Source organism: Oncorhynchus kisutch, linkage group LG17 (genome assembly GCF_002021735.2).
Source record: "Oncorhynchus kisutch isolate 150728-3 linkage group LG17, Okis_V2, whole genome shotgun sequence".
Lineage (NCBI taxonomy): Eukaryota > Metazoa > Chordata > Actinopteri > Salmoniformes > Salmonidae > Oncorhynchus > Oncorhynchus kisutch.
The window spans coordinates 8,088,758-8,313,757 of NC_034190.2; the positions used below are offsets into that span (position 1 = coordinate 8,088,758).

General features: G+C 44.7%; 10 protein-coding genes, 1 long non-coding RNA gene and 4 other non-coding genes across 21 annotated transcripts; 5 read left to right on the forward strand and 10 right to left on the reverse strand.

Moving 5' to 3' along the window:
• Positions 1–18,892: 18,892 nt before the first annotated feature.
• Positions 18,893–39,066, reverse strand: LOC109908487 (SH3 domain-binding protein 5-like). Its single transcript, XM_020507142.2, has 6 exons — positions 38,316–39,066; positions 37,848–37,910; positions 36,821–36,949; positions 28,770–28,931; positions 21,807–21,980; positions 18,893–21,230 (listed from the first exon to the last, which is right to left on the reverse strand). The coding sequence occupies exons 1-6, from the start codon at positions 38,610–38,612 to the stop codon at positions 20,595–20,597; spliced, it is 1,461 nt and encodes a 486-aa protein (XP_020362731.1). The 5' UTR covers positions 38,613–39,066; the 3' UTR covers positions 18,893–20,594.
• Positions 39,067–54,824: 15,758 nt separating this feature from the next.
• polr1h (RNA polymerase I subunit H) lies at positions 54,825–57,398 on the reverse strand. Its single transcript, XM_020504905.2, has 5 exons — positions 57,282–57,398; positions 56,910–57,033; positions 55,898–55,998; positions 55,385–55,494; positions 54,825–55,189 (listed from the first exon to the last, which is right to left on the reverse strand). The coding sequence occupies exons 2-5, from the start codon at positions 57,025–57,027 to the stop codon at positions 55,165–55,167; spliced, it is 354 nt and encodes a 117-aa protein (XP_020360494.1). The 5' UTR covers positions 57,028–57,033; positions 57,282–57,398; the 3' UTR covers positions 54,825–55,164.
• ddx39b (DEAD (Asp-Glu-Ala-Asp) box polypeptide 39B) lies at positions 57,324–69,456 on the forward strand. Its single transcript, XM_031795048.1, has 11 exons — positions 57,324–57,450; positions 60,699–60,910; positions 62,765–62,892; positions 63,245–63,337; positions 63,643–63,826; positions 63,958–64,076; positions 66,701–66,832; positions 67,633–67,742; positions 67,860–68,004; positions 68,469–68,616; positions 68,913–69,456. Exons 2-11 carry the CDS (start codon positions 60,700–60,702, stop codon positions 68,927–68,929), a joined length of 1,287 nt encoding a protein of 428 aa, XP_031650908.1. The 5' UTR covers positions 57,324–57,450; position 60,699; the 3' UTR covers positions 68,930–69,456.
• Positions 69,457–72,525: 3,069 nt separating this feature from the next.
• On the reverse strand, positions 72,526–87,081 carry mgat1b (alpha-1,3-mannosyl-glycoprotein 2-beta-N-acetylglucosaminyltransferase b). Of its 2 annotated transcripts, none has more exons than XM_031795051.1 (3): positions 86,709–87,081; positions 80,059–81,352; positions 72,526–74,377 (listed from the first exon to the last, which is right to left on the reverse strand). In XM_031795051.1, exons 2-3 carry the CDS (start codon positions 80,923–80,925, stop codon positions 73,676–73,678), a joined length of 1,569 nt encoding a protein of 522 aa, XP_031650911.1. In that variant the 5' UTR covers positions 80,926–81,352; positions 86,709–87,081; the 3' UTR covers positions 72,526–73,675. The 2 variants fall into 2 exon arrangements, with proteins under 2 accessions (XP_031650911.1, XP_031650912.1); XM_031795052.1 differs by lacking the exon at positions 86,709–87,081 and adding an exon at positions 85,875–85,996 and having other exon boundaries at positions 72,530–74,377.
• Positions 87,082–91,539: 4,458 nt separating this feature from the next.
• Positions 91,540–127,157, reverse strand: vars2 (valyl-tRNA synthetase 2, mitochondrial). The gene is made up of 30 exons (XM_031795053.1): positions 126,930–127,157; positions 126,347–126,535; positions 126,170–126,251; positions 125,482–125,582; positions 124,847–124,968; positions 124,563–124,629; positions 124,365–124,462; positions 122,789–122,870; positions 121,048–121,167; positions 120,491–120,599; positions 120,208–120,296; positions 118,980–119,070; positions 118,148–118,275; positions 117,944–118,047; positions 116,245–116,326; positions 115,503–115,579; positions 115,055–115,142; positions 114,842–114,935; positions 112,296–112,366; positions 111,916–112,041; positions 110,071–110,175; positions 100,512–100,580; positions 100,197–100,275; positions 99,715–99,845; positions 97,468–97,620; positions 97,082–97,345; positions 94,805–94,916; positions 93,946–94,148; positions 93,709–93,858; positions 91,540–91,690 (listed from the first exon to the last, which is right to left on the reverse strand). The coding sequence occupies exons 2-30, from the start codon at positions 126,530–126,532 to the stop codon at positions 91,601–91,603; spliced, it is 3,273 nt and encodes a 1,090-aa protein (XP_031650913.1). The 5' UTR covers positions 126,533–126,535; positions 126,930–127,157; the 3' UTR covers positions 91,540–91,600.
• A 43-nt stretch (positions 127,158–127,200) lies between these two features.
• Positions 127,201–131,777, forward strand: ppp1r11 (protein phosphatase 1, regulatory (inhibitor) subunit 11). Its single transcript, XM_020507063.2, has 3 exons — positions 127,201–127,493; positions 127,871–127,979; positions 128,162–131,777. The coding sequence occupies exons 1-3, from the start codon at positions 127,416–127,418 to the stop codon at positions 128,344–128,346; spliced, it is 372 nt and encodes a 123-aa protein (XP_020362652.1). The 5' UTR covers positions 127,201–127,415; the 3' UTR covers positions 128,347–131,777.
• Positions 131,778–132,830: 1,053 nt separating this feature from the next.
• LOC109907132 (uncharacterized protein C6orf47) lies at positions 132,831–138,364 on the reverse strand. The gene is made up of 3 exons (XM_020504907.2): positions 138,103–138,364; positions 136,176–137,843; positions 132,831–134,689 (listed from the first exon to the last, which is right to left on the reverse strand). The coding sequence occupies exon 2, from the start codon at positions 137,117–137,119 to the stop codon at positions 136,199–136,201; it is 921 nt and encodes a 306-aa protein (XP_020360496.1). The 5' UTR covers positions 137,120–137,843; positions 138,103–138,364; the 3' UTR covers positions 132,831–134,689; positions 136,176–136,198.
• Positions 138,365–139,129: 765 nt separating this feature from the next.
• On the reverse strand, positions 139,130–145,722 carry LOC109887750 (uncharacterized). Its single transcript, XR_004203836.1, has 13 exons — positions 144,370–145,722; positions 144,085–144,144; positions 143,839–143,876; positions 143,345–143,409; positions 143,057–143,129; positions 142,736–142,792; positions 141,640–141,704; positions 141,362–141,425; positions 141,053–141,108; positions 140,599–140,687; positions 140,324–140,383; positions 139,968–140,035; positions 139,130–139,472 (listed from the first exon to the last, which is right to left on the reverse strand). It is a non-coding gene; the product is annotated as an uncharacterized LOC109887750 (long non-coding RNA).
• Positions 140,111–140,193, reverse strand: LOC116354530 (small nucleolar RNA Z195/SNORD33/SNORD32 family). Its single transcript, XR_004203866.1, has one exon. It is a non-coding gene; the product is annotated as a small nucleolar RNA Z195/SNORD33/SNORD32 family (small nucleolar RNA).
• On the reverse strand, positions 140,774–140,853 carry LOC116354543 (small nucleolar RNA SNORD53/SNORD92). Its single transcript, XR_004203879.1, has one exon. It is a non-coding gene; the product is annotated as a small nucleolar RNA SNORD53/SNORD92 (small nucleolar RNA).
• LOC116354541 (small nucleolar RNA SNORD53/SNORD92) lies at positions 141,795–141,877 on the reverse strand. The gene has a single exon (XR_004203877.1). It is a non-coding gene; the product is annotated as a small nucleolar RNA SNORD53/SNORD92 (small nucleolar RNA).
• LOC116354542 (small nucleolar RNA SNORD53/SNORD92) lies at positions 143,500–143,580 on the reverse strand. Its single transcript, XR_004203878.1, has one exon. It is a non-coding gene; the product is annotated as a small nucleolar RNA SNORD53/SNORD92 (small nucleolar RNA).
• Positions 145,723–150,605: 4,883 nt separating the features above from the next.
• On the forward strand, positions 150,606–180,757 carry LOC109907134 (phosphatidylinositide phosphatase SAC1-A). Its single transcript, XM_031795054.1, has 20 exons — positions 150,606–150,774; positions 156,879–156,976; positions 157,965–158,039; positions 158,510–158,637; positions 164,619–164,768; positions 166,477–166,536; positions 166,797–166,830; positions 167,218–167,319; positions 167,854–167,939; positions 168,047–168,133; positions 168,268–168,336; positions 168,439–168,518; positions 169,140–169,238; positions 172,489–172,627; positions 173,489–173,558; positions 173,762–173,834; positions 176,983–177,076; positions 177,334–177,426; positions 177,690–177,747; positions 178,110–180,757. Exons 1-20 carry the CDS (start codon positions 150,746–150,748, stop codon positions 178,244–178,246), a joined length of 1,761 nt encoding a protein of 586 aa, XP_031650914.1. The 5' UTR covers positions 150,606–150,745; the 3' UTR covers positions 178,247–180,757.
• A 797-nt stretch (positions 180,758–181,554) lies between these two features.
• On the forward strand, positions 181,555–191,570 carry LOC109907135 (tRNA selenocysteine 1-associated protein 1). 3 transcript variants are annotated; one of them, XM_020504910.2, is made up of 9 exons: positions 181,555–181,703; positions 184,189–184,286; positions 186,988–187,090; positions 187,593–187,645; positions 187,755–187,886; positions 188,073–188,189; positions 190,481–190,676; positions 190,840–190,873; positions 191,213–191,570. In XM_020504910.2, exons 1-9 carry the CDS (start codon positions 181,680–181,682, stop codon positions 191,371–191,373), a joined length of 918 nt encoding a protein of 305 aa, XP_020360499.1. In that variant the 5' UTR covers positions 181,555–181,679; the 3' UTR covers positions 191,374–191,570. The 3 variants fall into 3 exon arrangements, with proteins under 3 accessions (XP_020360499.1, XP_020360500.1, XP_020360501.1); XM_020504911.2 differs by having other exon boundaries at positions 181,570–181,703; positions 186,991–187,090; positions 191,213–191,568; XM_020504912.2 differs by lacking the exon at positions 181,555–181,703 and adding an exon at positions 183,733–184,024 and having other exon boundaries at positions 191,213–191,568.
• A 2,958-nt stretch (positions 191,571–194,528) lies between these two features.
• LOC109907136 (syntaxin-12-like) lies at positions 194,529–205,352 on the forward strand. 4 transcript variants are annotated; one of them, XM_020504916.2, is made up of 10 exons: positions 194,529–194,729; positions 200,020–200,167; positions 200,323–200,392; positions 200,539–200,638; positions 201,053–201,190; positions 201,285–201,328; positions 202,017–202,104; positions 203,199–203,271; positions 203,622–203,704; positions 204,531–205,352. In XM_020504916.2, the coding sequence occupies exons 2-10, from the start codon at positions 200,068–200,070 to the stop codon at positions 204,621–204,623; spliced, it is 789 nt and encodes a 262-aa protein (XP_020360505.1). In that variant the 5' UTR covers positions 194,529–194,729; positions 200,020–200,067; the 3' UTR covers positions 204,624–205,352. The 4 variants fall into 4 exon arrangements, with proteins under 4 accessions (XP_020360505.1, XP_020360504.1, XP_031650915.1 ...); XM_020504915.2 differs by having other exon boundaries at positions 194,530–194,729; positions 199,987–200,167; XM_031795055.1 differs by having other exon boundaries at positions 194,538–194,729; positions 204,054–205,352.
• The last annotated feature ends 19,648 nt before the right edge of the window (positions 205,353–225,000 follow it).

The following is a 225,000-nucleotide window of genomic DNA, read 5'->3' on the forward strand; positions in this document are numbered from 1 at the left end:
CAGCCAGCACACACACTTCAGCATACACACGGCCAGCATTCACACAGCCAGCACACACACAGCCTGCATACACACAGCCTGCACACACACAGCCTGCACACACACAGCCTGCATACACACAGCCTGCATACACACAGCCTGCACACACACAGCCTGCATACACACAGCCAGCATACACACAGCCTGCACACACACAGCCTGCACACACACAGCCTGCATACACACTATCTACATACACACAGCCTGCATACACACAGCCAGCATACACACAGCCAGCATTCACACAGCCAGTGTCCCAAATGGCATCCTACTCCCTGTATAGTGCACTACTTTTGACCATGGTCTGTAGTAACTAACACATTATCCTAAAAAGGCGCAACAGAACGGTGACTAGGAGGACTCAGGTATCTTCACACAATGAATCTGTAAGAAAATCTCTCAGGTACTTTACACAGCAAACGGGTATCTAGCAGAATCAAAACAGACATATCTACAGTCAGCAGTAGCAGGAGGGAAGGACTAGCCTACTGCTGACGGTGATGATAAGAGGTGTAATGGCAACGCAAGACAGTGAAGTTTACAACAGTATCTGGCAGAATCAAACAATCGTATACAATCCAGAGTGCTCAGTCAGAATAGCAGTAGTACACAATGGAATACGTAGGCACTAATAAGTCCTACGCAGAGATACATGACAAGATGTGGATGAGGCTTCACATCTACAAACAGGGCCTGAGGATGCAAGCCTGAGCTCATCTCAATTAAAGAGGGAGAAGAAAACAGGTAGTAGATAGCTGCCTGCCAACACACACTGTCTGGAACACATACACTCACACGCTCTGCTACTTATACGAACACATACTGTCTCAAATCAGACACGCACTGTCTCAAATCAGACACACACTGTCTCAAATCAGACACACACTGTCTCAAATCAGACACACACTGTCTCAAATCAGACACGCAATGTCTCAAATCAGACACATACTGTCTCAAATCAGACACACACTGTCTCAAATCAGACACACACTGTCTCAAATCAGACACGCAATGTCTCAAATCAGACACGCAATGTCTCAAATCAGACACATACTGTCTCAAATCAGACACATGCTGTCTCAAATCAGACACACACTGTCTCAAAATCAGACACGCACTGTCTCAAATCAGACACGCACTGTCTCAAATCAGACACACAATGTCTCAAATCAGACACACACTGTCTCAAATCAGACACACACTGTCTCAAATCAGACACACACTGTCTCAAATCAGACACGCAATGTCTCAAATCAGACACACACTGTCTCAAATCAGACACACACTGTCTCAAATCAGACACGCACTGTCTCAAATCAGACACGCACTGTCTCAAATCAGACACACACTGTCTCAAATCAGACACGCACTGTCTCAAATCAGACACACACTGTCTCAAATCAGACACACATTGTCTCAAATCAGACACACACTGTCTCAAATCAGACACGCACTGTCTCAAATCAGACACACACTGTCTCAAATCAGACACGCACTGTCTCAAATCAGACACACACTGTCTCAAATCAGACACACACTGTCTCAAATCAGACACACACTGTCTCAAATCAGACACACACTGTCTCAAATCAGACACGCAATGTCTCAAATCAGACACACACTGTCTCAAATCAGACACACACTGTCTCAAATCAGACACACACTGTCTCAAATCAGACACACACTGTCTCAAATCAGACACACACTGTCTCAAATCAGACACACAATGTCTCAAATCAGACACACACTGTCTCAAATCAGACACACAAAATTGTTTACATTTAACCCCCTCTATCACACTCTCCATCTCGACCCCTCCTCTCTCGCCTGTCTCTCCTCTCTCTCATCTCTATCCCTCCTCTCTCTCGTCTCTCTCCCTCCTCTCTCTCTCTTGTCTGTCTCCCCCCTCTCTCTCACCCTCTCACTTTCAAATGTAATGTTCACACAGAGACACACACACTATGGCTACATAAGCACCAAAACAATAGTGGTCTATTGTGATTGATTCAATAACAAGCTGTGCCAATTTTTTCCGACATTCAGAAGAGATACTGGAAGTCATGACTGACAAAGCTGTTGTTTTACACGAATTTCAGCACAACGGACAGCAACTTGTCATTTACGGGCATTTCAGGACAATGGAGACAGACGTTGGATGAACTGCCTGCTGGTTTTCATTCCTTACAGCAGGTGCTGATTGAGTCACACCGGAACTCTCTGGCCAAACAATTACATGAATTGATCGATTAACTACCGGGGATGTAAACCAGCAGTACGTCGCGCCTCGAGGGCTGGAAATCAGTAGTAACTTCAACGGATGAAATCAGAGTTGGACGACATTGCAGCCAGTGGTACAGGTCTGCCATGACATATTTGACATATTCTAATGTGATAGCCATCAATCAACCACCAACATGTGAAGCCCACGGCAGATACATGTAACATGGTCCTGTTTACAGGTCTAATTGCGGAGAGCAAAAAACACAAGTTGAAGAGGTCAGTGAGTGTTGTCAAGGCAACACCCGACATGTGGACCGTACTGTTATTGTCACATCATTTTGATCAAAAACTATGAAGAAAGGTAATACCAACAACTGGTCTGTTGTCACAGCAATACATTAGCCCCTCTGACAGTCTAGGGAGACCAGAGCCAGGCTTATCCATGGCTGTTGGGGGACACTTAACAGATAAACACAGCGAGCATTTCATTCCATGTTGAACGGGTGTCTGTTGTCACAGCAATATAATAGCCCCTTTTGACAGTCACAATCTAAAAAGAGGCGACAACAGGCCAATACAACACACATGTATTTCATCATGATGAGGAAGAATTAAACGATGACAATGAAAGGAAGATAGATAAAGGGGGGAGGAATATGAAATGATGGAGCACTGCGGGACTAGGATGAGAGAACTGAAATGTCCAAACTTACTGCCGCACTGTTCAGCTGCTGGCTCGGGATGACAGTTGACGAGGAAGATGATCACACAAAAAAAGAGTCTTGGTTGATGTACATCCAGCGTCCGTGCTGAGGCGTGTGTGAAAAGGTGTGTGTTTGCGTGTGTGAGGATCAATGTGTATGCACGTGCCCGCAAGAGCGAATGGCAACCACAACCAATAACTCTAGCCTAAATATTCAATCTGTTCGCATCTAAACCAGTAGGCTACTGAGATGCTATTGAAGAAAAAAAAAATCTGTTAATGGCGCTGTTGTCAAATGCTGCGTTTAGTCTATAATTGTCTCCAAGCATACATTAACAGTCTCGCTTAGAAATCAAAGCTGTAGATAGCCGAATGTTGATTAAGTAGCCTACTGTTGTCATAAATTCATATTGCTTGGTGTTTAGATCGTTGACAAAACGTCGATTTGAATGCAATTTTTTTTAATCAATAGTCCAGCAAAGTAAAAAAACGCATACAATCATTACCAAGTTTAGGTGCGATTACTGTAGCCTATTGGTCACTGTAATCATACTTACAAGTACTAGACGCCCGTTCAATTGCCATGTTTCCGTCGAATTAGACTCTTAGGGAGAAATTAAACAGCAAATGACGACAGCAGTGTGTGCAAAAGTGTGCTTTTGTGCAAACACATTTTCCCCAAAACCCTAAAACCAAGACTGCAATACGTCTATTCTCTGACCCAAATTGAAGAAAAAAAAACTCGCTGTATTTCTAACGGGTGTAAAATGTTCACTCGGGAAAAGCACGATAGCCTACACACACACACACACACACATCTCTGCGTTTTCCTTCCCTTCTCTTCGCTCTCCACAATGTCCCTCACTCACGACGTCACTGGGCGAGACTCAACGCTAACTCTTCCTCCCTTATCTGCAGTAGAGTTCCGTGTACCCCTACAGCCCCACTACATGACGATGGGCCCCGTTATTCACTAGAGATAGTGGTGGGAGAAATTAGAGCGCTTATTGGTGACGGGAAGACAGATGGGGTGCACACATCCCAGATAAATAGCGCCAGACCTCTGCCTATGCCGAGTTGATGCCTAACAGCAACTGACCAATCAACTCCCTCTTCTGTCTCATCCTCTTCTCTCCCCTCTTGTCGAGTGTCAGTTTGATGTATGTAGTCATTCTATGAGTATTATAAACTTATTCTGCGGCTGGCAGGTTTGGGGCTGGCTGGCTAGCTGCAGCTTCACAGGATGAGTCTCAAATGCAACCCTATTCCCTATGTAGTGCATTACTTTAGACCAGAGGCCTCAAAGGTAGTGCCCTACATAGGGAATAGGGTGCCATTTGGGACACATCCTGGTTATTGTATTGCAGAGGAGGACAAGCATCAGCAGCTCTGGCCCCCTATTGTCATTGCAGGGATGATCAGGTTTATCATTCACTGTTTCTTCAGTTTGGATAGCACAATCGGTTAAGAGGACTTCTGGCTCTGTGTTGGCAGGGTAGGCTGGGTAGGTGGGAGAGGGGCAGTGGAGGCTGGGTAGGTAGGCTGGGGAGGTTGGGGAATCAGGGTAGGCTGGGCAGGCTGGGGAGGACACATGACATGTTGAATATATCTGAGAACAGCTTTGGAATGTGGTGCTGAAAGGACAGTTGTAGAATGTGGTGCTGAAAGGACAGTTGTAGAATGTGGTGCCGAAAGGACAGTTTTAGAATGTGGTGCTGAAAGGACAGTTGTAGAATGTGGTGCTGAAAGGACAGTTGTAGAATGTGGTGCTGAAAGGACAGTTGTAGAATGTGGTGCCGAAAGGACAGTTGTAGAATGTGGTGCTGAAAGGACCGTTCTAGAATGTGGGGCTGAAAGGACAGTTCTAGAATGTGGTGCTGAAAGGACAGTTCTAGAATGTGGTGCTGAAAGGACAGTTCTAGAATGTGGTGCTGAAAGGACAGTTCTAGAATGTGGTGCTGAAAGGTACGTTTATCAGAACATGAAAAGAGATATCAAAGTCTCTCCTTTTTGCCTCTCAAATACTCAATGAGTACGTTCACCTGCACAGTAATAATTTCATATTAAACTGATCGTGGCAGTAGGGAGATTATGAGATAAGCAGAGTAAGATGTTTACATGACTATCTTAATCGGTGTAAGGTGAAAATCGAAGTAGATTAAAGCATCTGGTTTTCTTAGCGATCGTTCTAATTATTAGGACATATGGCCTGTACTTCTTAATAATCGGTGTTCCAGCGGAGGATTTGATCTGCACATGTGCAAGCACCAGCCGAGAGCCTCCATCTTTAGCGCGAGTGAAGTGTGTTTGGAACTGAATGTATGCGTCAGAGAAGTAAGTAGTTTTCACATACAAACTTTATATATGTCTGAACTCAGAATCAAGAATGCTTCTCAAGAATAACATGGACGCTGTGGTAGAATGTTTCATTTTATTGACGATTTTCAGTAGCCTATCAGAGCCATGTGTCCATTATTATGGAAATCGTTCTTCTTCCAAAGCTTTTTAAACTAGCTATTATATGAATCTATCCACAAGAATCATATTATTTTGTGCATGTAACCGTACTCATTGAAGACCTGGGTTGTAGTATCTCAAATTGCACCCTAATCCCTACATATGGGCCTTCGTCAAAAGTAGTTCACTATGAATGGAATATGGCTCCATTTGGGTGACACCCTAAAGCTCCACAAAGGGTAGTTGAGTTTGTCTCTCTCTTAGCAGAGCTGTCACCTTTGCTCCTGCTATAGTTTTTTACAGAAGTCCCTTGTGATTGGCTTACCCTCCAATCATTTGTCACTTTGCTATTTGCCACGGCCCCCAAATTTACAGTCTGTAATTTTCACGCCTCGACTTGCTCCCCCCCCCCGCCCCCCCTTGTTTTTTCCCCCTTCACAATCACATATCAATTATCACCTCCCACACATCTTTAACTACTCTTCTTCTTCCCTCTCTCCCGTTGCAGCCAGCCGAGTTCAGAGTGCAGCTGTTCTCTACACATATATATATATATATATATACACATATATTTTTATCACCGTTGAATATTTGAAAAACTCTGAGAAACGGACGACGATCTTTCCGTTTTCTCTCGTTTTTTTCCCCCCGCAAATGGCACCCTATTCCCTGTATAGTTAGCAGGTAGCCTAGTGGTTTGAGCGCTGGGACAGTAACCGAAAGGTTGCTAGGTTGAATCTCCGAGCTGACAAGGTATAAATCTGTCGTTCTGACCCAGAGTAAAGTTAACCCACTGTTCCTAGGCCGTCATTGTAAATAAGAATTTGTTCTTAACTGACTTGCCTAGTTAAATAAAGATTAAATATAGTTTGCTACTTTTGACCAGAGCCCATAGGGGCACTATACAGCTGTGGCCAAAAGTTTTGAGAATGACACAAATATTAACTTTCACAAAGTCTGCTGCTTCAGTGTCTTTAGATATTTTTGTCAGATGTTACTATGGAATACTGAAGTATAATTACAAGCATTTCATAAGTGTCAAAGGCTTTTATTGACAATTACATGAAGATGATGCTAAGAGTCAATATTTGCAGTGTTGACCCTTCTTTTTCAAGACCTCTGCAATCCGCCCTGGCATGCTGTCAATTAACTTCTGGGCCACATCCTGACTGATGGCAGCCCATTCTTGCATAATCAATGCTTGGAGTTTGTCAGAATTTGTGGGTTTTTGTTTGTCCACCCGCCTCTTGAGGATTGACCACAAGTTCTCAATGGGATTAAGGTCTGGGGAGTTCCCTGGCCATGGACCCAAAATATTGATGTTTTGTTCCCCGAGCCACTTAGTTATCACTTTTGCCTTATGGCAAGGTGCTCCATCATGCTGGAAAAGGCATTGTTCGTCACCAAACTGTTCCTGGATGGTTGGGAGAAGTTGCTCTCGGAGGATGTGTTGGTACCATTCTTTTTTCATGGCTGTGTTCTTAGGCAAAATTGTGAGTGAGCCCACTCCCTTGGCTGAGAAGCAACCCCACACATGAAGGGGCCCAGGATGCTTTACTGTTGGCATGACACAGGACTGATGGTAGCGCTCACCTTGTCTTCTCCGGACAAGCTTTTTCCAGATGCCCCATACAATCGGAAAGGGGATTCATCAGAGAAAATGACTTTACCCCAGTCCTCAGCAGTCCAATCCCTGTACCTTTTGCAGAATATCAGTCTGTCCCTGATGGGACTGCTGCCCTTCTTGACACCAGGCCAGCCTCCAAAAGTCTTCACCTCCCTGCTGCCATTCCTGAGCAAGCTCTGTACTGGTGGTGCCCCGATCCCACAGCTGAATCAACTTTAGGAGATGGTCCTGGTGCTTGCTGGACTTTCTTGGGCTCCCTGAAGCCTTCTTCACAACAATTGAACCGCTCTCCTTGAAGTTCTTGATGATCCGATAAATGGTTGATTTAGGTGCAATCTTACTGGCAGCAATATCCTTGCCTGTGAAGCCCTTTTTGTGCAAAAGCAATGATGACGGCACATGTTTCCTTGCAGGTAGCCATGGTTGACAAAGGAAGTACAATGATTCCAAGCATCACCCTCCTTTTGAAGCTTCCAGTCTGTTATTCGAACTCAATCAGCATGACAGAGTGATCTCCAGCCTTGTCCTCGTGAACACTCACACCTGTGTTAACGAGATAATCACTGACATGATGTCAGCTGGTCCTTTTGTGGCAGGGCTGAAATGCAGTGGAAATGTTTTTTTTTGAGATTCAGTTAATATGCATGGCAAAGAGGAACTTTGCAATTAATCTGATCTCTCTTCATAACATTCTGGACATTGTTTTGGGGGGATTCAATTAATTTGCATGGCAAAGAGGGACTTTGCAATTAATCTGATCACTCTTCATAACATTCTGGAGTATATGGAAATTGCCATCATACAAACTGAGGCAGCAGACTTTGTGAAAATTTATATTTATTTAATTCTCAAAACTTTTGGCCACGACTGTATAGGGAATAGGGTGCCATTTGGAACTGCGCATGTGTCATTGGTATTCAGTTTCACAGAGTAGACAGACATAGCATGCAGGATGCTGTTACCATGACTGTATAGGGAATAGGGTGCCATTTGGAACTGCGCATGTGTCATTGGTATTCAGTTTCACAGAGTAGACAGACATAGCATGCAGGATGCTGTTACCATGACTGTTGTGATATTTCAACCCTGTGTTTCTCTCTGACTGCAGACCACAATAGAGGCCCACATAATATCACGCTACAGTAACTCTGCCTCCAGGGACGGTTGTAACAATTCTACAGAAAGTGTACTGGCGTGTGGGAAACTAAAATTGATAAAGACTCTTATGCAATACAAGAGTGCCAACTGCTTATGACAATGGGTACAAGGATCTGCAAATGAATGAGTCTTACTGGGATTTCAATGGCATGGCAAAATACACGTTCTAAATCAAAACAAATAATAGATGCAAAAACGAGACTGAAACAAGTTTTCAATGTGGGCAATCTTTTAGGGAGAGACCATCAGCTTTTCTATTTGGGGCTATATGACTTTACCCAGATGAACCCCCCCCCCCATTCCACATAAGGCTAAATGACTTTACCCAGATGAACCCCCCCCCATTCCACAGAAGGCTAAATGACTTTACCCAGATGAACCCCCCCCATTCCACAGAAGGCTAAATTACTTTACCCAGATGAACCCCCCCATTCCACAGAAGGTTATATGACTTTACCCAGATGAACCCCCCCCATTCCACAGAAGGCTAAATTACTTTACCCAGATGAACCCCCCCATTCCACAGAAGGCTATATGACTTTACCCAGATGAACCCCCCCCCCCCATTCCACAGAAGGCTAAATGACTTTACCCAGATGAACCCCCCCCATTCCACAGAAGGCTAAATGACTCTACGCAGATGACCCCCCCCCCATTCCACAGAAGGCTAAATGACTTTACCCAGATGAACCCCCCCATTCCACAGAAGGCTACATGACTTTACCCAGATGACCCCCCCCCCCCATTCCACAGGCTATATGACTTTACCCAGATGACCCCCCCCATTCCACAGGCTAAATGACTTTACCCAGATTAACCCCCCCATTCCACAGAAGGCTAAATGACTTTACCCAGATGAACCCCCCCATTCCACAGAAGGCTATATGACTTTACCCCAGATGAACCCCCCCCCCCATTCCACAGAAGGCTATATGACTTTACCCAGATGACCCCCCCATTCCACAGAAGGCTAAATGACTTTACCCAGATGACCCCCCCCCATTCCACAGAAGGCTAAATGACTTTACCCAGATGACCCCCCCATTCCACAGAAGGCTAAATGACTTTACCCAGATGACCCCCCCCCCATTCCACAGAAGGCTAAATTACTTTACCCAGATGACCCCCCCCCCCCATTCCACAGAAGGCTAAATGACTTTACCCAGATGACCCCCCCCCCCCCCCCCATTCCACAGAAGGCTAAATGACTTTACCCAGATGAACCCCCCCATTCCACAGAAGGCTATATGACTTTACCCAGATGAACCCCCCCATTCCACAGAAGGCTAAATGACTTTACCCAGATGAACCCCCCCCATTCCACAGAAGGCTAAATTACTTTACCCAGATGACCCCCCCCCCATTCCACAGAAGGCTAAATTACTCTACCCAGATGAACCCCCCCCATTCCACAGAAGGCTAAATGACTCTACCCAGATGACCCCCCCCATTCCACAGAAGGCTATATGACTTTACCCAGATGAACCCCCCCCCCCATTCCACAGAAGGCTAAATGACTTTACCCAGATGAACCCCCCCCATTCCACAGAAGGCTAAATGACTCTACGCAGATGACCCCCCCCCATTCCACAGAAGGCTAAATGACTTTACCCAGATGAACCCCCCCATTCCACAGAAGGCTACATGACTTTACCCAGATGACCCCCCCCCATTCCACAGGCTATATGACTTTACCCAGATGACCCCCCCCATTCCACAGGCTAAATGACTTTACCCAGATGAACCCCCCCATTCCACAGAAGGCTAAATGACTTTACCCAGATGAACCCCCCCATTCCACAGAAGGCTATATGACTTTACCCAGATGAACCCCCCCCCCCATTCCACAGAAGGCTATATGACTTTACCCAGATGACCCCCCCATTCCACAGAAGGCTAAATGACTTTACCCAGATGACCCCCCCATTCCACAGAAGGCGAAATGACTTTACCCAGATGACCCCCCCATTCCACAGAAGGCTAAATGACTTTACCCAGATGACCCCCCCCATTCCACAGAAGGCTATATGACTTTACCCAGATGACCCCCCCATTCCACAGAAGGCTAAATGACTTTACCCAGATGACCCCCCCATTCCACAGAAGGCTAAATGACTTTACCCAGATGAACCCCCCCATTCCACAGAAGGCTATATGACTTTACCCAGATGACCCCCCCCATTCCACAGAAGGCTAAATTACTTTACCCAGATGACCCCCCCCCCATTCCACAGAAGGCTAAATGACTTTACCCAGATGACCCCCCCCCCCATTCCACAGAAGGCTAAATGACTTTACCCAGATGAACCCCCCCATTCCACAGAAGGCTATATGACTTTACCCAGATGAACCCCCCCCCCCATTCCACAGAAGGCTATATGACTTTACCCAGATGACCCCCCCATTCCACAGAAGGCTAAATGACTTTACCCAGATGACCCCCCCATTCCACAGAAGGCGAAATGACTTTACCCAGATGACCCCCCCATTCCACAGAAGGCTAAATGACTTTACCCAGATGACCCCCCCCATTCCACAGAAGGCTATATGACTTTACCCAGATGACCCCCCCATTCCACAGAAGGCTAAATGACTTTACCCAGATGACCCCCCCCATTCCACAGAAGGCTAAATGACTTTACCCAGATGAACCCCCCCATTCCACAGAAGGCTATATGACTTTACCCAGATGACCCCCCCCATTCCACAGAAGGCTAAATTACTTTACCCAGATGACCCCCCCCCATTCCACAGAAGGCTAAATGACTTTACCCAGATGACCCCCCCCCCCCATTCCACAGAAGGCTAAATGACTTTACCCAGATGAACCCCCCCATTCCACAGAAGGCTATATGACTTTACCCAGATGACCCCCCCCCCCATTCCACAGAAGGCTAAATGACTTTACCCAGATGACCCCCCCCCATTCCACAGAAGGCTAAATGACTTTACCCAGATGAACCCCCCATTCCACAGAAGGCTATATGACTTTACCCAGATGACCCCCCCCATTCCACAGAAGGCTAAATGACTTTACCCAGATGACCCCCCCATTCCACAGAAGGCTAAATTACTTTACCCAGATGACCCCCCCCCATTCCACAGAAGGCTAAATTACTTTACCCAGATGACCCCCCCCCCCCCATTCCACAGAAGGCTAAATTACTTTACCCAGATGACCCCCCCCCCCATTCCACAGAAGGCTAAATGACTTTACCCAGATGAACCCCCCCATTCCACAGAAGGCTATATGACTTTACCCAGATGAACCCCCCCATTCCACAGAAGGCTAAATGACTTTACCCAGATGAACCCCCCCCATTCCACAGAAGGCTAAATTACTTTACCCAGATGACCCCCCCCCCCCATTCCACAGAAGGCTAAATTACTCTACCCAGATGAACCCCCCCATTCCACAGAAGGCTAAATGACTCTACCCAGATGACCCCCCCCATTCCACAGAAGGCTAAATGACTTTACCCAGATTAACCCCCCCGTTCCACAGAAGGCTATATGACTTTACCCAGATGAACCCCCCCATTCCACAGAAGGCTAAATGACTTTACCCAGATGAACCCCCCCCATTCCACAGAAGGCTAAATTACTTTACCCAGATGACCCCCCCCCCATTCCACAGAAGGCTAAATTACTCTACCCAGATGAACCCCCCCCCATTCCACAGAAGGCTAAATGACTCTACCCAGATGACCCCCCCCCATTCCACAGAAGGCTAAATGACTTTACCCAGATGAACCCCCCCATTTCACAGAAGGCTACATGACTTTGCCCAGATGACCCCCCCATTCCACAGAAGGCTAAATGACTTTACCCAGATGACCCCCCCCATTCCACAGAAGGCTAAATGACTTTACCCAGATGACCCCCCCATTCCACAGAAGGCTAAATTACTTTACCCAGATGACCCCCCCCCATTCCACAGAAGGCTAAATTACTTTACCCAGATGACCCCCCCCCCCCCCCATTCCACAGAAGGCTAAATTACTTTACCCAGATGACCCCCCCCCCCATTCCACAGAAGGCTAAATGACTTTACCCAGATGAACCCCCCCATTCCACAGAAGGCTATATGACTTTACCCAGATGAACCCCCCATTCCACAGAAGGCTAAATGACTTTACCCAGATGAACCCCCCCCATTCCACAGAAGGCTAAATTACTTTACCCAGATGACCCCCCCCCCCCATTCCACAGAAGGCTAAATTACTCTACCCAGATGAACCCCCCCCATTCCACAGAAGGCTAAATGACTCTACCCAGATGACCCCCCCCATTCCACAGAAGGCTAAATGACTTTACCCAGATTAACCCCCCCGTTCCACAGAAGGCTATATGACTTTACCCAGATGAACCCCCCCATTCCACAGAAGGCTAAATGACTTTACCCAGATGAACCCCCCCCATTCCACAGAAGGCTAAATTACTTTACCCAGATGACCCCCCCCCCCATTCCACAGAAGGCTAAATTACTCTACCCAGATGAACCCCCCCCATTCCACAGAAGGCTAAATGACTCTACCCAGATGACCCCCCCCATTCCACAGAAGGCTAAATGACTTTACCCAGATGACCCCCCCCATTCCACAGAAGGCTATATGACTTTGCCCAGATGACCCCCCCATTCCACAGAAGGCTAAATGACTTTACCCAGATGACCCCCCCCATTCCACAGAAGGCTAAATGACTTTACCCAGATGAACCCCCCCATTCCACAGAAGGCTATATGACTTTACCCAGATGACCCCCCCCCATTCCACAGAAGGCTAAATTACTTTACCCAGATGACCCCCCCCCCCATTCCACAGAAGGCTAAATGACTTTACCCAGATGACCCCCCCCCCCCCCCCATTCCACAGAAGGCTAAATGACTTTACCCAGATGAACCCCCCCCATTCCACAGAAGGCTATATGACTTTACCCAGATGACCCCCCCCCCCATTCCACAGAAGGCTAAATGACTTTACCCAGATGACCCCCCCCCCATTCCACAGAAGGCTAAATGACTTTACCCAGATGAACCCCCCCATTCCACAGAAGGCTATATGACTTTACCCAGATGAACCCCCCCATTCCACAGAAGGCTAAATGACTTTACCCAGATGAACCCCCCCCATTCCACAGAAGGCTATATGACTTTACCCAGATGAACCCCCCCATTCCACAGAAGGCTAAATGACTTTACCCAGATGAACCCCCCCCATTCCACAGAAGGCTAAATTACTTTACCCAGATGACCCCCCCCCCATTCCACAGAAGGCTAAATTACTCTACCCAGATGAACCCCCCCCATTCCACAGAAGGCTAAATGACTCTACCCAGATGACCCCCCCCATTCCACAGAAGGCTATATGACTTTACCCAGATGAACCCCCCCCCCCATTCCACAGAAGGCTAAATGACTTTACCCAGATGAACCCCCCCCATTCCACAGAAGGCTAAATGACTCTACGCAGATGACCCCCCCCATTCCACAGGCTAAATGACTTTACCCAGATGAACCCCCCCCATTCCACAGAAGGCTAAATGACTTTACCCAGATGAACCCCCCATTCCACAGAAGGCTATATGACTTTACCCAGATGAACCCCCCCCCCCCCATTCCACAGAAGGCTATATGACTTTACCCAGATGACCCCCCCCATTCCACAGAAGGCTAAATGACTTTACCCAGATGACCCCCCCCATTCCACAGAAGGCTAAATGACTTTACCCAGATGACCCCCCCATTCCACAGAAGGCTAAATGACTTTACCCAGATGACCCCCCCCCATTCCACAGAAGGCTAAATTACTTTACCCAGATGACCCCCCCCCCATTCCACAGAAGGCTAAATGACTTTACCCAGATGACCCCCCCCCCCCCATTCCACAGAAGGCTAAATGACTTTACCCAGATGAACCCCCCCATTCCACAGAAGGCTATATGACTTTACCCAGATGAACCCCCCCATTCCACAGAAGGCTAAATGACTTTACCCAGATGAACCCCCCCCATTCCACAGAAGGCTAAATTACTTTACCCAGATGACCCCCCCCCCCCATTCCACAGAAGGCTAAATTACTCTACCCAGATGAACCCCCCCCCATTCCACAGAAGGCTAAATGACTCTACCCAGATGACCCCCCCCATTCCACAGAAGGCTAAATGACTCTACCCAGATGACCCCCCCATTCCACAGAAGGCTAAATGACTTTACCCAGATGACCCCCCCCCATTCCACAGAAGGCTATATGACTTTACCCAGATGAACCCCCCCATTCCACAGAAGGCTAAATGACTTTACCCAGATGACCCCCCCCCCATTCCATAGAAGGCTAAATGACTTTACCCAGATGACCCCCCCCCCCATTCCACAGAAGGCTAAATGACTCTACCCAGATGACCCTCCCCATTCCACAGAAGGCTAAATGACTTTACCCAGATGACCCCCCCCTCCCCCATTCCACAGAAGGCTAAATGACTTTACCCAGATGACCCCCCCCCCCCCATTCCACAGAAGGCTAAATTGCTTTACCCAGATGACCCCCCCCCATTCCACAGAAGGCTATATGACTTTACCCAGATGAACCCCCCCATTCCACAGAAGGCTATATGACTTTACCCAGATGAACCCCCCCCCCCCCCATTCCACAGAAGGCTATATGACTTTACCCAGATGACCCCCCCATTCCACAGAAGGCTAAATGACTTTACCCAGATGACCCCCCCCATTCCACAGAAGGCTAAATGACTTTACCCAGATGACCCCCCCATTCCACAGAAGGCTAAATGACTTTACCCAGATGACCCCCCCATTCCACAGAAGGCTAAATTACTTTACCCAGATGACCCCCCCCCCATTCCACAGAAGGCTAAATGACTTTACCCAGATGACCCCCCCCCCCCATTCCACAGAAGGCTAAATGACTTTACCCAGATGAACCCCCCCATTCCACAGAAGGCTATATGACTTTACCCAGATGAACCCCCCCATTCCACAGAAGGCTAAATGACTTTACCCAGATGAACCCCCCCCCATTCCACAGAAGGCTAAATTACTTTACCCAGATGACCCCCCCCCCCCCATTCCACAGAAGGCTAAATTACTCTACCCAGATGAACCCCCCCCCATTCCACAGAAGGCTAAATGACTCTACCCAGATGACCCCCCCCATTCCACAGAAGGCTAAATGACTCTACCCAGATGACCCCCCCCATTCCACAGAAGGCTAAATGACTTTACCCAGATGACCCCCCCCCCATTCCACAGAAGGCTATATGACTTTACCCAGATGAACCCCCCCATTCCACAGAAGGCTAAATTACTTTACCCAGATGACCCCCCCCCCATTCCATAGAAGGCTAAATGACTTTACCCAGATGACCCCCCCCCCATTCCACAGAAGGCTAAATGACTCTACCCAGATGACCCTCCCCATTCCACAGAAGGCTAAATGACTTTACCCAGATGACCCCCCCCTCCCCCATTCCACAGAAGGCTAAATGACTTTACCCAGATGCCCCCCCCCCCCATTCCATAGAAGGCTAAATGACTTTACCCAGATGACCCCCCCCCCCATTCCACAGAAGGCTAAATGACTCTACCCAGATGACCCTCCCCATTCCACAGAAGGCTAAATGACTTTACCCCAGATGACCCCCCCCCCTCCCCCATTCCACAGAAGGCTAAATGACTTTACCCAGATGACCCCCCCCCCCCCATTCCACAGAAGGCTAAATTGCTTTACCCAGATGACCCTCCCCCCATTCCACAGAAGGCTAAATGACTTTACCCAGATGACCCCCCCCCCCCATTCCACAGAAGGCTAAATTACTTTACCCAGATGACCCTCCCCCATTCCACAGAAGGCTAAATGACTCTACCCAGATGACCCTCCCCCCATTCCACAGAAGGCTTCTAGAGATGAAAAAGATTAAACATTGTGTTAAATCTAAGTTTAATAGTTGCAACAGCATCATTCCATAAATTAACATATACATGATTAATAAGTTAACATTCACATCATCAGTATTATGAAAACATCCACTACATTTTAAAATGCCATCATATTCCCCTATTTAGTGCACTTCTTTTGACGAGGGCACATAAGTAGTGCACTACGTAGGGAATACACTACTGCTGTATTTGGGATGCAAATCCATTTACATTGAACAAATAAAACACGGTGTCAAGTGGAGCAGGCAAATGAGAAGATCTTCCACTAATACTTCACACACCCTATTCCCTACATAGTGCACTACTTTAGACCAGGGTCCTATGGGCCCTAGTGCACTATATAGGGAATAGGGTGCCATTCGGATGTGAGCCACAAACTGACCACTGATCCCAAGTCAGCAAATGTGATATTGACCAGGTTAAGAGGAGGGAACAGCCAGGTAACGAGGGTGATCGAAGGATGTGATATTGACCAGGTTAAGAGGAGGGAACAGCCAGGTGACGAGGGTGATCGAAGGATGTGATATTGACCAGGTTAAGAGGAGGGACAGCCAGGTAACGAGGGTGATCGACAGATGTGATATTGACCAGGTTAAGAGGGAACAGCCAGGTAACGAGGGTGATCGACGGATGTGATATTGACCAGGTTAAGAGGAGGGAACAGCCAGGTAACGAGGGTGATCGACAGATATGATATTGACCAGGTTAAGAGGAGGGAACAGCCAGGTAACGAGGGTGATCGACAGATGTGATATTGACCAGGTGAAGAGGAGGGAACAGCCAGGTAACGAGGGTGATCGAAGGATGTGATATTGACCAGGTTAAGAGGAGGGAACAGCCAGGTAACGAGGTGATCGAAGGATGTGATATTGACCAGGTTAAGAGGAGGGAACAGCCAGGTAACGAGGGTGATCGAAGGATGTGATATTGACCAGGTTAAGAGGAGGGAACAGCCAGGTAACGAGGGTGATCGACGGATGGTGAAGGGGTAAGAAGTGTAAAAAGGGAAAAACAAAACTCCACAAGTAATCATGTGCAAATCCACTTTAAAAACAGTCAAAATATTCAAATCAATGGCACTGATTTAACATGAACAAAACATTAAAGTACATGAACAGTAAATACCATATCTTCCTTCCATCCCTCTCTACCTCCCTTCCTCTCTCTCTACCTCCCTCCCTCTCTCTCTACCTCCCTCCCTCTCTCTCTACCTCCCTCCCTCTCTCTCTACCTCCTCCCTCCCTCTCTCTCTACCTCCCTCCCTCCCTCTACCTCCCTCTCTCTCTACCTCTCTCTCTACCTCTCTCTCTCTCTCTCTACCTCCCTTCCTCTCTCTCTACCTCCCTTCCTCTCGCTCTACCTCCCTTCCTCTCTCTCTACCTCCCTCCCTCCCTCTCTCTCTCTCTCTACCTCCCTTCCTCTCTCTCTACCTCCCTTCCTCTCTCTACCTCCCTCTCTCTACCTCCCTCCCTCTCTCTACCTCCCTCCCTCTCTCTACCTCCCTCCCTCTCTCTACCTCCCTCCCTCCCTCTCTCTACCTCTCTCCCTCCCTCTCTCTACCTCCCTCCCTCCCTCCCTCTCTCCCTCCCTCTCTCTCCTCTCTCTCTACCTCTCTCTCTACCTCTCTCTCTACCTCTCTCTCTACCTCCCTCTCTCTCTACCTCCCTCCCTCCCTCTCTCTACCTCCCTCCCTCTCTCTACCTCCCTCCCTCCTCTCTCTAGCCTCCCTCCCTCCCTCCCTCTAACCTCCCTCCCTCTACCTCCCTCCCTCTACCTCCTTCCCTCCCTCTCTCTCTCTCTCTCTACCTCTCTCCCTCCCTCTCTCTCTACCTCCCTCTCTCTCTCTCTACCTCCCTCCCTCCCTCTCTCTCTTCTTACCTCCCTCCCTCTCTCTCTCTCTACCTCTCTCCCTCCCTCTCTCTCTCTCTCTACCTCCCTCCCTCTCTCTCTCTCTTTACCTCCCTCCCTCTCTCTCTACCTCCCTCCCTCTCTCTCTACCTCCCTCTCTCTCTCTCTATCCCTCCCTCTCTCTCTCTCTCTACCTCCCTCTCTCTCTCTCTACCTCCCTCTCTCTCTCTCTACCTCCCTCTCTCTCCCTCCCTCCCTCTCTCTACCTCCCTCCCCTCTCTCTCTACCTCCCTCCCTCTCTCTCTCTACCTCCCTCCCTCTCTCTCTACCTCCCTCCCTCTCTCTACCTCCCTCTCTCTACCTCCCTCCCTTCCCTCTACCTCCCTCCCTCTCTCTCTACCTCCCTCCCTCTCTCTACCTCCCTCCCTCTCTCTACCTCCCTCCCTCTACCTCCCTCCCTCTCTCTACCTCCCTCCCTCTCTATCTACCTCCCTCCCTCCCTCTACCTCCCTCCCTCTCTCTCCTCTACCCTCCCTCTCTCTCTCTCTACCTCCCTCTCTCTCTCTCTACCTCCCTCCCTCCCTCTCTCTCCCTCCTCTTCTCTACCTCCCTCCCTTCTACCTCCCTCCCTCCCTCTCTGTCTACCTCTCTCCCTCCCCTCCTCTCTCTCTCTACCTCCCTCCCTCTCTTCTCTCTCGCTACCTCCTCCCCTCTCTCCACCTCCCTCCCTCCCTCTCTCTACCTCCCTCCCTCCCTCTCTCTCTCCATCTCCCTCCCTCCTCTCTCTACCTCCCTCCCTCCCTCTCTACCTCCCTCCCTCCCTCTCCACCTCCCTCCCTCTCTACCTCCCTCCACCCTCCCCTACCTCCCTCTACCTCCCTACCTCCCTCCCCTCTCTCTCTACCTCCCTCTCTCTCTACCTCCCTCTCTCTCTACCTCCCTCTCTCTCTACCTCCCTCCCTCCTTCCTTCTCTGTGTCTCTCTAGTGTAGTGATTTAGTGTCCGTGTCTGGTGAGATCAATAAAATCAAGGTAAGGTACCCGTCAACAGGTACAAAATGAACAAGAGAAGAAACTGGTTCAAAAATAACCCCAGGAAGTGAAAACCCCGATACAAAAACAACGTAGCCATCTACTACACCCAGGCGGTGCACAACAACACAATTTAGTGGCGTTAAGAGTAGGTGAAATGCAGGTACATTTGTCAACTATGTTAACTATGGTAAAACACTGTTAAAGTATTTAAATCTAAAACAATGAAAACTTCACAAAAAATTGTCTCACTATTAAAAAGGAAGACAGTTAAGAAATTAAATAATTAATGGTTAGAATTGGGATTCCCTGATTACAAAAAAATGTCATCAAAGACATTAAAGGGGCATTAAACTCTCAGAATATGTCAAAAATAAAATAACAATTAGGAGGGTCAAAGGCACTTAAAATACATTTGAGTAAAATTAAAAATCTTATTTCTGATGTTCCTCAAAAAAACAAAAAAAATGTTCTTTATGGTTTACGCAATAGTAAAAATGAGTTAATTAGAACCATTTCCCACCATGCAGTGTAACATCTTGCATGAGTCCTAAATGTCACCCTATTCCCTATATAGTGCACTATTTTTTGACCAGAACCCAAAATGTGGTCTTGTCAAAAGTAGTGCACTACATATGGAATAGGGTCCCATTTTGGACACACATTGTTGTGTCAGATCAGGATAGCAGACACATTTTTTCCTTCCCGACAGAAAGCAGGGATTGTGAAAGGTCAGAGAAGGGTCAATGTGAGTGACAGAGACATTCTCTACAGTCTGGTGTCTGAGGGAGTCGTTGGCCCTCGAGGTGCTGGGAACATTTCCAGAACATTCTACTGGGGTAAAAACACAAAACAGGTCTAATAACTAAATTAAAATGTTTTAAAATCTATTTTTACTCAAGAGGGAGAGAGAGAGAGAGCAGTATTGCTTGTATCAACACATTTGGTTCATTCCAAGGACGAGCAGAAAACCGAATTCTGTGGTAATTCAATCAATTTGGAAATAAAAGCACAAAGGGCTTTTTAAAAGGGACTAATGTCAAAATCGAAATTGATAAAATAAACTTGGTTGATTAAAACGTTCAGCTGTGAAACTGTAAGTAAAGTTATCTATTATGCCTCTGTATTTACACACAGTACGGTGTTAAGACTAGCTTAACCTCAGGTCACTGATATCTTACTGGTGTTGAACAATAGACCGATTAGAGTGTAGGAACTACAAGTCCCACAAGGACCTAGTGAATCGCCTGACACTTCTTCTTCTTCTTCTCTCTCTGTGTGCATGATGTACCAGCCACCCTCCACTTCCCTGGTACTACCCTCTGCAGTGTCACAATGATGCAGGGTTGTGTGCCAAATTGCAACCTATTCCCTATAGGCCCTGGTCAAAAGTAGTGCACTATGTAGGGAATAGGGTTCTATTTGGGACTCATTGTCAGTGTTCTACATTTCAATCTCTCAAACAGAACTTCCACAATCGCCGTCTGTATTCTTTGCTCTCTCTTGATTTCATTCCTTTATCTGATCATTCATCACACAGTGCCTTCTATTCTGGTATCACAAACTCACACTTCTGTGGTGCTGCTTGACAAAGCTCTCCTGTCTCCCTATCACCCCCCTCACCACCTCCAATCTATCCTGCCTTGGAGCAGGGATGTCCACCTCCCTCACAACTCTCTCCTCTGCCCTTGGGTTCCTATCTCTGTTCTCAGCCATCAGGGACCGGTGCCTCTCCCAGTCCTCTCCCATCAGGCTGCTAACGTCACTCAGGTCCCCCAGGTGCCCCACCGAGTCGCACTTCTCCAGGTCCGAGGCGATGGTCTGGAGGCTGATGACAGACATGGAGTCTGACCCTGCCTCCCCCCTCTCCCTATGACCCCAGCCCTGCTCTCGGTGTCTCTCCACCCACTGCCTGGTCTTCTCTCCATCAGCCCAGTCCTTCTCCTCCAACCCTCCTCCTCCGCCACATGCTCCTCCAACCTGAACCCCGACAGCAGCTTTGACGTCAGCCTCCGCCCCCACTGGGGAGCTCCGCCCACCGCAAGCTACTGGGCGGGCCCCCTTGGCTCGGACACGCCCCCTCTGGGCATGGATCTGCTCGCTGATTTGCTCCAGGTTGCGCAGGGCGACGGAGTAGCGCATTTTTACTCTTGCAACGCGTTCTTCCAGCTGCACCACCTTTGCCTTGTGTTCCTGTAAAAAAAAAGGAAGTTGAAGTAAACAGGATTTGTACCCCCCCCAAAAAAATGTTCACTGTTTTTTCTTTTAAAGTAAGTGTTCTTGGGTGAGCCCGCTTGTCGAAATCTTGAGAATAGAACAGTGTTATTTTTAATGCTGAGCAGTGCGAGTCTCTCGCGGAGCCGGTCTGCTTTATGCACTGGTTTAGTTGAAATAAAAAAACGGGAGCTTCTCAAACTAACGTGTTGCTTAAAACATGGCCGATCAGAAAGAGAATGGTCGTAGCACCAAACCATGAGGGACACCGCAGCTTTATAGTGGACTCAAGCAGTTGTGGACTCAAGCAGTTGTGGACGCAAGCAGTTGTGGACTCAAGCAGTTGTGGACTCAAGCAGTTGTGGACTCAAGCAGTTGTGGACTCAAGCAGTTGTGGACTCAACGCAAGCAGTTGAAGTGTTGCTGTAACATCACACTAGCAGATTGATACAGATAGAATGTACCGACTATCCTACAGCGAGTACGATCGTGAACTCATTTAGAGAGATAAGCTTCTACCCTATGGGTCATTCTGTCTGAGACGAGGCTACTCACCTCTAGTAGGTGGTTGAACTGAGCCTTGAGCTCGAAATAAGGTTTGGACTTGATGATGAACCTCTTGAGGGATTTCTGGAGGGTCTGGACACGTTGTTCTGCCTCCTGGCACAGCTGAGTGACCCGCTGGTGCTCCCTCTCGCTCCGCAGCCGCTCCTCCTCTGCCTCGTTAACCTGGGGAACACACACACACATACACACACCATCAGCAGCCGTCGGTCATGCCTTCGGACATCAACCCACCGTCACTCTCTCTAGGCGTCTCTGTCCCCATCAATCATCAGCATCAACACACTGGCACTTTAACAAGGAGAAAAGAAACAACAGTTATTTCACCTCACACCATCCCTCACACAGTCCCTCACACAGTCCCTCACACAGTCCCTCACACCGTCCCTCACACCGTCCCTCACACCGTCCCTCTCACACCGTCCCTCACACCGTCCCTCACACAGTCCCTCACACCGTCCCTCACACCAACCCTCACACCGTCCCTCACACCGTCCCTCACACCGTCCCTCACACCGTACCTCACACCGTACCTCACACCGTCCCTCACACCGTCCCTCACACCGTCCCTCACACCAACCCTCACACCAACCCTCACACCGTCCCTCACACCAACCCTCACACCAACCCTCACACCGTTCCTCACACCCACCCTCACACCGTCCCTCACACCAACCCTCACACCGTCCCTCACACCAACCCTCACACCGTCCCTCACACCTACCCTCACACCGTCCCTCACACCAACCCTCACACCGTCCCTCACACCGTCCCTCACACCGTCCCTCACACCAACCCTCACACCGTCCCTCACACCGTCCCTCACACCGTCCCTCACACCAACCCTCACACCAACCCTCACACCAACCCTCACACCAACCCTCACACCGTCCCTCACACCGTTCCTCACACCAACCCTCACACCAACCCTCACACCAACCCTCACACCGTCCCTCACACCGTCCCTCACACCGTCCCTCACACCAACCCTCACACCGCCCCTCACACCTTCCCTCACACCGTCCCTCACACCAACCCTCACACCGTCCCTCACACCGTCCCTCACACCTTCCCTCACACCAACCCTCACACCGTCCCTCACACCAACCCTCACACCAACCCTCACACCAACCCTCACACCGTCCCTCACACCGTCCCTCACACCGTCCCTCACACCAACCCTCACACCGTCCCTCACACCGTCCCTCACATCAACCTTCACACCAACCCTCACACCGTCCCTCACACAGTCCCTCACACCGTCCCTCACACCAACCCTCACACCGTCCCTCACACCGTCCCTCACACCGTCCCTCACACCAACCCTCACACCAACCCTCACACCGCCCTCACACCAACCCTCACACCGTCCCTCACACCAACCCTCACACCAACCCTCACACCAACCCTCACACCAACCCTCACACCAACCCTCACACCAACCCTCACACCAACCCTCACACCGTCCCTCACACCGTCCCTCACACCGTCCCTCACACCAACCCTCACACCGTCCCTCACACCGTCCCTCACACCGTCCCTCACACCAACCCTCACACCAACCCTCACACCAACCCTCACACCGTCCCTCACACCGTCCCTCACACCGTCCCTCACACCGTCCCTCACACCGTCCCTCACACCGCCCTCACACCAACCCTCACACCAACCCTCACACCAACCCTCACACCAACCCTCACACCAACCCTCACACCGTCCCTCACACCAACCCTCACACCGTCCCTCACACCAACCCTCACACCGTCCCTCACACCGTCCCTCACACCGTCCCTCACACCGTCCCTCACACCAACCCTCACACCGTCCCTCACACCAACCCTCACACCGTCCCTCACACCAACCCTCACACCGTCCCTCACACCAACCCTTACAACAACCCTCACACCGTCCCTCACACCGTCCCTCACACCGTCCCTCTGGGAGGAACAAAGCATTATTAAGGCATCAGCAGCCCTACCAGCTGTTAGGTGATGATAATACCTGGGTGAGAGTCCCTCTCTTCGGCCTCCCGGGTGGTGCAGTGGTTAAGGGCACTGTACTGCAGCGCCAACTGTGCCATCAGAGACTCGTAACCGGCCGCGACCGGGAGGTCAGTGGGGCGACGCACAATTGGCCTAGCGTCACCCGGGTTAGGGAGGGTTTGGCCGGTAGGGATATCCTTGTCTCATCGCGCACCAGCGACTCCTGTGGCGGGCCGGGCGCAGTGCGCACTAACCAAGGTTGCCAGGTGCACGGTGTTTCCTCCGACACATTGGTGCGGCTGGCTTCCGGGTTGGATGCGCGCTGTGTTAAGAAGCTTGGTTGGGTTGTGTGTCGGAGGACGCATGACTTTCAACCTTTGTCTCTCCTGAGCCCGTACGGGAGTTGTAGCGATGAGACAAGATAGTAGCTACTAAAAAAAAACGATTGGATACCACGAAATTGGGGAGAAAAAGGGGCAAAATTTTAATTAAAAATTAAAAAAACTACACATCTCACACACATATATATACACACACACACACACACACACACACACACAGACAGAATAGATATATATACATACACACACGTTAAGTGGCCTGTGAATCACTTCCATAGCAGAACAGAATAGCGGCACTCCATTACATGAGAACGAGGACGTCCGACAATGATCTTTACAAAGAGTACTGGAACACATGAATTAAGCACAGAGAGTGTCCGTCCACCTGCACCATGCTGGGAGACATAGTAAACAGACACCCTTAAAACATCCACTCCGACGAAGAGGCTTAACGTTTCACACGGGACCTGATTCAACTACACTACTTGTAGGATGAAGAGATTGATAGTTCTCACACTCTTTCCCCTCCACCATCATTCACCGTCTACCATAGATAAGCTTTAGCCACTAGTAAGCTAGTGATTATCTAGTACTGAGATAATCAACTCCAGGACTGGGTCATCACATCAAATTTTGTCACATGCACCCAATACAACACCTTACTGTGAAATGATTACTTATAAGCCCTTAACTCGATTTCTTGAACTGCATTGTTGGTTAAGAAAATATTTACTAAATAAACTAATAACGAGGCTATATACAGGGGGTACAGGAACCGAGTCAATGTGTGAGGACACAGGTTAGTCGAGGGAATTTGTACATGCAGATAGGGGTAAAGGTAATTTGCATAGTTAATAAACAGCAAGTAGCAGCAGTGGGGGGGGGGGGGGGGGGGGGGGGGGGGGGTTAGTTGTTCAGGAGTCTTATGGCTTGGGGGGTAGAAGCTGTTATGGAGCCTTTTGGTCCTAGACTTGGCGCTCCGGTACCGCTTGCCGTGCGGTCGTAGAGAGAACAGTCTATAACTTGGGTGACTGGAGTCTTTGACAATTTTTAGGGCCTTCCTCTGACACCGCCTGGTATAGAGGTCCTGCATGGCTGGAAGCTTGGCCCCAGTGATGTACTGGGCCGTTCACACTACTCTCTGTCATTCTCTAGTACAGAGAACATCTCTGTACCAGGTCTGAATCAGTCCGTGCTGAGAAAGAGAGAATTAAAAATAAAAACAGAAGTGTTTCCGCCCTCCATGTCTTCTTATCGGTCTGCCATAGACCTGTCCTCTGTCTACCATAGACCTGTCCTCTGTCTGCCATAGACCTGTCCTCTGTCTGCCATAGACCTGTCCTCTGTCTGCCATAGACCTGTCCTCTGTCTGCCATAGACCTGTCCTCTGTCTGCCATAGACCTGTCCTCTGTCTGCCATAGACCTGTCCTCTGTCTGCCATAGACCTGTCCTCTGTCTGCCATAGACCTGTCCTCTGTCTGCCATAGACCTGTCCTCTGTCTGCCATAGACCTGTCCTCTGTCTGCCATAGACCTGTCCTCTGTCTGCCATAGACCTGTCCTCTGTCTGCCATAGACCTGTCCTCTGTCTGCCATAGACCTGTCCTCTGTCTGCCATAGACCTGTCCTCTGTCTGCCATAGACCTGTCCTCTGTCTGCCATAGACCTGTCCTCTGTCTGCCATAGACCTGTCCTCTGTCTTCTTATCGGTCTACCATAGACCTGTCCTCGGTCTGCCATAGACCTGTCCTCTGTCTGCCATAGACCTGTCCTCGGTCTTCTTATCGGTCTGCCATAGACCCGTCCTCGGTCTACCATAGACCTGTCCTCGGTCTGCCATAGACCCGTCCTCTGTCTTCTTAACGGTCTACCATAGACCTGTCCTCGGTCTACCATAGACCTGTCCTCGGTCTTCTTAACGGTCTGCCATAGACCTGTCCTCGGTCTTCTTATCGGTCTACCATAGACCTGTCCTCTGTCTTCTTATCGGTCTACCATAGACCCGTCCTCGGTCTACCATAGACCTGTCCTCGGTCTGCCATAGACCCGTCCTCTGTCTTCTTAACGGTCTACCATAGACCTGTCCTCGGTCTACCATAGACCTGTCCTCGGTCTTCTTAACGGTCTGCCATAGACCTGTCCTCGGTCTTCTTATCGGTCTACCATAGACCTGTCCTCTGTCTTCTTATCGGTCTACCATAGACCTGTCCTCGGTCTACCATAGACCTGTCCTCGGTCTTCTTAACGGTCTACCATAGACCCATCCTCTGTCTTCTTAACGGTCTACCATAGACCTGTCCTCGGTCTACCATAGACCTGTCCTTGGTCTACCATAGACCTGTCCTCAGTCTTCTTAACGGTCTACCATAGACCTGTCCTCGGTCTTCTTAACGGTCTACCATAGACCTGTCCTCGGTCTACCATAGACCTGTCCTCTGTCTTCTTAACGGTCTGCCATAGACCCGGCCTCGGTCTTCTTAACGGTCTACCATAGACCTGTCCTCGGTCTACCATAGACCCGTCCTCTGTCTTCTTAACGGTCTGCCATAGACCTGTCCTCGGTCTTCTTAACGGTCTGCCATAGACCCGGCCTCGGTCTTCTTAACGGTCTACCATAGACCTGTCCTCGGTCTACCATAGACCTGTCCTCTGTCTTCTTAACGGTCTACCATAGACCTGTCCTCGGTTGACCGATGTCTGTTAAATGATTTGAATTCAATTTAGTTGTGGGGGTTTTCAGCCCGACGCGCTGTTTCTCTAGAGAGAAGTCAAGAACTATGTGGTACGCTGAAGGGAGTTAGGCAAATATTCAACCTAGTTTAGCAACAAAATAAACAAACGCGGTAATTAACTACATGATCCATAATCCATTGCGCCTGTTATTTCCGTCTCGGACAGAGATGGATACACTTTAAAGCCTGCTACCTTAAATTAGATACACAGACTGTACGAGAGAGGACTGTAAACAACACAAAGATGAGAGAGGACTGTAAACAACACAAAGATGAGAGAGAGGACTGTAAACAACACAAAGACGAGAGAGGACTGTAAACAACACAAAGACGAGAGAGGACTGTAAACAACACAAAGATGAGAGAGAGGACTGTAAACAACACAAAGATGAGAGAGAGGACTGTAAACAACACAAAGATGAGAGAGAGGACTGTAAACAACACAAAGATGAGAGAGAGGACTGTAAACAACACAAAGATGAGAGAGAGGACTGTAAACAACACAAAGATGAGAGAGAGGACTGTAAACAACACAAAGATGAGAGAGAGGACTGTAAACAACACAAAGATGAGAGAGAGGACTGTAAACAACACAAAGATGAGAGAGAGGACTGTAAACAACACAAAGATGAGAGAGAGGACTGTAAACAACACAAAGATGAGAGAGAGGACTGTAAACAACACAAAGATGAGAGAGAGGACTGTAAACAACACAAAGATGAGAGAGAGGACTGTAAACAACACAAAGATGAGAGAGAGGACTGTAAACAACACAAAGATGAGAGAGAGGACTGTAAACAACACAAAGATGAGAGAGAGGACTGTAAACAACACAAAGATGAGAGAGAGGACTGTAAACAACACAAAGATGAGAGAGAGGACTGTAAACAACACAGAGATGAGAGAGGACTGTAAACAGCACAATGATGAGAGAGGACTGTAAACAACACAAAGATGAGAGAGGACTGTAAACAACACAAAGATGAGAGAGAGGGATAGAGACAGTTCGTGAAAGTATACCTCATCTACTTTGAAGAAGTAGTAAAATGATTTGGTCAGACAGCTCTGCAGCATCGTTAGACAGGCTAGCTAAATAAGATGACTAAAGACAGTACAGTATGGGGAACTCAGAGATAACACTGTCTGGCTGGCTGAGCAGAGTCGAGTATGACATTAAAAATAATAAGGTCTACCCCACGTGGACCTGACAGAGACAAGGGAATATTTTCAACGTTTTGGCAATTGAATGTCCACTATTTTGGCCTTTGGAATTTCCATTTTTTTTAAATCAAATCATTTTAATGTCAATTTTTCATAATACATTTGTTGACATTTTTTGTTGTTGTCGAAACTGAAATTGAAAACCTTGATATTTAAAAATAATAACCAAACAAACGGACCTCAAAAAGCACTAATCTCTCACTAATCTCTCACTAATCTCTCACTAATCTCTCACTAATCTCTCAGCACTATTAGCCACAAGTTTTCACTGTCTAGTACAAACCAACTCCTGGACTTTGGGTTGAAGTACTAATGGGTTTTTCTTTCTACCCGGTAGTTAACCCCTCACCTGCCATACCATGTCTGAATCAGTCGCTGATTAGAAGGAGAAAATGAAACCAGAAGTGTTGTTTCGGCCCATCAGAACCAGAGTTGAATAGCCCTGGTCCTGTATTCACAAAGCACTTCGGAGATCAGCACTCCTGGTCTGCCACAGCTACAACCTGTCCTCTCCCTGTACCTTGAAGGTCCCCCTCCTCTCTCCCTGTGCCTTGGAGGTCCCCCTCCTCTCTCCCTGTGCCTTGGAGGTCCCCCTCCTCTCTCCCTGTGCCTTGGAGGTCCCCCTCCTCTCTCCCTGTGCCTTGGAGGTCCCCCTCTTCTCTCTCGCTCTCTCTGTACCTTGGAGGTGGCGTGGTTGAGCATCTCCTGCCAGGTGGGGTCCAGAGTGTTCCTGTCTGCCAGGAGCCCCTGCTCTGCCACGTACACCATCTCCCTGGCAGCCGTATGCATGGAGACGGCTCTCTCGTACCGCAACGCTGCCTTCTGCGTCTCCTGCTGGGCCTATGAAAACAACAACCAATCTTAGTTCAGCTGAGGACACTACAATGAATCATAGTAAGAGACACACCACAACCAATCATACGACAAACCAATTACTAAGGGACGAATCCTTATTTACAGTAAAGTTCAAATGTAATTCCCATTGACATCAATCCATGACTAAATGAAAATCAGATTTAAATGGAAGTTAGAATTAGCCTCTAAAATCAGGAGAATGATGTTGATGGTGACAGGAAAACAGGAAGTCTCCAGATCACCAGCTATAAAACAGGAATTCTCCCCATCACCAGCTATAAAAGAGGAAGTCTCCCCATCACCAGCTATAAAACAGGAAGTCTCCCCATCACCAGCTATAAAACAGGAAGTCTCCCCATCACCAGCTATAAAACAGGAAGTCTCCCCATCACCAGCTATAAAACAGGAAGTCTCCCCATCACCAGCTATAAAACAGGAAGTCTCCCCATCACCAGCTATAAAACAGGAAGTCTCCCCATCACCAGCTATAGAACAGGAAGTCTCCCCATCACCAGCTATAAAACAGGAAGTCTCCCCATCACCAGCTATAAAACAGGAAGTCTCCCCATCACCAGCTATAAAACAGGAAGTCTCCCCATCACCAGCTATAAAACAGGAAGTCTCCCCATCACCCATCACCAGCTATAAAACAGGAAGTCTCCCCATCACCCATCACCAGCTATAAAACAGGAAGTCTCCCCATCACCCATCACCAGCTATAAAACAGGAAGTCTCCCCATCACCAGGTATAAAACAGGAAGTCTCCCCATCACCCATCACCAGCTATAAAACAGGAAGTCTCCCCATCACCAGCTATAAAACAGGAAGTCTCCCCATCACCCATCACCAGCTATAAAACAGGAAGTCTCCCTATCACCCATCACCAGCTATAAAACAGGAAGTCTCCCCATCACCAGCTATAAAACAAGAAGACGGCAGCAACAGCTACAAATCATAGAGAAGTGAACCATGAAAATAGCTGATCCTCATCGTATTCTAGTCATTCTAGTTGGTAAATTATGTCACAGCCAGAGAGGGGGAAGATTTGTCCATGTTGGTTTAGGGAGAAGGAGAGGGGCACTTCGAGACGAGGTGTAGGTCCCAAGTGGCACACTATTCCCTATATATAGTGCACTACTACCCTTATAGGCCCTGGTCAAAAGTAGTGCACTATAAAGGGAATAGGGTGCCATTTGGAACACGGCCAATGTGACTCAGAATCCCAGGAGGGGATGGAGCCGGAGAGAGGCCGCATCAGCAGGAGGGGTCGGGGCTGGATAGACGCACAAGGTTGCCCAAAGTTTAGGGTCGTCAGGCAAAGATTGATGACTGCTTCACTCTTGAACACCAGTTCTAATAATTTTTGTGACACGGTTCCCTTGACTGTCTGTCTCGCTCAATAGCAGTCAGACGTGTGCCAGGTCGAACCAAGCAACTGTTTTGAGGACAGAATAATAAATACAGTGCCTTGCGAAAGTATTCGGCCCCCTTGAACTTTGCGACCTTTTGCCACATTTCAGGCTTCAAACATAAAGATATAAAACTGTATTTTTTTGTGAAGAATCAACAACAAGTGGGACACAATCATGAAGTGGAACGACATTTATTGGATATTTCAAACTTTTTTAACAAATCAAAAACTGAAAAATTGGGCGTGCAAAATTATTCAGCCCCCTTTACTTTCAGTGCAGCAAACTCTCTCCAGAAGTTCAGTGAGGATCTCTGAATGATCCAATGTTGACCTAAATGACTAATGATGATAAATACAATCCACCTGTGTGTGGGGCGGCAGCGTAGCCTAGTGGTTAGAGCGTTGGACTAGTAACCGGAAGGTTGCGAGTTCAAACCCCCGAGCTGACAAGGTACAAATCTGTCGTTCTGCCCCTGAACAGGCAGTTAACCCACTGTTCCCAGGCCGTCATTGAAAATAAGAATGTGTTCTTAACTGACTTGCCTGGTTAAATAAAGGTACAATTAAAAAAAAAAAAAAAAACAAGTCTCCGTATAAATGCACCTGCACTGTGATAGTCTCAGAGGTCCGTTAAAAGCGCAGAGAGCATCATGAAGAACAAGGAACACACCAGGCAGGTCCTTTTTTAAATCAAACAACAACAAAAAAGTGCTTGGTTGTCTTGTCTCCTGAATAGACGTCGACGTAGTTAACATCTAAATGCCTGGGAAATTATACCGCCCAGATTATTTCTACTTTTCTCCTCTACAGGGCCTTCAGAAAGTAGTCGCACTCCCTTGACTTATTCTTATTCCACATTTTGTTGTGTTACAGCCTGAATTCAAAATGGATTGAAAAATGAAAAGCTGCGATGTCTTTGAGTTAAGAAGTATTCAACCCCTTTGTTATGGCAAACAGAAATAGGTTGGAGGACGAAAAATGTGCTGAACAAGTCACATAAGTTAACATGATTTTTGAATGAGTACCTCAACTCTGTACCACGCACATACAGATAATTGTAAGGTCCCTCAGTCGAGAAGTGAATTTCAAAAAACACATTCAACGACAAAGACCAGGGAGGTTTTTTTTCAATGCCACGCAAAGAATGGCACCTATTGGTAGATTAAATAAATAAGCAGACGCTGAATTTCCCTTTGAGCGAAGTGATTGGTGAAGTTATTAATTACACGTTGGATGGTGTATCAATACAACAAGTCACTACAAAGATACAGGTGTCCTTCCTAAATCAGTTGCTGGAGAGGAAGGAAACCGCTCAGGGATTTCAACATGAGGACAACATGAGGACAAGGGTGACTTAAAACAGTCAGAGTTTAAATGGCTGTGATAGGATGAAAACCACAGACGGATCAACAACATTGTAGTTACTCCACAATACTAACCTAAATGACAGAGTGAAAAGAAGGAAGCCTGTACAGAATAAAAATATTCCAAAACATTCATCCTGTTTTGCAACAAGAAACTAAAGTAATAATGCAAAATATGCGGGAAGGAAATTAACTTTATGTCCTGAATACAAAGCGTTATGTTTGGGGTAAATCCATTACAACACTGAGTACCACTCTCCATATTTTCAAGCATAGTGATGGCTGCATCATGTTATGGGTATGCTTGTCATCGTTACGCCCTGGGGAGTTTCAGGATCTACGTAAATGAGCTAAGCACAGGCAAAATCCTTGAGGAAAACCTGGTTTAGTCTGCTTTCCACCAGACACTGGGAGATTAAGTCACCTTCCATCAGGACAATAACCTAAAAACAGTTGGAATTGCTCACCAAGAAGACACTGAATGTTCCTGAGTGGCCGAGTTACAGTTTTGACTTAAATCTACTCAAATCTATGGCAAGACCTGAAAATGGTTGTCTAGCAACGATCAACAACCAATTTTAACAGAGCTTGAAGAATTTTGAAAAGAATAATGGTAAAATGTTACATAATCCAGGTGTGGAAAGCTCTTAGAAACTTACCCAGAAACCCTCACCGCTGTAATCACCGCCAAAGGTGCTTCTACAAAGTATTGACTCAGGGCTGTGAATACTTATGTATATTAAGTATTTCATTTAACACATTTTGCAAAATTTCAAAAAAACAAAACATGTTTTCACTTTGTCATTATGGGATATTTGAGCATTCATGGGTGAGATTTTTTATTTTTATTTTAAAGATATAGCCTGAATTCAAAATAGATAAACACAACTATTATATTAATTATAAATTCAGGTCTAACACAACAAAATGTGGAATAAGTCAAGAGGCGTGAATACATTCTGAAGGCCCTGTAATTCCACGTTGACGTTATGGGGTTTGTGTATAAGTCAGTGAAAATACATCTCAATTTAATCCATTTTAAAATGAAGCTGTAACAACAACAAAATGTGGAATAAGTCAACGGGAATACTTTCCAAAAAGGAAAATGTAGATTTACATTGGTCACACGGTGCCAGTTTCCTTAAGCACAGACACAGAAACAGACAGACACACACAGACACAGACATAGACAGACACACAGACACAGACATAGACAGACACAGAGACAGACATAGACAGACACAGAGACAGACATAGACACAGACATAGACAGACAGATGACATAGATGACATAGACACAGAGACAGACACAGAGACAGACAGACAGACATAGACAGACAGACACAGACAGACATAGACAGACAGACAGACACAGACATAGACACAGACATAGACACAGACATAGACACAGACATAGACACAGACATAGACACAGACATAGAGACAGACATAGACAGACATAGAGACAGACATAGAGACAGACATAGAGACAGACATAGAGACAGACATAGAGACAGACATAGAGACAGACATAGAGACAGACATAGAGACAGACATAGACAGACACAGACAGACACAGACACAGACACAGACATAGACAGACACAGACAGACACAGACACAGACATAGACACAGACATAGACACAGACATTAGACACAGACATAGACACAGACATTAGACACAGACATTAGACACAGACAAAGCTAAATGTCTAGAAGAAATGCTGATCCCAGTGTCTTCTCCTTTCCTCTGCTGCATTGGCCGTGAGGTTGGTTGCTGCTAACCAGATCACATTTCCAATCCATGATTTACTTAATTGGTTTCAATTAGATCCCTGAGGGTTACACGAAATATTTCCATTAGTTCTAATTACAGTTTGGAAATACCCTTCGCAACGTTGATTAAACATGGACTGGCACTCGTGCCCCGTTTCACCAAGGGACCTCAGACTGGGGTGAAAAGTTCACCTTCCAAAGGTTAAATTGTTTTACGTAATCAATAAGGATGACTCATTAGGCGGCTTCGTGTACTACGTCTATAACAACAACTTGGAAGGTTAAATTCATATAAGAATCTTAATGAAATGTTGTTGTTTTTTACACATTCATGTGTGTGGATTAAGTTATGCAAATATACAGTGCCTTCGGATCGTATTCAAACCCTTTGACATTTTATTATGTTACACACTTATTCTAAAATGGATTAAATACCTTTTTAAAAAGTCCTCAGCAATATACACACACACACAAAATATCCCATCATGACAAAGCGAAAACAGTTTTTTTTTTAATTTGTAGAAAATGTATTAAAATCAGAAATACCATATTTACATAAGTATTCAAACCCTTTGATATGAGACTTGAAATTGAGCTCAGGTGCATTCTGTTTCCATTGATCATCCTTGGGATGTTTCTACAACTTGATTTGAGTTCACCTGTGGTTAATTCAATAGATTGGACATGATTTTGGAAAGGTATACACCTGTCAATATAAGGTCCCTCAGTTGACAGTGCACGTCAGAGCGAAAATCAAGCCATAAGGTTGAAGGAATTGTCCGTCAAGCTCCAAGACAGGATGTTGTCGAAGCACAGATGTGGGGAAGGGTACCAAAAAATGTCTGCAGCATTGAAGGTCCCCAAGAACACAGTGGCCTCCATCATTCTTAAATGGAAGAAGTTTGGAACCACAAAGACTCTTCCTAGAGCTGGACGCCCAGCCAAACTGAGCAATCGGGGGAGAAGAGCCTTGGTCAGGGAGGTGACCAAGAATATGATGGTTCCTCTGGAGATGGTTGGCCTTCTGGAGGGTTCTCCCATCTCTGCGGCACTCCACCAATTAGGTCTTTATGGTAGAGTGGCCAGACGGCAACCACTCCTCAGTAAAAGGCACACTTGGAGTTTGCTCGCTTGGAATTTGCCAAAAGGCACCTATAGACTCTCAGACCATGAGAAACAAGATTCTCTGGTCTGATGAAACCAAGATTGAACTCTTTGGCCTGAATACCAAGCGTCACATCTGGAGGGAATCTGGCACCCTCCCTACGGTGAAGCATGGTGGTGGTAGCGTCATCTTAATCCTGTATTGATGCTTTGCTTGTTTGATGGTTAGTCTGAGGGCATAGCGGGATTTCTTATAAGGGTCCGGATTAGTCTCCCTCTCCTTGAAAGCAGCAGCTCTAGCCTTTACCTCGATGCGGATGTTGCCTGTAATCCATGGCTTCTGATTGGGGTATGTATGTACAGTCACTGTGGGGGCAACGTCATCGATCCATTTATTGATGAGGCCGATGACTGAGGTGGTGTATTCCTCGATGCCATTGGATGAATCCTGGAATATATTCCAGTCTGTGCTAGCAAAACAGTCCTGTAGTGTAGCATCCGCATCATCTGACCACTTCCGTATTGAGCGAGTCACTGTTACTTCCTGCTTTAGTTATTGCTTGTAAGCAGGAATCAGGAGGATAAAATTTGTCAGATTTGCCAAATGGAGGGCGGGGGAGAGCTTTGTATGCATCTCTGTATGTGGAGTAAAAGTGGTCTAGGATTTTTTTCCCCCCCCTGGTTGGACATGTTGGTAAAAATTTGGCAAAACTGATTTAAGTTTGCCTGCATTAAAGTCCCCGGCCACTAGGAGCGCCGCTTCTGGGAGAGCATTTTCTTCTTTGCTTATGGCCTTATAGAGTTCGTTGAGTGCGGTCTTAGTGCCAGCATCGTTTTGAGGTGGTAAATAGACTGCTACGAATAATACAAATGAGGACTCTCTTGGTAGATGGTGTGGTCTGCAGCTTATCATATGGTACTCTACCTCAGGTGAGCAATACCGAGACTTTTTTAAATATTAGACATCGCGCACCAGCTGTTATTGACAAAAAGACACACACCCCCACTCGTCATCTTACCAGAGGTAGCGTCTCTGTTCTGCCGGCGCATGGAAAATCCCGCTAGCTCTACATTGTCCGTATTTTCGTTCAGCCACTTCTCTGTGAAACATAAGATGTTACAGTTTTTAATGTCCCGTTGGTAGGATAATCTCCATAGTAGGTAATCAATTTTATTTTCCAATGATTGCACGTTAGCAAGAATGGAAGGCACTGGGAGTTTACTCGCTCGCCTCCGGATTCTCAGAAGGATCCCCGCTCTGCGTCCCCTTTTCTTCACGCAAAAGGCATGGATCTGGGCCTGTTCCAGTGAAAGAAAGCAGGATATCCTTCTCGTCAGACTCGTTAAAGGAAAAAAAAATCTTCCAGTCCGTGGTGAGTAATCACTTTTCTTATTTTTTTTATTTTTTACCCCCTTTTCGTGGTATCCAATTGTTAGTAGTTACTATCTTGTCTCATCGCTACAACTCCTGTACGGGCTCGGGAGAGACGAAGGTTGAAAGCCATGCGTCCTCCGAAACACAACACAGAAGCAGCCTCCAACCCGGAAGCCAGCCGCACTAATGTGTCGGAGGAAAACACTGTGCACCTGGCAACCTTGGTTTGCGCGCACTGCACCCGGCCCGCTACAGGAGTCGCTAGTGCGCGATGAGACAAGGATATCTCTACCGGCCAAACCCTCCCTAACCCGGATGACGCTAGGCCAATTGTGCGTCACCCCACGGACCTCCCGGTCAAGGCCCAGCTGCGAAGGAGCCTGGGCGCGAACCCAGAGTCTCTGGTGGCACAGATAGCACTGCAATGCAGTGCCCTAGACCACTACGTCACCCGGGAGGCCCAGTAATCGCTTATCTGAAGTCCAGAAGTTATTTTTGGTCATAAGAGACGGTAGCAGCAACATTACGTACACAATAAGCTAAAAAATAAAATTACACAAAACGCAAAAAACATAAAATAGCAGAGAATGTAAAATGTCAGCCATGTTCTTCGGCACCATTTTTCCCCAAAAAATGTTTTGCTTTGTCATTATGTGGTACTGTGTGTAGATTGAAGTCAAGGGGTCTGAATACTTTCCCGAAGGCACTGTAGGTTGACAGAGGCTGGGTAACTAAATGGCTATTTTGCCACACCAGAGATAATATTAAAAACCTTTCGATGAGCACCCAAACACCACTCAAAACACACATCCAGTCCGACACACAACCCCACACAAACACCAACCTCTTTGGCTAGTCTGCGGGCTTCGTAGTAGGGCCTGGCCTTCTCAATGCAGGTCCCTAGCTGGGAGCCCTGAGCATTGAGCTTCCTGGCTGAGTCAGTGAGGATCCTCCTGTAGCTGGACCTAGCATCCTGAAGGGGAGAGAGACATTCCCCAGTTAACCTCATAGCGCAGTAATGTAATTGATAGGCTACCATCAAATTATATCACTTCAATAACAATCCTCAAGAGGTCTTCACAATAGACCTTGAGGCAAGGGAAGTAAGTCATCTCATGCACACTGCTTCTCTGACCTCTGCTCAATAACAACATGTGGAAAGGTAAACCTTTACATTACTGTGTGCAGTGAATTAAGAGTGTGTTGACGAGGACCTTGCGGCTTAGTGAGACCTGAATCACATGACATTATCTATGTCAACACCAAGAGAAAGAGTGAGTAGGCTACGCCCCAAGAAAGACAGCTTCTAAAGTATAGCACTAGCATACACTGGGTATACCAAACATTAGGAACACCTTCCCCTTTTTCCCTGTTGGGACATGTCGAAAGCGTGCTGGCCCTTGTTGACTCCAACGCTCCCCACAGTTGTGTCAAGTTGGCTGGATGTCTTTTGGGTGGTGGACCATTCTTGATATAATATGGGAAACTGTTGAGTGTGGAAAAACCCAGCAGTGTTGCAGTTCTTGTATGTGTGGCCTTCTGAATGGCAACAAAACACAACCCATGTCTCTATTGTCTCAAGGCTTAAAAATCCTTCTTTAACCTTTCTCCTTTCCTTTATCTACACCGATTGAAGTGTCGATAACATCAATAAGGGATCATAGCTTTCAGCTGGAGTCACCTGGTCAGTCGGTCATGGAAAGAGCAGGTGTTTTTTATGTTTTATAAACTGACTATCAGTCATACAGACACCGTACCATGTTGGGTTGTGTGGCTGATCTGATCTATTTGTTCCAGAACAGACTTAGACTCCCCAGACATGTTAGATTTCATTCTGGGTTATGAGGCTAGCTGACAAAAAGCTCACTCACATCCAGTTTCAGTTCCACCTTGTTGATTTCATCACTGGCCTGATTGAGGTGCTCTAGCTCCTCCTGGGAGAGAGGGAGAGAGAGAGAGAGAGAGAGAGAGAGAGAAGGAAAAAAAGGGCAAATATTTAGTATTGGGACTGGCCTTCATCACAATAAGAGAGAATGTTTCATATTGGGTTTGGCCTGGCCATAAACTTCATTACAATAAGTATGAAATAAATCCCTGTGAAATTGTGGAAGCCATTTGCAATGCAGATGTGGGATTTAAATTGCATTTAAGCTAAATGATGCAAGAGTCTGCCATACTGACATTTAGTTTTGTCTATGGTTATTTACAGCTAATGTCGCTATATTGACAGCGGAATATAAGCAGTATGGAGCATGGGTTTGCAATGACAAACATGAAAGAAGTCAGATACTGTACCGGCTGCTGTACTACAGACACGTTTAATAAAATTCTAAACTTGCCTGAATTCTAGGGTCCAATTCCTCTTCATATTTGCCTTCTTCATTAGCAGCATCAACATTTTTCCCAGTGTCACCATCATCCTCACACTCTGTTTTCATGTTGTCCAGAGTGTTTTCGTTCCCTCCCCCTTCTCTCAGGATGCTGTTGTCCCCATCCTCAGCCTCTTCGCCGGGGGTCTCCTCGCGTATGTCCGACGGATCGGGACCCCCGGAACCGAATGGACTTTCACGCGAGCTCCCTGGTTCCATTCGTGGCCGACTGTGTTTCGGGGGTTTGCTCGCCCAGAGGTGAAGCATCCATTTATGCAAGTCGTATAAATGTACAAATACGTGCTACGTGCACCACATGTCGGAAATTCACGTTTGCAATGAGCAACTATTCCTAGCTAAACTAGCAGCTAGGTCTCTGTTGTTAGCTAGCTAAATGCTGTCATCAAGGCATTGCTTTAATTGGCTGGATAACTAGCTAAGGTTAGCTAGCTATTAGCTGGTATCGCGCTGAATTTGCAGGTAGGTGACCAACTCCACTTGCTCCATTTACACCAGATCACGTCATTACATGATCTGTCCCGTAGCTTGAACCAGTACAATTACTTTAGACAAACCGGTCCTTCTGACTTCTTGTCATAATATGACTTTTGCGATAAAAAATCAGCAAAAAAAACATACGTTTGAAGGCATTAAACATGTATATGGCTGTCAAACAAGCTTTGTATCAATCCCCCTGCCCTGTGTTGAAAGCACTTGGTGTCGAATGTATCAGCTGTGAACATTTTTTGAAATGGCTTCATTGATATGTTTGATTTAATCATATCATACAGTATTTTTGTTTAAACATTAAATGCATTTAATAGCAGACTTGCATGTTAAATCCCCACATTGTTATGCATGGCTCTTCTGTAATTACATTTACTGAACCTTTATTTAACTAGGCAAGTCAGTTAAGAACACATTCTTATTTACAATGAAGGCCTACACCAGCCAAACCCAAACAATTCCATATGGAACTCACTGCCAGGTGTGATACAGCCTGGAATCAAACCAGAGTGTCTGTAGTTAAGCCTCATAGTACTGAGATGCAGTTCCTTAGACCACTGCGCCACTCAGGAAATGCATACAACTCATGTCTGAATAGTTCTGGTAATGCATAAAATTACAGGGATTGCAGGCTGTCTTACATGTCTTCTTATCATTTGTCCCACCGACCCAAAAGGAGACAATGGACAATAGCAACAACAAAAACAAAGTACTTGCAGTTGCGTACTCCATTTAGTCTTTCCCAATACCAGTCACTGTAGCCTGGGTACCAGTCTTTTCTAGCCAACTCATTATGGAAAAATATTATTTAATGTAAATATATCCTTATTCCTTTTCCTCTCTTGATCCCTCTCTCATGCCCCTTCTGTTTTCCTCTCGTAATCCCTTTCTCATGATAACACAGAAGGGGCAAGTGTGACTCTGTCATTTCCAGAACCTCTTGACTTGTCCCTGCGGGGGAAACCACAATCACTCTGTGAGCCACGTTCTGCCACACCAGGCAGCCCCTGGAGAACAGATACAGACAGAGAGAATTTTGTGTTAAAAGTGATAAGACACGAGCCTGCGCCCCAAAATAGCACCCTATTCCCTATGTAGTGCACTACTTTTGACCAGGAAGGTCAGACAATATTGCTACATGTTAGGCTAATGATGGTAATGGAATTGTAACATTTGTTGATCTACCACACGTTTTATTGGTTCGAAACGAGGATGGATAGAAGACGGTAGCCAGGCTAATTCATTTAAGAGTATATTTTATTATGCACGGTTAATCACTGCTCCCCACAAGAAAGCAGAGGTAATGTCTCTTGAGCTGGAGCCTACATCATAGGTTGGAATTACACCTCAGTTCCTCCCTTGTTTCATTACAATTTTATTTATTTATTTTATTTTACCTTTATTTAACCAGGTAGGCAAGTTGAGAACAAGTTCTCATTTACAATTGCGACCTGGCCAAGATAAAGCAAAGCAGTTCGACAGATAAAACGACACAGAGTTACACATGGAGTAAAAACAAACATACAGTCAATAATGCAGTATAAACAAGTCTATATACAATGTGAGCAAATGAGGTGAGAAGGGAGGTAAAGGCAAAAAAGGCCATGATGGCAAAGTAAATACAATATAGCAAGTAAAATACTGGAATGGTAGTTTTGCAATGGAAGAATGTGCAAAGTAGAAATAAAAAATAATGGGGTGCAAAGGAGCAAAATAAATAAATAAATAAAAATTAAATACAGTTGGGAAAGAGGTAGTTGTTTGGGCTAAATTATAGGTGGGCTATGTACAGGTGCAGTAATCTGTGAGCTGCTCTGACAGTTGGTGCTTAAAGCTAGTGAGGGAGATAAGTGTTTCCAGTTTCAGAGATTTTTGTAGTTCGTTCCAGTCATTGGCAGCAGAGAACTGGAAGGAGAGGCGGCCAAAGAAAGAATTGGTTTTGGGGGTGACTAGAGAGATATACCTGCTGGAGCGTGTGCTACAGGTGGGAGATGCTATGGTGACCAGCGAGCTGAGATAAGGGGGGACTTTACCTAGCAGGGTCTTGTAGATGACATGGAGCCAGTGGGTTTGGCGACGAATAACAAATATATAATAATAATAATATAATATAATAATAATAATGTATATGAACAATAACGTTCATATACACATATATATGAGAGAGAGACAGAGAGAGAGACAGAAAATAAAACAACAAGATATCTGACCTGAGCTCTGTCTCTTAACACCTCAAAGTCAGCCTGGTAGATGAACTGGTTATACAGCACTCCTGAGATGGACAGATTGTTAGAGAGGTAGAGAGGACGGGAGGTACAGTAGAGAGGAGCGAGAGACACAGAAAGAATGACTCAGATGCAGGTAGCTGGCAGATGACATCAATACTCTTTCACTCTATTCCAGTTTACAGCACATCTGAGAGCAGGGGTTACAGCTCACAACAACACAGCCTGTATTGACTGAGTGCTATCCTACAGGGACAGGCCACCTTATGTCAGTCATAACCTACTGGGGAAAGAAAATGAAGCCAAAAGAGATCAATCAACTTTATAAATCCTCAGGGAGTAGCTAGAGATCCAATGCAGGTGAAAATACAGGCCTGGGGCCTGTATTTAGAAAGTGCCTCAGAGTAGGGAGTCAGGATTTTTTTATGGGTCAAAGTGGGACATAGGTGGTGGGCGTGGCAAATGGCACTAGCAAGAGCAGTGTACGGGTTTCTCATAGGTGGTGGGCGTGGCCAATGGCACTAGCAAGAGCAGTGTACGGGTTTCTCATAGGTGGTGGGCGTGGCCAATGGCACTAGCAAGAGCAGTGTACGGGTTTCTCATAGGTGGTGGGCGTGGCCAATGGCACTAGCAAGAGCAGTGTACGGGTTTCTCATAGGTGGTGGGCGTGGCCAATGGCACTAGCAAGAGCAGTGTACGGGTTTCTCATAGGTGGTGGGCGTGGCCAATGGCACTAGCAAGAGCAGTGTACGGGTTTCTCATAGGTGGTGGGCGTGGCCAATGGCACTAGCAAGAGCAGTGTACGGGTTTCTCATAGGTGGTGGGCGTGGCCAATGGCACTAGCAAGAGCAGTGTACGGGTTTCTCATAGGTGGTGGGCGTGGCCAATGGCACTAGCAAGAGCAGTGTACGGGTTTCTCATAGGTGGTGGGCGTGGCCAATGGCACTAGCAAGAGCAGTGTACGGGTTTCTCATAGGTGGTGGGCGTGGCCAATGGCACTAGCAAGAGCAGTGTACGGGTTTCTCATAGGTGGTGGGCGTGGCCAATGGCACTAGCAAGAGCAGTGTACGGGTTTCTCTTTTCTTTCCGGTGATTGTAAATTCTCAAAGATTATCTTATTAAAATATATATATAGGTCCATTATATTTTCTACTTTATATCTGGTTTTAGTCTTAAGTTTACAATGAAAATAAAAACATTTGAATTATTTTCATTAATAAATCATTTACATTTACACCCTAGGTGACCTGAAAACACACTAAGGCCGCCAAGACTTTCCTACACAGAAAAAAAAAAAAACTATTTTAGATCACAATGACTAGTATTAACATGGATAGAGGGGACCTGATCCCAGATCAGCACTCCTACTCAAACTGGTTACATTTCAAAGCACTGAAGTCTTAAAGACCTGTTTTTCCCAGCAACTGATTCTGAATTCCTATTAACGGCACGTCTCATATGGTTATGACCAGAGATAAGAGACACTGGTTTCCCCTGGGTGAGAGAGCATGATCTCACCAACCAATAGTTGGGACGGACAATATTCATCACAATAAATAAAAAAGAGACACCTACTTGTGAAAGCGTGTATTAAACACACACACGGCCTCACCCTCAGTGGACTGTTGTCAATCTCTCTCCAGCGCCCATAGTCTGATCTGGTCTGTGATTGTGGGGGGGCAGCACTGGGTTCTGGGAGACACAAAGAGAGTAGGTAGAAGTTAAGTCTTGTCCCAAATGGCACCCTATTCCCTATGTAGTGCACTACTTTTGACCAGGGACCATCGGGCTCTGGTGTAAATTACTGCACTATATAAGTAATAGGATGCCATTTGGAACACACTAGTCTAGTATGGTAATGTAAGGATGAGGCTCTAGTGTGGGAGTAGCCCCAGACTGGTAGGTCAGCTATTAATGTCATCAAAATGGTAAAGAGGGCTGAGGACAGAAGAGGAAGAGACAAGTAAAAACACAAAGAGATGGTGGAAGGGGGGACAAGAGAGAGAGGTGTGGAAAGGGAGACAAGAGAGAGAGGGTGGAGAAAGAGAGGGTGGAAGGGGGGGACAAGAGAGAGGTGTGGAGAAAGAGAGGGTGGAAGGGGGGGGGGGACAAGAGAGAGAGGTGTGGAGAAAGAGAGGGTGGAAGGGGGGGGACAAGAGAGGGTGGAAGGGGGGGGACAAGAGAGAGAGGTGTGGAGAAAGAGAGGGTGGAAGGGGGGGGGACCAAGAGAGAGAGGTGTGGAGAAAGAGAGGGTGGAAGGGGGGACAAGAGAGAGAGGTGTGGAGAAAGAGAGGGTGGAAGGGGGGGGGACAAGAGAGAGAGGTGTGGAGAAAGAGAGGGTCGAAGGGGGGGGGACAAGAGGGAGAGGTGTGGAGAAAGAGAGGGTGGAAGGGGGGGGGACAAGAGAGAGAGGTGTGGAGAAAGAGAGGGTGGAAGGGGGGGGACAAGAGAGAGAGGTGTGGAGAAAGAGAGGGTGGAAGGGGGGGGACAAGAGAGAGAGGTGTGGAGAAAGAGAGGGTGGAAGGGGGGGGACAAGAGAGAGAGGTGTGGAGAAAGAGAGGGTGGAAGGGGGGGGGGACAAGAGAGAGAGGTGTGGAGAAAGAGAGGGTGGAAGGGGGGGGACAAGAGAGAGAGGTGTGGAGAAAGAGAGGGTGGAAGGGGGGACAAGAGAGAGAGGGTGGAAGGGGGGACAAGAGAGAGAGGGTGGAAAGGGGGGGGACAAGAGAGAGAGGGTGGAAGGGGGGGGGACAAGAGAGAGAGGGTGGAAGGGGGGGGGACAAGAGAGAGAGGGTGGAAGGGGGGGGACAAGAGAGGGAGGGTGGAAGGGGGGGGACAAGAGAGAGAGGGTGGAAGGGGGGGGACAAGAGAGAGAGGGTGGAAGGGGGGGGACAAGAGAGAGAGGGTGGAAGGGGGGGGCAAGAGAGAGAGGTGTGGAGAAAGAGAGGGTTGAAGGGGGGAGGGACAAGAGAGAGAGGTGTGGAGAAAGAGAGGGTGGAAGGGGGGGGCAAGAGAGAGAGGTGTGGAGAAAGAGAGGGTGGAAGGGGGGGGGACAAGAGAGAGAGGTGGAGAAAGAGAGGGTGGAAGGGGGGGGGGACAAGAGAGAGAGGTGTGGAGAAAGAGAGGGTGGAAGGGGGGGACAAGAGAGGGTGGAAGGGGGGGGACAAGAGAGAGAGGTGTGGAGAAAGAGAGGGTGGAAGGGGGGGGGACCAAGAGAGAGAGGTGTGGAGAAAGAGAGGGTGGAAGGGGGGGACAAGAGAGAGAGGTGTGGAGAAAGAGAGGGTGGAAGGGGGGGGGGGACAAGAGAGAGAGGTGTGGAGAAAGAGAGGGTCGAAGGGGGGGGGACAAGAGGGAGAGGTGTGGAGAAAGAGAGGGTGGAAGGGGGGGGACAAGAGAGAGAGGTGTGGAGAAAGAGAGGGTGGAAGGGGGGGGACAAGAGAGAGAGGTGTGGAGAAAGAGAGGGTGGAAGGGGGGGGACAAGAGAGAGAGGTGTGGAGAAAGAGAGGGTGGAAGGGGGGGGGACAAGAGAGAGAGGTGTGGAGAAAGAGAGGGTGGAAGGGGGGGGGGGGACAAGAGAGAGAGGTGTGGAGAAAGAGAGGGTGGAAGGGGGGGACAAGAGAGAGAGGTGTGGAGAAAGAGAGGGTGGAAGGGGGGACAAGAGAGAGAGGGTGGAAGGGGGGACAAGAGAGAGAGGGTGGAAGGGGGGGGGACAAGAGAGAGAGGGTGGAAGGGGGGGGGACAAGAGAGAGAGGGTGGAAGGGGGGGGACAAGAGAGAGAGGGTGGAAGGGGGGGGGACAAGAGAGGGAGGGTGGAAGGGGGGGGACAAGAGAGAGAGGGTGGAAGGGGGGGGACAAGAGAGAGAGGGTGGAAGGGGGGGGACAAGAGAGAGAGGGTGGAAGGGGGGGGGCAAGAGAGAGAGGTGTGGAGAAAGAGAGGGTTGAAGGGGGGGAGGGACAAGAGAGAGAGGTGTGGAGAAAGAGAGGGTGGAAGGGGGGGGCAAGAGAGAGAGGTGTGGAGAAAGAGAGGGTGGAAGGGGGGGGGACAAGAGAGAGAGGTGTGGAGAAAGAGAGGGTGGAAGGGGGAGGGACAAGAGAGAGAGGTGTGGAGAAAGAGAGGGTGGAAGGGGGGGGGGACAAGAGAGAGAGGTGTGGAGAAAGAGAGGGTGGAAGGGGGGGGACAAGAGAGAGAGGTGTGGAGAAAGATAGGGTGGAAGGGGGGGGGACAAGAGAGAGAGGTGTGGAGAAAGAGAGGGTGGAAGGGGGGGGGGACAAGAGAGAGAGGTGTGGAGAAAGAGAGGGTGGAAGGGGGGGGGGACAAGAGAGAGAGGTGTGGAGAAAGAGAGGGTGGAAGGGGGGGGGGCAAGAGAGAGAGGTGTGGAGAAAGAGAGGGTGGAAGGGGGGGGGGGACAAGAGAGAGAGGTGTGGAGAAAGAGAGGGTGGAAGGGGGGGGACAAGAGAGAGAGGGTGGAAGGGGGGACAAGAGAGAGAGGGTGGAAGGGGGGGGGACAAGAGAGAGAGGGTGGAAGGGGGGGGGACAAGAGAGAGAGGGTGGAAGGGGGGGGGACAAGAGAGGGAGGGTGGAAGGGGGGGGACAAGAGAGAGAGGGTGGAAGGGGGGGGACAAGAGAGAGAGGGTGGAAGGGGGGGGACAAGAGAGAGAGGGTGGAAGGGGGGGGCAAGAGAGAGAGGTGTGGAGAAAGAGAGGGTTGAAGGGGGGGAGGGACAAGAGAGAGAGGTGTGGAGAAAGAGAGGGTGGAAGGGGGGGGCAAGAGAGAGAGGTGTGGAGAAAGAGAGGGTGGAAGGGGGGGGGGACAAGAGAGAGAGGTGTGGAGAAAGAGAGGGTGGAAGGGGGGGGACAAGAGAGAGAGGTGTGGAGAAAGAGAGGGTGGAAGGGGGGGGGGACAAGAGAGAGAGGTGTGGAGAAAGATAGGGTGGAAGGGGGGGGGGACAAGAGAGAGAGGTGTGGAGAAAGAGAGGGTGGAAGGGGGGGGACAAGAGAGAGAGGTGTGGAGAAAGAGAGGGTGGAAGGGGGGGGGACAAGAGAGAGAGGTGTGGAGAAAGAGAGGGTGGAAGGGGGGGGGGCAAGAGAGAGAGGTGTGTAGAAAGATGGTGGGAAGGGGGGACAAGAGAGAGAGGTGTGGAGAAAGAGGTGGTGGAAGGGGGGGACAAGTCATAGTATGCCATCTTTTGCAACAAGTTTCTGCCCTGCTAGAGCTGTCCCGGGCAACTGTAAGTGCTGTTATTGTGAAGTGGAAGTGTCTAGGAGCAACAACAGCTCAGCCGCGAAGTGGTAGGCCACACAAGCTCACAGAACGCAGCGTGTAAAAATGGTCTGTCCTTTGTTGCAATGCACACTATAGCATTTCAAACTGCCTCTGGAAGCAACATCAGCACAAGAACTGTTTGTCGGGAGCACAATGAAATGGGTTTCCATGGCCGAGCAGCCGCACAGAACCCTAAGATCACCATATGCTATGCCAAGCCTCGGCTGGAGTGGTGTAAAGCTTGCCACCATATAACTCTGTAGTAGTGTAAATGTGTTCGCTGGAGTGATGAATCACGCTTCACCATCTGGCAGTCTGACAATGCATAGTGCCCACTGTAAAGTTTGGTGGAGGAGGAATAATGGGGCAGTTTTTCATGGTACGGGCTAGACCCCTTACTTTCAGTGAAGGGAAATCTTAACGCTACAGCATACAATGAAATTCTACATTCTGTGCTTACAATTTTGTGGAAACAGTTTGTCGAGATCAGTGTGGAAGAACTTGACTGGTGTAACGGATGTGAAACGGCTAGCTTAGTTAGCGGTGTTGCGCGCTAAATAGCGTTTCAATCTGTAACATCACTTGCTCTGAGACCTTGAAGTAGTGGTTCCCCTTGCTCTGCAAGGGCCGCGGCTTTTGTGGAGCGATGGGTAACGATGCTTCGTGGGTGACTGTTGTTGATGTGTGCAGAGGGTCCCTGGTTCACGCCCGGGTATGGGCGAGGGGACGATGTAAAGTTATACTGTTACATATGTACACATAGCCCTGACCTTAACCCCATCGAACACCTTTGAGATGTAATTGGAACGCCGACTGTGAGCCAGGCCTAATTGCCCAACATATGTGCCCGTCCTCACTAATGCTCGTGGCTGAATGGAAGCAAGTCCCTGAAGAAATGTTCCAACATCTAGTGGAAAGCCTTCCCAGATGAGTGGAGGCTGTTATAACAGCAAAAGGGGGGGGGACCAACTCTATATTAATGCTCATCATTTTGGAAAGAGATGTTCGATGAGCAAGTGTCCACATACATTTGGTCATGTAGTGTAGTTTGCTCATACTCGTATACGGATAGAGGTGATAGTTGGTTCATAACTGTAGAGATAGAGGTGATAGTTAATTCCCACTACAATGAAACCTGAATCTCCAGTCCCTGGGGCAGCATCCACAGCGGTGGAGGAAGAATTGGCGGAGACGCCAGCTGACGCCAGCAGCCTGGTGGGGTAGTACCTTCTAGACTTCCTCTGAAGAGACGACAGAGAGAGGGACGGGGTACAGGAGCAGAGGCGATAAGGACAGGGACAGTAGATAGTGTGCTATTCAATCTAAACTCTGCTTTTTCTTTAGGTCTAAACTGGCTCCTCCACCATAGTGACTTAAAGTTGGTGGTTAGTTAGACTGTGAGCAGAATACTCAAGTAGTCAACTAATCCAGACCATGATTAGGAGACGTTACTCTTTGCATAACAACACAGCATGTTGAGGCTCCCGAGTGGCGCAGTGGTCTAAGTCACTGCATCTCAGTGACCCTGGTTCGATCCTGGGATTTCCCATAGAGCGCACAATTGGCCCAGCGTCGTCCGGGTTAAGGGAGGGTTTGATCTTGACTGACTTGCCTAGTTAAATAAAAATGTAATAAAAAAAAATATCTAAACTGCATCAATGTAAAAGTTGAATGTTCTACATTAATGCATGTAAATCCGCAGATATGTCAGTGTTAACACCCTGCCAAGTGGGGAGAAACCGAGTTAGAATAAGAACGATAGGATTTCGCCGAGTCTGAAGGAAGATAATATACTACGAAGGTCAAGCACATTACAGGAAGCGAAGCAGTGTGTGTGAACCTGACCCATATGCTTCGGGTGCGTAACCTGATTAGGACGTCCACCCATTTAGATTGTGGCAATTCGAGGATGCAACGATGTGCGCTCCTTCTTACAGAATTCTGATGTGTACGTTGAACTTGTCAGAATAATTGTCCAAATTGACTCTTCCTCGGCCAAGAAGACGACTAACGAACAGCAAAATCACTAGCCTATGTCAACCTACTATAGTAGAAACGTTTAGCCTACCTATTCTATTGGTCAGCTTGTCAAGAAAGAAATAGCCTATTCCAAACTGACTCTGGGACAGTTGTGAGACAATAGATTCCAATTTCATACAACCAGTAGGCCAAGGCTACATTAAAAAGCAATGTGTAATGCAACAGATAACGTTTAGCTTAAAATGGTGATAAACTATTATTTATGCACATTATAAGCATAGCAACGCACACCAAGCAGTATGCTACGCTTGTTCCATAATGCAATTAGCGGAAAACACCGTTGTCAAAACCGCAAAGAACATGCGAGCGGTTTCATGTGATAGCGATGAAAATATCAGTTAGAAAGATGTCGAGAGGAGATATAATATGCTACTTTGAAACAAAGCAAGACATGCCTCATAATATGTATTAAAAGGTTCAGGTTTCAGACAATTACGTATATGTTTTCATAATGCATACTGCCTCCAGCTCATTCCAAAGTGACGCGCTGATAGAGCCTGTCTTCCGTTGCCGTTTGATTCCGCGTTCAAAACCACTGGGTACTGTGAAAAAACGAGCTCCGACTGGTAAAAAAAAATGTTGATCGGAATTCCAACTCGGGACTCTTTCTAGAGCTCCAACTTTCCGACCTGAACAATCACTGACGTCATGATTTGACCTCATATTTTTCCAGAGTTCCCAGTTTTCTTGAACGCACCACAAGATGCTGTAGCGGCAGCTCTTGCCTGTCTGGTAGATTTTCAACACAAAGGCTCTGTATCTGTATGCTGTACGCGTGTGATAAGATACATAACGAAAATAGTGTACACATGCGCCAGCTTAATTACATTCAATTATGTAAATTAACCTACAGGCCGATAAGCACGACCAGTGAAATGTATTTCCATCAATGAAGAGGATAAAATGCATGATTTCACACTGGGATTGTTTCTGGATAATTGGCTGGCATCAATTTTATTTATCTGCATTTCCCCCAAAAAATGCATTGGACAAAAGCCGGTTATTAACGGCTAAAGTTAACCCTGGCATATTACCTATCAAGAATCCAATCAAATTGTATTGGTCACATATACATGGTTAGCAGATATTAGTGCCAGTGTAGCGAAATGTTTGTGCTTCTAGTTCCGACCATGCAGTAATATCTAACAAGTAATCTAATCAATTTCACAACTACCTTTTGCACACAAGTGTAAAGGAATGAATAAGAGTATGTACATATAAATATATGGATGAGCGATGGCTGAACGGCATAGGCAAGATGCAGTAGATGGTATAGAGTACAGTATATACATATGAGATGAGTAATGTTGGGTATGTAAACATTATATTAAGTGGCATTGTTTAAAGTGGCTACTGATACATTTATTACATCCATTTTTTAAATATTAAAGTGGCTAGAGATGAGTCAGTATATTGGCAGCAGCCACTCAATGTTAGTGGTGGCTGTTTGACAGTTTGATGGCCTTGAGATAGAAGCTGTTTTTCAGTCTCTCTGTCCCTGCTTTGATGCATTTGTACTGACCTCGCCTTCTGGATGATAGCGGGGTGAACAGGCAGTGGCTCGGGTGGTTGTTGTCCTTGATGATATTTATGGCCTTCCTGTGACATCGGGTGGTGTAGGTGTCCAGGAGGTCAGGTAATTTGCCCCTGGTGATGCGTTGTGTAGACCTCACTACCCTACGGTCGTGGGCAGAGCAGTTGCCGTACCAGGCGGTGATACAGCCCGAAAGGATGCTCTCGATTGTGCATCTGTAGAAGTTTGGGAGTGTTTTTGGTGACAAGCCAAATCAAGGTAAGACCCAAGTGCAGACAGTGTAAGGTAACAATGTTTATTGTAACCACAGGGGCAGACAAACTACAGGTCAGGGCAGGCAGGGGTCAAATATCCACAGGTGGAGCAAAAGTACAGGATGGCAGGCAGACTCCAGGTCAGGCGAAGAACGGTCAAAACCTAGGAGGCCAAGAAAAAGCGAGCCTAGGGACAACCAGGCGCTGAGACAACCAGGCGCTGAGACAACCAGGCGCTGAGACAACCAGGCGCTGAGACAACCAGGCGCTGAGACAACCAGGCGCTGAGACAACCAGGCGCTGAGACAACCAGGCGCTGAGACAACCAGGCGCTGAGACAACCAGGCGCTGAGACAACCAGGCGCTGAGACAACCAGGCGCTGAGACAACCAGGCGCTGAGACAACCCGCTAGTAGGCTTGAACAAACAAGACAAACTGGCAACAGACCCAGGGGATAATGGCAGACACCTGGAGGGGGGGTGGAGACAAGCACAAGCACAGGTGTAACAGATCAGGGCGTGACAATACCTATGTTTTAAGGACATACCTGTGCAGTGTTGAGGTACTGTAGCGTGAGGTACCAGAGCTGAGAGGCAGTGTCCAGGAGCAGGAAACCAGCTGAGGTGATACAGGGAGCATCTCTAGGCTCACTGGAGGAGGGGAAGAGATGTAGGATACATGAGGATGAAAATGAGAAGAACAGAAGTATTTAGAGAGGAATATAGAAATTTGAAAGAATATTTGGTAGACTTTCATTATGAAAACACTTTGAAACAGAGAAATTATATTCACAAATGTAACTTTAACACAAAAACAACACAGGTAAAATAGTCATAGTAAAATACGAATGGCAAGAAATGAAGAGAGTATGTGTTAGTATACACTACCGATCAAAAGTTAGAACACTCATTCAAGGGTTTTTCTTCAGTTTTACTATTTTCTACAATGTAGAATAATAGTGAAGAAATCAGAACTACTAATCATGTAGTAACCAAAAAAAGTGTTAAACAAATCAAAATATATTTGTGATTTGAGATTCGTCATCTCTCCCTGGTCTTATTCGACTAGTATGTTTTTAAAGTGTAAGGATAATAATTCAGCTATAGTTGTTCTGAAATGTTTATTGCTTGACAACATTTTACTCCCTCTATGTTTAATATAGCACATACATTAATTATTAATTTCGGTTTCCTATCCTGACGAGAAGTTTGTTCTATAGAAAGTACTTGACTCTGAAGTGTGCCACAGAAAGTATTTGACTCTAGCCACAAAATTAAGGAAATTAGAAGGGGGGTTCTGGCAGTGGGTAGATTTTCGGCACAACACCTGTACAACCCAACATCCAGATCATCGCGCTAAATGTGTAGACAGTCTGTGTTCTGCTCCAAACGTGTTAGAAGTAATAATGCATGGTAATATGTGCATTACAGATTCATTTGTAAGTAGCCTAGTGGTTAGAGAGCGTTGGGCCAGTAACCAGCAGGTAGCCTAGTGGTTAGAGCGTTGGGCCAGTAACCAGCAGGTAGCCTAGTGGTTAGAGAGCGTTGGGCCAGTAACCAGCAGGTAGCCTAGTGGTTAGAGCGTTGGGCCAGTAACCAGCAGGTATCCTAGTGGTTAGAGTGTAGAGGAGGAAGGTATCCTAGTGGTTAGAGCGTAGAGGAGGCAGGTATCCTAGTGGTTAGAGCGTAGAGGAGGAAGGTATCCTAGTGGTTAGAGCATAGAGGAGGCAGGTATCCTAGTGGTTAGAGCGTAGAGGAGGCAGGTATCCTAGTGGTTAGAGCGTAGAGGAGGAAGGTGTCCTAGTGGTTAGAGCGTAGAGGAGGCAGGTATCCTAGTGGTTAGAGCGTAGAGGAGGAAGGTATCCTAGTGGTTAGAGCGTAGAGGAGGCAGGTATCCTAGTGGTTAGAGCGTAGAGGAGGCAGGTATCCTAGTGGTTAGAGTGTAGAGGAGGAAGGTAGCCTAGTGGTTAGAGCAGGTAGCCTAGTGGTTAGAGCAGGTAGCCTAGTGGTTAGAGTGTAGAGGAGGAAGGTAGCCTAGTGGTTAGAGCAGGTAGCCTAGTGGTTAGAGCAGGTAGCCTAGTGGTTAGAGCAGGTAGCCTAGTGGTTAGAGCAGGTAACCTAGTGGTTAGAGCAGGTAGCCTAGTGGTTAGAGCGTTGGGCCAGTAACCGAAAGGTTGCTGGATTGAATCCTCGAGTTGACAAGGTACAAATACAGTGCCTTGCGAAAGTATTCGGCCCCCTTGAACTTTGCGACCTTTTGCCACATTTCAGGCTTCAAACATAAAGATATAAAACTGTATTTTTTTGTGAAGAATCAACAACAAGTGGGACACAATCATGAAGTGGAACGGCATTTATTGGATATTTCAAACTTTTTTAACAAACAAAAACTGAAAAATTGGGCGTGCAAAATTATTCAGCCCCTTTACTTTCAGTGCAGCAAACTCTCTCCAGAAGTTCAGTGAGGATCTCTGAATGATCCAATCTTGACCTAAATGACTAATGATGATAAATACAATCCACCTGTGTGTAATCAAGTCTCCGTATAAATGCACCTGCACTGTGATAGTCTCAGAGGTCCGTTAAAAGCGCAGAGAGCATCATGAAGAACAAGGAACACACCAGGCAGGTCCGAGATACTGTTGTGAAGAAGTTTAAAGCCGGATTTGGATACAAAAAGATTTCCCAAGCTTTAAACATCCCAAGGAGCACTGTGCAAGCGATAATATTGAAATGGAAGGAGTATCAGACCACTGCAAATCTACCAAGACCTGGCCGTCCCTCTAAACTTTCAGCTCATACAAGGAGAAGACTGATCAGAGATGCAGCCAAGAGGCCCATGATCACTCTGGATGAACTGCAGAGATCTACAGCTGAGGTGGGAGACTCTGTCCATAGGACAACAATCAGTCGTATATTGCACAAATCTGGCCTTTATGGAAGAGTGGCAAGAAGAAAGCCATTTCTTAAAGATATCCATAAAAAGTGTCGTTTAAAGTTTGCCACAAGCCACCTGGGAGACACACCAAACATGTGGAAGAAGGTGCTCTGGTCAGATGAAACCAAAATTGAACTTTTTGGCAACAATGCAAAACGTTATGATTGGCGTAAAAGCAACACAGCTCATCACCCTGAACACACCATCCCCACTGTCAAACATGGTGGTGGCAGCATCATGGTTTGGGCCTGCTTTTCTTCAGCAGGGACAGGGAAGATGGTTAAAATTGATGGGAAGATGGATGGAGCCAAATATAGGACCATTCTGGAAGAAAACCTGATGGAGTCTGCAAAAGACCTGAAACTGGGACGGAGATTTGTCTTCCAACAAGACAATGATCCAAAACATAAAGCAAAATCTACAATGGAATGGTTCAAAAATAAACATATCCAGGTGTTAGAATGGCCAAGTCAAAGTCCAGACTTGAATCCAATCGAGAATCTGTGGAAAGAACTGAAAACTGCTGTTCACAAATGCTCTCCATCCAACCTCACTGAGCTCGAGCTGTTTTGCAAGGAGGAATGGGAAAACATTTCAGTCTCTCGATGTGCAAAACTGATAGAGACATACCCCAAGCGACTTACAGCTGTAATCGCAGCAAAAGGTGGCGCTACAAAGTATTAACTTAAGGGGGCTGAATAATTTTGCACCCCCAATTTTTCAGTTTTTGATTTGTTAAAAAAGTTTGAAATATCCAATAAATGTCGTTCCACTTCATGATTGTGTCCCACTTGTTGTTGATTCTTCACAAAAAAATACAGTTTTATATCTTTATGTTTGAAGCCTGAAATGTGGCAAAAGGTCGCAAAGTTCAAGGGGGCCGAATACTTTCGCAAGGCACTGTATGTCGCTCTGCCCCTGAACAAGGTGTTCACTGTTCCCCGGTAGGCCGTCTTTGTAAATAATCATTTGTTCTTAACTGTCTTACCAAGTTAAATAAAAAAAAACTTGCATGTCATATTTTAAAGTTACTTTAGTAGGATTGTTAAATGGACTGATCCTGCACATGTAGAAAGCTAGACATGTGGCCAGATGGTTGTACAACCGGTCTAAGATCTCAGATCCATGATCTCAGGGCTCAACTCTTTCAGATACTCATGGAGGTTCTTGCATTGTAACTGAACGCACAGCTTCATCTTCTGCTAAGGACAAGAAGAAGCGGGAGATGATTGGTAGTTGCTTCTCCTCTAGCATAGCTACACTCATGACGTAAGTCTGATGTCTAGAGCATTAGCTAGCTAATACAAGGTTGAAAGTGTTTTCACAGGATTTTGTGGTTCAAACAAGCATTTACATTTTTTTTTTTTTTTTAAACTATCAAGGAGAATGTTTTACCTGAGGGTTATCAGAAATGGCCGAAATAATTCCTAGAAATCTACAAAGTCCCAACAAATTCAGCATCTTCCAAGTAATTGACGCCATGTTGGATGGCCACGTGATTCAGACCTCCACAAGGGGAGCCTTCAGATTGGAGCAACTGCTTTTGCCGCACTCAACATCACAGTGAAATATAAATGTAGTCTTTTTTTACTGAAATAGAGACGAACAAAATTATTTTGTTAATATACACAGTTGTAAACATTATGTATGTTGAGGCAAATTCACTGTCATTACCTGACATTGTTGACAAAAGGTAGAAAGGAGAAAAGCAACCAAACATGTTCTAAAGACAAATATTTTAATCACACAAATCACACTTGAAAATCTCCGCAGAGAAACATCAGACATCAGTATTCAACCCTCATTCCAAATGCTGCAGCTGCAATCTAACTGATGCAGTAAAGGCAAACCATTGAAATGCTTAGCACTCCGGAGCGACTATCCTAAGCATCATTACAAGTAACGAAGAGCAAGGAATAGCATACCAATTGTGCTTTCTCCAATAAGAACTCAAGTTTGCATTACATAGATCAAACACATTCTTGTTTACAGACAAAAGAGAGGAGAGGAGGAGAATATTGATGGAGGTCCAAGGGAATGGGGAAGCATCTCGATCTCTTCTCAGGAGTCCTCTTTCTCCTGATATCTGAATGCATAAATGAAATCATAACATATCCAGTCATAAATGAACATGTGGGCTACATAAAGTTTGTGGGGTAAAGTGCTTGTCATAGTGTGGTGCAGAACAACATAAAATGGAATAGATTGATGAATCTGGTGGTGAGAACAGGCTCAGAATAGCCTTGGTGAATTGGTTAGGATTAGGGTTAGTGAGATGTACCTGCAGTGTATACAGGTGAAGAAGACCGTCTGTCCTTCATCTGCAGATCTCATTTGTCTGGTGTGATAAACCATCCCTTCTTTATTGCAGCGAGAGCAGCGTCTGTCAATCTAGAATGCAAGAGTTTGAGGAGGTTATAGAGAGAACATACATTGATATATGGGGGCAGCAGGGTAGCCTAGTGGTTAGAGCATTGGACTAGTAACCGGCAGTTAACAGGCAGTTAACCCACAGTTCCTAGGCAGTCATTGAAAATAAGAATTTGTTCTTAACTGACTTGCCTGGTTAAATAAAGGTTAAATAAAAAAATATATAACCTTAGTATTATTACACGGTTACATTGTGTAGATTTCTAGAGGTTACAGACAGAACATAGCCTAAATGGAGATTCTCGAGTATTGATAAAGTATACCATTACCCTGTCACTCCATGTTTCAATTTGATTTCCCTAGTTTTAAAAATGGGACCATTGATCATTTCATGAATAGGAACTTCATTGCAATGAATTCCTACCACAGCCCCCTTGAGTTCTGAGTCCTCCTCTTCCACAGCAACAGAGGACCCTTCGAGAGGATTAAAGACAACAGAAGACCTGATCTCTTGACCTGAAAATTCTGAAAACGACGACACAAAAACACAGTTAAATCGTGGGTCACATACTTATGAAAATATAAGATTGATAAAGGAGACAGTCTGGTGTCAGATCTGTGTGCTCTAGCCAACTCCATTGCTCGTCCTGGTAAAGACAAACATGCTTGGCATGATGATTTTGATTTTATTTAACCACGCAGGTCAATTAAGAACAAAGTCTTAGTTGCACCAGTATTTCGACTTGCACATCACCATCTGCTCATCTATCACTCCAGTGTTAATTTACTAAATTGTAATTACTTCGCTACTATGGCCTATTTATTGCCTTACCTCCTCACGCCATTTGCACACACTGTATATAGACATTTTTCTTCTTCTATTGTGTTATTGACTACGCATATTTATTCCATGTGTAACTCTGTGTTGTTGTTTATCTCGCACTGCTTTGCTTTATCTTGGCCAGGTCGACGTTGGAAATGAGAACTTGTTCTCAACTGGCCTACCTGGTTAAATAAAGGTGTTCTCAACTAGCCTACCTGGTTAAATAAAGGTGTTCTCAACTAGCCTACCTGGTTAAATAAAGGTGAAATAAAAAATAACTTAAAAAATGTTTACAACAATGTACAATGACGTCTACACCGGCCAAACCCGGACGACGCTGGGCCAATTGTGCGCCGCCCTATGGGACTCCCAATCACGGCCAGTTGTGATACAGCCTGGAATCAAACCGGGGTCTGTTGTGACTCCTCGAGCACTGAGATGCAGTGCCTTAGACTGCTGCGCCACTCGGGAGTCCCCGATGTGACAAGCAATTGGCATGAAAGCACAAACAGACTGGTAGCCCCCTTTGGATAACGATTCTGTCTGTTAGTAGGCTACAACATGATTTATAACAGGGACATTTGACTGATGACAACAAACAGGCCATCCTCACCGCTGACAGGTAAACTGAATGCACAGCGGGGACAGGAGACTGTGTTCTGCAGCCCAGGTAGAGGCAGTACGTTCCCGCACTCAGGACAGAAGTTGGGATCTCCACTGAAACACGACATCACTGGCTATGGGGAGGGAGAAGTATTTCAGCGAACATTGTCAGCAACCTTTTGTGGGTTTGGCCATAAGATACAGCTAGGTTAGTTAGTCACGTTGCTTGCTAGCTGGCTGGCCATTATTTAGCTATAGTTAGCCAGTCAACACGTGTTTAACTAATACTATACTTATTTAAAACAATCAAATGTGTACACATCGCTAGCTGTCAAACAAAAATGTTTCCCGATACCAGTTTCAGCGCAGTTCCCAATCTCACCTTCTTTGTAAACCTCGATGTTAGAGAACGTTTCCGAAGTGTTTCCAAGCCAAATGTCGCAGGTCGCGGACATTCAACGCATGCGCACAGTCGCACGTTGATTGCGTTTTACCGAAACGATAGCTCACATTTGCAAACGCTCCAGCTACATTTCTTCACAACGAATAAGGTAAACAATGCTCACTAGGAATATTTATTTAATATGTATTTATTGTCTGTACAATACATTTTCCATATGTTGCACATCGTATAGAATAGCTAGGTAGAAAGCTTGTCAAGCTTAAGAAGCTAGCTAGCTAGACCAGCCAACTCATGAGTCGTGTTTGCTAACGGCTAGCTAGCTAACGTTACTCATGTTGACACACGTGATAAGCTAACAGCCCAAATGAATAGCGTTAGTTACGAGTACATTTACTTATTTCATTCCACAACTTGTCATAAATAGAAGTGAAGATGGCATGAAATGAAACTTGTTTTTCTAACCCTCTCATCATTATCAGCATCATCACCACACAGTTTAGCATCAAATGAAAGATATGGCCGCGTAACGTTAGCTACACAGATTTGCAGGTGCAGCGAAATGTTTGTTTCTAGCTCCAACAGCGCAATAAAAAAAACAAATACACACATCATCACAAAAAATATCAGAACGAGCAATATCAGAGTCCGGAAAATAGATATGATGTGTGTAATATATATATATATATATATATATATATATATATATATATACATAGATTTGTGTTTATACACACACATATATAGTGCCTTAGACCGCTGCGCCACTCGGGAGCCCCTATATATATATATATATATATATATATATATATATATATATATATATATATATATATATATGTGTGTATAAACACAAATCTATTTTTATATAGATAGATAGATAGGGGCTCCCGAGTGGCGCAGCGGTCTAAGGCACTGCATCTCAGCGCAAGAGGCGTCGCTACAGTACCTGGTTCCGGCCGTGATTGGGAGTCCCATAGGGCGGCGCACAATTGGCCCAGCGTTGTCCGTGTTTGGCCAGGGTAGGCCGTCATTGTAAATAGGAATTTGTTAACTGGCTAGCCTAGTTAAATAAAACTCTATATCTCTCTAATATATATATATAATATTATATCTATCTATCTATCTATCTATATATATATATATATATATATATATATATATATATATATATATATATATATATATATATATATATATATATATATCAAAAAAATAAAGGGAACACTAAAATAACACATCCTAGATCTGAATGAATGAAATATTCTCATTAAATACTTTTCTTTACATAGTTGAATGTGCTGACAACAAAATCACACAAATTATCAATGGAAATCAAATTTATCAACCCATGGAGGTCTGGATTTGGAATCACACTCAAAATTAAAGTGGAAAACCACACTACAGGCTGATCCAACTTTTATGTAATGTCTTTAATATATATATATATACATACATACATACATACATACATACATACATACATACATACATACATACATACATACATACATACATACATACAGTGGGGCAAAAAAGTATTTAGTCAGCCACCAATTGTGCAAGTTCTCCCACTTAAAAAGATGAGAGAGGCCTGTAATTTTCATCATAGGTACACTTCAACTATGACAGGCAAAATTAGAAAAAAAATCCAGAAAATCACATTGTAGGATTTGTAATGAATTTATTTGCAAATTATGGTGGGGGATGATTTTTGCAAATGTATCTAAATTTAGAAATATCGGATTTACATAAATATTCAGACCCTTTGCTATGAGATTGGAAATTAAGCTCAAGCGCAGTGGTCTGCATCTCAGTGCTAGAAGCTTCACTACAGACCTTGGTTTGATTCCAGGCTGTATCACAACCGACTGTGATTGGGAGTCCCATAGGGCGGCGGAGAATTGGCCCAGCGTCGTCCGGGTTAGGGTTTTTCCGGGGCAGGCCATCATTGTAAATAATAATTTGTTATTTAACTGACTTGTCAAGTTAAATAAAGGTTAAATAAAATTCCATTGATCATCCTTGAGATGTTTCTACAACTTTATTGCAGTCCAGCTGTGGTAAATTCAATTGATTGGACATGATTTGGAAAGGCACACACCTGTCTATATAAGGTCACACAATTGACAGTGCCGGTCAGATCAAAAGCAAGCCATGAGGATGAAGGAATTGTCCGTAGAGCTCCGAGACCGGATCGTGTCAAGGCACAGATCGGGGGAAGGGTACCATATATATTTTTTTGCAGCATTTGAAGGTCCCTAAGAACACAGTGGCCTCATTCTTAAATGGAAGAAGTTTAGAACCACCAAGACACCGAGCTGGCCCCCCGGCCTAACTGAGCAATCGGGGGTGAAGGGCCTTGGTCAGGGAGGTGACCAAGAACCCAATGGTCACTCTGACAGAGCTCCAGAGTTCCTCTGTGGAGATGAGAGAACCTTCCAGAAGGACAACCACCTCTGCAGCACTCCACCAATCAGGCCATTATGGTAGAGTGGCCAGACGGAGGCCACTCCTCAGTAAAAGGCACATGACAGCCCACATGGAGTTTGCCAAAAGGCCCCTAAAGGACTCTCAGACCATGAGAAAAAAGATTCTCTGGTCTGATGAAACCAACATTGAACTCTTTGGCCTGAACGCCAAGCGTCCTGTCTGGAGGAAACCTGGCACCATCCCTACGGTGAAGCATGGTGGTGTTAGCATCATGCTGTGGGGATGTTTTTCAGGGACTGGGAGACGAGTCAGGATTGAGGGAAAGATGAACGGAGCAAAGTACAGAGAAATCCTTGATGAAAACCTGTTCCAGAGCGCTCAGGACCTCAGACAGCACAACAACCCTAAGCACACAGAGAAGACAATGCAGGAGTGGCTTTGGGACAAGTCTCTAAATGTCCTTGAGTGGCCCAGCCAAAGCCTGGACTTGAACCCGATCGAACATCTCTGGAGAGACCTGAATGTTGCTGTGCAGCAACGCTCCCCATCCAACCTGACAGAGCTTGAGAGGATCTGCAGAGAAGAATGGGAGAAACTCTCCAAATACAGGTGTGCCAAGCTTGTAGCCTCATACCCAAGATGGTGCTTCAATAAAGTACTGAATAAAGGGTCTGAATACTTATGTAAATGTGATATTTCAGTTTATTTTTAATTTCTTAAACCTCTGTTTGCCTTGTCATTATATGGGGTATTGTGTGTTGATTGAGGGCGGAAAAAACAATTTAATCAATTTTAGAATAAGTCTGTAACGTAACAAAATGTGGAAAAAGTCAAGGGTTCTGAATACTTTCCGAAGGCTCTGTAGGTTGAAAGTGTCTCCTTGTTATGTACTGACAGGTTGATGGGACGTGCTTTTGACTATTTGTCTGTCTCTCTTTCTTTCTTTCTTTCCCACCTACCTACCAGGATGACTGAGCAGGATGTGGAGAATGAGCTCTTGGACTACGAAGAGGATGATGTGGTGGGAGATCTATCAGGAGGGGATATTCTGTCCATTAAAAAGGAGCGTGTGAAGGGCTCCTATGTGTCCATCCATTCGTCTGGGTTTAGAGACTTCCTGTTGAAGCCTGAGCTGCTGAGGGCGATAGTGGACTGTGGCTTTGAGCATCCCTCTGAGGGTGAGTTGTACAAGTTAGGTTATTACCGGGGGCAGCATCACAGAGATCACAGATCTGGGTCGTATTCATTAGTGCACACTAGAGGTCGACCAATTATGATTTTTCAACGCCGATACCGATTAATCTGCCAATTTTTTTAATTTTTTAAATGTATTTGTAATAATGACAATTACAACAATACTGAATGAACACTTATTTTAACTTAATATAATACATCAATAAAACATGAAACATGAAACATGTTCAATTTGGTTTAAATAATGCAAAAACAAAGTGTTGGAGAAGAAAGTAAAAGTGCAATATGTGCCATGTAAAAAAGCTCATGTTTAAGTTCCTTGCTTAGAACATGAGAACATATGAAAGCTGGTGGTTCCTTTTAACATGAGTCTTCAATATTCCCAGGTAAGAGGTTTTAGGTTGTAGTTAATATAGTATTTATAGGACTATTTCTCTCAATACCATTTATATTTCATTAACCTTTGACTATTGGATGTTCTTATAGGCACTTTAGTATTGCCAGTTAACAGTATAGCTTCCGTCCTTCTCCTCGCCCCTACCTGGGCTCAACCAGGAACACATCGACAACAGCCGCCCTCGAAGTAGCGTTACCCATGCAGAGCAAGGTGAATAACTACTCCAAGTCTCAGAGCGAGTGACGTTTGAAACTCTATTAGCGCGCACCCCGCTAACTAGCTAGCCATTTCACATCGGTTACACCAGCCATGAGGCTGATAGGCTTGGAGTCATAAACAGCGCTGTGCTTGCGAAGAGCTGCTGGCAAAACGCACAAAAGTGCTGTTTGAATTAATGCTTACGAGCCTGCTGCTGCCTACCATCGCTCAGTCAGACTGCTCTATCAAATCAGAGACTTAATTACAACATAATAACACACAGAAATACAAGCCTTTGGTCATTAATATGGTCGAATCCGGAAACTATCATTTCGAAAACAAAACGTTTATTATTTCAGTGAAATACGGAACCGTTCGGTATTTTATCTAACGGGTGGGCATCTCTAAGTCTAAATATTCTTGTTACATTGCACAACATTCAATGTTATGTCACAATTATGTCAAATTCTGGCAAATTAGTTGGCAACGAGCCAGGCAGCCCAAACTGTTGCATATTCCCTGACTCTGCGTGCAATGAACGCAAGAGAAGTGACACAATTTCACCTGGTTAATATTGCCTGCTAACCTGGAATTATTTTAGCTAAATATGCAGGTTTAAAAATGTATACTTCTGTGTATTGATTTTAAGAAAGGCATTGGTGTTTATGGTTAGGTACAGTTGTTCAATGATTGTGCTTTTTTCACAAATGCGCTTTTGTTAAATCATCCCCCACGCAACGCTAGATAAACTAGTAATATCATCAACCATGTGTAGTTATAACTAGTGATTATGATGGATTGTTTTTTACAAGATAAGTTTAATGCTAGCAAGCAACTTACGGCGTCCATAAATACTGATTTCTGATTGTTATGAAAATGTGAAATCGGCCCTAATTAATTGCCCATTCCGATTAATCGGTCGACCTCTAGTGCACACTGTAGCAAAATGGTTTGCAACGGAAAACGCTTCACACGAAACTGAGGGTTTCTTATTGGTCATGTAGTTCAGGTAGGTCCCTTTCTGTTTCGGCCTGTTTGGTTCCTAGTGAACATCTTCCAAGACAAAGTGCCACGATTAATCATGTCAAAGTACTGTATAAACTTTCAAACTATAAACAGGAAGTAATAGCATCATGATTTGGTACATTGTGTCTTTGATTTAGTTGGTTCTGAAGTAATTACTATACAATTTATTACCATTTTAATATTCATTCCTAATTTTGTATGACTATTTTCCTTTCAGTTCAACATGAATGCATCCCTCAGGCCATCCTGGGTATGGATGTGCTGTGCCAGGCTAAGTCTGGTATGGGCAAGACGGCCGTGTTTGTCCTGGCCACCCTACAGCAGCTGGAGCCTGTCACTGGACAAGTAATCTCACTCTCTGTCTCACCTTCCCTCCCGCTCTCTCTCACTCTCCCTTTCTCCTCTCTCTCTCTCCGCCTCCTTCAGTCTGTCACTCCGTTGTCACTCTGGACTGTTTATAGAGCTAGCGTTGTTGTCTTGGTCCATCAGTCTGTGAAGTTCTGAGCTTTCTAATGCATTAAACTACCCGCCCTGACCACCCTTCTCTCTCTCTGCCTCCGTCTGTCACTCCATTGTCACTCTGGACTGTTTATAGAGCTAGCGTTGTTGTCGTGGTCTTTGTCCATCAGTCTGTGAAGTACTGAGCTTTCTAATGCATTAAACTACCCACCCTGACCACCCTTCTCTCTCTGTTTAGGTGTCCGTGCTGGTGATGTGTCACACCCGAGAGCTGGCGTTTCAGATCAGCAAAGAGTACGAGAGATTCTCCAAATACATGCCAACTATCAAGGTACACAAATTACCACCCGGACCCTCTTAACCGGACCCTCTTAACCTGGGGCGGCAGCGTAGCCTAGGGGTTAGAGCATTGGACTAGTAACCGGAAGGTTGCGAGTTCAAACCCCCGAGCTGACAAGGTACAAATCTGTCGTTCTGCCCCTGAACAGGCAGTTAACCCACTGTTCCTAGGCCGTCATTGAAAATAAGAATCTGTTCTTAACTGACTTGCCTGGTTAAAGAAAGTTTTTTTTTTTTTAAACCTCCAGTCTGGATAATAACTACACAGTTCAGTTCTTTCCCCATCTCTCCCACCAGGTGGCAGTGTTCTTCGGTGGCCTGTCTATAAAGAAGGACGAAGAGGTGTTGAAGAAGGAGTGTCCCCATGTGGTGGTGGGGACGCCGGGACGAACCCTGGCCCTGATCCGCAACAAGACCCTCAACCTGCGACACATCAAGCACTTCATCCTGGACGAGTGTGACAAAATGTTGGAACAACTCGGTGAGTCCGAATCGTTGAAGATTGGACAGCACACCACTATAGATGAATTAATCTACTCGTATTTACATTCTAGGTGTTCTAACATTATTTACAACCCCCCCCCCCCCCCCCCCCCTCCCTTTCTCCCTCAGACATGCGCAGAGACGTCCAGGAGATACTCCGTCTGACCCCCCATGAGAAACAGGTCATGATGTTCAGCGCCACCCTGAGCAAAGAGATTCGCCCCGTCTGCCGAAAGTTCATGCAAGATGTAATTACACCTCCTCTCCTCTTGCGCCCACCACGCCTCTCCTTCCCCCACATCCTCCACCTATCCCCCTGCTCTGCCTTGACCGGCGGGTAATGGGGGTAAATGGGGGTGGAGGAGTTACTATGTCACTATGCTGACCTCCCTGATGTCACTATGCTGACCTCCCTGATGGCACTATGCTGACCTCCCTGATGGCACTATGCTGACCTCCCTGATGGCACTATGCTGACCTCCCTGATGGCACTATGCTGACCAGCCTGCTGTCACTATGCTGACCTCCCTGCTGTCACTATGCTGACCAGCCTGATGTCACTATGCTGACCAGCCTGATGGCACTATGCTGACCAGCCTGATGTCACTATGCTGACCTCCCTGATGTCACTATGCTGACCTCCCTGATGTCACTATGCTGACCTCCCTGATGTCACTATGCTGACCTCCCTGATGTCACTATGCTGACCTCCCTGATGTCACTATGCTGAGCTCCCTGATGTCACTATGCTGACCTCCCTGATGGCACTATGCTGACCAGCCTGATGGCACTATGCTGACCAGCCTGATGTCACTATGCTGACCAGCCACGTTAAATAATCTTGTAATCTAGCCAAGCAAAAACAATTTGTCTCGATTTAACCTTTCACCTTATTAAGGAAACTGTTTTCCCAGGTTTTCAGGAGTGTGTACGCTCTGCTCTAAGCTGCTCGTAAACCCCCACCCCCCCACCCACCCATCCGGTTCACTGCCGTGTGTGTGTGTGTGTGTGTGTGTGTGTGTGTGTGTGTGTGTGTGTGTGTGTGTGTGTGTGTGTGAGAGAGAGAGAGAATCTAGACGGTACACAGACCTGTCTCCTGTTACCATGAATCTAGACAGTACACAGACCTGTCTCCTGTTACCATGAATCTAGATGGTACACAGATCTGTCTCCTGTTACCATGAATCTAGACGGTACACAGAGCTGTCTCCTGTTACCATGAATCTAGACGGTACACAGAGCTGTCTCCTGTTACCATGAATCTAGACGGTACACAGCTGTCTCCTGTTACCATGAATCTAGACGGTACACAGAGCTGTCTCCTGTTACCATGAATCTAGACGGTACACAGACCTGTCTCCTGTTACCATGAATCTAGACGGTACACAGACCTGTCTCCTGTTACCATGAATCTAGACGGTACACAGAGCTGTCTCCTGTTACCATGAATCTAGACGGTACACAGAGCTGTCTCCTGTTACCATGAATCTAGACGGTACACAGATCTGTCTCCTGTTACCATGAATCTAGATGGTACACAGACCTACACAGATGACAGTGATTGAGAGGACACACTGAGTGAATGTTAGATGACAGGGATTGAGAGGACACACTGAGTGAATGTTAGATGACAGGGATTGAGAGGACACACTGAGTGAATGTTAGATGACAGGGATTGAGAGGACACACTGAGTGAATGTTAGATGACAGGGATTGAGAGGACACACTGAGTGAATGTTAGATGACAGCCATAATACACTTGAGGATCATTTATATTAAATGTCATTGACATAATTGGATTGATGAGTTAGTCATCTGTGATGTACAGCCTCACAGTCAATGATGTCCCTGATTTGATCGTGTGGATCATCTAATTGACAGACTGTTTCCTCATTGTTTAGTGAGACGGCAGTGTAGCCTAGCGTTGGACTAGTAACCGAAAGGTTGCAAGTTCAAATCCCCGAGTTGACAAGGTACAAATCTGTCATTCTGCCCCTGAACAAGTCAGTTGACCCACTGTTCTTAGGCCGTCATTGAAAGTAAGAATTTGTTCTTAACTGACTTGCCTAGTTAAATAAAGGTAAAATAAAAAGGCAGCTGCTGCCAGGGAGACTGAGTCAAAGTGTTGTGAAGATGAATCGATCTCACGTCCAGCGGAGCAGCCATAGTTAATCCAACGAGGGCCTGGCTTTTTGTTTTCATGGACATTTACAGCATTAATGTATTACTTGTGGTTATGGTTTACAATAACTTGCAATTTCATCTGATCACTATGGCTTTTCGGTTGACGTTTGTTTGTTGTTTGTTTTTTTTGCAAGTGTTGTGTTGGATAGTAGTGACTAGTGAGAGTGAGCTCTGTCTGTCTGTTGCATCAGTATGTGAATTGGTGTCCTGTGTGTGTGTGTGCGTGCGCTCGCCTGTCTGTCTGTCTGGCTGTTTGTCTGGGTGTGTGTGTGTGAACTTCAAACCTTTGGTGTCCCTCTAACTCCCCATCCCCTCTCTCTCTATTTCCCTGGATTTCATCATGTCTCCTGTCACATCATGTCACCTCTTCCTGGTCACTTTAACCACTGCTCTCTGGGAACATTTCACTTCCTGTTTACTTTCCTGTCCCTCTACTGAACGTGTATCAATCTACCATATTACTATATGTGCATACAACTCCCCTGTCCCTCACAAAACTGGACCAACCATTCAAAACTCTTCACAACACGTGAAATACTCTGTCAACAACTCTGTACTCCCCCCCCCCCCCCCCCCCGTTAACTCTCCTCACGCTTCTTCCTGATTCCCCAACCTTCCCTCCACACGCCACACCCCTCTCCAACCCTCCTTCCCTAACCCTGTCCCACCCCTTGCTTGCTCCACCCAGCCGATGGAAATCTTTGTTGATGATGAGACCAAGCTGACTCTCCACGGGCTGCAGCAGTACTACGTCAAACTGAAGGACAACGAGAAGAACAGGAAGCTCTTTGATCTCCTCGACGTGCTGGAATTCAACCAGGTACTGGAGTTAATGATGTTCAACCAGGTACTGGAGTTAATGATGTTCAACCAACGACTGGAGTTAATGATGTTCAACCAGGTACTGGAATTAATTATGATGTTCAACCAGGTACTGGAATTAATTATGATGTTCAACCAGGTACTGGAATTAATTATGATGTTCAACCAGGTACTGGAATTAATTATGATGTTCAACCAGGTACTGGACTTAATTATGATGTTCAACCAGGTACTGGAATTAATTATGATGTTTCACAGAGGCACATGGCAACAGGAACAAAGTAATTGCTAGCTGGGCAAGTGTTTGTATGCAAATAGTGTGTGTAGTCAATGTCTTAGTTCAACCGGGTACTGAATGTCTTAGTTCAACCGGGTACTGGATGTCTTAGTTCAACCGGGTACTGGATGTCTTAGTTCAACCGGGTACTGGATGTCTTAGTTCAACCGGGTACTGGATGTCTTAGTTCAACCGGGTACTGGATGTCTTAGTTCAACCGGGTACTGGATGTCTTAGTTCAACCGGGTACTGGATGTCTTAGTTCAACCGGGTACTGGATGTCTTAGTTCAACCGGGTACTGGATGTCTTAGTTCAACCGGGTACTGTGTTTCATGTTCCACCGTGGTACATAATGGCAGGAAATTCAGGGAAAACAAAAACGCTGACTAGACAAGTCAAATTTTGAATATAAAAATGCAAATGACTGTAGTGGTGGTGTTTCCACCTGGTGTGAAGTCCGTGCAGCGCTGTATTGGTCTGGCCCAGTGTGTGTGTGTAGTGATATTATGTGTTGTTATAGGTGGTGATCTTTGTGAAGTCTGTGCAGCGCTGTGTGGCTCTGGCCCAGCTATTGGTTGAGCAGAACTTCCCGGCTATTGCCATCCACCGCGGGATGCCTCAGGAAGAACGGTACGTAGATAGTTGGTGTGGTTCTGGTTTTGTCTGTATTATATTGAACAGGAATACTAGTAAGTGATTGATCTGGCTTGGTCATTTACCCATCTTTTTTCTAAACTTTCTCCCCAGTCTCTCTCGTTACCAACAGTTTAAAGATTTCCAGAGACGTATCCTGGTGGCCACCAACCTGTTTGGCAGAGGGATGGACATCGAGAGGGTCAACATCGCCTTCAACTACGACATGCCGGAGGACTCTGACACGTACCTGCACAGGGTAAGTCCCGTAGACTATTAGAGACTGTCCCGTAGACTATTAGAGACTGTCCCGTAGACTATTAGACTGTCCCGTAGACTATTAGACTGTCCCGTAGACTATTATAGACTATTAGACTGTCCCATAGACTATTAGACTGTCCCGTAGACTATTATAGACTGTCCCGTAGACTATTAAAGACTGTCCCGTAGACTATTAAAGACTGTCCCGTAGACTATTAGACTGTCCCGTAGACTATTAGACTAGACTGTCCCGTAGACTATTAGACTGTCCCGTAGACTATTAAAGACTGTCTACTATTCATGACGTGATGTAGATGAGTAATTCTGAGCCTCTCCTTGCTCAGCTGTACCCCTTCAAACACGCTGATACAGGTTGTTTGTCTTACCGGTAGCAGCATCATCATAAGTTTACGAGGTTATAAAGCCCTTTTTTAAGTTGTTTGTGTGCGTCTTACTCATCAGGTTGCCAGGGCGGGCAGGTTTGGCACCAAAGGCCTGGCCATCACATTTGTGTCTGATGAGACGGATGCCCGTACTCTTAACGACGTCCAGGACCGATTCGAGGTGAACATCAGTGAGCTGCCCGACGAGATAGACATCTCATCTTACAGTAAGCGCTGCTTAGTTCCAATTAGCCTTGGTTATCAGTGAATTTAGAGTATTATACTCGGCAAGTCAGATTGATTTTTTTTTGTCAGCTCAGGGATTCGATCCAGCAACCTTTCGGGTTACTGACCCAACGCTCTAATCACTAGGCTACCTGCCGCAGTAATGTTGCTTATTAGGAAATGGATTGTGTTGTAAACATCTGTATTTTTTATCAGTGGATTATAGATGATGATCAAGTGACGTGTTTTTTTGTTGTTGTTGCTTTAACTTGTCCTGTTTTACTTCCTGTCTTCTCAGTTGAACCAACCCGGTAAAGAAGACCAGATCTATTACCCAGCAGACATTGCGACTTATATTTGACCTTTCTAACACTGATAACTAAAGGTCAAATCAACTATTATCCAATCAAACAGTACAATACAGTAAGAATGATTTCTTTTAAATCTGCTGGCATTCATTCCGCGCCCCCATTAGAATGAATAAATTAGGACTACTGTGAAATAGCGCCTTCTGTGGATAGAAAGGTTTGGTTACATTGTCAGGCCTTTTCCCATGCCATTTGTTTCATGATGTTTAATATTGTTTGGTTGTATTTATCTAGACTCGGTAGCTGTCACTGAATATTTGAGTTATTTATTTATTTTTAGCATTTTATTTACCTTGGATTGTCATTTGGATTGTGAATGCTGCATTTTATAGCCTGTGAAAATAGTCAACCAGTTACCAAGCGGTAGTTTCTAGTGTTGAAGGACGTTACATGGAAGGACTTGAAGAGAGACTCTAAACCAGCGCTGTTCTGCGCTCAAATGTGGATTCATAAATATGTTTGACTCTATACAGACTTGCTGCTTCTTCTTGTCTCAACAGCTAATCTTGTCCTGTCATTGCTCTGTCTTGAGGTGTACGCCACAGTCGGGAAAATATACCAATGGACAAACAACTACCTGCCAAGGCTTACACTGCCTGAATGTAGAAACAGCCTCATCTGCCGGGCATGACAGATCACTGACTGCTACACATTAGATCAGACTATCACGGAGACTGCTACACATTAGATCAGACTGTCACGGAGACTGATACACATTAGATCAGACTGTCACGGAGACTGCTACACATTAGATCAGACTGTCACGGAGACTGCTACACATTAGATCAGACTGTCACGGAGACTGCTACACATTAGATCAGACTGTCACGGAGACTGATACACATTAGAACAGACTGTCACGGAGACTGCTACACATTAGATCAGACTGTCACGGAGACTGCTACACATTAGATCAGACTGTTACGGAGACTGCTACACATTAGATCAGACTGTCACGGAGACTGCTACACATTAGATCAGACTGTCACGGAGACTGATACACATTAGAACAGACTGTCACGGAGACTGCTACACATTAGATCAGACTGTTACGGAGACTGCTACACATTAGATCAGACTGTCACGGAGACTGCTACACATTAGATCAGACTGTCACGGAGACTGCTACACATTAGATCAGACTGTCACGGAGACTGATACACGTTAGATCAGACTGTCACGGAGACTGCTACACGTTAGATCAGACTGTCACGGAGACCGCTACACGTTAGATCAGACTGTCACGGAGACTGCTACACATTATATCAGGCTGTCACGGAGACTGATACACATTAGATCAGACTGTCACGGAGACTGATACACATTAGATCAGACTGTCACGGAGACTGATACACATTAGATCAGACTGTCACGGAGACTGATACACATTAGATCAGACTGCTACACATTAGATCAGACTGTCACGGAGACTGCTACACATTAGATCAGACTGTTACGGAGACTGCTACACATTAGATCAGACTGTCACGGAGACTGATACACATTAGAACAGACTGTCACGGAGACTGCTACACATTAGATCAGACTGTCACGGAGACTGCTACACATTAGATCAGACTGTTACGGAGACTGCTACACATTAGATCAGACTGTCACGGAGACTGCTACACATTAGATCAGACTGTCACGGAGACTGCTACACATTAGATCAGACTGTCACGGAGACTGCTACACATTAGATCAGACTGTCACGGAGACTGCTACACATTATATCAGACTGTCACGGAGACTGCTACACGTTAGATCAGACTGTCACGGAGACCGCTACACGTTAGATCAGACTGTCACGGAGACTGCTACACATTAGATCAGGCTGTCACGGAGACTGCTACACATTATATCAGGCTGTCACGGAGACTGCTACACATTAGATCAGACTGTCACGGAGACTGATACACATTAGATCAGACTGTCACGGAGACTGATACACATTAGATCAGACTGTCACACATTAGATCAGACTGTCACGGAGACTGCTACACATTAGATCAGGCTGTCACGGAGACTGATACACATTAGATCAGACTGTCACGGAGACTGATATACATATCAGGCTGTCACGGAGACTGATACACATTAGATCAGACTGTCACGGAGACTGATACACATTAGATCAGACTGATACGGAGACTGCTACACATTAGATCAGACTGTCACGGAGACTGATACACATTAGATCAGACTGATACGGAGACTGATACACATTAGATCAGACTGCCACGCCGACTGATACACATTAGATCAGACTGATACGGAGACTGATACACATTAGATCAGACTGATACGGAGACTGATACACATTAGATCAGACTGCCACGCCGACTGATACAAGGTAAAGTACAGTAGCTCTTATAGCCTAAAGCAGAAATGTCACCAGACAGATTGTTGGTGCAGTGCGGGGCCGTTCGTACACTTGCTTTCAGCGCAGTGTGTTACAAGAATCACCCTCATCGTTACTAGATGTAAAATTGGTTTGCAATTCACGGCAGGGACTCTGCTCAGTGGTGTTAAAGCACTTTAGGCCAGCAGACGCTCAAAATTCTACCGTTCTGTCCATTGCCAACCTATAAGTAACAGACAAAGAAAGCTAAAATAATTTCATAAATGTACTCAAGGTATTGGGCATATTAGCCTCTAGCTTGATTTGAAATGACGGCCCAGGGAGACTACGGACATAATCCTTGGGATCAACAGTTGGTTGGCCAATAGTCATAAAATACTGTCCTCCATGGCCCGTTTGTCTAAATCTGCTTGCTGAGGCACCTCAATTGATCTCTAGGCTCTTCTAATCTGAATTGTAAAAGTGATCAGACCAGACCGTTTATGAAACAGGAAGCAAGATAGGGCAGGAAGTCAACAGGATACAGAGTGGACAGGGAAAGGAAGTGGGGAGGGATAACCGAGCCTGGGTTACGTTCCAAATGACACCCTATATAGGGAATAGGGCCCTGATCTAAAGTAGTGCACTATATAGGGAATAGGGCTCTGGTCTAAAGTAGTGCACTATATAGGCCATAGGGCTCTGGTCTAAAGTAGTGCACTATATAGGGAATAGGGCTCTGGTCTAAAGTAGTGCACTATATAGGGAATAGGGCTCTGGTCTATAGTAGTGCACTATATAGGGAATAGGGCTCTGGTCTATAGTAGTGCACTATATAGGGAATAGGGCTCTGGTCTAAAGTAGTGCACTATATAGGGAATAGGGCTCTGGTCTAAAGTAGTGCACTATATAGGGAATAGGCCTCTGGTCTAAAGTAGTGCACTATATAGGGAATAGGGCTCTGGTCTAAAGTAGTGCACTATATAGGGAATAGGGCTCTGGTCTAAAGTAGTGCACTATATAGGGAATAGGGCTCTGGTCTAAAGTAGTGCACTATATAGGGAATAGGGTGCCATTTGGGACACAGGGGAGGTTACAGGCACAAGTGGGAAAAGATTGTGGAAAAGGACCAGGAACAATAAGACACAAGATCCGTTAGGTCACTAGTCTGGAAAACTGCTGACACTCAAGACGTGGACAAATATCAAAATAGTTTGTTTTATTTGCACCATATTAAAGTTGTTCCACCATAAGGACATGAATCAATCACCCCAGAACTAAATACAGTACATAATGTATCACCCATCATGTAAATGAAGAGAGACAAAGTAAAACGATCATAATCATTGGGTTTTTCAACAAACCTAACTGTAGAATACCACCGTTTGGAAAGGGCTCAAGTATAGTCAGCATCTGCGTCCCAAAATGGCCCTCTTCCCTTTCTAGGGAACGAGGTACCGTTTGGGATAAACCCAAAATCAACAGAATGTCACATACGATGTGTTTAATTGGTGCGCTGCATGGCAAATGTATGAACCCCTGACCATCTGAAGAATCTCTTTTATAAACCATTTACGAGATAGCTAAATAAAATTTCCCAAAATAGCCCCCCCCCCACAAAAAAAACATTAAATGAATAAACCAAATTTGACAATCATATTTATAATACTCAATTAATACCAGTCTAGCTAATATTTTGACCTCATTCATTCACTTTGAGTGAGTAGAATACTGCAAGTTCTTTTTAAAGTAGAATGTAGACTGTACCAAATTGCACCCTATTCCCTATGGGCCCTGGTCAACAGTAGTGCACTAAATAGAGAAAAGGGTACGATTTGGGATGTGACCAGAGAGGGGTTTGGTCTCTCCTTTAAATGACCTGGTGACACGGGGAACAAGACAAAAAGCTCATCTCTGAGCCCTCCCAATCAATCAATGTAATCAAACTTGTGGTTGTCTAGAACTTTAGAGTCAGTTTAAGACATTGTGTTGAAGCAAACAGTAAACCTTTCCTAGATAAGCTCTAGCAGAACAACCAAGCACTAAATGATTTCTTACTTTCTGTGAGAGACAGGTTTCACTCCCTGGGCTGTGCCCTGTGTTACACTGCATTCAGGTTCACTCATAAAACAAGGAGTGCCTTACTCCTCCTGTCCATTACTCAAACTACTTCTACCACATGTCAAATCCCTTCACCCACCAAGCCTGTCTGTTTGGTTTAGCTCCCGTTTCTTCATGTGACCTTGTTTTCTTTGGTTTGAGAGGGCGTTTCTCAAGTCGGTCTTCGATACCATCCACACTACGTTCTGTCCGAACCTCTCAGCTCCAACTGACAGGTTCTGTCCGAACCTCTCAGCTCCAACTGACGTCGTACTTTGTCCATCCTTCAGGTGGGGTCAAGAAGACCCGTCGTCCACGGGACAGGAAGCTGACCACGCCCCTGTACCCTGCACGGGGAACCCCCGATTTCAAGTCATCCATAACCCCTAAGTTACGAGCCATGACTTTAAAACTCTCCCGGCTGGAATATTGCACCCGGTATGGACCCATTTCCTTCAAACCTCCCCCTTGTTGTAGCTCTTCTATTTTAACTAGGGGGGCGCTGTAAACTTCCTTCACAAAGTTCACGTCAAAGTTCTCCTTCATCAAGTAAGACAGATCATGTTTGGTGAAAGGCACAAAGTCAGTGTTGAGTTTAATATAACGCAGATACTGGTCAAAGAACTGACCCAAGCTGACACCCTTGCGTCCGAAGGTCATAGTTCTGGAGATCTCTGGGCGGATGCAGGAGCGCTCTTTACGCTGCTCGGGGTGACGCATCCAGTCGTCCCAGAAGGCCGTGGGCCACTTGGGTTCTAGTTCTGCCCAGACGTCCTTCAGCAGCATCCAGCCCAGCCCCGGGAAGAAGTCTGTCCTGTAGAGGAGGTCAGCCTTCCCAGGGTCCACCAGGCCATCTCTGCCGTTGTCGTTCCAGGCAGACACACACCACAGGGTGGGGTCAGAGGTCAAGATGGGGTGCAGGGCACGGAAGTACTCAAAGAAGTCTGGGGCCACCTGGACGGGACAGAGAAGCTTTGGATAAGTCATCGGTTTTACAGCAGGGTAACTTGTCTTAGTATGTTTTACCTTCCAGTTATAAAAAATGAATTATTCAGTAAATATCCTGCACCACTATTCGTAATTATGAAAGCTGTAATCTGATCCCAGATCTGTTTTGTGCTATCGTGTCATCTATGCATCACTCATTGTAATGCCAAACGATAACCAACACTACCAAACATGTTTGTTTCTGCTCGTCAACAATCAACTGGCTGTGAAAACGGCATCTGCGGTACGAATCCATGCAATACAAGCCTAATGACAACAAGGACAAAGAACTTGAGCAGGCTTGATAAACAACCAATAGGAGCTTCAATGAATGAGAAGTTCAAAGTTCAATTAATACAATGCCAATAGTATGTCAACATGAAATGACTAACCGAAGCAAACATGATAAATGTGTGTTCAGGTTGGTGGTCACAATATGTAGAAAAGCAACTACAGGATCAGTTACATAAGTGGGACACAGTTCCCAGTACATTTTCCCCCCTCAGTTTCTCAATGTTTGATTTAAGGGAGCAAAGTTTAGCCTAGAAGCTTTTAACTGGTGACTCGTGTCCCCTAGCGCTGAAGACGTGGATGTTGATTAAGGCAGCCCCCCCCGCACCCCTCTGAGTCAGAGGGGTTGGATTAAAAGAAGACATTTCAGTTGTACAACTGACTAGGTATCCCCCCCTTTTATGGTAACAACTCTGTTGATTTGGTCATTTCCTGTATCTCTCGTGACGAATTCTGCCGATGCGGTTTGTTTCCAGACCATTTGTTCAGCCAGCTGGCAGTTTCATTTGACTAGCGTCTCAAATAGAACCTTATCCCCCTATATAGTGCACTATTTTTGACTAGAGCCCTATGGGTCCTGTTTAAAAGATAGGGCTGCAGTATATAGGATGCCATTTGGGACACCGCCTGGGTCTGAATTAAATGGGGGATGAGTGGGGCAGGATGGAGGGGTCTGTCTTCACACCCCACTCTGCCGGGTGTCAACGTGGCTAATCCACTAAATCAGTTCAAAATCTGCTCGTCGGGGAACGCAAATCAGGATTACAAATGTCCACTCGCTCCGTCCCTACTGTGCACCCTTCTCTGTCCTCTCTGTCCATCTTGGTTCATCATGATTCATCTACTGGCTTGAGGTCCGTTTAGTGATCTAAAACGGCCAGGATTGTGGGTTCGATTCCCACTAAGGCCAGCCATACAAACTATGTATTCATGCTTGACTAAGTAGTTTTGGATAAAAAGCGCCTGCTAAAATGATCCACAGATGTTTATAGAGGGCTCTTAATGATGGGCTTTACTGGGCCGAAACAGAACAGAGCCTACTGTGGCTAACCACTGGTCACACTAGACTAGTAATTACCCTAGTACTTACCCTAGACCAATAGACTATTGGTCTAGGCCTTACCCTAGACTAGTCCTTACCCTAGACCAATAGACTAGTCCTTACCCTAGACCAATAGACTAGTCCTTACCCTAGTACTTACCCTAGACCAATAGACTAGTCCTTACCCTAGTACTTACCCTAGACCAATAGACTAGTCCTTACCCTAGACCAATAGACTAGTCCTTACCCTAGTACTTACCCTAGACCAATAGACTAGTCCTTACCCTAGACCAATAGACTAGTCCTTACCCTAGTACTTACCCTAGACCAATAGACTAGTCCTTACCCTAGACCAATAGACTAGTCCTTACCCTAGACCAATAGACTAGTCCTTACCCTAGTACTTACCCTAGACCAGTGGATCCCAAACTTTTTTTAATAGTCCTGTACCCCTTCAAACATTCAACCTCCAGCTGCGTACTCCCTCTAGCACCAGGGTCAGTGAACTCTCAAATGTTTAGTTTTTTGCCATCATTGTAAGCCTGCCAAACACTGACACATGTTTTAAAACATAAGAATGAGTGAGTGTGTCACAACCCGGCTCGTTGGAAGTGACAAAGAGCTCTTACAGTGACTTACGAAAGTATTCACCCCCCCTTGGCATTTTTCCTATTTTGTTGCCTTACAACCTGGAATTAAAAATGGATTTTTGGGGGGTTTGTATCATTTGATTTACACAACTTGGACTTTGAAGATAGAACATATTTTTCATTGTGAAACAGAAAAGAAATAAGACAAAAAAAACACAGAATTTGAGCGTGCAAAACTATTCACCCCCCCCCAAAAAAAAAAATCTATACTTTGCTATGAAGAGCCACCTTTAGCAGCAATTGCAGCTGTAAGTCTCTTGGGGCATGTCTCTATAAACTTGGCACATCTAGCCACTGGGATTTCTGCCCATTCTTCAAGGCAAACCTGTTCCAGCTCCTTCAAGTTGGTTGGGTTCCGCCAGAGAACAGCAATCTTCAAGTCACACCACAGATTCTCAACTCACACACACTGAGATCATGTGACACTTAAATAAAGTCCACCTGTGTGCAGTCTAACTAATTATGTGACTTCTGAAGGTAATTGGTTGCACCAGATCTTATTTAGGGGCTTCATAGCAAAGGGGGTGTATACATACAGCACCCACCACTTTCCTGCTTAGAGTTTTTGAATAATTTTTTATTTATTTTTTCATTTCACTTCACCAATTTGGACTATTTGGTGTCTGTCCATTACATGAAATCCAAATCAATATAATACATTTAAATTACAGGTTGTAATGGAACAAAATAGAAGAAAAAAAACACCAAGGGGGATGAATACTTTTGCAAGGCACTGTATCGGGGCAGCAGGGTAGCCTAGTGATTAGAGCGTTGGACTAGTAACCGGAAGGTTGCATGTTCAAACCCCCAAGCTGACAAGGTACAAATCTGTCGTTCTGCCCCTGAACAAGGCAGTTAACCCACTGTTCCTAGGCCGTCATTGAAAATAAGATTTTTTTTCTTAACTGACTTTCCTAGTTAAATAAAGGTAAAATAAATAAATCATTGCATAGTGCAGAAAACACACGAGTTCAGGGGTTATCAAAAAAAAATTCACTGTAGTGTCCAAAACGTCTTTCAAGCGGTCAGGTTTTCCTTTGGCAGCAAGGGCCTCTAGGTGGATGCTGCAGTGTACCCAAGAGCCTCTAGGTGGATGCTGCAGAATACCCAAGAGCCTCTCGGTGGATGCTGCAGTGTACCCAAGAGCCTCTCAGTGGATGCTGCATTCTACCCAAGAGCCTCTCGGTGGATGCTGCAGTCTACCCAAGAGCCTCTCGGTGGATGCTGCAGTCTACCCAAGAGCCTCTCGGTGGATGCTGCAGTCTACCCAAGAGCCTCTCGGTGGATGCTGCAGTCTACCCAAGAGCCTCTCGGTGGATGCTACAGTCTACCCAAGAGCCTCTCGGTGGATGCTGCAGTCTACCCAAGAGCCTCTCGGTGGATGCTGCAGTCTACCCAAGAGCCTCTCGGTGGATGCTGCAGTCTACCCAAGAGCCTCTCGGTGGATGCTGCAGTCTACCCAAGAGCCTCTCGGTGGATGCTGCAGTCTACCCAAGAGCCTCTCGGTGGATGCTACAGTCTACCCAAGAGCCTCTCGGTGGATGCTACAGTCTACCCAACTGGAGTCGGGAGCAACTGCTTCCATGCGCGTTACCACTCCACTATGTCTCCCAGATACCAACACATCTTGACCACCAAAGTCCATTTGATGTCACAAAGCTGTCCAGTACTTAAAAAATATCCTGTCCTGTTTTCCAGGAGAGAAATGTCTTCCTTAATTGACCACCCATAAACGTAACGGACATATACCAGGAGCTGTGCCAGGCCCGCCACGCATGTTGACTCATCCAGCTGGAACTCATAAAATTCACTGACTTGTTTTGAAAGAATTACTGCTTCGCACACATCTTCTGCCATGTCACTGATATGTTGTGAAACAGTGTTGTTTGATGAAGTCATTGTATAGTTTTTTGGGGGCCTTTTCCCCCAGCATTGTCCCAGCCATATCCGTGACAGCAGGAAGGATTAAGTCCTCCACAATAGTATGGGGCTTGCCTGTCCAAACCACTGGGTAGGTCACCATATAAGACGCTTCTAGACCCTTCTTATTAATGATATCTGTTGCTTTTATACATGTCTTGCTACTCGAAAGTTGTCTTTATTCTCGCTCAAAAAACTCCTGTGGCTTATTTTTCAAAATGTGCAGACATTTTAGGAACGAAACGTGATAAGACTGAAGGTTTCCTGTGAGAGAGTAACGGTTCATGTGATTGGATGAGTAACGGTTCATGTGATTGGATGAGTAACGGTTCATGTGATTGGATGAGTAACGGTTCATGTGATTGGATGAGTAACGGTTCATGTGATTGGATGAGTAACGGTTCATGTGATTGGATGAGTAACGGTTCATGTGATTGGATGAGTAACGGTTCATGTGATTGGATGAGTAACGGTTCATGTGATTGGATGAGTAACGGTTCATGTGATTGGATGAGTAACGGTTCATGTGATTGGATGAGTAACGGTTCATGTGATTGGATGAGTAACGGTTCATGTGATTGGATGAGTAACGGTTCATGTGATTGGATGAGTAACGGTTCATGTGATTGGATGAGTAACGGTTCATGTGATTGGATGAGTAACGGTTCATGTGATTGGATGAGTAACGGTTCATGTGATTGGATGAGTAACGGTTCATGTGATTGGATGAGTAACGGTTCATGTGATTGGATGAGTAACGGTTCATGTGATTGGATGAGTAACGGTTCATGTGATTGGATGTTCATTATTTGACTAGTCTACCTGTATTTGACATTGTGTTGTTATTTCGCTCAACACTAGATGGTTGGATTTTATTTTTGGCAGTGAAACGAGGCTACTTAGGCGAGAAAAGAAAAATAACTCATCAAAAATGTATAGCCCCCGTGGGAAAATATAAATGTACTGTTTGAAAATGTGAAGAATTAAAAATATTTTTTATTTTAATCACATTTTTATTTGGCATACCCCCCCGACGGCATTGCCCTAGACCAATAAACTAGTGGTGAGAGGCCATAAAAAGAAATGTTACGAAATGTTTAATGCAAAAGCTATGTTTTAGGTTATCCCAATGAAAAGGGCTGTGCAAATGAGGGACATATCAGGATCAACTTTTATCATCATTATTATCCCAAATGTCAATGTGAGCCAGATGGAATTAAAAACTTTCCCCTATAACCCTATGGAATGTGCTGAGCAGGCAGACAGAAGGCATATTCTGCCCCTGTTGCAGGGAGCGGGTGTTAAACTCAGTGCTTCAAAGGGAGCACTTCGTGTTTTGGTTGTAGGCCACAGGGTCGTCGTTCCCTTAAAGAAATGACGGTTCTGGGAATAACACCAGGGCTGGATGTTGGCAGTGCAACTAAAATACAGCAGTGGATTCATCACTTAGGCCTCGTTGATGAATCTAGTGCTGCTTTATACGAATACTCAACTGACCAACAGGCTTTGTGGTTAGTGTCCGCACCGGAGGTTGGGAGTTCGATTCCCAGCCGAGTCATACCAAAAGGTTGTTAAAAAAATAAAATACAATGGGACCCAATGCCCTGCGATACACTAGTGTAGTACACTAGCTCATGCAAGGCTACTAGATACTTCTATTGCTAGCTAGCTGCACTTTAAATCCATTCCTCAATTACAGTGCATGCAGACAGGTGGTGTATAGATTTCAGTTACTGTTCACTTACCTCCAAGTCATCTTCCACGATCACCACGGTGGAGTGAGAGAGTGTGTTGAACACCTGGTTGAGGGCCCAGCGGTAGTGTCTGGCAATCTTATAGTAGCCCTGGAACTTCCTGTGCTCCGGCCGTACCCGGATGTCCGAGAGGTCTGGTTGGCTAATGTGAGTCACCTGACTGCCATACGAGCCAATCACACGGGCCGTCTCAGCATGGCCGCAGTCCTGGCTAACTATGATTGGATAGAGTTCTGCAGAGGGGCGGTATTGGATCAATTTGTCAAGACTCCTTTTCACGGTCACCCTGTCACAGGCAATAACCAATATGGGAATGACAACTTGTGGGCTGGCGACAGTTACATCCAATTTGGTGTAGTTCAGTTCTTTTATGTCATTGTCCGGTTGAGTGTCTACTTTAAGGTCTGGGACTGCTGCAACAACAAATTCCTGTTTATTTTTTTCTTGACTTGGGTCCTTGTTCTCTAAATCGTCCTTTGGAGGTACTGGAGGCAACTGTGGCGGAGGTTTCTGTTCCTCTTTATTTTCTACCTTCCCTCCATCCATCTGTCTTCTTCCCATCCCTCTCCTCTTTTCCCATAGTGACCTGTGACTCTGAATCTGCTTCAGAAGTTCCTTCTGGGTCTCGAGTTCCGATTCTACCTCCTCGGCCAATCGGATCACCTCACCAGCCAGATTAGTCCCACCCCCTTTTCTTTTGGCCACTCCCCACTCTTCCCTTCCCCCTGGCTCAGCCCCTCCCCCCTCCCCAAGTCGACCAATGGGAGGCCGTCCCCAAAGGAAAAGGAGAAGCAAGCCATTGCAGGCGACGAATAGGAAAGCTCCACACAAGATAAGGGAACCTCTCTTGCGAACCATGGCCCAATGACATCAGAGGATAGACTGCAGTGAGGAAAAGAAAACAGCGGAGGGGGGACAGAGTTGAAATGACAACAGCCAATAGGGTCCAAATCAATCACAAAGATGAGAAAGAGAAGACGTCCAATAGAGGTGGAGAGAACAGTGGTCTGATCACGTGATCCTTACTGCTCATCCAATCATTGAGTCTGATCAATAACATGACAGGAGAATGATCCAGAACCTCTATTGCAGAGACGTGAGTATTAACCCAGTGTGTTGTTGTATCGGTTTGGCTCTCCTCCATGAAACAGTGGGACAGGAGAGTGAGTTGGGGCAAGAGGAAATTGAGAAAAACAGGGGGAAAAGGGGTGTTTGGATAAGATAACCAGGGTCACGTTGGGGTGGAGGGGCTGACAGTCCTTGACGTTATCCCTCAGCCATCATCCTGAAACAGAGGACAGAGAAACTGTTAGCATCAATTTAGTACATTTCTGAAATAAACAAACACGATATGATCCAAGACATCAGTGCCTCCTAGACTAAAACGAGTGTATTTCTGGACAGATGAGGTTATTACTGGAGTTCTATCATCTAGAATCGCTGACTGTCATTGAGCAGAATCAGAACAAGACCCAAACTGTTCATTAGGAGACGGTCCAACCACGAATCTTGCGGCTGTTGCCTCATCATCGCTCACCGGTGTCACCATAAAGCTATTTTGTGTTGAGCCTATGAATCAAGCTGGAATCAAGCTGTGCTAATGAATCAAGCTGTGCTAATGAATCACGCTGTGCTAATGAATCAAGCTGTGCTAATGAATCACGCTGTGCTAATGAATCACGCTGTGCTAATGAATCACGCTGTGCTAATGAATCAAGCTGTGCTAATGAATCAAGCTGTGCTAATGAATCAAGCTGTGCTAATGAATCACGCTGTGCTAATGAATCAAGCTGTGCTAATGAATCAAGCTGTGCTAATGAATCACGCTGTGCTAATGAATCACGCTGTGAGGTTGAGTACGGCAACAGCTTCATTTTCACTACCCTTCTTAAGATCACTGTACAGCTGAACGTATCAACCATGTTATGTACCCGTCGGGGAACAGGACATCCCGTCGGGCCGAGTATCACAGGGGGACAGGACATCCCGTCGGGCCAGGTATCACAGGGGGACAGGACATCCAGTCGGGCCGAGTATCACAGGGGGACAGGACATCCCGTCGGGCCGAGTATCACAGGGGGACAGGACATCCCGTCGGGCCGAGTATCACAGGGGGACAGGACATCCAGTCGGGCCGAGTATCACAGGGGGACAGGACATCCCGTCGGGCCGAGTATCACAGGGGGACAGGACATCCCGTCGGGCAGAGTATCACAGGGGGACAGGACATCCCGTCGGCCCGAGTATCACAGGGGGACAGGACATCCCGTCGGGCCGAGTATCACAGGGGGACAGGACATCCCGTCGGGCCGAGTATCACAGGGGGACAGGACATCCCGTCGGGCCGAGTATCACAGGGGGACAGGACATCCCGTCGGGCCGAGTATCACAGGGGGACAGGACATCCCGTCGGGCCGAGTATCACAGGGGGACAGGACATCCCGTCGGGCCGAGTATCACAGGGGGACAGGACATCCCGTCGGCCCGAGTATCACAGGGGGACAGGACATCCCGTCGGCCCCGAGTATCACGGGGGAACAGGACATCCTGTCGGCACAAATTCAAGCTGAAGTACTTCTGCAGACTGTCGTCGTGGCGTTTGGTGTTGAATCCAACTGTTAGCCTAATGTCCAGAAACCTAGGCTAAATCTCCTATTCAATGGAGATTTTAAAAGCCTGTTAACAGTAACCAGAGGATCCCTTTTCAAATCATTTAACATGGGATAACACACACTAATATATAGGATGGACATATACACACGCAAGTATGTGGACACCCCTCAAATAAGTGGATTCAGAAACGGGTGTGGCTGAAGGTGTATAAAAATCAAGCACACCACCATGCAATCTCCATAGACAAACACTGGCAGAAGAATGGCCTTACTGAAGAGCTCAGTGACGTTCAGTTCGTCATATTGCTGCCCTGCTAGAGCTGCCCCGGTCAACTGTAAGTGCTGTTATTGTGAAGAGGAAACGTCTAGGAGCAACAACGGCTCAGCTGTGAAGTGGTAGGCCACACAAGCTAACCGAACGGGAATGCCGATTGCTGAAGCAACACTCACTACTGAATTCCAAACTGCCTCTGGAAGAAAAGTCAGCACAAGAACTGTTCGTCGGGAGCGTCATGAAATGGGTTTCCATGGCCGAGCAGCCACACACAAGCCTAAGATAAGCATGCGCAATGCCAAGCGTCAGCTGGATTGGTGTAAAGCTCGCCACCATTGGACTGGAGCAGTGGAAACGCATTCTCTGGAGTGATGAATCATGATCTAGCAGTCCGACAAACTAATCTGGGTTTGGCGGATGCCAGGAGAACTCTACCTCCCCGAATGCAAAACACCAACTGTAAAGTTAAGTGGAGGAAGAATAATGGTCTGGGGTGGTTTTTCATCGTTCGGACCCCTTAGTTCCAACGAAGGGAAATAATAACGCGACAGCATACAATGATTCTAGATGATTCTGAGCTTCAAACTTTGTGGCAACAGTTTGGGGAAGAGCCTAGTGGTTAGAGCATTGGGCCAGTAACTGAAAGGTTGCTGGATCGAATCCCCGACAAGGTAATAATCTGTCATTCTGCTCCTGAGCAAGGCAGTTAACGCACTGTTCCCCGGGTGCCGAAGACATGGATGTCGATTAAGGCAGCCCCTCGCACCTCTCTGATTCAGAGGGGTTGGGTTAAATGCGGAAGACACATTTCAGTTGTACAACTGACTAGGCACCCCCCTTTCAGCATGACAATGCCCCCGTGCAGGGTAGGCTAGTTGTTAGAGCGTTGGACTAGTACCTTAAAGGTTGTAAGTTCAAATCCCCAAGCTGACAAGGTATAAATCTGTCGTTCTGCCCTTGAACAGGCAGTTAACCCACTGTTCCTAGGCCGTCATTGAAAATAAGAATTTGTTGTTAACTGCCTAGTTAAATAAAGGTAAAATATATATTTTTTTAAAGCGAGGTCCATACAGAAATGGTTTGTCGAGATTTGTGTGGAAGAACTTGACTGGCCTGCACAGAGCCCTGACCTCAACCCTATTGAACACCTTTGGGTTGAATTGGAACGTAGACTGTGAGCCGGGCCTAACCGCCCAACATCAGTACCCAAATTCACTAATGTGGCCTAAATATCACAGACAACATTTGACTATTTAATGCACCCAAGATAATCCTTTCAACAGGCCTTGGTCCTGAACACATCAGAGTAGCCTAGGCTACATCCTGAAATGCCCTGATATTTTACAACAAGCTCTAGGCCTACAGCAGGAGTGAAGACAGACATGGGGGAAGAGGTACTGAGAACACTGCATCTAGCAGACAGAGAGACATGAGGGAACAGGTGTGTCCTTTTCTATTCACCTCAAACTTGGTGCTAAACCACGCCCACGGGTAACCTAGCAACATTCAAATCCGTGCTGATTGGTCAGAGTGAGAAGTAAAGGAGGAAGAACGCCAGAGTGGGAATCCCCACCAAAAACAGAAAAACATTGCCATCCATACTTCGCCATTTTACCGAATTTGGTTATGAAGTTGCATTAAACTATGTAGCTTTTTAGTGACTGATTAAATAAAGGTTAACTAAAATACCAAATTAATTTCAGCCAGCCTAACCACACTAAGTTATCTAAAGTGTTTTGAGATACTTACCTTTGTGGTAGTTGGACACTGAATGAGATGCTGTATAACTAGCTTTCGCTGAATGGGCAAAGATATAGCTAACATTACATTGATTGTCAGTAATAGTGACTCAATTGAGCTACCTTATAGAGAGAGGTACGTGACCTTTTTAGTTGAAATTAATTCAAAACAAGGCCAAGAAACAGGTAACCGGGGCCGGTATAACAAACCGCTCGGTTCGTGGGGAATTTATCTCGAGCATTGTTCCCTCGCTCACAGCGAACGTCCCGAACTCTGACCAATCAGCGCGGCTTTGACTGTTGCTAGGTTACCAGTGAGCGTGGTTTTACGCCAAGTTTTGACATGGGTAGGAATGACGCGCCACAGTTACCGAAAACATTGCATCTAAGCAGACGGATAGACATAGGGAAGAGGGTATCGATTTGGATAAGGGGATCGATTGAGTCCAGGGTAGGGTGGGGGTAGCCCCCCTACAGTACACTGTATATCTTAACAGGAGACTTTCAAGGTGTCTAAACCAGTTACAGGTGGTAACAATAATCTTGTAAGCATTGCAATCGGACAAGTACAAACTAATTTAGAGTAGATGTCCTGGTCTGGTTGAGTAATGTGCTACTGAATCCTACACCAACTTTAAAATCTGTACTCCATATGTTCATGGTTGAAAAGCTAGGCTAAAAAGGACTTTATTTACTTTTGACTTTCAGGAAATGTATATAGTTGAGGTAATTGGTGAGCCTCATTTCCTGGATGTTCAAAAACGACAACAAATTCAACAGAGTTGGAGAGGCTAATCTACCCATCTCACCCTGGGACACCAAGAGCTACAGTAAATCTAATCCAGTTGATCCTCACTAGAACACACACACACACAATGTTAACATTACATCAGAAACACATGGCTTTAAACACGTAGACAGTTATAGGGCGAGTGAACGACAGAATTAAGCAGTTTAGGGAAAAACGAAAAGAGGAAAAAAAGGAGGTACTGCACTAGAGGTGTTGGGGTTCAGGGACAGATGAGTAGACAGCATAGACTTGTGGGTAGACAAACAGTTAAGAGGGTAATAACTTGACAATCTATGGTAGCATTGTAAGAGACAAGATACACAAAAGCCAAACGAGAAAGTCAGGTTTGAAAGGAGGTGCCAAAGGGTGTGATAAGTATTGTTCTACAGTACCTGAAGCAGAGCTGTCTAGTTCTCCCAGTATCTCTTTCAACACATCAGACAGTTTAAAGGACAACGAAGGGGGTGGGAGAAAATGAATTATGGGGGGGTATTGTTGCTCATCGTCACGAACAGAGCCATTTGAAACGCCCACCTCCCTTCCCTCCCTCCCTCACTCACTGAAACGTGTAAGTACCTGGTAGGTTAAAACTCTAAAATTAGAAGGTCGAAGTTCAAAAAAAAAAGAGACTAGCCTTCCTGGAATCAGGTTTGTTATTAAAGTAAATATGTGTCTTGGAGAAGAGTTGCCTACTAAACAAAACTGGTCATCGGTATTTAAGAAAAGCAAGTTGAAGCCAGTCAAGACAACAACTGTATCCGTGTGGCTTCGCTACTATTGTTGACAGCTAACTACATTGTAGTTCGACTATCGTTTGCCTGTAAGAGCCATTTGAGACAACTACACAGCAAAAACTTGGCAAACGTAATTTCAAAATTAACAATCTAATATTAGAAAATGCCTACAATAGTTTGAATAACAAACGTTGTGAACTTAACTATTTTATCATTTTGTTGCATGACCAAGACTGAATGTCTGCACATCATTGCAACCACAAGTTGAGTTAAATGTTTGTAAATTGCAATTACTTGAAGATCTCCATATCAATGACGTTAGTTAGCTTACATCCTAGCTAGCCAAGCAAACAATTGACCTTTCCATAAATCAAATGTTAGCGAGCTTGTTCCATAACGACCTAGCTCACAGCTAGGTAAATCAAGTCAACTTGATCAAGCTAGCTTCAGACAGCTAACGTTAGCTAAGCAAGAATACATTTTCCACCTCACCTTTTGTAATTTTCCCCGGTAGGACGTGTTGCTTGCTATCTGGAAAGCCAGTTTGGATGTCGAAGAATGGTTTCAGTTGATCGGCTTCACTCTCACTTTAATTCCTCTCCGTTTTGCCCACCGGTGTCAGTGCCTCACTGCATGTCCAGTCCACATTTCCTCCCCTCTTTCTTGGATCCGACATTTAGCTAGATGTGTTCAATTGATTTATTTATCAACATATGTATTCACCGAGACTTGCGATATGCATCGTCCTTTTTACCACTGTTCTCCTACCAATCCGTCCAAGCCAGTATGTGTGTTTCACTGGCTCTTGACGGTATTTTTCATTTGACACCACCGAATTTTACACGCTCCATACTACTTCCGGATTGACTCGTTAAGCAAGGCCACGCCCCCTGGTCATGGCTAGAAGGGATCCAGCTTTTGTCAAATGAACGGTAAAAGTGCCTTATTGTTTTTAATTTTACATAACCCTAACCCTTTTCCTTACCTTAATTATCTTTACCTGCTGCGTAAATTCTAACCTGCTGCGAAAAGTCAAATTTGACGTTAATCTGACAAAAGCTGTATCCTTTCTAACTTCCGCTTTCATCCTCGTCCCCTGTACAATTTTCCCTAGCAACAAAGTGCCATGACAACCGTCATAAGGGCGGTGGCGCTCCGGCGAAATTGGCAATTTTTCTGCTATCTGGGGTGTATTCATTACGTCTTGCAACGGAAACCGTTTACCGTTTAAGAACCAAACAGCAAGAAAGTAAAACGGGGAGAGACCTACCTTTTTATCGTTGGAAAATGTTTTGTAACGTCATTGGCGTAATGAATACACCCCTGTTGTGACTGTGGTCAGCAAGCAAGTAGGCCAAAGACAGTGCCACAGGACAATGAGACAGATTTCACTGGATGTATAAATATGAAGCATCCGTTTGGCGTTTACACTCACTGCCAAATATGGTAAGTGAGAGGAGGCCAACTGGCGCCCAGTCCTACATTCTGCAAATTTTTCTCATCGATGAAACATTTGATCTCAATACAGTTCTGTTTCCCAAACTAGAATCTGTTATGCATATAGTGGACTAAGATTTGTAAACTTCCGCCTTTGTCAAAGTTTTTTAAAAGCGCGTTGTTTAGGAGTTCAAAGTCGAATTGAAATATTGCACACGCGAATTTCAGGAGTAAGTGTTTCCTAATGGAAATATGCAGATATTTTCTAGAACGGGACAATTGGATCTCGCTAGCTCTGCCCACCTCCTTGCTTGATCTGCCCACTATGACTCATCTGTTCCCTTTGGAAACGACAAGCTGTGATCTATCTTGGTTTAGTTATACAAATTCTTGACAGTACAGTTCGAAGATGGGGGATTTCTATTGGAGAAGCAGTTTCTGCCTATCACACTTCGGGATTCCATAGCGAAATTGTGTAGCTCATGCGTACAAACACAGCAGGGTCTGAAGGTCGTCTCAGGCCGAAAATGTGCATGCCGTCAAATCAAAGCCACGCATTCGAGATAGTTGTTTTTGACGGAAATTAAAACGTGTGACACTTTCACGAAGTTGGAGTAATAACATGTCCAACTACTTAAGACATTGGCTTGAATCTATAGGTTATGCCTTTAGATTTCGAGAAAATTAAGGAAGAATTGTTCTCTTCTCAAACCCTGTTTCGCAAACATTTCCGGAAGTCTCGCGATGTTGTGCCTCTGAGTTTAGAAACTGTCAACAACTGCTGAGTTCTCAACAACTGCCCACAGAATAGAATTATAAGTGTATGTATGTCCCTTAAGGTCCTTGTGTAATATGCTATTGTACCCCCTAGCTCAATTGTCCATAGTATATATATATATATTTTTTAAAGTTGCTAGTCAAAAAACCCACCCATTTCGACTATTGATCTTCTTAATATGTAATTTTAAGCTGCTTTATTTTAGGGGTTTAGTGAAGGTGGATAATTTTTGACCCTTAAGACAAGGGAACTATAACCTAACCTCCACCACACCGCTAGTTTATGCCTTACCCTAACCTTAAATTAAGACCAAAAGACACATTTTTGTTTTCATGAATGTTTACTATACGTCAAATTTTGACTGTGCAACTAGTGGAAATCGGGAAACACAGATCCAGCTTTGGCAATGTAAACATATGTCTCTGATGTCAATAAAGCATTTTGAATTTAATTGAATTCAAAGGAGCTTTGACTGAGATTTTAGAAAAGGAGATAAGAATCCCAGTGGAAAATGTATGGGGTAGCGTACAACGCTCCTCCCAGCAGACTGTCGACCAATCGCGTCCACGCCATGCGATCCCGCTTTCACGTGCTAGTCGGAACTAGGAAGCTCAGTTGCGCAAACCCACAGTTTCATCAGCTGTCAGGGTGGTTGGTCTCAGACGATCCTGCAAGTGAAGAAGCCGGATGTGGAGGTCCTGTCTTGGGCTGGCGTGGTTACACGTGGTCTGCGGTTGTGAGGCCGGTTGGACATACTGCCAAATTCTTTAAAACGATGTTGGATGGGGCTTCTGGTAGAGAAAGGAACATTAAATTATCTGGCAACAGCTCTGGTGGACATTCCTGCAGTCAGCATGCCAATTGTACGATCCCTCAAAATGTGAGACATCTGTGGCATTGTGTTGTGACAAAACTGCACATTTTAGAGAGGGCTTTTATTGTCCCCAGCACAAGGTGCACCTGTATAATGATCATAATGTTTCATCAGCTTCTTGATATGCCACAGCTGTCAGATGGATGGATTATCTTGGCAAAGGAGCAATGCTCACTAACAGGGATGTAAACACATTTGTGCACAAGATTCTAGAGAAATAAGCTTTCTGTACATATGGAACATTTCAGGGATATTTTATTTCAGCTCATGAAACCAACACTTTACATATCGCATACATTTGTTTTGTTCTGTGTAATATTTGACTAAAACAATCATGTCAAACCTTTGCTTACATTTGTATACGATAACACATATCTCTCTATTATATGTGGGAATACTTTGGAACACATTTCCAAAATTAAAATAACTTGCAGCTGATTTTCTGGTGTTTTTATAGCCTTTTATGTAAAAAAAACTAAAAAACAAAATGTATCTTTTGCTTGGAACCTGGGGGGCCCAAAAAAATCACCAGCGGGCCAAATTCGGCTGGGGAACCCTGGGATAGAGTATGCTGTTTTTTGATGACAGACAAGTGGTATTATTTGAATAATGTATTATTTTACATTCATGCCTATATGGCTTGTCTCCAAGCAAGGCATTCATGCCTATATGGCTTGACTCCAAGCAAGGCATTCATGCCTATATGGCTTGACTCCAAGCAAGGCATTCATGCCTATATGGCTTGACTCCAAGCAAGGGTCACCACTGTAGTTAGGGGTAGGGTCACCACTGTAATTAGGGGTACGGTGACCACTGTAATTAGGGGTAGGGTCACCACTGTAATTAAGGGGTAGGGTCACCACTGTAATTAGGGGTAGGGTCACCACTGTAATTAGGGGTAGGGTCACCACTGTAATTAGGGGTACGGTGACCACTGTAGTTAGGGGTAGGGTCACCACTGTAATTAAGGGGTAGGGTCACCACTGTAATTAGGGGTAGGGTCACCACTGTAATTAGGGGTAGGGTCACCACTGTAATTAGGGGTAGGGTCACCACTGTAGTTAGGGGTAGGGTCACCACTGTAGTTAGGGGTAGGGTCACCACTGTAGTTAGGGGTAGGGTCACCACTAATTAGGGGTAGGGTCACCACTGTAATTAGGGGTAGGGTCACCACTGTAATTAGGGGTAGGGTCAACACTGTAATTAGGGGTAGGGTCACCACTGTAATTAGGGGTAGGGTCACCACTGTAATTAGGGGTAGGGTCACCACTGTAATTAGGGGTAGGGTCACCACTGTAATTAGGGGTAGGGTCACCACTGTAGTTAGGGGTAGGGTCACCACTGTAATTAGGGGTAGGGTCACCACTGTAATTAGGGGTAGGGTCACCACTGTAATTAGGGGTAGGGTCACCACTGTAATTAGGGGTACGGTGACCACTGTAGTTAGGGGTAGGGTCACCACTGTAGTTAGGGGTAGGGTCACCACTGTAGTTAGGGGTAGGGTCACCACTGTAGTTAGGGGTAGGGTCACCACTGTAATTAGGGGTAGGGTCACCACTGTAGTTATTCCAGGGCCTGCAGTTCTTGGTGTTCAATGGCAGAAAACCTGGTAGTCCATGATTGATATAATCAATGTCCGATCCAGAGTTGAATCCCTGCAGACAGACACTGTAGACAGTCAAGTTGTCCATGTAGAGGGAGGTCCTCTCTCACTGTGATTGTGTTTCAAATGGCACCCTATTCCCTACGTTGTGCACTACTTTAGACCAGGGTCCTATTCCTCACAGTGGTCATCACTAGTTAACCCCGCCTAGTTCTAAAATGTCTCTTCTTAAAATCTGATTTTAAACCTAACCACACTGCTAACCTTATTCCTAACCCCAATTTAAAATAAATTGGCTAACCCCAACTTAAAATAAATTGGTTAACCCCAACTTAAAATAAATTGGCTAACCCCAACTTAAAATAAATTGGCTAACCCCAGCTTAAAATAAATTGGCTAACCCCAGCTTAAAATAAATTGGCTAACCCCAACTTAAAATAAATTGGCTAACCAACTTAAAATAAATTGGCTAACCCCAACTTAAAATAAATTGGCTAACCCCAACTTAAAATAAATTGGCTAACCCCAGCTTAAAATAAATTGGCTAACCCCAACTTAAAATAAATTGGCTAACCCCAGCTTAAAATAAATTGGCTAACCCCAACTTAAAAAATGAATGAAAACAAAAATGTGCATTTTATTTTTTATTTAACTTTGACTGTGGGAACTAGTGAAAAACCCTACATAGTACACTACTTTTGACCAGAGGTGTGTTTTGGAGGTCCCTGTATTGCTGACAGCTGCTCCTCAATGTTCCTCAGCTCCTGCTCCAAGGCTGAGATCTAAACAGATACATTCCATTGTGGGGAGGGAATGAAGGCAAATCATTTAACAGAAATACAAAGCAAAGTCTCTTTCAAGAACATCTTCATCAATGGTTTTACGTCCCAAATGGCACCCTATTTCCTATATAGTGCACTACTTTTGACCAGAGCCTTATGAGGTAATAGGATGCCATTTTGGATGTAAACAGTAGACATGCTGGTATGTCGGCCATTTTGCTCCAGTTTACATCAACAACATTTGATCACAGGATGAAAGCAAGTTTGCTCACGTGACAAATACAAAAGGTTGTTATTGTGAGATCGTGCACATGTTTTTTTTTCTATGGTATGCAAATACTGGACTATCTAATGTCCCAATACTACGCATACTAAAAATGTATTGCTCAGCTACTGAACTCGTGATTTCCATGCCTGAATTAAAATGGTAAATCTATTTAATATTGAGAGGTCAATCACCTCATTATTTCTATTTCTACTTTGCACATTCTTCCACTGCAAATCTACCATTCCAGTGTTTTACTTGCTATATTGTATTTACTTTGCCAAAATTGCCTTTTTTTTGCCTTTACCTCCCTTATCTCACCTCATTTGCTCACATCGTATTTAGACTTGTTTATACTGTATTATTGACTGTATGTTTGTTTTACTCCATGTGTAACTCTGTGTTGTTGTCTGTGTCGAACTGCTTTGCTTTATCTTGGCCAGGTCGCAGTTGTAAATGAGAACTTGTTCTCAACTTTCCTACCTGGTTAAATAAAGGTGAAATAAATAAACTAGAGTCAAGTAGTACTTTATCATCACAAACATCAACAATGATTACAAAGACAAGGATCAATAACACGAGCAAACTAAGAGAGTTAAAAGTCCCATCGTCCAGGGAGATCTCCCAACATGCCATATAGCTCATTCTGTTGTGTTGGTCACAGGGGACTGTGGCAAGTGAGTGTGTGAGGCATTCTGTTGTGTTGGTCACAGGGGACTGTGGCAAGTGAGTGTGTGAGGCATTCTGTTGTGTTGGTCACAGGGGACTGTGGCAAGTGAGTGTGTGAGGCATTCTGTTGTGTTGGTCACAGGGGACTGTGGCAAGTGAATGTGTGAGGCATTCTGTTGTGTTGGTCACAGGGGACTGTGGCAAGTGAGTGTGTGAGGCATTCTGTTGTGTTGGTCACAGGGGACTGTGGCAAGTGAGTGTGTGAGGCATTCTGTTGTGTTGGTCACAGGGGACTGTGGCAAGTGAGTGTGTGAGGCATTCTGTTGTGTTGGTCACAGGGGACTGTGGCAAGTGAGTGTGTGAGGCATTCTGTTGTGTTGGTCACAGGGGACTGTGGCAAGTGAGTGTGTGAGGCATTCTGTTGTGTTGGTCACAGGGGACTGTGGCAAGTGAGTGTGTGAGGCATTCTGTTGTGTTGGTCACAGGGGACTGTGGCAAGTGAGTGTGTGAGGCATTCTGTTGTGTTGGTCACAGGGGACTGTGGCAAGTGAGTGTGTGAGGCATTCTGTTGTGTTGGTCACAGGGGACTGTGGCAAGTGAGTGTGTGAGGCATTCTGTTGTGTTGGTCACAGGGGACTGTGGCAAGTGAGTGTGTGAGGCATTCTGTTGTGTTGGTCACAGGGGACTGTGGCAAGTGAATGTGTGAGGCATTCTGTGTTGGTCACAGGGGACTGTGGCAAGTGAGTGTGTGAGGCATTCTGTTGTGTTGGTCACAGGGGACTGTGGCAAGTGAGTGTGTGAGGCATTCTGTTGTGTTGGTCACAGGGGACTGTGGCAAGTGAGTGTGTGAGGCATTCTGTTGTGTTGGTCACAGGGGACTGTGGCAAGTGAGTGTGTGAGGCATTCTGTTGTGTTGGTCACAGGGGACTGTGGCAAGTGAGTGTGTGAGGCATTCTGTTGTGTTGGTCACAGGGGACTGTGGCAAGTGAGTGTGTGAGGCATTCTGTCATCGGCCCGTTTTATCTCACAAAACACACACCCTTGCCACATTTCATGCACCCACTTCCCAGTTTTTATATCTTACTTTGTTCTCTGTCTCTATCCTCACTCGCTCTGGAACCTTCTGTAAGTAGTTTGGCACACGGGTTCGAGAGAGGGACTGTTCCAGTTTAGAGAGGAGCTTCTCTCTGCGTTGGGAGAGCTGGAGACTAAGTTTGCTCACATTCACACCGCCCTGGAAGAAGGCAAACAACTCAGTACCATATTACAATCCTCCATTTCTAGAAATCTGTATGAGATTACACTGAAGCCGAATGATTACCTGAACATTGAGGTGTAACTGACAGGAGTGGTCGACCACACCCACAGCACTGCCTTTAGGGGGAGGGGGAGCCAACGGGAAGGACAGGGAGCCGGCCCCCTGAGGACAGTGGAGGTGGAGCTTGGTGATTCGGCCCAGGGTCCGTACAGCAGGGCCAAAGTGGACCAGGATCTGGGCTTGGCTGGGCGAACACACGGCCCACACTGGAACACAGAGGAAATGTGATTTATTAGTATACATGATGAATGAGTATATATGATTATGATTAATTATAATAATCATTATTATGATATTATTCATATACATTATAAAAGAGAATCATGCCATGAAATAGCCTGACAGAAAGATGGTCCATATCGTAAACATATTTAGATCAGGTTTTTTTGTCCAGCCTACACTAGAACAGATAGGAAACATAATCCTTATATGTAGAAGGCTTTGTCATGTTGATGACACTCTTATGACGTACAGTTGGAATGAAATGGCCCTGCCAGGGTGAATACACTGGTTCATCTAGAACCAACACATACCGTCTACTGTAATGCTCAGACGGAGACGGAGAGAGAACACTGTTTACATGATGATTATAACGTTCACAAGGCAGAATGAGTTTTTCAGAGGGATGCTACATATCATAGATCAGATTTCGATCAGGATCTCTCCAGTTTACAACTCGGCTTATATAACCACATAAAACATGCAATGGTCACATTGAAGCACCGTTATAGTTGATCTGTCAAATCTCTGTGTGGTCGACTACTAAATCTGTGACAACAACTTATCCAATACCAGGCCAATAGACATAACATGTATCTATCCAGTTGAGTTCAGTTGTGACATTGATGTGACAGTGACGTACTGTCAGGCTTCTCCTTGGTCATGCCACACTGGGCCCTGAGGGACCTGGCTACTCTCACCACTTCCTGGACCAGAGTGAAGTCTGCTTCCTCCTGGGGGAAGTGCCAGTGTGCCTGGCAGGAAGTTGAGCAGAAATAACAAGAAGGAGCGAGATAGATGGGAGAGAGATAGAGGTAAAAAAAACAAGGAAGAAGAGAAACCAAAACCACAGATGTGACCGTTAGTTTCTCAGCACTAATGATATTACCATAGTACACTCTTAGAAAAAATGTGCTATTTAGAACCTAAGATGGTTCTCCGGCTGTCCCCATAAGAGAACCCTTTTTTTGTTCCAGGTAGAACCCTTTACACAGAGGGTTCTACATGGAATCCAAAAGGGTTCTACCTGTAAACAAAATTGGGTTCTTCAAAAGGTTCTCCTATGGGGCACAGCCGAAGAACCATCTTAGGTTCTAAATAGCACATTTTTGTGTCCAAGCCTCATAAATTTAATGATCCTCACAGCTCTATAGCCAATAGGATTTCATTAAGTCTATAGCTTTCTAGTCAGTAGTTTTATAGCTATACAAGTGCTATAAACCCCACACCAGTATGAACATAAATGGGTATAAAGTGAGTGTGTGTGTGTGTGTGCGCATGTGTATGTATTAGTATCTACATAAACTCAGCAAAAAAATAAACGTCCCTTTTTCAGGATCCTGTCTTTCTAAGATAATTTGTAAAAATCCAAATAACTTCACAAATTTTCATTTTAAAGGGTTTAAACACTGTTTCCCATGTTTGTTCAATGGACCATAAACAATTGAAGAACATGCACCTGTGGAACGGTCGTTAAGACACTAACAGCTTACAGACGGTAGTCAATTAAGGTCACAGTTATGACAACTTAGGACACTAAAGAGACCTTTCTACTGACTGAAAAACACCAAAAGAAAGATGCCCAGGGTCCCTGCTCATCTGCGTGAACGTGCCTTAGGCATGCTGCAAGGAGGCATGAGGACTGCAGATGTGGCCATTGCAATAAATTGCAATGTCCATACTGTAAGACGCCTAAGACAGCGCTACAGGGAGACAGGACGGACAGCTGATCGTCCTCGCAGTGGCAGACCACGTGTAACAACACCTGCGCATTATCAGTACATCCAAACATAACACCTGCAGGACAGGTACAGGATGGCAACAACAACTGCCTGAGTTACACCAGGAACGCACAATCCCTCCATCAGTGCGCAGACTGACCACAATAGGCTGAGAGAGGCTGGCCTGAGGGCCTGTTGTCTGGTGAGGACCTGCCTTACATCACCGGCAACAACGTCGCCTATGGGCACAAACCCACCGTCGCTGGACCAAATCAAATCAAATTTATTTATATAGCCCTTCGTACATCAGCTGATATCTCAAAGTGCTGTACAGAAACCCAGCCTAAACCCCCAAACAGCAAGCAATGCAGGTGTAGAAGCCAGACAGACTGTCTCACCAGGGGTGATGGTCGGATTCGGGTTTATCGTCGAAGGAATGAGCGCTACACTGAGGCCTGTACTCTGGAGAGGGATGGATTTGGAGGTGGAGGGTCCGTCATGGTCTGGGGCGGTGTGTCACAGCATCATCGGACTGAGCTTGTTGTCATTGCAGGCAATCTCAACGCTGTGCGTTACAGGGAAGACATCTTCCTCCCTCATGTGGTACCCTTCCTGCAGGCTCATCCTGGCATGACCCTCCAGCATGACAATGACACCAGCCATGCTGCCCGTTCTGTGAGTGATTTCCTGCAAGACAGGAATGTCAGTGTTCTGCCATGGCCAGCGAAGAGTCCGGATCTCAATCCCATTGAGCACGTCTGGGACCTGTTGGATCGGAGGGTGAGGGTTAGGGCCATTCCCCCCCAGAAATGTCCGGGAACTTGCAGGTGCCTTGGTGGAAGACTGGGGTAACATCTCACAGCAAGAACTGTCAAATCTGGTGCAGTCTATGAGGAGGAGATGCACTGCAGTACTTAATGCAGCTGGTGGCCACACCAGATACCTGACTGTTACTTTTGATTTTGACCCCCCCTTTGTTCAGGGGCACATTATTCCATTTCTGTTAGTCACATGTCTGTGGAACTTGTTCAGTTTATGTCTCAGTTATTGAATCTTATGTTCATACAAATATTTACACATGTTCAGTTTGCTGAAAATAAAACCCAGTTGACAGTGAGGACGTTTCTTTTTTTGCTGAGTTTACATTTCAGTTGTGCAACTGACTAGGACCCCTCTTTCCCCCCCTACTACTCTCTTACCAGTTGTGAAGACTGTGGGTATGGCTGTAGACACAAGCTAGCCCCGGCGCTATCACCACTCTCTCCCCTGAGAAGGTAGAGCCTCTGCCACAGCTCCTCAGTGAGGAAGGGCATGAAGGGAGAGAGGAGGGCCAGAGAGACAGACACACAGTGGTAGAGAACAGCCCTGACCACCTGCTTCTCTCTCTGGCTACCTCTCCCAGTGTGCACTGTGTCGATCGCCCCGGCGCCAGAGTCCTGGCTCAGCACTGGCTTGATGCACTCCTGAGAGAGAGAGCGAGAGAGAGATGTAGAGATCAGGGGAAGACACATTTAGAGAGAAGAGAGTTTCTCCTCAGTCCTTGATGTCCATTACTAAACTACAGTCCATGACAGATTCTCCTCACCAGGTAGATGTCACAGAGGCTGTGCAGCCAGAAGGAGTGCAGGGCAGCGGTAACAGAGTGGAGTTCATATCTCTCAAAGCCCTGCTCACACTGGAGCACCGTGCTATAGAGCCGAGAACAAACCCACTGGTCCATACTGTCCAGAGGAGAGGTCTGGACAGAAAGAGAGATAGAAGAAGGGAGAGAAAGAGAGGGAGAGAGACAGAGGGCGGGAGAGAGACAGAGAGAGGGAGAGAGAGGGAAGAAGAGAGAGGGAAAGAGAGAGAGGGAGAGAGAGGGAAAGAGATGGAGGGAAGGAGAGAGAGGGAGAGAGACAGAGGGAGGGAGAGAGAGGGAGAGAGACAGAGGGAGGGAGAGAGAGGGAGAGAGACAGAGGGAGGGAGAGAGAGGGAGAGAGACAGAGGGAGGGAGAGAGAGGGAAGGAGAGAGAGGGAGGGAGAGAGAGGGAGAGAGACAGAGGGAAGGAGAGAGGGAGAGAGAGAGAGGGAGAGAGAGAGAGAGAGAGGGAGAGAGACAGAGAGAGGGAAAGAGATGGAGGGAAGGAGAGAGAGGGAGAGAGATGGAGGGAAGGAGAGAGAGGGAGAGAGATGGAGGGAAGGAGAGAGAGGGAGAGAGATGGAGGGAAGGAGAGAGAGGGAGGGAGACAGAGGGAGGGAGACAGAGGGAGGGAGACAGAGGGAGGGAGAGAGAGGGAAGGAGAGAGAGGGAGAGAGACAGAGGGAAGGAGAGAGGGAGAGAGAGAGAGGGAGAGAGAGAGAGAGAGAGGGAGAGAGACAGAGAGAGGGAAAGAGATGGAGGGAAGGAGAGAGAGGGAGAGAGATGGAGGGAAGGAGAGAGAGGGAGAGAGACAGAGAGAGAGGGAGAGAGACAGAGGGAGGGAGAGAGAGAGAGTCATATTTACAATATATATTTCCAGGTTTCCATCCCACCTTTTTATGCTAGTAAAAATGTCTGATATAAAATGTCACAACAGACCTGATGGAAACAGAACATGTGTCAGTAAACTTTCCAAATGTCAACAAAACTAAATACGCTAAACAACGTGGGATCTTTTTAGCATCTAATAAAATGAAGGAAATGGCGGTGGAAATTCCTTTATGCGCAAATATTGATATCATAACACACTTGTAGTCTGTAAACTTGTAGTCACACAACGATATGTTGTGTTGTCCTCCCACTACGACTCGGGAAACCATGCAGTTGACTAGGCTACAGATGAAATGAGTTACGATGAGTCGATGTTTGCCTGCCTTTTGACAATAGAAGTCATCTTTCTTTTTTGTCCGTAATAATGTCTTCGTGTAGGTAGCCTGTATCTGTGAGCTGTTGGCTAGAGAACACGTACCCGAGACCAGAGTGGGCCATTTGTTTTGGAACAAAATGATCAGAAGGGTTATAAATGAGAAGGAAAGCTATTTAACTTGTATATTTTTTAATTTCGTTACATGGGAATGTACAGTATTTGTATATGCTCTACGTCATCACAGACTGTTATCTGCAACCAGTTCATTTAATGGGGCGGCAGGGTAGCCTAGTGGTTAGAGCGTTGGACTAGTAACCGGAAGGTTGTAAGTTCAAACCCCCGAGCTGACAAGGTAAAAATCTGTCGTTCTGCCCCTGAACAGGCAGTTAACCCACTGTTCCTAGGCTGTCATTGAAAATAAGAATTTGTTCTTAAACTGACTTTAAAAATAAAAATGGAAACATCTGGGAAGATATGTTTTTATGCGGATTTTAGAATATATATGCATGAAAATCCGTCGGCCAATGGCTGAAGTGCATACAAATGTCAGAATTAAAAGATATGACGTAATTGTTTAAAAGCACTACCCATTGACTGTTTAAACTACGGCATGCGACATGGTTCAATCTACAGTTTCATTTATTTTTCTAATTGCCTGGCATCTGGAAGCTAAAAATAGGGATCATGTATACTCTGTTAATGACCCGACAAAAAAAAAAAGAGTAACGGAGAGAAATGAACGAGCGGAACGAGGAATTTGTGTTAAGTGCACGTTGGCAGCCATCTTTATGCCCCTCAACCTCTGGATGGAAACCTAGTTTATAACAAACAGGAATTAAGGAATTTAAATGACTGGAGAAATCTGTGATTATTATAGAGAGAATCTTAACTTCCACAGTCACATTTTCACTTTAGTCTCCCAGTGACATTAATGTGACAGCAACAGCGATATAACATTGTCATGTCTGTTGGTGTTCCGCTACGGTATGAATCTAATCCATTACCTGTTCCACTGTTCCCAGTTCAGCCCCTCTGTCCTCCAGGACACCCAGTGTGAATCTCACTGTCTGCCACATCTTGTTACAGAAGTGTCTACAGCTCAGCACCTGGGACACGGACAGACTGATGTCCTCACCTGATGGACGCACAGAGAGAGAGAGACAGTGATATTGTTGCTATGGAAACAAACTGTTGTTTTTTGTTGTTGTCAGAACTTTGGAAGACGACCTCGGCTATTCTCAAGAGAAAAACTACAAAGAGACCTGGAGTTTGACAAATAGACCTCTTTCCTCAGATAAAACACCTGACGTGAAGGAGACTCAGGGAGTCACTCACCCCGGGCCTTGTAAGAGCAGAGTCACTCACCCCGGGCCTTGTAAGAGCAGAATCACTCACCCTGGGCCTTTTAAGAGCAGAGCCACTCACCCTGGGACCTTGTAAGAGCAGAGTCACTCACCCTGGGCCTTGTAAGAGCAGAGTCACTCACCCTGGGCCTTGTAAGAGCAGAGTGCGAAGCGGAGCGCGTCAGTACCACACTCTGGGATCCCCTTAGGGAAGTCTTTCCTCTGGACGCCATAGGGGACAGAGAAACAGGAGTCAGGGGCTGTGTCACAAAATGGCACCCTTAAGTCCCTATTCAGCACACTACTTTAGGGCTTTGGTCATGTGAAATAGGGTGCCATTTGGGACACAGTCAGGGAGAGAGCACAGAGGAAGTAAATGAACATGCCCCACTCAGACGGAACTACCACAAATGACTGAGAGGAGGGAGTCGAGGGACGGGGGTGGGCAACTGACTGACCTGCGCTTCCATGGCGACCATGCTCTCACGGGGGTCAAGGTTGCCCTCCTCCACTTTCTCTTGGAGCCTCTGAGTAGGGGGGGGGGGGGGGTTAGAACAAATGTGTGGTTTAAATTGGCAAAAAAAAAAAAAAACTAAAGGTTGTAGGGTGAGACAGGGAGATGCAGCTTGAGCCCCAACCTCTTCAACATATATATCAACGAATTGGCACGGGCACTAGAACAGTCTGCAGCACCCGGTCTCACCCTACTAGAATCTGAAGTCAATTGTTTACTGTTTGCTGATGATCTGGTGCTTCTGTCACCAACCAAGGAGGGCCTACAGCAGCACCTAGATCTTATGCACAGATTCTGTCAGACCTGGGCCCTGACAGTAAACCTCAGGACACCAGGACCACAAATACAAATTCCATCTAGACACCGTTGCCCTAGAGCACACAAAATACTACACATACCCTCAGCCTAAACATCAACGCCACAGGTAACTTCCACAAAGCTGTGAACGATCTGAGAGACAAGGCAAGAAAGGCCTTCTATGGCCTCAATATGAACATATAATTTGTCATACCAATTAGGATCTGGCTAAAAATACTTGAATCAGTTATAGAACCCATTGCCCTTTATGGCTGTGAGGTCTGGGGTCTGCTCACCAACCAAGAATTCACAAAATGGGACAAACACCAAAATTCTGCCAAAATATCCTCAGTTTACAACGTAAAACACCAAATAATGAGCAGAATTAGGTCGATACCCGCTAATTATAAAAACCAAGAACAGAGCCATTAAATTCTACAACCACCTAAAAGGAAGCGATTCCCAAACCTTCCATAACAAAGCCATCACCTACAGCGAGATTAACCTGGAGAAGAGTCCCCTAAGCAAGCTGGTCCTGGGGCTCTGTTCACAAATACAAACAGACCCCACAGAGCCCCAGGACTGCAGCACAATTAGACCCAATCAAATCATGAGAAAACAAAAAGATAATTACTTGACACTTTGGAAAGAATCAACAAAAAAACAGAGCAAACTAGAATGCTATTTGGCCCTAAACAGAGAGTACACAGCGGCAGAATACCTGACCACTGTGACTGACCCAAAATTAAGGAAAGCTTTGACTATGTACAGACTCAGTGAGCATAGCCTTGCTATTGAGAAAGGCCGCCGTAGGCAGACATGGCTCTCAAGAGAAGACAGGCTATGTGCACACTGCCCACAAAATGAGGTGGAAACTGAGCTGCACTTCCTAACCTCCTGCCAAATGTATGACCATATTAGAGACACATAATTCCCTCAGATTACACAGATCCACAAAGAATTTGAAAACAAATCCAATTTTGATAAACTCCCATATCTACTGGGTGAAATTCCACAGTGTGCCATCACAGCAGCAAGATTTGTGACCTGTTCCCACAAGAAAAGGGCAACCAGTGAAGAATAAACACCATTGTACATATTTATGCTTATTTATTTTCCCTTTTGTAGTTTAATAACTATTTGCTCATCCTTACAACACTGTATATAGACATAATATGACATTTGAAATGTCTTGATTCTTTTGGAGTGTAATGTTTGCTGTTCATATTTTGTTTATTTCACTTTTGTTTATTATTTACTCAACTTGCTTTGGCAATGTAAACATGTTTCCCATGCCAATAAAGCCCCTTGAATTGAATTTGAGAGAGAGAGCGAGAGAAGACATAAATAGTGGGAGAGAGAGAGAGCAAGAGAAGACAAATAGTGGGAGAGAGAGAAGACATAAATAGTGGGAGAGACAGTGAGCTTTTGTAATACGTCATTACTTTTTAATCATGCTAAGTAAAATTTTAGAGTGGGAGAGCTCCACTACAGGGCAGATTGCCAAGAGCATATTTCCACTGCAGCAAGACATCCTCTACTCTCCTCACCCTCCTCTCTCTCTCTCTCTGTTGTTTTTACAGCCCAGAACAAGATGATCAATTCTGTGGCAGTAATGTCCTTCCACCACCATGATTTAGTGTTCTAATAGATGTCGTTACTCCTAACAGGTCCTCTGTCGTTACTCCTAACAGGTCCTCTGTCGTTACTCCTAACAGGTCCTCTGTCGTTACTCCTAACAGGTCCTCTGTCGTTACTCCTAACAGGTCCTCTGTCGTTACTCCTAACAGGTCCTCTGTCGTTACTCCTAACAGGTCCTCTGTCGTTACTCCAAACAAGTCCTCTGTCGTTACTCCAAACAAGTCCTCTGTCGTTACTCCAAACAAGTCCTCTGTCGTTACTCCTAACAGGTCCTCTGTCGTTACTCCAAACAAGTCCTCTGTCGTTACTCCAAACAAGTCCTCTGTCGTTACTCCAAACAAGTCCTCTGTCGTTACTCCAAACAAGTCCTCTGTCGTTACTCCAAACAAGTCCTCTGTCGTTACTCCAAACAAGTCCTCTGTCGTTACTCCAAACAAGTCCTCTGTCGTTACTCCTAACAAGTCCTGTCGTTACTCCTAACACGTCCTCTGTCTCCTGGCCAGGCTGGACAGGTCTGACTGTGTTACTCCTAACAGGTCCTCTGTCGTTACTCCTAACAGGTCCTCTGTCGTTACTCCAAACAAGTCCTCTGTCGTTACTCCTAACAAGTCCTCTGTCTCCTGGCCAGGCTGGACAGGTCTGACTGTGTTACTCCTAACAGGTAGGTCCTCTGTCGTTACTCCTAACAGGTCCTCTGCCGTTACTCCAAACAAGTCCTCTGTCGTTACTCCTAACAGGTCCTCTGTCGTTACTCCTAACAGGTCCTCTGTCGTTACTCCTAACAAGTCCTCTGTCGTTACTCCTAACAGGTCCTCTGTCGTTACTCCTAACAGGTCCTCTGTCGTTACTCCTAACAGGTCCTCTGTCGTTACTCCTAACAGGTCCTCTGTCGTTACTCCAAACAAGTCCTCTGTCGTTACTCCTAACAGGTCCTCTGCCGTTACTCCAAACAAGTCCTCTGTCGTTACTCCTAACAGGTCCTCTGTCGTTACTCCAAACAAGTCCTCTGTCGTTACTCCAAACAAGTCCTCTGTCGTTACTCCAAACAAGTCCTCTGCCGTTACTCCAAACAAGTCCTCTGTCGTTACTCCAAACAAGTCCTCTGTCGTTACTCCTAACAGGTCCTCTGTCGTTACTCCAAACAAGTCCTCTGTCGTTACTCCAAACAAGTCCTCTGTCGTTACTCCAAACAAGTCCTCTGTCGTTACTCCAAACAAGTCCTCTGTCGTTACTCCAAACAAGTCCTCTGTCATTACTCCAAACAAGTCCTCTGTCGTTACTCCAAACAAGTCCTCTGTCGTTACTCCTAACAAGTCCTGTCGTTACTCCTAACACGTCCTCTGTCTCCTGGCCAGGCTGGACAGGTCTGACTGTGTTACTCCTAACAGGTCCTCTGTCGTTACTCCTAACAGGTCCTCTGTCGTTACTCCAAACAAGTCCTCTGTCGTTACTCCTAACAAGTCCTCTGTCTCCTGGCCAGGCTGGACAGGTCTGACTGTGTTACTCCTAACAGGTCCTCTGTCGTTACTCCTAACAGGTCCTCTGCCGTTACTCCAAACAAGTCCTCTGTCGTTACTCCTAACAGGTCCTCTGTCGTTACTCCTAACAGGTCCTCTGTCGTTACTCCTAACAAGTCCTCTGTCGTTACTCCTAACAGGTCCTCTGTCGTTACTCCTAACAGGTCCTCTGTCATTACTCCTAACAGGTCCTCTGTCGTTACTCCTAACAGGTCCTCTGTCGTTACTCCAAACAAGTCCTCTGTCGTTACTCCTAACAGGTCCTCTGTCGTTACTCCTAACAGGTCCTCTGTCGTTACTCCAAACAAGTCCTCTGTCGTTACTCCAAACAAGTCCTCTGTCGTTACTCCAAACAAGTCCTCTGTCGTTACTCCAAACAAGTCCTCTGTCGTTACTCCAAACAAGTCCTCTGTCGTTACTCCAAACAAGTCCTCTGTCGTTACTCCAAACAAGTCCTCTGTCGTTACTCCAAACAAGTCCTCTGTCGTTACTCCAAACAAGTCCTCTGTCGTTACTCCAAACAAGTCCTCTGTCGTTACTCCAAACAGGTCTTCTGTCGTTACTCCTAACAGGTCCTCTGTCGTTACTCCTAACAGGTCCTCTGTCGTTACTCCTAACAGGTCCTCTGTCGTTACTCCTAACAGGTCCTCTGTCGTTACTCCTAACAAGGTCCTCTGTCGTTACTCCTAACAAGTCCTCTGTCGTTACTCCAAACAAGTCCTCTGTCGTTACTCCAAACAAGTCCTATGTCGTTACTCCAAACAAGTCCTCTGTCGTTACTCCAAACAAGTCCTATGTCGTTACTCCAAATAAGTCCTCTGTCGTTACTCCAAACAAGTCCTCAGTCGTTACTCCAAACAAGTCCTCTGTCGTTACTCCAACAAGTCCTCTGTCGTTACTCCAAACAAGTCCTCTGTCGTTACTCCAAACAGGTCCTCTGTCGTTACTCCAACAGGTCCTCTGTCGTTACTCCTAACAGGTCCTCTGTCGTTACTCCTAACAGGTCCTCTGTCGTTACTCCTAACAGGTCCTCTGTCGTTACTCCTAACAGGTCCTCTGTCGTTACTCCTAACAGGTCCTCTGTCGTTACTCCTAACAGGTCCTCTGTCGTTACTCCTAACAGGTCCTCTGTCGTTACTCCAAACAAGTCCTCTGTCGTTACTCCTAACAAGTCCTCTGTCGTTACTCCTAACAGGTCCTCTGTCGTTACTCCAAACAAGTCCTCTGTCGTTACTCCAAACAAGTCCTCTGTCGTTACTCCAAACAAGTCCTCTGTCGTTACTCCAAACAAGTCCTCTGTCGTTACTCCAAACAAGTCCTCTGTCGTTACTCCAAACAAGTCCTCTGTCGTTACTCCAAACAAGTCCTCTGTCGTTACTCCAAACAAGTCCTCTGTCGTTACTCCAAACAGGTCCTCTGTCGTTACTCCAAACAGGTCCTCTGTCGTTACTCCTAACAGGTCCTCTGTCGTTACTCCTAACAGGTCCTCTGTCGTTACTCCTAACAGGTCCTCTGTCGTTACTCCTAACAAGTCCTCTGTCGTTACTCCTAACAAGTCCTCTGTCGTTACTCTAAACAAGTCCTCTGTCGTTACTCCAAACAAGTCCTCTGTCGTTACTCCAAACAAGTCCTCTGTCGTTACTCCAAACAAGTCCTCTGTCGTTACTCCAAACAAGTCCTCTGTCGTTACTCCTAACAGGTCCTCTGTCGTTACTCCTAACAGGTCCTCTGCCGTTACTCCTAACAAGTCCTCTGTCGTTACTCCTAACAGGTCCTCTGTCGTTACTCCTAACAGGTCCTCTGTCGTTACTCCTAACAGGTCCTCTGTCGTTACTCCTAACAGGTCCTCTGTCGTTACTCCTAACAGGTCCTCTGTCGTTACTCCTAACAGGTCCTCTGTCGTTACTCCTAACAGGTCCTCTGTCGTTACTCCTAACAGGTCCTCTGTCGTTACTCCTAACAAGTCCTGTCGTTACTCCTAACAAGTCCTCTGTCGTTACTCCTAACAAGTCCTCTGTCGTTACTCCTAACAAGTCCTCTGTCGTTACTCCTAACAAGTCCTCTGTCGTTACTCCTAACAGGTCCTCTGTCGTTACTCCTAACAGGTCCTCTGTCGTTACTCCTAACAGGTCCTCTGTCGTTACTCCTAACAGGTCCTCTGTCGTTACTCCTAACAGGTCCTCTGTCGTTACTCCTAACAGGTCCTCTGTCGTTACTCCTAACAGGTCCTCTGTCGTTACTCCTAACAAGTCCTCTGTCGTTACTCCTAACAGGTCCTCTGTCGTTACTCCTAACAAGTCCTCTGTCTTTACTCCTAACAAGTCCTCTGTCGTTACTCCTAACAGATCCTCTGTCGTTACTCCTAACAGGTCCTCTGTCGTTACTCCTAACAAGTCCTCTGTCGTTACTCCTAACAAGTCCTCTGTCGTTACTCCTAACAAGTCCTCTGTCGTTACTCCAAACAAGTCCTCTGTCGTTACTCCAAACAAGTCCTCTGTCGTTACTCCAAACAAGTCCTCTGTCGTTACTCCAAACAAGTCCTCTGTCATTACTCCAAACAAGTCCTCTGTCGTTACTCCAAACAAGTCCTCTGTCGTTACTCCTAACAAGTCCTGTCGTTACTCCTAACAAGTCCTCTGTCTCCTGGCCAGGCTGGACAGGTCTGACTGTGTTACTCCTAACAGGTCCTCTGTCGTTACTCCTAACAGGTCCTCTGTCGTTACTCCAAACAAGTCCTCTGTCGTTACTCCTAACAAGTCCTCTGTCTCCTGGCCAGGCTGGACAGGTCTGACTGTGTTACTCCTAACAGGTCCTCTGTCGTTACTCCTAACAGGTCCTCTGTCGTTACTCCAAACAAGTCCTCTGTCGTTACTCCAAACAAGTCCTCTGTCGTTACTCCAAACAAGTCCTCTGTCGTTACTCCTAACAGGTCCTCTGTCGTTACTCCTAACAGGTCCTCTGTCGTTACTCCTAACAAGTCCTCTGTCGTTACTCCTAACAGGTCCTCTGTCGTTACTCCTAACAGGTCCTCTGTCGTTACTCCTAACAGGTCCTCTGTCGTTACTCCTAACAGGTCCTCTGTCGTTACTCCTAACAGGTCCTCTGTCGTTACTCCAAACAGGTCCTCTGTCGTTACTCCTAACAGGTCCTCTGTCGTTACTCCAACAAGTCCTCTGTCGTTACTCCTAACAAGTCCTCTGTCGTTACTCCAAACAAGTCCTCTGTCGTTACTCCAAACAAGTCCTCTGTCGTTACTCCAAACAAGTCCTCTGTCGTTACTCCAAACAAGTCCTCTGTCGTTACTCCAAACAAGTCCTCTGTCGTTACTCCAAACAAGTCCTCTGTCGTTACTCCAAACAAGTCCTCTGTCGTTACTCCAAACAAGTCCTCTGTCGTTACTCCAAACAAGTCCTCTGTCGTTACTCCAAACAAGTCCTCTGTCGTTACTCCAAACAAGTCCTCTGTCGTTACTCCAAACAAGTCCTCTGTCGTTACTCCACTCCTAACAGGTCCTCTGTCGTTACTCCTAACAGGTCCTCTGTCGTTACTCCTAACAGGTCCTCTGTCGTTACTCCTAACAGGTCCTCTGTCGTTACTCCTAACAGGTCCTCTGTCGTTACTCCTAACAAGTCCTCTGTCGTTACTCCTAACAAGTCCTCTGTCGTTACTCCAAACAAGTCCTCTGTCGTTACTCCAAACAAGTCCTCTGTCGTTACTCCAAACAAGTCCTCTGTCGTTACTCCAAACAAGTCCTCTGTCGTTACTCCAAACAAGTCCTCTGTCGTTACTCCAAACAAGTCCTCTGTCGTTACTCCAAACAGGTCCTCTGTCGTTACTCCTAACAGGTCCTCTGTCGTTACTCCTAACAGGTCCTCTGTCGTTACTCCTAACAGGTCCTCTGTCGTTACTCCTAACAGGTCCTCTGTCGTTACTCCTAACAAGTCCTCTGTCGTTACTCCTAACAAGTCCTCTGTCGTTACTCCTAACAAGTCCTCTGTCGTTACTCCAAACAAGTCCTCTGTCGTTACTCCAAACAAGTCCTCTGTCGTTACTCCAAACAAGTCCTCTGTCGTTACTCCAAACAAGTCCTCTGTCGTTACTCCAAACAAGTCCTCTGTCGTTACTCCAAACAAGTCCTCTGTCGTTACTCCAAACAAGTCCTCTGTCGTTACTCCAAACAAGTCCTCTGTCGTTACTCCTAACAGGTCCTCTGTCGTTACTCCTAACAGGTCCTCTGTCGTTACTCCTAACAGGTCCTCTGTCGTTACTCCTAACAAGTCCTCTGTCGTTACTCCTAACAGGTCCTCTGTCGTTACTCCTAACAGGTCCTCTGTCGTTACTCCTAACAGGTCCTCTGTCGTTACTCCAAACAAGTCCTCTGTCGTTACTCCAAACAAGTCCTCTGTCGTTACTCCAAACAAGTCCTCTGTCGTTACTCCTAACAGGTCCTCTGTCGTTACTCCTAACAGGTCCTCTGTCGTTACTCCTAACAGGTCCTCTGTCGTTACTCCTAACAGGTCCTCTGTCGTTACTCCTAACAGGTCCTCTGTCGTTACTCCTAACAGGTCCTCTGTCGTTACTCCTAACAGGTCCTCTGTCGTTACTCCTAACAAGTCCTGTCGTTACTCCTAACAAGTCCTCTGTCGTTACTCCTAACAGGTCCTCTGTCGTTACTCCTAACAGGTCCTCTGTCGTTACTCCTAACAGGTCCTCTGTCGTTACTCCTAACAGGTCCTCTGTCGTTACTCCTAACAGGTCCTCTGTCGTTACTCCTAACAAGTCCTCTGTCGTTACTCCTAACAAGTCCTCTGTCGTTACTCCTAACAAGTCCTCTGTCGTTACTCCTAACAAGTCCTCTGTCGTTACTCCTAACAAGTCCTCTGTCGTTACTCCTAACAAGTCCTCTGTCGTTACTCCTAACAAGTCCTCTGTCGTTACTCCTAACAAGTCCTCTGTCGTTACTCCTAACAAGTCCTCTGTCGTTACTCCAAACAAGTCCTCTGTCGTTACTCCAAACAAGTCCTCTGTCGTTACTCCAAACAAGTCCTCTGTCGTTACTCCAAACAAGTCCTCTGTCGTTACTCCAAACAAGTCCTCTGTCGTTACTCCAAACAAGTCCTCTGTCGTTACTCCAAACAAGTCCTCTGTCGTTACTCCAAACAAGTCCTCTGTCGTTACTCCTAACAGGTCCTCTGTCGTTACTCCTAACAGGTCCTCTGTCGTTACTCCTAACAGGTCCTCTGTCGTTACTCCTAACAAGTCCTCTGTCGTTACTCCTAACAGGTCCTCTGTCGTTACTCCTAACAGGTCCTCTGTCGTTACTCCTAACAGGTCCTCTGTCGTTACTCCAAACAAGTCCTCTGTCGTTACTCCAAACAAGTCCTCTGTCGTTACTCCAAACAAGTCCTCTGTCGTTACTCCTAACAGGTCCTCTGTCGTTACTCCTAACAGGTCCTCTGTCGTTACTCCTAACAGGTCCTCTGTCGTTACTCCTAACAGGTCCTCTGTCGTTACTCCTAACAGGTCCTCTGTCGTTACTCCTAACAGGTCCTCTGTCGTTACTCCTAACAGGTCCTCTGTCGTTACTCCTAACAAGTCCTGTCGTTACTCCTAACAAGTCCTCTGTCGTTACTCCTAACAGGTCCTCTGTCGTTACTCCTAACAGGTCCTCTGTCGTTACTCCTAACAGGTCCTCTGTCGTTACTCCTAACAGGTCCTCTGTCGTTACTCCTAACAGGTCCTCTGTCGTTACTCCTAACAAGTCCTCTGTCGTTACTCCTAACAAGTCCTCTGTCGTTACTCCTAACAAGTCCTCTGTCGTTACTCCTAACAAGTCCTCTGTCGTTACTCCTAACAAGTCCTCTGTCGTTACTCCTAACAAGTCCTCTGTCGTTACTCCTAACAAGTCCTCTGTCGTTACTCCTAACAAGTCCTCTGTCGTTACTCCTAACAAGTCCTCTGTCGTTACTCCTAACAAGTCCTCTGTCGTTACTCCTAACAAGTCCTCTGTATCCCGGCCAGGCTGGACAGGTCTGACCGTGTGTGTACCTCCAGAGAGATGCCAGAGATAACATCTAAAGGGTCGATGACATTTCCCAGAGATTTACTCATCTTCCTGCCATGCTTATCCCTCACCAGAGAGTGGAGGAGCACCTGGGAGAGAGAGAGAGAGAAAGAGGGAGGGAGAGAGAAATAGAGAGATGGGGAGGGAGACAGAGAGAGAAAGAGGGAGGGAGAAATAGAGAGATGGGAGGGAGACAGAGAGAGAGAGTAAGAATAGGGGCTCTAATTTATACTCTGTTGTTGTTATCAAGCGCTGTTAATATCAGACCCCGTTGTCGTTAATATCAGACCCCATTGTCGTTAGTATCGGACCCCATTGTCGTTAGTATCGGACCCCATTGTCGTTAGTATCGGACCCCATTGTCGTTAGTATCGGACCCCATTGTCGTTAGTATCGGACCCCGTTGTCGTTAGTATCGGACCCCGTTGTCGTTAGTATCGGACCCCGTTGTCGTTAGTATCGGACCCCGTTGTCGTTAGTATCGGACCCCGTTGTCGTTAATGTCAGACCCCGTTGTCGTTGGTGTCAGACCCCGTTGTCGTTAATGTCAGATCCCGTTGTCGTTAGTATCAGACCCGTTGTCGTTCGTATCAGACCCTGTTGTCGTTAATGTCAGACCCCGTTGTCGTTAATGTCAGACCCCGTTGTCGTTAATGTCAGACCCTGTTGTCGTTAATGTCAGACCCCGTTGTCGTTAATATCAGACCACGTTGTCGTTAATATCAGACCACGTTGTCGTTAATGTCAGACCACGTTGTCGTTAATGTCAGACCTCATTGTCGTTATTATCAGACCCCGTTGTCGTTAATGTCAGACCCCGTTGTCGTTATTATCGGACCCCGTTGTCGTTAGTATCAGACCATGTTGTCGTTATTATCAGACCCCGTTGTCGTTAATATCAGACCACATAGTTGTTAATGTCAGACCACGTTGTCGTTAATGTCAGACCACATTGTCGTTATTATCAGACCCCGTTGTCGTTAATATCAGACACCGTTGTCGTTAGTATCGGACCATGTTGTCGTTAATATCAGACCCCGTTGTCGTTAATATCAGACCCCATTGTCGTTAGTATCGGACCCCGTTGTCGTTATATCGGACCCTGTTGTCGTTAATGTCAGACCCCCTTTGTCGTTAGTATCAGACCCCGTTGTCGTTAAAATCGGACCCCGTTGTCGTTAATATCGGACCCCGTTGTCGTTAATGTCAGACCCCGTTGTCGTTAGTGTCAGATCCCGTTGTCGTTAGTATCAGACCCCGTTGTCGTTAGTATCAGACCCCGTTGTCGTTAATATCAGACCCCGTTGTCGTTAATATCAGACCACGTTGACGTTAATGTCAGACCCCGTTGTCGTTAATGTCAGACCCCGTTGTCGTTAAAGTCAGACCCCGTTGTTGTTAATATCAGACCACGTTGTTGTTAATATCAGACCACGTTGTTGTTAATGTCAGACCACGTTGTCGTTAATGTCAGACATCATTGTCGTTATTATCAGACCCCGTTGTCGTTAATGTCAGACCCCGTTGTCGTTATTATCGGACCCAGTTGTCGTTAGTATCGGACCATGTTGTCGTTATTATCAGACCCCGTTGTCGTTAATATCAGACCACGTTGTTGTTCATGTCAGACCACGTTGTCGTTAATGTCAGACCACATTGTCGTTATTATCAGACCCCGTTGTCATTAATATCAGACCCCGTTGTCGTTATTATCGGACCCCGTTGTCGTTAGTATCGGACCATGTTGTCGTTATTATCAGACCCCGTTGTCGTTAGTATCAGACCCCGTTGTCGTTTATGTCAGACCACGTTGTCGTTAGTATCGCTACCTGTTTGAAGGGCAGCTGCCCAGTCAGTTCTGTGCCAAGCATCACCATCCTGGCCACCCAGAAGAAGATGAGGTCACTTCCTGTTTCCAGGATAGTGTTGGGGTAGAATTGCCTCAGGTCACTTGTCTGTGGGGGCATATTTGTAGGGGACACAACACGTCAAGTAAGCATGAGGAAGTGTGGGCACTATATGGGGCATATTTTAGTGGTTGATGTCATGAGTCCTAGGCAATACATAGGATGCCTGAAAAGGCACCCTATTCCCTACATAGTGCACTACTTTAGACCAGAGACCTATGGGGAAAAGGGGCCATTTGGGACACAGGCTTTCTTTCTTTGTGAAAAGTGAAACATATGGGGAGGAAATGCAAGTCAAGTACCTGCTGTGGCCAGCCCAACATGGCAAATGGGAAGAGCCCTGAGGAGAACCAGGTGTCCAATACATCAGGGTCTGACATGGAGAGAGAAAGAGAGAGAGAGGGTGTAAACGAGCCAATCGAAAACAAACAAACAACACAACAGGCTTGTGATAGTGTTGCACCACAGGGACTCTGAGTCATTGTTGTGCTACAAACAATTAAATGGGTTTATGTGACGGCAGTAAAGCAGATCTCCTGACAGACAGACTTATTAAGGTGAGTCACCCCGAGTCAGTGTAATGGGGTCAGCAGTCACCCTGAGTCAGTGTAATGGTGTCAGCAGTCACCCCGAGTCAGTGTAATGGGGTCAGCAGTTACCCTGAGTCAGTGTAATGGGGTCAGCAGTTACCCTGAGTCAGTGTAATGGGGTCAGCAGTCCCCCCGAGTCAGTGTAATGGGGTCAGCAGTCCCCCCGAGTCAGTGTAATGGGGTCAGCAGTTACCCCGAGTCAGTGTAATGGGGTCAGCAGTTACCCCGAGTCAGTGTAATGGGGTCAGCAGTTACCCAGAGTCAGTGTAATGGGGTCAGCAGTTACCCCGAGTCAGTGTAATGGGGTCAGCAGTCCCCCCGAGTCAGTGTAATGGGGTCAGCAGTCCCCCCGAGTCAGTGTAATGGGGTCAGCAGTTACCCCGAGTCAGTGTAATGGGGTCAGCAGTTACCCCGAGTCAGTGTAATGGGGTCAGCAGTTACCCAGAGTCAGTGTAATGGGGTCAGCAGTCCCCCCGAGTCAGTGTAATGGGGTCAGCAGTCCCCCCGAGTCAGTGTAATGGGGTCAGCAGTTACCCCGAGTCAGTGTAATGGGGTCAGCAGTTACCCCGAGTCAGTGTAATGGTGTCAGCAGTCACCCCGAGTCAGTGTAATGGTGTCAGCAGTCACCCTGAGTCAGTGTAATGGTGTCAGCAGTCACCCTGAGTCAGTGTAATGGTGTCAGCTCCCCCGAGTCAGTGTAATGGTGTCAGCAGTCACCCCGAGTCAGTGTGATGGTGTCAGCAGTCACCCCGAGTCAGTGTAATGGTGTCAGCAGTCACCCCGAGTCAGTGTAATGGTGTCAGCAGTCACCCCGAGTCAGTGTAATGGTGTCAGCAGTCACCCCGAGTCAGTGTAATGGGGTCAGCAGTCACCCCGAGTCAGTGTAATGGTGTCAGCAGTCACCCCGAGTCAGTGTAATGGTGTCAGCAGTCACCCCGAGTCAGTGTAATGGGGTCAGTGTGGTGGGGTCAGCAGTCACCCCGAGTCAGTGTAATGGTGTCAGCAGTCACCCCGAGTCAGTGTAATGGTGTCAGCAGTCACCCCGAGTCAGTGTAATGGTGTCAGCAGTCACCCCGAGTCAGTGTAATGGGGTCAGTGTAATGGGGTCAGCAGTCACCCTGAGTCAGTGTAATGGTGTCAGCAGTCACCCCGAGTCAGTGTAATGGTGTCAGCAGTCACCCCGAGTCAATGTAATGGTGTCAGCAGTCACCCCGAGTCAATGTAATGGTGTCAGCAGTCACCCCGAGTCAGTGTAATGGGGTCAGTGTAATGGGGTCAGCAGTCACCCCGAGTCAGTGTAATGGTGTCAGCAGTCACCCTGAGTCAGTGTAATGGTGTCAGCAGTCACCCTGAGTCAGTGTAATGGTGTCAGCAGTCACCCTGAGTCAGTGTAATGGTGTCAGCAGTCACCCTGAGTCAGTGTAATGGTGTCAGCAGTCACCCTGAGTCAGTGTAATGGTGTCAGCAGTCACCCCGAGTCAGTGTAATGGTGTCAGCAGTCACCCCGAGTCAGTGTAATGGTGTCAGCTGTCACCCCGAGTCAGTGTAATGGGGTCAGTGTGATGGTGTCAGTAGTCACCCCGAGTCAGTGTAATGGTGTCAGCAGTCACCCCGAGTCAGTGTAATGGTGTCAGCAGTCACCCCGAGTCAGTGTAATGGGGTCAGTAAAATGGGGTCAGCAGTCACCCTGAGTCAGTGTAATGGTGTCAGCAGTCACCCTGAGTCAGTGTAATGGTGTCAGCAGTCACCCTGAGTCAGTGTAATGGTGTCAGCAGTCACCCTGAGTCAGTGTAATGGTGTCAGCAGTCACCCTGAGTCGGTGTAATGGTGTCAGCAGTCACCCTGAGTCAGTGTAATGGTGTCAGCAGTCACCCTGAGTCAGTGTAATGGTGTCAGCAGTCACCCTGAGTCAGTGTAATGGTGTCAGCAGTCACCCCGAGTCAGTGTAATGGTGTCAGCAGTCACCCTGAGTCAGTGTAATGGTGTCAGCAGTCACCCCGAGTCAGTGTAATGGGGTCAGTAAAATGGTGTCAGCAGTCACCCCGAGTCAGTGTAATGGGGTCAGCAGTCACCCCGAGTCAGTGTAATGGTGTCAGCAGTCACCCAGAGTCAGTGTAATGGTGTCAGCAGTCACCCCGAGTCAGTGTAATGGTGTCAGCAGTCACCCCGAGTCAGTGTAATGGGGTCAGCAGTCACCCCGAGTCAGTGTAATGGTGTCAGCAGTCACCCCGAGTCAGTGTAATGGTGTCAGCGGTCACCCTGAGTCAGTGTAATGGTGTCAGCAGTCACTCCATATTTCCCAGCAGCCCGCTCTCTGGCCTCCTCCTCACTCCTGCCCCAGACCCAGAGCTCCTGGGGGAAATAACACACATCAATAAATAACGTTGTTTACAATACAAAAATATGACTGACAATTCGTTGATAAGTGTGACTGTGAGAGTGTGAAATCCAGCTTGAAACATGCAGTGCACCTCCTGAGTGTCAGTGGAATCTGAGAGAGTCACTCGATAGGCTGGAATCTGATGACCCCACCAAAGCTGCCTGGATATGCACCAATCACTGACGTGGAAAACACAAACAGGCATCACATTGTTAAAACCACATAAGTCATAACAAGGACTATTTTAATAACACCAAGGGGTCAAAGAGCAACAATAAAACAATGAAGATGTCGGGGCCCGGTGTTGCTAGTCCAGCAGGAAGACAAACAAACAGACTGGTTGTTGCTTCTCTCACACGGCACACTATTATTGTTCAGTTCAGTTCGGAATATAAATGTGACTGACATCCTAGTTGGAAGATTCCAGATGTCCTGCTTATTTCTCTCTCCTTCTGAGAATCTTGCAGCTAGGTCCAGGGGGGTGGGGGGGGGGACCTTTTGATATTTAGAAAAGTAATACTTTCTCCACTCTTACTGACCTGATGTTGGAGAGCCAGCTACTCCATGTTTTGGTGTAGAAGTGAGGAATGATCTCTAACTGTCCCTCATCTACTGCCTGAGGGAGAGGAGAGAGAGAGACACACAGAGAGGGAGAGAGACAGACAGAGAGGGAGGGAGGGAGAGAGGAGAGAGAGAGAAAGAGGGTGGAGAGAGAGAGAGAAAGAGGGTGGAGAGAGAGAGAGAAAGAGAAAGAGGGAGAGAGGAAGAGAAGAGGAGAGAAAGAGGGGGAGAGAGAGAGAAAGAGGGTGGAGAGAGAGAGAAAGTGAAGAGGAGAGAAAGAGAAGAGGAGAGAAAGAGAAGAGGAGAGAGAAAAAGAGGGTGGAGAGAGAGAGAAAGTGAAGAGAAGAGAAAGAGGGGGAGAGAGAGAAAGAGGGTGGAGAGAGAGAGAGAAAGTGAAGAGAAGAGAAAGAGGGTGGAGAGAGGGAGAGAGAGAGAAAGAGAGTGGGGAGAGAGTCAGTGCCATGCATTACATCATCTTCATTGACATGTTCAAATGATAAACAGACCCTCTCACCTACACAGACCCTCTCACCAACACAGACCCTCTCACCAACACAGACCCTCTCACCAACACAGACCCTCTCACCAACACAGACCCTCTCACCAACACAGGGCAGTGGTTAAAAGCAGTGCACTATGTAGGGAATAGGGTGCCACTGAAGCAGACAGGCTGAGGTGACCTACAGCAAATACTACAACACAAAGAGACAGTCCAATCACCTGTATGGCTCTCCGGGCCATCTCTCCACAACGCACAAACCACTGCTTCTTCAACAAAGGTTCAATGACATCCCCAGAACGACTGACACACAGGAGGGGGAAAGAGGACAAGAGAAATAATTAGCAGAATAAGACAAAATAGCTTTAACATAGCAACTGGGTGTGGCCTTAACTCTATGGTGAGGTCAGTAGGATAGTAAACAAGATGCTGACGATCCTGACGCGTTACCCTGACGCGTTACGTGTTCCCCTGACGAGTTACCCTGACGTGTTACGTGTTCCCCTGACGCGTTACCCTGACGTGTTACCCTGACGCGTTACCCTGACGCGTTACCCTGACGCGTTACCCTGACGCGTTACCCTGACGTGTTAAGTGTTACCCTGACGCGTTACCCTGACGTGTTACCCTGACGTGTTATCTGTTCTGTTATTTAGTTCATTTTGGGTAACTGATTGGATTTCTATGTGAAATTGCAGGAGATGGGCATTCTGGATGAACAGCAGGTAACCACATCTAACCCATATCTCTTCTGTTACATATAGATTACTGACTAAATCAAAACAGCTTCTGTACATATAGATTACTGACTAAATCAAAACAGCTTCTGTACATATAGATTACTGACTAAATCAAAACAGCTTCTGCACATATAGATTACTGACTAAATCAAAACAGCTTCTGTACATATAGATTACTGACTAAATCAAAACAGCTTCTGTACATATAGATTACTGACTAAATCAAAACAGCTTCTGCACATATAGATTACTGACTAAATCAAAACAGCTTCTGGGATAACTGACAGAAATGATTCCTTTTAGCCAGCAATTCTGAATGTGGTGATTCATTCACTTTTCTCTGTGAAAAAACCCTCTGTCCTATATGTCACTTGTAAACATATTGTCTTTCACTGCAAAAGTAATCATGTTTTTAATTTATCCCATAATCTGGGTTTGATTTATCAGGGCACCACATTATCAGGGCACTACATTGTCGGGGCGCTACATTATCAGGGCACTACATTATCAGGGCACTACATTATTAGGGCACTACATTATCAGGGCACTACATTATCAGGGCACCACATTATTAGGGCACCACATTATTAGGGCACCACATTATCGGGGCACTACATTATCAGGGCTCTATATTATCAGGGCACTACATTATTAGGACACTACATTGTCAGGGCACTACATTATCAGGGCACTACATTATCAGGGCACTACATTGTCAGGGCACTACATTGTTAGGGCACTACATTATCAGGGCACCACATTATTAGGGCACTACATTATCAGGACACTACATTGTCAGGGCACTACATTGTTAGGGCACTACATTGTTAGGGCACTACATTATTAGGGCACTACATTATCAGGGCACCACATTATCAGGGCACTACATTATCAGGGCACTACATTGTCAGGGCACTACATTGTTAGGGCACTACATTATTAGGGCACTACATTATTGGGGCACTACATTATCGGGGCACTACATTATCAGGACACTACATTATCAGGGCACTACATGATCAGGGCACTACATGATCAGGGCACTACATTATTAGGGCACTATATTATTAGGGCACTACATTATCAGGGCACTACATTATCAGGACACTACATGATGTGATTCGAACACCCTTTCCGTCTCAAGAGAGAGAGGGAACAGACAGTGAATGTCTCCCTCTACCTGCAGACAGGTAAAGACATGGCGTGATCCCTTTTCCCTCTGAACAGCATCTTCTCTGTCAGTGCATCGATCACTTGTTCTCTGGCATCAAAACGCTTCACTCCCTGTGATGGGAGGGAAAGATTAGACATCTCTCAGATGTTACGGAACTGCCAGACAGAACACAGTAACTGACAACAACAATCTCTGGATGAGATAGTGTACCTCCAGCCATTGACCACAGAGAGGGGTCATTGTGCCGTCTCCTCCAATCACAGTGAGGCGAGGAAGAGAGTGCCGCTGGGAAAGCAGGAAGTCAGTGTGGTCGTGAGCTGGAGTAACTTTTACAGCACCTGAGAAACAGACAGAGACAGACGGACAGACAGGGACAGACAGAGAGACAGACAGGACAGAGACAGACAGGGACAGACAGGGACAGACAGAGACAGACAGAGACAGACGGACAGACAGGGACAGACAGAGACAGACAGGGACAGACAGAGACAGACGCAGATGGACAGAGAAAGAGAGTGAGAGAGACAGACAGAGAGAAAGAGAGACAGACAGGACAGAGACAGACAGAGAGACAGACAGGCGAATAGGACAGACAGGGACAGACAGAGACAGACACAGATGGACAGAGAAAGAGAGCGAGAGAGACAGATAGACAGGACAGAGAGAGAGACAGACAGAGAAAGAGAGCGAGAGAGACAGACAGAGAGAAAGTGAGAGACAGACAGGACAGAGACAGACAGGCGGATAGGACAGACAGAGAGAGAGAGAGAGACAGAGACACAGACAGAGAGAGAGACAGACGGACAGGACAGAGACAGACAGAGAGAGACAGATGGATAGGACAGACAGAGAGAGAGAGAGAGAGAGAGAGAGAGAGAGAGAGAGAGAGAGACAGACAGGACAGACAGAACAATAAAGAAGGAATGGTTTTCAGAATAATCGTTGTTTTGTACCATAACTAGCTTGTTCTTGTTCCTGACGCATTGCTGTTCAAATTCCATCAGATCATTATCTAGTCAGATCATCAAGACCGTTCCTGTACCTGTACCCAGCTCCATGTCCACCATAGTGTCAGTGATGATGGGTAAGAGTCGGTCAGCGAATGGGTGTCTGCACTGTTTACCATGAACTGCCTGCAAGACAAATAGTAGTGAACCATTTAGAAGTCTCAGCTAAAAGACAACTCGTAATCAGCCTGATATCGAGGGTCCTCAGGATTTAATCTGAAGTATACTAGCCTGATATCGAGGGTCCTCAGGATTTAATCTGAAGTATACTAGCCTGATATCGAGGGTCCTCAGGATTTAATCTGAAGTATACTAGCCTGATATCGAGGGTCCTCAGGATTTAATCTGAAGTATACTAGCCTGATATCGAGGGTCCTCAGGATTTAATCTGAAGTATACTAGCCTGATATCGAGGGTCCTCAGGATTTAATCTGAAGTATACTAGCCTGATATCGAGGGTCCTCAGGATGTAATCTGAAGTATACTAGCCTGATATCGAGGGTCCTCAGGATGTAATCTGAAGTATACTAGCCTGATATCGAGGGTCCTCAGGATGTAATCTGAAGTATACTAGCCTGATATCGAGGGTCCTCAGGATTTAATCTGAAGTATACTAGCCTGATATCGAGGGTCCTCAGGATGTAATCTGAAGTATACTAGCCTGATATCGAGGGTCCTCAGGATGTAATCTGAAGTATACTAGCCTGATATCGAGGGTCCTCAGGATTTAATCTGAAGTATACTAGCTTGATATCGAGGGTCCTCAGGATGTAATCTGAAGTATACTAGCTTGATATCGAGGGTCCTCAGGATGTAATCTGAAGTATACTAGCCTGATATCGAGGGTCCTCAGGATTTAATCTGAAGTATACTAGCCTGATATCGAGGGTCCTCAGGATGTAATCTGAAGTATACTAGCCTGATATCGAGGGTCCTCAGGATGTAATCTGAAGTATACTAGCCTGATATCGAGGGTCCTCAGGATTTAATCTGAAGTATACTAGCCTGATATCGAGGGTCCTCAGGATTTAATCTGAAGTATACTAGCCTGATATCGAGGGTCCTCAGGATGTAATCTGAAGTATACTAGCCTGATATCGAGGGTCCTCAGGATTTAATCTGAAGTATACTAGCCTGATATCGAGGGTCCTCAGGATGTAATCTGAAGTATACTAGCCTGATATCGAGGGTCCTCAGGATGTAATCTGAAGTATACTAGCCTGATATCGAGGGTCCTCAGGATGTAATCTGAAGTATACTAGCCTGATATCGAGGGTCCTCAGGATGCACAGCGATGGCCACATCACCCAACATGGTCTCAGGACGAGTGGTCGACACTGACACCTCTCCATCTAATAAAGAGAAAGAGAGAGTATAAACAACAGGAAAGATGGGAGAAATCCCAGAGAACAGCAGACATACAGGAAGATCACGACCCAGATACTGAGATTACATCTCAAATGGCACTCTATTCCCTACACAGTGTACTACTTTTGTCCAGAGCCCTAAATAGGGTGCCATTTGGGACTCAAACCCAACCACTCACCCTGGCCGTCTATAGGGTAGCTAAAGGTGACCATGGTCCCAAACTCCACCCTGTTCTGGTAGCCAGGGACAGACAACAGGGTTCTGCCAGACAGCTGCTTGGAGTCAACCTGCAGGAAGCGTCAACACACCTCTCACATAAAACACCACGATGATTCATCATCTCAAGTTTACAATTTGAAAATAAAATCTTATTTAACTGCAGACAATAAATTGTACAAACTGAAGCTGTACATCATGTTCTGTAGCACATAGCAAAGATGATGTTGTTGCTAAAGTGACATGCTAACACTAAGAGAGTAGAGGGTCTCGTCTAATAGTTAAGACTATGGAGATGGCCGACTAACCTCTACGTCGGAGATGGCCGACTAACCTCTACGCCGGAGATGGCCGACTAACCTCTATATCAGAGATGATGGACTATATCAGAGATGATGGACTATATCAGAGATGATGGACTATATCAGAGATGATGGACTATATCAGAGATGATGGACTATATCAGAGATGATAGACTATATCAGAGATGATGGACTATATCAGAGATGATAGACTAACCTCTATATCAGAGATGGCCGACTCCAAAGCACAGCTCCAGTTGACCAGCCCCTCAGAGCGATAGATCAGACCAGAGTCACACAGCCTTACAAAGGCCTCGGTCACAGCACTGCTGAAGCCCTGAAAATACCCACACACAAAAGGTACACACACACACACAGGAAGAAAGAGCTGAGCAGAAGAACGGACAATAACATAACCTGTATGTGATAATGACATCAATAACATAACATACTACAATAACAATACTATAACAGTGTGGTATATAAGTAGACAAGACTTGCTTTATGTTTCTGATGAACACCCCCTGGACAGGACACTAGTCTATCTCCTGTTTCTGATGAACACCCCCTGGACAGGACACTAGTCTATCTCCTGTTTCTGATGAACACCCCCTGGACAGGACACTAGTCTATCTCCTGTTTCTGATGAACACCCCCTGGACAGGACACTAGTCTATCTCCTGTTTCTGATGAACACCCCCTGGACAGGACACTAGTCTATCTCCTGTTTCTGATGAACACCCCCTGGACAGGACACTAGTCTATCTCCTGTTTCTGATGAACACCCCCTGGACAGGACACTAGTCTATCTCCTGTTTCTGATGAACACCCCCTGGACAGGACACTAGTCTATCTCCTGTTTCTGATGAACACCCCCTGGACAGGACACCAGTCTATCTCCTGTTTCTGATGAACACCCCCTGGACAGGACACTAGTCTATCTCCTGTTTCTGATGAACACCCCCTGGACAGGACACTAGTCTATCTCCTGTTTCTGATGAACACCCCTTGGACAGGACACTAGTCTATCTCCTGTTTCTGATGAACACCCCCTGGACAGGACACTAGTCTATCTCCTGTTTCTGATGAACACCCCCTGGACAGGACACTAGTCTATCTCCTGTTTCTGATGAACACCCCCTGGACAGGACACTAGTCTATCTCCTGTTTCTGATGAACACCCCCTGGACAGGACACTAGTCTATCTCCTGTTTCTGATGAACACCCCCTGGACAGGACACTAGTCTATCTCCTGTTTCTGATGAACACCCCCTGGACAGGACACCAGTCTATCTCCTGTTTCTGATGAACACCCCCTGGACAGGACACTAGTCTATCTCCTGTTTCTGATGAACACCCCCTGGACAGGACACTAGTCTATCTCCTGTTTCTGATGAACACCCCCTGGACAGGACACTAGTCTATCTCCTGTTTCTGATGAACACCCCCTGGACAGGACACTAGTCTATCTCCTGTTTCTGATGAACACCCCCTGGACAGGACACTAGTCTATCTCCTGTTTCTGATGAACACCCCCTGGACAGGACACTAGTCTATCTCCTGTTTCTGATGAACACCCCCTGGACAGGACACTAGTCTATCTCCTGTTTCTGATGAACACCCCCTGGACAGGACACTAGTCTATCTCCTGTTTCTGATGAACACCCCCTGGACAGGACACTAGTCTATCTCCTGTTTCTGATGAACAACCGCTGGACAGGACACTAGTCTATCTCCTGTTTCTGATGAACACCCCCTGGACAGAACACTAGTGTATCGTATCTCCAATCTATTTCCTTAATGCTGAATGCTGAGCAGACACTCATAGGGTCCCATTTTTACAGCCTCTGGTAAGACGTGGCCGGTGCTCAAACTCCCAACCATCCAATCTCAGGACGGACATTCTAACCACAAGGCCTGTGTGTCTGTGATGATGTAGTGTAATAGTACTGTCTTACTGGATCCATGGTGAAGCAGGCTCTGCTCCAGTCCAGAGACGCACCAAGTTTCCTCAGCTGGTGATAGATCTCCTCTCCCTTCCTGGAACACACACACAGACAGAACACATACTAGAACACAGACAGAACCCTTACTAGAACACACACAGACAGACAGACAGACAGACAGACAGACAGACAGACAGACAGACAGACAGACAGACAGACAGACAGACAGACAGACAGACAGACAGACAGACAGACAGACAGACAGACAGACAGAACCCTTACTAGAACACACAGACAGAACCCGTACTGGAACACACAACACACAGAACCCATACTAGAACCCTTACTAGAACACACAGACAGACAGAACCTGTACTGGAACACACAGACAGAACCCTTACTAGAACACACAGACAGAACCAAATGTGAAAATAGAATCATCTTGCTTTATCTCATTAAGAAGATGGATAGTTGTATGATTCTACTAATGACAGTGGAAAGCAGTGTCAGAGAACAGCAGGCAGAGGAGAGAGAGAAAGAAAAAGGGAGAGAAAAAGAGAGAGGGAGAGAGAAACAGAAAAAGGGAGAGAGAAACAGAAAAAGAGAGAGAGAGAGAGAAAAAGGGAGAGAGAAACAGAAAAAGAGAGAGAAACAGAAACAGAAAAAGAGAGAGAGAAACAGAAAAAGAGAGAGAGAAACAGAAAAAGAGAGAGAACAGAAAAAGGGAGAGAGAGAGAGAAAAAGGGAGAGAGAGAGAGAAAAGGGAGAGAGAAAAAGGGAGAGAGAGAGAGAAAAGGGGAGAGAGAGAGAGAAAAAGGGAGAGAGAAACAGAAAAAGAGAGAGAGAAACAGAAAAAGAGAGAGAGAAACAGAAAAAGGGAGAGAGAGAAAAAGGGAGAGAGAGAGAGAAAAAGGGAGAGAGAGAGAGAGAAAAAGGGAGAGAGAAACAGAAAAAGGGAGAGAGAAACAGAAAAAGGGAGAGAGAGAAAAAGGGAGAGAGAGAAAAAGGGAGAGAGAAACAGAAAAAGGGAGAGAGAAAAAGGGAGAGAGAGAGAGAGAAACAGAAAAAGGGAGAGAGAAACAGAAAAAGGGAGAGAGAAAAAGGGAGAGAGAGAGAGAGAAACAGAAAAAGGGAGAGAGAAACAGAAAAAGGGAGAGAGAAACAGAAAAAGGAGAGAGAGAGAGAGAAAAAGGGAGAGAGAAACAGAAAAAGGGAGAGAGAGAGAGAGAAAAAGGGAGAGAGAGAGAGAGAAAAAGGGAGAGAGAAACAGAAAAAGGAGAGAAACAGAAAAAGGGAGAGAGAGAGAGAAACAGAAAAAGTGAGAGAGAAACAGAAAAAGAGAGAGAGTAACAGAAAAAGGGAGAGAAACAGAAAAAGGGAGAGAGAGAGAGAAACAGAAAAAGAGAGAGAGAGAGAGAAAAAGGGAGAGAGAAACAGAAAAAGGGAGAGAGAAACAGAAAAAGGGAGAGAAACAGAAAAGGGAGAGAGAGAGAGAAACAGAAAAAGAGAGAGAGAGAGAAAAAGGGAGAGAGAAACAGAAAAAGGGAGAGACGAATAATAAGAGGACAGAAAGGGACCTCATACTCACTCTTTCTTCCACGTCCACACCTCCTTTAGAAACTCCTCCCTGCTGAGGTCCTGTCTTCGCTTCCCTCGTTCCCTAAACAACCTCCTCTCCACCACCGTCTGAGATTAAGACCAGAAGGTTGGACACAGGTTTTACATTTAGCTTGAAAGAGAAGCAAATGTGAAAGATAATATGGATAGCCAGGTCAGGGAGACATACCTGCGTAGCGATGCCTGCATGGTCACAGCCTGGTACCCAGACAACTTTGTAGCCCTGCATCCTCCTCCTGATACAACCACACATTCAATCAGTACAACAATACACTTCATCACATCTCCTAAAACATGTCAAATACATTAGCCGTTCAAAAAGTAACACATTTCAGCTCTGAGATCTGATCTCATACGACGGATAGGAATTTGATGTGGTGCCATTTCATTTCAGCCAAAAAAGGAAACATCTCTAACCGACTGATTCTATTATTGTCCGTGAGAAATAGTTACCAGCGGACCAATGCATCCTCTATGGCCACTGTGAGTGCATGGCCGAGGTGCAGCGTGCCAGTCACATTTGGCGGAGGGATACACATTGAGAAGGAGCGATTCACAGCATGTGGCAGTCTGTCCTAAACGTTGATACAACAACAAAAATAACAACATGGGCATTAGACTAAATCTAACTATAACAGATACTATGGTATCTGGATAGATTGTTATTAGAGCTGTGGTATCTGGATAGATTGTTATTAGAGCTGTGGTATCTGGATAGATTGTTATTAGAGCTGTGGTATCTGGATAGATTGTTATTAGAGCTGTGGTATCTGGATAGATTGTTATTAGAGCTGTGGTATCTGGATAGATTGTTATTAGAGCTGTGGTATCTGGATAGATTGTTATTAGAGCTGTGGTATCTGGATAGATTGTTATTAGAGCTGTGGTATCTGGATAGATTGTTATTAGAGCTGTGGTATCTGGATAGATTGTTATTAGAGCTGTGGTATCTGGATAGATTGTTATTAGAGCTGTGGTATCTGGATAGATTGTTATTAGAGCTGTGGTATCTGGATAGATTGTTCCTAACATGGGAGCATCATCAGGCAGTTTGAAATATGGCTTATTATAATGCTCTATTCTCTTACATTGATCTCTGGGGTGAAGAAGCCTTCTTTCTCCCACCACGGGTACCAACTGGTCTCCACATACTCCGGGCTGTAGGACGAAGGGAAGGGCAGGGTGGTGTCTACAAGGGATGGTGAATAAGAAGAGAGGAATTTATTTAGCGAGAGAGTGTTGCCACACGGGAGCAAGGCGAGTGCGTCAATAGACCACTTGTTGTATTATCCCAGTGAAACCAGCCTGATCTCTGCATTCATGACAGGACGTAAGGGTGGGTGTAAGTCTTTTAGGACTAGGAATTGCCAGGGACCTCACGATACGATATTATCACGATACGTTGGTGCCGAAACGATATGTATTGCGATTCTCCTGATTCTATATGTATTGCAATTGGATACTGTGATTTCTGTTGAGATTTGATGTTACATTTTGCTCACCATATGTCTGCTGCAGAGGGACAAGACAGAGACATGATAACGAGTTCTGATCAGTCATGGAAATAAAAGTGCTGAAAACACATTGGCTCCCAATTTAAAAAGAAGATGGAAAACAAGCTATGAAGGGAAAATACTGGAGTATTGCCAACTAGCGTAAAAAATATGATTGCGATATTGTCAAAACGACACAATATATATCTTCAAAAAGAATATGCCGATATGTAACTGTATCCATTTTGTCCTCCATCACTAAAGTCTTTGGGACATTCATTACCTTTCTTCTCCCCAGGAGGTGTTGAAACACTGTACGCTATCCTCTCTTTCTCACTCCATTTCATTCCTTGATCTTCAACATTCTGAAAATGGATTTAACTTTCATGTAAAACAAAACAAGTCTCTGTCTTTGTTTGTTCTGTGTAAGAGTCCACTAACTAGGAGTGAGGTCACCTACGTTGTGTTGACTGCTCAGTATGGCCTCCTCCTTATCTCTCCTCCGCCTCTCTTTCTCCGCCTGAGTCCGGGGAGTAGATTGAGGAGGAGGTTTTTCCGCATTGTGAGCATAGAGCCTATGTGAACATTTTCTGTGTATTGCCCTCTCTGCTGCCCTCACAGAGAGGCCACAGGCGGACCTCCACATCTCCTGCAAGACAAATCAAGAGAAAATGAAAGCAAAGCAAATAAGGCAGCCAGTGATTTCCCATAGACTACATGAGTCTAGCAGCCCCTTCATTGGAAACATTTTAAAGACATTTTCAAATCCATTCCAATCATCCATTTCAAACATGCCATGGGTCTAGGCATTTGCTTTCTGTTTGCTAATTACGCTGCCTGGATAAGTGCATGAATGATAATTGAAGCTAGGTGATACATTGGGGTAAAACAGACTCAAGAGAATAATATTTTAAATGCACCTCTTCAGAGACTTCTGTCACTTTGCTACGTTGCTGTTTTATAGTCATACTCATAATAATATATATTGATTGAGCGCTGTTGACTACAGTATTCCAATGAATGATAAATAATATGTGCTCTACCTTCAAGATGATGTGCTCGTGGGCGCAGACATGTTAAACTAGCTGCGACCTTTCAACTACGACCTAACGGAGAATATACTCATTTGTTCACTATATCTTAATTGTAATTTGTTTGACACTTTATCAAACACTTTATGAATTATGTAGAACTAATAGCCAAAACAGATTTGACAGTTTCTTATTGACTAGCTATGTCTTTCGTGTCCCAACCATAGCAAAAGTGCATCAAGCTCAATGTTCCCCACCGGACTCGTTTGTGCGGGGAGCAACCGGAAGTGGTCCGTCTGGGAATTCCTTCCCCCAAAAAATCTTCTCGTCGAACGTCCAAAGAGGAGTCAGAGTATCTCGACAGGGTTGATCACGATTAATTCGACTCAACGTGTCGGATTGAAGAAACAGAGTGATTGTTGTTCATAAAATAACGTCAGTTGACATTTCGCTTGTTGACAGCTGGTGCGAGCTCAAAACCGACAGGTTAATATCAGGATGGCGGAGGCGCCAGGTACTTCTAGCGAGACGATAACTGAGACCGTTCAAGTTGACACACCGCCACCGCCCCAGCAGGTAAGCTAGCTATAGAAACTGCTATAATTAGCGAATAATATGATGAAGAAGGATAATAACTAGGTAGATATGCATCATGTGGCCGCACCAAAGATTGGAGTTAACGTTAGCTAGGTATTTTAACTAACTACAGTTAGCTAATTACCATTAGCACCACAGCCATAATAACCGTTAGCTAGCTCATAGAATCATGACGAAATGATTTGATCTTACTTCACTTGATCTAGCCTAGCTGTCAAGTTTAGTACATTGCCAGTAGTACACGTAAATATGATGTTGACTGGCTACAGGGCCCCGTTGACAAGAGAAACACCCAATGCCTGTTATGTGTATGAAGGTGAATCTCGAAAACAGGCTCCTCTCTGTGTGTCTCTCAGGAGGGACGTAGCCTGACCATCAAGCTGAGGAAGAGAAAGACTGACAAGAAGGTGGAGTGGTCCAGCGACACAGTGGACAACGAGCATCTGGGAAGGAGGTCCTCCAAGTGTGAGTGTCCATTTCCCACCTGTTTCCCGACTGTTCAGATGCAGTCACCTGGTCTGTCATCGTCCCAGCTGGCTCTCTGCGATAGATACCTGGGTGTGATGTTATTTACACAGGCCTGTGCATGCTGCAGTTCTAGATATTATTGGTGGCTGATGACTGAGTATTCTTGACCCCTCCCCCAGGTTGCTGCGTCTACGAGAAGCCCAAACAGTTTGGGGAGTCCTCCTCTGAAAGTGAGGGAGATGACGAGGGCTGTGGAAGTGCACACTGCATTCTGGGACATGGGAAAGACGGCAGGCATGGACACAGAGGAGGGGGTGGGGGGAGTACGGTTCCTCCAAGCTCTGGGGGATCACATGCCCACTAATGATTAGGAATGGTGCTGAGGGAGGAATGGAGCATAGGGATTCTTCAGTCGATGACAATGACACATTATACTGCTACACACACGCTCTCATTTAGTTCAGTCACTGCAGTACTGAGAGGAAAAGGACGAGACAGATAAAACTGAGGGAGGGAGAGAGCCTATATTTCTGCCTGTTTGATACGAAAAAGGGGTACAATCATTTTCCTTATTTTTATAAATAATAATGATCCTTATTTATTGATTTGTCGTAATACTTGATTTTACTTAATAATGTGTCAGTATCTTAGCCTGAGTGCCAGACAGTGTTCCTTCTTGTCAAACAAGGATTTGGAAATATGATTATGTAACATTGTAGAGTGCATAAATAGTCTAGTACCCAGGCTACCACTAGGTCTGGGTCCCAAATGACACCCTGTTCCCTATATAGGGCCCTGGTCAGAAGTATTCACCCCTCTTGGCATTTTTCCTATTTTGTTGCATTACAACCTGACATTTTAAATGTATATTTATTTGGATTTCATGTAATGGACAGACACAAAATGGTCCCAATTGATGAAGTGAAATTTTAAAAATTACTTGTTTCAACAACAACAAAAAAGTGAAAGTGGTGTATGTGTATTCACCCCTTTTGCTATGAAGCCCTTAAATAAGATCTGGTGCAACCAATTACCTTCAGAAGTCACATAATTAGTTAAATAAAGTCCACCTGTGTGCAATCTAAGTGTCACATGATCTGTCATATATCTACTGAGATCATACATCTGTTCTAAAAGGTCTGCAACATCACCAAACAAGTGGCACCATGAAGACCAAGGAGCGATCCAAACAATTCAGGGACAAAGTTGTGGAGAAGTACAAAGTATTTTTTTTTAATATCAGAAACTTTGAACATCCTACGAAGCACCATTAAAATCGTTTAAAAAAATGGAAAGAATATGGCACCACAACAAACCTGCCAAGAGAGGGCCGCCCACCAAAACTCACAGACCGGGCAAGGAGGCCATTATTCAGAGAGGCAACAAAGAGACCAAAGATAACCCTGAAGGTGCTGCAAAGCTCCACAGCGGAGTATCTGTCCATAGGACCACTTTAAGCCGTACACTCCACAGTTTGGCTTTAAGGAAGAGTGGCCAGAAAAAAAGCCATTGCTCAAAGAAAAAATAAGCAAACACGTTTGCCAAAAGGCATGTGGGAGACTCCCCAAACATATGGAAGAAGGTACTCTGGTTAGATGAGACAAAAATGTAGCTTTTTGGCCATCAAAGAAAATGCTATGTCTTGCGTAAACCCAACACCTCTCATCACCCCGAGAACAACATCCCCACAGTGAAGCATGGTGGTGGCAGCATCATGTTGTGGGGATGTTTTTCATCGGCAGAGACTGGGGAATCTGGCCAGAATTGAAGGAATGATGGATGGTGCTAAATACAGGGAAATTCTTGAGGGAAACCTGTTTCAGTCTTCAAGAGATTTGAGACTGGGATGGAGGTTCACCATCCAGGAGGACAATGACCCTAAGCATACTGCTAAAGCAACACTCGAGTGGTTTAAGGGGAAACATTTAAATGTCTTTGAATGGCCTATTCAAAGCCCAGACCTCAATCCAATTGAGAATCTGTGGTATGACTTAAAGATTGTTGTACACCAGCGGAATCCAACCAACTTGAATGAGCTGGAGCAGTTTTGCCTGGGAAGAATGTGCAAAAATCCCAGTGAATAGATGTGCCAAGCTTATAGAGACACCCCAAGAGACTTGCAGCTGTAGTTGCTGCAAATGGTGTCTCTACAAAGTATTGACTTTGAGGGGGGTGAATAGTTTTTGCACGCTCAAGTTTTCCGTTTTTTTTTGTCTTATTTCTTGTTTGTTTCGCCCCCAAAAATATTTTGCATCTTTAAAGTGGTAGACATGTTGTGTAAATCAAATGATACAAACCCCCCCCCAAAATCCAGTTTAATTCCAGGTTGTAAGGCAACAAAATAGGAAAAATGCCAAGGGGAGTGAATAGTTTCGCAAGCTTTTAATTATTATTTTTTTATCTCTGTTTCAAAGTAATGGTTTTAAAAAGCTCCATTAATACTTAAACAGCAAACACTTCTTGTTTTATGGACACATAGTTTATATAAAACAATCAGTAAACATTAAAGATGTTCAGGGGAGTATTTAGGACCGTTTTAATATGTTTTTTGTGGGACACTGTTTTAAGGAGAAGTTATGACATAAGCTGGTCTTGTTATTCTTATTTTCACGTGAAATTGCTGTCGTCATTACGTATCACCTTTTAGTTGAGTGCAGTGAAAATGTGTTGATGCAGTATACTCTGTCCATCCTTTACAGACAATCCTCAGGAGTGTTGAGTACATCAGTCTCAGCACTTCAAATAAGAACAGAATTGGTGGCAAATTGCCTTAAATTCTGAGATGTCAAACATTCTTTCTAATAATGTTTCAAGTGAAGATATTGAAAGGATAAAACATGTATTTTGTATTTATGAGGTTTCAGATGAGAGATGTCAACTTATAAGAATCAGGAAAAAAATGCTCACAAATCACACATCCTTTTTTCGGTCATTTTAATGAATTATCCCCCTCTGAGAAGGAATGCACTAGGGCAACGTTGGCACTAACTAAAGCTGCATGCTGATTGGTTTATGGAAAGAAAGTTGCCTTTGGAAATTCTAGGCTTTTGCATCTATTGGCACTTTATCAGCTGTGATCAGCAGAAGAAAATTATTATTTTTTCAACGAGATGAGAGAAATTACATTTATTTGGTGTTGCTGCGTACATTCAGGACTACACTGAGAAATTACATTTATTTGGTGTTGCTGCGTACATTCAGTACTACACTGAGAAATTACATTTATTTGGTGTTGCTGCGTACATTCAGGACTACACTGAGAATATAGTAAGTTGGACAACACATGGTATACAGTCAAGGTTCTCCCCGGGGTTAAGTGGTGCTGCTGAGTACCTTCTTTTTTTTTTAACACCTGTAACTGCCATTTCCTGCTATCAATGAACAAAACATGCCCTTAAACGACAACATATTAGAGAACCGTGTATACAGTAATCCGGATCAGACAGTTCAGCTAAAGGCATGGGAGAGATGATAGTATTTTAATGAAGAGGGAGAAGGTGCATGATGAATTGCTCACTCGGGCTGTGTTCATGTATCCACTGACAACATTTCACTGTGTAGGGGCTTCATCCTCCGTTGTTCCAAACACGATACTACTACTACTACTGTGTTTGATCTGTGACAACCTCTATGTATAAAGCACTACACATTATCCCACCAAAGCCACCATTTTCTATAACAGATACACACGTACAATGTTACTGTATTGGTGAAGCACCTTTCTGTACATAAAATAAATCATATGAGAGCAGATTTAATGTGAATAAAAACAAGGTTTGGACTGTGTTGAAATCACTTTGTCCAAGTGTCTTACATGAGATGAACATGAGATGTTTGTGCATGTTATTGATTCTTCAAGACTGCATGGAAATGTCAACATGGGTTTATTATTCTATTAGTTGTGGACCATCTCCCAACAACCCCACCTGAGATATTTCAGGCCAGGGGGTATATTCACTAGGAACCAAATGGGAGCAAACAGGCCGAAAGAAGGAGAGACTACCAGAACATGTTCAGTAAGAAACGCTCACTTTCATTGCAAAATGTTTTGCTACAGTGAGCACTAATGAATAAATCTCCCATCAACCCCACCTACAAGATAGTTCAGGTTTCCAGTACTGTACCTTAGTTACTTCATCTCACTGTAGTTCACAAAGTAGGTCAACACAGAGGAAGACTGAATTAGTGGTTGGTGGCCATGGAGACAGTAGTAAAAATAAGTAATATAATCAGGTCACATTCAGGGACCTGTTCTGATGGCATCAGTGAGGTTATTCTGGTGTTTCTCTGTCCTGCTGCTAAATGTATGAATCCTATTGACACAGCGCTCCCAATACCTGACACATGGCCTTGGATGCATCCCAAATAGCACCGTATTCCCTATAGTGTATCCCAAATAGCACCGTATGCCCTATAGTGTATCCCAAATAGCACCGTTTTCCCTATAGTGTATCCCAAATAGCACCGTATGCCCTATAGTGTATCCCAATTAGCACTGTATTCCCTATAGTGTATCCCAAATAGCACCGTATGCCTTATAGTGTATCCCAAATAGCACCCTATTCCCTATAGTGTATCCCAAATAGCACAGTATTCCCTATAGTGTATCCTAAATAGCACCGTATTACCTATAGTGTATCCCAAATATTCCCTATTGTGCACTACTTTTGACCAGGTCTCTGGTACACTATATAGATAATAGTGTGTCTTTTGGGACGTACACCTTGTTATTAGATAGGAGATCCCTCTAGTTACAAATGTGTTATGTAATGAGTACCATGCGTATTAAAAGCTAAATTAGCACACACATGGCATAGCCAATGAAATCAATTCTGAGATTCAGCAATGCAACCTTTAAATAAAAAAAATCTTTATTTATTTACCCAGTGGAAATATTTCAGGCTGAGTCAGTATACAGTACAGTAATGGGTATCGACATCTAGGACAGTATCAGGTCCAAAGTTTATTTTCTCAACACGTGGTTTACATCCGTAAACATCCGTTCCCTTTACAAAACACAACGTTGACATGGGATGCGTTCAGAATGACCCGTCGTGGAACGTTACGATAAGAAATACATGTAGAACAAACACGCCTCTCTGAAACATAGAACAAGGAATGCTTGGCGGCTCTATTCGTCACATTTCTATCTGCAACGTTTGATCAACTGAACGTGGCTGCCTTATCACGGTGATTCAGTGATCCACCACTTGTCTTTTGGGGGGGGAAGAGACACATTGGGGGGGGGACATTGGGGGGGGGGGAGAGAGAGACATTGGGGGGGGGGGGGGGGGGGGGGAGACATTGCACATTCTCATTACAAGACATCTTTCTTTATAAACAACATGTGGAGTAACAAGTCAAAACATGACATTTAAACACGAGAGATAAAAGGCAGAGAGGAATCACCGATGTGGTATCACTGTTTACAGGTCCCATTATCAGCACACAATGAGTATATATATATCATATAACTTTCTGCATCACTGAAGATGTGATAGCTGTATGTTATGCTACAAATACAAAAATATCTGGGAAAGGCCATTGTAGAAACTAGAAATGTTCTTCAAAGCTTTTAGAATACAAAGGCATTGTGGGTGAGAACCAGTGGGAGGAGCTCTAGGAGAACGGGCTCATTGTAATGGCTGAAATGGAATTGTGGAATGGAGTCAAACGTGGTTTCTATATGTTTCATTTATTCCGTTTCAATGAGCCCGCCCTCCTACAGCTCCTCCCACCAGACTCCACTGGTTAGAATCCTCTTCTTACACACGCCTACTACAGATTGTGACATGCCGAGACAAAAATCTTGCAGGTAGAATTAGTGTTCCTGAGCATCACTGTTGGTTTGTATGTGATTGTGCAAAACTTACTACTGGACAATTGTAAGGTCAATTATAAAGATAAATATATATATTTTTAAACGGTTGTGTTTCTAAGACTATAGCGTACCTTTCAAACAGGAACATACGTGTGACAAAACAGATCAATACATGTTCAATGTGTAGTTTACATACAATGCAATTAACACTGATTATGATGGAGAAAGACAGGGATAATATAATAAGGCATACTATTAAATATTAAGGCACAGGAAATTAAATACAAGGCGAATAAACCTTATGTCCCAAAACTAACAACACAATCTGCTTGGAATAAGATTTGAAAGAAACTTGAAGAAAAAAAAAAGGTGCTGGTATCTGTCAAGTAGATATTCAAAAGTTTGTCTGAACAAAACAAAATGAATGTAAAAGAAGTCTAACTAGAGGGAAACAGGATTCTGTAACAATAGAACTGTGCTAAGACGACAAGTGGTATCACTGGGCCCAAGACGACAACGGTGGTATCACTGGGCCTAGACGACAACGGTGGTGTCACTGGGCCCTAGACGACAACAGTGGTATCACTGGGCCCTAGACGACAACAGTGGTATCACTGGGCCCTAGACGACAACAGTGGTATCACTGGGCCCTAGACGACCAAGATTGTAGTGGATGTGCTTTGCTTCAGCACCACTGAATATCACAGTAGTGAAGTGTTAGCCTAAAGTTCTCCAGCCTCTGCCGTTCCTCATTGCAGTATCAGCTGGGCTCAGCTCTTTTCATGCGTCTTCGTCTTTGCATTGGTAGGCTCTCGAAACAACTTCCCTCAATCCCTGCATGTCAGGCTTTCGAAACATCCCTCTTCCCTCCATGTCAGATGATTGTCTGTGGAAAAAAAAAAAGCTAATCAGTAAACAGTTTGTGGTTTAAATGCTTTAAATAGCCTCAAGTTAACCATGACAAAAATCACATGGGAAAGTCAGGATGACAACAGCAGGACAAAAACCAGTGGGCCTGTTGCTGCTGTTATTTTGGCCTGCTGTTGCTGCTGTTATTTTGGCCTGCTGTTGCTGCTTGTGGCTGTTATTGCAGCACCCCTTCAGGCAAATAAAATCCCATCCTTTCTTCATACATCATACTGCTCTCTCTATGTAAACTGTAATGATATGCATTCCAAAAAAAAAAAAGCCTTTGATTTCTCATTATTTCAAGCTGGTTTCACACCACTTGGAGAATGTCAGTTCTTTTTCCCTCTGGTTTCAAGATTAAAATAGCTCCAAGCAGAGCAGTTTGTGGTTGGCTGTAGATTAAAATAGCTCCAAGCAGAGGTGTTTGTGGCAGTGGGAACATTGCCAACCTAGACAAGAACAGTCTGCATAGTCTGTACAGTTGAATAACCATGAAAACCACAATAATATAAACTCATGAAACTACATCACTGTTCTATACTGAACAAAAATATAAATGCAACAATTTCAAAGATGTTGCTGAATTACAGCTGATATAAGGAAACCAGTCAATTGAAATAAATGTCTAAAGCCCAAATCTATGGATTTCACATGACTGGGAAGGGGCGTGGCCAGCCAATCACAATGAGTTTTTCCCCACAAAAGGGCTTTAATAAAGACAGAACCCCCCCCCCCCCCCGACAATCCTGCAGGTGAAGAAGCCAGATGTGGAGGTCCTGGTCTGCAGTTGTGAGGCTGGTTGGACATACTACCAAATTCTCTAAAACGATGTTGGAGGCAGCTTATGGTAGAGAAATTAACATTAAATTCTGTGGCAACAGCTCTGATGGACATTCCTGCAGTCAGCATGCCAATTGCATGCTCCCTGAAAATTTGACATCCGTGGCATTGTGTTGTGCTACAAAACAGCACATTTTAGAGTGGCCTTTTATTGTCCCCAGCACAAGGTGGACCTGTGTAATGATCATGCTGTTTAATCAGCTTCTTGTCTGTCAGGTGGATTATCTTGGCAAAAGAGAAAGGCTCACTAACAGGGATGTAAACAAATCTGTACACAAAATATGAGAAATAGTAAATTTGTGCATATGCAACATTTCTGGGATCTTTTATTTCATCTCATGAAACATGGGACCAACACTTTACATGTTGTGTTTATATTTTAGTTCAGTGTATAAGCATGAGCGTTTTTCTCCCTTGCTTAATATGAACTACAACAAACAGGTATATAATGAGTGATGAACAACAAAAGACAAATACAATCATGAGGTTAGGAGTGGAGTCCTTGTACATGCCAGGTACATTTAGGCTGTAGTACAGTCAGGAAAACAGTGTACATCAGGACAGTGAGAGAGACCAGAAAATCCAACAGAGAGAAAGAGGGAGAAGAGACTGACAGAACTTACCAAAACAAACTTTCATTCAAGGATCATCTTTCCTTTGTAGTCAAGTACATCTCTGTAACTTCCTCATCGTCTCTCACTTCCACGTCCTCCACCTCCTTTTCATACTCCTCATCCCCCTCTCCTAGGATCACACTCTGCTGGATGCTGACAGAGATGACCAGTGCTTGCACGATGCCATACAACAGAGCAAACTGTAGAAGATACTCTTGGACCAACCAAAGCAGTCCCGCCATTCCAACAGTGGAAACAGAAAACATGGCCATTCCATGAAGCCACAACTTCAGTCCTCCTTGGACCCCTAGAACCTCCAGGACCAACTTGGTAGGGGGGGACACAATCCACAGGAAGCCCACCACCAACAGGTCAAACAGGTGGCGAAGGAGGTTGAAGCAGATCTCATAGTGTTCCGGAACTATCACCCCATTCCAGGCGAGTGCAAAGAACCGGAAGGCTGATGAGGAGCTAGGTGTGGGAGACGGTGGAGGGGTTCCATAGTCAGAATACTCCCCATCTTTGTCAGAGTCCCATCCTGCACCGACACATTTCCTCTGACTTAGCCCACCAGGTTCAGCTGTTCTCGGCCAGAATAAGTGTGAGGGTGGCAGAATCTTATTCCACCATCTGGAGTCACCATGTTCTGCTTTCCCCTCAGCCTCCTGCTTTCCCGCACCCAGCTCTTCAACTTCCCTGGACTGGATTTTCTCCTCACTTGCTTCCCAGTACTCTTCGATCAATGTTGTTTGTTCACTTGTTTGTCTTTTCTGTCCGGCTCCCCAAACCCAGGTTGTTAACCCCCCCAAGAAGCCCCAGCTGCCTCTCGTCTGCTGCTCTTCAGCCACTGGCTTGTCCCTCATGGTTTTGTCAGGTCCTGCTTTGCTGCCCCAGGGCCGGTAGGAGATAACTGGACGCACCCACCCCCAAACTCTTCCTACTACAGCTGTCATGTCAGTTCCCTTAGTTTGGCGCCCTTAATTATGTCTGGATTTTAGAAGGACTAAAGGACGTAGAGACTGCAATGAGTTATTGAGAACGCAATAATGGGTTTAACTTTATATTATTTATTTCCGTTTTAAGACTTTGTAGGAGGTTTTGTTACATTAGATAAGTCAAATTAACTCTCCTTGCCGTGAGATCACTGGGAATGATAAGAGGGAAAGTGTGAACCACAGGACGAGTCACATGACAAACCTGATGGCGTTAAATCGAAACCAACCACCAACGCCCAAGAGAAAATTCCAATGAGGGTACTCACTAGCATGTCGTCCCCAAGACTTTCACCTTTCTTCACCTAATTTTACTCTTATAACACTAACGTCAAACAAATAAACCATACCAAAATATTACCTTTGGTTTTGAAGTGATAGAAATAGTTTAGAATCCCTAATATCCGGACGAATTACGGACATTAGCTAATGGCTAGTTTAGTAGGCCTAGTCTACAGAAATATACTTGGCCAAGTATGTATAATATGTTACGGTTCTTTCTAAAAGTACATGGCCAGCTAAAATTGCAGGGTAAAGACTATTGTTTAGTCGAGGAATGCAACAAGTAAAATATTCCAACTCTTGACAATGAATGTTTTTCTGGAGTTCCTCAGCCTAACAAAAAGCAGAACATATATTTCATCTTCAAATTTAACTGTGTGTAGTCTCTTTTCCACTTCTTGGTCTGGGGAGGGGAAACATTACAATATGAGTCGATAAATTTTAAGTTATAAGATAATTAGTTAGCTAAATTAGTTCACAAATTCACCGCTAACCAATTAACTACTATAACTAGCTACTTTTTCTGACATTAGCCTGGTATAGAGTAATGTTTGCACACACACACACAAAAATATTATGGCAAAAGTTTGACAACTAGTCTTGTTAAATCAAGTTATTCAGTTGTCACAAACCAAGTCGTGAGTTGAAAAAGCGACACTCACCTTGGTCTCTTTTAGACAGTTTGAGGCTAGCCTAGTTAGCAAACACCACCACGTATAAAATGCTTTCGTTCGCTTGACAATTCAAATGTGTATCTTAACGTCGTGGAAGCATCCAACAAATCGACTGGGATAGTTTACAGGTGTTCATATGACATTAGCTAAGTGCCTAGGAAACCTTTAATGTCGAAACGGGGAAAAGTCGCATACTGGATATGTGCAAACCTAGCTAGTTACAATAGAACGCACCTGAAACAGGAAACAGTTTACGTACTTCCGAGATGACAGGAACAAAAGACACGGGCCAAGTTGATTGCTCATGTTTCAATATGGTTTAGTCCGAGCACATTATATCCTCTGCTTAAATAATGGTGTCTACTGTACCTGGTGTGAAAATCAGTCTATAGTAAGGGCTATTCTTTAAATACCTTGTGTGAAAACCAACCTAGTAAGGGCTATTCCTTAAAGCTGGTAGGAACCTAATACACATGTTCTATATAGCTGCAGTGTCTTTAAGTGAAACGCTCAAACAGACGTTGACCTCAACTACTTAGAAAGCAACCTTTGAATTAAAATTTAAAACGGGTTGCATATTCATAAGTCACTTCAGAGAGCACATTTGTTACTTGCCTAGTACCGTTCATTCTCGCTGTTAAGTATGTTATAACATCAAATAGGAACTGTATCGACTCGTTTAAACGTAGGTGATTGCTACAACAAAAATGAGTCACAGCATTGCTGCCTGCCAGCACTAATCAAGTGAGATTCAAGCAACGATCACTATGAAACGCAAAGCATGCGATTCCATGCAGGCCAAAACAAGTTCAGTAACTTCGCCCCAGACACTTAACTGCAGCTCCCACATATGAAGGAAACGGGATGTAAGCAGATGGGGACTGAGGGTGGAAATCTCTGTATGTATTCCTTTGTACATGTAACCCCTGATTTCCCCCCCTTCTTGTTGGTAAAATATACTTATACTTATATACTTATTGTAAGTGCAACACACAACCATGCCCTCACAAAATAGTGCAAGGATGACCATTCATTCTTTATTCAAATGCTGCAATCAGATTACTTTTTATTGGTGGCAATTTAAAAGTTCATTATCAAAAACATTTTTTACATCAGCAGTTGTCAAAGTACTTTACTTGGGGGGAAACTGTAGTAGAAGGGAGTCCAAGGACAACACCAAGAGGAACACCCCCTACATGACTTGACTCTTGGTGACTTTGGGAGATCAAATCAAAGTTAATTTGCCATTGGCACAAAATACAGCCATGGATACAGTCTACACAATGAAATGCCTCCTGGCGGAGCAGCTCTTTTCATGACGGAAGCTCTTCAACAAGCGTCGGCACCATCCTCAAGTCCTAAGAAACATTTTCACAACGTTACAATCACGTAGCATATGAACAATTTATGACAAATTAAAATCTGTGTCAGTGCACTGTGAAAGAGACTCATAGGAAATCAGGGACTCTAGTATATCAATGACAACTGTAATCTTTGAGTACAAAGATACAGAAGGTTGTACAAAAGGTACAAATATGTCGTTCTGCCCCTGAACAGGCAGTTAACCCACCACTGTTCCTAGGCCAATAAGAATTTGTTCTTAACTGACATGCCTGGTTAAATAAAGGTTAAATAAAATAGAAAATACTTTGATTTCAACTCAATGCACTGCTTTTAACGAAGATTCTAAAGAAAACCATTCCGTTAATAATTCAAATTGTCCAACAGCCCTAATAAAAATGTAACACCTCAAGTGATTATGTACTCCTTGATCAGTCACAAGATTGGTATTAATGGAAGAAAAAAAAATATATATATATATATCACATTTTTTTTAAAAGGCCTTCACTCACCCAGTCGAACTTGCATTGCCACAACAGCAGCAAGACCGCCAAGTAGATTGGCACCAGCCAAGCTGGACCTGGAAGGTAAGAAACGTATCCAAATCAAGACAATTGCCACAACCTGGGGTTCAGATGATTCAAGGAGGTTGCTTTATGTCTCAGATGGTAGTGCATGTAAAGTATTCTCATGGTCGTTAAACTCAAATACGTTACTGTGGTAAACATCACTGACAAGCCAAAAAAAAAGAAGAAGTACTTTGATAAATATATTTATCTACAGCTTAGGGAATTATTGCTTCACAGCTAATGGTTCTCCCGAGGCATGGAGCCACTAAACCTCAAAGGAGATTTACTTTAATGCTCACCAAATATCAAGGGGGTTGGAGCCTTGCAACAGAATGTATCCATCTTCCATCCCACTTTGTCTACAAAGTAATGAAAAGCATTTAGAATCAATAGAAACTTTGAATTCGTGCATGTTAGGACAACGCAGTATGCATTTTCAGTGCACTGTGAAGTTAACTTCATGTTGTATTCAGAGACTCTAGTCTAGGAAATCATCATTAATTGCACACTGATGGAACTAACTTCCATGACGGCTTTGTATTCCTCTTCTACCCTCTATTATCTGAATACTTACAGGAGTTCGCAATCTCATTGGGATCCAGCCATATCTTCTTCCCTCAGGGCAGGACACTAGAGGCAAGTTTCTCTGGGAGACTGAACACGCTGTGTTAGAGACGGAAATAGTTAACACATGACAATATGTATAAATATGTAACAATCCAACTTGAATGTCTAGGGTGAACAGCAGTTAAATCAGATAGCCAAGAGAAACATGACATCACAAATGTCAGCATAGATTGCGAAACCATTCTCAGAATCATCATGTTTAACCAATACAACAGTTGATTGTTAGTCATACTGATGACCACCTGGAATGCAACTGAGCCAGTAGTCATGGTAATGTCATCCGACACCATCCTGACAAATTTCTGTCTGACAAACTGAATTTCTCAACACAAATAACCAGCTAGCAACCATAAAGCAAGTGCCTGGGAACTATTCTCCTGTCCAGAGATGTCTGAACTCACCATCAACGGATGCAGTTTCAGATGCACAGCACTGGGACGTCATCTTGTCCATTATCCTGAAAGACAAACCAATTGACATCTTGAATGTGACATTCACAATATGAGAACAGGAATATATCTTCAAGACAACTCAATTAATTTACTCTCGACATTTCAGGTCATTGTCTCAGTGCGCTGCGAGAAAGCATCAGTTTAATTCAGGAACCGAAATCGCAATCATCATAGACACTGACGATACTAATGGCATTATCGCATCACAGCCACTTGTAATCTGACGCATATTGTCATGAATAACACTTTCGTTCTTACCAAGTATAACTTTGGTCATCAATGGATTGGAGTCCTGCGACAGAATGTATCCATCATTCTCAGTCTACAAAGTAATGAAAAGCATTTAGAATCCATAGGAACTTCCAACTTCCTAAATGGTAGGATACCCAGCATGCATTTTCAGTGCACTGTGAAGTTAACTTCATGTTGTATTCAGAGACTCTAGTCTAGGAAATCATCATTAATGCACACTGATGGAACAAACTTCCATGACGGCTTTGTATTACTCTTCTACCCTCTATTATCTGAATACCTACAGGAGTTTTGCCATCTCTTCTTCACACAGGGCAGAACGTTGGAAGCAAGCCTCTTCTGGAGCACGCTGTGTTTGAGATGGATAAAGAGTTAACATTACCTTTTGTATAACAATGTAACAGTCCAACTTAAAAATGCGTCCAGTGTGAACAATGGTTAAATCAGATAGCCAAGAGAAACATGACATCACAAAATGTCAGCGTAGTTTGCGAAACCATTCTCAGAGAATCATCACGTTTAACCAATGTAATGGTTGATCATTAAGTCATACCGACAACCACCTAGAATGCAACAGAGCTGGGAGCCAGCCAGACTTGGAAACGTCATCCATTCCTAGTGCAGAGCGGTTAAGTGCTTCTTCAGGATGTCCTTTAAAAAAATCCTTCAACGAACTACACGTCACCTGGGCTGAATGTTGTAACCAGAATAAAACCAAAGCCCCATGATGGTAATGACTGCTTATCATTTACTAACCATCAGTTATTCACATCACTTTAATACCATTTTTTCCCCCCAGCTGTTGTATATCACATGTCTATTATTTGAGGACCACTATTTAGAGTCCAAGTCATCTCATCTCTACAGAGCGGTAGTCCATGCGGTCGGGTACGTCCTATTTTAGTAGTTGTTGTTTCAAAGTAAAAGCATACTTGACTGCAGAATACCAATTTCGCACTGTGCCCCCCCCCCCCCCATCACACATTCTTGTCTCTTACGTAAGCAGGTGTAAAAAAAAAAAAAAAAATACAAATAAGACCAGACAAATAACTGCAATGGGTTATGATCATTGTAGTTATTAGCATGTTCTCTGCACTAAACTGTGTAGAACGTTGGCCAGCTACATCGCACAGTACGGATTGATCTGATGCATCTCTAGAGAAACTGCAGCGTAATGTAAGCATTGAGCAGAGCAAAAAAACACAAGTGCAATTAAACAAGACACCAATCAACTAGTTAAAAAAAACTACTGACATTACAGTTAAATCGCTCAGCACCATATTGACATAATGCCGCAATGTACAAATCTCGTTTTCAATACAAGTAACCAGCTGGCTAATAAAGTAAATGGCTGGGAACTCCAGAGATGTCAGAACTCACCAGCAACGGATGCAGTTTTAGATGCACACCACTTTGGACGCCATTTTGTCCATTACCCTGAAAGAGACCAAAACCCACCCTTTTAAATTAGTGATGGTCTCAATATGAGAACTGGAATAAAAACATACAAGTAACTTGACTCGCTAACTCGTCACATCTCATGTCATTGTCTCAGTGCGCTGCGAGAAAGCATCAGTTTAAATTCAGGAACCGAAATCGCAATCATCATAGACACTGAAGATACTAATCACATTGCTGCTTCACAGCCACACCTACGCTGATGCATTCAGTCATAAATATTTGAAAATTACTTAAGCTTACCAAGTATCATTTGACATCAAAGAGTTTTAGTCTTGTAACAGAATGCACCCATCGTCCATCCATCATTCTCAGTCTACAAAGTAATGAAAAGCATTTAGAATCCATAGGAACTTCCAACTTCCTAAATGGTAGGATACCCAGCATGCATTTTCAGTGCACTGTGAAGTTAACTTCATGTTGTATTCAGAGACTCTAGTCTAGGAAATCATCATTAATTGCACACTGATGGAACTAACTTCCATGACGGCTTTGTATTCCTCTTCTACCCTCACTTATCTGAATACTTACAGGAGTTTTGCCATCTCTTCTTCACACAGGGCAGAACGTTGGAAGCAAGCCTCTTCTGGAGCACGCTGTGTTTGAGATGGATAAAGAGTTAACATTACCTTTTGTATAACAATGTAACAGTCCAACTTAAAAATGTGTCCAGTGTGAACAATGGTTAAATCAGATAGCCAAGAGAAACATGACATCACAAAATGTCAGCGTAGTTTGCGAAACCATTCTCAGAATCATCATGTTTAACCAATACAACAGTTGATTGTTAGTCATACTGATGACCACCTAATGCAGAGGGTCAAACGTCTAGTCACTGTCCCAACTGAGCTCTGCTCTAACTAGAGTACCCCCCCCCCCCCCCCCCACTAAGTCTATGGTCTCACGAGTTCTGAAGTACAGCCTGTGGATGGGTCTAGTATCCCTGGTTGGGAACCACTGACCTAATGGAGCCAACTTCCCAAGACCCCATTTTTTGTCTCCCTCCGGATGCCACAAGAACTCACCAAGTGCTAGAGCCTGTTTGGAACTGCCCTCCATTTTCCTGAAAAAGAGAGCCCCAACGTGTTACATTGGTTTCGTTTTCTATAAAAATGAAAGGAATGGGTAACGTTAAACATTATTGGGGACAGTGTGTGTCAGTGCACTGTGAAAGAACATCACTGTAAATCAGAGACTCTAGTCTAGTGAATCATCATTAACACTCCCGTCTCCAAGCACGTCATTCTTTCAGTACTAGCTAACAATCTCACCTTGAATACCGAGCCTAGACTGATCCTAGTTTTATGCATTTCAATGTTGGCTGCTGCAGTCTGGAAGAGAAGAGGGGGGTTATATTAATGTAATTCCAAATCAGTTGAATGTGTACCAGCACCATACATGCAGCAATGTGCATCTATACACTGCATTGTCCTGGTATGATTTATGCAAGCTACAAACAAATATATATATATATATATATAGATAGATATAGACAAGTCGGCACCGCATGCGCACGTGGTGTTTCTGCTAGGTAGCTAAGTAGTTGCTAAACTTACCTTGCAAACTTCTTGTGACTTGGGCAACCTCTCAACCACATTCGCTGACTTTACATACAACACGTATTGCCAGCCCATCTGGGTTGTACTTTTCGTGACATAAAAACATTTAATGCCGTTCTTCATTTTGCGCTCATCTTTTTCACCTGCTCACGCGAGCGTATTGACGGGAGAAAGGCCTCAGGAACGAGGGTGCGTTCAATTTATACGGCTGGGTCCTTACAACTTTATGGCTAGCATATATAATGCCTGTTTTTATATTTTCATACATATCCCATACTGATGTTTATATACACAATATTGTATTGTCTATATTTCCAGGTTTGTTTTGGGGTAAATATTTACAACGTGACAGAAAAAAAAAGGGAAAAAATAGACAATTTTTCCTAGATGTCTCAACCTCATACTCATTATGGGCACTAGTTTACAGTCCAAACACTACAAAGACACACCCTATACCCTCCGCCCTCAAATTAAGTGGACACTTCTGATGAAGTATCATATGTCTGACGAGTATAAATTTAAAGGGCGAGGAAGGAATGATTTTTAAGTGGACAGCCGCTGGGCCGGAAATTGGCCACTCGTTCATCCCGTGATGATTGTGTTTTCAGCCACCGGTAGCTTGTGGTGGTTTTATATGCGCTTCAGTCAATTATGATTGCATGTCTACTTATATTAAATATATAACATGATTAATGCCTACTGTTTGATAGCTAGTAAATTAATTAGCTAGCTAATGTTAGCCTACCTAGCTGGAACTTCTGTACAAGGAAAATGTTTTATTTCTACAATTTCCAAAAGATAAACAAAAACATATTTACTTTCGGATGCAAACATTTAAAAAGACACGCCCTCGCGCACTTACCCTCGCTTTATGCCCTTGGGGCCATCTTGGGGGGCGGTCCAAATTATTAGCCTATCTCGGGAAGTTTGCAACGTAAGCCCCTCAGCCATCGTTTTTAGTCAGCTTTGCGAGTGTACAATTATGTTCACTCCGAGGCCTGAAACGCCCCATAATTCAATAAGCGATGATTGTACGTCCACTAAGAAAAGTAGGCGAAAACTTAACATTCATGGAGAAGTGAAAACGAATACAAATAAGTTAGAAATTGTGCTACTAACGCACACGACGGCACAAACACATCTCGAAAAAAAAGAAATATGCTTTTGTTTGGTTATCTTTTGGAAATATAACATCTTCTTTCAGAAGTTCCAGCTAGGCAGGCTAACGTTAATTTGCTAGCTATCATACAGTAAGCGCATATTAATAATTGATCAATTTAATATAAGTAGAAATGCACTCATAATTGACTGTAGCGGATATAACGCCACCACCAGCTACCGGTGTCTAAAAACACAATCATCACGGGATGAACGAGTGACGAATTTCCTGAATTTTCCAGGTAAAAATCATCCCTTCCTCCCTTAAAAAAATATATATATTATAATTTTTTATTTTTTTATTAACAACTAATCAATACATAAAGCACATGAGGGAACACAAGCATACATAGATTACAAACCATAGACAATCGCGCTAGGGGGTACAATATCACATTACAATTACACAAGGACCTTAAGGGACATGCATATATTTACAATTCTAACAGCTTTTTTGTTAGTAGAGCATTTAACCGTCTTAAAATACAATTCAATTTATTTTTGTAGGGTACGAAAATGTGGTTTTCTGTTTGTAAATTTACATTTGTGTATATGAAATTTGGCCAAAAGAATAATGAAATTAATTACATAAAAATGATTCCGCTTATTTCTATTGTATGTAAAGAATCCAAACAGTACATCTCTCCACAATAGTGTAAAATCTTCATAAATGTGTTCAATTATAAACCTACTGATGACTTGCCACAGTTTTCTTACATGCATACAATCCCTTCCTCCCTTGCCCTGCAAGTGTATACTCGTCAGACGTCATCAGAGGTGTCCACTTAATTTGAGGGCTGAGGGGATCGGGTGTGTCTTTTAAATTTTGGGATTTTTCCCAAGCTATCATTCACGCCTTTCAAAGTGTGTTGCATTATGGGGGATTAAAAAAATGGTCCTAATTTGTACCTACAATGTCATCAAAGGTCATGAAGTTTTGACTGCAAAGTTTCTACAGTTGCTCTTCAAAAAACTGAATCCTGCAGCCAATCCCCTGCATTGTGGGAGGTTCTATTGTCAACCAATCATCCCCTGCATTGTGGGAGGTTCTATTGTCAACCAATCATCCCCTGCATTGTGGGAGGTTCTATTGTCAACCAATCATCCCCAGCATTGTGGGAGGTTCTATTGTCAACCAATCATCCCCAGCATTGTGGGAGGATCTATTGTCAACCAATCATTAGGTTGTATTTGTTCGACCCACGTCAATGTGACCGAAGACATGACTGCTGCAGTATACCATTTTCCTGCAAAATACATTATGTATCAGTCAGTGTTGTGGTCTCGAGACCACGTATAGAGTTTCGAATACATTTGTACTCGGTCTTGGACATTGACGACTCGTAATTTATTCCCAAAACCAGCAGAGTAAAAAAAATGATCATAATTATCAGCTTCCAGTCATTCAACGCATAAAACCACTTCGCCAGGCCACATACACTCCTTTCTGGAAACATGAATATCTTAACAGCCTTTACATCTATTGTAGACATGTTTGCGCAGTGACAAACCTATAGGCCTTCAGTGGTGAACCTATAGGTCTTCAGCGGTGAACCTATAGGCCTTCAGTGACAAACCTATAGGCCTTCTGTGGTGAACCTATAGGCCTTCAGTGTTGAACCTATAGGCCTTCAGTGACAAACCTATAGGCCTTCTGTGGTGAACCTATAGGCCTTCAGTGGTGAACCTATAGGCCTTCAATGACGAACCTATAGGCCTTCAGTGGTGAACCTATAAGTCTTCAATGACGAACCTATAGGCCTTCAGTGGTGAACCTACAGGCCTTCAATGGTGAACCTATAGGCCTTCAGTGGTGAACCTATAGGCCTTCAGTGGTGAACCTATAGGCCTTCTGTGGTGAACCTATAGGCCTTCAATGGTGAACCTATAGGCCTTCAGTGGTGAACATATAAGTCTTCAGTGGTGAACATATAAGTCTTCAGTGGTGAAGATATACGTCTTCAGTGGTGAACCTATAAGTCTTCAGTGGTGAACTTGTAGGCCTTCAGTGGTGAACATATAAGTCTTCAGTGGTTGAACCTGTAGGTCTTCAGTGGTGAACCTGTAGGTCTTCAGTGGTGAACCTGTAGGTCTTCAGTGGTTGAACCTGTAGGTCTTCAGTGGTGAACCTGTAGGTCTTCAGTGGTGAACCTGTAGGTCTTCAGTGGTGAACCTGTAGGTCTTCAGTGGTGAACATATAAGTCTTCAGTGGTGAACCTGTAGGTCTTCAGTGGTGAACCTGTAGGTCTTCAGTGGTGAACCTGTAGGTCTTCAGTGGTGAACCTGTAGGTCTTCAGTGGTGAACCTATAAGTCTTCAGTGGTGAACCTATAAGTCTTCAGTGGTTGAACTGGTTTTGGCATGGAGCAGCTCACAGAAGAATGGCATCGGTAGCATGTAGGGTAGGGAAGGCGTTCCAACTTATGATATACCAGTAAATGCAAACTTGCTATTGAAAAAGTTTAGTTCGAAGTGTTGATTAGTAGGCTATTTGTGATGCAGCAATTGTCATCATGCTCAGTTTGCATCAGGGGCGTAGACATGGATGGGCCTGGGTGGACAGAGGCCCACCCAATGGGGAGCCAGGCCCTGACAGGCCCACCCAATGGGGAGCCAGGCCATGACAGGCCCACCCAATCAAATTGATGTGGTTTAACCATTGTAGACTTCGACCATTACATTTCTCAAGGACATTCAGAGACTTGTTCCGAAGCCACTCCTGCGTTGTCTTGGCTGTGTGCTTAGGGTCGTTGTCCTGAGTGCTCTGGAGCAGGTTTTCATCAACTATCTCTCTGTACTTTGCTCCGTTCATCTTGCCCTCGATCCTGACTAGTCTCCCAGTCCCTGCCACTGAAAAACACCCCCACAGCATGATGCTGCCACCACCATTCTTCGCCGTACAGATGTTGTCAGGTTTCCTCTAGACGTGAAGCGTGGCATTCAGGCCATCTTGGTTTCATCAGACCAGAGTATCTTGTTTGTCATGGCCTGAGTCCTTTAGGTGCCTTTTGGCAAACTCCAAGCCGGCTGTCATGTGCCTTTTACTGAGGAGAGGCTTGCGTCTGGCCACTCTACCATAAAGGTCTGATTGGTGGAGTGCTGCAGAGATGGTTGTTCTCCCATCTCCACAGAGGAACTCTGGAGCTCTGTCAGAGTGGTCACCTCCCTGACCAAGGCCCTTCTCCCCCGATTGCTCAGTTTGGCTGTGCGGCAGGCTCTAGTAAGAGTCTATCTGGTTTCAAACTTCTTCCATTTAAGAATGATGGAGGCCACCGTGTTCTTGGGGACCTTCAATTCTGCAGACATTTTTTGGTACCTTTTACCCAGATCTGTGCCTCGACACAATCCTCTCTCAGAGCTCTACGGACAATTCCTTCGACCTCATGGCTTGGTTTTGGCATCATGCAGCCATAGAATGTATTAAAAATCAAAACAAATAGCCGCAACATTAGTATCACAACTAAAGTTACACAAACAAGCTCTAAATGAAGCATATAGGAGAACCAGTTTCTTTGTTAACCCCTCAACACAGAATAGCCGCATGTGTTCACTCCCTCAAATCGTTTGGAGAAAATATCCTTTCTATTTTATTCAGCTTTGTTCAATTGGATTCTTCAGACTATGAAATAATGCCACGGAATTCTACTCAAATCTTGTCTGCTAAATGAATTAGTGTAGCACACAGCCACATGGCATAGCCACATCAGGACCTAACATAAGGACAACTCGGAGTATGCTATTCTGTTCTTCTGAAATAGACAACATTTTCTTCATATCATGTTTCTTTAGACCTGTCTAAAATAAATAATGGATTTATTGTGACAGTGCAGACTATACTACGTGGATTTATTAGACTTTTTAAAATGTAGATGTTCCAAAGGTCTGCATCAGTGGGTTGTAGGCTGTGTGTGGAAATCAGGAGATGCTGAATGTGTTTATGTTAATTAACAGTCAATTACAGTGAGACCGGCAGTTATTTGCTTGACAATCACCGGCTGACAAAATGCCATGAATGCCACAGGCCTAGACCCTGCCCATTCGGGTGTGGAAGGGAATTCAATTGTAGACCAGATAGCAGAAAGTGCTTTAAAAAGAGATATAATTGATATTCATGTTCCACTGGATAAAGGTGAGGCCAAATGTAAGATCAGAGCTATTTTGATATATGTGGGGCAGAAGAGATGGTACTCTGAGCAGAAGGGCACAAGGGCCATCATATGCCCTCCAAAGAAAGGTCAGTGGACCAACATTCAAAGGTCAGATTAGTTCGATTGTGCCTAGGACATTGTACATGGAACTCGTCATTACATCTGGTTTGCAAGCAGAGGGAATGGATTGTGTCTGAAGTGTATGATCGATGAAACGGTGAAGCATGTGTTGTTATGTTATTGTAAGTACAGAAATTATATTGTTGTAAGAGAGGGAACGATTGAAGTGTAGGGCCATTGAGGTTGGATGGGGTTAGTGAGGTTTGGAAGTGATTTTTTAGAAGTGGGTCTTTTAGAAGTTAGTAGGGTTCTACTGAGTTAGGTAAGAGGATTTAGAAATGAGACATGCTAGCTAGGTAGCTGGTGTGCCAGGAGGAATCCAGGACAAAGAGAGCGGCGCTTGTTTGAAATGGAAAAGCACCACGGTAGATATTGATAAAGAAGAACATCAAGACGAAGAAGCTGCTTTATAAGTGGGATGGACCTGTTGACAGCTACATCCCGAGGCGTTCCTGCTGATTGGACGGAGATTGTGACAGAAGGGTTAGAATGGCGTCCCTTGACAAGACAAGATGAATGTCAGGAGAAGTGCAGTATTATCATAAGGAGACGTATACTTGGAATACAGAGGATGAATGGAGAGAAAAAGAGAGGCAGAGGAGGTCTAAGAGAGAGAGAGAGAGAGAGGAAGAGGGTGAGAGCTGCATGTGACAAATAAAATTGTGATTTGAGTTACACCCCAGTCTAGTAGGTGGTGGTAATGCAACATTTATTGGATGCCAACCGCCGTTAAATCTCATCGAGGAAGAAGGATTTAGAAACGTGGAGCTCATGTTGAAAAAGCATGATTGACCACACACTCCAGCACAATAGGTGGCGGCATTCTTCTTTAACGTTTGTTTCCGGACCGCCATTATGATGAAGAAGAAGAAGAAGAAGAAGAAGAGGAAGAATAAGCAGCAACAGCAGCAGCAGCAGTAGCAGCTCAGACCGCTATAAGAAGTGAAGATGACGATAGCCTACGAGAGGTTCAATTTGTAAGTATTGTGCTTTATTTTGAAATGTAGTTAAAAGACACCAATCAAGTATAAGCAATATCAAGTCGACGTTTCCAGCTGCAGAGATGTACAATGGACATTTGTCATGATTGTCAAAAGTCGAGTAGTCATGAGCTAACTAGCTGGCTGAATGTTAGCTAAGTCAACAGCTAACGTTAGTTTGGCAATGCAGTCTAGTAACTAGAACTCGCTTAGCTTGCTTAAGGGTAACTCTCAACCCCATTTCAGCCCTTTCCCAATCTCTCCAAATGTTAAAAGCAATTCAAGTGAGAAGTTGTGGGTGGGAGAGTTAGTCATACATATAAATGTTTGGGGGTGGTTACTGATCCCAACACTTTCTTACAAAAACACACTACCAGAAGTAAACGTTCATGCTCAGGACAGATGGCTCCCAGTGGTAAGGCACCAAGTTCTTGACATATATTGCGATTTGCGGTGTAAGTTTGGGCGCAAAACAAATCTTTGAAATGTGGACTCGCAATTTATTGCGTAATTCTGTTAGGAAGAAAAGTGCAATCATCACCTTGGAAATGAAGATTAGGGACTCAATCCAACCCGCATTGCAGTATTTTCCCAATAGCACTTTCTTCAATGATCAAATTAACTCAGATTGTTCTTGGGTACTGTATAAAAACCTACAACTTACTATCAGGGTGACCCTTCTCACAGGTATGCTTTCAATTTTCAGAATTAGAAGTGAATATTATAAATAAAGGTAAAAAAAATAAAATATGTATCTGCCCCCAACCTGTTCTCAGAGCATTTCTTATTATACCAAATGTAACACATCATACTAATTCGAGTGGCCTGGATTTACGTTTCCTATTTTTTTTTTCACCTTTATTTAACCAGATAGACCAGTTGAGAACAAGTTCTCATTTACAACTGCGACCTGGCCAAGAGAGCAAAGTAGTGCAACACAGGGTTACACATGGGATAGACAAACCTACAGTCAATAACGCAATAGAAAAGTATTTATACAGTTTGTGCAAATGGAGTAAAGAGGTAAGGCAATAAATAGGCCATAGTAGCAAAGTAATTATAATTTAGCAATTAAACACTGGAGTGATTGATGTGCAGAAGATGAATGTGCATGTTGAGACACGGGTGCAAAGGAGCAAGATAAATAAATACAGTATTTGGATGAGGTAGTTGGGTGGACTATTTACAGATGCGCTATGTACAGGTGCAATGATCAGTTAGCTGCTCTGACAGCTGATGCTTAAAGTTAGTGAGGGAGATAAGTGATTTTTGCAGTTCGTTCCAGTCATTGGTAGCAGAGAACTGGAAGGGAAGGGCGGCCAACGGAGGAGTTGGCTTTGGGGGTGACCAGTAAAATATACCTGCTGGAGTGCGTGCTACGGGTGGGTGCTGCTGTGGTGACCAGTGAGCTGAGATAACGTGGGGAGTTACCTAGAAAATACGTATAGATGACCTGGAGCTAGTGATTTTGGTGAAGGATATGAAGCGAGAGCCAGCCAACAGAGCGTACAGGTCTCAGTGGTGGGTAGTATATGGGGCTTTGGTGACAAAACGGATGGCACTGTGATCCAATTTGCTGCATCCAATTTGCTGAGTAGTGTTGGAGGCTATTTTGGAAATGACATCGCCAAAGTCAAGAATCGGTAGGATAGTCAGTTTTACGAGGGTATGTTTGGCAGCATGAGTGAGGGATGCTTTGTTGCAAAATAGGAAGCCGATTATAGATTTAATTTAGGATTGGAGATGCTTAATGTGAGTCTGGAAGGAGAGTTTACAGTCTAACCAGACACCTAGGTATTTGTAGTTGTCCACATATTCTAAGTCGGAACTAGAGGTCGACCGATTAATCGGAATGGCCGATTAATTCGGGCTGATTTCAAGTGTTCATAACAATCGGAAATCTGTGTTTTTGGAGTGTCGATTTATACATTTGTATACCTTTATTTAACTAGGCAAGTCAGAACACATTCTTATTTTAATAAGTAATTGTCATTATTACAATGTATGGCATTGAAGCTCGTCTGGAGGTTAGTCAACAAAGGGCCAGAAGTATACAAAATGATGTCGTCTGCCTAGAGATGGATCAGAGAATCACCAGCAGCAAGAGCGATATCATTGATGTATACAGAGAAAAGAGTCGGCCCGAGAATTGAACCCTGTGGCACTCCCATAGAGACTCCCAGAGGTCCAGACAACAGGCCCTCCGATTTGACACACTGAACTCTATCAGAGAAGTAGTTGGTGAACCAGGCGAGGCAGTTACGTCTAGTCTATGAGACCAGGCTGCTGCCCGATGTTGGATGAGAATTGGCAACTGTTTTTAGCTGACAGCGCCCCAAATCAGTCATAGCGGTTTGGGGGGAAAATACGTGTTGAGATGACCACCATTGTCATCCATTTCTTTTTTACGATTGATTTATAGCTATGATTTATGAATGTATCATCCTCAAATGTTTTTGTTCTTTGTATGAAACGGTAAACAAAAACATTGCTAATGTGCCTTAAAGCCTTTTGAATTTTCTGTAGCATCAGTAGTCTAGTCAAGGAACCCTCATGCAAAAATATATTGGCACGCTCCACTTACCAAGACCTTTGCCAAGTTTATTTCATATTGAACCTCTCCCTTTTTAATTACTTTGTGCCTTTACATCACAATTTTAATGGTAGAGTTGAATCACATGACAATTTCAGTTTAGTAGGCAGCTAATTAGCTCGTCTCGTTGCAAAAACATTTTAGTTGTCTGGTTGGCTTGTTTGCTGCTAAGTCCTATGGATCAGCAGAAGACGATAACGATTTGATCCGAGACCTGTCCTTGCATGATGTACAGTACATAGACTACAGGGTAGGCAAACAGACCTATGGTTTTATCAGCCCCAAGTTCTGCATTTTCTATCTTGACATTTTCTCCTGTAAGCTCAATTTTTATACTCCACTGTAGCTGAGTGTGATGCTTTGCACAAACTATTGGGTAACTATGACGACCTGACCGAGTTGTCATGTTCTCAAACCATGTAGAAGGGGCAAGTCTGTAGTTGCTGTATTAACATAACAATGGCTCTCATAAAGTACTGCTGATGAATCAGAGATGGCGCCGGTAGCTCGTTGACAATAAGCAAGCCTATGTCCCAATACAATACCCCATGAGCCATGAACATGGTCTAATCTAATTTTTTGGGGGGTTGTTGACTTTAGTCACAACTTCACATCGAGTCCTGCAAGAAGTCAATATATTATAATAATTCAACTTTTTTTATGATGCTTTTCATTAGACAGAATCTCAAAGTGCTTGTTAAGCAAAATAAACAATGAGTTATTTTAAAAAGAGATATAGGCTGCATCATCATCTAGATCACGTCTGGTTTGGAGGGCTTCTAGATCACGTCTGGTTTGGAGGGCTTCTAGATCACGTCTGGTTTGGAGGGCTTCTAGATCACGTCTGGTTTGGAGGGCTTCTAGATCACGTCTGGTTTGGAGGGCTTCTAGATCGCGTCTGGTTTGGAGGGCTTCTAGATCGCGTCTGGTTTGGAGGGCTTCTAGATCGCGTCTGGTTTGGAGGGCTTCTAGATCGCGTCTGGTTTGGAGGGCTTCTAGATCGCGTCTGGTTTGGAGGGCTTCTAGATCGCGTCTGGTTTGGAGGGCTTCTAGATCACGTCTGGTTTGGAGGGCTTCTAGATCGCGTCTGGTTTGGAGGGCTTCTAGATCGCGTCTGGTTTGGAGGGCTTCTAGATCGCGTCTGGTTTGGAGGGCTTCTAGATCGCGTCTGGTTTGGAGGGCTTCTAGATCGCGTCTGGTTTGGAGGGCTTCTAGATCGCGTCTGGTTTGGAGGGCTTCTAGATCGCGTCTGGTTTGGAGGGTTTATACACTGAACAAAAATCTAAACGCAACATGTAAAGAGTTGGTCCTATGTTTAATGAGATGAAATTAAACTTGCAGTAATGTTTTATGCAGACAAATCTTATTTTTCCTCTCAAATGTTGGTCACATATGTTTACATCTCTGTTAGTGAGCATTTCTCCTTTGCCAAGATAATCCATCTACCTGACAGCTGTGTCATATCAAGAAGCTGATTAAAAAGCATGATCATTAAGTGATTGGTAGTCCCATAGGGCGGCGCACAATTGGCCCCGTGTCGTCTGGGTTTGGCCGGGGTAGGACTTCATGGTAAATAAGAATTTGTTCTTAACGGGTTTGCCAAGTTAAATAAAGGTTAAAATATATGTACGTGTGTGTATTGGGATGAAGTTTGAGCTCCCCACCTATTAGAGCCCAATCCTTACTTCAGAAGGATCCTCCTTAACAATAAAACAGCTAGCCCACTGCCACCTCTGCATGCGTATCCTCCTCTTGGGTCACCCATTGGTGAACAACAACCCAGAGTCGGTAGGTGTAATTCAAATGAAAACACACAATATGGTGTTGTTGTTATGCCAGCAGTATCTCCTGTTGTCCCCTGACTTTCCTGTGGCATGAGAATTTGTTGACATGTTGTGACGACCATAAGCGTCAAACAATAAGTATTTAGTCAGGCAGACGTTTTGTCTTCACCTGAAGCTGCTCGGCCAGAGTAGTGTATAATAGCACTCTCGGGCTCTGTAGTAAAGCTTGTCCACTTGCCCGGGGCAAATCAAACGTATTGCCGGACAAGCAGATTATAGATTAAGTTGTCCCAATGGACAAAGAAAATACCAAAAATTACACTGTCAGACAATTAAGCTATTCCCATCAGAATTGTACCTGTTTTTCTAAGGATGTGATGTGTTATGCACTTCCCTCCCAATCTCTGCAGAGCCCATTGGGAGTATATTTATAGTTGGCCTGCTTTGACAGGTCTCACAGCCCATTGAGAGTGTATTGTTGGCCTGCTTTGACAGGTCTCACAGCCCATCGGGGTATAATTACTTACTTGCTGTTGGTCCCACTGTTTTCGTTATATGTATACTTTGACAATGTAAGTCATTTTAACTTGATATGTCAATTGAATTGAGAGGGGAGAGAAGTGAAAGAGAGAGAAGAGACATTTTGCTCAACAGGTAAAGTACTGATCTAGTCTACAAGATTAACTAGATAACCATCCAACTTACACAATATGTATTGAATTGGCTAACTCGCTAGTTAACTACAGTATTCAGTTATTAGCGTGTATTAATCTCATGCCATAATCGCATTTCGCTACGACCTCAATAACAACCGATAAAAAAAATAAAAAAATGTGTATGCAACCAATAGAATGTGATCTGATTGGCTGACACAGTTGATACAGGTGTGCAGTTGAAGATACTGATGATTAATACTCCAGGGGAAAAACCGTCTCTCAAGCGCTCCTAATTGGCTAGGACTCTATTCTATACTGGCCATGAAATTCTGACAACAACAACAGAATAGCCTAATTAGAATGGCCTAATTTGACAAGTAGCCTAACTAATATGCTGTCAATATATCCCTGACTTGAGCACGGACTATTTTAACCTTACAAATAGATCACCATCTAAGTTATCTAACTCGCCCACTTTACGCATTTAATCCCTGGTTCATAGCGTAGGGTGAATTGATCTTATAAAGACATTTAAAAGTATTTGGTGGCAATTGTAGTGTTGAAGGGTGGCCAACCCTCCTCCTGGAGAGTCCAGGAGAGGTACTTGGGGGGGTGCAAGCTTTTACTCCAGCCCTGCTCTAACACACCACATTGTAAAAATAAAAATCAGCTGCTCAACAGGACCTTGATAAACTGACTGTGGATCAAAAGCCTGCAGGCCCAGTAACTCTGCAGATGAGGGGCTGACAGAACACATGTGTTTTTATACCGTAGCCTATCAGTGCAGTTGATCTGACGTTGTGGGTGGTTAAGTGCATTGCTCAAGTCCACAACGGCACAGTTGTCATTTATCTACATTTTATTGTCTGCCTGTAATAAACCCCAGGATTATTGTCTCACCGCTGTGATGTGCTGCATCTCAGGTGGCAGATAGCCTTTTCCCTGACTTGCTTTTCATGTCACTGGATGTTCTCTGTGACACAAGATCAGCATCTGAGGGAAACTTTACCCTACTCTACAACATACCTGAACCTCTCCATTATGCCCCCCCCCCCCCCCCCCCCACAGGCACACCAGCCCAGAGAAGTTCTACATTGAGGCCTGTGATGATGGGGCCGACGCAGTCCTGGCCATTGACAGGGTGTCCAATGAGATGACCCTGACTGGTAAGACTCTGTGCACACCGTTGCGAAACGTTTTGTAACGGGGGAAACAAAAACAAGCATTTGTTATTGGATGAATTTGGGTAGGTTCCCAGAGAGGCTTTATAGCTTCCTGATGGAGTAACTGAAGTAAGTTGTTAATAATTAATGTGGTTTTAAAACCTACATCTGCATAAAATGCTGGCAAAGTTTCTGCCCACCACCAGGTGGAGTGCAGAAAAAAATATCTAGGTCTAGGTCAACTGGCTGTGTGTGGATCGGTGCATGAGCTGGCTGTGTGTGGATCGGTGCATGAGCTGGCTGTGTGTGGGTCGGTGCATGAGCTGGCTGTGTGTGGGTCGGTGCATGAGCTGGCTGTGTGTGGGTCGGTGCATGAGCTGGCTGTGTGTGGGTCGGTGCAGGAGCTGGCTGTGTGTGGGTCGGTGCAGGAGCTGGCTGTGTGTGGGTCGGTGCAGGAGCTGGCTGTGTGTGGGTCGGTGCAGGAGCTGGCTGTGTGTGGGTCTGTGCAGCAGCTGGCTGTGTGTGGGTCGGTGCAGCAGCTGGCTGTGTGTGGGTCGGTGCAGCAGCTGGCTGTGTGTGGGTCGGTGCAGCAGCTGGCTGTGTGTGGATCGGTGCAGCAGCTGGCTGTGTGTGGATCGGTGCAGCAGCTGCCTGTGTGTGGATCGGTGCAGCAGCTGCCTGTGTGTGGGTCGGTGCAGCAGCTGGCTGTGTGTGGATCGGTGCAGCAGCTGGCTGTGTGTGTGGGTCGGTGCAGCAGCTGGCTGTGTGTGGGGGTCGGTGCAGCAGCTGGCTGTGTGTGGGGGTCGGTGCAGCAGCTGGCTGTGTGTGGGGGTCGGTGCAGCAGCTGGCTGTGTGTGGGGGTCGGTGCAGCAGCTGGCTGTGTGTGGGGGTCGGTGCAGCAGCTGGCTGTGTGTGGGGGTCGGTGCAGCAGCTGGCTGTGTGTTGACCATTGTGATTTATAGAGTGTTTGTCCTCCATCTTGTTTCTTTAGGGAAGAAAGATGTTCCTCCGTCAGCCAACACCAGACCCATCTGTGGCATCATGGGGACCGTCCGCTTGGTGGCAGGTAGGTCCACAGCCTGACCCAACACTGGACTGGTCCTTGTCACAGGATGTAGGCCTACCACTCGGTGCATCCCAACAATATCTCCTTTCTCCTGAAGTGTGGACTCCTTCACAGAGAAAGGGTGTCAAATGTAGTCTGTGGGAGGTTTGAGTAAAAAATAAAAGGTGTATAAATGATAACAAACCTACATTCAATCAGTCTATTGACTTCATTATCTCTCTCGCTAATAATCACAAGACATGGAAGCTAGACAGTCAGGGAGCATCAAATACCAACAGTACTAGAGCCCGAGTGACTTGCAGATCCGTGAAGGGAATTGAACATGGTCACACTTTGGGAGAAAGGGTTGATTATTATATTATTATTTGGACATAACGCCTATCTTGTCCTTCAGGATGTTACCCCTGTAACTAACACGCGTTAATGTTTTATATGTTGTGCTGACTGACTGTGGTTTCCCCTTTTCACAGGGATGTACCTGATTGTCATTACCAAGAAGAGGAATGTGGGCAGCCTGCTGGGTCACGCTGTGTGGAAGGCAGTGGATTTTGACGTCATTTCCTACAAAAAGACTGTGCTTCACCTCACTGAGGACCAGGTGACAAACACTCATACACTTTTGGGATATTAAAAAAAGTATGTGTTTTACACTACAGACTACAGTTGGAAACAGAGGTGGAGACGGGCAAATGTGAGAACAGTAGGAAGAGTGGATGTGGGTCAAACCCCACATCCACTCTTCCTACTGTTCTCACATCCACCCAGTCTCTGGTGGGGAATGTGATGAGAGAACAGTAGGAAGAGTGGATGTGGGGTTTGAACCCAGTCTCTGATGGGGAATGTGATGAGAGAACAGTAGGAAGAGTGGATGTGGGGATTGAACCAGTCTCTGGCGTGGAATGTGACCAGCAGGGAGCGTTGCCACTCGACAACGGGTTAGCTACTGGGTGGGGTATTCTTAGAAGTTTTACACTCCCTATTCTAATACTCAACCCAGTCTGTTGGTTCTGGTTCAACCTCTTCCTAGTTACAGTAACTATGGTACAGCTAACAGACAGTAGTGTTGAACTAGAGGGGACCTAGCTACAGTAGTGTCAAATCCAATGTTAGGTAAATTCCAAGAATTCAATTCCCAATTCGATATTATCCCCCAAAATTCCAATTTGATTTCAATTCCTTCAGGCGTTCAGTCTGATCATGTGACTCTTCAGACAGTCTGGCTAAACTGGAAATATACCAATTGTTAAAATTATTTAAAAACAAATCCTCTAGTCAATGTTTGATACCAAGTGCTTTACTGTAACTGGGAAATGTGCAAAAGTAGTGCACTATAAAGGGATTAGGGTGCCATTTGGGACTCGGACCAAACTCATTGTAATTGACCCCAGGGAGTTTAGAGATGCACCACAGTCAGAACAACGCTGGCTTACAGCACGTCTGACTAAAGGTCACAGTGAATTGCCTTTTTATTGTGGAAAACCGAAGTTGACACACTCTATGATACGTAAAAAATAAAGACATTTTCTTTATTAGAATTAGCGGTGACGTTTTTTTTTTTGGGGGGGGGGGGGGGGGGGGTCTAAAATCAAGTGTTTTAATACTGTTCAGCGGGTGTCATGGGTTCAGCGGGTGTCGTGGGTTCAGCGGAAATTCACTTGGTGTTAGAAACCATTTCAAATGGCTCCCTAGTTCCTACAGTGACCAGCACAAAAGTAGTGCACTACAAAGGGAATAGTTTGGGACACGACGCTTGAATTGAATGTATTGTATTGTATTTGGCTGTCAGTCACCCAGAGCGAGAGAGAGAGAGAGAGAGAGACAACATTCATTGGCAAAAACTGGGGAATGAAGTTCTGACAAAATGCAGGGAAGCAGCTGCCGCCTCGTAGGGAGGGGGGGGGGGGGGGGCGAGGAGGTCAAGGATCAATCTCGTTTGTTCCCCCCCCCTTTAATTCCTTGCATCCTTTCTCTCTCCTTGTCTTCAGAACACATTGGAGAAGACGTGAGTTTCAAGGTGTAATGTCACAAGTACAGTGAAAGGCCTTCATCGCAAACTCAAAACACAATAATGCAATAATTAATAACAATGTATTACTAGATTTAAAAAAATAACACGAGGAATAAGATATGAACCCAACAAAGTAAGAAAGCATACTTAGATATATATATATATATCTATCTCATATTTAAAGTCAGTTCCAATACCATATTTGCATCTGCAGGGAAACTGGAGTGATGGAGGTAGATATGTATAGAGGGAAGGGGACAGGGATACTGGAGATGGAGTGCTTTCGGAAAGTATTCAGACCCCTTGACTTTTTCTACATTTTACGTTACAGCCTTATTCTAAAAATGATTTAACTTTTTCCTCCTCAATGTACACACAATAGCCCATAATGACAAAGCAACTTTTTTGTTTAATTGTTTTAAATGACATTTACTTTCAGACCCTTTACTCAGTACTTTGTTGAGACACCTTTGACAGCGATTACAGCATCGAGTCTTCTTGGGTATAACACTACAAGCTTGGCACACCTGTATTTGGGGAGTTTCTCCAATTCTTCTCTGCAGATCCTCTCAAGCTCTGTCAGTTTGGATGGGGAGCGTTGCTGCACAGCTATTTTCTGGTCTCTCCAGAGATGATCAATTGGGTTCAAGTCCGACCTCTGGCTGTGCCACTCAAGGACATTCAGACACTGCATTGTCTTGGCTGTGTGCTTAGGGTTGTTGTCCTGTTGGAAAGTGAACCTTGACCCCGGTCTGAGGTCCCGAGCGCTCTGGAGCAGGTTTTCATCAAGGATCTCTCTGTACTTTACTCTGTTCATCTTTCCCTTGATCCTGACTAGTCTCCCAGTCCCTGCTGCTGAAAAACGTCACTTGCTCTGAGACTTGGAGTAGTTGTTTCCCTTGCTCTGCAAGGGCCGCGGCGGCTGTTGATGTGTTCCTGGTTCGAGCCCAGGTAGGGGCGAGGAGAGGGACGGAAGCTATACTGTTACACTGGCAATACTCTAGTTCCTATAAGAACATCCAATAGTCAAAGGTTAATGAAATACAGATGGTATAGAGAGAGAGTCCTATAAATACTATATTAACTACAACCTTGGAATATTGAAGTCTCATGTTAAAAGGAACCACCAACTTTCATATGTTCTCATGTTTGAGCAAGGAACTCAAACGTTAGCTTTTTTTCATGGCACATATTGCACTTTTACTTCTCCAACACTTTGTTTTTGCATTATTTAAACCAAATTGAACATGTTTCATTTATTTGAAGCCAAATAAAGTTAAAATAAGTGTTCGTTCAGTATTGTTTTAATTATCATTATTACAAATAAAAATTTAAAATCGGCCGATTTAAATCGGTATCGGCTGTTTTGGTCCTCCAATAGTCGGTATCTGGGTTGAAAAATCATAATCGGTCGACCTCGACGAGGACGAGTCTTGGTGGTTCCAAACTTCTTCCATTTAAGAATGATGGAGTCCATTGTGTTCTTGGGGACCTAAAATGTGCAACATAAATGTGTTGGTACCCTTACCCAGATCTGTGCCTTGACACAATCCTGTCTCGAAGCTCTTACAGACAATTTCTTTGACCTCATGGCTTGGTTTTTGCTCTGACATGCTATGTCAGGTTGTGTGCCTTTCCAAATCATGTCCAATCAATTGAATTTACCACAGGTGGATTCCAATCAAGTTGTAGGAACATCTCAAGGATGATCAATGGAAACAGGATGCACTTGAATACTAATGTAAGGTATTTCTGTTTTTAGGTTTAAATACATTTTGTGACAATTGAGACCTTTCTCCGCTTTGTCATTATATATGACCATCTGATCATTTATCACTCCAGTGTTAATCTGCAAAATTGTAATTATTCGCCTACCTCCTCATGCCTTTTGCACACAATGTATATAGACTCTTTTTTTCTACTGTGTTATTGACTTGTTAATTGTTTACTCCATGTGTAACTCTGTGTTGTCTGTTCACACTGCTATGCTTTATCTTGGCCAGGTCGCAGTTGCAAATGAGAACTTGTTCTCAACTAGCCTACCTGGTGAAATAATAAAAATAAAATAGGGTATGTTTTATTGTGTGTAGATTGAGTAAATCTATTATTTGAATCCATTTTTGAATAGGTCTGTAACGTAACAAAATGTGGAAAAGGTCAAAGGCTTTGAATAATTTCCCGAATGCACTGTATGTATAGCGGTAAGTTGTCTCGGCAACCGGATATAAGATGGTCAGTATAAATGTATCTGCATATTATGTGTGAGTGAGAAAGTGGAGTTTGTGTGTTGGGCCATGTGAATGTGCATATAGAGACAGTGCTGAAATAAGAGCGGAGGAACCTTGAACCTTAACCTCCAATACTGTTGAGAAGGAGACGAGCCAGAAAGACACATGGAGAATTGCGCAATTCAGGAGTAAAGAGAAATTGTGGACATGTCTGTCTTGTCTCTCTGGCTGTATTCCAAACACTCAAGACACACCCTATCCCCTCAGCCCTCAAATTAAGTGGACACTTCTGATGACGTTTGACGAGTATACACTTGCAGGGCAAGGGAGGAAGGAATGATTTTTACGTGGAAAATTCAGGAAATTCTTCACTCGTTCATCCCGTGATGATTGTGTTTTCAGACACCGGTCGCTTGTTGGTGGCTTTAAATGCGCTACAGTCAATTACGAGTGCATGTCTACTTATGTTAACTATATAATTTTTACGACTGTGTGATAGCTAGACAATTAATTAGCTAGCTAATGTTAGCCTGCCTAGCTGGAACTTCTGAAGGACAATTTTTTATTTGTACAATTTCCAAAAGATAATCAAACAATAACATATATTTACTTTTTTTTTTTACATAGTAGTAACATTTCTAACTTATTTGCATTCCTTTTTATTTACACTTGTATGTTGACTTCTCCATGTTGAGATTTTACGTTTCGGCTGACTTAGTGGATGTATAATCATTGCGAATTGAATTATGGGTAATTTCAGGCCTCGGGAGTGAACATAATTGTACACTAGCGAACTCGATCAAAAAACGAGGGCTTGAGGGGCGCTTCAAAGTTCCCTTGTTTGGACCTACGTCCAAGATGGTGACGGGGATTCCCCCAAGGGCAAGTGGACGAGGGCGTCTTTAAGTGTTTGAAATGCAGATTCTCTCGCGCTCATTCAATTTGCTTCATTGGCATGACGCATATTTACAATATGAAAATAAGAATCAAAATTGTCAACAGTAACAACAATAACCAAGGGTCAAAATAACCATACATTTAACAATAAGCATACAGTAGAGGACATGTGCAGGTTGATTGGTCTGTCAGACACTGTCCCTCATCTTATGGCAGGCAGCAATGTAGTGCACTGCCAACCCACAGCTCTCTGCATCCTCCCCCAACAGGATGGGTAGTCTATCCTCATCAGAGAGGTCTTTGAAACCCCGTCATTTGGGGAAATGACACTCTCTAATTGTTTTATATTTTTGACATTTTGTCAGGAAATGCAGCTCTGTCTCAGGTTCTGCTGTTGTGCAGTGGTTGCACAGCCTTTCCTCTACAGGGAGCCAGGTTTTCCTGTGTCTACCCTTCTCAATGGCAAGGCTGTGCTCACTGAGCCTGTACTTTGTCAAGGTTTTTCTAAGGTTTTGATCAGTAACCATGGTCAAATAGTTAGCCACGGTGTACTTTCGATTTAGGGCCAGATAGCACTGCATTTTGCTTTGTGTTTGTTTGTGTTTCCCAAAAAGCAATGTATTTTTGTTTTGACTGTGTTGTAATTTGGTTTATTCTGATTGATTGGATGTTCTGGTCCTGAGGCTTCAGTGTGTTAGTAGAACAGGTTTGTGAACTCAGCCCCAGGACCAGCTGGATGAGGGGACTCATTTCTTTGCTCCGCTCTTGGCATTGCAGGGCTTGGTAATGATATGGGAGGTCACTGTATTTTATATGTTTCCAAAAACGTATTTAAAAAAAAAAAAGTTTTTATTTATTTGTGGATATTGGCCTAATTCTGCCCTGCATGTCTCTCTCTCAAAATGCATCATAAGGGTATGCTGCCGTTTGAGATGCAGGGATCATTGGCAGTTGTGCACCCCAACCTCTATGTGCAGTGGACAAGGTTTAGAATTAAACGCATTGACTCAGACTACTTCAGAACATCCGTTGCTGTCAATCTGATTCAGATGTATTTCATTTTGGGCTCCTGAGTGGCGTTAGCGGTCTAAGGCACTGCATCTCAATGCTGGTGGCGTCACTATTGACCCTGGTTCGATTCCAGGCTGTATCGCAACCGGCCGTGATTGGGAGTCCCATAGGGCAGTGCGCAATTGGCCAAGCGTCGTTTGGGTTTTGCCGTCATTGTAAATAAGAGTTTGTTCTTAACCGACTTACCTGGTTAAATACTTTTTTTAAAAAGGTTTTATTGGTCACCTAGTAAGATTTTCTGTTGAATTTCATATGAAAAGTCCCTGGTTTAACAGCCTCTCCTCACATTTCACACACAGCTCCTACTACAAAACTGCACTGTCATGATTGGTGCCCATCCAGCTAAAATCAATGTTCTCCCCTTCCTCTCTCCAGACGCAAGACAACAAGACATTCCTGTCCATGATTAACAACGTGCTGACTACAGATGGATTCTACTTCTGCACTGACTATGACCTGACCCACACCCTCCAGAGATTGGCCAACGTCAGCCACGACTTCCAGGAGATGAGCCTGCTGGAGAGGGTGAGGGGGGGGGGGGGGGTAGGAGAGAGGGGGTGTGGAAGAGGGTAAGAGGAGGAGAAAGGGGGTGTGGTAATAGGGGAGGGGAGAGAGGTTGAGAAATTACTATTCTTTGTAATAAAGACCAATCCTAGACTCTACCTAACCCTCTAGGCTCTTGTGTAGACTGGAAAGATTGGATCTGAGCCCTATGGCAAACGATCTATCAGAGGGCAAGGTGGAGCTTTGCCACTTTAACTGCCACTTTGTTTACATACTCATCTCATATGTATATACTGTACTCGATATCATCTACTGTATCTTGCCTATGCTGCTCTGTACCATCACTCATTCATATATCCTTATGTACATATTCTTTATCCCCTTACACTGTGTATAAGTAGTTTTTTTGGAATTGTTAGTTAGATTACTTGTTGGTTATTACTGCATTGTCGGAACGAGAAGCACAAGCATTTCGCTACACTCGCATTAACATCTGCTAACCATGTGTATGTGACAAATAAATTTGATTTGAGCTACCACCATATTGCTTATAACTCACTGATTGTTGAAGTGAGTATTTTAGGAGCATAACGGTTGTTTTTGGACATAATTTTCTCCTATTGCGCACCGAGCTAGTCAACCATAAAGACTCGGCTCAGAGAGTATCATCCCATTTAGATGATGATTATGATGATATCCTTCATCTATATTGGAGGAGTGTCACTGTGACGTTTGGGCTCCTGCCATTCATGTAAACCACACTAGTCACCTTGCCCTCGTAAACACGCATGCACGTCACAGATGCATTTACTCATGTAAACATACACAGATTGACCTTTTCGCCCACTCTTTCAGCTGGGGCATTACTCTGTAGTGCTGAATGTGTATAGTACCATGGTGTACAGTATATCTTCACTGTCTCCTATACTGAAACCTTTTCTGACTGGTTTTAATGGTGAGAAGAACGTGTGACATAGTTTTGAAATGGAACAGGCATTACTGTCTGTCCATACTGTCATTTCATTGGCCCTGGTCCAAAGTATTGTTTTGTATAGGGAACAAGGTGCCACTGCACAAACTGATGGAGATTCTTTACTGCAGGCTGATTTTTATTTTATTTAGGCAAGTCAGTTAAGAACTAATTCTTATTTACAATGAAAAAGCAAGAAGCCTGCACAAAATAAGAAATATTCCAAAACATGCATCCTGTTTGCAATAAGGCACTAAAGTAATACAGCAGAATATGTGGCAAAGAAATTGTATTTCCTGAATACAAAGCATTATGTTTGGTGGTAAACACAGCACATCACTGAGTACCAGTCTTCATATTTTCAAGCATGGTGGTGGCTGCATCATGTTATGGGTATGCTTGTCATCGGCAAGGACAAAGATTTTTTTTGAGTCTGCCGATGATGATGTGGTGATTGACAGAGTCGAAAGCCTTTGCCAGATCAATGAATACGGCTGCACAGTAATGTTTCTTATCGATGGCGGTTAAGATATCGATATCTAATCAAGAGATTAGTAAAAAAAAAAAAAACTCCATTAATTTGCTATTTTTTGTAATAAAAAAAAAAGAAGTTTTACTTCGTTTTGTTTTGTAGATCGTTGACAAATGAAATTTGAAATTTTAATCCCACTTTGTAACACAACAGAAGGGTTGTGAATACCTTCCCGAAGGCACTGTAGATTGAGGGTTTGATTTATTGGTTGGTTCTCCTGTTTCTAGGCAGATCAGAGGTTTGTGTGGAATGGAAGCCTCCTGAGAGAGTTCCTTGCACAGCCAGAGGTGAGTGATGTGAAGATGACATCACAACCCCCCCCCTTGCCTTACAACACATTACACTTATCCACAGTCTTTTCTCTTTGTTTGTTATTGTAATACACCAGAGGTAAGCGTATTAGAATAGGGACACTACCATGAACTTTACCCCTCCAAAAATGAACTGTGTTTGAACAGTAGCTATAGATGACCACCGTATTTGTTATTTCTTTCATTGTTGTTCTAATGTATCTCGTTTTAAATGTAATCATTGTATTCCTTTTCAGCTCCACAAGTTTGCGATCCCTGTTGTCCATGGATGTATCCTTTTCACGGTCTTGCTTTGCTCCCACATCACTACATAGAGTTTGAATGGTGTCTCTGAGTGTTCTGAAGAACCAATTTCAACTCGATGCAACTGAAATCATTCGCTCGGGGACACTTTAGAAAGTTATTACCAGGAGAGAAATCACAACAACGTCCTCCACTTGGAGTACAAGTACAACAACGTCCTCCACTTGGAGTACGTCTCAAACGGCACCCTGTCCTTCATATAGTGCGCTACTTTTGACCAGAGCCCTATGTGTCCTAGTCTAAAGTAGTGCTCTAAATAGGGACTAGGATGCCATTTGGGACACGGTGTTAGGTACAACTTTGCCCGGTGCTGTAGCAGTGTGTTCTGTGAGGTCCTTGACGTCCCTGATCCAGTCATCGTGATGAAGCCGTGCCGTATCAACGGGAAGATCTTTGAATGGATCCTCATCTCCAGGAGGAGCTGCTTCAGGGCTGGGGTCAGGTACTACGTCAGAGGTAAGACACGGCCTGCGTCCCAAACGGAACCCTATTCCCTATGTAGCGAACCCTATTCCCTATGTAGCGAACCCTATTCCCTATGTAGCGAACCCTATTCCCTATGTAGCGAACCCTATTCCCTATGTAGCGAACCCTATTCCCTATGTAGCGAACCCTATTCCCTATGTAGCGAACCCTATTCCCTATGTAGCGAACCCTATTCCCTATGTAGCGAACCCTATTCCCTATGTAGCGAACCCTATTCCCTATGTAGCGAACCCTATTCCCTATGTAGCGAACCCTATTCCCTATGTAGCGAACCCTATTCCCTATGTAGCGAACCCTATTCCCTATGTAGCGAACTCTATTCCCTATGTAGGGAACTATACAGGCACCCTATTCCCTATGTAGTGCACTCTATCGGGAATAGGGTGCCATTTGGGATGCGGACCTAGTACTGTACTGCGCAGCATTACTGGCATGTTGAATCATTAATGGCCCGGTGGACATGGGTAGTCATTCTCTCACTATCATTATTTTGTTTTTCCTCAGGTATCGATTCTGAGGGCCACGCTGCTAACTTTGTGGAGACGGAGCAAATAGTCCTGTACAATGGAGGGAGGGCTTCATTCGTACAGGTGAGTTAGAAAAGTAGGAGACGGTGGACAGGGTAGGAGTAGTTATTGATTAGGCGCATGCCTTTTTTTTTTCTTTTTTTTCTGAAAATGTCTGTTTCCCTCCACAGACACGAGGCTCCATGCCCTTCTTCTGGTCTCAGAGGCCCAACCTGAAATACAAGCCCAAGCCACTGATCAGCAAGAACACCAATCACGTAAGGGGCTTTTAAATCTTCTGTCCGTTTTCATCTTTCTATTCCATTGTCAGTACAACAGGTCAAAGGTCAGGTAAACTCACTCTGTGGATCTTTTGTCTACCAAATCACCAATTTGCCAACTGTCTTCCTAGATGGATGGTATTCAGAGGCATTTTGACTCCCAGGTCCTCATCTATGGAAAGCAAACCATTCTGAACCTGGTAGGACCCTCCATTATTTAAGCCTCGCGATGGCTAAAACGTCACAGCATTGTGAGAGTGAAGCATTAGAGAGATGGATATACGATGGTGTTCTTCTTCTAGGTCAACCAGAAGGGTTCAGAGAAGCCACTGGAACAAGCCTTTGCCAAGATGGTGTCTGGCATGGAGAACGGCATGATCAAGTGAGAACTAAACACACCTCTCCTGAACACCCATCTGGCTTTTTTCAGTGATTTATACCTTTTTTTTAAACTTTTTTATTTTTTTTTAGATCAGGCCTGAGCAACTCCAGTCCTCAAGGTCCTGATTGGTGTCACAGTTTTGACCCAGCCTCAGCTAACAAACCTGACTCCAATAATCACCCAGTCATGATCTTCAGTTTAGAATGCAATGTGATTAATCAGCTGTGTTTGCTCGGGATGATGGGAAATTGTGACACCCCATATTGTTATTTTTTTGTACCTCAGTATCTCTACTTGCACATCATCTTCTGCACATCTATCACTCCAGTGTTTAATTGCAAAATTGTAATTATTTCGCCACTATTTATTGCCTTACCTCTCCGATCTTACTACATTTGCACACATTGTATATAGATTTTTCTATTGTGTTATTGACTGTACGTTTGTTTATTCCATGTGTAACTGTGTGTCGCAGTTGTAAATGAGAACTTGTTCTCAACTGGCCTACCTGGTTAAATAAAGGTGACATAAAAAAGGCCCACCGAGGACTGGAATTTCCCAGGCCTGTTTTTAGATTTAGCACATCCACTCACACAGCCATGTTTCTTCTATTGGTTGCAGGTACGTAGCATTTGACTTCCACAAGGAGTGCAGCAGGATGAGATGGGATCGTCTGAATATCCTGGTGGACAATGTGGCTGAGACACAAGATGAATACAGGTATTACTCTCCGTATAGACTCTTTTATGAATAGCTGCTAGTCTACACCCACAACCATACAAGACTCAAGTTCCTTATGTTAGGTTCTAATTCTCAGACTAAATAACTCAACGGACACTAGATATTTATTTGACATTTTATTTAACTAGGCAAGTCGGTTAAGAACAAATTCTTATTTTCAATGACGGCCTAGGAACAGTGGGTTAACTGCCTGTTCAGGGGCAGAACGACAGATTTGTACCTTGTCGGCTCGGGGGTTTGAACTTGCAACCTTCCGGTTACTAGTCCAACGCTCTAACCACTAGGCTACCCTGCTGCCCCGATAAGCTTAACCAAGTTTAATTCTTCCCAAAGGGTCCTCCTTCTCTCCAATCCTTACATCTATTATGGTTCGACAGGAAGAGGGTAATAAACCATAATTTCTCCCTTCAGGGGATCTGACCTGACCTCAATCCCCTCATTCGCCTAATCCACAGATGTCCATCCGTTTCCCCTTATATCAACCCTGTGACTTCCTCCCACCGACCCAGCACATTCCAAAGCCATCTGGCTCCTACAGATAACCATTACCTTCTGATGTAAAAAAAAAACAGTCTCTTTCACCCCACATACTATACTTCTGAGTACAACAATGTTCTAAGTTTAACACAGAATCTAACACTTAGCGAGAGGATGGGCATATGAACATACGAGAGGCTAGTTAGCTTCCTTTCTACCCGTCTGTCTTCAGGGTAAAATACCAGTGAGTACATTACATTAGTCAGTCAGTGACTTCTGGATTAACCTCTGGGCAAATGTGTTCCCGGTTTGCATCCCAAATGGCACACTATTCCCTACATAGTGCACAACTTTTGACCAGGGGCCCAAGTGCACTATATAGGGACTAGGATGTCATTTCAAATCAAATTGCATTTGTCACCTGCGCCGAATACAACAGGTTCACCTTACAGTGAAATGCTTACTTACAAACCCCTAACCAACAATGCAGTTTTAAGAAAAATACCCCCACCACTCCCCAAAATAAATAAACGTAACAAATAATTAAAGAGCAGTAGTAAAATAACAATAGCACAGCTATATACAGGGGGATAACGGTACAGAGTCCATGTGGAGGCTATATACAGGGTGTTACGGTACAGAGTCAATGTGGAGGCTATATACAGGGTATTACGGTACAGAGTCAATGTGGAGGCTATATACAGGGGGATAACGATACAGAGTCCATGTGGAGACTATATACAGGGTGTTACGATACAGAGTCCATGTGGAGACTATATACAGGGTGTTACGGTACAGAGTCCATGTGGAGGCTATATACAGGGTGTTACGGTACAGAGTCCATGTGGAGGCTATATACAGGGTATTATGGTACAGAGTCCATGTGGAGACTATATACAGGGTGTTACGGTACAGAGTCCATGTGGAGGCTATATACAGGGGGATAACGGTACAGAGTCCATGTGTGGGGTCACCGGTATTGAGGTAATATGTACATGTAGAGTTATTAGAGATTATGCATAGATAATAACAGAGTAGCAGCAGTGTAAAAGGTGAGGTGCAATGCAAATAGTCTGGGTGGCCATTTGATTAGATGTTCAGGAGTCTTATGGCTTGGGGGTAGAAGCTGTTTAGAAGCCTCTTGGACCTAGACTTGGCGCATTGGTACCGCTTTCCGTGCAGTAGCCAAGAGAACAGTCTATGACTAGGGTGGCTGGAGTCTTTGACCATTTTTAGGGCCTTCCTCTGACACCGCCTGGTACTGAGGTTCTGGATGGCAGGAAGCTTGGCACCAGTGATGTACTAGGCCGTACACGCTACCCTCTGTAGTGCCTTGTGGTTGGAGGCCGAGCAGTTGCCATACCAGGCAGTGATGCAACCAGTCAGGGTGCTCTCGACGGTGCAGATGTTGAACCTTTTGAGGATCTGAGGACCCATGCCATATCTTTTTAGTCTCCTGAGGGGGAATAGGTTTTGTCGTTCCCTCTTCACGACTGTCTTGGTGTGCTTGGACCATGCTTGGACCATGTTAGTTTGTTGGTGATGTGGCCACCAAGGAACTTGAAGCTCTCAACCTGTCCACTACAGTCCCGTCGATGAGAATGGGGACGTGCTCGGTCCTCCTTTTCCTGTAGTCCACAATCATCTCCTTTTTCTAGATCACGTTGAGGAAGAGGTTGTTGTCCTGGCACCTCACGGCCAGGTCTCCACTGTGTCATCATCAAACTTAATGATTGTGTTGGAGTCGTGCCTGGCTGTGCAGTCATGAGTGAACAGGGAGTACAGGAGGTGACTGAGCACGCACCCCTGAGGGGCCCCTGTGTTGAGGATCAGCGTGGCGGATGTGTTGTTACCTACCCTTACCACCTGGGGGCGGCCCGTCAGGAAGTCCAGGATCCAGTTGCAGAGGGAGTTGTTTACTCCCAGGGTCCTTAGCTTAGTGAGGAGCTTTGAGGGCACCAGGGTGTTGGAACGCTGAGCTGTAGTCAACGCATAGAATTGTCACGTACAGAGGGTAGTGGGTATTCCCACGTAGGTGTTCCTTTTGTCCAGGTGGGAAAGGGCAGTGTCGAGTGCAATAGAGATCTGTTGGGGCGGTATGCAAATTGGAGTGGGTTTAGGTGTTGTGAGCCATGATCAACCTTTCAAAGCATTTCATGGCTACAGAAGTGAGTGCAATGGTTCGGTAGTCATTTAGGCAGGTTACCTTAGTGTTCTTGGGCACAGGGACTATGGTGGTCTGCTTGAAACATGTTGGTATTACAGACTCAGTCAGGGACAGGTTGAAAATGTTATTGAAGACACTTGCCAGTTGGGAAGCACATGCTCTGGGGTACACATCCTGGTAATCCATCTGGCCCCGCGGCCCTGTGAATGTTGACCTGTTTAAAGGTCTTACTCACATCGGCTACGGAGAGTGTGATCACACAGTCATCCGGAACAGCTGATGCTCTCCTGCATGTTTCAGTGTTACTTGCCTCGAAGCGAGCATAGAAATAATTTAGCTCGTGTCACTGGGCAGCTCGCGGCTGTGCTTCCCTTTTTGTAGTCTAATAGTTTGCAAGCCCCGCCACATTCGACGAGCGTCCGAGCCGGTGTAGTACATTTTGGGATTCACCCCTAACCTTGTCTTGTGATTATAAACCCTCTGTCTCCCTACAGCGGAGGGGTAGTTGGTGTCCCAACATTACAGTGCTGTTACTGGCTCTGTGGATATGTGTTCTCCTGACTCCTCTGTTGTCTGTCTGTGTAGCTGCTTCCTGGTCGACACGGAGGGGAAGGTGTTGTCCCAGCAGAAGGGGACGTTCCGCAGTAACTGCATGGACTGTCTGGACCGCACCAACGTCATCCAGAGCATGCTGGCCCGACGTTCCATACAGTCCCAGCTACAGGTAGGAAGTCCCCCAGAGCTGGCCTGCCACTCCATACAGTCCCAGCTACAGGTAGGAAGTCCCCCAGAGCTGGCCCGCCACTCCATACAGTCCCAGCTACAGGTAGGAAGTCCCCCAGAGCTGGCCCGCCACTCCATACAGTCCCAGCTACAGGTAGGAAGACCCCCAGAGCTGGCCTGCCACTCCATACAGTCCCGGCTACAGGTAGGAAGTCCTCCCGAGCTGGCCTGCCGCTCCATACAGTCCCAGCTACAGGTAGGAAGTCCTCCCGAACTGGCCCGCCACTCCATACAGTCCCAGCTACAGGTGTGTGGATCGTGCACGCTTCTTTATGCTAGACGGTACACTCAGATGGAGCAGACCGAGTACCCCATTCTGCCTCAATACAGTCCCAGCTACTGGTGTGTGGGTGTTACACTTAAACTCAGAGGGATCCTTTACTGCCGACTGTAACTTGTACAGTCCCAGCTACAGGTAGGAGCTAGGAGGGTTGCACTCATTATCACTTGAAGAAATAAAAACCTGCCCACCGCTCTGCAGTAGTTTACACAACTCATTATCACTTGACAGATACTCTGCGACCAGGCAGAGTACCTCAAACCCTTTTGTTTCATACACTGTGGGAGTTATCATTCTGACAGTTAAAGAAGAGAAGCAACTTAAGAAAGTTAGAGGTGAGAGGCAGAGAGTTGAACCAAGGGTTGAACAAAGACCACTAGCTACTGTTTCCCACAGTTGAATAACTTACTATTGACTGTATTCTTTTAGAGAAAAATATGAATGACTGAGCCCTGACCCTTGTTCCCTACCCTATCCCCTTCTAAATTGACTTATGTATGTTTGTTTGGTGGCTGTCCACAGAGGATGGGTGTCCTGCATGTGGCCCAGCGGATTGAGGAACAGGCCGATTTTGAGAAGATCTACAAGAATGGTAAGTGGGTCCCGCCCCTCTAAAACCCATCACGCTGCAGCATTTTATCCCAGGGCTACCGCTAACCCTGGGTTAAGCTCAGCCCAGGGCTAAGGAGGCTGTCAGTGTGTGAACTCAGCTTTTAAGTATCATATGAGGTTGATCTGTCTAGTCTGTCACACTGCTCTGCTCAATAACAATGTCTTGTCTGTTTTCTGTGATAGCTTGGGCTGACAATGCCAATGCATGCGCCAAACAGTACGCTGGTACGGGAGCCTTGAAGACTGACTTCACCAGGTATAGAAATGCGTGTGGGTGTGCTGCTGACCTTTGAACTATACAGTGCCTTCAGATATTTTCTATAACCCCTTGGACTTTTTCAACATTTTGTTGTGTTACAGCCTGAATTTCAAATGGATTAAATTGAGATGTTGTGTTACTAGCCTACACACAATAACCCATAATGTCTAGGTGGAATTATGTTTTTAGACATTTTTACAAAATTAATAAAAAAACTAATGTGAAATGTCAAGTATTTATGTTATGGCCTAAATAAGTTCAGGAGTAAAAATGTGCTTAATAAGTCACATAATATTTTGCATGGATTCATTCTGTGTGAAATAATAGTGTTTAACATGATTTTTTTTAATGACGACCTCATCTCTGTAACCCAGACATACAATTATCTGTAAGGTCCCTCAGTCGAGCAGTGAATTTCAAACACAGATTCAGCCACAAAGACCAGGGATGTTTTCCAATGCCTCACAAAGAAAGGCACCTATTGGTAGATGTGGAAAAATAAAAAAAATCAGACTCTGAAAATCCCTTTGAGCGTGGTGAAGTAGTTAATTACATTTTGGATGATTTATCAATACACCCAGTCACTACAAAGATACTGGAGTCCTTCCTAACTCAGTTGCTGGAGAGGAAGGAAACTGCTCAGGGATTTCATCATGAGGCCAATGGTATATTTAAAACAGTTACAAAGTTTAATGGTTGTGATATGAGAGAACTGAGGATGGATCAACATTGTAGTCATTCCACAATAATAACCTAATTGACAGTGAAAAGGAAGCCTGTACAGAAAAAATATATTCCAAAACATGCATCCTGTTTGCAACTAGGCACTAAAGTAATACTGCAAAAATAATGGCAAAGAAATTAAATCTCTCCTGAATACAAAGTATTATGTTTGGGGCAAATTTAATTAAACAGAGTACCACTCTCCATATTTTAAATCATATTGGTGGCTGCATCATGTTATGGGTATGCTTGTAATCGTTAAGGACTGGAGAGTTTTTCAGGATAGAAAAACGAAACGGAATGTAGCTAAGCACAGGCAAAATCTGGTTGTCTGCTTTCCAACAGACAATGGGAGATGAATTCACCTTTCAGCACGTCAGTAACCTAAAACACAAAGACAAATCTACACTGGAGTTGCTTACCAATGTTCCTGAGTGGCCTAGTTACAGTTTTGACTTAAATCTACTTGAAAATCTATGGCAAGACCTGAAAATTATTGTCTAGCAACGATTCAACAACCAATTTGACAGAGCTGGAAGAATTTTATAAAGAATAATGGGAAAATGTTACACAATCCAGGTGTGTAAAGCTCTTAGAAACTTACCCAGAAACACTCACAGATGATTCTACAAAGTATTGAATCGGGTGTGAGTATGGAATGGGCTGTTGTGTGCCGATGGGTGAGATGAAAACATATATTTAATCCCTTCAGAATTCAGGCTGTAACACAACAAAATGTGGAAGTCAAGGCGCATGAATACTTTCTGAAGGCACTGTAAACAGGCCTGGATGTAGATGTGCTGCTGACATCTGAAACATATATACAGGCCTGGATGTCGTGTGCTGCTGACATCTGAAACATATATACAGGCCTGGATATCGTGTGCTGCTGACATCTGAAATATATATACAGGCCTGGATGTCGTGTGCTGCTGACATCTGAAATATATATACAGGCCTGGATGTCGTGTGCTGCTGACATCTGAAACATATATACAGGCCTGGATGTCGTGTGCTGCTGACATCTGAAATATATATACAGGCCTGGATGTCGTGTGCTGCTGACATCTGAAACATATATACAGGCCTGGATGTCGTGTGCTGCTGACATCTGAAACATATATATACAGGCCTGGATGTCGTGTGCTGCTGACATCTGAAACATATATACAGGCCTGGATGTAGATGTGCTGCTGACATCTGAAACATATATACAGGCCTGGATGTCGTGTGCTGCTGACATCTGAAACATATATACAGGCCTGGATGTCGTGTGCTGCTGACATCTGAAACATATATACAGGCCTGGATGTCGTGTGCTGCTGACATCTGAAACATATATACAGGCCTGGATGTCGTGTGCTGCTGACATCTGAAATATATATACAGGCCTGGATGTCGTGTGCTGCTGACATCTGAAATATATATACAGGCCTGGATGTCTACAGAGAGACTGCTTGTTTAGTTTGGAGGTCAACTGTTGGTTGTGTGGCTTCAATTTGAGGTCACCTTTTCTTTCATTTCTATGCAAACTGTCTAGGTACTATCTGGTTGGTAGATAATGTCTGTATGGCCATGAGATGTGGATGGTGGTTATTTCTCCTTCACCTGTCATTAGTATTGCTACGTGGACATTATGTTAGACTGCCTGACTACTTGCTTGTTGGTGACTGTCACGTAGAGTAGGCCAGATGGCTAAACTGGATATCCTAACCTCTATAAAAATAAAAAGATGGCGGAACCGCAAAAGTTCTTCTTTGCAAAGGTGTTTATTTACAAGTGATTCCGGAACAGAAAACAACAGTACTGCCATCAACGTCTACCTTATGGGACAGCTTAACAACAATGCTGCCTCATCCACAGCTCAATCCCAAAAATCCCCCTTAGAGACTGGAGAGAGGCTCCTTTTGTAGGGCTAGCCCCTCCCCTCAGAACAATTAACCCTAATTAATTAATCAATTAACAATACAAACCTACATTTTCCATGAACTAAACATACTAAAGGATATACATTGCAACACGGTTTTAAACAATATCACAACATAACATTTACAACATTACATCACTACTGACAATATCTTTCAATATGCCCATATGCATTAATGAGCCATTTGGGACAGGCACTATAAAGCCAACCCAATTCCCTTAGCTCGGGTCCTTTTCCAGCATACCCAGAAGCTACAGAGATGGAGAGAGAGGAACAGAACAAACAAACAATGCGCTCATCCACAACATTGATAAGTATGAAATGCATGCACCAAGACAGAAGTTAAATTGTGTATATATAAGAACCAAATGCTGCCCGCGGCCAGTGACGGACTTCTACGTCACAGTGACTTGACAGTGTCTGTTATTGATGGTTGTTATTTCCTGTCCTTGTTGGGAGAGTTGACAGTATGTGTTATTTCTTGTCCTTCGTCAGGACAGGGAAGAGGACCCAGATGGGTCTGGTGATGGACGGCGTGAACTCTGCCATCCGTTACTACAAGAATAACTTCTCTGACGGCTTCAGACAGGTACGTCAGTTTTCTTTTTTTAAAGGCCTAGAAAAATGATACATTTTGACCTACATAAGGTAGGAATAATGTATTACTGTCATATCTGCTGTGTAGTTGGACCAATTTCCTGCTTAAGACTAATATTGTTTTCCTCCCAAATCATAATTTTAGAAAAACATCATCGTTCATCCATGTGTTTTAGCGAGACATGGAGTTATTTCGCTGTGTTTTTGTTGTCACCCCTTTATTGCTTAAAAAGGACTGTGTGTCTCCAGGATTCCATTGATTTGTTCCTTGGAAACTATGCTGTGTATGAAACAGACGGCCCAACTCCACTCCGCATCCAAAAGGACTGGAAGTTCCTCACGGTCAGTTGCCTCTTTCCAACTCACAGTAGTAATGGGGATGTATCATGGTCAGAAGTGAGGAGAGAGAGAGAGGCCTTTTTGGGATGTCCTGGCACCACTCAGAATGTCCAGACTGAGCGTCATGTTTTGTGTCTCTGATCCTCTCCATTTATTTGTATTATTATTCATTTTTTAATATTGAGTTCTGCTCAATATTATTGTATTATATTATATTAAATATTTCCACCCCAAACTATGAGTAATGTATTTTTGTTGTCTTGCAGCTGCCCATCATCATGGTGGTAGCATTCTCCATGTGTGTCATCTGCCTCCTCATGGCTGGTAAGAGAACCCCATCTGACAACCACTTGTCTAAAGGAACATTCTAGCCTTTTAACCTTTAGCTCTGTTAACCTTTAGCTCTGTTAACCTTTAGCTCTGTTAACCTTTAGCTCTGTTAACCTTTAGCTCTGTTAACCTTTAGCTCTGTTAACCTTTAGCTCTGTTAACTTTTAGCTCTGTTAACCTCAGGACACAGGGGGCATGCTAGTTCATTTTGTGTCCTTAACAATTTGCTGTGATCTCCGGTCACACAAATGTATTTATTTATAGTCTCTGATAAGTTTCCCCCCTCTCTCTCTCCATCTTTGTATCCTTGATATTTGTCCCTTCTCTGACGAGTGGTGTCCCTCTCTCTTTCCCAGGTGACACGTGGACTGAGACCCTGGCCTATGTGTTGTTCTGGGGCACTGCTGCCGCCGTCACCGCTGCTGTCATCGTCTTCAACGGCCGTGACTTTGTGGACGCCCCCAAACTGGTGCAGAAAGAGAAGATGGACTGAACGTGTGTGTGTGGAAAACAGCTCGGCCCAGCGGACTCCTAATACCTCTTCATCCAACTCTTCTTCCTCCTGGCTGCTTGAGGCTCGGACACTGTACTGACCTGCTCTCCACACTATCCTCCTAGTATGCGTCCCAAATGGCACCCTATTCCCTAAATAGTGCACTGGAATAGGGTACCATTTGGGACATAACCCTATGGTTTCTATAGGGGTTTCTCCTCTGACCCAGAACTCCTGTTTATCAGGCAGCATACCTACTGAAGCCGCTCTGAACTCTACAGTCTCCCATCAGTCTGTCCTCCTTCACTTCCTTCCTATCCCACATTCCTTAGATCATGGTGTGTACTGACCTTTTTTTTATGATGTTTAATTTCTCTGTTGGACAAGGCTGGTGTACAGTCGGTCAACCTTGGTGATGGTTTAACCACTTTGAAGGCACCACACGGTAATGGCTATTACAGAGGTCTCTCCAGAAAACGTTTTGATGGCACTTTAGTGAATTGCAGCGTAATTCTTCATTTTTCATGAAAGCAACTTTTTAATAAGCCGATATTCAATATTCTTGTTATACATTAATGAATGGTTTCTTTGGTTTAACTTTTCTGTTTTACTGTAATTCAAATGCAATGTATTTTTAAAGAAACGGTTGGCACTATAATGACTGGGGGGTACTATGTTTGGAATAATAACATGTTTTGGTTGTTCTCTTGAATGTAATACGCCTTTGCTATACTACTAGTTTAAAGAACACACGTGTGTGTGTGTGTGTGTCTAAACTAGCTAGTTCTCCTAGAGACGAATGATGTGGGGTCGGGGAGAATGTATTCCTACTTATAAACATGAATCATGCTAAATATTTATGAATTTATTTTTAAGTAAAAGGATTCTTGCTTAGCTTACCATCTGATTTTTGTTGCATTTTGGGTGAACATGAAATAAGTTGCACATGGTATGTGATCTGAGCGGTGGGAGATGTTGTTCATTCATTGTTGGTAATTAGGGTAGTCACTATACCATAGTTCTGTCATAACCTTGACTTGTCATTGTTTTCTAGTTTACTTCTCACAGTATTTAGGGATCGTTATGCTCCAGAAAAAGAATTTAATTTAAAACCACACTTTAGACCTGCCTTACAAGCTTGGCCCCCTCCATGATTTGAGGGAGTGGACAACTATTCCTTGTTATCGTGAATATGATTTCTCCTCTTAATGGGTTTCAGGATTTTCCTCTCTTCAATAGATCTGTTTTGTGGACAGTTTGTTGCAATGCCTTTGTGTGTCTACCTTCCTGTTTGGATTATTTCCATCTTGTATATGCAGTGTTGAGCACTTATTCTATATATATATGTGTGTGTGTGTAGAGGTCACGGGGTGTAAAATATTTTACAACATCAGTACAAGTCCATTGGTCCTTGTATTATTGTATTCTAAAAATCTGCCAGTGATTTACTACAACATTTTAAAGAACTTAGAATGTATTAGTTAATATACTAGAACTAATATTTCTTCTAGCTAGGCAGTGGTAACTACTAAGGAGGGAGGACCAACTCAAGCTTGTCTACTGTTGTGTTTCCATGAACATATCCTTGAAATTAATTATATATATATATATATACTGTATATTTTACAATGAGATTGTATGCTGAGCACTTATTTGCAGAGTCTATACTAAATGTAAAGATCACGCAGTCATGTATTTCTTTTTTATCTGGATGAGAATTTAATGATCTTTTGTGAGTCAACAACCACATTTTAAATGTGTATGATTTGCATGGTGAATATTTTTGCTTATATGGGGATTGGAAAGAATCTTGGGCTTATGTTTTGAATATTTATCTCAGACACTGGAGGTTGGTAGCACCTTCGGGAGGACGGGCTTGTTGTAATGAGGGTAATGCGGATAATGGTACTACCTCCCCCCTCAGCAGCCTCCATTGTTCTCAGAATATTAATGCATTTTGGAATATGGTTGTTTTTGTGAATGATTTTTTTTCTTTTCCCTCTGTCACCATTCCTTTGTTGGTATTCAAAACCCTGAATGTTCCCATATGACCTTAATACATGTAACTGGGCTGTGATGTAGCCTGGTCCCAGATGTGTTTGTGCCATCGTGCCATTCCTTGTCATGACAAATCAATGAGTGACATGGAGTTGGCATGATAGCACAAAGAGACTGGAACCCAGGATAGCCTCGAAGACCCTGGCCAGTATATCAACTGACTGAGGTTAGTTGTAGACTTTTAAAAAAAAAAACATTTTGTAAGTGGTGGGCTGTTTACTATGAAACTCGATCTTGATTGGTTTACCAGAAAGGCCATATTCCCAGTAGGTGCGCTAAAAGATCATAGACATGACTATTGAATAAAAATATCCAAGTACTGCCACTGGCAAGGACATTTTACTGAGTGGTTCAGGGGTATGACAGGATCAGTAGCTTGCTACAGTAATTTGACATGATTATACTTATATCCAATCAGATGGAATAAAGCAAACAACACTATAGTGAACTATGTAAGATCTAACTGTGCTATTTCATCATGAATCATGAATATACTCGAATAGGCCATCCTACCTATCCCTAGCCCAATACTGGAATACATGAGCTTAACATTACTCCTTAGGCTTAGTTCAAGCACCTTACATGTTCTGTTTAAAGGGCGAATTGGCTATGGTGCCAAAACAGCCAAATACTTCCTCTAAACCTGACTCGATTCACAATTGCGGTACGGTTCTAGAAACAAATCCCTTCAAAATAATTTCAACAAATGCAAAATACACACGTACTGTAGGCTGTTTTTAACCGGTTGCAGCCAACAGTTTCAGTTACAAGTTTGTGGCGTCTGTCTTCCGTTTACACACAGGTGTTCGGAGACGCAGATAGCTAATTAGCACAGGTAGTCCACTCTGTCTTCAATCTGTAACACGGCCAGTAAGAACCCTAATCGTGTAAAAGTATCAATTCAACCTTTAGTTTTTTGACAATTATTTCTCGCTGATATGAAAGATAAGGTCCTTAAGCTTCCAAAATCATATTGCATGCGATCCATGTTAATGTTCAGACCGGTCGTCGCGGTTCTTAACAACCCACTCCTTTGCCCAATAAACCTTATGTGTAATTGTGCTGAGTCACGATTTAAGGGCAAATTTTCCCCCCAATGTTCTAGAACTAGGCAATGATCTTGCTGTAAATTAAACTGTCAACTGACACATTATTCCCTACTTATTTGATTCCACGTAAGAGGTTTATGGATAATTTTATAAATAAACTAACAGATCTGGGACCAGGCTAGAGATGAGTTTTGCGCATGCGCAGAAACGTAATTTCTCTCGCTTCCGACGCGTACAAAGAGGTTTGTTGTCATTTAAAGGGTTCACAGCTCACTTGTATGTAAAGAAAAGCTTTTTTTTTTTTTTTACAAATTCAGGTCCAAAACATGAGCACACTATGGATGGGAAACGTGAGTATCGAACCATTTCAGTCGATATATATTTTGTAATGCTTTCTGCGTATTTGCCAGCATACTGACGTTATTTGGTAGCTAACTAGCTAGCTAACGTTAGTGGCTACATACAGAACGTTAGGCGGCTACATGCAGAACGTTAGGCGGCTACATACAGAACGTTAGCGGCTACATGCAGAACGTTAGGCGGCTACATACAGAACGTTAGCGGCTACATGCAGAACGTTAGCGGCTACATACGGAACGTTAGGCGGCTACATACAGAACGTTAGGCGGCTACATACAGAACGTTAGGCGGCTACATGCAGAACGTTAGCGGCTACATGCAGAACGTTAGGCGGCTACATACAGAACGTTAGGCGGCTACATACAGAACGTTAGCGGCTACATGCAGAACGTTAGCGGCTACATGCAGAACGTTAGCGGCTACATGCAGAACGTTAGCGGCTACATGCAGAACGTTAGCGGCTACATGCAGAACGTTAGCGGCTACATGCAGAACGTTAGCGGCTACATGCAGAACGTTAGCGGCTACATGCAGAACGTTAGCGGCTACATACAGAACGTTAGGCGGCTACATACAGAACGTTAGCGGCTACATGCAGAACGTTAGCGGCTACATACAGAACGTTAGGCGGCTACATACAGAACGTTAGGCGGCTACATACAGAACGTTAGGCGGCTACATACAGAACGTTAGGCGGTTACATGCAGAACGTTAGGCGGCTACATACGGAACGTTAGGTGGCTACGTTTATTTTTTTTTATTTTTTATTTTACCTTTATTTAACCAGGTAGGCAAGTTGAGAACAAGTTCTCATTTACAATTGCGACCTGGCCAAGATAAAGCAAAGCAGTTCGACAGATAAAACGACACAGAGTTACACATGGAGTAAAAACAAACATACAGTCAATAATGCAGTATAAACAAGTCTATATACAATGTGAGCAAATGAGGTGAGAAGGGAGGTAAAGGCAAAAAAGGCCATGATGGCAAAGTAAGTACAATATAGCAAGTAAAATACTGGAATGGTAGTTTTGCAATGGAAGAATGTGCAAAGTAGAAATAAAAAATAATGGGGTGCAAAGCAGCAAAATAAATAAATAAATAAAAATTAAATACAGTTGGGAAAGAGGTAGTTGTTTGGGCTAAATTATAGGTGGGCTATGTACAGGTGCAGTAATCTGTGAGCTGCTCTGACAGTTGGTGCTTAAAGCTAGTGAGGGAGATAAGTGTTTCCAGTTTCAGAGATTTTTGTAGTTCGTTCCAGTCATTGGCAGCAGAGAACTGGAAGGAGAGGCGGCCAAAGAAAGAATTGGTTTTGGGGGTGACTAGAGAGATATACCTGCTGGAGCGTGTGCTACAGGTGGGAGATGCTATGGTGACCAGCGAGCTGAGATAAGGGGGGACTTTACCTAGCAGGGTCTTGTAGATGACATGGAGCCAGTGGGTTTGGCGACGAGTATGAAGCGAGGGCCAGCCAACGAGAGCGTACAGGTCGCAATGGTGGGTAGTATATGGGGCTTTGGTGATAAAACTGATTGCACTGTGATAGACTGCATCCAATTTGTTGAGTAGGGTATTTGAGGCTATTTTGTAAATGACATCGCCAAAGTCGAGGATTGGTAGGATGGTCAGTTTTACAAGGGTATGTTTGGCAGCATGAGTGAAGGATGCTTTGTTGCGAAATAGGAAGCCAATTCTAGATTTAACTTTGGATTGGAGATGTTTGATATGGGTCTGGAAGGAGAGTTTACAGTCTAACCAGACACCTAAGTATTTGTAGTTGTCCACGTATTCTAAGTCAGAGCCGTCCAGAGTAGTGATGTTGGACAGGCGGGTAGGTGCAGGTAGCGATCGGTTGAAGAGCATGCATTTAGTTTTACTTGTATTTAAGAGCAATTGGAGGCCACGGAAGGAGAGTTGTATGGCATTGAAGCTTGCCTGGAGGGTTGTTAACACAGTGTCCAAACGTACAGAACGTTAGGCGGCTACGTACAGAACGTTAGGCGGCTACGTACAGAACGTTAGGCGGCTACATACAGAACGTTAGGCGGCTACATACGGAACGTTAGGCGGCTACATGCGGAACGTTAGGCGGATACATGCGGAACGTTAGGCGGATACATGCGGAACGTTAGGCGGATACATGCGGAACGTTAGGCGGCTACATACGGAACGTTAGGCGGCTACATACGGAACGTTAGGCGGCTACATACGGAACGTTAGGCGGCTGCATACGGAACGTTAGGCGGCTACATACGGAACGTTAGGCGGAAACATGCAGAACGTTAGGCGGCTACATACAGAACTTTAGGTTAGCTAACTGACTTGGTTTATTAGTGCTAACTTGATGCAGATGGTACTGCATTTTGACACCTAATTAAGTAGCTAAACGCAGTCTTTATAATAGTTGCAGGTGACGTGTGGTAGTTAATATTAACATGTTATGATAACGTTTTACTGTGTTTGTTTTGGTAGTTGGAGCCCTACATGGACGAGAAGTTCATAACCCGAGCCTTCGGCACCATGGGGGAGTTGGTGGTGAGTGTACGGATTATACGCAACAAGATGACTGGGTGAGTGGTTTTCCGCCTAACGTCTGTGCGTTTGACCTGAAAGTGTAGATCTGGAAACGTTAGGCCGTTTGACCTGAAAGTGTAGATCCGGTAACGTCTGTGCGTTTGACCTGAAAGTGTAGATCCGGTAACGTTAGCTACAATAAATAGCCACACATCTGTTGACATGACAAGGCGTAATTAGCCAGGACTAACCTATTTAAACATTTTCACTGATATAGTCGATAGCAAGTTTTGGGCTCATTCAGTAATTTTTTTCCCCTGATAAAGTAGATTCCCGTTGAAAAATATTTAAAGTACAGTTTATATTGCTAAATATACATTGAAAATGATAATTTAGCTGCTTCCTGTTGTCATGGCTTTTTGATATATGGCGGAGTGTCAAAACACCGGTTTAGCTGTACAAATTTATATTCAATATGCTGAAATAAATTGTGATATTTTGAAGACCAATACATAAATTCCTCCCTACAGACGTCACACTTTTGTTCAGATTACTTGTATTTTGCTAAACTAGTACCTTCTAAACTGCACACCACACCAGTATTTACGAAGTGGTCACTCAAGACCGGAATCAATTAGCTTGTTCTACTGTAATCAATAGCGCCTGCAAATGATTCACTCACAACGATATTACCTTACAGTCAATGGAACCGGGACAATAACAGCAGCATCATGTACTGTTTGTGCTCTTCTAGCAGTTAAGAGCATTGGCCCAGTAACCAGAAAGGTCTCTGGTTCAAATCCCAGAGCCGACTAGGTTAAAAAATCTTTCTGTGCTCAAGCAAGGCACTTAACCCTGATTATATGTCGGCTGTAAGACTCTCTGGATAAGAGCTTCTGCTAAATGAACTAAATGTAATGTACTTGGGTATACTACATCTATCTGTTTATAGATGACGACCTGTAATACTACATCTATCTGTTTATAGATGACGACCTGTAATACTACATCTATCTGTTTATAGATGACGACCTGTAATACTACATCTATCTGTTTATAGATGACGACCTGTAATACTACATCTATCTGTTTATAGATGACGACCTGTAATACTACATCTATCTGTTTATAGATGACGACCTGTAATACTACATCTATCTGTTTATAGATGACGACCTGTAATACTACATCTATCTGTTAATAGATGACGACCTGTAATACTACATCTATCTGTTTATAGATGACGACCTGTAATACTACATCTATCTGTTTATAGATGACGACCTGTAATACTACATCTATCTGTTAATAGATGACGACCTGTAATACTACATCTATCTGTTTATAGATGACCTGTAATACTACATCTATCTGTTAATAGATGACGACCTGTAATACTACATCTATCTGTTTATAGATGACCTGTAATACTACATCTATCTGTTTATAGATAACGACCTGTAATACTACATCTATCTGTTTATAGATAACGACCTGTAATACTACATCTATCTGTTTATAGATAACGACCTGTAATACTACATCTATCTGTTTATAGATGACGACCTGTAATACTACATCTATCTGTTAATAGATGACGACCTGTAATAGCCATTTATCAAGGTCTATTTCCAGGAAGATTCTTTTTGGTAGTTGGCCAATACGGAGAAGGAAACGCAAACATTTGTTTTAACTGGATAATGTAAACGAATAACCACCTCCAATCGGTTTCTAAATAGAGGCAGGGGTTGGGTTTCTTTTAAATTATAGTTTAACTCTCAAATCCATTAATTCATGTGAGACCAGAGACTTTTTTTTATAGGAGCAGACCCCCCCCGTAAAAAATGTCTAAAGCATCACTTACACTTACCATAAGTGCTCCGTTGCGATTGAAGGCTCCCGTTGCGATTGAAGGCTCCCGTTGCGATTGAAGGCTCCCGTTGCGATTGAAGGCTCCCGTTGCGATTGAAGGCTCCCGTTGCGAGACTAGCGTGGCATACTTCTTCAGACTGGTCTGTCTGTCTGTCAAAGAACGGGAAGTTACCAAACTACAGAAGTAGATGAGAAGATGTGGTTTTTGACAATGGGTTTATGGGATTGCTAGTGATTTGTAAACAATGACTCATTCCTTTTAAGTGAGTACCATTCCTGTTTTACTTTGTGATGGTAATGACATTTGTGTGTAACTGAGTGTTTTATGGGTAATATGAACAAGGCTTAAGTTCCACTACGGACTGGATTGAGTATGGGAGAAAAAAAAACACTGATCAAAATAAACAGATCAATATCTTTGCTTTAGTACCAATCGATTTTGTGAGATTGTGATCACTATGAACTATGATCACCGATCTGAGGTAAAAATGATTTGTATATCCTGTAATTCTTGTGTAGTGAAAACGTTAGTCTGTGTGATGTAGTTACATGTTCTGTCCGCCGTAGGGAAATTAGCGTACTATAACGTAATTTAAATTAACACACTCACACATTTTTTACAACAATTACATCTAATTCTTCGTACTTTAAGAGTAAAAAATAAATAAAAAATGCTCCTAACCATAATTTAACCAGGCACTCTAGACTAGAGCGTCCATCGGGTCTGTGCAGCAGGCCGAAGGTTTGACCTCCCTACAAGGAGTGGCATGATGGCACAAACCCGACTGGTACCCAGGCTATAGCTATACCCAATACACAGCTAAAAGAAGCCATCCTTTTGAATGCAACATTGGACCGTTATGCCTTCTCTGTGTTGCTCTTCAGTAGGGGTGCAGCAGGCTACTGCTTCGTGGAGCTGACGGATGAAGCCACAGCTGAGAGGTGTCTTCGTAAAGTCAATGGAAAAGCACTACCAGGAGCCACACCGGTAAATATATCGTTTTAACAAGGCTACTTGGATGTTATGGATTCTAGGAAGCATGCCGAATGGCACCCTATCTCCTATATAGTTCACTACTTTTGACCAGAGCCCTATGGCACCCTATCCCCTATATAGTTCACTACTTTTGACCAGAGCCGAATGGCACCCTATCCCCTATATAGTTCACTACTCTTGACCAGAGCCCTATGGCACCCTATCCCCTATATAGTTCACTACTTTTGACCAGAGCCGAATGGCACCCTATCCCCTATATAGTTCACTACTTTTGACCAGAGCCCTATGGCACCCTATCCCCTATATAGTTCACTACTTTTGACCAGTGCCCAATGGGATGCAGACCTACATTGTAGCAGTTTATAAATGCTCCCTTTTGGTGACTTGAGCCAAACAGAAGATCTCTATGCCATTAGCCACATTGTGGCGTTTGTATAGGTTAATGCATATTGTAAATTATCATTTTTAAAGGAAGCCTTTTTGTACTTAACAGCCTCGAAGATTCAAGTTAAACCGGGCCACTTTTGGGAAGCAAGGAGAAAGCGGGTATATCAACAAGCTCGATTGTAAGTCAAACTGTATGTCATGAGATGCCTTATAGAAGCATTGTAAATTAACGGCAGAACTCCCCTCCCCCCATTTCTCTCTGCTACAGTCCACTCTATTCTCTGTTTGTTGGGGATCTCACACCTGAAGTGGATGACGGGATGATCTACGAGTTCTTTTACAACCGCTACCCTTCCTGTCGTGGGGGGAAGGTGGTGCTGGATGGCACGGGGAACTCCAAGTGAGTCCAGCAGGATGTTATAATCACTATGCTGCGTTTCCATACATCTGGATTTATGTGATTAAAAAATAATAAAAAAATTACATGTCGAAACTTCTTCCACTAGAAGTACCAAAAAAAAAGTCTTCACAGCTGAAGCTCTCTAGTTATTTACTTACTTTGTTTGAATGTTTCTCTTGTTTCCAGGGGTTGTGGGTTTGTCCAGTTCCCAGACCAGAGGCTTCAGAAGCTGGCCCTGGAGGAGTGTCAGGGAGCGGTGGGGCTCGGGAGCAAGCCCCTACGACTGAGCTTAGCTGCTAACAAGTGAGTTATACTTCAGTTCTTACTGTGTTAAAATCCTAGAAGTTGTCTCCAGACATGGTTTATATTCCGTAGCGTAGTAAGAACTTGCCTTCTTCATTTGTAAAACCAGGGTTGTAGCATAACCCATTCGTTTTCCAAACCACCTTTACATGACCATAAGACACCTGCTCGTCAAAACATCTCATTCCAAAATCATGAGTATTAATATGGAGTCGGTCCCTTCGTTGCTGCTATAACAGCCTCCACTCTTCTGGGAAAGGCTTTCTACTAGATGTTGGAACATTGCTGCGGGGACTTGCTTCCATTCAGCCACAAGAGCATTAGTAAGGTCGGGCACTGATGTTGGGCGATTAGGCCTGGCCAGCAGTCGGTGTTCCAATTACATCTCAAAAGGTGCTCGATGGGGTTGAGGTCAGGGCTCTGTGCAGACCAATCAAGTTCTTCCACACTGATCTCGAGAAACCATTTCTGTATGGACCTCACTTTGTGCACAGGGGCATTGTCATGCTGAAACAGGAAAGGGTCTTCCCCAAACTGTTGCCACAAAGTTCGAAGCACAGAATCATCTAGAATCATTGTATGCTGTAGCGTTAATATTCCATTCACTAGAACTAAGGGGCCCGGACCATGAAAAACAGACCCAGACCATAATTCCTCCTCTACAGAACTTTACTGTTGGCACTATGTGTTCTCCTGGCATCTGCCAAACCCAGATTCGTCTGTTGGACTGCCAGGTGGTGAAGCGTGATTCATCACTCCAGAGAACGCGTTTCCACTGCTCCAGAGTCCAATGTTGGTGAGCTTTACATCACTCCAGCCGACGCTTGGCATTTGCACATGGTGATCTTAGGTTTGTGTGTGGCTGCTCTGCCATGGAAACCCATTTTCATGAAGTTCCCAACGAACGAGTTATTTTGCTGAAGTTTATCCAGAGGCAGTTTGGAACTTGAGTGAGTTTTGCAACACTTCGATGCTGAGCCTTTGTTGCTCCTAGACATTTCCACTTCACAATAACAGCCCTTACAGTTGACCGGGGCAGCTCTAGCAGGGCAGAAGTCTGACAAACTGACTTGTTGGAAAGGTGGCATCCTATGATGGTGCCACGTTGAAAGTCACTGAGCTCTTCAGTAAGGTCATTTTACTACCAATGTTCGTCTATGGAGATTTTATACACCTGTCAACAACGGGTGTGGCTGAAATAGAAGAATCCACTCATTTGAAGGGGTGTCCACATACTTGTGTATATAGTGTATTTTTATTTGACCTTTATTTAACTAGGCAAGTCAGTTAAGAACAAATCCTTATTTTCAATGACAGCCTAGGAACAGTGGGTTAACTGCCTGTTCAGGGGCAGAACGACAGATTTGTACCTTGTCAGCTCGGGGGTTTGAACTTGCAACCTTCCGGTTACTAGTCCAACGCTCTAACCACTAGGCTACCCTGCCGCCTCTACACTCTAACCACTAGGCTACCCTGCCGCCTCTACACTCTAACCACTAGGCTACCCTGTCGCCTCTACACTCTAACCACTAGGCTACCCTGCCGCCTCTACACTCTAACCACTAGGCTACCCTGCCGCCTCTTCACTCTAACCACTAGGCTACGCTGCCGCCTGTACACTCTAACCGCTAGGCTACCCTGCCGCCTCTACACTCTAACCACTAGGCTACCCTGCCGCCTCTACACTCTAACCACTAGGCTGCCCTGCCGCCTCTACACTCTAACCACTAGGCTGCCCTGCCGCCTCTACACTCTAACCACTAGGCTGCCCTGCCGCCTCTACACTCTAACCACTAGGCTGCCCTGCCGCCTCTACACTCTAACCACTAGGCTACCCTGCCGCTAAGCTGTGTCTGTATATCCAACGTATTGTTTGTCTATTCCCCTCATCAGTCTTTTGCAAAGCTCTCAAGAAGACCTGAGTAGAATATCTTATTTTTTTAACTCAAAGATGTGGGTTTAATCATTGTCCAATTCCTTCGGGTTACCCATAATGTGCTCTCTCTCTCAATTCAATTTAAGGGCTTTATTGTCATGGGAAACACATGTTAACATTGCCAAAGCAAGTGAAGTAGATAATAAACAATAAAAATGAACAGTAAACATTACACTCACAAAAGTATAAAGACATTACAAATGTCATTATGCGCAAATAGTTAAAAGTACAAAAAGGAAAATAAATAACCATAAATATGGGTTGTATTTACAGTGGTGTTTGTTCTTCACTGGTTGCCCTTTGCTTGTGGCAACAGGTCACAAATCTTGCTGCTGTGTCTCCCTCTCCTTTTTAGAACTCGGCATAATCAATCAGACAACAGGGGATGGGGGTCCCACGGAGGAGGCTACAGACACAACCAGAACCAATACAATCAGCACAATCAACAGCCGTACGGTAGTGGATGGGGCTCTTGGGGCTACGACCAGAATGGGGGCAACTATGGCGGCTACAACTACAACCAGTATGATTACACACAGAATCCTGCACAGGTAAGATTTGCTGCCTGGCATCCCTTTTACTGGTGATGTGTTTACGTAGCTCAACCTCACTTTGTTGTTAGACATGCAACATCAACACCTTCATGCCTTGTTGTATCCTTCATGTAGTTATGACTTTTCAATATACACCGTCATTTTATGAAACTCATTTCAGGAAAATGAAGCTTTTGAAGATGATGGTCTGGAAGGTTGGTGTTTTTTGTTGTTGTTTTTTCCCCTACTTGTTTTTCACCAGACTAGTGTGGACGATGAGCTAAAAGATTCTTGAGGAATTTTAGGTGGTTCATAATGAAGATGGATTGATATTCTGCATGTTCAGAGGATTTAACAGTATATGTCATTTAGCGGACTCGTGCTTTTGTGATGAGGTAGACCTGCCTGCAACTTCAGAATCATTTGTCTCCCTTGGCCCAAGGGGGAATTTCCTCCTAGATCTAATGGTTAACGGCATTGGTTTCCCCGTTAGAGAGACTGGGGTTCAGATCCCACCTGTATAATCACTGTGGCAACCTTTCCCTCTATTGTAGATCCTAACCCAGAGCTGGATGTGGTGGAAGCCAACAGGAAGTTTATGGAACACAGTGAGGAACTGTATGATGCCCTTATCCAGTGCCACTGGCAACCCTTGGAATCCTCGGAACAAACCTTTGGAACTACAAGTACCCTTCTAGAACCTGTCTACTGTTGAGGCAATATCCTCTTGCTATGTTATTTGGCCTCTCATATTATTTTCTGTAGGCTAAAGACATCCCCAGAACTGCCATTTGCTTACAAACGTTGTTTGTTAATCAACAAAAAATGATTTATTTTGTGCATCTATTGACATCATTTTTTTTTTTAACAACAAATAAACTGGACACGTGGCTCATCCTGTACCTAAGAATAGCTTCCCATTTTCATGTCTTATGCTTTGCTAAACCGCAACGATGATGTCTGTATCCTAAATGGCCCTCTGTTCACTTAAGTGCAGCATAGCTTTTTTTCCCAGGGCCTGAAGGTCACTGGTCTAAAGTAGTGCACTATATAGGGAATAGGGCTCTGGTCTAAAGTAGTGCACTACATAGGGAATAGGGCTCTGGTCTAAAGTAGTGCACTATATAGGGAATAGGTCTCTGGTCTAAAGTAGTGCACTACATAGGGAATAGGGCTCTGGTCTAAAGTAGTGCACTATATAGGGAATAGGGCTCTGGTCTAAAGTAGTGCACTATATAGGGAATAGGGACCTGGTCTAAAGTAGTGCACTATATAGGGAATAGGGCTCTGGTCTAAAGTAGTGCACTATATAGGGAATAGGGCTCTGGTCTAAAGTAGTGCACTATATAGGGAATAGGGCCCTGGTCTAAAGTAGTGCACTATGTAGGGAATAGGGCTCTGGTCTAAAGTAGTGCACTATATAGGGAATAGGGCTCTGGTCTAAAGTAGTGCACTATATAGGGAATAGGGCCCTGGTCTAAAGTAGTGCACTATATAGGGAATAGGGCTCTGGTCTAAAGTAGTGCACTATATAGGGAATAGGGCTCTGGTCTAAAGTAGTGCACTATATAGGGAATAGGGCTCTGGTCTAAAGTAGTGCACTATATAGGGAATAGGGCTCTGGTCTAAAGTAGTGCACTATATAGGGAATAGGGCTCTGGTCTAAAGTAGTGCACTATATAGGGAATTAGAGGACCATTTCAGTGTTTTTTAAAAGGTTTTATTAATGTCTTTTCCCTTCTCAATTGAGGAGTAAGTGTTTGAGTAATCTGCAGTGTTACACTGCCTTCTGTCTGTTTCCATATGTGTTTGTAAAGTAAGAGTAAACATATGTATCATGTTGCCAGGTAGAAATGTCCTATAGAATTGTCCCAACCAAAATGACAGTTGTTTCCAGTCACATAGAGTTTAGCAAACATACAATGTTGTGGAACGGCTGCAGATAGAAATGACATGTCACAGAGTTGAGGTGATTTCCTTCTACATGTCACAGAGTTGAGGTGATTTCCTTCTACATGTCACAGAGTTGAGGTGATTTCCTTCTACATGTCACAGAGCTAGTTGAGGTGATTTCCTTCTACATGTCACAGAGCTAGTTGAGGTGATTTCCTTCTACATGTCACAGAGCTAGTTGAGGTGATTTCCTTCTACATGTCACAGAGCTAGCTGAGGTGATTTCCTTCTACATGTCACAGAGCTAGCTGAGGTGATTTCCTTCTACATGTCACAGAGCTAGCTGAGGTGATTTCCTTCTACATGTCACAGAGCTAGCTGAGGTGATTTCCTTCTACATGTCACAGAGCTGAGGTGATTTCCTTCTATATTTTGTATCTCAACATTGCAAAAACATTGTACACTGCTTAATGTGCCCCGGCCTCTATTGAGTGAGAGGGCTCCGCATGGCCGGTTCAATCAACAGAACACCACGACAGTCGCAAGGTTTCCCGGTGATTGAAGGGGGAGGCATAGGCTGCCATAGCCAGAGGGACCTCCATTGAATGAATCCCATGGTGGACAGGATTTGAGATTATTTTGCATGGCTAGGTCTACTCTGAGTTTGTGTGTGTTTTTATTTTTAGTTTGAATTCCTTTTTGTAATAATCTTCTACAGTTGTGAGACTTCTTCCTCTTATTTGACTTATCTATGTACATATTGTTTTTTTTAATCAAAATGATGATACCTTTTTAAAGCCCTATTTATAAACTGATTTGATTGACTATCCACTTCATTACCATACGCTTTACTCACAACCAAGGCCTATATGCAATGACAGATGACAGTTTTGGACAATGATGTATATAATGCAGTGTTCATGTGCTAGTCAGAACTAGGAAATATCCACCTTGGTAACTGGGTGGATGTGTAGAACTACAACCAGATAGCAAGTCGTACATTTCTTAGTTCCGACTGGCGCTTGAATTCGGCATTAAACACTGGATTGTTGAAGCTATGTATTGGCAGTTGAGAGGCATTGACGACACAGGTCGGCCATATTGGCACTCCCCAGTGGTAGAAGTCCTCCATAGGCATTAATGGAATTCTACTGTATTTCAATTAAATGTTTAAAGGACAAAATTACATGTATTTTAACTTTTTTTGTTGTAGTGGGGACATTAACATTTAGTATTCTCAACAACAAAAATATTTGAAGGATAAAAAAAAGACTAGTTAAATAAATGTTAAATAAATAAAAATGATGGCGTCCGTAATAGAATACACGTGTCAAAAACCAATGTAGACATAAAGGACATAGACATTATAGACATTTCTATAGCTTACAAAATGTTTTACAATGGAGTACCAAACATATTTTGGGGCTCCCTAGCGGCGCAGCGGTCTAAGGCACTGCATTTGTGGTTCGATTCCAGGCTGTATCACAACCGGCCGTGATTGGGAGTCCTATAGGGCGGTGCACAATTGGCCCAGCGTACTCCGGGTATGGCCGGGGTCATTGTGAATAAGAGTTTGTTCTTAACTGACTTGCCTAGTTAAATAAATAAAAAGATGGCTAGGCGGTGTCTTTAACGAAGCGTTCCCTGTCAGCAGAGAAGAAGAGAGAGGATTCAACTCGGAGGAAATCTGTCTCCCTCTAGCAGGTGGCTATTTTTTTTCTTCCGTCTCACCTATTTGGTAAACAAATTAATTGCTTATTTCCTACGTGAGGTTTATTTGCTCGATTATAAATTTAGTAACGCGTACATTACTACGAGTGAACTGATAAGTATGATACGTGACATCCGGCAATTTTTGAGAAAAAGCACATGGGCGTTGTCTCAAGATGGCTATGCATATTCATGAGACATGAGGCTAGAAATATATTGAATACAGGCGGGTGACGTCAACAATGATCAAAATATAAATAAAACAAATGGGTGAGACGTATCCACCAATCAGAAGAAAGGAAAGGCGGGAGCGAGACAGCCGTTGTTAGGGGCGGAGAGTCATTTATCTTGTCAGTGGATCCAACATCTTGCTGTCTGTTTTCCAGGGTTTATACACATCGTTGGTGTTGGGACGGTGTCTTTTTGACGAAGGTGCAAAACGAATGTTTGCTACAGCCAGCTAAACAAGTAAGAATGTATTATTTTCCGTTTCAAGGGAACTACGTTAATGAATAAGCTCATGGTGGAATTAAAAACGCACATTTTGTTGACACGGTTCTCCAATTCGTTGTCTGGGGCGGTTTATCTTCCTCACCTGATGTCTCTGTGCTAACTAACGATGCTAGTTAACGGATATTTACAGCAGCTTCAGACTCGGATACCTGTCGGCAAAAATAGTAATTTCAATTATATAAGTTAGAGTACTCCTCATTAGATGGCAAGTTACGTGCTAATAAACATAACAGTTATCTAGTTTTATGGATAACTTGAGTTAGGTAGCGTGCTACGTTAGTTCAATCTAGTTAGCTATCTAACGTTAAGGCTAGCTGTAAATAATTTGATTTACCTAACGTTAATTAGATACATTATGAAGGAGCTACCCAGAAACTAGGGTTAACTCTTGTTTGTGTCCCACTTTGAGCAAGCTAGCCAGAGATTGAGGAGGCATGTGGCAGTCTGATGATATTTTGGGGGTGAATATCTGCTCTTTACTGCCTGGTTCTTGGACCCCTCCTGCCTAATAGGATGTGATGAACATAACGTCGATTAGCTCATGGCTATCCTAGATACCCTTTACTAAGAAAAGCTATTGTTGAACTGACTCAGACGGATTGCAAAAGTGTATAGTCATTACTTTTAACAGATACTATTGTAATGTCAAATCACACTTCATTTATGAATCTATGACAGCACTTTTCTCCCAGTTTAGGACTAGGCATTTAGCTGTTATGTAACTTGTGACACATTTATTAGGCCTATCTTAGGACAAACTTGTTTGATAACATTATCTCTGTTCTCACAGTATTGATAGCAAAACAAAAAACGAGTTTCTACTTTCTCCTCCCCCAGAGTTTTCACCCACCTACCTACACTACCGTTCAAACGTTTGGGGTCACTTAGAAATGTTTTTTTAAGAAAAGCACCATTTTTTTTTTGTCCATTTAAAATAACATAAAATTGATCAGTGTAGACATTGTTAATGTTGTGAATGACTATTGTAGCTGGACACTGCTGATTTTTAATGGAATATCTACATGGATGTACAGAGGCCCATTATCAGCAACCATCACTCCTGTGTTCCAATGGCACGTTGTGCTAGCTAATCCAAGTTTATCATTTTTAAGGGCTAATTTATCATTCAAAAACCCTTTTGCAATTATGTTAGCACAGCTGAAAACTGTTGTGGTGATTTTAAAGAAGCAATAAAACTGGCCGCCTTTAGACTAGTTGAGTATCTGGAGCATCAGCATTTGTGGGTTTGATTACAGGCCCAAAATGGCCAGAAACAAAGAACTTTCTTCTGAAACTCGTCAATCTATTCTTGTTCTGAGAAATGAAGGCTATTCCATGCGAGAAATTGCCAAGAAACTGAAGATCTCGTACAACGCTGTGTACTACTCCGTTCACAGAACAGCGCAAACTGGCTCAAACCAGAACAGAAACAGGAGTGGGAGGCCCCGGTGCACAACTGAGCAAGAGGACAAGTACATTAGAGTGTCTAGTTTGAGAAACAGACAGCTCACAGGTCCTCAACTGGCAGCTTCATTAAATAGTACCCTTAAAACACCCGTCTCAACATCAACAGTGAAGAGGCGACTTCGGGATGCTGGCCTTCTAGGCAGAGTTGTAAAGAAAAAGACATGTCTCAGACTGGCCAATAAAAAGAAAAGATTAAGATGGGCAAAAGAGCACAGACACTGGACAGAGGAAGATTGGAAAAAAGTGTTATGGACAGACGAATCTAAGTTTGAGGTGTTCGGATCACAAAGAACATTCGTGAGACGCAGAAAAAATGAAAAGATGCTGGATGAGTGCTTGACGCCATCTGTCAAGCATGGTGGAGGCAATGTGATGGTCTGGGGGTGCTTTGGTGGTGGTAAAGTGGGAGATTTGTACAGGGTAAAAGGGATCTTGAAGAAGGAAGGCTATCAATCCATTTTGCAACACCATGCCATACCCTGTGGACAGAGCTTAATTGGAGCTAATTTCCTCCTACAACAAGACAATGACCCAAAGCATAGCTCCAAACTATGCAAGAACTATTTGGGGAAGAATCAGTCAGCTGGTATTCTGTCTATAATGGATTGGCCAGAACATTCATCGGATTTCAATCCTATGGAGCTGTTGTGGGAGCAGCTCGACCGTATGGTACGTAAGAAGTGCCCATCAAGCCAATCCAACTTGTGGGAGGTGCTTCAGGAAGCATGGGGTGAAATCTCTTCAGATTACCTCAACAAATTGACAACTAGAATGCCAAAGGTCTGCATGGCTGTAATTGCTGCAAATGGAGGATTCTTTGACGAAAGCAAAGTTTGAAGGACACACTTATTATTTAATTTAAAAATCATTATTCATAACCTTGTCAACGTCTTCACTAGGATTGCACAATTTGGGGAATATTCAGAGATGGAAACTTTACGTGGGAATTAATGGAAATATATGCAAATTAGTATTAATACTGTTTAAATGTAGATGTTTTTTGCATTGGATATATTTACTATATCATATGGAGACAAACATAAATCTTTTATCATAAGTAGACATGATTGCAAATGATTAAATCCTTCCAATATAATATTTTTTTATATATATAATTTGTTACGAATTGAACTTTAATTAAATGAGTTGACTCTTCACATGGGATGTTTTCACTTAACAACAATATAAAGGTTATATTGGAATGATCCATCACATCTCCCCAAAAAATGTTTTCAACATACATCTGTAAAATGATAGTCTAGAAACTAAAGCTTTGGTTGTCTTCCTCTCAGGCTTCCATGTCTTCTCCCTGGACTTCCTCAATGTTCACCTCTTGAACATCAGACTCTGACGCCTCATCTTCACTGTCACTTTCCAACCTTGTTGAGGATGGTTCGTTGTCCGGCTCAAAAAGCCCAAAAATTTGCCAAGATGGCCACCAATTTTTCAACCCATGTTTTGGTCAGCCTGTTGCGTGCTTTGGTGTGTGTGTGTTCCCAAAGAAGGACCAGTTGCGCTCTGAGACGGCAGATGTTGGTTGGATTTGGAGGATGATGGAGGCGCCTCAGATCCACAAAGTCCCTTCTACCAGGTGGCTGATGAGATGTGTTGGCACGACTGCCATATTGCATCTCCATCCCAAAGCCCTTGCTTGGAAGTGTACTTTGCCAGACTGCCAAGATCCTTGCCCTCATACATGCGAAGGTGATGAGACAGTAGTGATGACACCATAGGCCTTGTTGATCTCTGCACCAGACAGGATGCTCTTTCCAGCATACATGGGGTCCCACATGTATGCTGCGGTGTGTATGGGCTTCAGGCAGAAGTCTACACGCTTTTTGATGTATTTCAGAACTGCAGTTTCCTCTGCTTGGAGCAACAGTGAAGTGGGCAGGGCAGTACGGATTCATTCTCTTACATCTGCAAGCAGCATACATGAGTCTAAACATCAGACAGGATGGCATTCAGGAGTTTTGGGCTGCTTACCACTCTCTCCCATAATACATCATCCAGGAGGATCCTCTTGATGGGGCTGTCCATATCAGCAGACTGTGATATGGTCATTTCTTGGAGAGACTCCTTCCCCTGCAGGAGACTGTCAAACATGATGACAACACCACCCCAACGGGTGTTGCTGGGCAGCTTCAATGTGGTGCTCTTATTCTTCTCACTTTGCTTGGTGAGGTAGATTGCTGCTATAACTTGATGACCCTTCACATTCCTAACCATTTGCTTAGCTGGGTGTGAAGTGAGGGTAGATTTCTCCACTTTAGACCAAGCAGCCTTCGTGTTTGCAGCATTGTCTGTCACCGATGCAAATACCTTCTGTGGTCCAATGTCATGGATGACTGCCTTCAGCTCATCTGCAATTTAGAGACCGGTGTGTCTGTCACTCGTGTCTGTGCTCTTGTAGAATACTGGTTGAGGGATGGAGATGATGTAGTTAATTATTCCTTGCCCACGAACATTCAGCAACCTATCAGAGATGATTGCAATACGGTCTCTGATTTGCTTGACCTTCCCTTGAACTCTGTTGAACTCTGAAACCAACAAATGAGTAGATAAAGCATGTTTGATTGGAGAGGTGTATGCTGAGCAAACATTCAGACATCTCTTCCAAAACACATTGCCTGTGAGCATCAGAGGTGAACAAGTTGCATACACAGCTCAAGCTGTCTCTGACTATGTTCCTTCATTGAGTCAAACAAACTTCTAATTCCAGAAGGACCATGAGCTGTTGCTATCGATAAGGTGTCTAATTCATCATTTTCACTTCCAATAGAAGTAGAGGGTCAGAGGTTGCTTGTTGTGAGCACTGAGGGAACTTTATGCACTTGGCCAGATGATTCTGCATCTTTGTTGCATTCTTAACATATGATTTGGCATAGTATTTGCAGTATTTACAAATGTACACAGCTTTTCATTCTACATTAGCTGCAGTGAAATGTTTCCACACCGGATAGTGCCCGTGGCATTTTCCTGTAAAGATGAGAAAAAAATGAGCGAAAAAAAACAAACACCAAATACAATTCCATGTACAGATACACCGTTAAGCAGTTAGATATAACAACTCCTTTGTAAGATAAATGTTTTCAAATGAAACATGAATGGAAACAGGTGAATTAACACTCCTCAGTTAGCAGGCTCAAGCAAGCTAAAACTAGCTAGCAGAAATTGTTAAGTTAGATATAATTGATACACACTTTGCTGTAGGCAACTATTTACTAGTTAACAAAAAAATCATGTCTGTCATATAAAATATATTCACCCCACCTGGTATTGTAATCTAAATTTACCAGAAAGCATGTAGTTTTTGGCCCAGACAGTGTAGTAGTGTGGGCTCAATAGCATCTCATTAGTGTGCAAGATCTTGAGCATCAGCTGTACATGTGATGGAAGAATGCACTGTGCATACAGTGTTGCAATTCCATTGAACAAGGGATAGTTGAACCAAAATATGCCACAAGACCTAGAACTGCCATGTATGTATGTATGTATGTATGTATCCCACAAAAAAGGTTCACTGTTATAAAGCTAACTTTATTTTTAATTTTTAAATGAATTTAAACAAAATTCCTCAAAAGTCCAGGGCTAAACTTCCCTTGGAAATTGACTGAAACGTTTCCGACTCTTTGCAACCCTGGTCTTGACTATATTTCCTATTCATTTTGCAACTCATTTCATGTATGTTTTCATGGAAAACGAGAACATTTTTAAGTGACCCCCCAAACCTTTTGAACGGTAGTATACATACGTTCCCAATATACCTGCCACCCAGCCCCCAGCAGTCTTCACCCAGGAAAAAGAGCACACCGGACAGACCGCAATGTCTTCTGGTAAAGCAGACCGCTATCTCACCCAGCCACGAGACTCCAATACCCTCATCCAGGCATGCAGCTCCAACATCCAGAAGATCACACAGAACAGTACGTATTGCTGCAGAGAGTGGGAAAACCAAGGGTAGAAGTTTTTTTTTAGTAGTTTTAAGAGTCATTCATGCAAGTCAAGACTTTGTAGTAGTCTATGCTAGATGTATCCTAAAGCCTACAGTTTAGAGGATGTATGTTTTCGCACTTCCCAGCTGCCAAGATAAAGAGCATGGTGAATCAGCTGGGGACGGGACAAGACACCAGCGAACTGAGGGACAGTCTGTACGTATCCTTGTTGTTTTGCTTGTACATACACTGACAAACGTATTAATGCGCCGAACACAGAACAGACCATAAATGTGTGTGTGCTGTTACTCCCTGAGAGTCTGCTATCTCCCTTACTGTCCTTTGGACATCTATTCATTCAGGCAGCAGATACAGCACTTTACAAACCAGCTGGCCAAGGAGACCAACAAGCACCTGAAAGACCTGGGCTTCGTCTCACCATCTTCAGCACCTTCTGAGCAGGTCAGTGTCAAATCAAATCAAATTTATTTATATAGCCCTTCGTACATCAGCTGATATCTCAAAGTGCTGTACAGAAACCCAGCCTAAAACCCCAAACAGCAAGCAATGCAGGTGTAGAAGCACGGTGGCTTCGTTCCAATGAGATTGTTTCTGTGACTGACTCCTCAACAATGACAACTGGTAACCTTTGTGTTTTGAATGACTTCAGGTTGAAGTTTCCCATAGGTACTGATCTAGCATCAGATTCCTCTCCCCCGCAATCCTAACTTCAACCATTACTGGGGGGAAATGCAAAACTGACCCAAGATCAATGTCTAGGGGCATCTTCACCCTACACCACTCCTTGACAATGACTGTGACAACTCACTGACCATGACCATATGTTTTGAATAACTTTTTCTTCTCAACCCACAGAGGCAACAGAAGATCCAGAAGGACCGGCTGATGAATGAATTCTCCGCTGCCCTCGACAACTTCCAGGCCGTACAGCGCCAGGCAGCACAGAAGGAGAAGGAGTCTGTGGCCAGAGCCCGAGCTGGTTCCCGTCTCTCAGTAAGGCCAAGGTCATACCGTTGGCTAGGTTTTCTATTTTCAAACTTTCAAGTGGATATTTAGTTTATGTAATGCCTGGCTCCTCTCTTGTCAGGCTGAAGATGGTGTCTCTGAGGAACAGCTTGTGTCTTTTGATAAGTACGTTCAAGCTTCTTTCTCTCTCAAAGGAGGATGTTTTTAATACTCCTCTACTTCAGGATATGGTTCCTGGTCTCTTAAATATCTCCTTGTTAAACATATATAGGAATAAAATTCCTTTATCAACCAATTCAATTAAAACACTCTGCCCATTTCTAAGAATTTGTAAGATACTTATTTGCATCAAATGGACAGAGAACAGTCTCAAAATCAATCAATAGCGTTTATTCTCGAGAGTACAATTTACAACAGGTTATATACTAAACATGACGTCATAGGTTTTAATCTGTCCTTCCTCCACTCCGATACAATGGTAGTATAGTTCACAAGCCTTCCCACATTGTCCACCACCTGTTAAATAATCTACTACTAGCCCGAGGTCTCTCCTCTCCCTGTGTAGAGACAGGATGTCCTGTATGGAACACAGCATTCCAGCCAGTCTGATGATGGCTCCATTCGTTTCTAATAAGGAACAGACAGTCCTTGTACTAATTCTTGATTATAATTACACACATTATATTCAGTGACATGATTATTATAAGATTCATACATCCATACAGTAACATAGTAGTATTCTGTTTAGTTGTAGTTTTAAGCTAAATAATGTGTACCTCATTTAGTCATTATTCATCAATCTCATAACACATTTTGGAGAGAAGGAGTGTATTCTCACTGTCTTTTTCTACAGCCAAGATGATTGGGCTCCGACAATCACACAGACAGAAGAGGACTTGGCGCTTATCAAAGAGAGAGAGACTAACATCAGACAGCTAGAGGTAAAACTCTCTCACACGCTCCCTCCAGCTCTGTATTTCAATACATTAGGAACACCTTCCTCATATGGAGTTGCACCTCAGAACAGCCTCAGTTCACCGGGACATGGACTCTACAAGGTGTTGAAAGCGTTCCACAGGGATGCTGGCCCTTGTTGACTCCAATGCTTCCCACAGTTGTGTCAAGTTGGCTGGATATCCTTTGGGTGGTGGACCATTCTTGATACACATGGGGAAACTGTTGAGTGTGGAAAAACCCAGCAGTGTTGCAGTTCTTGAGACAAACCGGTGCACCTGGCACCTACTACCATACCGCGTTTAAAGGCACTTCAATCTTTTGTCTTCCCCATTCACCCTTTGAATGGTCACACATACACAATCCATGTCTCAAGGCTTAAAAATCCTTCTTTAACCTGTCACCTCCCCTTCATCGACACTGATTTTGATGTGGCTTTAACAAGTAACATCAATAAGGGATCATAGCTTTCACCTGGATTCACCTGGTCAGTCTATGTCATGGAAATGTCAGGTGTTCCTAATATTTTGTACACTCAGTGTATCGTTCTGTGTCCCTGCGGTCAACGGGCGGGCCTCTACAATGTTCAGCAAGGGGCCACACAATTGGCCACGCCCCTGCCACATCCACCACCTAAGCTCCATTTTGATCCAGAAAGAAATCCTGATTTTAGGATTCAGGCAGCGCCTGGGGACCAGACCAATGCCTTTGTTCATCACGTGGCATTTACAGGAGAATTATCTTTGTCACTTGAGTTGAGTTATTGCAGCATTACTTTTCTCATTGAGTTATGTTATTTCCGCATTACCTTTCACGTTGGGGTGTGTTATTTCCGCATTACCCTTTCTCGTTGTGGTGTGTTATTTCCGCATTGCCCTTTCTCGTTGTGGTGTGTTATTTCCGCATTGCCCTTTCTCGTTGTGGTGTGTTATTTCCGCATTACCCTTTCTCATTGAGGTGTGTTATTTCCGCATTACCCTTTCTCGTTGAGGTATGGTGTTATTTGAGGATTACCCTTTCTCATTGAGGTATGTTGTTATTTGAGGATTACCCTTTCCAATGAGGAATGTTGTTATTTCAGTCGGACATCTTGGATGTGAACCAGATCTTCAAGGACCTGGCAGTGATGATCCATGATCAGGGAGAGATGATTGGTGAGTCCCATCACTGTTGGAGTACTGCAGTACAGAACTCCAATCTGTCACTTCCTTCATTAAAAACCCACCACTCTAAAACGTGATTTGAACTCTCTTTATGATTGCATTTCCCTCGATGCACATGCTCCCAGGTAGAACAGCTGACCCACCAACACGTGTGTTATTGGAACAACTCTGCTGATTGTCTTTGTTTGAAATGAAAATGCATCTACGCTATATGTGAATGAGTAGGTGTTCTAAAACTTTTGACCGGTAGTGTTTGTGTTTTTAAAGAAAAGCTGACCCGCCATAAGGCAAAGCTGAGCCAGGGTGTCTCACCCTTCTCTCTGTGTGTGTTTACATGACAGACAGCATAGAGGCCAACGTGGAGAGTGCCGAGGTCCACGTAGACCGAGGGACAGAAAAGCTTCAGAGAGCCGCCTACTTCCAGGTAAGAGGAATTATCACTGTTGCAGAGTAAGACTCTACTCCCGAGTGGTGCAGCGGTCTAAGGCACTGCATCTCTGTGCTAGAGGTGTCACTACAGACCCTGGTTCGATTCCAGGCTGTATCGCCACCGGCCGTGATTGGGAGTCCCATAGGGCGGCGCACAATTGTCCCAGTGGCGTCTTGGTTTGGCCCGGTGTAGGCAGTCATTGTAAATAAGAATTTGTTCATAACTGACTTGCCTAGTTTAAATAAACGTTAAATAAATATTTGTTAAATAAACAAGACCCTGCGTCCCCTGCTAGCTAGCGATGGCTGACGATTTTAAAATGAGGGATCCCTTTCATTTTCAGGAGGATTGTCTCGTGCCTAACTGAGCCAAGTGTGAGAGCGAGGGGAACTGAGCGCCAAGTGTGAGAGCGAGGGGAACTGAGCGCCAAGTGTGAGAGCGAGGGGAACTGAGCGCCAAGTGTGAGAGCGAGGGGAACTGAGCGCCAAGTGTGAGAGCGAGGGGAACTGAGCGCCAAGTGTGAGAGCGAGGGGAACTGAGCGCCAAGTGTGACCCGAAATTACATTTAAGTTGGATATTCTGCATATTCTTAGTGAAACCATGGAGCGATTGACCAACTTAGGCTCACTGTAGCTTTCGGACTACTGGATTGGCTGTTGATCCTTTTGCCCTCCGAACAGCCTGAGTTCATCAGGGCATGGACTCTGCGAGGTGTTGAAAGTGTATAAACTGAGCAGTATAATAAGAGTCTGGTAGCAACGGTTCTGTTTCTGCATCTCAACTGTCACCAACCCACCCATCCCTCCGTCTCTCCCCTCAGCAAAAGTCCCGTAAGAAGATGTGCATCTTGGCCGTGGTCCTCTCCATAGTACTGACCATACTAGGCATCATCATCTGGCAAGCCACCCAATGAGAAGAGACTACACCCAACCTTCTTCTTTCACTACTTTATTCGTTTTGATCCCCAACCTGAAACACTAGCCCCTGGAGTGGTTTGAGAAAGGGATTCCCGGCTAGCTCACTGTTGACAGGGGTCAGAGGTCAGGGGAGTGGCATCAGGGGCAAAGGGATGGGTCTGAGATGTAACCCTACCTGTTACCTGACCCCCCCCCCCCCCCCCCCTCTCCTGAGCTCAAGGCCTCCCGCTAACCTCTTCTCTGAGACAACGCGGTAGTATTTCTATTCAAATGAAGGAGAGTATTGGAGAGCGTGGATTAATAAAAAGAGACTCTTATCTGTTTGTGATATTACTGCACTAACACGAACATTCATTGTATTTAAAAAAGCAGAATAATTGTTATTGTAAGGGGTGTCAATTTTTGTAACCTGTACATTTCTGACACCTTTTTGTGTGTAAGCAGTTTAGTGTCCCACTCAATTTCAAGTTATAGGAGAGGTTTCCCCCAACACACATTAAACCTCGACTAAAATATATATATTTTTTTGATGGAGGTTCTCCATTGAGCTTGTTTTGTTGTCCAGGACTAGCCTTAATCTGTGTTGAGGAAACCACCTCGTAGTCTTTATATTGCTTAGGTGAGATGAAGTTCTGATAGCACCTTTGTTTTATCGAACTGTATACATGATAATAACAAACTATGGATGTAATAAATACATTTAATAACACCGTTGCATGAGCCAACCAGTTGCCGGAATGTTTATTTTTATTTTAGTGTAGGACTAGGTATAATCGTTGTCAGGGAAACAAGCCCTTGCAGTAGTATTCTGTAATGCAACTTTATATTCTTTATGGTTTCTCCCTGCTTTAAGAGCATTTTAGAGGAACGGGGTCTTTATTAGGGGTAGAGGAACGGGGTCTTTATTAGGGGTAGAGGAACGGGGTCTTTATTAGGGGTAGAGGAACGGGGTCTTTATTAGGGGTAGAGGAACGGGGTCTTTATTAGGGGTAGAGGAACGGGGTCTTTATTAGGGGTAGAGGAACGGGGTCTTTATTAGGGGTAGAGGAACGGGGTCTTTATTAGGGGTAGAGGAACAGGATATGATCATAGTTGTAGATGTGCTGTTAAACTGTCTTTATCACTGATATTCTCATTAAGATGCAACTCTATGTGTGTGTACAGTTAAGTCTTAATTTTACATACACCTTCAGCCAAATACATTTCAACTCAGTTTTTCACAATTCCTGACATTTAATCCCAGTGAAAATTCCCGGTCTTAGGCCAGTTAGGATCATCACTTTATTTTAAGAATGTGAAATGTTTCATCTTTTATTCCTTTCATCACATTCCCAGTGGGTGAGAAGTTTACATACACATACACAACTTGGGTCAAATGTTTCGGGTAGCCATTCCTCCTGGCAGAGCTGGTGTAACTGAGTCAGGTTTTTAGGCCTCCTTGCTCGCACAAGCTTTTTCAGTTCTGCCCACACATTTTCTATAGGATTGAGGTCAGGGCTTTGTGATGGCCACTCCAATACCTTGACTTTGTTGTCCTTAAGCCATAACTTTGGAAGTATGCTTGGGGTCATTGTCCATTTGGAAAACCCATTTGCGACCAAGCTAACTTTCTGACTGATGTCTTGAGATGTTGCTTCAATATATCCACATCATTTTCTTTCCTCATGATGCCATCTATTTTGTGAAGTGCACCAGTCCCTCCTGCAGCAAAGCACCCCCACAACATGATGCTGCCACCCCCGTGCTTCATGGTTGGGATGGTGTTCTTCGGCTTGCAAGCCTCCCCCGTTTTCCTTCAAACATAACGATGGTCATTATGGCCAAACAGTTCTATTTTTGTTTCATCAGACATTTCTCCAAAAAGTACGATCTTTTTCCCCATGTGCAGTTGCAAACCGCAGTTTTGGAGCAGTGGCTTCTTCCTTGCAGAACGGCCTTTCAGGTTATGTCGATATAAGGCTTGTTTTACTGTGGATATAGATAATTTTGTACCTGATTCCTCCAGCATCTTCACAAGGTCATTTGCTGTTGTTCAGGGATTGATTTGCACTTTTCACACCAAAGTACGTTCATCTCTAGGAGACAGAACGTGTCTCCTTCCTGAGGGGTATGACGGCTGCGTGGTCCCATGGTGTTTATACTTGCGTACTATTGTTTGTACAGATGAACGTGGTACCTTCAGGCGTTTGGAAATTGCTCCCAAAGATGAACCAGACTTTTGGAGGTCTACAATTATTTTCTGATTTCTTTTGATTTTCCCATGATGTCAAGCAAAGAGGCACTGAGTTTGAAGGTAGGCCTTGAAATACAACCACAGGTACACCTCCAATTGACTCAAATGATGTCAATTAGCCCACCAGAAGCTTCTAAAGCCATGACATTTTCTAGAAGCTGTTTTCCAAGCTGTTTAAAGGCATGGTCAACTTAGTGTATGTAAACTTCTGACCCACTGGAATTGTGATACAGTGAAATAATCTGTAAACAATTGTTGGACAAATGACGTGTGTCATGCACAAAGTAGATGTCCTAACCGACTTGCCAAAACTATAGTTTCTTAACAAGACATTTGTGGAGTGGTTGAAAAACAAGTTTTAATGACTCCAACCTAAGTGTATGTAAACTTCCAATTTCAACTGTGTATATATATATATTATAAAATCTTGGACTATAAATCATTATGGATTTTTTCCAGGTACAAAAAAAATAAATCTGTTAAATGCAACGACAGTTTTAGAGCTAGCTGTTTTTTAAAAATGTATTTATTTAACTTCTACCGGTATGTATAAATAAATACTTAATTCTAAAGTGTTTATTGGTGTACTTTTAAATTTAAAAAAAAATGTAGTGGGGATGAAAGATTAACACAAACATTTCAGTGTGTGTGTGTGTGTGTGTGTGTGTGTGTGTGTGTGTGTGTGTGTGTGTGTGTGTGTGTGTGTGTGTGTGTGTGTGTGTGTGTGTGTGTGTGTGTGTGTGTGTGTGTGTGTGTCACCTTTGTTTTGTACGGTAAAGGTAAAATCCAAAACGCACTGTCCTGTCGGAGGTGGGGATATGGTAGAATATGGTGGCCAGCAGGTGTCAGTGCAGCTCTGAATACAGGCTGAGGGTGAAGATGTCATGTTCATGGAAGAGCTGCAAACTGCTGATTTCAACCATCTGGTTCAGATGCACTGCATCTACGTAGATTCACACTGAACGGCAATAAGAATGTAGAGTAGAGTTTAATTATTTCATTACCAATGAAACAAGTTTAAATGTATGCCGTGGTTTATAGCTTACGCGTGGATACACATGCACATTTAGTTGATAAGTAGGTAAAGACACCCATTAGTATCAGCAGAAGCAGTCTTCACAGTCTGTCTATACAGTGTCACACGTATGTTCTGTTAGATCCCGTCCTTTCAGAGTGGGACGATTCCCTGGCTTTTGCGTGTTTCATTAAAACAGACGATGAACATGGCCCAAGTAATTGATTCTCACATCTGCTTCTACTGGCTCTGAAACCTCCAGCTGAGTCACTGCCATACATACAGACCCTTTGCCTCCAACAGTCAAGACAGAACACCAGACAGGCAGTGAATTCCAAACCACCCCTTCGCCTCTACCAACTCACTCAGAGGGCCCTCCATTGTCACGGGTTCCTAAACTAAACTCTGAGGGTGACTTAAGCACCACAGGTAACTTCCACGAAGCTGTGAACGATCTCAGAGACAAGGCAAGAAGGGCCTTCTATGCCATCAAATGGAACATAACATTTGACATCCCAATTAAGAGCTGGCACAAAAATATACTTGAATCGGTTATAGAAGCCATTTCCCTTAATGGTGACAAGAGGCTATAGTCCATTACGGATTACAAAGGAAGACCCAACCGTGCCCAGCTATGCCTCTCTTCTACTCGAACTCAATGCATTTTATATGCGCTTCGACAATAACAACACCGTGCCGTGCATGAGAGCCCCCATCGAACCAGAGGACTGGGTGATCTTGCTATGCGAGGCCGATGTGAGTAAGATCTTTAATCAGGTAAACACTCGCAAGACGGACTAAATTCCAGGGCGCGTTCTCAGAGCACTGTCATTTTCAACCTCTCCTTGTCCCAGTCTGTAATCCTCATGTCTTTTATTTTGCCACCATCATTCCTGTTCCTATGAACTCTTAAGGCTTCATGCCACAATGACTACTGCCTTGTATCACTCACATCTGTACTCATGAAGGGGTCCTGAGTGGTGCAGCAGTCTAAGGCACTGCATCTCAGTGCAAGAGGTGTCACTGCAGTCCCTGGTTCAAATCTAGGCTGCATCACAGTCGGCTGTAATTGGGAGTCCCATAAAGCAGTGCACAATTGGCCCAGCGTCATCTGGGCCGTCGTTGTAAATAAGAATTTCTTCATAACTGACTTGCTAAGTTAAATATAACATTTTTAAACATAACATTTTTAAACATAACATTTTTAAACATAACATTTTTAAACATAACATTTTTAAACATAACATTTTTAAACATAACATTTTTAAAAAGTGCTTTGAAAGGCTGGCAATGAAACACATTAACTCCATCATCCAATCAATCCCTCTTCCTCTCTCTTCCTCCCTCTTTCCCTCCCTCTTCATCTGACTTGACCCCTCATTCCCTTCCTCTTCCTCTCTCTTCCTCCCTCTTTCCCTCCCTCTTCATCTGACTTGACCCCTCATTCCCTTCCTCTTCCTCTCTCTTCATCCCTCTTTCCCTCCCTCTCTTTTCATCTCTCTCCCTCCCTCTTGCTCTCTCTTCATCAATCAATCACATGTATTTATAAAGGCCTTTTTACATCAGCTGATGTCACAAAGTGCTGTACAGAAACCCAGTCTAAAACCCCAAACAGCAAGCAATGCAGGTGTAGAAGCACAGTGGCTAGGAAAAACTCCTTAGAAAGGCCAGAACCTAGGAAGAAACCTAGAGAGGAACCAGGCTATGAGGGGTGGCCAGTCCTCTTCTGGCTGTGCCGGGTAGAGATTATAACAGAACATGGCCAAGATGTACAAATGTTCATGAATGACCAGCAGGGTCAAATAATAATCACAGTGGTTGTCGAGGGTGCAACAGGTCAGCACCTTAGGAGTAAATGTCAGTTGGCTTTTCATAGCCGATCATTCAGAGTATCTCTACCGTTCTTGCTGTGTCTAGAGCCATTCCAATTTGCATACCGCTCCAACACATCCATAGTTGATGCAATTTGATTTGCATTCCACACCCACCTAGATAAGAAGAATACCTGTGTGAGAATGCTGTTAATTGACTACAGATCAGCGTTCAACACCATAGTCTCCTCCAAGCTGGTCACCAAGTTTAGGACTAGATCCTTGACTTCCTGATGGGCCGAACCCAAGTGGTGAGGGTACGCAACATCACCTCTGGCACGCTGATCTTTAAACACTTCAACATTCACAAGGCCGCAGGGCCAGACGGACTACCAGGACGTGTACTCCGAGCATGCGCTGACCAACTGGCAAATTCCTTCACTGACATTTTCAACCTCTGAGTCTGTAATGCCAACACGATTCAAGCAGACCACCACTAAGGTAACCTGCCTAAATTACCGACCCGTAGCACTCACATCTGTAGCCATGAAATGCTTTGAAAAGCTGGTCATGGCTCACATCAACACCATTATCCCAGAAACCCTAGACCCACTCCAATTTGCATACCGCACCAACAGATCCATAGGAGATGCAATCTCTATTGCACTCCACACTGCCCTTTCACACCTGGACAAAAGTAACATCTATGTGAGAATGCTATTCATTGACTACAGCTCAGCGTTAAACACTAAGGACACTGGGACTAAACACCTCCCTCTGCAACTGGACCCTGGACTTCCTGATGGGCCGCCCCCAGGTGGTAAGGTTAGGTAACAACATATCCGCCACGCTGATCTTCAACACGGGGGCCCCTCAGGGGTGCGTGCTCAGTCCCCTCTTTTACTCCCTGTTCACTCATGACTGCATGGCCAGGCACGACTCCAACACCATCATTAAGTTTGCTGATGACACAACAGTAGTAGGCCTGATCACCGACAACGATGAGACAGCCTATAGGGGGAGGAGGTCAGAGACAAGACCGTGTGGTGCAAGGACAACAACCTCTCCCTCAACATGATCAAGACGAAGGAGATGATTGTGGACTACAGGAAAAGGAGGACCAAGCACGTCCCCATTCTCATCAACGGGACTGTAGTGGACAGGTTGAGAGCTTCAAGTTCCTTGGTGTCCACATCACCAACAAACTAACATTGTCCAAGCACACCAAGACAGTTGTGAAAAGGGAACGACAAAACCTATTCCCCCTCAGGAGACTGAAAAGATTTGGCATGGGTCCTCAGATCCTCAAAAGGTTCTAGAGCTGCACCATTGAGAGCAACCTGACGGGTTGCATCACTGCCTAGTATGGCAACGGCTCGGCCTCCGACCGCAAGGCACTACAGAGGTAGTGCATACGGCCTAGTACATCACCTGGGCCAATGACAACAGAGCCCATGGATATAGTCTACTGTTGACAGTGAAAACAGAGCACATATACAGTACCAGTTAAATGTTTGGACACACCTAGTCATTCAAGGGCTTTTATTTATTTTCACTATTTTCCACATGGTAGAATAATAGTGAAGACGTCAAAACTATGAAATAATACATATGGAATCTCAAATGTGTTATTTCATAAGTTTTTATGTCTTCATTATTATTCTACAATGTAGAAAATAGTAAAAATAAAGACTGGTAGTATATAAATGTGCCAGTACCTACAGTACCTGGTTGGGCTTCTGCTCTTACACATCAGACCCCTACCTGGTTGGCCTTCTGCTCTTACACATCAGACCCCTACCTGGTTGGGTTTCTGCTCTTACACATTAGACCCCTACCTGATTGGCCTTCTGCTCTTACCTGGTTGGGCTTCTGCTCTTACACATCAGACCCTTACTGCTTGGCCTTCTGCTCTTACACATTAGACCCCTACCTGGTTGGCCTTCTGCTCTTACCTGGTTGGCCTTCTGCTCTTACCTGGTTGGGCTTCTGCTCTTAAACATCAGACCCTTACCGCTTGGCCTTCTGCTCTTACACATCAGACCCTTACTGCTTGGCCTTCTTCTCTTACCTGGTTGGGTTTCTGCTCTTAGACATTAGACCTCTACCTGGTTGGCCTTCTGCTCTTACCTGGTTGGGCTTCTGCTCTTACACATTAGACCCCTACCTGGTTGGCCTTCTGCTCTTACCTGGTTGGGCTTCTGCTCTTACACATCAGACCCTTACTGCTTGGCCTTCTGCTCTTACCTGGTTGGGTTTCTGCTCTTACACATTAGACCCCTACCTGGTTGGGCTTCTGCTCTTACACATTAGATCTACACCATAATCATGGGAAGCCCTTACTAGGACTTCCTGTACTTCAGTCTTTAACCAGACTCTTTGCACATGTTGTGTTCGGTGTGCCTGGTATGTGTAACAGAGGCCCACCACTGTACTGTACTGTACACTCTCCTCCCTGTCTGTCTGAACGCATGAGCAGGTTTCATCACTGGCCTGGGTATACAGGCAGGCTCTGATGACTCACCATAATTGCTTCAGCATTTGGAATTGTTGTGTTCTGCACATTCCCCTAGAATGGCTTGTTTCTGGATGCCAGAAATATTCTGGCAGTGGAATGGCTTGTTTTTGGATGCCAGGAAGATTCTGGCAGTGGAATGGCTTGTTTTTGGATGCCGGGAAGATTCTGGCAGTGGAATGGCTTGTTTTGGATGCCAGAAAGATTCTGGCAGTGGAATGGCTTGTTTTGGGTGCCAGAAAGATTCTGGCAGTGGAATGGCTTGTTTCTGGATGCCAGAAATATTCTGGCAGTGGAATGGCTTGTTTTGGATGCCGGGAAGATTATGGCATTGGAATGGCTTGTTTTGGATGCCAGAAATATTCTGGCAGTGGAATGGCTTGTTTTGGATACCAGAAAGATTCTGGCAGTGGAATGGCTTGTTTTGGGTGCCAGAAAGATTCTGGCAGTGGAATGGCTTGTTTTGGATGCCAGAAAGATTCTGGCAGTGGAATGGCTTGTTTTGGATGCCAGAAAGATTCTGGCAGTGGAATGGCTTGTTTTGGATGCCAGAAAGATTCTGGAAGTGGAATGGCTTGTTTTGGGTGCCAGAAAGATTCTGGCATTGGAATGGCTTGTTTTGCATGCCAGAAAGATTATGGCAGTGGAATGGCTTGTTTTTGGATGCCAGAAATATTCTGGCAGTGGAATGGCTTGTTTTTGGATGTCGGGAAGATTCTGGCAGTGGAATGGCTTGTTTTTGGATGCCAGGAAGATTATGACTGTGGTTTGGAAATCAGTAGCTTTTTTGCAATGGGGAAGGCACATTTCCAACATAACCAGGGATGCTTCCAAATGCATCCTATCCCCTAGTTAGTGCACTACTTTAGACCAAGTGCTTTACTTCTGACCAGAGAATAGGGTGCCATTTGGAACACAGACCAGTACAGCTGTACTGCAGGTTTGGTGGAATTTGCTATTGTACCCATGTGTGCACATGCACGTGTTTGCTTTTGTGGTTGCCTTATTATTTTGCAGTCGGTGTACCACACACAGGCCATATGTCTGTTTTGCATGACAAGGCAGCGCCAGACACTGCAAGCTTCACGAGGGGAACCACCTACACACACACACCGAAATGTGACGCTTGAAAAATCAAGTTGACTTCAAAATGGCCAGAGTCACTCCACTCCTCAAGAAACCAACAGTCCACTCCTCAAGAAACCGAATCTCAACCCCTCTGACTTCAAAATGGCCAGAGTCACTCCACTCCTCAAGAAACCAACAGTCCACTCCTCAAGAAACCGAATCTCAACCCCTCTGACTTCAAGATTTCCCGAGTCTCCTCAAGAAACCAACAGTCCACTCCTCAAGAAACAAACAGTCCCCTCCTCAAGAAACCAACAGTCCACTCCTCAAGAAACCAACAGTCCACTCCTCAAGAAACCAACAGTCCCCTCCTCAAGAAACCAACAGTCCCCTCCTCAAGAAACCAACAGTCCACTCCTCAAGAAACCAACAGTCCCCTCCTCAAGAAACCAACAGTCCCCTCCTCAAGAAACCAACAGTCCCCTCCTCAAGAAACCAACAGTCCCCTCCTCAAGAAACCAACAGTCCCCTCCTCAAGAAACCAACAGTCCACTCCTCAAGAAACCAACAGTCCCCTCCTCAAGAAACCAACAGTCCACTCCTCAAGAAACCAACAGTCCACTCCTCAAGAAACCAACAGTCCCCTCCTCAAGAAACCAACAGTCCACTCCTCAAGAAGCCAACAGTCCACTCCTCAAGAAACCAACAGTCCACTCCTTTGATGTGACAAACTACAGACTGGTATCCCTTCTTTCTTTTCTTTCCAAAACAATTGAGTGTGCTGTCTCTGACTGACTCTCTCGCTATCTCTCTCAGAACGATCTTCTTGACCCTAACCAGTCAGGCTTCAAGACGGGTCACTCAACCGAGACTGCTCTTCTCTGTGTCACAGAGTCTCTCCTCACTGCCAAAGCTGACTCTCTCTCCTCTGTTCTCATCCTCCTAGATCTATCTACTGCCTTCGACACTGTGAACCATTAGATCCTTCTCTCCACCCTCTCAGGGCTGGGCGTCTCAGGCTCTGCACACTCTTAGATCGCTTCCTATCTGGCAGGTCGCTCCAGGTGACGTGGAGAGGATCTGTGTCTGCACCATGTACTCGCACTACTGGTGTCCCCCAGGGCTCGGTTCTAGGCCTTCTCCTCTTCTCTCTATACACCAAGTCAGTCGGCCCGTGATATCCTCTCATGGTCTCCTATCATTGCTATGTGGATGACACCCAGGTGGCGACACCTGTAGTCCCGTGTGGCTCAGTTGGTAGAGCATGGCACTTGCAATAACGCGTTGATTCACATGGGGGGACCAGTATGAAAAAAAAGTATGAAAACCCCCCCCACGCACCCCTATCTCTGACCTTGCTGATCGCAACTTTATTGAGGAAAAATGTATTTACTATGACAGTGACATGTGGTTGTCCCACCTAGATGTGTTAAGATGGACGCACTGACTGTAAGTTTCTCTGGGATAACAGCGTTTACTACATGACTAAAATGACAACCTAAAGCATGTCTAATAACAGGGAGACAGGCCAACTGAAAAGACCTACAGGTAACTGCCAAAATAAAGGAAACACCAACATAAAGTGTCTTAATATGTCATTGGGCCAACATGAGCCAGAACAGCTTCTAATGCCTCTACTGCATATATCTAAAATAATGAACATCAGTGGGCGTTCCATTGTGTTATGTATTTATATTCCAATGACTTGTGTCACATTTTCCATGAGGTTCACCTGAGGATAATAAAGGGGTGTAATGGGTTGCAGATGTCGGTCACGGTTGGTGATGATCGAGCGGAGAGGAGCATTGGCCCATACAGACTGTCTAGGGCCTCTGGGTGTCCCATGTTAGGGCTAAGAGCCTGGCTCAGTCTCTGGGTGTCCCATGTCAGGGCTAAGAGCCTGGCTCAGTCTGGGTGCCCTATGTCAGGGCTAAGAGCCTGGCTCAGTCTCTGGGTGTCCCATGTCAGGGCTAAGAGCCTGGCTCAGTCTCTGGGTGTCCCATGTCAGGGCTAAGAGCCTGGCTCAGTCTCTGGGTGTCCCATGTCAGGGCTAAGAGCCTGGCTCAGTCTGGGTGCCCCATGTCAGGGCTAAGAGCCTGGCTCAGTCTGGGTGCCCTATGTTAGGGCTAAGAGCCTGGCTCAGTCTGGGTGCCCCATGTCAGGGCTAAGAGCCTGGCTCAGTCTGGGTGCCCCATGTCAGGGCTAAGAGCCTGGCTCAGTCTGGGTGCCCCATGTCAGGGCTAAGAGCCTGGCTCAGTCTGGGCTAAGAGCCTGGCTCAGTCTGGGTGCCCCATGTCAGGGCTAAGAGCCTGGCTATGTCTGGGCTAAGAGCCTGGCTCAGTCTGGGTGCCCCATGTCAGGGCTAAGAGCCTGGCTCAGTCTGGGTGCCCTATGTCAGGGCTAAGAGCCTGGCTCAGTCTGGGTGCCCCATGTCAGGGCTAAGAGCCTGTCTCAGTCTGGGTGCCCCATGTCAGGGCTAAGAGCCTGTCTCAGTCTGGGTGCCCCATGTCAGGGCTAAGAGCCTGGCTCAGTCTCTGGGTGTCCCATGTCAGGATTAAGAGTCTCAGTACAGGCTTGTCTTCAAACCCCTTAACAGAGTTGTGCACTACATAGGGAATAGGGTGAGTTGTGCACTACATAGGGAATAGGGTGAGTTGTGCACTACATAGAGAATAGGGTGCCATTGAGGACACAGACCTGTGAATGGGACAACGCCCTGGCTGGCTCCATTAGTTAACTGCACTCTGGCTCTGCTATCTCTTGTTCACGCCTGGAATCTCAGATCAAGTGTGTGTCCTAAATTGCACCCTATTCCATATATAGCGCACTACTTCTGACCAGAGCGCATAAGGCTCTGTATTATAAAAGTAATGCATTACACAGGGAATAGGGTGCCATTTGGGACACAGATCAAGCCTTTAAAAAAAAAACCTCAACATCCTCCTCCTCCTTCTCTTCACTGCTGATATAATCCAGTCAACACCATCCTGATATAATCCAGTCAACACCATCCCTAGGTGGTGCTGTAGACGTCTCCAGTCTCTCTGGCTACGTTCTTCATGACAACAAGTATGGATTTATTTTTTAGTTGTGTGGGAATAAGGGATACATTTTTCATTTTACGTTCAGCTAGAAATTCTGTCATCAGCTCCACCCAGGGTCTCAGGAGAAATTTGACAAAGCTGGATAAATATCAACCTTGTCCCAAATGACTCCCTATTCCCTGTTTAGTGGACTGTTTTTGTCCAGGGCCTATAAGGTTGTAGTGTGTCATTGGGGACGTACCCAGAGTGGGTTGATATTCATCCTGCTCGGTGAGACTTGTCCCCCTTCGTTTCCCTCAACTCCCTTACTGTTGTAATAGCTAGCACTTTGTCACTTCTCAATGCAGCTTTTTTTGGCTTTTCTCCTCCATCCAAACGGTCACTGCGTCTTTCAGCTGGGATATCAGCAGATCTGTACATCTCATACAATTACAACATCAATACTTAACTGCTCCAACTATGAAGTATGACGTTTAAACTGTAAATGTGGTGAAATAACTTATCACAAGTTGATATTACCGAAATCTAATAAATTGACAATACATTTGGAAAGTATTCAGACCCTTTGACTTTTTCCACATGTTGTTACGTTACAGCCTTATTTTAAAATAGATTAAAAAATATATCTATTCATCAATCTACACACAATACGTCATAATGACAAATGTCAAATTTACATAAGTATTCAGACTCTATACTCAGTAATTTGTTGAAGCACCTTTGGCAGCGATTACAGCCTCATGTCTTTTTGGATATTTTATTTATTTATTTTATTTATTTAGCCTTTATTTAACTAGGGAAGTTAAGTTAAGAACTAATTCTTATTTACAGTGACGGCCTACCAAAAGGCAAAAGGCCTCCTGCGGGGACAGGGGCCTGGGATTAAAAAAATTATCAAATAAATACAATATAAAGACAGGACAAAACACACATCACAACAAGAGAGAGACAACACTACACTACATATAGAGAGACAACACAACACTACATAAAGAGAGACAACACTACACTACATAAAGAGAGACACCACAACACTACATAAAGAGAGACACCACAACACTACATAAAGAGAGACACCACAACACTACATAAAGAGAGACACCACAACACTACATAAAGAGAGACAACACAACACTACATAAAGAGAGACACCACAACACTACATAAAGAGAGACAACACAACACTACATAAAGAGAGACACCACAACACTACATAAAGAGAGACAACACAACACTACATAAAGAGAGACAACACAACACTACATAAAGAGAGACACCACAACACTACATGAAGAGAGACACCACAACACTACATAAAGAGAGACACCACAACACTACATAAAGAGACACCACAACACTACATAAAGAGAGACACCACAACACTACATAAAGAGAGACACCACAACACTACATAAAGAGAGACACCACAACACTACATAAAGAGAGACAACACAACACTACATAAAGAGAGACAACACAACACTACATAAAGAGAGACACCACAACACTACATAAAGAGAGACAACACAACACTACATAAAGAGAGACACCACAACACTACATAAAGAGAGACACCACAACACTACATAAAGAGAGACACCACAACACTACATAAAGAGAGACACCACAACACTACATAAAGAGAGACAACACAACACTACATAAAGAGAGACACCACAACACTACATAAAGAGAGACACCACAACACTACATAAAGAGAGACACACAACACTACATAAAGAGAGACACCACAACACTACATAAAGAGAGACACCACAACACTACATAAAGAGAGACAACACAACACTACATAAAGAGAGACAACACAACACTACATAAAGAGAGACACCACAACACTACATAAAGAGAGACACCACAACACTACATAAAGAGAGACACCACAACACTACATAAAGAGAGACACCACAACACTACATAAAGAGAGACACCACAACACTACATAAAGAGAGACACCACAACACTACATAAAGAGAGACACCACAACACTACATAAAGAGAGACACCACAACACTACATAAAGAGAGACACCACAACACTACATAAAGAGAGACACCACAACACTACATAAAGAGAGACACCACAACACTACATAAAGAGAGACACCACAACACTACATAAAGAGAGACAACACAACACTACATAAAGAGAGACAACACAACACTACATAAGAGAGACACCACAACACTACATAAAGAGAGACACCACAACACTACATAAAGAGAGACAACACAACACTACATAAAGAGAGACAACACAACACTACATAAAGAGAGACACCACAACACTACATAAAGAGAGACAACACAACACTACATAAAGAGAGACACCACAACACTACATAAAGAGAGACACCACAACACTACATAAAGAGAGACACCACAACACTACATAAAGAGAGACACCACAACACTACATAAAAGAGACACCACAACACTACATAAAGAGAGACACCACAACACTACATAAAAAGAGACACCACAACACTACATAAAAGAGACACCACAACACTACATAAAGAGAGACACCACAACACTACATAAAGAGAGACACCACAACACTACATAAAGAGAGACACCACAACACTACATAAAGAGACACCACAACACTACATAAAGAGAGACACCACAACACTACATAAAGAGAGACACCACAACACTACATAAAGAGAGACACCACAACACTACATAAAGAGAGACACCACAACACTACATAAAGAGAGACACCACAACACTACATAAAGAGAGACACCACAACACTACATAAAGAGAGACACCACAACACTACATAAAGAGACACCACAACACTACATAAAGAGAGACACCACAACACTACATAAAGAGAGACACCACAACACTACATAAAGAGACACCACAACACTACATAAAGAGAGACACCACAACACTACATAAAGAGAGAGAGACACCACAACACTACATAAAGAGAGACACCACAACACTACATAAAGAGAGACACCACAACACTACATAAAGAGACACCACAACACTACATAAAGAGAGACACCACAACACTACATAAAGAGAGACACCACAACACTACATAAAGAGACACCACAACACTACATAAAGAGAGACACCACAACACTACATAAAGAGAGAGAGACACCACAACACTACATAAAGAGAGACACCACAACACTACATAAAGAGAGACACCACAACACTACATAAAGAGAGACACCACAACACTACATAAAGAGACACCACAACACTACATAAAGAGAGACACCACAACACTACTTAAAGAGAGACCTAAGAGAACAACATTACAACACAAATCTGGGGAAGGGCCAGCTGAGTATAAGACTGTATTATCTGCATATAAATGGATGAGAGAGCTTCCTACTTCCTGAGCTATGTTGTTGATGTAAATTGAGAAGAGCGTGGGGCCTAGGATTGAGCCTTGGGGTACTCCCTTGGTGACAGGTAGTGGCTGAGAGAGCAGATTTTCTGACTTTATACACTGCACTCTTTGAGAGAGGTAGTTAGCAAACCAGGCCAAAGACCCCTCAGAGACACCAATACTCCTTAGCCGGCCCATGAGAATGGAATGGTCTACTGTATCAAAAGCTTTGGCCATGTCAATAAAAATAGCAGCACAACATTGCTTAGAATCAAGGGCAATGGTGACGTCATTGAGGACCTTTAAGGTTGCAGTGACACATCCATAACCTGAGCAGAAACCAGACTGCATACCAGAGAGAATACTATAGACATCAAGAAAGACAGTCAGTTGATTATTGACAAGATTTTCCAACACTTTTGATAAACAGGGCAAAATAGAAAAAGGCCTATAACAGTTAGGATCAGCTTGATCTCCCCCTTTAAATAAAGGACGAACTGTGGCTAACTTCCAAGCAATGGGAACCTCCCCAGAAAGGAGAGACAGGTTCAAAAGGTTGGAGATAGGCTTTGCGATGATAGGGGCAGCAACCTTAAAGAAGAAAGGGTCTAAACCATCTGACACAGATGTTTTTTTGGGGTCATGTTTAAGGAGCTTCTCTAGCACCTCGGACTCAGTGACCGCCTGCAGGGAGAACCATCAGGGATAGTCGCATTAGAAGGGGTGGGAGATGAGGAAATGTTGGACGGGCAATGAGGCATGGCTGAGTCAAATAGGAATCCTGACTTAATGAGGTGGTGATTAAGAAGCTCAGCCATGCACTCCTTGTCAGTAACAACCACATCATCAACATTAAGGGACATGGGCAGCTGTGAGGAGGGTTTATTCTCCAGGTCTTTAACCGTTTTCCAGAACTTCTTGGGGTTAGACCCACAGAGAGAGAGCTGCTCCTTAAAGTAACTAACTTTGGCCTTCCAGATAGCCTGAGTGCACTTATTTCTCATTTGCCTGAACGATAGCCAGTCAGCCTGAGTGTGTGTGTGCCGAGCCTTTTGCCAAATGCAATTCTTGAGGTGGAGTAACTCTGCCAGATCACGGTCGAACTAGGGGCTGAACCTGTTTTTGATTCTCATTTTCTTTATGGGGGCGTGTTTGTTAACAATTACCACTGAAAATATAAAAAACGAAAGTATTTGACAGAGGGGGATCAAGCTGTTTCGATACCATTTTACAGAGGCCAGGTCATGAAGGAAGGCTTGCTCATTAATGTTCAGCAAGCATCTATGACAAATCAGGACAGGTCGTTTCACTGAGCAGCCATTACGAACACAGGCTGTAAAACAGTGATCACTAAGGTCATTACAGAAAACACCAGACTGATACCTATCAGGATTATTTGTGAGGATAACATCGAGGAGAGTAGCCTTTTCTGGGTGTTTGGAGTCATACCTTGTGGGATTGGTAATCATCTGAGAAAGAGTTAGGGAGTCCCATTGCTTTAGGACTTGGTCAGGTGGTATACGCATGTCCCGGTTTACGTCACCTAACAGGACAAATTCAGACTTAGCATAAGGGGCCAGGAGAGAGCTTAGGGCAGGTAGGGTACAGGCCGGTGCTGATGGAGGACGATAGCACCCAGCAACAGTCAACGAAGAGCTGTTTAAATGTTTAATGCTTAAAACCAGCAAATCAAATTGTTTGGGGACAGACTTGATGGAGACAACTGAGCACAGAAGGTGATCCTTGGTAAAGATTGCCACTCCCCCACCTTTGGAAGATCTGTCTTGCCGAAAAAGGTCATAACCAGAAAGGTTAACATCAGTATTCAAAACACTCTTCCTTAACCACGTCTCAGTAAAGACCAACACATCTGGATTGGAGCTGTGAACCCACACATTCAATTGATCCATTTTAGGTAATAAGCTTCTTGTGTTAACATGCAGAAAACCCAGGCTTTAAGTACCATGAATACCAAGCTGGTGAGAGGTGGTTAGAATAGGATGGGAGGCCAAAAGTCTGTGTAACCAATAGAGAGTCAGAGTCCTGAGTGTGGGAACAAACATAGAGTCACGGCCGTCGAAAGAACTGGACCAAAGCGCAGCGTGGTGAGCGTACATTTTTCCTTTCCTTATTTAAAATGACGCCAACAAAACAATAAACAATACAAAACAACCGTGAAGCTTAAGGGCTAAGTGCCACAAACAAAGTTAACTTCCCACAAAGAAAGGAGGGGAAAAGGGCTACCTAAGTATGGTTCCCAATCAGAGACAACGATAGACAGCTGTCCCTGATTGAGAACCATACCAGGCCAAGACATAGAAATACCATCACATAGAAAATAGAACATAGAATGCCCACCCAAATCACACCCTGACCAAACCGAATATAGAGACATAAAAAGCTCTAAGGTCAGGGCGTGACACATAGTCTGTCCCACGGTTGGGTAAAGAAAGTTTGTAGTCAATCAAGTATGCAGGAGTCATGAGACAAATAGCAAAATGTACAATGCACAATAAAAAAAAAAATATATATATATAACGACTAGGGGCTAGCCATTGTCAGTTCAGAGTCACTCGCCCCAACAGTGAGTGCGTGCCGGAGGGGAGCGAAAGCTCGGGAGTGAGGGGGGAGTGTGGTGGAGGTACCTGTACCAGACAGGGGGAGACAGGCCAGGGAGAGAGGGGTGAGTGTGGTGGAGGTACCTGTACCAGACAGGGGGAGACAGGCCAGGGAGAGAGGGGTGAGTGTGGTGGAGGTACCTGTACCAGACAGGGGGAGACAGGCCAGGGAGAGAGGGGGGGAGTGTGGTGGAGGTACCTGTATCAGACAGGGGGAGACAGGCCAGGGAGAGAGGGGTGAGTGTGGTGGAGGTACCTGTACCAGACAGGGGGAGACAGGCCAGGGAGAGAGGGGGGGAGTGTGGTGGAGGTACCTGTATCAGACAGGGGGAGACAGGCCAGGGAGTGAGGGGTGAGTGTGGTGGAGGTACCTGTACCAGACAGGGGGAGACATGCCAGGGAGAGAGGGGTGAGTGTGGTGGAGGTACCTGTACCAGACAGGGGGAGACAGGCCAGGGAGAGAGGGGTGAGTGTGGTGGAGGTACCTGTACCAGACAGGGGGAGACATGCCAGGGAGAGAGGGGTGAGTGTGGTGGAGGTACCTGTACCAGACAGGGGGAGACAGGCCAGGGAGAGAAGGGTGAGTGTGGTGGAGGTACCTGTACCAGACAGGGGGAGACAGGCCAGGGAGAGAGGGGTGAGTGTGGTGGGGGTACCTGTACCAGACAGGGGGAGACAGGCCAGGGCAGACGGTGAACAGAGAGGGGTGAGTGTGGTGGGGGTACCTATACCAGACAGGGGGAGACAGGCCAGGGAGAGAGGGGTGAGTGTGGTGGAGGTACCTATACCAGACCTGGGGAGACAGGCCAGGGAGAGAGGGGTGAGTGTGGTGGAGGTACCTGTACCAGACAGGGGGTGACAGGCCAGGGCAGACTGTGAACAGAGAGGGGGGTGTGTGGTGGAGGTACCTGTACCAGACAGGGGGAGACAGACCAGGGAGAGAGGGGTGAGTGTGGTGGAGGTACCTGTACCAGACAGGGGGAGACAGGCCAGGGCAGACTGTGAACAGAGAGGGGGGTGTGTGGTGGAGGTACCTGTACCAGACAGGGGGAGACAGGCCAGGGCAGACGGTGAACAGAGAGGGGTGAGTGTGATGGAGGTACCTGTACCAGACAGACCAGGGCAGACGGTGCAGTAGACAACAGGAGTAGGTGTCATCCACTTGGAAGAATACTTTATTTCTGGAGGCAGATTTCTTGTAGAAAAGGCCAGTGATGGTATTTGAACAGCAGGAGGGGGCATAAAAATATAAGCCATTTTGCCACAACTTTGGAAGTATGCTTGGGGTCATTGTCCATTTGGAAGACCCATTTGCGACCAAGCTTTAACTTCCTGACTGATGTCTTGAGATGTTGCTTCAGTATATCCACATCATTATCCTTCTTCATGATATTTTGTGAAGTGCACCAGTCCCTCCTGCAGCAAAGCACCCCCCCACAAAATAATGCTGGCACCCCCGTGCTTCACGGTTGGGATGGTGTTCTTTGGCTTGCAAGCCTCCCCCGTTTTCCAAAAAGTGAGATCTTTGTCCCCATGTCCAGTTGCAAACCGTAATCAGTTTTTTTTATGGCGGTTTTGGAGCAGAGGCTTATTCCTTGCTGAGCGGCCTTTCAGGTTATGTCGATACAGGACTCATTTTACTCGGGATATAGATAATATTGTACCTGTTTCCTCCAGCATCTTCACAGGGTCCTTTGCTGTTGTTCTGGGATTGATTTGCACTTTTCGCACCAAAGTACGTTCATCTCTAGGAGACAGAAAGCATCTCCTTCCTGAGGGGTATGACGGCTGCGTGGTCCCATGGTGTTTATACTTGCGTACTATTGTTTGTACAGATGAATGTGGTGCCTTCAGGCGTTTGGAAATTGCTCCCAAGGATGAACCAGACTTGTGGTGGTCTACAATTTGTTTTCTGAGGTCTTGACTGATTTCTTTTGATTTTCCCATGATGTCAAGCACAGAGGCAGTTTGAAGGTTGGCCTACATCCACAGGTACACCTCCAATTGACTCAAATGATGTCAAGTAGCCTATCAGAAACTTCTAAAGCAATAGCATCATTTTCAGGAATTGTCCAAGCTGTTTAAAGGCACAGTCAACTTAGTGTATGTAAACTTCTGACCCACTGAAATTGTGATACAGTGAATTATAAGTGAAATAATCTGTTAACAATTGTTGGACAAATTACTTGTGTCATGCAGAAAGTAGATGTCCTAACCGACTTGCCAAAACTGTAGTTTGTTCACAAGAAATGTGTGGAGTGGTTGAAAAACTAGTTTTAATGACTCCAACCTAAGTGTATGTAAACTAGTTTTAATGACTCCAACCTAAGTGTATGTAAACTAGTTTTAATGACTCCCAACCTAAGTGTATGTAAACTAGTTTTAATGACTCCAACCTAAGTGTATGTAAACTAGTTTTAATGACTCCAACCTAAGTGTATGTAAACTAGTTTTAATGACTCCAACCTAAGTGTATGTAAACTAGTTTTAATGACTCCAACCTAAGTGTATGTAAACTAGTTTTAATGACTCCAACCTAAGTGTATGTAAACTAGTTTTAATGACTCCAACCTAAGTGTATGTAAACTAGTTTTAATGACTCCAACCTAAGTGTATGTAAACTAGTTTTAATGACTCCAACCTAAGTGTATGTAAACTAGTTTTAATGACTCCAACCTAAGTGTATGT

Excerpts from the sequence above, each read along its gene's own strand:
- LOC109907132 (XM_020504907.2), bottom strand. The coding sequence starts at position 137,119 with ATGACAGCTGTAGTAGGAAGAGTTTGGGGGTGGGTGCGTCCAGTTATC.
- polr1h (XM_020504905.2), bottom strand. The coding sequence starts at position 57,027 with ATGTCGTGTTTCAGTGGAGATCCCAACTTCTGTCCTGAGTGCGGGAAC. Across the intron at positions 55,999-56,909 it reads ATTCAGTTTACCTGTCAGCG|AATTTTCAGGTCAAGAGATC; the intron begins GTGAGGATGGCC and ends CGTCGTTTTCAG. Across the intron at positions 55,495-55,897 it reads CAGAACTCAAGGGGGCTGTG|ATTGACAGACGCTGCTCTCG; the intron begins GTAGGAATTCAT and ends CTTGCATTCTAG.
- LOC109907134 (XM_031795054.1), top strand. The coding sequence starts at position 150,746 with ATGACGATAGCCTACGAGAGGTTCAATTT. Across the intron at positions 173,835-176,982 it reads TTGAAGACTGACTTCACCAG|GACAGGGAAGAGGACCCAGA; the intron begins GTATAGAAATGC and ends GTCCTTCGTCAG. Across the intron at positions 177,077-177,333 it reads TCTCTGACGGCTTCAGACAG|GATTCCATTGATTTGTTCCT; the intron begins GTACGTCAGTTT and ends GTGTGTCTCCAG.
- mgat1b (XM_031795051.1), bottom strand. The coding sequence starts at position 80,925 with ATGGTTCGCAAGAGAGGTTCCCTTATCTTGTGTGGAGCTTTCCTATTC. Across the intron at positions 74,378-80,058 it reads TCGTGGAAGATGACTTGGAG|GTGGCCCCAGACTTCTTTGA; the intron begins GTAAGTGAACAG and ends TGTCCCGTCCAG.
- LOC109907135 (XM_020504910.2), top strand. The coding sequence starts at position 181,680 with ATGAGCACACTATGGATGGGAAAC. Across the intron at positions 184,287-186,987 it reads ATACGCAACAAGATGACTGG|TAGGGGTGCAGCAGGCTACT; the intron begins GTGAGTGGTTTT and ends GTTGCTCTTCAG. Across the intron at positions 187,646-187,754 it reads GGGAAGCAAGGAGAAAGCGG|TCCACTCTATTCTCTGTTTG; the intron begins GTATATCAACAA and ends TCTCTGCTACAG.
- ppp1r11 (XM_020507063.2), top strand. The coding sequence starts at position 127,416 with ATGGCGGAGGCGCCAGGTACTTCTAGCGAGACGATAACTGAGACCGTT. Across the intron at positions 127,494-127,870 it reads CACCGCCACCGCCCCAGCAG|GAGGGACGTAGCCTGACCAT; the intron begins GTAAGCTAGCTA and ends TGTGTCTCTCAG. Across the intron at positions 127,980-128,161 it reads GGGAAGGAGGTCCTCCAAGT|GTTGCTGCGTCTACGAGAAG; the intron begins GTGAGTGTCCAT and ends CCCCTCCCCCAG.
- ddx39b (XM_031795048.1), top strand. The coding sequence starts at position 60,700 with ATGACTGAGCAGGATGTGGAGAATGAGCTCTTGGACTACGAAGAGGAT. Across the intron at positions 63,338-63,642 it reads AATACATGCCAACTATCAAG|GTGGCAGTGTTCTTCGGTGG; the intron begins GTACACAAATTA and ends CTCTCCCACCAG. Across the intron at positions 67,743-67,859 it reads GGGATGCCTCAGGAAGAACG|TCTCTCTCGTTACCAACAGT; the intron begins GTACGTAGATAG and ends CTTTCTCCCCAG.
- vars2 (XM_031795053.1), bottom strand. The coding sequence starts at position 126,532 with ATGTGGAGGTCCGCCTGTGGCCTCTCTGTGAGGGCAGCAGAGAGGGCA. Across the intron at positions 122,871-124,364 it reads GTGTGGACGTGGAAGAAAGA|GAAGGGAGAGGAGATCTATC; the intron begins GTGAGTATGAGG and ends TGTGTGTTCCAG. Across the intron at positions 119,071-120,207 it reads CTGAGGACCCTCGATATCAG|GCAGTTCATGGTAAACAGTG; the intron begins GCTAGTATACTT and ends TTTGTCTTGCAG.
- LOC109908487 (XM_020507142.2), bottom strand. The coding sequence starts at position 38,612 with ATGCTTCACCTCTGGGCGAGCAAACCCCCGAAACACAGTCGGCCACGA. Across the intron at positions 37,911-38,315 it reads AATTGGACCCTAGAATTCAG|GAGGAGCTAGAGCACCTCAA; the intron begins GCAAGTTTAGAA and ends CCTCTCTCCCAG. Across the intron at positions 21,981-28,769 it reads TCAACCACGCCACCTCCAAG|GTTAACGAGGCAGAGGAGGA; the intron begins GTACAGAGAGAG and ends TGTGTTCCCCAG.
- LOC109907136 (XM_020504916.2), top strand. The coding sequence starts at position 200,068 with ATGTCTTCTGGTAAAGCAGACCGCTATCTCACCCAGCCACGAGACTCC. Across the intron at positions 200,639-201,052 it reads CTTCAGCACCTTCTGAGCAG|AGGCAACAGAAGATCCAGAA; the intron begins GTCAGTGTCAAA and ends CTCAACCCACAG. Across the intron at positions 202,105-203,198 it reads CTAACATCAGACAGCTAGAG|TCGGACATCTTGGATGTGAA; the intron begins GTAAAACTCTCT and ends TTGTTATTTCAG.